This window comes from Dunckerocampus dactyliophorus, chromosome 2 (assembly GCF_027744805.1).
Source record: "Dunckerocampus dactyliophorus isolate RoL2022-P2 chromosome 2, RoL_Ddac_1.1, whole genome shotgun sequence".
Taxonomy (NCBI): domain Eukaryota; kingdom Metazoa; phylum Chordata; class Actinopteri; order Syngnathiformes; family Syngnathidae; genus Dunckerocampus; species Dunckerocampus dactyliophorus.
In genome coordinates this window covers 26218040-26506397 of record NC_072820.1, presented here as the reverse complement: position 1 = coordinate 26506397, position 288358 = coordinate 26218040, and the positions used below count along the sequence as shown (strand labels likewise).

General features: G+C 40.6%; 5 protein-coding genes across 19 annotated transcripts in view; 2 read left to right on the top strand and 3 right to left on the bottom strand.

The window, feature by feature from the left end:
* Positions 1-57729: 57729 nt before the first annotated feature.
* LOC129177034 (netrin-G1-like) lies at positions 57730-178402 on the top strand. Of its 3 annotated transcripts, none has more exons than XM_054767724.1 (7): positions 57730-58001; positions 66988-67561; positions 110756-111399; positions 149731-149903; positions 158373-158399; positions 162431-162475; positions 170006-178402. In XM_054767724.1, exons 2-7 carry the CDS (start codon positions 67316-67318, stop codon positions 170236-170238), a joined length of 1368 nt encoding a protein of 455 aa, XP_054623699.1. In that variant the 5' UTR covers positions 57730-58001; positions 66988-67315; the 3' UTR covers positions 170239-178402. The 3 variants fall into 3 exon arrangements, with proteins under 3 accessions (XP_054623699.1, XP_054623698.1, XP_054623700.1); XM_054767723.1 differs by lacking the exon at positions 57730-58001 and adding an exon at positions 58323-58714; XM_054767725.1 differs by lacking the exons at positions 57730-58001; positions 162431-162475 and adding an exon at positions 58323-58714.
* An 8975-nt stretch (positions 178403-187377) lies between these two features.
* Positions 187378-258561, bottom strand: LOC129194948 (guanine nucleotide exchange factor VAV3-like). 5 transcript variants are annotated; one of them, XM_054800517.1, is made up of 28 exons: positions 257953-258561; positions 254799-254915; positions 249104-249159; positions 248948-249013; positions 246949-247057; positions 244190-244282; positions 242767-242835; positions 242590-242693; positions 242372-242471; positions 242144-242239; positions 236200-236268; positions 236039-236125; positions 233277-233362; positions 233058-233190; positions 229438-229547; positions 227725-227826; positions 227547-227638; positions 225882-225904; positions 224704-224728; positions 218953-219083; positions 213879-213944; positions 213603-213637; positions 213397-213513; positions 206438-206525; positions 205620-205749; positions 195313-195363; positions 193615-193763; positions 187381-191458 (listed from the first exon to the last, which is right to left on the bottom strand). In XM_054800517.1, exons 1-28 carry the CDS (start codon positions 258154-258156, stop codon positions 191417-191419), a joined length of 2550 nt encoding a protein of 849 aa, XP_054656492.1. In that variant the 5' UTR covers positions 258157-258561; the 3' UTR covers positions 187381-191416. The 5 variants fall into 5 exon arrangements, 3 of the variants coding, with proteins under 3 accessions (XP_054656492.1, XP_054656501.1, XP_054656517.1); XR_008573833.1 differs by lacking the exon at positions 195313-195363 and having other exon boundaries at positions 187378-191458; positions 193672-193763; positions 206382-206525; XM_054800526.1 differs by lacking the exon at positions 195313-195363 and having other exon boundaries at positions 187382-191458; positions 257953-258559.
* Positions 258562-264943: 6382 nt separating this feature from the next.
* dcaf8 (DDB1 and CUL4 associated factor 8) lies at positions 264944-274553 on the top strand. Of its 2 annotated transcripts, none has more exons than XM_054800633.1 (13): positions 264944-265182; positions 265589-265658; positions 265730-265798; positions 266369-267000; positions 267950-268090; positions 268160-268254; positions 268384-268494; positions 268567-268697; positions 268760-268867; positions 268932-269062; positions 270571-270690; positions 273727-273843; positions 273952-274553. In XM_054800633.1, exons 2-13 carry the CDS (start codon positions 265622-265624, stop codon positions 274057-274059), a joined length of 1800 nt encoding a protein of 599 aa, XP_054656608.1. In that variant the 5' UTR covers positions 264944-265182; positions 265589-265621; the 3' UTR covers positions 274060-274553. The 2 variants fall into 2 exon arrangements, with proteins under 2 accessions (XP_054656608.1, XP_054656600.1); XM_054800625.1 differs by having other exon boundaries at positions 264944-265236.
* Positions 274554-279244: 4691 nt separating this feature from the next.
* Positions 279245-286666, bottom strand: ndc1 (NDC1 transmembrane nucleoporin). 7 transcript variants are annotated; one of them, XM_054800588.1, is made up of 19 exons: positions 286312-286666; positions 284920-285019; positions 284705-284825; positions 284527-284628; positions 284276-284450; positions 284085-284211; positions 283902-284010; positions 283099-283150; positions 282892-283024; positions 282621-282713; positions 282467-282548; positions 282211-282393; positions 281632-281913; positions 281452-281558; positions 281093-281143; positions 280952-281015; positions 279739-279839; positions 279513-279673; positions 279245-279445 (listed from the first exon to the last, which is right to left on the bottom strand). In XM_054800588.1, the coding sequence occupies exons 2-19, from the start codon at positions 284932-284934 to the stop codon at positions 279382-279384; spliced, it is 2022 nt and encodes a 673-aa protein (XP_054656563.1). In that variant the 5' UTR covers positions 284935-285019; positions 286312-286666; the 3' UTR covers positions 279245-279381. The 7 variants fall into 7 exon arrangements, with proteins under 7 accessions (XP_054656563.1, XP_054656535.1, XP_054656553.1 ...); XM_054800560.1 differs by lacking the exon at positions 284920-285019 and having other exon boundaries at positions 286312-286665; XM_054800578.1 differs by lacking the exon at positions 284920-285019 and having other exon boundaries at positions 282229-282393; positions 286312-286665.
* Positions 286667-287436: 770 nt separating this feature from the next.
* Positions 287437-288358, bottom strand: part of yipf1 (Yip1 domain family, member 1) — a 10019-nt gene continuing 9097 nt past the window's right edge. For both annotated transcript variants that reach the window (XM_054800645.1, XM_054800653.1), the window contains exon 10: positions 287437-288358. This exon is cut by the window's right edge and continues 732 nt beyond it. The gene's annotated coding sequence lies outside the window, so the exon portion shown is untranslated.

Below are 288358 nucleotides of genomic sequence, written 5' to 3'. Positions count from 1 at the left end.
ATCCTCATAGGGCTCTGAATTACACCCAGGTCAAAAGATTGGACAGTTAAAAACACAGGAGAACCAGGTAAAATGGATCAACAGGTCGCCAATTTCCTACAAAAGGAGGTGGATGTGGAGAACAACACCATTGACGCTTGCATCCCACTATATGGCAGAATCAACACCGCACCTGTCATTGTTAAGTTCACCAAAAGTTTTCAAAAGACTTCAAAAGTGCACTGCTGAAACGGGGAAAGAAGCTGAGCGGCACAAACATTTACGCAATTAAGCATGTGACAAAACGCAATGCTGACATTGCCAAGAAAGCACGAGACTTGAGGAAGCAGGGAAAGATACAAAACACTTGGAGCACCAACAGTTAAAATCTATATCAAGCTAAATGGAGGTCCAGGAGATATCAAAGATATCAACGATCTGGACACATGTTAAAGATCATATTACCATGACAACAAGGAAAATGGAGGATACAACCCACAAAGAAAGAACCATGCAGTTAGAAGGATTACATTCAATAATATTCAACTTTGTTATCATCGTTGCAAAGATCTGCTCAACAAAGGACTAAAATTAGGAACCCATGTATCTACATTCAATGACACTCACAGTTAGTTTGTTTTAAAAACTAGTTAAAAACTAGTTATGATAATAGTGATGACAGTAATAATAATAATAATAATAATATTAACTGTTTTGATTGTATGGAAGAATAAGTAAACAGTGAATTAGTGTATGTTGAATACAGAAAGTGAGCATATGTACTTGTATTAGCAATTGATGTGATACAATGAGGGGATAGGATTAAATAAGATCTGCTTCTTCCGGCTCCTTTTCGGACATGTGGAATTGTGAATTGTAACATGAAGCATTCAATGTAAACTCTATGCATGTTCAAAATAAATTAAGCCATAACCATAACAATAATGTCATAAGGCTTCAGTACTGTGTGGGTGCCAGTCAAGTGGTTAATAAGCTATCAAAACCAATTTTTGTTTTACTTGTTTGATAGTTAAGGCCATTCTATTTTTATTGCCGCCAAGTGCAGAGCTGGCGTTTATCTGTTTGTCTGTGTCCAAAATAACTTTTGATTTTTCAGGAATTGTCAGATATGGGATATGGAAGAACTGCTACAATTTTGGGGGTGAACCAAAATTCAAAATCTTCCCAAAATTGACCCTTTTCCCTACCAGTAATTATTATCTGCTACTACTGCCACATTTCTCAACCGATTCAAGCCATTCCAACATCAACCTGTTCAACACATTCAGGACATTCAGGCTACATATATTTATATAAAAAAAAAATTCTAAATGTTCCCAAAATTCACACTTTTCCATAAAACTGCTATTAACTACTACTACGTCCACTTTTCTCAACCGAATCACGTCATTCGACCATCAACTCATTCAAAAAAGTCAGGACATTCATGCTATTAGTCACAGCACTAAACTTCCCAATTTTTTCCTTCCGTAACATAAAATGCCTTTGATCTAAAAAGTTCAAGCTTCCACATTTCTCAACCAATTCAGATCATTCCAACATCAAAGAATTCACCTAATTAAGGACATTCATGACATTTTCCACATACCGGGAATTACTAAGTAGGCATCGCTTCCCCCCAATGGAGGCCCGGTTGGCAGAGATGGAACACCGAGCACACTGAGCACCTGCCCCCATGGAGCAACCCCCGAGTATCCCCATTAAAAATAAATAAATAAGTAATGTAATTAATTAAATAAATGAGTTACTGCCGTTTTTTTTCTAATAATAGGCCATATTCAAACAGCGATCATTTATTAATTAACACATTTTTGAAAAACGCAAGAGACTGAGGGCACGAAGTTCAAACCACAATGTAGTGAGGGACGGCTGTAATATTGATGCAAGCATAGCAGTTACCATAGCTGATGGTGTTACAGGAATACGTGTCCCCAGAGCCTGTTTATGAGCGTCAAACATAAGAAACATCTATGACATCTATGACGTCATGACGGAAAAACCTCCTTTCTCATGGACATGATACCACCTCTGACCCGCCCCTAGCTAGTTGAGCCCACCTTGTGTATATGTCCACTACGTCATGTCCACAGATGCAGCGTGCAATTAAAAGTCCTTTTATTTAGTACTACTCACGCAGGTACTCACGGTAGTGCAGGATACAGGTAACAAAAAGTGACAGAGGGAAAAGCTCTGTGAAAAAACAAAACACAACAGGAAGTCTGGGGCAGTAGTAAAAGGTAAGGTAACAGTTTAGGTGACAGCACAGGTGAGGAAAACCTGCCTCGGTTTTCCTCATGAACCAGCGCCGTTCATGGTACGACGCTGGGCTTATGTATCCAAGTAATTGCAATTGCACACAGCTGTGCACAGTTCCACTGGGGTACAACGGCTGCATACTACACTCGGCAGGAAGTACACCACACAAAATAAAAGCAGCAGACAGGAAGTCACCCTTCCAGTATACTTGAAATATGACATATGTGAAAGCTAGCTTACAATGTTTGCATGAAAAAGTAAACCTCACTGGCATTCAGTTGCCGCCTTGATGAATGCACACAAACTATTAACTAAGTAAGTCAATTGTTTCCGAATAAATACATGCTTGTGAGTAGCCACAATATTCCGTCTACTCTACTTATCCCAACACTGCCTGGAACCGAGACCGAGACGGGAGCGGGTGTGAATGCGGGGCACACTTTGAAAGTCACAAGGCTGAGGGCAGATGAAATGACTGCAGCACAATAACAGTCGCCAGCTCAATGACCAATTATTGCTGATGAAAGGGACGTTTTGTGAGGCCGACATCAGAGCATCGGATTAGCCAAAGTGATTTCCTCCTCCCGCGGGCTTGTTTGACAAAGTCTGCCGGTAATCCTCTTGAAAACTTTTGCCGCCTTGGCTTTCGCTGACCCATGGCGAGAAGATGTACTCAAGGGAAATATGGACAAATAATCAGCTTGATGTCTGGATGGATGGGTTACACACTAACAGGCACATTATTAGGTACACCTACAAGCGATGTATAATGTTAATGATAATAATGCAATATTAACAAATTGGCAATACAAAGTGAGCATTATTACTGTATAAATGCAGCATTTTGGAAAGGGCAGGTATGGTTAATGTGGCAACCGGTGAAGGCATAGATGTAAAAACAACAGCCCTGCAAAAAAAAAAAAAAAGACAAATGTGTGACTAACCTTCATATTATGCTTTCATATTATGCCTTGAGTGTTTTATTGTGTTGACATTATATTTTTAACAGTGGTTAACTTATTTTGTACACCTGAATGACAGTTCAAATACTGAAGGTAAATGTTTTATTATGGAAACGGTTTGACCCGGGAACAGATCATTTCTTTTGTTTCCCGTGAGAAAAATGGTTAATTTTCATAATATTTTTCAACTTACGCCCCATTGACATAGTTCAGCACAGCATTTACAAATTGTGAAGATGGATTCAGAAAATATGGGCCAATATTGGCAGAAATGAGATATCGTATGATATGGTATCGGTAATGAGGTATTGGACAATATCGGTATATCGAACATTGGTAAGAATGTCCATCCATCCATCCATCCATCCATCCATTTTCTATGCCACTTCTCCTCATTAGGGTTGCTGGAGCCTATCCCAGCTGACTTCAGGCGACAGGCGGGGTACACCCTGGACTGGTCGCCAGCCAATCGCAGTGGTAAAAAAGTCAATATGGAGTATTTCTAAATGTAACACATTATTTTTGTGACATGTCCTACGACTTGCTGGAGACGTGTCGCCACTTTGCCCTTGGGGATGAACGATACGAGCTCTGAAGCTCTTTATATCGTCACGTTTGACCATTTTTCACTGCAACAGCGTGGAAAAAAAGAATCCCGTTCTGATGCAAATCAGACACACAATGTTTGCGGAAGTGTCTAAACAAGTTCATTAAGTATCCTCCAATGTTGGCAGAGCCGATTTTAAGATGATCAAACACCACAATGAAGATAACATCTTGTAGTGGATGTGTCAAACGAGGGGAAAGCAAGGTGGATTAGGCCTTTAATCTCCACACTGGATTAAAATGCCAGAGACGCTGCTGAGTAAATCCATTGCTTTCTATTCAGTCGCTTCTCTTGCATAAATATATACGCGTGTGATCTGGTTAATATTCTCAGGCAGGCCTGCTGCATTTTCATCCATTTCAGCGCTTCTATTGAATTGTAATGCAATATTTAAGTTTAAAGAGCGATGTTGTGCGCATTGGGGGTGGTGGAGAAACAATTCCCTGTAGTGGTCATTACTCATGACTGACAAACACAGCAAGAGGTTGCGGAGATCTGACCGTCAAATGTTTTATGGGCTCCCTCTTTATAGCATAATATTGGCACTAGGATGTATTATTTTATGTTTGTGTTATATCTATTTACACATATTCTACACATAAGAATACATTCGATTAAAGATAACGGGACATGTACTTGCAATCAAATTATTTGTTACGGTACAGAGGCGTATCGAGTTGTCTGAGCAACCTCAACCTGCTCCTCTTAATATGAAGGAGCAGTGTTCCTACTCTGAGCTCCTCCCAGATGACTGAGCTCCTCACTCTATCTCTTCGGGCAAGGGTGTCCATAGTGCAGCCTTGGGGCCAGTTGCGGCTGGTGACTGTTTTTTTTATGGGCCCATTTATTGGCACATTAAAAAATATAATTTAACAAGAAAATTTAACAAACAAGCACAAATGGAAAAATCAGCAGTTATTTGACAAAAATAAAGTCAAAATATTAAGAAAAAAAGTTTTATAATTTTACAAGAATAGCATAATATTATCAGGAAAAATAACATCATTTTAGTAGCATAAAGTTGAAATATTAAAGAAAAATATGCTATTTTTTGTAATATTATGTAAATCGTAATATTATGAGAAAAGAGTCAGGAGACTTGCTACAAGTAACTTGCAACCCAGTACCACCTGCTGCAGGGTCGTAGGCACCCCCCACCAACTCCTTTAGGAGCATGGTGTGGAGAGTGACTGGACACCCTGTTGGTACAAAAAACAAAAACCATCTTAAAGTCATCATCTCAGGTTCCAGCAAAACCCCACCAGCGCGGAGAAGAGATAGGCACGGCTGGGCAACATGGCTTATGCATGTCTATCGTACCATGAGGAGTACAAATAATGACTCTCCTTTACAAGATCGGAAGAGGCCCGGGTGAACAACGTCCGCGCTTTTCAATGGTACCCACAGTGAGAGTGACAGGTAAAATGCAAAATCAGACAAGTAATGAAGCAATTACAGTTGGAACATGGAATTTTTGTACACTACATGCTACTGGAAAGTTGGAAGAACTCATACATGAGATGGAAAAATATGAGTGGAATGTGCTTGGTCTAGCAGAAATCAGTTGGCTAGGCAATGGAGAGCTCACAACTGATGATAGACATAAAATGTGTTACCATGATGGATAATGGTAGGTGGATGAGAAAGAAAGACATCAAAGTGGTGTAGATTTTATGGTACACTAAGACAGTACAAGATCAGTGATGGAATGCTGCCCAGTCAATAGAAGGATAATAAGTATTGGAATTGCTGCCAGACCAAAAAAATCACGCAGGTGTATGCACCCATACAGAACACATAAATGAGGAGATAGAAGATTTCTACGACCAGTTGGAACTTTGTTTTCATGCTGCTGCAAGCATTGGAGGACAAGGGAAGAACTGGAGCTTCAAGCTAAGGCTTCCCAACTAGGAACGTATAGACGATAAGCGTGTTCGGTTAAGCAGCTGATGTTGGGTTGCTCCTGTGTCTTCACCATCCCTTTGGGCTGTTCTTTCTTCACACTCTCTTCCACAGAGCTCGTTGGCTAACATCACCCACATAACCACCTATGAAATAAATATCAAGGTCAAAGTTCAGAACATTATTACATTGATACTAATTTACATTCAACAAAAACTTTAACATTAGCAAATGCTAGTATATTAGCTGTCAGAGTATCAATATTATTGCTATTATTGTTGGACAATTTCAAAACAAGTATGAGGTGATGTAGTATAAAATAATTACTTTATACTATATAAAGCGTATAGTATATACCTTATGTAAGGTACAATGACCTACAAAGACCTACCCTTCTTTATTTTGTAGTCTCCTACTGTCTGTTGCTGTAGACACATTCACAACGTCTTCACTCGTCAAGATATGGCTCAAATGTGTATGGACTGATGCCCGACGTTCCCTCAAACACTCCTTCGTTTTCTTCTGCTTAAAAAAATGTCTAATTACCAAAGAACAGTCTGAAATGTCAGAAAATTGCTCTCTTTTCTGGCTTTGCTCTTGCTCAATGGAGTGACGACAGACAAAAGGGTTTCCAGTGTCGACGTCATAGCCAAGATGGCGGCAGTTCAGCAGTTCGCTTGGGAGGGGCGGCGTATCCAAATCATGTCAAAATAATCACTTCATTTCATTCCTATTTCATAGTTGTTTATTTATCCATGACAGCAGTATGACAAAAATGTTTTATTAAGAGAGTAATTTCATTTTGTTATTGTTTGCAAACTTTTGTGGTGTCATGAGCACTTTAAGCAGGAATCGTGTGATCAGATATGGACAAGTCACTCTGGCCAGGTCATTCTTTTGCCTTTGCCTTTACTGGCCATCTAGTGCCGCCAATAAATGCAATGACAAAAAGCAAATGGAAAAGACAAAGACAAAACAGGAAAAGCGAGACCAAAATGGAAAAAACAAAGACAATACAGAAAAAAACAATGAGAAAATGGAAAAAGAATATGGCTACATGTGTATATATTTTTTATTATTGATTCTCTTTGTATTTCCACATGTATTCGCTTTTAATTTTGTCACTCCTGTGATTCCATACAAAACAACCTCTGAAAGCAACTTCTCCCAACTATCCAAGAACACTTTGGTAACAAACAATGCCTTTTCCAAGTGGTAACTAAGTGGTTTCAGGAACAACTTAGTAACATAGTAACATCTGACAAAAAATCTAAAAACACTGAAGCAGCAAAGTTTGTGAAAACCAACACATGTGTCATTCTCAAATGTTTTGGCCATGACTGTAGTCGTTGTAGTTGAACCGTGACCTTAAAACGGAGTTGCACATCACACCCAAATACACTCCTAGTGCTACCTACCACATCTCATTGTACTGCATCTGGCATTTCTATCTGTACTGTTTTTCTGCATAAAGTGACAATAATCATTGTGTTATGCTGCTTAAAAGTGATCTCATGCGCTCCAAATATGTCAAAAAAAAGGAAAAAACCATGAGGGATCCTTCATCACATCCCTCTCCCACACAGGATTCAACTTCAGGCAGGCTTTGTACACCCTACAATGCAACACAGACGGCCCACATAAATGATGCACTAAAAAGATCTACTACAGTTGGGAAAATATTCAGCAAATGTTGGATATTTTATTCTGGGAGGGGTGTGCAGATAAGGTGTTGTTGACTCGGACACATCTCCAGGTTTTCAAATAAAAGATGCAATTATGCTCCCGATGAGACACAGCCGACTGTGCTGCATGACAATGAGCCTTCGTGTCAACACGCTGGGAAATAGCAGAAAGATCATGGAGAAAGTTAAACAGGTAAAAATGACAAGATTGGATAAGCAGCGCATACACCAGTGTTTGCTACAACGTGAGCAAACACAAGGAAATGATTGAACTTTTATAATTATGAGAACTTATACAGTGACTCAGAGTGTGCCAGTTTGTTGGAAAAAAACTGAAAATAAGTAAAGAAAACAGCAACGCACTAGTTGATGGATAACTGCTACCAGAATGTTATAATCAAATGAAGAAAAATCTAGCATATTAATGTATTTTTCAACAATTTTAAGAGGGTCGGAGTTCCTCAATAGTGTATTGGAAGTGTGTTGGTCTTGATGCTGGAATTGAGACATTTTAAAAGTGCTTTAATGCTAATGAGCTGTGTTTGTCCACGCCCACTTTTCACTATGTTCACTTCATCCTTTTTTGACATACGCACTGTGACTCTTGTCCAATGTAATAGATGCCATATATCACATCCAATGTAGTAACATGAAGGAGTGTGACAGGAGGACACAAACATTAGCAACACTACCATATCTATCCATGCAACCATCCATCTTCTTCCACTTATCCGAGGTTGGGTCGCGGAGGCAGCAGCCTAAGCAGGGAAGCCCAGACTTCCCTCTCTCCAGCTACTTCGTCCAGCTCCTCCCGGCGGATCCCGAGGTGTTCCCAGGCCAGTTGAAACATATAGTCTCTCAAGCGTGTCCTGGGTCTTCCCGGAGACTTCCTTCCGGTCAGATATGCCCTGAACACCTCCCCAGAGAGTTGTCCGGGAGGCAGCCTGACCAGATGCCTGAGCCACCCATCTGGCTCCTCTCAATGCGGAGGAGCAGCGGTTGTACTCCGAGGTTCTACTCCTAAGCACAAACAACAGTCATGACCCGTCCCTCCCACACAAAGGCGAAGGGAAACTACCCTCTCGTTCACCGGGTTAAACTCCAACACACAGGCCCTGAGCTGGGGGGCCACAACAATTGCCACCCCTGCCTGTTGCCAACACCAGAGTGGAATAAAGTTCAGCCCCTCTCGAGAGCACTGGTTCCAGAAACCTTGCTGTGCGTCGAGGTGAGTCCGAGTATATCTAGCCGGAACTTCTCCACCTCACGCATCAGCTCAGGCGGTTCCCGCCTTTGGCCGCCACCGAGCTCGCTCTGCACCCAACCTCTTTGGCCCTTCCCATGAGTGGTGAGCTTGAGGTTGGACACATATTACCTCTTTGGGCCTCATGGGTGCAGGCCCAGCCAAAGACGCTCACCATCGAGGGAAATCTTGGTCAAACGTTATTTCTTTTCATTAGGGTCTGATGAGTCACTCTTTATCTGGTCCCTCCCCTCAGACCTGTTTGTCATGGGTGACCCTACCAGGGGCATGAAAGCCCCCGACAACGTAGCTCCTAGGACCATTGGGGCACGCAAACATTACATTTTAACAGCAACATCAAGCTACGCTAGTATATTTACCGAATAAAAATAACATAATCAAATTTACAGCTTTCATATCTGTAAGTGAGAAATAGTTAGAAATAGCTTTATTTTAAGATGAGTAGCGAAGCCTGATTATTATTTCTTTACAAAATGGTGGGCATATACACGAAGCGTTGTAATTGGGTCAGAGGTGATGATAGATGTTTCTCACATTTGGTGCTCATAAACAGGCTTAGTGACATATATTCCTGTTAGAACATTTTACATAATATGGTACCTTTAAGGGTGCAAAGTTAAGGTAAGGTTAAGTTCACAAATATTGTTTCTCCCCGTTTCATCTTCCGTCTACGTTTGGGACTTTATCCTCAACTTTTTTCAAGTTGACTGGAGTGAGACTGCTTTGCCAACATCAGTGCAACATCTTAAACGTTACATAGCTATGTGATGCTAAAGCGCTAACATTACACTCACATTTTAACAGCAAAGTCATGCTAAGGTAGCATAGTCGCTGAAGAAAAGCAAAATGGTCAAACTTAGAGCTCCCACATCTGTAACAAACTGACAGATACTTGGCTGAGCTTTATAGAAAATAAATATGCGACAACTTTTTCACACAGGGCGGGGTCAGGTCAGAGGTGATGATACATTTTTTTCACATTTGGTGCTTAAAACCAGGCTCTAGAGACACATACTGTATTCCTTTTTGAACATCATTAAAAAGTCACTTTTACGTAATAGGGTACCTTTAAGGTAGCTAAGGTAAGGTTAAGGTGAAGGAAGCAAATATTGTTTCTCTCCTTTTGATGTTCCTCATTTTGTGACTTTATACTCACTCTTTTTGCAAGTTGCAAGTTGCACAACATCCAAAACATAGCAGAACTATGTGATGCTACAGTTCAAACATTACATTTTAACAGCAACATCATGCTAGGTTATCCTCTTCACTGAAGAAAAACTAAATGACCTAAGTCACAGCTCCCACATCTGGAGCTGACTGACGGATAGTTGTCAAACTCCAGGCTTTATTTTAAGATGTACAACATAGCGAAGTCTGCCTTTTTTTATTTTATACAGCTGTCCGCCGCTAAGTGGTGGGTTCTAGGAACATATATTCCTGTTAGGACACCATTAAAAAGCCACAGGTGACCATTACCACATGTTTCAACTGTAAAATGAAAAGAAATATTATATAGTTTTCCCATTTCTAAGTGAATATACTGCTTTTCCTGCTGCAGGGCTGTGCACAACAATACGGGAGACTTTTCTGCAACCTTTCTAGTCTTTCTCACGAACACTCCAACAACTTTTGGGCAAACTTGGCCTCATCCTGTCAGCACGGTGGCAGGCAGACAGGCTGGTGGTATGTGTGTGTGTGTGTGTGTGTGTCAAAGGAAGTGGTCCACCATCGACTTGAGGGATTCACTAACTGCACACTGAAGAAGGAAGAAAGGAGGTGTGGGTGAGGAGGGGGCGACAAAGAGAGTGAATGACAGACCTAGAGATGCTGAAAGGCGAGGAGAGTGAGAGAGAAAAGTCATGTTTTGTGTGTGCGCCATCGTGACTGGGAGGCAGCAGAAAGTGCCGCGGGCGAAACCCCCGTGTGAAGATGGCCAGAGAAGTCCCTGCTGCCGGGGAGACAAGACAAAACAACAAGCCCAAGTGCATCAACGCCGATGCCTTGTCCCACCTTGCAAATGCACCAGCAAGAAGCACTTGGACTTGGTTTGGGATGTTGACCATGCAGTCTCACTCTAGTCAACTTGCAAAAGTTGGGGATAAAGTTGCAAAAAGTCGATGAAAGATCAAACGGGAAGAAACAATACCCCTCTAAATAATAGGGGACTTGCTATTAGGTCAAATGCCTTTTTAATGATGATCTAACAAAAATATGTGTCCCAAGATTAGGGGTGTTTTTTTTCCAGCAGGGATAGGCTTCAGCATAATTCTATAATTGTAGCACTTCAGCATCACATAGCTAGCTAGTGTTGCTAACGTCTGTGTCCTCCTGTCCCACTCCTTAATGATAGGTTGTTGTCTGAGACATATGGAATCTATTACGTTGGACAAGAGTTACAATCAGTGGTGGAGCTACGTGGTGACCAGTCACTCTGCGGCCACCCCCCTGGCCATCTAGACATTTCAGGTACCAACTTATTGCCACCCCTATGTGAGTAATGTCTGGCTCCGCCACTGGTTACAGTGCATATATGAAAAGTAGATTACGCATACAATATCGCTTGTTAGAGACACCCTACAGACACATGTAGTATCTGATACAGTAATATGTAACATATCTTATATGTCTTCGCATGTGTTCCAGGAAGGTGAGGCTCTGGCAAAGAGAATTCGACCAGTGGTTGAATAGTAACAATTACAACAATTACAACAATTACAACGTGACAATTACACGCCCACACATTCTTGCACCTTTATATATATGAAGTCTTCCCCACATACAGAGATACCTGTACATATGCACACTCACAGTACATACGTACTTCCCCACATTACTCACTGAGTTAACCAGGGTGTTATTATGTTGTTGGTTTTATTACAGTGACGGTGATATCAGCAGTATGACTATAGTTTTTTATACAATGATGTGCATTACAGTAATTATCATTCTGTTCATTATCATAGATAATCATTTCATGACTACTATTATGTGTGACTGTTTCAATGCAGTATTGTCATTGTGATCACTATCATAGTTCATCATTTCATGACTGCTATTATGTGTGATTGTCATTGACAGCGTTATCATTGTGGTTGTTGATATTGTTTTGTCCTTTGTCCTTATGTCCTTGTTGGTTTTTATAGTTGTCACAGACATTTATTTGCTGATGTAGTTCTGTATGTTTCTGTTGTTCTGTTCTTGTTGTCACAATTGTTGTTGTTGCTGCTGTTGACCTTGTCTCTTGTCTCTCTTTTTTTTTGTCCCCCCTCTCATCCCCCCCCCCCCCCCCCCCCCCCCCCCTCCTTTTCTTCTCTGTCCCCTCCTGCTCCGGTCCGGTCGCACCAAATTTGCTTAATAACAAGCATCTTACCAGCTGATAAGGGCAGATGCACAGTGGTTCTCAACACATTGGACTACGAAGAAAAAATAACAAGTCTAATTAGTGATGCCAACACATATGAGCAACTTAAAAGGGACCCATCCAGCAGGTATAAGAAAGAAATCATACACTGTCTCCAAAAGTTAGAGAAGGAAGAACTAATTGACAGACAGATGTATCATAGGTTATACCCTGGGGAGGCTACACCATGTATCTATGGCCTTCCAAAAATCCACAAGGAAGGGTTTCCCCTCAGACCCATTGTCTGTAGCATTGACTCTACCACGTACAATGTAGCGAAATATGTAAAAACAGTCTTATCCCCATTGGTAGGCAACACTGATCATCATATAGAGAACACAAAAGGGTTTGTGGCGAGCATCAAAGACCTCAGATTGGAGCCAGAGGAAACTTTGGTGTCTTATGATGTGACTTCACTTTTCACATCTGTCCCCACCTCAGCAGCAGTCTCGGTGGTGAGGAAGAGACTGCTCGAGGACTCAACTCTGCATCGGAGAACAAAACTTAGTGCTGACCACATCTGCCAATTACTGGAAATTTGCCTTAACACCACATATTTTCAGTTTAGAGGGAAATTCTACAGACAAATTCATGGTTGTGCTATGGGCTCACCAGTCTCACCCATAGTGGCGAATCTGTACATGGAAGAGATGGAGAAACAGGCTCTCACATCCTTCTCAGGGACAAAACCAAGGCACTGGTTTAGATACGTGGATGACACCTTTGTCATAATCAAAAAACAAGAAATTCAGTCTTTCACAGATCACATCAATGCGGTGGACACCAATATCAAATTTACTCGCGAGGACACTAAAGAAAACCAACTAGCCTTCTTAGACTGCAAGGTAATTATAGGAAAGGACAGACAGCTACTTACAGAGGTCTTTAGAAAGGCCACACACACTGACCAATACCTGCTTTTTGAATCAAACCATCCACTACAACATAAACTAGGGGTTATTAGGACCCTCCAACATAGAGCGGAACAAATACCAACTAGTGCTGAGGGAAAGAAAAAGGAGACACAACATGTCCAGAGAGCGCTCTCAACCTGTGGGTACCCACGGTGGGCTTTTAACAAATGTCAAAAGAAGAGAGTAGGGAAAGAAACCCAAAAGCCCACAGAAGCTAAAAGGAGAGGAGTGGTAGTCCCTTATGTAGCGGGGGTCTCCGAAAAACTCCAGAGGATCTTATGGCAACACAAAATTCCTACCTATTTCAAACCAGTAAATACCCTGAGACAAAAATTAGTGCATCCTAAAGACAAGGCTCCAAACCAGAAACAGAGCAATGTGGTCTATTCCATCCACTGTAAAGATGAGGAATGCAAAGAGCACTACATTGGGGAAACTAAGCAAATGCTCCAAAAAAGGCTTTATCAACATCGCAGGGACAATGCTAGTGGTCCTCAATCAGCAGTACATCTACACCTGAAAGCTACCAATCACTCTTTTCAGGACAGCGAGGTAAAGATTTTGGCCAAAGAAAACAGATGGTTTGAAAGAGGAGTAAAGGAAGCTATTTTTGTCAAACAACAGAACCCATCATTGAATCGGAATGGTGGTTTGAGGTTCAATTTGGACCCTGTGTTCAGCAGGTTACTGAGACCAAAACCCACAGCTCTTAGTCTTGCAAATGAGGTGAAGGCAGGGCCGAGCCAGAACAATAGATGCTAACAAGCCAGTATCAGAGTCGTTCATACCCAATTCAGGGAGCGACACTTCCCTTTTATCGTAGGTGTGAATAACAGGATAGGATTATACCACTGTAAAGATGAGGAATGCAGGCTTAGTGTAACGAACCAATAGGAGGAGGGTGTTGGCACACCAATTCCGCCCACTCTTACTGTATTTAAGGCCTAAGCTACCAGCACTTATTAGTTTGCTGACGAAGCTCTTCGGATGAGGAGCGAAACGTCCGACACCTTCTACACAGAAGTACAGATGACGTCTCAAGAAGCCTTTTCCTCAACAAGCATCAAAGTCAAATACATTTTGTATAACAGGGGAATTGTATATCACACTTCTCCCTGGCAGAGTAAATCTGTTGAGCACTTGACGGCATTTAGATCTACAATTCTTTCTGCTTTAAAGGCTGGACAGGACAGGGGTAAAAAAAAAAAAAAAAAAAAAAAGAATAGTAAACAAAAGTATATCAGTTTGGACTGTTTAGACAGAAGAGTAAATCAAGGGTAATAAAACCTTACATACACACATATAGAATGGTCCCTGGGAGTGGGTCAAACCAGACCTCCCACAGGATCTTAGTGAGAACCTTGCACCTTTTTCCAGATGCAGGCAATATTTGGCAAGAGGCCCAAAGTCTCAAAGATGGTAGACTGGTTGGCGCCGTGATTCCATAGATGTGACAGTCGTTACTCAATGTCAAAGCAACATGTGTCTTGACCATGTAAGGAACGAGCCAACCCTCAAGACAACGGGTTGACGTAATGGTTTGCAAATCCTAGAAGTTTGAATGCTTGTTGACTTCTCGTTGGAAGTACTTCTGATCTGACCTAGCCTTCTCACAGGGTGGCCTACCTGTTTATGATGCTTGCTGGTTGTAACAAAGTTCTCTTTGTTGAACTAGTTTGCCTCTTCGGATTCTGCTTCATCATCACAACATCATCATCTTCTAGTTTGGGAAGATGGAAGGCCTAAATACACATCACACAATAATGGTGTGTTCCCAGTATGGTTTACTAAAAGCACTTTTAAAGTGCCTCAATTCCAGCATCAAGGCCAAGACACTTCCAATACACTGTTGTGGCACCTCTGAGACTTATTTAAAATGGTTGGATACTATGGATGGTCCACCGATCAACATCGGACGATTTTTGTGAAAAAGCACGTGATCGGCATATGCTGATAAATGCCTTTCAATGCCTACAAGTATCACAAAGGCCAATCACCTCTAGCTAGGACTATTGCAGCATGCAGCTTGTAAAGATTGTCCCTTTTTGGTCCCCCTGATAGTCAGGGGACCTCGGAATTGTTCTAACTTTTCCCCCTGATACGGCACCGCTGGCCAATAGGCATCATCATACAGGAAATACATTTACAAATTCGATCGGTATCAAAATCGGCAGCATAAAACCCTGATCGGAGCTACCCTATTAAATGAGCTAAAATGGAACCTTAGCATACTTTTGCAATTTGAAGAGCAGTCAATGGATTTAGTAAGCCACATGTTCCACAACTGTGCACACAGAAGAGAATTCAGTTGAAGACGGCGAGCCACACAGTGATGGCTAATTCAACACCAGAGATAAATCGCCTGCTTGACTTTGCTATTTTGTTGAAGGACATTGTCTTCCCTCCTGTCCTTACCTTTTTGTCTCTGCAGACACACACACACAAACGTTGACACCTTGCTTGCGCAAATGAGAAATGACAAATGCATAAATCATTCAGTCTCTTTGGCGTGACACAGAGCGTCCCACGCTTGGCCGAGAAATACGTCCACCCAAGTCTCATGTCATAAATGACATGCTAACTGTCAATGCTGTTTGTCTCACATCTCATTCTCCTCAAACGACACATTTTTTCTTGGGAATTTACACATTTTTCTTGTGATTTTTTTTCTAGTGAAATTACAACCTTTCTTTGAAGAAAATAATTTACTTTGTCTTTATCCTCAAACAATGTGATTTCTTGAAAAATATCTTTATTCTTGCAAAATTTTATTTAAAAAATGTCTATCCTGTGGGGCCGCACGGTGGCCAAGTGGTTAGTATGTTGGTCGCACAGTCAGGAGATCGGGAAGACCTTGGTTCGAATCTCCGCTTGGGCATCTCTGTAGACTTAGCATGTTCTCCCCGTGCGTGCGTGGGTTTTCTCCGGGTATTTCGGTTTCCTCCCACATTCCAAAAACATGCATGTTAGGTTAATTGGAGACTCTAAATTGTCCATAGGTATGAATGTGAGTGTGAATGGTTGTTTGTCTATATGTGCCCTGCCATTGGCTGGCGACCAGTCCAGGGTGTACCCCGCCTCTCGTTAGTCGGCTGGGATAGGCTCCAGCATACCTCCGTGACCCTAATGAGGATAAGCGGCATAGAAAACAGATGGAATGGATGTCTATTCTGTTTTGTAATTTTTGTAAATGTATGTATTTTTTATATTTCTTTTTTAAAATATGCACTTTTTTTTGTTACAAGATTTTTTCCTTTTTTTTCCTAAAAAAAAATTTTTTTCTTGCATTTTTCTGAAAAAAAATATGTTTATGTTTGTTTAGAATCTCGCAACATTTGACTTTTCTTGTGGAAAAAAAAAACATGCCTTTATCCTCAACATTTTTCTCACAAGGTTATGACATTTTTGAAAAAAAAAACATTAATGTTTCACTCACTTCTTGTATCATATAGACAAAACAAAAATGTTTAATCTTGCAAGAAAAATGTTAACTGTTTTGTTATGCAGACAAAGTAAAGAAGTTATGTTATTATTATATATTATAAGTTATGATTTTCATCAAACAGAGTTTCTAATTCTGCTAGAATAAAAAGAGAAATAAATATAATTTTATAAGAAAAAAGATGTCGGTTTACGAAAATGTAATTCTCCATTGCTGCATTGTCATACTATTGTTTGTAATTGTACGATGATTAAATGTCACATGAAACAAATTAGTTTTACCAAGCCAATGGTTCCCATTTATTCTGGTGGACCACCACAAATACATTTGGACTGCCCCAAATACAGTAAAAGCCAAAAGTATGGACATACCTTGCTTTTTATTTTCATGACTAGGTTCTCACTGAAGGCATGAATGAACACGTGGAATTATGTACTCAACAAAAAAGTGTGAAATAACTCTCAATATGTCTTATATTTTAGATTCCTGAAGTAAGCTCAAAGTGGCTTTTTTGATAGCGCTGCAAACCCTTGGTGTTCTCTCAATGAGCTTCATGAGGTCGTCACCTGAAATGGTTTTTACTTCTCAGGTGTGCCTTGTCAGGGTTACTTAGTCAAATATCTTGCTTTATGAATGGGGCTGGGACCATGGGGTTGTGTCCAACCTCTGGTCTGTACTGTACATTTGGTGTCTTTAAAAAGTGAGCACGTTGTTTTAGTTGTATTTTCTCGTCACTCTAAGTTCCAGGCAACAGCTTTGATTTTAATATTAATGATAATAATAATAATAACACATCGACCAGTCATCTTTTTGTAGAGATAATATACTGAATGAATATAAATAGTCCACAGTATGTTCAAAAAAATTGAACATGAAAGTGTGTAATATTACAATAAGATGACTGTGACTCCGTCAGGCTTTTACTTTCATTTTCCCCGACACTAATCCATCGTCAAGACGGGGCCATTATCTATTTAGCCAAACGTATAATTGCTCGTCAGTGCGCCAAGAGTGTTTATTGGTATTTCTCACATGCAAATTAAACTGCCCATAAACAATTTAGGAGCCATTAGAGCAACACAGGAAACGCTGCACTAAAAGGGGGAGCGGGGGGAGGGGTGCGAGTTGCTTTGCTGTAATAAACAATTAGATCTTGGCAAGCTAAATGGTCGTTTGCTATCAAGGAAAGCAGCAGCAGCATAAAGACACACAAACATGACGGTTGGTTGCACTTTTGTTATACTCGTTTACACACATGATGCTAGTTAGTGTGTAACGTCTTCAAATCTTCTAAACACTCATTTAAACACATTTCAGAGCAGCAGCATCACTCTACTACCAAAAAGTATGACCAGAACAAAAATACAGGAGAGACAGGCTTGTTGGGAGGAGGATGTATCAATAATGAGAGCTCTACATTGCCAATTTATCACTGTCCATTTCATAGGAGCAGATCCTCTCATATGTTCAAAGATATTATTTTTACCTTTCATGATGGTCATGGCGTTTGAGTGGCTTGGACCGAGCATTCGGACAATATTGGGAGGCATTTCTCCGCTTTCTGAGCATTTTACCATTTTCTAATTTCACTCCACTGTTCGCGTTTCTTTTCTTTGACTTAAATCCATCTGACATACGCTAATAGTCTGACATACGCTAATGAAGGGACAAAAGTGAGATGCTGTCCTTCCTGTAGCGATTTATTTTTGTACAGTATTAACTATTTATGAAAGCATGTACGTACCCACGACACATCAGAACACAAGGACCACCTTTAGTAAAATTAAGAAAAGAAAAGTCACATTTTTTTTAGAGAAAAAAAAGTTGTCACTTTCCGTGAATAAAGTCTTTATTTAAACATGCCGCTTATCCTCATTAGGTTTGCAGGGGTATGCTGGAGCCTATCCCAGCTGACTTTGGGTGAGAGGCGGATACCCTGGACTGGTCGCAGGGCACATGTAGACAAACAACCATTCACACTCACATTCATCAGAAATGAAGGCATTATTCTTGTAAAATTATTACTTCGTTTGGGCAAAATTTCAACTTGTTTTATCATTAAATTACAACTTTAGAAAAAAAGCCTCTCTCTTCTTGGATATTTATTTTCTCAAATGGTAAAACTTTTTATTTTTCTTCAAAACATAGTATATCTTGATTCTTACTAAAATTATTACTGTTTTCTTACAAGGTTACTCTTTATTTTTTAACACGGTGACCATTTCTTGCAAGATAAAGAATTTTTCTTGAACAAAAGTCTTATTCTTATGAAAAATCACAATTTTGTTCTTGCAAAATTACAACTTTCTGCAAAAATACTTGATTCTTGTAAAATGACAACTTCTGTCTCGTATGAGTACGACTTTTTCTTTAAAAAAAAATATATGTATTTGTTTTTGGAAAATGACAGCGAAAATGACAAAAATTACATCCGTAATCTCATAAAAGAGCAACTTTTATCTCATAAGATTGACTTAAAAAAAATCCTGGAAAATGACAGCATTTTTTTGAAGATTCAAATAACACATCTTTATTCTTGTAAATATTGTAATTCAATTTAATTATATAGCGCCAAATCACAACAGTTATCTCATGGAACTTTACACATAAAGGTCACACTAATTAAAAAAAGACAACCAATTGAAGGAGGCAAGGAAAAACTCCCTCTGGGGAAGAAACCATGAGCAGAACCCAGGCTCTGTGTGTGTCTCTACCAGTTGGGTTGAGATAGAAAAATAGTGTAGAGGGATAGATAGTTGATCAAGCCAGAAAACAGGAGAGTCTTTATCTTAGTCCAAGGAATATCGAGGAGTGTATCAGCATAGGGGTCAGTTCTAATTATATGCCTTGGCAATATAATGGGTTTTCAGTTGACTATTAAATAGAGAGAGGGTGTCTGCTCGCCGAATTGAGTCAGAGAGATGGTTTCATAACACAGGAGCCTGACAACTAAAGGCTCTACCTGCCATTCTACTTCTAAAAATTGTAAGAGTGACAAGTAAGTGTATGTTCTGGGAGCGCAGTGTTCTGGCTATGACCTGTGGGGTTCCCCAGGGGTCAATCCTGGGACCCCTATTGTTCAATTTGTACATGCTTCCTTTAGGCCAACTAATATGCAGCTGTAATGTGTCCTACCACAACTATGCAGACGACACTCAGATCTACATGTCACTGATGGCAGGTCCTGCAGATTTACAAATCAGTGTGTGGATGCAAAACAGCTAAACTCAGACAAAACTGAAATCATTTTCTTTGGCCCACAGAAACACACATAAAGTGTTATTAACCACATTGAGACTCTTTCTCTAAAACCTAACCATCAGGTTAGAAATCTAGGGGTAATAATGGGCTCAGATCTGAATTTTAACAGCCATATGAAATCAATGGCATCATCAGCTTTTGACCACCTAAAAAACATTGCAAAATCAAGGGAATAGTGTCTGAGATAGATTTAGAGAGACTAATCCATGCTTTTGTCTCCAGCAGGCTAGACTACTGTAACGGCCTTCTCACCGGGCTCTCTAAACGAGCTATAAAACAGCTGCAGTACATCCAGAATGCTGCTGCTCGAGTCTTGACTAGAACCAGGAAATATGACCATATTTGTCCAGTACTCAGGTCTCTGCACTGGCTTCCTGTCGCTCAGAGAATAGATTTTAAAACAGCTCTCCTTCCCAGTCTTTTCATGGTCGTGCGCCAAAATAGATCTCTGACATGTTAGAGCCACATAAACCATCTCAACCTCGGAAAAGCTCAGGGAGTGGTCTCCTGCGGTTGTCCAGAGTCAGGACTAAACACGGTAAGGCTGCGTTTCATTTTTATGCTGCCATAATCTAGAACAATCTTCCAGAAGATGTGTGACAATCCTCAACGTTGGCAATGTTCAAATCCAAACTGAAAACACTTCAATTCAACACTTCTATATGACAATTGAAAGTATTTTATCTGCATTCTTCATCTTTTTTGTTTTATGGAATGATTTAGGGAGGTTTATGTAATGATTTTAGAATGATTTAATCTTTTAAAGGAATTATTTTATGAAGTGATTTTACCGTTTCTGTAAAGCACTTTGAATTACCTTTGAATTGTGCTACACAGTATAATAAATTTCCTTGCCTTGCCTTCTCCTGGGTTGATAGGGTTCTAGGAGCTCCTTAAGATATACTGGTGTCTGACCATGTAGTGCTTTATATGTAAGAAGGACAATTTTAAACTCAGTTGTAAATTTCACAACCAGGTAATCAGTGCAGTGAGGCTAATGCAGGTGAGATATGATCTCTTCTTCTGGTTCCAGTTTCAGGTCTTTAAAGATTTTTTAGTTCAACCTACTAACAGAGCGTTACAATAATCCAACCTGGAGGTCACAAAAGTATGACGTTTTCCCGCATAAGGTAGTGGCAGGAATTTTCTGATTTTTTTAATGTCTCGTAAATGAAAAAATGCTGTTCTTGACACTTGTCGTATTTGGAAACTAAAGGAAAGGTCCTGATCAAAGATCTACTGTGGGGGGTGAGTGCAAGACCATCTCGGGCAGTAATATTATTGGCAATCTTGTCTCTAAAGTGCCAGGATCCATTACTGTACAAGCTTTTTCTGCAAGATAAAAATAATACATCTTTATTCTTCTAAAATGACACCTTTTTTCTCTGAAGATTATGACTTTTCCTGAGAGAAGATCTTTATTCTTCTAAAATGACAAATATTTTTATGTAAGATTACAAACTTCAGTATTCTTGTAAAATTACAACCTTTTGTTTACCAAGATAAAAATAATACAACTTTATTCTTGGAAGATTACAACTTTTTCTGAAAAAAAAATATGTATTTATTCTTGGAAAATGATAACTTTCATCTTGTAAGATTAGTACTTTTTTTTTTAAAGTATATATTCCCGGAAAATTAATAATACATCTTTAAGACCTTTCCTGAAAAAATACATCTTTATTCTCATAAAATGACAACTTTATTATGTAAGATTAAAACTGTTTTTTTGTTTGTTTGTTTTTAAAGAATTCATTCTTGGAAGATTACGACTTTTTTCTGAAAAAATACTTTTTTACTCCTGTAATATGACAACTTTCATCTTGTAAGTTTACAGCCTCTAAAAATAAAAGTATTTATTCCTGGAAAATTACAACCTTTTTTTGCAAGATAAAAATAATTCATCTTTATTCTTGTAAAATGACAACTTTTATCTCAGAAGATCACAACTTTAAAAAAAAAATAAAAAATTGTGGAACATTTTTTTGCCATATTAAAATAACACATATTTATTCTCATAAAATTACAATTTCTATCACGTAAGATTACAATTTAAACAAATTTATATGTATATATGTTTGGAAAAACATACATCTTTGTTTTTGTAATATGACAACTTTTATTGCATAAGATTAGGACAACAAAAAATCTGTTTATTCTTGCAACCTTTTTCTTCCAAGATTACAATTTTTGCTTGGAAAAAAAACATACAGCACATCTTTTTGCAATATTTTGGCTTTTTCATTCATATATTTTGGAAAATTCCGAGCTTTGCTTGAAAAAGTGTCTTTATTGTTATCATTTTCATAAGATTTCAGTCTGTCTTGATGTGTGTTGAAAAAGCACAACTTTGCAGTCTGTCCGTAAAAAGGGTGATATCCAACACACCCTGAGCGTGAAGCATGAAAGTTTGAGCAGTAAAGGTGCTGTCATCATTTATTCAGCATCACGCCAGCTCTTCTTACGTTTCAACTTCAAAGCCAGCGGCGTCTATTTCATGTCGGGAGGAGGAAACGTCACAAGAAGAAGAATGTCCCATACCGAAGGCGAGGTCACAAGAGGACAGAAGGATTCATTGTTGGTGCGCCGATACCACGCCACCTGTGCTGGAAATCCTGTTAAGTTCTTGTTTTTATCCGGCACAACTAACTCCCGCCTCGCTCGAGTCGCTCTCTCATCTATTTTATGGCGGGATTACCAACATGAAAGATGACATCACCTGGAAACTAGAATCTTTCATAATGAGCATTAAGATAATAAAAAATGTGTCTGCGTTCTAGTGTGGATGTTTGTTTTTCCTCCCAGCCAAGCTGCTGTCATCTTACCTGCATCCTGATAACACTTTCTGCATCCATGCGCCAACGCGCTTGTCCAAAGATAAGAAATCTATGTGGCGTTTGGGTTCATCTTATCTGACTTGGAGGGAGGAGGAAAACAGGGTGCGTGGTGTTGGAACAGGAGTAAATAAACACCTGCCCTTATCAGCGGGCTTGGCCTGTGTGCCCGACTTCTTCACATGGTGGAAAGTTCTGATAAAACTGCGTCTATGGCAACATCACACTTTTTAGAGGTGTCCATTATTCAACTTTTTTCACCTCTAATTCTCGGAAAATTACGTTTTATTTCTTTTAAAATGATAATAAAGTCAAACTTGTCTATAGCTGCCACTAGAGGGAGTCTGCAAAAGTGGCCGCTATAGACAGGTGGCCTCTATAGACAGGTTGGCGTCCTGTTTGAATGTTGACCAGTAGAGGAAAAAAAAAGAAAAAAAGGGGAAAAAATAATAATGTTGACCAGTAGAGGGCACTGCGGACTGCGGATAAAAGTTGTACAGCACTACTAGGCTTGTTATTATCATGGTTCATGGTTTTAATCCTGAACATGCATGAGTCAAACAGTAGCACATCACAGTACAATTCACAATTTTGCATGTCCAAAAAGGAGTAGGAAGAAGCAAAGCTTATTTAATCCTACCCTCATCAGTTTCACATCAGTTGCAATACATTTATTCACCTCTTGTTCTTCCAAGTGTACTTTGTAGGTCTACATGACAATGTAGTGCAATCATAGCCAAGGTTTTTACTTACTAAAAGGAAGCTAGAGGCTTAATAATAACTGATAGAATATATCCACGACCCACAGAACAAAGCTGTGCTAGTAATGTCTTACGCTTGTTTTTAATATTTTACTTTTTATACGGCAGAGTGTCATTACAGCTTTAGTTCATCAGGAAGTGACGGGAAGTGACGGTGGGCGTCCCGAGCTGGAGAGCTAGGCTCAGTGCTAGCTGTGAGTTTCGAGAGAGTTGGGAAGTGTGTTTATGTTGGCGTGGATGTAAAGTCCTGCAGTGTTCTCCGCTGTTAATAAAGCCATTAAAGTGCATCGGCGACGTGAGTCTCTCCTTCCCCACAACAAGCGGTATTACAGTATTGACCAGTGCACACCAGGAAATAAACGATGTCATTTCTTACAGGCATTGGCTGGACAGCTATGTAGTGGGGCTTGTTTAACCTTTGTCTTGTGGTCAAGCAGGAAGGAGAGACGATGCTGAGAGATGTGTGTGTTCTGTGTGTGTCCACGTGTGTGTCCACGTTCAATAAATAAAGTTGGCACAAGCAACAGGAGAAGTTTCCTTCTTTGCTTCGGAGCTGAATAACACTGACAAGTTAACAGACTAGTAGCGAACGGAAAAGAAGACGGCTTTGTTTGTGTCGAATACAGAAGATGAGGACTTTGATGGATTTGTGGATGAGGATTGATGAAAAATAACGTGAGTACATTCTAAAATACTTCAATTAAGTACAACCCAACTCAGTTTTGCTCCCGCTGCCGCATGCATGCTAGCGTATGTTTTTTTTTTATTGTAGCGTCGCTGGGAGCACGTCCTGTTCCCAGCCTAATTTGCGGTAATGTTTTGGTGCAAATGCTCTTAAAGTTACATGTTTGACCAGGAAATAGCAAGCTCAAAAGAAGACGGCTTTTTTATGTGGAACAACTGACAGTTTGTGTGGATCTTGTGAATGATTGTGACTGAGCTAGGACTCAGTAATTAAAGTCTACACACGACGGCTTCATTGATTGAAAAACCAAACTTTTTCGTGCATGAAGCTTCTACTTGAGTCAGTAATTTGGCCGCTATATGCGGTCAGATATTGACCAAGGGAGACAAAATGGGTGGCCGCTGGCCGCGTTGGACAGGTGACTGCTATACACAGGGTCTATAACATGTAAATTTGCTGCGGGGGATTTTTCAGTGGCTGCTATAGGCAGGTGGCCGTTCTATAAAGGTGGCCGCTAAGACAGGTTTGACTGTATTTTCTGAAAAAGAGATGTATTTTTTAGTCTTAAAAAACATAAATTCTGATTAATTACATTACGGCTTTTTATTTGAGTAAAAATACAACTTAACCTAAACCGTATGTATCTGACAGTAGCATAAGACTAATCAGACTAAGACTAAGCTAATTACTAGCATGAAAAGGACCACAGAGGGTTTTCTCCAGACTTTCACGATTGTGACATTTTTTTTAAATTTTATCTCAACAGTTTTTTAAATAATCATTTTTTTTAATATAATACATCTATTCATGAAAAACAAAAACAAAAAAGTCTCGCAAGATGAGAATACAACTTTCACTTTAAAAAAAAAACATAGTACGTCTTCTTAAAATTTTTGTAACTTTCTTGCGTCATGATCATGACATTGAAAAAAGGACTATTTTAAAAAGTCAACTTTTTTCTTGCAAGATTACAGCTTTTTCAGAGAAAATAGCTGTTTATTCATGTGAATGACAACCAAAACCTCTTTATTCTTGCAAAATGGTCATTTTTGATGACCAGAAATGTTGTTCTCCAAACCTTTTTTCTTGAAAAAATACATTTATTCTTATGACAACTTTTATTTCAACATTGATTGGCAGTAAATATGTATGTTTTGCAAATAATACAACTATTCTTGCAAAGCTAGAACTTTCTTGCAAGAAAAATTTGAACTTTCAAAATTATGACGGACTGTTGTAAAACAGTTGTAAAAATGTTTTCTTGCAAGATTACAGCTTTTTCAGAGAAAATACCTCTTCTATTCTCATTAAATGACAACAAAAACTTCTTTATCCTTGCGAAATGGTAACTTTTATGTAGAAAAGAAATCATAACATTTGGACCAATTAAGTGAAACTGGATCATTTCCCTCGGCAAACTGTGTTGCGGCACATTGGTTGGGAATCCCTGTTCTAACCTAAATATCAGGTATCTGACAGTAGCATCAACGCAAACTACAAGCATGAAAATGACGAGATCTTGTCTACACCCTCTCTTCAAAGGGTGAGTGGTTTTGCTTTATTTTAGTTTTATTATTTGCTGGTTCACTTCTCTTTCTGCTTACTTTATACTTTACTTTACCTTATACTTTAACTTTACTCATGAAAGCTTCAAAAGTCAGCCTCCACCAAATGCAACCTAACAGCCAAGCTAGCTTTTACGTCTCCAAAGGCTAACACAAACACGAGCACGGTCAATCATGTTACTTATCAATCCTCACACGATTTGCCGCACGGGGACAAAGTATTACAAAGACTTCCTGGTTGCATGTTCTTGTTGGAGGACACCACCATGCTCCCTCTCTCCCCCCCGGTCCGGCTGATGGATTTTGCAGATGTAGGGCGCTCCCTCCTTGGGCTTTGCTAAATGAATTAGGGAAGCCTGAGTAGCTGGGGTTTTACCTCTGAGCACTATATGCACATTATCCAGAGTCGTTGAAAGCCTAAATACCTGCCGGGCCCGCCACGCCACCATAGAGCACCCGCCATCAAGACCCGCAGAGAGGCTGCAGAGGAAGGGAGGCGGAGCAGAATACAGAGGAGAGGGAGCGCCTGATGACGGCAAAATCAATTAATTGATCGAGCGGACAACTAGCACGAGGATTGAGTTGCACTGCTGTGATAAAAATAAATGTTTTTCAAATGAGGGAAAAGGAAAATAGATGATCTCTTTTATCTCCTCCAACATTTAACCTAAGCTGTTTATGGAGCATGTTTACATGACTTTTAGATGTACCAAACATCAAGCAAAAGACACTTTCAACCTTTGCATGCTCACTGAATTGACATCTCTTGAAATATGAAGAATTCTCGCGTGATGTCATGCATGCATGCACAACTTCTCCCAGAAAATACTGGATGAATTCCAAATGTGTTTTTTAAGAACCTACTGCAAAAACACGAGTGAAAGATGCAATTTCAAGAGAGCTGCATCCCTATGAAAGATGTTTTACAGTTCTTGACTTTTCAGAGTCCGTTAAATCTCTTTTCTGGCCCATGTGGCCAGAAGAAAAGAAGCTGCCTAATAGCACACCTAATAAAGTGCGTTGATCTCCTAAGGCCACACACCCTTCCTCAGTACACACATGCACATCACATGCCCTGCTGTTTTTGAGCACCGACTACAAAAACACTCATCAAAGATCCTCTACATGGCAGGTGGGCTTTGCTGTTTTTGATCACCTACTGAAAAAACACTAGTCAAAGATCCTCCATATGACAGAAGTGCCCTGCTTTTGTTTCGGTTAATCAAAGAAGGAAATTGTATTTTCCTGATTAGAAGATGATCCAAGGTGGTTCCATGTTCCACTCCACACCTTGATTGGGTTCCTATCTTGTTTGTGGCAGCCCTGCAGGAGGGCTCACTCCCATCAACACTTTCTGGAGGTGAAGTGAAATCTCAGCCGGTCAGAAGCCCCCAGCCCTCCCTCCCCCTGTGACTGCACAACACGGCTAATGGTCTCGCTCAGGGCCTGCCCGGGCAAAGCGTGTCAATACGATTCTCTTCCGCTTCTCCCGCTTGCCAGTTCCCATCTGGAGACATTTGTGAGGCCGAGCTGGTTTGCTAAATTTTTTTTCCCTTCCCCTCCGCATCCCGTCTAGTCGCCTGTGACTGCACTGAGATTGTGTTGATTGTGACAGCTTCACAGTCCACGGGAAGGACGTGTTGGGACCACATAGCACTGTCTTTGCTCTCCATGCATGTTCACAAGATGAAATAGACAACATTCTCCTTTCTTGAACATCTTTAAGCTTGTCACTCACCTCCCAATACGTTCTTCCCTGTGTGTGTATTCACTCACAGCTAATTTGGGCTGACAAGCATATAAAGCACAGTCCACTGCATATTCACACAGGGCTCAGTCTGCCCATGGAGGTGTTAATACACGCTATGTACAGTATAAGCATCTTCCATTATTTGTTTTATTCCTATTGACCTTTATTTAACCAGGATAAAAACACATTTAGATTACAAATCTCTTGCAAGAGTGTCCTGGCCAAGAGGCAATTATACACTAAAATATCCATTCCTAAATAAGTGTCAGTAATGAAGACGCTCATAACTGTTTTTATTTTTACATGAATAAAGTCTGGATTATGCTGCTGCATGGAGGCGCCACCGTACATAACCTACACCGGCTCACTCCTCCTCCTCCAAACGCTCCTGCTAGCTTGGTGTTGATATACTCCTCTAGTTTTGGATCAACATTTGCCAAAAAAGTGACTTGTTTTAATGATAAGACCTCCTCTATTTAATTGCCATTGTTCACTGGCCACCAGCAGGAAGGACAACATAGAAACCAAAAAGCTCAACCATTTAAACCTCACACCAACATGCGGAAATTATGATTAAGATTATGCACTTGCTTTATTTTCATATAATCATAAATTAGGAGAGTAACCGAGTATGAGAAATGAAATGTATTTTCTGGAATAAAAAAACACAAAAAATATCCTATTTTTGGAGAGAAAAAACCCAAATGGGTGGGTTTTCTAACAAATTAAAATTTATTTTTAAAATTTTGAAATGTTGTGACATTGCGAATGCTGAATATGTGAATATATATATTACTTTACATGCACACCCATTAAAATATACTGTATATATGCCTTAATAAAAACACAATTGCACCACACCTTTTAACTATATTTAAACAATAATAAAATGAGAATCATGTGTGTGAATAAAATGTTAAAATGTTTTTTTTTTTAAATAAATAATAACCTAAAGCGATAGCACACACTGTGACAACATATGGACTAAAAAATACATTTATAAATACATGTCTAAGTATTTTTTAGTTATGTCGTTAATGTTATTGATGCTGATGACGATAATATTTTGTCTTTATAATCATGAAGCTGTAGGTTATGGTTATGGTTTCATTTATTTTGAACATGCATACAGTTTAGATTGAAATGCTTCATGTTACAATTCACAATTCCACATGTCCGAAAAGGAGTAGGAAGACACAGAGCTTATTTAATCCTACGTCCTCTCTGTTTCACATCAATTGCTAATACATTTGCTGTTGTCCAGACCTATACCATTCTCCAAACCAATCGTTTGTGGTATGGATCGCTAAAGGTTTCCACTTCCAGGTCTTCCTTTCCTTCTGTCTTTTGTGTTGTACTGTGTGTTGAATGCAATCCTCTGAGCTGCATGTTATTTGTTTGTGGGTTGTATCCTCAATTTTCCATGTTGTCATGGTGAGCTGATCTTTAATATTTATCCAAATTGTTGCAATCTTTAACAAGCACTCTTGCCTCTGCTGGTCCTTCATTTAGCTCGATGATGATTTTGCCGTTAGTGCTCCAAGTACAAGAAAATTTGAAAAGATGTTTCATTTACTTCTAGACAATATTGTGTGACACCAAACTGAGATGAAGGTTTCTTTTTTCTGTGTCTAATTTATTCTCCAGAGCAGTAAGATGCACTAAATCTCAATTTAGTAGTCTCTTTTCAAGTTTCAGAAGAGATCTAATATAATTCTCAGAGTTTCTCAACTTTTGTGTCTCTTCGTGATCTCAGGCAGAGAAATCAGAGAGCTCTCTCTATGAACTGAATCAATTCTCATCCCAGCGTCATTTCATGCATGTCATACTAAGCTCAGACAGAACAAATGAAGAGCTCTCCATGAGCACTCATTGAATTCTCAGATCAACGTTTTTGGTTTTAATAATCTGTCATGTTGACTTTAATTGTAACCCACATTATATTTTTCAAATTACGTATTACTGTACGCAGAATGAATTGATTAAAAATGTATGCTTGTAGGCTGCAAAGACCTTCTGCTTTTATATTAATTACATGTTCTATGAATAATTTCAAGTATTCCACTACACGTAATTCAGTTGTTTTCATGAACTGCATAAAACACACCGTAAAATAAAAACAACAGCAATTTATTGGTAACTTGATAGCAATAAAGTTACTATTTCAACAAAGGGCAATATCAGGATGAAGCCCTGTTTATTTGCCACTTAAAAATACTACTACCACTGCCATTGTCTCCAGTAGCGGACACATTTGTGAATATAGTTAGTAGGGATGAGCCGGATCCTCGTTACAAGCGAGTATCCGTTATAAACGAGTATTAATTACAGATAATGCATTTTTCGAATACGAGCATGAAATGAGTACATCTCGTCATTATCCGTAATCGTGATGAAAAAAAATCTTCATGATGTATTCACTCCTCACGCTCTGTGATTGGCCAGTCACACACTGCGACCACCCCGCCCAAGACAGACTGTGCACGCTGGAGCCACAGAGGAGTTGATCGGTGCCTCATTCTCGTACACAATTGGTAAGTTGAAAACGGCTCGTGTGGCGTTGCCTACTGCCTCTATTTCGGTTTGCATCTAAAGTTACTTGGTAAACTAGGTTTGGTAAAGTACGCGGTGCATTTGACAAGGCAGCGCTGACTTATTTGCAGGCTTTTCAGGCAGCAATTTATTTTCTTGGGGTTATTATTTTTTAAGGAAGCATAGCTGAATTGGGGAAACATTGAAATTTCATTGAAAATTGGTCAGAGCACTCCTGCATTCATCCAGTACAATATTATGAAATTTTAAATTACTCTAAGAGTTGCAAAACTACAAAAGCATGATTGTAGACAACCGCTACGCTCCTCACCGGCCGCCCTCAGATGGTCGACCATAGAGTATGTGTAAGGTCAGCGCAAATGAAATCGCTGTCTATTGAATTACATCTATTTCATCAAAATTGGTGATACAGGTACCATTTTTGGCGCATTTTAGCATCTCCAGTACTGTTACAAACACACTTATGATCCCAGAAACGAAGTCCAGATATTAAGTTGTGTCATTACTTCCTTGCTGGCTGTACAAATAATAGGAAAGTCGCAACAACTTCCTCATCTTTGAAAAAGAAAAAAAAAGGGGGGGCTGATTTTTTGACCCACAAAGGTGCAAAGGTGTGTAAGCTGCCACACGTCAGGCACTGAACAGCAGGAGGCTGTCACCGCCCGGGCTGAGGGGGTTACGCTCACCCGAGTGGAGAGTGCATATTCATTGGAGCTTTTCTTCGCTCCGGTTCACTGCTGAATGTTCGACTGGGCTCTCAAGGGTGAACGCAGAGACAGGATCAGTCCCAAGGCCACGCAGTGTCGCGCTGATTAGCATTCACAGCCACCTTTTACCTGTTCAGTCACCGACACAAGACACAATCAACATTATTGGAATCACTTTCACAGTGTGGCAGATGAGAATATTTCAAAGACATCATTCAAATGGTGATGCAAGCGCCAAAATTGGCATGAATACTCTTCAAGGGCAACGTTTTGAAAAAAGCTCGTTAGCCACTGGAAATTTCAAGATGGCCGCCATTTTTCAAGATGTCCGCCACTTTCCGACATAAAAGTAGTATTTCTACCATAAAATTGTCTGATTCTAATGATCTTTGTGTTTTTGGCGATGCAGAAACCAAATTTATAACCCTAAAATATTTCAGAGGCTTCATTCTATTATATATGCTCCTCCTAAAATACTAATAAAATATAAAATTAACCTGCATAGGTGTAGTACACTGTAAAAAAAAAAAAAAGTCAGTCGATTTTACGGTGAAATACTATCAAACAGAGACAGTAAATGTCTATGAACTAAAAAACAATCAGATTTTTTTTTTTTTACATTGAAATTAATTTATTGGCTAAAACAGTCATTTTTGCATATTTTTCTTGTAGAAAATGCATTACTACATCGTTAAGTGACAACAAATGGATGTAAAATTAAAAACGGTGGAAGGCAGGTTTTATGATATTGAAAAACTGTAGATAAATGTACTTGCTAAAACTGTATTTTGTGCATATTTGCATAGTAGAAATTGCATTACTCCACCGTTAAATGTGTGCCCTGCGTTACAGTAATGTGCCGTATAATTGGCAACAGATAAAACGTACGTTTTTACTGTTTTTTTTTTGTTAAACTAAAAGTTTTTACTGTTACATTTTTTTTAAGCTACAGTAGAAAAACAGAACTGTTAGAACCACACCTTTGAATTTGCTGAACATTTTATTACATTTAACCTTTTGGAAAACATTAATTGAAATACTTGAAAATGGAAAATTGAAGTTAGTGATGCTTGATATTAGCATTCTTACCGATATCCGACATATCGATACTGTCCGGCACTTCATTTCAATATCAGGAGCTAGGCAGCGGCTCTTCCATAACGTCAGATTACATTTTATGGAATGAATGAACACATGATGCTTTTTTTACTGTGATGCCACTGGATGCATGTCACAGATATACACTGTGTGTGTAAAATAAGATAAAAACTGCAACGGCCAATACAAGTGTTAAGGAGCGGTGTGAGCCGGTTCAGGAACCCAAGATGCAGAGACGAGATCCGTTTCACAAAAATATGTATTAAACAGAAAGTGTCCTCACAGAGGGAAATAGTTCAACCAGGAAGAAAAGTCCAAACAAAAAGAGGGCAATGCCACACACAAAAGACCAAACAAAAATCACTCCTAAACTAGTAGGCAGGGGCTCAGGCAAAAAGGTCCAAACACAAAAACACTGCTGACAAAAACCCGAGCAGGAACAGCTAACCTTAGCTGAACAAAAAATCACAGCTGAAGAAGTCAAGCGGGCAGGTACACGTACTTACTAAGCAGGACTAGATAAAAGCCAGAAAGCGAGGTCATGAAAACAAGCAATACGGAGCCGGGCTGAGCAGTGAGCGTGCGAAGCATTAGGGTACAATCTGGCAAAGGTAGAGCGCTGCTGCCGTGCTTAATAAGACAAAGTGGGTAATGAGGCAAAGGTGCAATCAGGGAGCTCCGCCTTCTGCAGGAAAGTGGTGTACTGAAACGACATGGCAGACAGGCAGCAGCCGAGCGACAACACAGAACATAACAAGTTCTAGAAAACGTCCCATATTTTTTAATAACATGTTGTCGCAACAAAATTCATGAAAAACCACATGACTAATAGTCAACTAAAATAATATGTTCTCCTACTATCAACAAGTAAGACAGTTCAGTTCTAATCAATTTACAAATAAGTTTCCAATTAAATAATGCTGGCAACATTACAATTGGAAAAGCTGCACATTCCGATGTGGAACAAACATCCGTTTAACAACAAAGTAAAGTGCACAGTATGAAACTCTAGACTAATACAACCAGTCAAATTATAAACTAGGCTTCTTCAGCTGATTGTTGGTTTTTTTTGCTGCATAAACGCTGCGTGTGATGCTGAATGATTTTTCTTGACGTGTAAACCATTTTTCAAGAATCGCACTTAACTCATCCCAGCTGATCAGAGCTGTATTCTGAGCTTGGTAAGTACAATTCTATGACATACTTTACTATATGACTATGACATACTATTAGGACTTCATTTACGTCGGTTGCCAAAGGGAGAACATCAACAGTATATGGATTCGCCTGGATGTTGAATTTCTTTGCGACAGCTTAAATATCGGTATAGTAGACCCCCATTATAAAAAGTCAATTACCAACAGCTACATTAGTATATGACATACTGTCAATAAAGCTACACTAAAAGGGAATACCGCAGTATAGTTTTACATGAAATAGTGTAGCAGTTAAGTAACGTTTCTTTGTTACTGCTTAATGGATCATTTGGCTGACTCCTATTCAACCAGTGTGGGTTCATTTGTCACACTGTGTCATCAGTGTGAATGCTTGTCTGTCTGTCTATACTGTGGTATGTCCAGCGTGTAGTTTTCTCCGGATGTTAGCTGGGATAGGCTCAAGCTTCTTCTGACCCATAATAAGGTGAATGGTACAGAAAATGAATGGATGAATGAATGACTTGCTTCATGTGTGTCCTGTACCCACTTTGGTTGTTAACCTGTAAAAGTCATTCTGCATTTTAGCTTCAAATGAAATTTCACCTGAAATCCCAACATTCGTATCTTTTTGGAGTGCAAATGCTAAATATACAGATGTTAGATGTGATGTAACCTTATACAAAAGCAAGTCATTGTCCATCTACAAGATATATTTCATAATAAAAATATGTTAATTGCAATGTAAAACTGTGTGTTTTATTGAGAAAATGATTTGATTTCTACAGTATTTTGAGGAAATGTACACAGAATAACAGTATTTTCAACACTGTATACACTGTTTTATATACAATAAAAAACATTTTTGTGTTGAATAACTGGTCAAATACAGTTTAATATCGAAGCAACCATCAGTCTTTTCCGTAAAATCAACACTACTAAAATTGAAATACTGTAAATGGAAAGGCGTTACCATTGTTATTTTTACGGTACAATTCTGGCGATTAGTTTTGACATCATATTACTGTAAATGGAAAAGAGGTACCACCGTTATTTGTACGGTAACATTCTGGCAACTCTGCTACCAGCTTTTTACCGTAAAATCAACAGGTTTTTTTGTTTTTTTTACAGTGTAGTGGTGCTTCGTGTCATGCATGTTGCATGGGGTGTATGGGTGTGGGGCTAGATGTACTTTTCTTTCAGAAGTCAGCCCAATCTTCTGGATGGGCTCTTGCACTAGTCCTCAGTACTAACCTGACTCTCACCTATGTCCCCAAGTAGTTGTTAGTGCCCAGCAATGGCCACATCCCGTTTGGCATGCGGGCTAAACTAGGTGAAGGTAGCATGCAGAGGATCTCTGTGTGTGATGGATTTTCTCTCCAATCCAATGTGCATGAAGACACTAACAGATTGACATGAGGAGGTGGAGTTGAGTGCAGACCACACAGCAATATTGAGTAAAAACTTTTGTCGTGGTCATGTCTGCAGACAGGAGGCAAACCCAGGTGGACAGTGGACTATACTAACGATCTACCATCTTAACTATCCCCACCACCATCACCTAGAGAAGATGAATACAAGAAAGAGAACACCAACCCAAGAGATGGAAGAGTGTGTATGGCACAGCCTGGTGACATCTGGTGACATCACTGCTGTGAAACTCAGCATGGGGTTCGGTGTCGGCTAAATTATCTCCCTATAGTTGTATAGTGGTACATGCATGCTGTACTGTATATGAAGTCAGTCAACAATCTGCCAACCAGAGACCCAAAGTCCTACAGACTGGGAATGGACAAAGGATGGTGATCTGGGGCAGATGTTCTGGACAACCCTGCCACCCAATGCACAGAGTTGTCAGTAGCCGACCAAGTGTGGTTGCCAAAAGGAATGTTGTGCAAGGTGCACATGCTATGGCTTAGGACTCACCTGTATAGCACTCTGCAGTTGTAGATGTCAGAACTAGCTCATTTGTGAATCTAGGAGTGCCTTGAATGCAAAGAAATACATTGACAACCAAGGTAAACAAAGCAAAGACAGGATAAGTTCATACTTTAATGTTATGTGAACACAAAGCTTAAGCGTTAACGTGCAAAGACAATTAAAACTGACAAAAAAGTGCATGTTTCAGGACAATTTCAAGTCATAGACAAATTTTGACTTATCAGTTACTTATACTATTGCAGATGTGGCAAACAAATCTAATTGCACCCAAGCCTTTTTTCATAGATTCTGCAGAAAATGATAGATAGCTCCATCTAGGAAGCTGTAGAGGTGGAAAGTCATCTTGTGTGTGGTCAGAAACATTTAATTTGACTCTAACATTATTCAAATCTGAGAATTATGTCAAATTGTATGGTGAAAATACTATTTTTATGTTGGAAAGTGGTGGCCATCTTAAAATGTTGTTTTTTTTTTGTTTTTTTTCCAAAAAATGTCCCCTTATTCAACTTCCATCATAATCAGAGGCTGATAAAAAAAAAAAAACATGAGAGGAACCTATAAAACTAGATGAAATTCAAAGCTATAATTTGAAGCTGTAAATTTATTTAGTAAACATAAATCACCTGGCCCGGAGGGTTACAATGCAGAATTTGATCAAATATTTAGTGATGACTTGTCTCTTCTGTTATTACAAATGTACCGACCATCCTTTCATAAGCAATCTTTTTCTGCAACTTTTAATTTTTCCCATATTAGATTGATAGATAAAAAAGTATGCATTAATTTGTAACAATTATCGTCCAACATCCTTAGCTAATATGGACAGTAAAATCTTAACAAAAATTGTATCTGAGTGGCCTTTTAATGTGATTAGTGCACACCTGTGCACTAATCGTGGAGTCTAATCAGCATCTTGATATGGCACACCTGTGAGGTGGGCTGGATTATCTCAGCAAAAGAGAAGTGCTCACTATCACAGATTTAGACAGATTTGTCAACAATATTTGAGAGAAATGGTGAAATTGTGTATGTGGGAAAAGTTTTAGATCTTTTAAGTTCATCTCATAAAAAATGGGAGCAAAGACGAAAGTATTACTTTTATATTTTTGTTGAGTTATATAGGTCAATATACTGTAAGCTAAACTATCTGAACAAAATATTTTGTATCTAATGATTAGGGCTGTCAGATGATTAAAAATGTAAATCAGATTAATCCATTTTTTAATTAATTCATCATGATTAATCACCATTAGCAACAATGTGTGAAATATACCCATTTTTACTGTATTTAATGAAGACAGGATAGGATTATATATACACTGCTCAAAAAATGAAAGGAACACTTCGAAAACACATCAGATCTATACTGGGGGAAAATGATCTTGAATATCTTTCCTGATAATAAGTGGGTGATGTATTAGTAATAAAATGATGCCACATAATTTGATAGAAATGAAAATGATCACCCTATAGAGGGGGGAAATCAAAGACACCCCAAAAATGAAAGTGAAAAAATGATGCAGCACACTGGTCCATTTGGCTAAAATGTCATTGTAGCAACTCAAAATGATTCTCAGTAGTTTGTGTGGCCCCCACGTGCTTGTACGCATGCCTGACAACGTCGGGGCATGCTCCTAATGAGACTACGGATGGTGTCCTGGGGGATCTCCTCCCAGATCTGGACCAGGGCATCACTGCGGTACCTGGACGCATGGAGGAGATTCCAGGAGACAGGTAGTTACTCCAGGAGAGCTGGACAGGGCCGTAAAAGGTCCTTCAACCCTCAGCAGGATTGGTATCAGCTCCTTTGTGCAAGGAGGAACAGGATGAACACTGCCAGAGCCCTACAAAATGACCTCCAGCAGGCCACTGGTGTGAATGTTTCTGACCAAACAATCAGAAACAGGCTCCATGAGGGTGGCCTGAGGGCCCGACGTCCTGTAGTGGGCCCTGTGCTCACTGCCCAGCACCGTAGAGCTCGATTGGCATTTGCCATAGACCACCAGAATTGGCAACTACACCACTGGTGCCCTGTGCTCTTCCCTGATGAGAGCAAGTTCAACCTGAGCACATGCGACAGACGTGAAAGGGTCTGGAGATGCCGTGGAGAACATTATGCTGCCTGCAACATCATTCAGCATGACCGGTTTCCCCCCTCTATTGGGTGATCATTTTAATTTCTATCAAATTATGTGGCATCATTTTGTTACTAATACATCACTAATACATCATTATTATCAGGAAAGATATTCAAGATCATTTTTCCCCCAGTTTAGATCTGATGTGTTTTCGAAGTGTTCCTCTAATTTTTTGAACAGTATATTGGTAAGTATTAACAGCTCCAAATGAACTGAATATGTCAATGAAACCAAAAGATACCACACAATTCTAAAAATCTGTTTGTCTAACACTAGTCTCTTTAATAGTAGTAGAACATTTGAATCACACTTTAAACCATGTTATTATGACCAATGAGGGGTTGTTTTCAAAGACATCATGTAATTTAAGGTAAATTACATTTTTTCAAGGTAAATTAAATTAAATTAAATTTCCAGCATACTTAATAAATGTAAATGTAAATGTAAATGTAGCAAATTGTACATCTGAATGAGCCCTTTAGGTGCCAGAGTGTTTTCAAGAAAATATTCAGTTTTGATATTACTATTTCAAACGGTTGTAGCTTGAAAATGGTTAGCGATAAAGGCACACTGTAAATGAGAAAATGACCCAAAGTTTGTGATGGGAGTAAATTCACTCATCTAATTTGCATATTACGACATCACCAGGCTCAGAAATTGCCAGATCCCCGTCTCCATGATAGCCAACAAGCTCATCAAAATGTCTGATCCACTTGTGGTACTCTTCCTCATCTCTCACGCAAACACAGCCATCATCATCACAACACAAAAGTCCTTATTTCGCCCCCCTCACCATCGCGGTGTTTTGACCACCCGTGCTACACGCACCGTCTTTTAGGAAAACATATGGATCGTCTGGGATGTCCCGTCCAGCTACCAGAACACAATGAAGCTCCAAAATGTGCTGCTTTGTGGACATAGCGGGCAGACGCACAGCCACTAGCAGCCATGAGCTTCCGTGTAGCGGCACTTCAAACTCATTAAACTCCGTGAGCGTTACGAAGTGAATGATAAGAATATCCAATTCGTGTTTTTCTTTATCTTCCTGTTTATTTACACACACACACACACATGTCAAAAGCCACACACTGCAAATGGTCCCCGGGCCGCACTTTGGACACCCCTGCTTTAAAACATTTAAAACTAACTGTGTTTAACTTCTTTTTACACTTGCGAGACAGTTAAGAAAGTTGAAAAATGAGATGTGTGAGTGTCATCTCCAGCTTTGCGTGATGCCTTTGCTTAAAGTTATGTCCAATGAGGTTATTTTGGTTTAACATTCATACATTCTAAACAGTTGTTTTTACAGACCAGAGTGAGCTGTTTTTTTCGTACCTGACAAGTGAACACTTTGAGGAAGACTGCAAGTGGGCAGTCAAAACTATCAGGTACGAAAAAACTAGCTAACTCTGGTCTGTAAAAAGAACTGTTGACAATGTTAAAGTTATGACTGAGAGCTTTTTTTGGTTTATATTAAGAGCGGATTACTTTTTACACCTGCATGATAATGAATAGCGTTAAAGTATTACCTAAAAAGTGCCTTTACAGTTAAAGATCTGAGGCTAGTTTAAGGTTAATCATAGGGATGTCAGCTGACATTATGAGCTGATATTGGCATACAATTTTACGTGATCTGTTCTGTATATATTTATTTATTCTTATTCCATTTTCTTATTTTTCTTATCTCTTGTGTCTTACCTTAGTTGTTTTATTTTGTGATTAAGTGATTAAGTTCATGATGATATTTTTGCAGAGCTGCTGGAAAAGTGAATTTCTCTTGGAGATTAATAAAGTATCTATCTGTCTATCGATCTACAAAATTGAGATATTGGTATCAGAAATGAATATTGGTATATCAGATATCGATAAGAAAGCAAATATCGAGCTTCTCTCAGTATTCGAAGCCAACTAGTTTGTGATAAGCGTGTACTTGTGGATGTAGAGGTAAAAATACAAGAATTTAGTCAGGTTTATACAGGTATCTACTGCTGATGCATCCAGAAAATAAGAATTGAGCCGCATGGAGGGTAAGCCTGTGTTGTTTTTCTCTCCGAGCCACAATGGCACTTTGGCTATTTTATTGTCCCCCTCTGCTGTCTTTAAGCTTTTAAACTCATTTATCAAGAGGTAAAAAAAAGCCATTATCTAACTTGCTGTCACACATCAGCAGGAAGTAAAAGTAAAAGCACCTTTGCTCGATCCGCCGAGACACCATTCCAAGCTGGGCTGGGGTTGGGGGCGAGAAAGAAATAATACAAGGATGCGATTGTAAGAATTTTGGACCTTCTCATGAGAATTTGGTAAAAAGTATAAAAGATTAGTGGAAAACTTTGCAGACGTTGTCATGGGAATGACGTGCCTTTTTTTTGTAACTCTCCTCCCCAAACTGCTTTGAAGTGCCTTTGAAATCACAGCTAAATGTTTTTGTTTTGGAGGCTTTTTCCGTGCAGCAGGCTGGAAAAAACTCCACTTTGTTTATTTTTTTATTTATTTTTTATTCATTTTTTACGTAATTTGCTGCAAATTCTGATGATATGAGGATACATGTCACTGAGATTGCATCTGTAAAGTTCTGAGAGGCTGACAACTGACTGTTGATGAAATATGTCTAAGCAATGGCGAGAGTGTGCACTACTTGGCTGCAGCCAGCAGAGGAGCTGTTGAGTCCATCTCAACGAGTTTGCTGTCCAAAGAAGCTCTGTCGAGGCAACTCCTCCAGGATTCTCACACGTGAAAAATGACTGGGATTGAATGAGTTAATAAGGTCAAGTTTGCTCCTTAGCGCTATTACAACATTGGTTGTGTTGCTGTGTTTGCAATATGTTGTTCAGAAATGAGTGATGGTCAAAGAGAGCAACGTTTTCCTTTACATTTTCTCATGCAGTCCAAATGCGTATTAAAGTTAAAAACTGTTCTTCTTGTATATTACTGAGTTTTGGGGAGTAACAGCCTGACTCCAATTATCGCCTGTTTCCAATCAATGCCCTGTTGCTTTAGGTAAATAAACGCTCCAGTTATAATTAGTAGAGTATTTATGTCTGGATTTAATCAAATGATCTTACTGACTTAATTTTATTAATCTTATAGACTTCTTTAGCAGCCCAGATAAAAGCTGACAGGTGGAAGACGATTTTTATAAAAGCATCAGGAAAGGCAATCTTTGGAATGGCGCCTTGTAATTTGGCTAAGTGAGCCATCAAAGATAGCCATTTAATCCCAGATCTGCCCAAAAACACAAACTCTTTTGATCCGGAGAAACGAGGCCAGCTCCAGGCCTCCAGAGGAAAACTCAAATCCATTTTGGGGATTTGAAGTCAATTCTGGGAATGAAAAGATCAAACTTATTTGTCAAATGCGAAGCCTGTGGTTATCTAATTAAATGAGATGTACACAAACAAGGCAGAGGCAGCACAGCAGGGCGGTGAATCAAATAAAAACATCTTCCCATTTGATTAACAATAAATAAAGAAGCTTGCAGCTACTTGGGCGACAGTAAGGAGAGCTTTGTACGCTCGCATACATCAGATGCTCTGACTACTATGTACAGGGGAACCTCGGTTTTCGTACGCCCTGGTGTTCGACTAAAATTCTTGCCAAAAACATGTCTCGGTTAGTATACGGCCAAACAGTGACCATGCAAAGCATTCACACGTTGTTGATTCAGTCTCTGTCAAGAATGGATATTGGCTCTTTTACAGTTGGGACACTACAGACCGCAGGTGTCAAACTCAAGGCGTGGCCTGCCATATCATTTTATGTGGCCCGTGAAAGCCTACAAATAATGCACGTCAAAAAGATACTTATTAAAAAATTAACAAAAAAATAACAGTTATTATGTTTGTACTATTAAAAAATATAATTTGATGCATATTTTATTTGCATTATTTATTTAGACTTTTTAAATATATTTATATTTTATGAATATATTAAGTAAAATAATTTTAAAATAATAAAAAAAAAATATAAAGACACTTGCAAAATGTATTTGTTTTGTCAATTTATTGCATGCAATTGGGGTTTTGTCATTTTGTTGTTGTCAGTCCCAATTTAAATTGAATTATACAATAGTTGCATACTCAGATTTCTGCTTGATACCTCAAATTCTTTCAATGTACCTTTGTTGGTAAAACAATACAAAACCAAAATGACAATAATCAAATGTGTAATAATATCATGAAGTTATTATCCAATTATATGGTTTCACATGTACACGTGGCTCGCTGAGTGTAACCATACCTGCCATGTGGCCCATGGTGAAAACGAGTTTGACGCCCCTGCTATAGACTGATTACAGATTACAGCCAGGGAATCCTTTCATCATCTTTGTGTAGTTTATTTGCTCATGGAACACACACAGAATGATGAACAGCTTAGTTTCTGACTCCTTTCTTCCATCTAATAACCACCAGGCGCCCTGTGCTGATGAGGCCTTCATGTGCACTACAGTCTGGCCTTTTTTTTAAAATTAAGTATGGCTGCTAAAAAAGTTGCAAGTGACAGAACTTTGAAGAAGGTGAGAAACACTATTGCATTCAAGAAAGAAGTGGTAGCAAAGTAGGAAGGTAGCATCCGTCACAACAGGATTGTAATATACAGTCAAGGTTTCTAGTCGACATAGGTTGCAGGGGGAACAGTTTAAGAGAGACACATAACAAAACACATTAAAAAAATTCCTGCGTTCCATCCTCTGTTATTGAACGGCAGGGGTGGGGAAAGTGTAGGTGGTTGATTGACTTTTATTATACTATCCGGGACCCTGTGGCCTCAGCGCCACCTTCCCATCCCTTAAACCCCTCATCCAGCCTCTCCTCCAAGACTTCATCTTCATGCTTTATTCATTTTATACAGCGTAAGCATCACAAGGAAGTCACTCTCGGGTTGTGGGATTAATGTAAATCTTCACAAACAAGCACTCCTGAATGTTAATGGAGGGCGGCTCTTTGCATTGTAAAGCAGAATGTTATCATTTTTCTCCCTGATGTGTCCTTTTTTTTAACCAAAATAATGCTCCTCTGGATGAGGGCTGTGGATGGAGGTGTCCATGTTCATCCTGGGAAATATTTGTCACCATTAATTTAGTATGAAAACAAAAGAAAAACACAGCAGGCTTTGCTACACGTCTTAAAATGCAGCCTAGCGCTCTGCCAACTTTCCGTCAGTGAACTACAAATGTGGGATTTGGAAGTTTGATCATTTAGTTCTTCTTCAGCGAATATGCTAACCTAGCATGATGTTGCTGTTAAAATGTGAGTGTAATGTTAGCATTTTAGCAGCTATGCTAGCCTGTCCTGTCCCACTGCTTAATGTTTTCTTGTATGTGATATATCTATTCCTGCCTGATGGGTCCATTTGACTTGTCTAGAGAAACAACACATCTTCCGGATGCTGCGTTGGAGATGGAGGTGTCCGTGTTGATCTTGGGGAATATTCATCACCATGGCATGACAATCAGCTGCAACGATTTCCCCATCAACATTTAGGCCGAGATGTGCACAGTACCCATCCTCTTCTGTGGGGATGAGGAAACATCTAATGGCTGGAATGAAAAGCGGCGTCATGAGGCTATTTGATTGCTCCGTCGCGGTTACGACGTTGCGCTCGCGGGTCCTTTTCGGTGCCTATCACTTGCCAACCAGGCCTGCCTGGTCATAAATAATGCAGCCACCAACCCTTCTTGCCCGCCCAACACGCACTTCCATAAGAGGCAGCCTGCACTGCAGATTCCCAGAATGAGAAAGGTGACTTCAAGGAGCAGCCGAACGAGGAGAAACCGCAGGAAGCGCTTGACAAGAACGTGGTTTACAAGCGCGGGATGAAGTGATGGGCACGTGTTTGCATCTTTGTGCACAAACACATTCGGGTGTGGAGGTAGAATACATAAAAAAAACAAAAAAAAAACAGCCTCTTTGGATTTCAGGGGCAGTGCGGGAAATAAGCTTGCAGAAATACAGTAGCTCCATCAGGTTCAGGGAGATATGTGATGACAGTTATTGTCAACACGGATGTCTTCTCAGGAATGCACCAGCAAACTTGCTCCAAACAACAGAAAAAAAAAATGTTAGCGCCCTACTTTTTACAACTTTAAGTTTCTAACATCAGTTTAACCTGGAAGGCACACATCCTGGCAACAACTTCTATTACTGGCAATACAACTTTAGTTGGGAGACCATATTTTGATAACCAGGACACTCAAACCAGCAGTGCGGCATTACTGGTAGTTTATGCTTTATAATTTCAATAGATTTAAAGGGATTACATCCCTAATGCTGCTCAGTTTAATGGTCCAATGAAAAACAATGTGTTAAGAAATGGCGTGATCCGGTTCTGGAACCCAAGATGCAGAGACGGTATCTGTATAACAAAAATATTTATTCAAACAAAGGGTGTCCTCACAGAGGTTAAAATATAAACAAGTACAAAAAAAATGTCTAAACCAAAAGGGGGCAACGCCACACAAAAACGTAACCAAAAATCACTACTAACAAATTAGCAGGCAGGATGAATAGGCCAGAGGCAAAAACACAAAACACTGCTTATAAACCTGAGCAGGAAAAACTAACTTTAGCTATCCAAAAAAATCACTGCTGTGAAAGTAAAGCGGGCAGGTACTTACAAAGCTAGTCAAGATAAAAGCCAGAGAGCAGGTACAGGGAAATAAGCAACACGGAGCCGGGCTGAGCGGTGAGCGTGAGAAGCATGAGGGACAATCTGGCAAAGATTGAGTCCTGCTGCCGTGCTCAAGAAGGCCAAATGAGTCATCAGGCACAGGTGTGAACGGGGAACTCCGCCTCTTGCAGGAAAGTGGTGAACTGCAACGACATGGCAGACAGGCGACAGCAGAGCGACAACACAAAACATAACACAATGAAAACCAGGACATTTTCATCATTTTCTACAAAAAAAACCCAAACAAAACAGGACAGCCAGGACATATTCTGGGAAAACACGTTTGGTCACTCTACCTTAAAAAAAAGTGTCTTTTTAAAGATATTGTAACAGTCATGTTTTTTCAGAGTCTCTTTTTGAAGCGCCAATCATGAGGAAAAATCATCTCCCTCGCTTGCTTCATAACGTCATGAAGAAAAAGCCTCCTTCCTTGTGAACCCCTGACCCGCTCTATAGCTCGATGTGTATACACTTTGTAAAACACGACACGTCTTAAGACGCAGAGTGTAGCTCTTCCAACTATCTGTCAGTCAGCTACAGACATGGGAGCTGCAAGTTTGATCATTTTGTTTTTCTTGAGCAAATAGGCTAGCAAACAGTCACACAGAAACTTAACACTCAAAAGGTATACCTAATAAATATACACACATGTACCAATACAAGTTTAAAAAAAACTTTTTTTCCCATAAGTTTTCCCATAAGTTTTCCCATAATGCATTTTGTCTGAGCAAAACATTTCATTGGAGGACAAGTGGCATAGAAAATGGATGGAAAGCGCTGTCCACCAGAGGGAGGCTTTTTTTTTTATTTTAAACTTGTATTGGTGTATGTTTGTATATTTTTTCATGTATACCTTTTGAGTGTTAAGTTGCTGTGTGATGGTAAGAGGACACAGTGAGTCAGACTGTTATATTGTAATGCCGTTATATATAATGACCTCCCGTTATTTCCAATGGGTTGACAAGCTCATGATTGGCTCATTCCAAAGAAAGAGCTGCCGTTTCCTCACCGACTCCCAAGTGGCACAGTATTTCACAGTAGTTCTGAAGTAAAGGAGATTATTACAATTTAGCCACAACGCTGTATAAGCCGCAGGGTTCAAAGTTTAGGAAAAAAGTACCGGCTTACACACCAAAAATTACGGTATACGTCAAAAGTAAACTGAACATATAATAGTGGGCGTGGACAAACACAGCTCATTAGCATTAAAGCTACACATGCAAAAAACCCAGTAGGGCTTACTTAAAAGCACTTTTACACTGCCTCAATTCCAGCATCAAGGCTATATTTTGGACAACACCCTCTGACATTTACTGTATTTATAACAGGTGAAAAATAATATGAGCTATAAGACGGAATGCAGAAAAAAATTCATTTCTGGTTGTGTCTTTGCATGGAATTGTGATGTAGTGAATACGATTCACAGCTGCCTTGAAGTGTTTATCTGTGCTCAGACGTCAGTCTGTTCCGACTTGCCTCCTCTGCCAGACACGTCCTGCGCACTCAGAGACATTATAATTGATAGCTAATTGATTCTGGGACGTCGTCCATCTAAGTGTCCCTTCTGGGTCTGAGAGGCAGAAAAATTCCAAGCGGTGAAGCTAGCGAGCCAAGACCCAGCCATCGTCGCTGATTCATTGTGTTTTAATGACTTGTTCATCTCCTCGCAAAGAGCAACGACTTCATAAAGTTTACAACGTGCTCTAACACGCTGAACCCGGACTGTAAAACCTCAACAAAATGTCATTGCGCTGAGTCGTGGAGCAATTAGCGGCTAACGATCAGCTATTAAGACATTTACGGGAGCTGAAATATAAAGTCGGAGCGGCGTTGTTGACTCGTGGCTGTTTATCGGTTTGTCCACGCCGTGAGAAGCCACGTACAACAAAGCCTCAGCCTTGTCAAAGTAACCCAAGAGAACCTCGGGGACTTTTTTGGAATGCCATAGCTTGTAACTGTCAAGAGCCTCTCTTGGGTATTTGTCGACTGAACCAAAAAGTTCACCATCTGCCTTCTTTTGTTGCTGGTGTTTAAAGTAAAAAAAAAAAAAAAAAAGTTTTTTCACTTTATTTTGTGACCTTTAGTACTTCAATTCTCTCAAGAGATGTCATTTTATGGAAGGTCATCTGGTGAAGTTAAAAACATGGTGGCAGAACATGCAAGTTGTTTAATGGCAATGTGGAGATACCCAACAGGGACAACATATGGAATGATATTAACGAGGAGATGTGTGGTTTGCCGCCTTGCCTGCCTCCCTCAAGGCAAAACATGCCAGCTGTTTCCATAGCGATTTGTACCAAAACTTGGCACCAAGTAACAAATAAAAGTATCTATCAGTGCCTCATTTCAGTGTTAAATTCCGAAGCACGCAGACTCTTTTTAAACTTTATTGCTGACCTTAACACACCAACAGCAGTGCTCACTTCCGACACCGCAATCCACGGCGGTGGCACAGAACCAGGGACGTTCAACGCGACCAACACCATCGCGCATCCGAAGCGGCACCACAAGAAACAGCATGGGGATCCACACAAAACAAGACTCTGCATCCCCAAACAACCAACGCCATCCTAAATCTCCACAAAGCGTGAGAAAGTGAGTTTTTCTCATGGCCATTGTTGCGGACTATTGTCTGCAATAACTAATAAACTAAGACAGAAACTATTATCACTGTTTGAGTCATATGACTTGATCAAGCCTTTTCGAACATTACACACGACAAAATAGCCATAAAAGTATGTATGATTTATGCAGATATTGAATCGGATTGATATCAGTATCAGACTCAAGGCTGCAATATTGGTATAAGAAGTGAAAAAGTTGTATCGCCCCTAATTATTGATTATTGAAATGACTATGGTGTTCAACTTGAATGTTACAAAATTCCATAAAAATAAAAAGTAATTGTTTTTTAACATAATGTGTATGTTTTCCTTTTTTTAAGTACCGGTTCAGGCAATGTTTAAGAACTGGCACCATTTCAAAAGTACCAATTTGGCTGCAGTGTCCGATAATATGTAAACCAGGGGTGTCCAAAGTGCCCCCAGGGGCCATTTACAGCTCGCAGCTATTTTTTTTTTTGGCCCCCTTGTCACATTCGAAAAATATGATTAAACACTTTCTTTTTTTTTAAAACAACAGCAAACATGAAAAAAAAGAGCAGGAGTTTACAAGCATAAGGATAAAATATTAAGAGAGTTAAATAATAATATTAAGAGAGAAAATTGCATAAAGTTGGAATATAAAAGACTAAAATGTGTACTTTTTATTACATTTAAAAAAATAATTTTACAAAGTTTTAATATGAGAAACACATGATCATTATGACAAATTTTAGGAAAAGTAGGTTGGGTAAAAGTTACGATATTTCGATAATAAAGTCAAAATATTACGTATGAGAATAAAAGCATAATAATATTAAAATAGTATTAGGATTAAAATGTAGGAGAAGAAAGCAGAAATATTGGTAAAAAAAAAAAAAAAGAAGAAAAATGAGCAGTGTAACGTAAGGAGAAAAAGTTCATTCAGGCTAATAAAATGCTTGTCACAGATAGCACAAAGCTGAGATGCAGTCTGTTTTACTTTAAATGTAAAAAAAAAAAACATCTACGCACATTTACATGGGTTGGTTTAAAAAATGTCACAGTTTCCCTTCATCCTTTGATTTTTCTCAGTGGAAAAAGTTTGGACACCTGTGATGTAAATGATACCTAGCCCTATGTCTCTATGCCCTGGTTCTGATCCAACTTACTTCCCAACCATACCTGGCAAAGAATGAAAGCACTCCATCTGACTTCGGGGTCCTCATGTGCACGGAAGTTCATCACAGTAGCCATGGATCGATTCTATTTCTAGGAAGAAAGATGAGGAAAAAAATCAACATATTTGAGACAAATGTTCCTTTTATTGTCTTTGGTTTGGGGTTCTTCTTGTTGCTTGGAAACGTGGTCCTAACAGAATTTAGTTGCAAATCCTACAAAAAGCTGAGCACTCCACAGAGGAACCATTTCAATCAAAGTAACATTTGTCACGTGACATGAAAGGGTGAATACATATTTTATTGTTTTTACATCACTGAACTTAATCTTATATACAGGTGTATATACACACATATACAGTACATATATATGTATTGTATTGTGGGGCAGCATGGCTCAGGTGGTAGAGTGGTTGTCTCCCAACTGGAGGGTTGTGGTTTGATCCTCCGTGATCATGTCGAAGCGTCCTTGGGCAAGATTCTGAACCCCCAGTTGATGCTGCGTCATCAGTAGGTGAAGGTGCTAGCAGTGTCAAAGCTCTTTGAGTGCCTGGAGTTGGAAAAGCGCTATACAAGTGAAAGACCATTTACATTTTTATTTTATTATTTCCAATACTGACACATCTACAACCAAATTAAAGACTGACTATAAGAATTTGATAGAAACTGAAAATGCAGTATATCAGTTCAATAGTACTCTCCCTTGAGAAGATATGTCAAGACTGGCTGACACGCGTGCCAGAAATTGTGGACCCCAGAGCAGAGACAAAAAACATATTTTAATACAACAAAAAGCGCTCACAGTGGAGAGAAAAAAACAACTCCTAACAAAAGGCGCCGGTGACAGAAGGTCAGCGGGAAACTAGACAAAAAGAAAGACAAAGTATCAAATAAGGGAAAACACCAAAATGCAACTTACAGGGGATGAGTTGGCAGCAAGGAATAAAGACAACCGAGAATAGCGAGAGCAAAACGTGGAAGGAGTTGTACAACGCTGGCAAGGTTAGGCAACAATCTGGCAACAAGAGAGTTTCCCACTAAAGCTTAAGAAGGCCTAATTGCTGATTAGCTGCAGGTGTGCAAGCGAGCAGGTGGGAGGAAGGAGTCCTCTGCAGGATTGCAAAGACACAGCAGAGGGCAGCAGGCCAAACAAAGTGCAAATCATAACACTATCTCACCTGGTTTATCTGGATGACACGCATGAAACTCCTTGATAAGCAAGGGGTCGCAGATCCAGGAGCGGGATACCCAGGAGCGCTCCTCTGGTTCATATCCCTCCCAGTCGACCAAATATTACACACCCCTACCCCTCCTTCTGGAATCCAAAAGTGCCTTCACAGTAAATAACTCTTCGCCATCGATCACCCACAGAGGAGGTGGAGGCCCTACCGGAGGGCTGAGCTGGCAAGTGGTGACCAGTTTGAGGCTGGAGACGTGGAAAACTGTGTTGACCTTGATACTGGGAGGCAGCTTGAGTCTCACTGCTGCTGGGTTGATGATGGAGTGTATTTCATAGGGACCCACGAACCTCGGTGCCAGCTTCCTCCAGAAACCAGCAAGTCTCAGATTGCGTGCCGAAAGCCATACCTCTTTGCCCGGGCGATAATATGGTGCAGGGATCCTGTGTCGATCCACCCGCTGTCTGTTCCGGTCAGCCATCCCAAAGCAGCGCGGATGTCACGCCAAACCCTGTGGGCTCATCGCAGGTGGTGATGGATGGACCAGGCAGAGGGGTGCCGATGACACAAACAGAGCAGCATGGCTTCCAGGCCCTGGTTAGCTCGCTCCATCTGACCTCTGGATCCTCCTCTCCAGAACCCCTGAATAAAAAGGGGGACCACCACCCCGGTCTGCCAATCCAGAGGTACCGTCCCCAATGTCCACGCGATGCTGCAGACTCGTGTCAACGAAGACATGCCCAGCATCCAGGGCCTTAAGGAACTCCGGGCGGATCGCATCCACCCCTGGTGCCCTGCCACCGAGGAGTTTTTTTTACCACATCGGCAACCTCAGCCCCAGAGATAGGAGAGCCGATGGCGCAGTCCCCAGGCACTGCTTCTTCATCGGAAGATGTGTCGGTGGGATTGGGGAGGTCTTCGAAGTGTTCCTTCCACCGGTCCACAACATCTCCAGTCAAAGTCAGCAGCACACCATCCCCACCATACACGGTGTTGACCATGCACTGCTTCCCCCTCCTGAGATGCCGGATGGTGGTCTAGAATCTCTTGGAAGCCATCCGGAAGTCGCTCTCCATGGCTTCTTCGAACTCCACCCATGTCTGAGTTTTTTCCTCAGTGACTGCCAGAGCTGCAGACCGCTTGGCCTGCCGGTACCCGTCAGCTGCCTCCGGAGTGCCATGGGCCAAAAAGGCCCGATAGGACTCTTCTTCAGCTTGACGGCATCCCTCACCACTGATGTCCACCAATGGGTTCTGGGATTACCGCCATGACTGGCACAAACCACCTTAAGGCCACAGCTCTGATCATCCGCCTCGACAATGGGGGCACGGAACATGGCCCACTCAGACTCAATGTCCACCGGGAGGTGATCGTTGAAGCGCCTTCTGACAGGGGATCCTGCCAGATGTTCCCAGAAGACCCTCAAAATATGTTTAGGCCTGCCAGGTCTGACCAGCATCCTCCCCCACCATCAGAGCCAGCTCACCATTAGGTGGTGATCGGTTGACAGCTCTGCCCCTCTCTTCACCCGAATGTCCAAAACGTGGCCGCAAGTCCGACGGCACGACCACAAAGTTGATCATCGAACTGCGGCGCAGGGAGTCCTGTTGCCAGGTGCACATATGAACACCCTTATGCTTGAACATGGTGTTCGTTATGTACAATCTGTGATGAGCACAAAAGTCCAATAAAAAAAAACCCCGCTCGGGTTCACATCAGGGGAGGAACATTCCTCCCAGTCACACTTTTCCAGGTCTCACTCTCACTGCCAACGTGAGCACTGAAGTCCCCCAGCAGAAACAAGGGAATCCCCCGAGGCAGCACTCTCCAGCACTCTCTCTAAGGACTCCAAAAAGGGCAGGTATTCTGAACTGCTGTTTGACGCATAAGCACAAACAACAGTCAGGACCCGTCCCTCCACCCGAAAGCGAAGGGAAACTACCCTCTCGTTCACCGGGTTACAGGCCCTGAGCCAGGGGCAACAACAATTGCCACCTCTGCTCGTCGACTTTCACTGCTAGCAACGGCAGAGTGGAATAGAGACCAACCCCTCTCAAGAGGATTGGTTCCAGAGCCCTTGTTGTGCATTGAGGTGAGTCCAACTACTGTATATCTTGCCGGTACTTCTACACCTCACGTACCAGCTCAGGCTCCTTCCTCAACACAGAGGTGGCCTTTCACATGCCAAGCGCTAGTTTCTGCAACCAAGGATCGGACCGCTAAGGCCCCCGCCTTCAGCCGCCACACAGCTCACTCTGCACCCGACCTCTTTGGCCCCTCCAGCGAGTGGTGAGCTCAGGGCTGTCCAAAGTACAGCCCGCGACCATTTGTGGCCCGTGGAACATTCAAAATATATAATTTAACACAAAAAACTAAAAACAGCAATTATTTTACAAGAATAAAGTCAAAATATTAAGAGAAAATTGTTGTACTTAAATGAGAAAATGTATTTTTACAAGAATAACGTCATAATATTATGAGGAAAAAAATGGCATTTTAGTAGCATAGAGTTGAGATATTAAAGAAAAAAGACGTTATCTTTTTTTAAATTGTAATTTTATGAAAAACAAACAACATCAAATGATGGTGTAATTTTTGGATTAAGCTGCAGAAAAAATGACAATGTTACGAGAGTAAAGTCAAAGTATTCTGGTAGTAATATTAAAAATGGAAATGGAAATAATGTCAGAATTATGAGGAAAAATTACAAGAAGAAAGTTAAAATCCTTGGAAAATGTTAAAAAAAAAAACAGCTGTAATTTTGCAAGAATAGTCAAAATGTTCAGAGAAAAAAGTTGTATTGGAACAAGAAAAAAAGTTTCTTTTTTTAATTTTATGAGAATAAACTCTTCTTATGAAAAAATAATGTGCTTTTAGCAGCATAGAGCTTCAATAAAGAAAAAAATATGGTTTTTTTTAAAAGCTGTAATATTTCGAAAAAAAATAAAGTTGGAATATTTTGAAAATTAGGTTGGAGAAAAATTGTAAGGTTATGGGAATAAATTCATAATATTACAAAGAGAAATGTTAAAATGGGGAAAAGAAGCGCAAAGAGTGAAGTTGATCCAAATAATAATTTTTTTCACCTTTTTCACCACATAAAGCTGAGATGCAGTTTTCTTCAAATATATATAACTTCTTAGCCTGTCTACAAGTGTTGCTTTTCAAAATATTAAAGTGGCCCTTTACTTTTTCACCATGTGGACCTCGGTGGAAAAGGTTTGGACACTCCTGGTCTAGCTAAAACAATCCAGCATCAGCAAGCTCACACATTCCAACATGTCGTCCACAGCCTTTCCAGAAGAGAAGAAGCTGTCATAGCAACAAAGTAGAGAAAACTCCATGTTTGTACTTCCTGTAATGACCCCAGCACTCTTTGTGTCCATCAAGTGTACACTACTATATCAACTGTATCTGCTGCATCCCTACATGCAGGCGGGGGCCACACATGATCAAAGCAGTGGCAGGTGGACTCCACTAGACATGGAACAATATCAATAAACCCTCAATGCCCCCTCCCACAAAAGCTTGCATCTGTCTGCAGGGGCAAGAGGGCAGACGCCGCTGGGAACGTGGACTCGCTCATGGAGAAATTCCTGCCTCTCTGATGTGATTTAGAGCGAGGGGCTTTGTGGGAATCCTCCAGCTGACCTTGCAGCCTTTGACCATGGGAGGGTGGGGGGAATACGGAGCACTGTAGCGCATTGTACTCAACACTACTACTGTACAAGTACCACTTCTTCTATTTTTTCTTAGGCTTTGATTAAGTGTGTTTATGTTGTATTGTTTGTTTGTTGATTCCTAATAAAGAAGCTGAGTCATGTTTGAGGCTGCTTGATGGGGGAAGGAGTTAACAGAAATGTCAAAAGCACCAGTCGCTCCGACCAAAGGCTCCCCCGCATGATGCCAACCTCCACTTTCTCGGATTTGGATTTGTTGTCATTCAGCAGCACTTTGGAGCATAATCAGCACACACAGAAAAAAAATGTCATTGTGACTTCTTTGAATACAACTTTTGCTGCATTTTGATTTGCTCAGGAATCAATACAGAGCGTGAAGCATTTAGCTTTGTGTGTGTATGACTTAGTGAAGGCAGCTCAGCCCATAATAAACACACTGATGGAGCAATATGATGCAATAAAATCATCACTTTTCATTGAATGACAAGCTATAGCTCCTCCCTGCTCATTAACTCAACTTTATATTGATTTCTAAAATCCAAAGTATAGAATTTGTCCAAATTATTTACAATCAGGCTTTATTTTTGCATGCAGGATAAATCCAGGTGGCTAAATCAGCCATTCAAGTATGAATTATGTTGATTTTTATGTCAAATATTAATGCAATGTCTTGATGAGTTTGGCATTGTTGGCGCCCCCTATTGGTTGTGGTTAAAATGTTTTGTAAGACATGCTAGCATACATGTAACACAGATAGCATCAAAGTTGTATCATCATTAGACAAATGCTCAATGACTTATAGACAATTAAATACTGCCTGTGTCCCTGCAAAGACATTGTGTTTGATGGCAGCCGTGTTTTTCAACCAGTCTTTTGCTCACATTTTACACACATCTTTGTCAGTCCTTGGTGGTGATTACCCTCAACACCAAAGAGCTCTGTAAGAAATTTCAAGTCAATCCGATTTATGTGGTTAAATAACAGCGCCACCAAGTGGTGTGTTTGTCAAAAAAATAATATCGCAGGCAACACAGTAGGGTGCATGTTTGGACACATTTTCACCCTTTTGTGTGCAACGCTTTGGTAGTAGAAGAGTTACACCACGGGGCGTTCTCATTTTTCACCACTGTATCTGTTTGTCGCTTCAGATGGGCAAACTAATCAATTTGGTTGTTAAGAGTTCAGTTAATTAAGCAGAATTTTGACTTAATTAATTACCTTTTGAAGCAATTTTGAAAGTGAAATGGAGTGCAATACGTGTCTGCTGCCAGCAGAGGCGCTGTTGGTTCAGTGGTAACGACTCTGCTATCTAAAGAAGTTGTGTTCATAATTTAATTGTTAAAATAATTGCTGCAAGAACAGTTTGACCCAGAAATGCAAACTATGCCGATTGTTTTCTTCCATCTAAAATCAACTGATTTTTAACTGAGCCACATCCTTATAAGAAGCCGTTATTGCATGGACAGGTTTATCATAGTTAACTGATACCTGCCCCTTTTAGTTAGAGCATAGAAAATCTTTTTCTAACCTTCTAAATGCAATTTTCAACATTATTAGAGCCCTCTAGACATGACAACACCCCATGGTCACCTTTGCACTCCCATCACCCAATATAGTAGACATAATGACAGAAAATAAGACATAATATAGACTCCCTCTCACACACACACACACACACACACACACCTAGCTAATGTTTGTTTAATTTGATACACTTACTGCACATTATATAATAATACAGGCAAAACCTACGTACTTGTACATTATAATTACACACCCAAACACTAACCTAATACTGCAACTTTTTCAATGATGATGATGATGCTACTTTACATCAGTGTCAGTGTTGCAAGGCCTCACGACAGACACAGGCGATTATTTCTGAAAACGAGCCCAAAACTACAGGCAACGTGGGAATTCGCAATTGACAAAAAGCAAGCCCAAAGTCGCTTACAATAAGCAGACTTGGCAACACTGATATGCGTGTACGTCTTTGTCTTTGACTGCGTGAGTACAGTATGTCTTCTGAATGTCTTATATTTCTATTTTATGTCTGTGTAGGCTCTGAGTCATCCAGGTCATGGTAATTTGCAGGAGGCTGAATGGAGGGAACTGGACTCCTCGTGTTGGTTGACAACGTTTCGCCTTTAATCCAAATGGCTTCTTCAGTTCTTCTTCAGTTCAGTCTACATTGGTGAAACCAAACAACCTCTACACATACAGGGAGTGCAGAATTATTAGGCAAGTTGTGTTTTTGAGGATTAATTTTATTATAGAACAACCACCATGTTCTTAATGAACCCAAAAGACTCCTTAATATCAAAGCTGAATATTTTTGAAAGTTGGAGTGGGGCTTTTTTAGTTTTAGCTATTTTAGAAGGATATCTGTGTGTGCAGGCGACCATTAGTGTGCATAATTATTAGGCAACTTACCAAAAAACAAATATATACCCATTTCAATTATTTCTTTTCACCAGGGAAACCAATATAACAGCTCAACATTCACAAATATACATGTATGACATTCAAAAACAAAACAAAAATGAATCAGTGACCAACATAGCCACCTTTCTTTGCAAGGGCGCTCAAAAGCCTGCCATCCATGGATTTTGTCAGTGTTTTGATCGGTTCACGATCAACATTGCATGCAGCAGCAACCACAGCCTCCCAGACACTGTTCAGAGAGGTGTACTGTTTTTCCCCCTTGTAAATCTCACATTTGATGAGGGACCACAGGTTCTCTATGGGGTTCAGATCAGGTGAACAAGGAGGCCACGTCATTAGTTTTTCTTGTTTTAGACCCTTTCTTGCCAGCCACACTGTGGAGTACTTGGATGCGTGTGATGGAGCATTGTCCTGCATGAAAATCATGTATTTCTTGAAGGATGCGGACTTCTTCCTGTACCACTGCTTGAAGAAGGTGTCTTCCAGAAGCTGGCAGTAGGACTGGGAGTTGAGCTTGAATCCATCCTCAACCCGAAAAGGCCCCACAAGCTCATCTTTGATGATACCAGCCCATACCAGTACCCCACCTCCACCTTGCTGGCGTCTGAGTCGGACTGGAGCTCTCTGCCCTTTACTAATCCAGCCACGGGCCCATCCATCTGGCCCATCAAGACTCACTCTCAGCAGTCCATAAAACCTTAGAAAAATCAGTCTTGAGATATTTCTTGGCCCGGTCTTGATGTTTCAGCTTGTGTGTCTTGTTTGTCTTGTGGTGGTCGTTTTTCAGCCTTTCTTACCTTGGCCATGTCTCTGAGTATTGCACACCTTGTGCTTTTGGGCACTCCAGTGATGTTGCAGCTCTAAAATATGGCAAAACGGGTGGCAAGTGGCATCTTGGCAGCTGCATGCTCGACTTTTCTCAGTTCCTGGGCAGTTATTTTGCACCTTGGTTTTTCCACACACTTCTTGCGACCCTGTTGACTATTTTGAATGAAATGCTTGATTGTTTGATGATCACGCTTCAGAAGCTTGGCGATTTTAAGAGTGCTGCATCCCTCTGCAAGATATCTCACTATTTTTTACTTTTCTGGGCCTGTCAAGTCCCTCTTCTAAAACATTTTGCAAAAGGAAAGGAAGTTGCCTAATAATTATGCACACTAATGGTCGCCTGCACACACAGATATCCTTCTAAAATAGCTAAAACTAAAAAAGCCCCAGTCCAACTTCCAAAAATATTCAACTTTGATATTAATGAGTCTTTTGGGTTTATTAAGAATATGGTTGCTGTTCTATAATAAAATTAATCCTCAAAAATACAACTTGCCTAATAATTCTGCACTCCCTGTACGTATGGCACAATATAGGGGGGCAGTTTCTTCAACTCCAGTCAGCCGTTCATTCGTTCCTTTGAGGACAACGACGTCCAAATTCTGGATAGAGAGGACCGCTGGTTTGAAAGATGTATGAAAGAGGCCATCTACATCAAACTTGAAAGGTTTGATGCAGGTTTGATCTCTCTGAACAGAGGAGGAGGTGTATGCCATCAATCAAGTCCTGTCATCTCTCCTTCGAAGATTGTCACGTTCTAGAGGAACAATGGCCACTAACGAGTTCTTTTGCCAACAGCCAGGTGAACGACCCAAAGAGAGGAACTATTCACCTAAAATTTTGAAATAAAGTCTTGTGAATTAAAGGTCAAACATCTTCAACCAACAAGAAGAGTCCAGTTGCCTCAACTCAACTTTCTGTGGATTATTTGTAATTTAGTTCATTTAGTCATTTTTATGATTGAAAATGCTTAATTTAGACCAAAAACATGTAGAATTTTGTGAAATATGCTTTTTTTTGTACTAAAATAGGCCATATAGTCAACGGCGAAACAGCAAGAAACCGCAATTACTCTCTTACTGTATTTAAGGCCTAAACTACCAGCACTTATTAGTTCGCTGACGAAGCTCTTCGGATGAGGAGCGAAACGTCCGACACCTTCTTCACAGAAGTACAGATGACGTCTCAAGAAGCCTTTTCCTCGATGGACAATTCCTGTACGACTGAGAGCCTACACAGACAAACCGCAATGTGATTGCAATTCTGGTGTTTTTGGAAAAGGAGCTGGCCGTGGTCCTTAAACCCCTGAAACCAGCAATGCATTTTTGTATTCTGTAAGAGACAAGCACAAGTATTACAGTATTTGTAAAACACTCAACAAGCATAAAAAATGCTGCGCTCCAGACAACACATCCTGGGCTTTTTAGTGATATGTGATTTGTTGGGGTTTATCAAATGAAATAGACACTCGGACTTCCCAAAGTGGCTACTAGCGTAAGGCAACACAAGTCAGTTCTTGTGTTTGTGTTGAATGTTGAATGAATAATTTCAAGTGGTTTTGGCAGCATACTGTCATTTTTAAGATGCTAAAAACAACACATTAGTCCAATGTCCTCTGTGGTGGTAAGAACGACTTATTATTTTTTCCATATACAATGATGGATCATGATGTACATGTAGATTTGCGGAACCAAGACGAAAAAATGCTTTCTAATAAACAGAAAAAGTGTGGCACAATATTTTGTTTTAAAAAACAAGAAAGGTTGACAATATTTTCTTTATGTTAAATATAAATATATTTAACCAAGTACAGGTATAAAATCATTTATATTGTAGATCATTTATTTTTGTTTTACTTTCTTTAAAAATATATATTTTTCCTCTCACTGCTGTAAAAAAGATGATGGAATTTGGAAGAATTATCAGGAGATACCAGTGTTCCCTGTGAAGTGCATGAAAACTGGACATTTGTATCCCCCACCCAAGACGATTACATAATTCCAGAATGAAAAGGTTACTTTTCCGGGTGTCAGGAGGTTAACGTGTACAGTACCAGTCAAAAATGTCTAGACGCTTTGCTTCTGCTATAGAACGAGAAGATGTCCCTAAACTTTTGACGCATGCCAAATTGCTGTGCCATAAACAAACATCATGTTGACTGCCATAAATAAGGTAGTTTGGCACATGTTCATCACTGCTGTGACCTTCAGGCTCGTGCATCAGGCGCGGTTATCACCTTCCTCATCCAGCATCACTTGCACTCACCCAACTACATCCCAACCCTCCCCCACCCTGGCTGCCATTAGGGCGAGAATTAAAAATACGCGGTGAGGGCGACGTGTCACGGCGCTGCTTTGGCGCGCTGCAGCGTGGTGCCCCCCACGGAGGAGGAGAGGCTGACATCCACGGGGAGAAGCCCAGCACTGTGCTGCTCGCTCGCCGGGAGTCCTGCGCCGTCCTTGGCCAATTATTAATATGATGCTGCTGCTGCTGCTGATGTCCAACTTGGAGCTGCATGGGGACTTGTTTTCTTTTCTTTACTCCCCATCATACGACACTTAATGAAAGGTAAGATATCATTTTTACCCATGATTAGGAACTTTTTTTAAAACATAATAGTGCAGTTTAATGCAAATTGTGACGCTTTGTATTCACACGTTCTCGCCTACCTTGCAGCTACGGAGCACTGAAAAAAGTTTGAATGCAAAATTACACCTCAGCGACATCGAATCGTGAACAATGCAACTTTAAAAAGACACCCATGTCCATCGTCACGCCATTTCATCGAGTTTGTGCAAGTTTAAGGTCATTGCTCAGCGCGGCAGATGTTATCTTTAGGACCCGGCGGACTCTACACGTTGACGCTTCCTCAGTTTTGGACCTGGTAGCTTCGTTTGAGGAAGGTTTCTTATCTCGCTCCCTTTTACGTGTGCAACAAGGAAGCCCGTGGATTTGCACTGCGTGGTGGACTTTGACATTGAAGTTTGGGTCCTCTCGAAACAGAAACAACAACAAAAAACTGGTTCGAAGTGATTGTAGCCAATATACTGTAGCGCTGCGCCACAAGCTGCGTTGCCTGCCTGGTGCACGGCGTGCACTCCACCACCTGCAGCACGGCGTGCACTGCACAAAGATTGCATCTCGGAGTCCAATTCGGCGCATAATATTTGGAGAAAAGTGCTTGTTTGCTGGGTGGAAGTTGGACAAGATGTGAGGGCTTTTGTGCGCAAAATGCGACTCGTGGATAACTTGTTGAATGATCCAGGCAGACCCCGTTGAATGTGAGTATTTGCACTTCGTTGCATCCGAAGTAGGCGTCTGGTGGTATTTCATGGATGGTTTCTTCTTAAATAAGGCTTGTGAAGTCATGTGAAATTGCATGAAGTGACATTATTTGGCAAAAGATGTATTGATCACTGCTGCACAATAAAGTCCAATATATGGAAATGAACGGACATGCTCTACTATGAATAATGCAGCAATGGTTGCAAGAAAGAAGGGGTTTAGTTGGTAGTGGGTGGGGATGGGGGGGAGGGGGGGGGCGTCATGTTACCACTTTCTTGAAAAAGGAAAAAATAAAGAAACGTGAGCTAATGTGATTATTTTTACCTCAAGGTTACTAAACTGGCAACAACAAGAGAGAGAGAACCTGAGGAGGATGATGAGGGGGTGGGATGGGGGGTGGTATGGTGTGGGGGGGGCTGCAGAAGGACAAAGACAATCAGAAGCCAAATGTGTGCCTGCACAGACGTGTCAGCGCTTGCCAACTGATCCCGCCGTGACTCATGTTGGACCATGACGATGGGTTGGAGGAATTGGGGGGAGCTGTTGGCTCAAGATGCCCCCCCCAACTCTCCAGCCAACCAGCGCAAAAAAGCATTGCAGGGCTCCAACTGGCCGCCTTGCAAAAGTTTGCCATTCGATTGTGTGCAAATGTGTAAAACAAACAATCACAGAAAAACCCGAGCAGGTGCTCTGTACAAAGATGCGTAATAGTCGGTATTGTTGCATAAAGGTAGCGTTGATTACGTCCTGTCAGTGTTGGTTTTTCACGTGAAAGAGTTTCCATTTGTCACATCAAGTGTTTACCTACAGAGAAGACAGGGCGTTGATTGGAAGAAGGCCATAATTGCAGGAGGCTGATATTACCTGATGTGGAAACTCATTACATATAACAGCTTCATTTTTCTTCACTTAAATGATCATTTGGAGTGCATGAAAAAAGTGGAAAGGAAAGTGTATTCCAGCAGCAGAGCCAATGGTGTAATAGCGCTGATGAGTTGATTGTCAACAACAGTACAGTAAATGCAGCTGCTGCCATCTTGTGGCGTTATTTCGAAAACAACATCAGGAGGTTACCTACAGCCGCAGCTGCTAATGTCATATTTTTTTAACCCTGTGCTAATGAAAAACCTTGATAATTATTTGCTTTGATAGGCCATGCTCCCTGGCGGTTAATTGAATAGAGGCGTTAAGTGTGATTTATTTTTAATTGTACCCCCCACACCCCCACCTGGTCTATCCCATAATCCTCTAAGAGCATATATTGATGAAATTTAAAAAGGAGAAGAGCATCCATCTTATTCATCAGTGTGCTCTCGTGTCCATGGACACATGATTCCCACTGAGCATCCTCATCCGCTCCACAGGTGGCAAACTCAAGGCCCGAGGGCCGATTTATGTGACCGTAAACATCTGGAAATATTGCGATGTCATAAGAGACATGTACTTCTTCATCGTTCTTGCTAAATCTGTATTTTTGTGTACTTTCGACAAGAAAACCAGGGGAAAACCCCCAGCAAAATCGGAAAAAAGAAGCAAAAAAGGCATAATGTAACAAGAATATTGGCATAAAAATGAGATATCGGTTCATATCAGTATCGTTTTTTCTGCTGTTAATGATATCTGAATGAATTAATTATTTCCAAGTGTGTTCTTTCAATTTTAAATATGTAATTTGCAACAAAAGCGCTGGTTATGCGAGGGGCGGAGTAAAGCATCGTCCTTGAATTCTTCTTCTAATGTAATCTTAAATGTTTTAATATCTAATTTAATATCTTTCATGCGTGATGTGCTGAACGAGCCAACTTTATCATTTCACCCATTGTGTTAGTCCAGAGTTTCATACTTTGCACTTTGCTTTGTTTTTATACAGACGTTTGTGCCTCATAGAAATGTGCAGCTTTCCAAATGGTATGGTTGAATTGGATTCTTAATTGAACATTTATTAAGACTAACCTGTCTTACTTGTTGATAGTAAGAGATTATGTTATTTTACTTGCTCATCATTTTTTAATGACTATTTTGCTGAGATAAAATGTTTCAAATAAATATGGCCCTTTTTCTATAACTTGTATTGCACATTACAGTATTTGTCTTATTGTTTTGTGTAATTGTGAATTTGTGAAACAAGCATCATGTGTTCATTACACAACATTAGTTTGATGTTAGTTTGCTGCCGATATCAGTATCGGTAATGAACCCAAACAAACTGAATATGCTTGTTTTCAGAATGCATTTCTTTCGAGTGTTCTCACATTATTGACTGAAAACCTGAATGAAAAGCAGGCTTGCGGGCGCCTCATGTGGTCGTGGGATGCTACCTCGTGCCCGTGGGCACCATGTTGGTGACCCCAGTGCTGGACAATATTGGTATGTCTGTAAGAAAATCAATATGGAGCATCTCTGCTAGTAATAGTAGTATGCTTTGCCATGTATGACACAAAGCTGAGATGCAGGGTGTGTTATGTATTAATGTATTGGTTTTAGCAGGTTGACAAAATCAAAAGTATCAAAATGGCCACTGCATCCTTTGAGGTTTTTTTTTTTTCTAAGTGAAAAAAAAGTTTGAATAACCCTGTTTTACATACTACTGTTTTAATACTGATGAACTTTCAGCATGTGAGCAGATTGGGTGTTTGTTATTTCACTGGCACACAAAGGGAGGAGTACAAATGAATCAAATAGATATGCTGGTGGGGGGTACGGGGTTTGGGGGTGGGGTGGGGGGGTGGGTGTTTGGCCGCCTGCTGACTTTGAAAACACTTCCACGCTCCAGCTTCCTGGGGACACCGTGCAAGTACACACAAGGAGGCGTTTCACTGGCGTCCAAAACACGGCCAGAGTGAAAGCGACAGAGAGAGCGAGGGAGGGGGTGAGGTGGTCATCCCCCCCACCTCATCATCCCTCTCACTGCATACTGAAAGCTACTATAATATTGATGACTTTTTATTATAAAGTCTGACCTCGCGTTTTTTTCCGAGTGAAATTGTCACTTTAATGAGATTCTGCTTTGACAATATTGAATGCTCGCCTCTCACATTAGTCACGCAATGACTCACCCACAAAAGACACACAGCACCGAGGAACCTCCAAACTCCACCTATTTACCCCTTAAAAAAAAAGAGTGGATTTTGATAACCAAATCCACCATTCATGCAAGACCTCAGTTCACTTCTTTTTACACTTGTATGAGTGTTACCAACATGAAAACGTTGCTTCAAACAGTAAATAGTGGGTTTTATCAGCAGCTCAGAATGGATCAGCACTATTTGCATTATTTCTTGTACACATAACAAAAAAAAATAATGTGAAATCAAAAAAAATATTTTGCTGACAAAAAGATTTGCAAACAAAAATAATGGATTTTAAATTGAAAAAATATTTGCAGACAGAATTATTTTGAGCAAAACTTCTCGAAAACAAAATGTATAGTTTCATGAGAATAAAAAAAAATGTAAACAAAAGCAACATTTTTTATAATAATATAATAATTTTGTTGACAAAGCTTTCTTGAAATTTCAAATCCATTATTTTTGTTTGCGAATCATTCATTTGATTTCCAATCCATTTTTATTTTGATTGGATAAAACAACGCAAATTTCCCTCCATAGAGATTTATAGTCCTGTCATATCATATATGCCAAATATTTTTTATTAACAACACCAAAAAGATATAATGAGATAGTGAGCAGTATACTCACTTTTGTGAAGTACTGTATTAACTCAGGTCCGCTAGGAGCAAGAACTAGGGATGGGACCGATCCAATCCAGTGTCTGCATCAGGTTCCGATACCAGCGTAATTCACATATCGGAAATATCTGATACCGCATGCGGAGATTTCGTCTGTGCTTTAATGTTGTCAGAAACGTAGCCAGAAGAGTATCAGCAAATGCACACACACACACGCACACACAAGCGCTTCTAACAGTTGGACATCATAAACTCTTAACACTACACAAAACTTGGCGGCTACAACATCATACTTGCCTGTAGAGAGGAGTTTATTTCAGTCGCATATCAAGTCAATAATAATAATGTAGCAACCCGGAAATTATGTTATGTTAAGTTAAAGATAAAGAGTTCTGTGTTGTCCGACTGTCTGTGAAGCGTTAACGTTGTGTTTGTGTGCATTTATGGAGACAGTTAACTTCGCTGATATTCTTCTAGCTACATTTGCTGATAATCTTTTATTCTTTTGTTTTGTTCAATGAAGTGATTGTTATTCGACCACCTCCTTGTCAGTATTATGATGTCTGTTGTAACTAAAATATAACTATGTAACTACAATCCGTATCGGCAGCTATTGAAAATCTGGTATCGGGATCGGATCAGAAGTGAATAAATGTGGATTTGTTGCAGCCATTATGCTTAAAAAAAAAAAAAAAACTGCCAGGAGAATGTGGATTATGCTAAAAGTCTAAAACCGATCCAACATAGATGAGCTAGATGAGCATTATGACAGAATTGGTTGCACAATATAATTGTTCAGAAATGACCATGTGGTCACAGAGAGCCACGTTGCCCTTTACGCTTTCTACAAATCATTATTGAAGGTAAAAACATGTTTTTTGTGTGCTTTTTTTCTAATTTTTTTGCTAAAAAAAAAAAAAAAAGTCGCAGGCCACATATGACTCCTGGGCCAGACTTTAGACACCTGTGTTCATGAGAGAAAATAACAGCACCAAGTTTTCATGCTGACACCTGTCTGTCTTTCATCCCACTTTCATTTCCATCAATGGAATCGCTGCAATATTTGCAGGATTAGCTCCATGTGCTGCTGCTTATTAGCTTCCTGTGTACCCTATTAAATTAAATATACCATATAAGGACGGGGGCTGCTCCACCACCCGGCTCCTGCTGGTGCTTAATTTGTCTGTCTTCATAATGAAAGCCAAGCATCGCCTTATGAAAGACGGACCACCGCCTATGATGCCGCTCAGATCAGCGGCTGACATTTATATTTATAAAATTTAAAAAGGAGAGGCGCATCCGCAGGAAAGCGATGTCTTATTCATCGGTGTGATCACGTGTTGATCGACATGAACACGCATGTCAATCAACCGAGGGCTGTATGCAGCCTACCACACCATTTGATGTGGCCCGCAGTAGTCTGCAAATAACGCACATCAATAAGACACATATCTACTCGTGATCAAAATTTGAAGACCTGTTGTAAAATTGCAAGTATTTACATTTTACATAGTGGTCACCAACCTTTTTAAGACCAAGATCCTTGAAAAATATATATCTGCAGAGATCATGTTATATATACAGTATATACACATATACTGTATGCTTAGCTATTATTTGTTGTTGGTTTCAACATTTCAGCTTTTTGTAATTGAGCCTTTTGTTGATTTTTTAAAATCATTTTTGCTGTTTTTTTACATTTTATTTTGCTTCAGCAGTGATGCAATGTCAAATGAGCCACGGGCCACCAATGGTCGCTGAGCCGCACATTGGGCACCCAACACCCCTACTTTTGTGGCTGTTGGTCTGGGTTGGGCATGTGGGGTCTGCTCATTAGCAAACCACAAATATTTGGCTTGTTGGCTCTGTGTAGTGGACGAGCGATGCAGATTGAGGAGAGAGTGGCTGGTCAAAGCGCAACAACTGACAGCCCTTAACGAGCGTCGTCGTCGTGGCTCAAAGGTTTTTTGGAGGTGCACGTCTATGAAGTTATATTTGTGCCCTCACTTTGAGGTAGCACAGGCAGACTTTGAGCCTTATGAACGTGCAATTATTACTGTTGTGTGCGCAAGCACATTGCTGCGACGCTGTCACCCCTTCCCTTTCTCGCTCGACCTTTTTGCTCGCGCGGTGGTGTGTCGGTGTATGAGGTGAGCCAGTACTGGTGTATCTCCGGCGGGGTTTTGGGGAATGGACTCCTTGCTGGGGCTCACGGGTTGCTGCCTGTTTAGTGGCGGGCGTACGGGCGTGTTCAGTGGACAAAATGTGTGGCTGTTGGTCGCTGTCTGGGAGGTGAGGGCACTGATATGATAATACATTTTTTAAAAAATGTTCTCGCGATCGACCGGCAAAGTCCCAAAGATCGACTGGTAGCTCACGATCGACGGGTTGGTGAGCCCTGTTTTACACTGTTGGATCTTAAGGAGGTTCTAAGTAGAACTTCAAAACACAAAAAGAAGAAATGGGAGTGAGACAAAATCATTTTGGAGTCAGCAATTTATTGCAAACAAGCACTAAAGTCAATGAGGCTATTCATCCACTGATCAAAAGTTTAAGACAAAAAAAGCAGAAATTCTCATAAAATAAAAATAAAATGTTGAAAAAAGGAGTCAATAATGAGTAGCTGAGCCATTCTTGTTAATCAGCTGAAAAATGGGTTTGGGCATGCTTGATGGCAGTGTTTCCAGGAGGCTAATGGGAATGTTGCTCCAAGTCGTGAAGATGGCTTCACGGAGGGCATCCCTCTCTAGTGGATCCCCTGTCTGGAACTGATGGCCATGTTTGTAAATTTTCTTTGCCATCCATCACCAAATGTTCTCAATTGGATTTAGATCAGGGGGACATGCAGGATGGTCCAAAAGAGTGGCCTTATTTCTCAGGAAGAAGTCTTTTGTCAGGCAGCCATTTTGAACTGCAACGTTGTCGTGTTAAAAAAGCCAGACGAGGGTCTTTAGTCATGAGGGATGCCCGCTGCAACATCTCCACATAGCCAGGTACCGTTTAATGCCCCCACACAACCAGAAGCTCCATTGTTCCATTGAAGGAAAAAGCACCCCAGATCATGATGGACCCCCCTCCACTGCGCCGGGTAGAAAACATCTCAGGTGGGATCTCCTTGTCATGCAAGTAACGTTGGGAGCCATCTGGACCGTCAAGGTTACATTTTTTCTCGTCATAGAATGAAACTTTCCTCCACCTTTCAATGTCCCATATTTGTTGCTCTTGTGCAAATACCAAAAAGGCAGGTTTTTTTGGCACTGAAGGAGTCGAGGCATTTGAAGAAATGGTTTCTTCTTAAATGCCTTCTTTCGCAGTTGGTGTCTGATGGTTATTGGACTGTACTCGGCACCAGGAAGAACCTTCGTTTGGGCCAAGGATGGTCCCGTGTCTTGACAGACAGCCTATCGGATCTTCCGGCTCAGGGCTGGTGACAATTTTTTGGGTCTACCACTTGACTTTTTTGTTCCATAAACCACAGGATCTTTGAAGAAGTTTCATATGGTTATGTAACTGCGTCCAACCTCAGCAGCAATGGCGCGCTGCGAGAGGTCTTGCTTTTGCAGCTCAACAATCCCAACGTGTTCAAAGAGAGAAACTTTTTGCCTTTTCTTTCCATTTGGACGGAAAAGTGTGCTGCATGCAGTTTCTGTTCAATTTTAATTTAATCTAATTATTTGACTATTCAATTATTGAACTACAATTATAATTATTTCACCATTTTTCTGTTACACCACCCTTTTTTAACAATAAATTACCGGTACACAATCTTGCTTCCTTGACTTCTGATTTAAAAACCCGTTATCTGTCACCATAATTAATAAATAATGCTAAGAATGAAATGCAAGTGCAATTATTTAATAATAACAGGGCAGGGGTGTCAAAATGTGGTCTGTGGCTTTTTTTTTTGTCATCATAAAATGTCTTGGCAGCTCACTAGTCTTATTACTCAGTGAAAAATTACAGACTGCTTACCTGCAATGTCGCAATTCTGTGCCACTGTAGCCCCCTCCCCAACAGGCGTTGCCACTCTGTGACTCTCAGCGAACTTCTGCCAGGCACTGTTAGCGTGTCAGCACGTTAGCCCGACTGACTGATGCCTTGTGATGGCACTGCCGCCCAAAAGTACAATCCTTCAAATACAGCATTTCTGTCTCCCTAGTAGACTTGAATATTTCCCAAACGCCTGTGAAGGCTCGGGGACAGGCGCAGCCGATGGGTTCCAACGAGGCAGTGGTTTGGAAAAGCAATAACTTAAATGCAGCGACTCGGGCAGATGGAAATAAGCCCTTTTGTATGAAAATCAAATGGAGATTGGGCTTTGGGGCTGCGGCTCCTCTTGAATTTCATACAATGATTTTGGCAAGGTTATTACGCAGGGATGCACGTAAAGCCGAGGAGGGCTAACATCAAATCACTTTGTCACATGCTTTTTACTTTGACATGCAGAGAGTGCAGCATTCACGCACGCTGGTTAAACTCCCTACGCACTCATTTTACTGCCCCGAAGCCACACTGAGCATCATCTGAAGTGTTTATATTTGACAAACATGGCACCAAACTGTCTTTTTCTCTTTTCCATAGGACGCTGCCCGTGGCTCAAAAACACCAGCGAGATCAAACCGAGACATCTGACAGCTGCGTCCTCTTTGCACATCGCGTCTGACCGCGAGCTGACCCGCCAGTCGCCGCTTGCTGGTTGGCACACCACGTGGCCGCTAATTGAAGGCGAAACGGGCACACACAGAGGCTAATCGTGGCCTGGAGCTGCGAGCTAGGATGCTGTCGCCGATGCCGAAGGCACCTGCACTACAACGCTCAAAGCTGAGGTCCGTCTAGAACATATTATCATCACTGCCACAGAACTTGTTAAAAAATAAAATAGAAGGAGAATTCCAGTGAAAGATCAACAATGCTCTTGAACGTTGTGCTCACCATGCATGCCGTGTACGGCAGTGTGACGCACGCCATGCAACACTACCCGGCAGCCTGGGGACACTATGACGTGTGCAAGTCCCAGATCTACACGGAGGAGGGCTTAGCATGGGACTACATGGCCTGTCAGCCTGAAGCCACCGACATGACAAAGTACTTGCGAGTGGCCCTCGACCCCCCGAACATCACGTGTGGGGACCCGCCTGAAACCTACTGTGCTTTGGTAAGTGGCAACCTCTGCATCCCCCTGCCGATGACACTGATGTGTGGGTCAGGGGTATGCCTTTTTCCTGTTTCCAAAGCAGAGATGAATGAGCACGTGGGGCGGCATGAAAGACACACAAATCATTCACTAGGAAATTTCGGAAAATAATCCATTCCAAAGTGAAACTCAAGAAGTTAATCGCTGTATAATTACAAAAAACAAACTTTGGATGGCCTGTGACAGAGGCATAGTGTTTCCTGTGGAAAAAACAGAAGCTGATGTATAATACATATTAGTACTAGTAATACTCGATGTCAGGGAGGTTCTGCTGTTTTTAAGGACCTACTAAAGAAAACACCAGTCAAAAATTCTCCATGTGACAGGAATGTTCTGCTGTTTTTTGGAATTTCCTGCAAAAACATGAGTCAAAGATCCTGGTCTGACACATGCACACTACTGTTTTTAATGACCTACTGATGAAAACGCTGCAACGATTCACTAAAAGAAAGAAATGTTTTGCTGTTTTTAGGAATTTACTGTAAAAAATAGAGTGAAATATATTTTATATAACAGGAATAATGCTCTTTTTAGGACTTGACTGCATAAATGCTAGTCCAATATCTTCTATATGACAGCGCTGTTCTGCTGTTTTTAAGGACCTTCTGAAGAAAAGGCTAGTTAAAGATTATCCACATGACAGACTATTTTATGAATGTACTGCAAAAACACGCTCTTTTTAGGAATCGACTGCAAAAGTGCTAGTCAAAGATCCGCCAAATGACAGGAGCGCTCTGCTGTGTTTGAGGACTTACTGAAGAAAAGGCTAGTCAAAGATTCTCCATGTGACAGGAATGTTCTGCTGTTTAATGAATGTACTGCAAAACTGTGAGTCAAAGATCCTCTGTATGACAGGAGTAATGCTGTTTTTGGGAATCTACTGCAAAAACGCATGTCAAAGATCCTCTCTACTGTATGTCAGGCGTGCTCTGCTGTTTTTAATGAATGTGTTTGATGCCATTCACGGTCCAGGTTTGGCCCACGGCCCGCCAGTTGAATAACGGCATTATGGTATGAATTCTGTTTTTTGCTTGAGCATTATTGTACTGAGCAGCCAGGACAGCCAGGACTATTTTTACTTGGTTTTGTTGCTGCAATACGTTCCAACCCGGATACACTCCTATGGCCAACATCAAAATTTTTGGTACTTTTTGCAAAATAACATGAACCAGTGGTTATAACCTGCGTCTAGCAGCACCTTGGAGAAAAAGCGTCTCATTGGTTATTTAGTTGCTATTGTCAACAGTTCTGCCACAGGTTGCATTTATCTGAACATCCCCAATCAAAGAAAGCAGCGGGACGCCCACAGGCAGGAAAAATCGCTTCATCAGAAGTGGTGCGAGTGCCCGCCGAGAGCTCCCTGCAAGTAAATATTTACCAATTAAAACGTGACGTTTAAAAAGCAGCGTGTTTGTTCTCGTGGCTCCAGATGGCACTGAGACGTTTAATACCGTTGTCAGATGAGAGGAAAGGACGGGAAGCTTTACATCAAAACAAACGCAGGAAACTTAACTAGCTGGTGCATTAGCGGGGATAGACAGCGCGGTGCATGCCGCTGCATCATGATTAAAAAACTGCAAGATTCTTTTTGTTCAACATCTTGAAAGCAGCCAGAGCTTCAGCACTTCAGCACTTTTTTGTTGATTTGCAGTGCACTTTTTCATATAGATTTCCACCACAACATGCATTGGCTTACGTTATCGTTTCGTATCGTATTGTTTGTATTACTGTTTGTATTAGCGTGTTAGGGTTTGAGGATGTGAAGGTCCATTCGACGGCTCTGCTGGAACGCTTGGAGCACGTTTGATGTGTCGGCTGGCACGCGAGCAGACTGACACCGCTGACCTTATCCGCCAGGGCTTCCTGAGAGAGCATTGGAGATGAGAGGAGCATGCAAATGAGCTCTTTTAGGGAGTCACCGAGTCACCTGCAGTTCTCTAATCAGCTTCCAGAGGATTTGGTTTTCTTCCTAATGCCGCGTGTCAAGTGTGGTCAGAGTCACCTGGATGAATGGTCACTCCATCCCTGGTGCACAAATAACTTCTTTTATTCTTGGTCTGATTTAGGCTCGGCTTGAAATAGGCATGAGTTGTGGAGTCTGGCATGGAAGGGGCGTTAATAATTCAAGAGAGCTGATTTCTAACAAATTAGGCTTTAAAATGTAGAACGTGTTCAGTGCAAAGTCAAGGGGAGATGTCTGCTTTTGGATTTATTTCAAGACTAATTCCTTTAACTTTGATGTTAGAGCACCAAAGAGAGTTAGGAATGAGACGATAGTGTCTCACAAAGATCCTTAAATGGCAAATTATTATTCCAAATGGACTTATATATGTGCTCCTGGAAAAATCTGTCCTGGAAAAATCTATCATGACGCTAAAAGACTTGAAGGAAAGATGCCATGAAGGAAAACCTCCTTCCTCATGGAGGTGACACCGCTTCTGACCCATCCTTAGCGAGATGACTTGACAAAGAAAAAAAGAACTCAGGCTTTGCTACACATATTAAAACAACACTTGGAGCTCTGCCAACTATCTGTCAGTCAGATACAGACGTGGAAGCTATGTAAGTTGTTCTTCAGCGAATAGACTAACCTAGCATGATGTTTCTGTTCCAATGTTATTGTATTGTTAGCACTTTAGCATCACACTATCACACTATGCTAGTGTTGCTAACATTTGTGTCCTCCTGTCTCACTCCTTAATGTTAGTGCTTAGTATGAGATATATGGCATCTATTACATTGGACAAGTATGGCAGTGTATATGTCCAAAGTGGTTCAAGTACATGAGAGGTGTCCTAACTTTTTCCAGTGAGAGCCACATTGTGAAAAATTTATTTTGTAATGTTGTAAACACGTGTAGATATGATAAGTGACATGTATTTAAAAAAAACTGCTAGATATAGGTGAAAAAGCGTACCATTCGTATGAACTTTAGTCTTTCAAAAAATTCAAACTCTACTATTTAGGGTTGTCTGATATTGGCTTTTTTGCCGATAACCGATATGTCTATATTGTTCAACTCTTAATTCTGATTCCAACATCAACCGGTACCGTTATGGGTAACATCACATATCTCCTGTCGTGGAAGAACTAAACTGGACAGGACTGGACTTGTATACCTTATTATGTATTATTATTATTATTACGGATGTCCGATATTGGCTTATTTGCCAATATGCCGATTTTGTCCAACTCTCAATTTCCGATTCCGATATCAACCAATGCCTATATTTGTAACATCACATATCTCCTGGAATTAACACATATCTGTTGTGAAACTAATGGATACAACATCAGCTATTAGCTTCTCGACGTGGCTTTAAACAACATCTCGCGTAAGCAAACTACCGCCTCTGCCTGAGGCTATTTCCGTGTTTGTTTTACATTTCCGCTACCCCAAAGACATATGAATGAATGAATTGTTTGCGGGAATACTGTGTTTTCCACGTCGGCAAATTATGCTCTCATAACGATGTTATAGTGGCCAAATCATGCAGTCTATGGGCAATAAGTTGATACCTGAAGTGTCTAGATGACCAAGGTTGGCCACAGCCACCACTGGCCACACCGTAGCTGCGCCACTGCTTCTGGACCGTCTATTAGAGCAATTAATAGCTGAGCAGTGTGCCGAGGATATGTTTTCAATGGATAGTTTCTGGACTCTGCTCCCCATCATGGTGGCCAAACCCACGCAGGGCATAAAACAGAAGTGGATGCCAATCAGCACTCCTGTTTTAAGTCTAGACTCCTTGGATTGCATGCCCACTCATGCTGCTACAGAGGGATTCCAATATTAACAGATTTATGTGCTGAATCGCACTTCAGAATTTAAGTCAAAGTCAAGTGACAAAACTTGACCGAAACCGACCAAAGTAATCATGGAAAACCTATCTACCGCTTGCAATTCATTCAAGATGCAGTTTTATTGACAGCTCCTCCACATGGAAAGTTGTGTGCTGCAGTGAAATGCATCCAAGCGGTAACGGCGGTTAGGCTGTACTAATGTTCTGCACCACAGAGCCGCATTTGTCAAAATTGTCCCCCAGCCATGGGGGTGGCCACTGGGCTGGCCGGAGAGTGACCGAGGGTGGCCACAGTCACCCCTGGCCACCCCGTAGCTCCGCCACTGTCTGTGAAATGTCATTCCCTGGGATTTGGTTTGCAGCACATGAATGAGGCATCTTCTCCGCTCCGACTGGTACCACATCCAATATGGCACCGACGTCGACGTATGGCTCTGCGCTCAATGCGGCGTCTACACATATATGTCGATGAGCTACTACGCTCAACATTTGTGGTGTTTTGACAGCCCACCACGTCCTGCCTCCCTGAACACAGTTAAGCAAAGCATGAGTTCAAGTATATGCTGCGTGTTGACAGAAATGTTGCTTGTGGTGCTTAAAGGCCATATCGGCTTTCATTATAGAGAAAAAAAACGATACCGATATTGACCGATATTACATTTTCATGCCAATATGGGGCCGATATTATCGGACATCCCTAATTATTATGTATTATTATTTATTATGTGTTATTGCACTACAAATTTCACGTGATCGGTTCTGTATTTATTTTTTTTTTATTCTTACTCTATTTTCTTATTTTTCTTATCTCTCATGTCTTGCCCTGGTTGTTTTATTTTGTGATTAAATGATTAAGTTTATTATGACATTTTTGCATACCTGCTGGAAATGTGAATTTCTCTTGGAGATTAATAAAGTATCTATCTATGTACTTTTTAACTCTCAATTACCAATACAGTATGTGTAACATCACATATCTCCTGTCGCGGAATTAACACCGCCGCCACGAGTGGCTGCCTTTCAAGCAGCTCTGTTTGTTTATTCAAGCACATTTTTACGTCCCATGCGACATCCCACATAGGTGTGATTCCCTGTCCACCCACTGATATCACTGAATGGCTAAAATGTAGTGTCCCGGATGCTACCGTGGAGCTAGCCGACTTCAAGGCAGTCAGAGCGGACAGGAACAAAAGAGTCTGTGGAAAGCGCAAAGGACGTGGGCTTGCATCGTATGTGAACAAACTGTGGTGTCATCCTGGCCATATGAACATTAAAATGTCCATCTATACAGCCTTTTTTTAAATCGGTTATCGGTAAAAAAAGAAAAATGTAGGTATCTACCAGTATCACGTTTTTATGCCACTATCAGGCCGATAACATTGGTGGGTGGCTATTATCGGACATCCCTATTATTATTTTTTTTTTCTCAGAATATTACGACTTTTAAAAATAATGTATTATTTCTTTAATATTTAAATTTATGTTACTAAAATTACATTATTTTTCCACGTAACATGCATGACTTTATGCTCGTAAAATTGAAACTTTTTTCTCTTAATATTTTGACTTTATTCTTGTAAAATTACGAAACTTTTTTCCCCCCATTTCTGCTGTTGTTTTTTCTTTTACATTTTCCAAGGATTCTAACTTTCTTGTAAATTTTCCTTCTCATAATTATGACTTTATTTCCATAATATTTTGACCTTATAACCATAATATTTTGATTTTATTTTCATTTATTCTTTTGGCAGCCTAATTTATTTGTTTGTTGTTTCTCATAATATTACCACTTTCAAAAAGTTCTTTAAATCTTTTTTCTTTAATATTTCAACTTTATGTTACTAAAATGATATTATTTTTCCTCATCATATTATTATGTTCCATATATTATGACGTTATTCTTGTAAAATTGTGACTTTTTCGTGTTTAATTACAACTTTTTTCTCTTACTATTTTGACTTTATTCTTGTAAAATAACTGCTGTTTCACTGTCCATTTTTGCTGTTGTTTTTTAAAAATATTTTTTTTGTTTTCTTTTTTAATTATATTTTTAGAATGTGCCACAAAGAAAAAAAAAAACAGCCCCGGGCCGCAAATGACCCTCAGACCATACTTTGGATCCTCCCGAAGTACACAGTAGTACTTCTCGGAGGCAAGACTGTCGGAGGCAAACACACCTTATTAGCATTAAAGATACACACACACACAAATCGGCATGTTCCCAGTAGGCGTATAATCTGAGCAACACACTTTCAAACCACTATTGTGGCACCTCTGACACAAAATGGTTAAATACTAAAATATGATCAAATGAGCTCTAAACTTTTGACAACAACAACATTTTTGAAGTTGAAGTTTGTCGTAAATAGTGTCCTATTTATGCTCCAAGCAGAGGTGGATCAACATTTATTTGGACTCATGCCTGTGGCCATCTGATTAACGTTATTTTGGTCTCCACTTAACCCCCAAGGAAATATTCCTGCTTTTCTTTGAGGGGGAGACATCAAAGTAAGCTGATAAATATCTGTGACCACATAAACACTTCCAAGCAACAGCGACCAAGTGGTTTTTCCACCGGGGTCACAGGAAAATGGAGCTGACGCAACAAGAAAACATGTCAATCTACGCCCTAATGGGGACACTTTCCCTCACCTTTAGCCAGTGAAGAGTTCATTTGCAAAAGCAGATAAAAGCCATTCTTAACATGGATAAACAATGAATACGTGGCAGTCTCCCAGCAGCTTAGCGGGAGCTCTCATCTTGTGTTTCCATCCTAAGCCTCTGCAGGGACTGTGCGCTGAACTGGCAGCCTCCACTCTTTCATCCATTCTTAGAGAACTGAATAAAGTTCACAGGCATTACAAGGATCCACCCTGCCAGACTCAAAAGTTGCTGGAAAAGGCGTCGCTTGCTGGAACGTGTAGGCCGATGGCGCCTAACTCAAAGCCTCAGCGTTCCTTCATTTATCTCCACCGCCGGATCTCCAGATGGGGAAAGGAAGTGAGAGATTCTCTTATCCTCAGCCGCCCTATTCCGAACGCAATTGGGGAATACTTTAGATGTTAGGGAACGCTCCTTCTTGTCATAATAGACAGTAAAGCTGATTTCCTGGTGTATGGAGCCTGGTAGAAGCATCAAGTTCCTCCTGTTACAGCAGATATGAGCTGTAATCAGTAGTAGTTTCACAGCCTTGATATGCCAAGAATACAGTGGTGCCTCGGTTTTTGTTAGTAATTCATCCCAAAAGGTCAGACGAAAATTGAAATGTACGAAAACCGAAGCAATTTTTCCCATAGGAGATAATCCAATGAATCCTAAAATATGAACAAACACATGGTAAATGGACTTTCACTTGTATAGCACTTTTCTAACTTTAAAGGTACTCATAGCGCTTACATAGATTTTATAGAAAATAATTCTAGTTTTACATGCAGAAAACTAAATATCACTATAAATGATAGATTAAACGCATAAATTAACATTTAATATCACTTTTTCTTAAATATAATTATTATACCTTTAGATTCAGTCTAATAGCTAAGTGCATTGTCCGTCTAATAAGTTCTAATAGCCTCCTTGACACACACACTCACGTAGCTGTGTGAAAGCTGTGCAACACTTACACATACGATTGATGGAAAAATACTGTGAGACACACAATAGATACATTCTTCTCACACACACGATCTTATCTCTCACTTCTACACAAACTTAACTTTCACTTTCTGCTATATTGAGTCTGTGTACTTTCATTCAGCGCTCTTTCTTGCCAATCGTTCTCATCAAAGTTAGAGTTCAGCATTGTAAGCAAACATATTGCTCTTATTTTTTAATACAATTTTAAAACCTTTTAAATTGGGTGATGGACTGCTTCTCTGGCAGCAATGCTGTGCCCAAGAATGTGAAAAACCAAATCATATGAAACCCAGGGTTCTGTATTAAGATCCCATCTGCTTCCTCCTTCACTCTTAACTGTTTAATTAAAAGAATGTACCACCAAATCCGCGCTGCATCACCAAAAAGCACCAAAGCCATGATGAGTGATGGTGACAGACAATGCAGAGGTGAAACACAGATGAACAACACATACTGAAGAATCCATGAGGGTGTGTGTCTAAAAATACACTCTGATGCAGAACAGCTGTCCAAGACTGGAAAGGAAAGATCCTTGGGACCCTCCATTCTAGAATTCTTCATGATCATTGTAACACAACGGTGTACACATAATGTAGGATGTAATGGAAACATTTCTTAGGCTTTTGTTGACAGTGGTTGGTGCTTTTTTGGTAGCACAATTCCATGGATGCTGACAGAAATCGTTGCATGTCTCAGAGGTACTGTGTATTGGAAATGTGTTAGCCTTGATGTTGGAATTTAGACAGTTTAAAAGTATTTATAGTACATAATTCTATTGGGAACACACTTTTTGCGTGCCAGTAGCTTTAATGGTAATGAGCTGTGTTTGCCTAATAACGGTGTTAATAACATTTCCCAGTAATCAAATTAATAACTATTTCAAATGTTACAATGCCGTTTCCATTACCAACAGCGAATTGTAGCACATTTATTTATTATTTATTTGTTTGCTTATTATTGTAGCATCACACAGTGTTTGACACTCTTTTTTTTTTAAATCTTAAAAAAACGTCATTCTTAACAGCAGTGACATCTCCAACTTGCACAGCGCCTCTGTGTCCTCTCGACACCCGCACAACACTTTCTCATTCTCCACCAATCACAGGCGAGCTGCATTCACGAATTCCGACCACCAACACAAAACACAGTCACTGACACGGTAACCTCTCAACGCCACACACCAGATATTTGAAGGTTTTTCAAAAAAGTAACGCAATTATTACTTTCCCTGTTAACAAATTACTTTTATGAAGGAGTAATTCCATTACTAATTTGGTTACATTTTTGAGAATGTGACTAAAAACTAATTTCTTTTTTAAAGGAAATATACCCAAGGCAACATTAAGGAGTGGGAAAGGAGGACACAATCGTTAGTAACCCCAGCATAGCTATTTGTGCTAAAGTGCTAACATTACATTGCTAGGTTAGCCTATTCATTGCCGAAAAATGATCAAACTTCATCGGTAGCTGACTGACGGATAGTCGTTAGAGCTTTTAAGATGTGTAGCGAAGCTTACTTCTTTATTCAAAATGGTGGGTATATACATTTGGCAAGGGGCGGGTCACAGGCGAAAGATGTTTTTCCCTTTATGACTTCATGAAAAGCCCCGACTTCAGAAAGGAGCGTTTGAGCGCCTCTCTTCAAGTGAGGGAGATTAAAGATTTTTCTCACGTTTGGTCCTTACCAACACACTAAGGACACATATTACTGTTAGAACATCATTTAAAAAAGGACATTTACAAGCAACACTTGTGAGATTGTACATCTCCTTTACAAAGCAGCTCAAATAGGCGCGACGGGAAGGTCGGGATTCATTGTTAAAGTGCCGTCTTACTGCAACAAACTCAACATGCTCTAATTGAAGGCTGTGAATGATGTCGAGGAACTTCTGTCTCATTGATTCTGTCAGCCACACTGAAATGTCAAATTACTGACGTGCAAGAAGCATAATTCAGCCATGACGCATTCCTGCTCGCGTCGCATCTTCGCCACATGAGCGGCAAAGATGCTTGAGATGTGTGTATGTGTGTGTTGTGTGTGCAGCAAATGAGTTAAATGGGGTGGCAAAGTGTTGGGAAGAAGGGGGGCGGCGGAGACATATCATGAGGTAAGCGGATTGCTTTTGAATAATTGCAAGGCAATCGAGGCCCTCATGCGTGGCCTGGGGAATGCTGGCGAGATTTGTGTCTCGGGTTTTAAAATTCAGACCTGCGGAGGAGGAAAAGATTTAATATCTTAGGTCCATTTTTTTGACTGAGAATGAGGATAAGTGATATGAGTGCTTGCCTCAAATACAAAGAAACAACGTGAGGTGAGATTCCACCGACAGAAAAGCTTTTAAATTGTCTAATTGTAGCTGGGATGTTTATTTACTTCAACTGCAAATAGGATGCGGCGTTATGTGGAAGCAGGCAATAACTGAAAACTCATTAAAGTGGACCCTCGGTTTTCATCATGAATCTGTTATCTTTAATGAAAGAAAACTGGAACGTACGAAAACTGAAGTAATTTTGCAATAATAAATCCAACTGTAAATTCTTTATTGTAAACTTCAGCAGCAGGGACAATCCTCATTAAACACACTGTTGTGTCTCCCTGAAAACTGTTGCCGCTGCAACCTGTGGAACCTTTACATTACCCTCCTATTGAAACAGACACTACCTTCCTACTTTGCTACCACTTCTTTCTTGAATTTAATAGTGTTTATCACCTACTTTATCAAAGTCCTGGCACATTTTTGCAGCCATACTGAAAGCTGACATGCACGAATACATAGTGTGCTTGAACGCCTCATCAGCGCAGGGCGCAGTGCTTTATATGAGGAAGAAAGAAGACAGATACGGAGTTCTTTATTGTACATTGTATGGTCTATGAACAAATAAACTGAGTCTGTGAATAGACTGTCTGCTTTGTTTGGGCACTCGATTATGTAGAATGATACGTGAGCAAACGGGCTAGTTTGTTTGGTGCACTGTTTGGCGGTATAACCCGGACATATTTAATAATGATGTGGCATATAACGTACACCACTTCACAGAGGGAAGCTGTTGTACTGCAGAGACATAACACAATCAGAATACTTTTCACCTGGAAAAGACGCACCCTGTTGTTTTTATCTGTGCGCACACACAGCTTCTATATACAGTATGCCACTCTTTTAAATCTTTGTCTGAAGAGCGATTGGCTGTGTAAACTGAGACTGACTAGAGCCAGTTTAAACTAATATCCCAAAACAACAAAATAAGGGAAGTTTATACCCATTGTACCGTCTGTCTGACAGAAGTCATAAAAGAGAGTGGAAGAGAGTTCCTCGTCAGAGATCGATTGGACATTGTTAAACCTACGTTGGCCACTAATCACTCTCTCCAGCACTGCCAATGCAATTGTAGCCACTCCTGTTTGAATTAAAAATCTAAACTATCCTTGAGACTCTTAAACTCATTTCACACTTGTTAGAATACCATCAAAGAATCTGGTGGGACTTTCCCCTTGTAAACGAGCTGGTCTGTACAGGAGCTTTGTTAAAAGAAAAAAAACAGACTTCCGTACGCATCTTAAAACCAAGCATGAAGCTCTGCCAATTATCTGTGTGGTACAATAAAAGTGAATCACAGGACCCTTAATGTTCTGTAATAAGACCGCCTTGTACATCAAGCTGAAACACTCACTAGAGTCATCCAACAGTGGAGTCAGCTATGTGTCAAATGTCTCATACAAACTTCACCGTCTGACATAAACATCAGAGATGGAAGTGGTAAGTGGATGTACATGGAAATGGGACATTTATATTTGTGAAAACATGGCAGATGCCATTTTTATAGTACAACTAAAGAAAATTGTGGAGCGTAGAGGCTTTTTAAAAAATACATTAGAGTTAGAAATGAAGCCGAGTATGTTAAGCTGTACACAAAAGCTCATCACTTCCTTTCCTGTCTACATGCATAATTCATTCGTCTTTGCATTTACAACCTTTCAAGAATTAACCTGTCATGCATCCTCGGGAATAATGCTGACATATCTCTGTCTGTCAAGCACTCACCTCAGCTGGAACGTCCAGCCTCCATTTTGGCACTGGGCCTGGATATTATGCATCATCAGTTGACAGAAAACAAGGGACAGGGAAATTAAAACGCGGGGAAGACAAAAGAGGTGGCAGGCGAGTGAAAGCATAAATGATGATTCCCTTTACTGCCATCAACCAACCCACCCCTTCTTTCTGCTATGGCGTTGGGGGACATGTTGCGTGTCATGGCGGTGTCTTGCTACGCAGCGGTGCGGCGATGATGTGCTGGGCAGGGCCGGTTCACAACAGAGTCAAGGGCGGCGGGGTGACGGGGAGCTAAATGCTCCAGCTGTTCCTCATCTCCAAACAAATCCACGCATGACTGAACCCCTCCTCGTCTTCCCCCCCAAGGAAGGGCATCCGGGGTCAAACAGGGGCATTGTCAGTTTCTGTTATGACCTCTGCACTCTTTTGTGTTATGTCACCAGCTTGAGACTGACTAAGAGATTTACCGACCACTTAAAAGTGCAAGATTCTGGCTCGAGGAGGTGACCCGTCATCATAAAACACCAGACTGGGATGGGGTTCTTGTAGGCCTGGTGGCTGATTTATGAAACTGTTGTTGCTAAGCAAGAAGGTTCTTGGTTTGAATGGGAGAACCCAACTTTTCAGCCATTCTTTGTAGGGATGTCCGATAATAAACATTAGTTTGAGAGATCAGTATCGGTAATGAAGTACACTAAGTCCCCAACTAACGAACACAATTGGTTCCAGACAACCGTTCTTAAGTCGAATCGTTCTTAAGTCGGGGAAAATGTAATATTACCAATGATATAGGTACTACATGTACGTGTATACATATACAGTATATGTGTATGTATGTAAATATGAGTTTGGATGCAGTAGTAATATTAAACGAGGATAATTAATGAAAAAAACAAGAATAAAAATGATATAATAATACGTAATGATAAATGTTATTTACCTTTGAAGAGAAGTGGTCGAGCATATGTCGTTGGTGGTGGAGCAGGAGGAGGAATTATTGAAGAAAGGACAAATCTTCGTCGTCGTTAGATTCCTCTTTGTAATGATAGTGGATGCCATTAGTACAGAAGTCTTTACATGTTCCATAATTCGAACCTTGCCTTTGTAAATTGTCCCTATGGTTGAGCGATTCACTCCATAAGCACGCGCTACATTAGCCATTTTCTCGCCACCGTCCAACTTCCTGATGATGGCCACCTTCGTTTCCATAGAAATTGCTTGACGTTTCCTGCCACTACTACTAGCACTTGCACTCAATTTATCAGCCATGATAACGGATAACAAACGTCTCTGTAAAGTATTGAATGGGGTACAAACGGCGTGCTCCGAGATGTTATCAGCGACAAGTGCAGACGAACTGAGAAAGATCGCGCGAGAGGGATGCTGCTACCCACCATTCGTAGCAGCGGAATGGCGCGCAATACAACAATAGCGCATTTTTATTTTGAAAAAATTAAAATGACAAAATATGGCAATTTTCGAAAAAAATCATGAAAAAAAATAGACCAGTCGGCTTGTGTTCGTATCTACGAGTATTCTCACGTTGGATGTTCATTAGTAGGGGACTTAGTGTACAGGACATTATCAATATATGGTATATTGGTAGTGTTGGGACCAGCCTTTTTACAGCGCCACCAGATTCCATTATTCTAACCAATGTTCCCTCTAAGCTGCGTGCGTCCACAAGCGCGCACTGCTCTCGCGTTCTCAGCGCACAACAAATCCATGCAGCGCATAAAATACAATGTAACCTGAACTGTAAATGATGTGAACACATAACAATTTATTCTGTACCATTTTGCAATGCAACTCAGTGAGTGACAGGGAACAACAAGCGGTAAGAATGTAACACACTGTCCAACCAACGATAAGAACCGGTTTGCACCTATTGACTTCCAAAGCCAATCAATTCATTAACAGCACATTACTTAGTACATGACACTGTTTTACAGGTTAACGTATAGCTAATGCTCCTTGTTAACCCTTGCTCGTATTATGGAGAAACAAACGGGCAGAGCAACATCCACTCAGGATGAGAATAAAGAAAGCTACAGTGTGGATTCCTCCTTGCCGTCTCCACTTATATACAAAATACGACAGAATGGAAGTTCTCAGATCTCTGGTTTCTCAGGTTTTGGACAGGATCTGATACTACAGTTTGTACGTCTGATGTCGCTCACAGAGGTCCAAGGAATGCTCAGGTCTTTTTTTGTGTATGCTCAGATACTTGAAAAATTAGGGGTAACATTGAATCTAAACAGCTGTGAAATGAATTTAGGAGTCTCAAGGACAGTTTACAATTGAATTCAAACAGGAGTAGATACAAACAATTGTAATGTCAGCACTGGAGAAAGTGATTAGCAGCCAAAAAAAGGTTTAGCAAAGTCCAATTGATTGCCGACGAGGAATTCTGTCAGAGCGTTTGTACAATCGGTGTAAACTTCCCTTTCTTTAGTTGTTGGTGATATTAATTTAAACTGGCTCCAGTCAGTCTCAGTTTGGATAGCTAATCACTCCTCAGACAGAGATGAAAAAAGTATCATATCTGGAAACTGTGTGTGTGTCTTTGTGTGCTTCGATAAAAACAACAGAGTGCATTGTTTACAAGTGAAAGGTCCTTTAAATGTGTTATGTCTCTATGGTAGATAAGCATGTTGCTGCACTTTGTCGAAAACAGAAAACATTCCATTCCAAACAGAAGGAAAGCCGATATCGAGCATCTCTAATTCTTTGTGGGGTTTGTATGTTCTTCCCATGTAATTTTGAGTTTTCTTCAGATACTATGGTTTTCCACAACCAAAAGGTTAATTTTCAGACAGTTCTGTTGACCAAGGTCGTGACACAAGAGCTGGATTTGTTCCACAGATGCTACAAGTACAGTTAACTCCTGTACCTCTTTGGAATGATTTTAATGCAGAAAAGTAATTTTGTTGTAGATGGAAAAGGTACAGCTGTCTTAACGGTCCCTGATTGTGCAAAAGTTACTTTTTAATGATTTTCCAACAGTAGTATGCACACCTAGTAGCCTGTTTAAGAACCACATGTGGGAAAAAATCTATCATGGAGCGGCAAGGCTCAGGTGGTAGAGTGGTCATTTCCCAATCTGAATGTTGCTGGTTCGATCCTCCGTCCTCCCTAAGTATCCTTTGGGGAAGATACTGAACCCCCACTTGCTCCTGATGCTGCGTCATCAGTAGGTAAATGTGTTAACAGTGTCAAAGCGCTGGAATACCTTGAAGGTAGAAAAGCGCGATACAAGTAAAAGTCCATTTACCATCATCTACCTCATTTGGTTGTTCCACTTTTGCAGTTACATTAAACCTCCTGATACTGCCTCTGACCTGCACCCGAGCCAAATGAGCCCGCCCTGCGTATACATCCACCATTTTGTAAAAAAGCAGGCTTTGCTACACATCTTTAAATACTGTACAGCCCGCACCTCCTCCAGCTATCTGCCAGTCAGCTACAGACTTTTAGTTTTTTAGCTACAGAAATGTTGTTTTTCTTCAATGACTAAGCTAACCTAGCATGATGTTGCTGTTAAAATCTGAGTGAAATGTTAGCACTTTAGCATTACTTAGCTATACAATGTAACGTTTGTGTCTTTCGCACCCCTTAAAGTTACATTGTTGAAAATTGACCAACTAATCATCTGATATTTTTGTTTTGAGAATTATGAGGTTTGTACGACAAAGTAGTTGAGACTGAATCAACAGCGCCTCTGCTGGTTGCAGTCAAGTAAAGCACTTCAGTTTGTCTCAGTTTCAAGATGAGATCAATCAACAACTAAGCACACGCAATCACATAACTTTTGATTTCTTAACTGAGGAGGAAAGGCTGATACTGTACACCTTGTTGAATGATTGTTAGCCGAGACAAAACTGAGCTAAATTTGCAGCAAATTTACGCTCATTGTTAAAGCCTCGGTCACACCGCCCGAACTTTGCTGTAGCGTCCCTGGAGCGGTGAAAAAAATCATCACCGCTCGTAACCGCGCACAATGTGGGAAAAAAAAAATAGAAAACACGGGCGTTGTCCTAGCGGTGCACCGCTGAAGCCGCCGTTGCTTTAGTGTTGGTTTAACGGTAGCGAACGTTGGTTTAGCAGTAACGCAAGCGTTGATAGAGCGGCGTTCTGCGCATGGGGGCTGGTGGCATCCTCATTGTTCTGTGGGTGGTGTCGAATAAACAAGCCTACTAGCTTTTTATGACTTTAATCGCCAGGTCTGCTCGCACGCATCATACAGTACAGCTCCACACTCACAACTGTTGGTCCCATCCGCAGTCCCACAGTGCCCTCTACTGGTCAACATGTAGCAGTATAAATATAATGTGTCTGCAAACACTACACTCATGAAGTGCTGGAAGGCTCATTCCACAGCTCCACCATCAGCTTGTCATATCCATGGTAGTACAGTTTTACTGTAGCTTTGAGCAAATTCGATATAACTGAGGTCTGCACTCAACGGATATGGGCTCCTGGCCCATTTCTCCCCGTATTAATAGCGAAATTATGCTCCGCCTCCGACACCTCTATACCAATGGCAAACCAAGGTTCATCACCGCAATGGATCCCTGCTTCATCGTTGCTTCAACGCCTGACACCGTTCCAGCAATCCCGTGTCCGCTCGTAAAGCGCTTACAGCCGCTCCAAATAAGTTTTTGTAACGTTTAATCACCGCCCGGGCAAAGCTGGCGAAGCAGCAGTGGTCCAGTGTTGAAGATTTCTGCGTTGGCGTAGCGGACCCAAGCATCCACGAACTTCCGTCTAGCGGCGCCAAACTTTGACTGGGCGTTGTTGGAGCGGTGATTAACTTTGCCGTAGTGGAAAATTGCCCGCTCCTCACCGCTGGCAATATTTTGTGCAGCTCAGAACTTTCGGAGAAGTAGGAGGGGCCATCAGCGGTGGCCGAGCGCATACGGCGTTGCCTTAACGGGGGGTAACTTCTGTTAAAAGGTGGTGCGCGGTTACGAGCGGTGATGAATTTTTTTCACCGTTCCAGGGACGCTACAGCAAAGTTCGGGCGGTGTGACCGGGGCTTAAGCTTCATATGACATTCTGGTCCCAATGAAGTTGCCGATTTAACATCTTTATGTTTTTGGACACTGTGGGCCGAGATCTAAAATCACTAAAAGCAAACTTTTGTCAAAATTCTGGCTGTGTTTTGGTTGGAAGGCAAAAAGGTCAAGCAGTGCAGCATTTTAGAAGTTTGCATTCATTTTGATGCGGTATGCCGAGAGAGATTCTGCAGGGAGTGGAAAGGTTCTGAAGGCAGAAACGATGGCAAGATGACAGGCAACTATTGGGACCCCCCGCTCCCCACCCCGCTACTTTCCCCCTTAGGAAAGGCAGCTATCACGTTGTCAAGCCACATCGATCTGAGAAAGAGCAAAAGAGTGCGTGTGCCCGGGTGGAACCGGCTTTTCCCGAAAGGAGCTGATTTTTCTAGAATGCTGAATGAAAGGGTGACATTTGAGCGCTGCTTTATTCCTCACGCTGGCATTTGAAATTAATAGAAGCCTCTAATAACTATGCAGATGGGGGGGCTGGAGGTGTGGTGACATACTGAGCTAACACGCTGGCAAACAATATCGCCATTCTCTCCATTTCTCGGTGATGACCCCTGCCAGTCTCTGCCAACGGCCTTTGTTCATGCACTTGCTCTTTTTTGAAAAAAAAAAAAAAAAAAACACACACACACTCAGCCACCACTAAAATCAATGTCGTACATAAACCAGTCTGGATAAAATTTTAGGCTGAAATATTTGTAGGTAAAATTCAGCACAACTGTGTACAGAGGAACCTCAGTTTTTGTCATTAATTCCCGCTGAAAGGTCTCAAAACCGAAAACCGAGGCAATTTTTCCCAAAGAAAAGAGTGCAATCCCTTGTTTGTCATGGTTAATTAATTCCAATCGTGATGAGTGAATTTCTGCATTGTAGGATTCCATTTTCTTAGAACATTTTTAGCGTTATTAGAGCCCTCTAGACATAAAATAACACACCTACAGTCATATTTACACACCTATCACCCAATACACTAGACATACTACGAGAAAATAAGACTTATAAGTACGCCTGTCACAATGAGAAATTTTGCTGGATGATAATTGTCCAATAAATTATTGTCAATAATCATTATTATTGATAAAAAAAATAAGAAAATGTTTTCATTAATTTTATGGCATAATAATGAAAGTACATGGTATCAAAACCAATAAACTTTGATTTCTCAAGAGTATTTAACATTGTTATTGGAATGTCAAGAGCTTTTAAATAAATTCAACAAACAAACAACATTGATTTAGTATTCTTTTAAACCGCTAGAATAATGCATAAAGTTAATAATAACTTGCTACCCAAAAACCTCATACAGTATTTTTCAGTCAGAGAGGAGAAATATGATCTTAGAGGAAAATTAAACTTAAAACATTTATATGCAAGAACTACGCTGAAAACCCACAGCATTTCCGTGTGTGGAATTAAATTATGGAACGGATTGAGTAAGGAACTCAAACAATGTACAGAGATGAGCAAATTCAAAAAACAATACAAGCAGTTGATGTTAAATAGATGCTAAATACAAGGCAGAAGAGTCTTGATCATCACAATGATGTTCTGTCAGGTTTGTTTTTTTTTTTTCAAGTTTTGTTTTTTATTTATATTTATTTTATATATATACAATATATATATACAATATATATACAATATATACATTTTTTGTCTTCTTACTGTTATTTATTATGTATTATTATTGTGATTATCATAGAAAACACGACATGGAATGCAGGAAGTGAACTACATGTACTGTACTAGATGTAGAATGGATGGGGGGTAGGATTAAATAAGCTTTGCTTCTTCCTCCTCCTTTTCACAATGTCTTTGAATGTGTCTTCTGAAGGCCTTGGTTCATTTAGCCATTTTTATGCTGGAAAATGCTTAATTTAGGCTAAAAATACATAAAATTGGCTTAAATTTGCGTTTTCAACCGTATTCAACCGCATTCAACCACAAAACAGCCATGGTTTATTATTATATTTTTGAAAAACTGTGATAGAGTGAAGCCACGAAATTCCAAGCTTTAAGTGGCGAGGGATCACAATGATGTAAATCCGATTATCTTTTCCAGACACCCACAAACATGAACAAAAGTACTTTTAATAGAGAATAATGAGTTTTACATGCAGAAAACAATGTGAGATAATTATAAATGATGAAAGGATGGAACTTATTGTTGATGCAGACTTCCCGTACATCCTGGTGAGATGGAATTCAATGATGTTTGTTACCTTCTGCATTAAATTGCTGCTACTTGAAATTTTCTGTGGCCCCATGATGGGTTATTTAGCAGTCACTCAATAAAAAATGCACGATTAGTGAGTCAGCAATGGATCGGGTGCTTTGTTTGGGCACTCCATTTCAAAGAACAATACAGCACAGGGCAAACAGACTAGTTTGTTTTCAGCAATTTTGTACCAAAACCGAGGCAAAATATGGGCCAAAATTTTGGACAAAAAACAAATCATAGAAAAAGTAGGGCGTATGAAAACCTATGTTTGATTGCACATTTAATTTTTTTTTTCCCGTTACTGTGGTGAACTTGTCTCCCTGTTTGCATTAGCAATACAGCAAATATTAACTGTGGCAAGGTGTGTACAAGTGTACACTGCACTTGGCTCTGTACCGCTACATAAGCAGACCAACGTGAGCAGTCTGGGCTGGATCAATATTATAGGTAGGGATGTCCAGTATTGGCTTTTTTGCCGATAACCAATATGCCGATATTGTCTAACTCTCAATTTCCGATACCGATATTAGCCGATACCCATATGTGTAAGATCACATATCTCCTGTGGTGGAATTAACACATATCTGTTGTGAGGCTACGGGATACAGCATCAGCAATTAGCTTCTCAGCGTGGCTGTAAACAACGTTGTACAATATTGTACATTTTTTTGATCATCAAAAAGTCCAGGGAAGAAAATCAAGTGTCATAATTTTCATATAGGCCTAGCACTCTTAGTGCAGCAGCAGTGGCGGAGACAGAAATCTTTGAGACCATTGAGAAGGTGAGACCATTACTCAGATAGGGGTGGCAATAAGTTGATGCCACAGCTACCGCACTGGCCACCACGTAGCTCGGCCACTGTGCAGCAGCACGCTTTGGTTTCTATGTCACACTACAAATTGCATGTACACAGTAATTCTGGGTCAAAATTAACATATTTTGCACCATCAGATTTTAATGAAATTGCATCTGCAGATAGATATTAAAATGAATTTATATCCTACATACCTTTTATGTTGTCCTGAAGCTGCGATCCATGAGTTTGAAAGGCTTAAAGTTGGACTTAATATTCAAAGCCATCGTATGAGTAGAGGTGATCCAACACTCCAACACTGTAAATACGATGCGAAATTGAAGAGGAAAAGTAGTCTACCCAACCAACATGTATACAATTGAAAATTCACCCGATATCATATGAAAAAGCAACATTTTCACGGATGTCCCCTCGGACTCGAAGCGCACACACACCGTCAGATTTTACCATCGCTTACTTTCGGGAATTGTTACATTAAAACTGCTGATAAGCGGCAAATCTAGAAAATGGATGTATGGAAGGAACAAGCTAGTTTGCTACTAATCAGCCACGTTTTTTTATACGCTTTTTTGATTAGGTCATCTTTTGCGTGCCGGAAAATACAGGAGCCCATTTTTTCAGAGATGCTGGAAATGGGAATTTCTCTTGGAGTATCTATCTATCTATTCAAGCCTTCGGTACTTTCTATTATCATGGGAAACGTGAATTGACTACCGAGCAAGATCGACGAGCTGGCAAGAGACCTTAAAATTTGTGTTTCACTGAATGGCTAAAAGCTAGCATCCCAGAGGCTAACGTGAGGAGGTAGCCGACTTCAGTACAAGCAGAGCGGCCAGGAACGCAAGAGCCTGAGGATAGCTCAAAGGAGGTGGGCTTGCACTGTATGTGAACAAACTGTGGTGTCATCCTGGCCGAGTGAACATTAACTCATTGACTGCCAGCCTTGTTCAGAGCAGAGAGCTCCATACTGCCATTGTTTTTGGGCATTTTTACTGAACTTTCAAGACCCACAGAATATTGAGTTTTAGGACTACATAAACATTGAAACTATGTCAAAGAAACTTTAGAATTTCTTATTTAATCAGAAAAAAAAGTTTGTTTTGTAGCCTTTTTGGGTCTTTAGATATTGGCAGTAGAACATAGGGTAGTTTCAGCAAAAACACCTCATTTTGACCAAATAGCAGAGAAAACTAGCTTTTTCTGCAGAGAAGCAAATTCAATCAGAGTGACTATGGGGTCTGCTGGATGTGGGGCTGAATCCCTGCTGCTGAGCGATCCAGAAGAAGAATCAGGGTCGGGTTCTGAGTCAACCACTAGCTTGTTGCTTCGGCTGCCATTGTCAACTGCATTTGTGTCTACGTCACAAGCTCTGTGACAGTATTTTTTGTATTTTTTCCGCTTGATTTCTGCATGTGTTTCGCCATTTTCCTCTCTCAACCCACAATCCATCTTCTTCATAGACAATCTGTCGCTGTCGGTTGGAGGAAAACAGAACTGTTGCCCCCTACTGGGACAGAAATACATTGCCTACAAGTCAGAAATTCACACACAAGATGAATATGACTTTGATCTGTAGCTCCCGCGAAAAACAGAAAAAGACGTCAATAGACGTCTTTATGCGATATCGGGCCCATATTATCAGTGGGACGATATTGTCGGACATCCCTAATTATAGCTGACCAGTAGTCGCCATTGGAACAACAGAGATGTTTGTGTCGCCTTTCACTTTACTTGTGCGTTTGTTTTGCTTTTTCGTTAGCTTTTCTGACATTTTTTGGGGTGAAACTTATTGCAAAAGGGATGCACAGAGAAGAAATACCAGTGACAACCAAAGAATAAGAATATATAAAAGAAATGAAGTGCGGTAATTTCCAGTGTATAAGCAGCACTGGTCTCGAAGCCGGACCCGCTGAAATTGAATGGAAAAATTGGTGGCGGTATGCACCTAAACGTTGGTTACAACCCGCAATAAACAAGAAGAAGAAAAACGTGTCTACATCCAGTCGCCTATTTTTCCGCATTCAGGTTTAGATGGATAGATAGCAACTTTAGACATTTCCAAGAGAACAACATGGCATTTTATGTTTTGTTTTATATGCTTTATTGTATCTGTATTTCTATTTTTTGATGTATAGTATATGTGAGCGGATATGACGTGTACGCCTGTGGCGCTAGGTACATAGCGTAATGTTTACATAGGGTCACTTGGGGAATTGCTGGATATTACATACTATTTCTGCTGGAGTTATTGCTCTGGACTTCACGGTACAATGAGACCAGGGATACGATGGTCCGCCTTTGAGTCATCAGCGTCCCGGCGGTTGCAGGTATGTGTCAACAATGCAATTGCTGCACAAATTCCAGTACTTCCCCTCTTTTATATGTTACTTTCCCTTTTTTTCATTCACCATAACAGGCTTTGCAATCTTGGCGGTATATTTATGGTGTTTATTGAATAATCCAAATACAACAATGTTTTACATTTGATTTTAGTATAAATTGTGCTTGTTGTTGCTCACTGTAAACTGCAGTGTGTGCATGCATACCCGGCTCTACTCAACGAGAGCGACAGAGTTAACAAACGCAGAGAAAGGTGGCTTCTCTGGTCTGACGAGACAAAAGTTGAACTTTTTGGAAGGTGTGTGTCCCATTACATCTTGCGTAAAAGTAATGCCACATTTCAGAAAAAGAGCGTCATTCCAACAGTAAAACATGGTGGTGGTAGTGTGGGGTCTGAGGCTGTTTTGCTGCTTCAAGACCTGGAAGACTTGCTGTGATAAATAGAACCATGAATTCTGCTGTCTACCAAAAAATCCTGAAGGAGACTGTCCGGCCATCTGTTTGTGACCTCAAGGTGAAACAAACTTGGGTTCTGCAGCAGGACAATGATCCAAAACACACCAGCAAGCCCACCTCTGACTGGCTGAAGAAAAACAAAATGAAGACTTTGGAGTGGTCTAGTCAAGGTCCTGACTTGAATACTATTGGGATGCTGTGGCATGACCTCAAAAAGGCGTTTCATGCTCGAAAACCCTCCAATTTGGCTAAATTACAACAATTCTGCAAAGATGAGTGGTTCAACATTCCTCCAAAGCCCTGTAAGAGACTCATTGCAAGTTATCACAAATGCTTGATTGCAACTGTTGCTGCTGAGGGTGGCCCAACCAGTTATTAGGTTTAGGGGGCAATCCCTTTTTCACACAGGGACATGTAGGTTTGGAATTTTTTTTCTCCCTTAATAATAAAAAGTTTCATTCACTGCATTTTGTGTTCAGTTGTGTTGTCATTGAGTAATACAGTCAAACCTGTCTGTAGCGGCCACTAAAGGGAAACGGCAAAAGTGGCCGCTATAGGCAGGTGGCCGTTATAGACAGGTTGGCGGCCATTTTGGCGGCCATTTTGTCTATGATTAGAAGCTTATTGTGTTTGCAGATACATATAATTATACTGTTACATGTTGACCAGTAGAGGGCACTGTGGGACTGCGGATAAAAGTTGTAAAGAACAACTAGGCTTGTTATTCTACACCACCCACAGAACAAAGCTGTGTTACTATATATACGGCAGTGTCATTACAGCTTTAGTTCATCAGGAAGTGACGGTGCGACGTCACGAGCAGGAGAGCTAGGCTGAGTGCTAGCTGTGAGTGTCGAGAGAGTTGAGAAGTGTGTTTATGTTGGCGTGGATGTAAAGTCCTGCAGTGTTCTCCGCTGTTAATAAAGCCATTAAAGTGCATCGGCGACGTGAGTCTCTCCTTCCCCACAACAAAGGGCATTACAGTATTGACCAGTGCACATTGTCTCACACCAGGAAATAAACGGTGTCACTGTCTGCAACAAGCTCCAAAGAAGACGGCTTTTTTTATGTGGAACAACTGACAGTTTGTGTGGATCTTGTGAATGATTGTGACTGAGCTAGGACTCAGTAATTAAAGTCTACACACGACGGCTTCATTGATTAAAAAACGAAACTTTTTTGTGCATGAAGCTTCTGCTTGAGTCGGTATTTTGGCCGCTATATGCGGTCAGATATTGACCAAGAAATATAAAATGGGTGGCCACTGGCCGCATTAGACAGGTGACTGCTATACACAGGGTCTATAACACGTACATTTTCTGCGGGGGGATTTTTCAGTGGCTGCTATAGGCAGGTGGCCGTTATATACAGGTGGCCGCTAAGACAAGTGTGACTGGTATTTATATTTGCTTGATGATCTGAAACATCTAAGTGACAAACATGCAAAAAAATAACAAATCAGGAAGGGGGCAAACACTTTTTCACAACAGACCAAGTTTGACTCTGCACATGTTGCTTCCCATCATGCTTTGCTGCACTGCTCTGTAAATAGTTGTAAATGTTACGTGTTTAATGTTACTGTATGTTGTTAGTTTTTTGTCATTCCATGTACAGTAGTATTGATAGTTGTCCTGTGCACATTTACTGTACTTATCTGTTAGCTGTTCTATTCATCTGACACCATGACTATGATTAGTGTTGTGTAGTTATCCGCCTTCTGTTCTGACTGTTGTGCTTAATGAACAATGGAGTACTCCATCAATTTTCTGTACCACTTTTTGTCACTAGTTATGCTGGACCCTAGCTGTCCTTGGGCAAGAGGTGTAATACACTGTAGACAGGTGCAATAGTTTACTATCATTGTCAATCAAGTGCTGGCTTGAAGATAGATGGCTGCAATCAAAAAGCAATGCTATTAGTTTTATAATTAAAATTTTTAACATAAATGGTGTATAATTGTACATCAACGTGGTATTCTAAAGAAGAGATAGGCATAAGATTTTGTCTTTCTAATCACTATAAATTAATATTGAAAAAAGTCAAATAGACCTTAATTTTTTCACGTAAGAAAAAACACATTTGCAATACCAATTCTTTTATTTTATGTGACAAAAGCAAAGAGATTTACTTGACTTACAGTTGTAAAGTTTAATCAGAATGTCAAGAATTTTTCCAACTAAATGTTACTATTTCATTTTCAGTGTATCTACATGTGTTGCCTTACAAAATATCAAAGTGGCCCTTGCATCCTTTCAATTTTCACTGTGGCCCTGACTGGAAAATGTTTGGACACCCCAGTATGTACATACAGGATACAATATAAAGATTATTGTCCATATAGTGTAACTAGCTAGCTGGTTACACATCATGATAAGCAGTGTAAATTCACCCCAGTGGGACGGCGTCACATGGGACAGATAATGAGGCCAGGTGTTAACGTCAAGCGCCCTTTCCCTTTTGTCTGCCGACTCCCTATGAATCCCAATCAAGGTCTGCGGCGGCGGCGTCTCAGCGTTAGCGTTTATTTCGCCCAGTCTCACACTTCAAAGGGCCAGACTTGGAAGCGGTTGGCGTCCTCAAAGGGACTGCCTCTGCGAGGGCTACATTCCAAAGGGCGGAGCGCTTGATGTGCGGCAAATGGAAACATGAATGCCGGGAGACGTTTGTGTGTTTTGTTGTCTTGATCAAACGTCAACACCAATAGCGAGTTGCAGACGTCACCTCTGCACCCTGCCATGCTTAAACACTTGATGCTCATCTTTTTCATCTTCCATTTGTTTAAAGTGTGAGGCCAAAAACTTATTTAACCCTGAAATGATCCTCGGGACATTTTGTGCTTTTTTTTTTCAAGCCATGTTGGCTGTGTTGAAAGGTGAAATCTTAGCATTTTAGAATGGTCATATCTGTTCCTTACATTATAGCCTAAAATGGCAACGCTACACAAAAAATGACATATTGCTTCCTAAGTATAAAAAACGTCCCATTGAAAATGCCATTTTTTATCTTGACATAAGCTAATGCAATTCTTTGTTAAAATTTCAATTTGAATTTTCCTATTCAAAACATGTAGCAAAATAAAAATAAATAGTCAAGTTATGTAAACATACTGGCCTTTAAAGGTTAACATTTCCAAAATATAATTTATATTTTACGTGAATATTTCCGGCAGAAAAAGTTGTAAAATATTAATAGATTTTTATTCATATATCAATGTACAGCAGTTTTTGGGAAGCTGACATTTTTTGTCATTTGTGTGAAATGTGTGACAGAATTCAGTAGAGATGCAGAACAGGGCTGAAAGCTGGACCCATTTAAAGGGACTGTATGTAACTGCCTCAAGATACATTTTTTTCCACCCATAACAAGTCTCTGGTTATCATGTTTTCACCTGTAAATGCAGCCCACACAGGCAAAACCTATCCTACCCACTCTGAAACCGAGTGTAGATATTCAGTGCTATTTCACTGAATATGCAATGTACTAGGACACACCTGTGCAACAAAACACACCTGGAAGGCACCGATACCTTGTACGCATAGGATAGAAAGCTTTCCATTCTGTGCCTGAGATCCGATATGACGAGAAGGGCACCCTCCCTGTCCTTTAATTGAGCTGAAGGTCAGGAGAATGGGAAGCCACTGCCGGCCTTGACTGCAGGTCATGAACGCTCTATTGAATTTCTGCCAAAGCTGCGATCCCCTCAATATCTCAGCCCAGCTCATCCCAGACGCCTCCTCCATCAGGAGCTTATGCTGCGTTCCTGAAGGGATCAACAGCCAGTAGACTCCAAGCACGCTTCTCTCGGATATCATCCCTTTTGGCCTCGGTGTCCACCATTGAGAATCCCCTTCACGAATGTTGAGCTACTTTGCGAGTGCTGGCCAAATGGAGCGTGGCTTTTCAACTAACTGAGCGTTTATTGTGTGCTCTGATGGCCGCCTCGTGATTCCATCAAGTGGCGCTTCAGTTCCAATCATCATTTTATTGTGGCCTACGATCAATTCCCACCACCAGGGATAATAGAGAGAACATGTCAGAGCCTTGTGGTGTTCTCCGTGAATGAAGAAGTGTGATTGTGGGGGTGTGACAGGCAAGTGCAGGTGTCATGTGGCAGGTTGGGAGGTGTTGGGCCACGGTTTGATTGAACCAGCAACACCTTTGGTTTCAGGTTCAGCAGGGACTACCCCACCTCCCCATGCCCCCGGTCTCAGCATGCAATTTGAGTTTTTAATGTGCTTGTATGCTTCACTGCTCCCCATTTTGCATTTCGCTGGTTTCAGTTTCGTGTTCAGTCTGTACGATACAGATAAATAAATAGATATTATCAGTTTCAATAGTATTTCAAATCAGGGGGGCACAAAAACACTTCTGTCCCCCAGTAAGGGTAGTTTTGTGGTACTACTTCCTTTTTAAATTCCAGTAGTGTTTCTCACCTTCTTTATCAAAGTTCTGGCATTTGCAACTTTTTATGCAGCCGTATTTAATTTTCAAAAAATACAAATTCCTCCAACACTCAGCACAGGACACACACTGCTTATTAGCAGCAAGAAAGGAGACAGGAACTGAGGTGTTCATTGTTATGTGCTCTATGAACAAATAAACCAGAATCGGAATCTGTCTGTAGTGTCCCAACTTTAAAAGAACCACTATCCATTCTTCACAGAGATGTGAAGATGTTTTGTTTTTGCACTAAATTCTGCAGACTAGATTGTTAGGCTAACTGTTTGGCCGTCGAAAAACAAGAGATATTTTTAGTAATTATTTTCTTCGAAGGCCGCATTATACGAAAACCAGTTTCACTTTTGCTTTGCAACACGCATCTATGGTGCGTTCGAGAACCACCGAACAAAATGCAACATCTTAACATTTGGCAAAAAAACATTATCAAAGAATCATAAAGACACGTGGGCAAATTGTGGGTCAATACATGCATGCTGTACATTTTTATCATCGTATCATCATCAACATTTCTTTTTTTAAATATTATTTTGAGGTTATTCTCGTAATGTTATAATTTTTTTCACAACCCAATTTTCCAAAAATTACATGTTTCTTAAATTAAATGTTTTCTTAAATTGAATACTACTACTACTTAAATTTTATACTACTAAAATTATGTTATTCTTCTTCATAATGTTACGACATTCTCATAAAAGTATGACTTCTTCTTGTTAGATGCCAACTTTTTTCTCGTAATATTTTGACTTTATTCTTGTAAAATGACAGCAGATCTTTCCATTTTTTTTTTTAAGTTTTCTTTTTTAAATTCTATTTTTAGAATGTGCCTCCGGACAATAAAGAAAAAACAGCTAACGGCTGCCAGTGTGCACTATGGACACCCCTGACCTAATGCAAAAACACCAGTCAAAGATCCTCTATATGACAGGAGAACATTCCTATTTTACGGAATCTGTTGCAAAAGTCACATGCAGTGAACTCATGGGCCAGTGTGATGTCATTCAGCGGTTGTATTTGACCCACAAGTCGGCAGTTGAATAACACCGCTGTATTGTAAGTAGCTGTCTTGAGGTACTTTGGCACTGCCTATTAATGACGAGGATGACCCTTTTCCTGGTTTCGGACTTTACTGTAAAGTCTAGTTCTAATGTAATTCTAATACATTTAGTGATATTTTGGCAGGACATTACCAGAATTATGTAAAAAAAAAAAAAAAAAAGAACTAGCTTTCATTTTTTTTGTACTTAAGGTAGCATGCCGGTCATCTCCACAGGGAAGTACACAGAAAGAGAACTGAACATGAGAAACCCCATGAATAATTCCACACTTCCAAGGGAGCATTGCTGTCCACAGTGTGTGTTTTCAGCCACATGGGAGACATTGTTCCTCCCCGGTAGTGTAAAACATTAAATAAAGAAGAAAAATACATATAATCTAAAATAGATAAGGCACATGTTAATACACAAGATTAATTTCCCTTACGATGGCTTTTTCTTACTGATTGCACAATATTTCTTTTATTTTCCTGAAAAAGGGAATTGATTTGCATCAATCAAATAGCATCAATTAATTTTGTAATGCTGAAAAAGAAAAACTTGGAAAAAAAAACATGTTTATTTGTCTCACGCTGAGTCAGTACTGAGAAAGATTAGTGTAGAAAGCAACTCCTTTAAAGGGAGATAAACTGTGTGCAGTGCAGTAGGTTATGTTCCGAGCCGACCAGCAAATGGCGAAAATCCGAGAGTAATTGATACAATCATAAAAAATGTCTACTTTTGACACGCAGCTCACTCTGCCCCCCTCCAAAAACCTCCTGCAAGCTTGACATTGATGTTCTCCTTCACAATAAAAGTGTAATTATCAGATCAGCTTCAACTCCAGAGCCTTCTTTTTCCCTCTTCCATTGCCATTGTTCACTAGCGATGGAAGCTAAAAGGCTAAATGCACAATACAGGTTTAAGTTCTAAATATGCCTCACACACTTTTAAAACAAATTTAAAGCATGTATTGGTACCTGGTCTTCAGGCTCGCACTACAACCAGGCTTACGTAGAACAGAATCGCGGCTAGAATCACGGAATTGGCCACTCACTACGCTCAATCTACGCTCTAAAAAATTATTCACGTTAAACTTAAAATCAATGGCTTTTTCTGCATTTAAATTTGTTTGTTACATGTACACATTTTAATCAGTTGATAAATTATCTTATTGAGCTGGTCTAAATAAAAATAATGACAACAGCCGCTTAACTCAGTCATAAATTGATTTGAGGATACATTTTTGCATCAACCTAAAATAAAAGTGTATTAAGTCAGTACAAATTAAAAAAGTGTCCTTTAAAAACTGAGTACAGGGGTCTTGCCCAGAGAGTCAGACTGTGCCTGGCACAAGAAAGGAGGGCAGCAGAGAAAGAAATTGGAGAAACGTCATTTTGCACAGAAGTTTATTGAACTTCAAAGCTTGGTGAGTACAATTTTGCCCCATTTTATCCACAACAGCTAATAACTCTGTCAACACACATGACAAGAAATTGTTTTTTCACCACAGTAAACTGTTTTTCTCTGCTCTCCGTTGTAATGTTTGACTTTTAGCGAGCTATGACTTTTAGCTAGCTAGCTAGTAATTAGACTGTAACATTGGTCTTGGTTTTACGGTGGGAGCTGAATACTGTATGTGTTGTGTTGCTAATTAGCACTGAATATCAGCAGCAACATTTTTAACTCTGCCAAGACAGGAGCATACACGTTTTGTTTCTTTTGAATTAAAAATGTTTGCAGTGTTGATGATGATTTGACCAGCAGAAACTGCATGGCTGGGCTGGCATATACATTCATGACTACAGACATTTAGGTTACTGACTATACATTCGGTTTAATATTGATGCATTTTGATGTTTGAGTCTTTGAATTATTTTTTGTTCAATTTTAATTGTTAATTGATCCATAGTTGAAGGACTGTCTGTGTAGAAGGGCAGTCTGAAAACATGGGCAAGGAAGTGAGGCAGTGTATCTTCAGTTCAACATTCTTTTTCTATTCACAGGACAATTCTGTAGAGAGAAGGAGAGAGGTCGCAAAAAATAGTTGTGTCGAACGGAAAGTTATGCTTGAAATGTATCTTTTCACAAAAAGCTGTTCTTCTCCCTTTTGTAGTCAGGAACTGATATTTTCCTGAAACTAGCCTATGTTCTACTGCTGATTACTAAAGAACGGAAAAAAATATAAACTTTTTTTCTGATAAAAGATGGGAGTCTAATCTTTCTTTTGATAGAACACAATATTTTGTGTGCTTTGAAAGATCACTCAAAATCGTCTAAAATGGCTGGTAGTGAACGGTTGTCTTTCGAAAAATGGCTGGGATTTGATTATAACTTGCGAAAACAAACAATTAAAAAAACATGGCGAATATTTACGTGGAGTAGCAAATGATTGAATATATAATAAACCAAAAGTGACGTTACTGTGAAACTCAATAATTACGCGTAATTACTTACACTTATATGTTTCTTTCGCTCTCCGTGCTTCCATCTTCTCAGCGGGTGTCGTAGCTCCGCTAATACCCTTTTGTTTCAAGTGTGGCCAGCACAAGTGTGGCACATGTTGAGATCTCAAGTACTGGTACCAAAGTTTATACCTGATCCAAATAAAACCAAGTACGAATAAAGCGACGGAAGAACAAAGAATCCAAAGAATGAACATATGATTTGCCATGACAACACAATGACCTTTCCCAAACAAAACTCATAATGAAAATAATAATAATAAACAGCCACTGCTTTATTTCAGCAAATGACATTTGGATGACAATATTCCCGACAGTCTTCCTTATTGTCCCGCTGCTGATATTGGACGACCTTGGAGGGCATGAGACTTTAGCTGCGACTGCTCGGCCAGTGCTCGGCATGCGAGGATCGCATAACAGCAATACGGAGCAGCTGGGCTCGTCAACGCTCGTGTGGCGGCAATGGAGATGTCTGCAATAGCAATCAGGGCCGATCATTAGCAGGATTATGTTAAATGTCAGTGGGTGTGGAATGAGGAAACGCATCTAATTTGCCGCCAGGCGAATGGCGATCACTTGAACAATCAAATATGGAATTAAATGAAAACTAATTATGATAATGGGGGAAAAAAAAGAGCTGAACTCACAGTGAATGAAAATAAATGCAACTTGACATAAATATTTCAATGCTCCTAACGAGCGTTAAAGGAAAGTGCAGTGGGCATGAGGATATAATGTTTTATTTTTTGTAATTCATACGTGGACATATTTTAAGCTGCTTTTAACGGTCGTCTCTATTACAGTGCATAATTTGATATATATTTTATGGTGTATATGATATATACTCAAGAATATGTGACATTTGCTCCAAGCTGTAATAGGATCTGCACCCTTGACCAACTGATTCATATTTCATGAACATAAGAAGAAGATAGCAGAGCGGTGTTTTTTTTGTTTATGTGCTGCTTAAAAGTGTAAAAAAGTATGAAAGCAAGGAATACAGCACTTTCAAAGATTGTTGCATGGCCATAGGACACATGCAACAAAGTTAAAATTGAGTGGAATGCAAAATGTGAATGCCCAATACGCATACCGACAATTTTTAAAATAAAATGTTTTAAAAGTTGCACATGTATCAAGAGTACTTTTGGTTCATTTTAGTTTGATTATACAGCAATTAACATCATTTTACACTTGTTTAATTGGATGTTACTTAAAAGATTACCTTGACACATACTATACTGTAGGTGATGGTGACAGTTTTTGACTCTGAAACAGACTCAGTAACTGTTAAACTCTTAATAAATATATTCAGAATGTTAATACTGTTACAATGTTACTTAAAACATTTATTTTACAAATAATTCACAAAGTGTTATCAAGCCACAGTTTGACTTTTCATTAATTTTTTTTAAAATTAATTATGGAATTATGGAGTGAAAGAATGAGACTGTACTGTACTGCAGTGGTCCCCAACCTTTTTTGACCCGCGGACTGGCTTGTGTTCCCACAAATCTCCCGCGGACCATTAAGCAATCTAATTTATCTTATTATGTATTGTGTAAAACTAAGACATGAATAACATCAAATGAAAAGCACAAAATGAATGCCGACCCCCCATCCACCAGTTCAAGTTTTTCCAGAGAGATGATTACATCGCTGTTTGACGTGTGTGGTCAAAGGCAGTGTGCTAGCATGAATTAATTTGAGACAAATGTGTACATTAGCACTCAATAAGTCATCAAAACTTACCTTTATGCATTCCCACATAGTATCAGCATTTGACACCAAATATGAGGTGAAAGAAAAATGCTAAAAATACAATCTGTCTGGCATGAGATAAAGTTAGCACACGCACAATGGACATGCGTCAAGTGAGACGGATGTAACAGAGAGAATCCGGCCACTTTTCAAAATAAAACATCCCAAAAAAATTAAAATAATGGAAATTATTGGCCCGGTACCAAGTGACTCACGGCCCGGTACCAGGCCGGGGACCACTGCTGTACTGTATTGTTACTGTGTATAACTTGTGCTTGTGCAGGAAGAAAATTAAAATGTGACAAATAAGGATAAATATACTGTAGAAAAATAAAAGGAATAACAAATTTAAAAAAAATAAGTAAAACAAGGACGAAATTATGACATTTATTATACATTGAATATTTTATTATTATTTTATTACATTTCATTCATTTGACAGGAGCCAATCATGAGCTATGTACAAACTCACAATGAGCTTATCAACTAATCTGAAATCGCAGGAGGTCATTACTCAATATAACAGTCTGACTCATGGTGTCATCTTAAATAGAAGGCTGAAATTATCACAGAGTAACGGAATATGCAAGACATACCAATTCAAGTTCAAAATAAAAAAAAACAACTATTTGAACTTGCATGCATTTCTCAGTTTCTTCCCAGCAGAGCAGTTCATTGGCCAGTGCAAAGATGGTGAGTCAGCAATGCGTAGGGTGCTGTGTTTTGAAACTCCCGAAACGATACGTTTTTAATGTGCAATATTGTACCAAAACCGTGGCAAAATTTTTGCAGGAATTTTTTTAAGTAAACCAAGTTATACCAAAACTGGGGCGTACGAAAACTGAGGTTTGACTGTACACATAATTACATATCCAAAGTGCATTTTAGAGTATTTATTAAGACATTTATAAAGGTGAGTAAATGAAGAGGAACATAACTACATGCATACAAATACTGCATATAGTAAAATTACTGATATTTTGACATCATGAAAACCGAGGTTTGACGACTGTTTTTTTCCCCCATAACTCCCATTTTTGGCGTATGGGTCCCCGGAAGCCTTTCATCAAATTTAAAATTCAATGAAAGCACCTCAGAATCTTTCAGTGGCATCAGATGCCATGAGGCATCAATGATGCCATCTGATTGTAAAATAATGCAGCACCGCTTTATGATCTACAGTTAACTCTGATGATGGTCCACGGAAAAGATGTCTTTAAAAGGTGAAGTTGTATTTTCATAGAAGAAATATTCTCCACTGACTCCTTCCTCCCCCTGCTGTGGCTGCCATGACCGCAGGTGAAGGATCAAGCTGAGGGGGCTTATTGTTTTCCAATAGGCAGCCCCCGGCTGAAGCCTCGAGGCTGAAATGACCACAGTAGCTATCGATTGTCCGAAAGGCGATGGTTTTGTTGTTAAATAACCACCGCAGGAAATCCCATGAAAGGTCCTGACCTTCTTCTCTTTGCCTTGCCATCAGTGGCACTGGCCAGGCGGAAAGACACCCTCCTGGCTCATGTGTCACTGAAGCATTAGATTGGGGACATGCCTCTGCATTGAGTGTTATTAATGACGGAGGGACTTGTATGAACAGGATGATGGTGAAATAGAGTCCAGAGGCTGATTATAGAATTTATCACCCCACTTCTTCTGATTGTCCACCTTATTTACTTATTTGCTCCTCGCAGAACAACAGGGGAATTGCTGGTCATTAGTCACCGACGCTTCAGTCAACAAGTGGAAAAGGACGCTGGGGAAATCACACGTGTTCTCTCAATGGTGGTCTCGCTCTCCACGGAACAGCGGGGTCCATGCATACATCCCATGCTCCTCAAGCAGGAAGATAACGAGCACTGGCACACATCACTGCTAAATATTCAACACGAGTACAATTTATCATCCCAGCGGATGAAGCCATGAGGCCGACATCTCTGTTTTCCAGCTACGCAATATGTGCCCTGCGATTGGCTGGCAACCAGTCCAGGGTGTACCCCGCCTCTCGCCCGAAGTTAGCTGGGATAGGCTCCCACGACCCACGACCCTAGTGAGGATAACCGGCATAGAAGATTGATGGATGGGTTTATTTGGTCTAAAAATGCTGACAGTAAGAATGTTTAGCATCAATTTGTGGGATAAGCGTTTCAGCACGTACCTGCATTGTTTTTTGACTTGGTTAAATAAAAAAGTTTCCTTGTTCAGTCATATTTTTTCATCATACATTTCTTAAAAGTGATGTGAAAATCTCTTCTCATTCTGATGGACATAATCTTGTGAGTTGGGTGTCTCATGATGCCCCTAACTAATCATGATCTAATAATTAATTTTTGGAGAACCGTGATACAGTGAAGCCGCAAAATTCTGGCCAGGGATATATACAGATACTGTCCAACATTTCATTATTGATACCGATATCAACCGATACCGATACTGACAGCGGCTCTTCCCTCAAACTAATGTCAGGTCATCTTGTGTAATGAATGAACACATTATGCTTCTTCCGATATGAACTGATATCTCATTTTTATGCCGATAACTACAATGTCAAAACACCAACAAGGCAGCTGGTCCTGATGGTGTGACACCAGCTACAATCAGGAACTGTGCTAACGAACTTACTGCTATTCTCAGTTACATCTTCAACTGGTCTCTTCACAGTGCTACTGTGCCTACATGTTTTAAATCAGCTATGATCATCTCAGTGCCCAAAAAACCCAACATCACCTGTCTCAACGACTATAGGCCTGTCGCTCTCACTTCCGTTGTCAAGAAAGTATTTGAACGTCTAGTCTGCAGGCTCCTGTCACACATCACATTAGACCCTCACCAATTTGCCTACAGGGCAAACAGGGGAGTTGATAACGCTGTTTCACTCTGCACTCACTTCATTCTGCAACACCTTGACTGTAAGTCCACCTATGCCCGTGTCCTATTCATTGATTTTAGCTCAGCCTTTAATACCATCCTGCCTATCAGACTGTATAATACTCTCCTGTCCATGGGTGTCAACCCCCCACTCTGTAACTGGCTGCTCAACTTCCTGTCTAACAGAACACAGTGTGTTAAAATCTAAAACAATATTTCATCAACCAAAGTCCTGAACACCGGCGCGCCACAAGGTTGTGTGTTATCACCCCTGTTATTCTCCCTATACACCAACAACTGCATATCCAATTCTCCATCTGTCAAACTCCTAAAATTTGCAGACAACACCACAGTTATAGGCCTCATATGCGACGAGGATGAAACATCATCGCGTTGATGTCAAACACCTAGTACAGTGGTGTGCAGCCAGCAACCTTACACTCAACATATCAAAAACCAAATAACTCATAGTGGACTTCAGGAAAAAGGCAGGCCAGCACATCCCCATCTGCATTAATGATCACGTAGTGGAGCGAGTTGACTTCTATCATTTTTTAGGCACCACCATCCATCAGTCCCTGTCATGGAACCTTAACACCAGTCTCATCATTTCAAAAGCTAACCAAAGATTACACTTTCTCCGACAGCTGTGGAAATTTGGGGTCAGTCAACACTTACTGGACTCCACCACCGACCTACTACCTCTTCTGCTTATTTTGCACGCTGTTACTCCAGCAGCCCTGTACAACCATGCACTTTTACCATTGCACTTTTTCAATGTTCGTACGCTGTTATTCCTGTCTTCTATGTGCTGTTTTTGACCTCTCCTTAGTTTTGTCTCTCGAGTTGTATTGTCGTGATTGTATTGTCAAACTGTGAGCACACCGAATAAATTCCGAGCAACTGTATACCTATACTGTTGATATGGCTAATAAACTTGAACTTGAACATCAGTCGGCAGATATTTTTGCACCACATGTGCACCACCACATGGCTTTTTAAACCCCATAAGTTGAAATGACTTGAAATTTTACACACAACTCTACAAAACACCCACTGTAACTTTGGGGTGTTTATTTGAATCGCCAAAAAATTTGGTATGTGCCTTTTGGGCACTGAGAAGCACATGTGTGTCAAATTTGAGCAATATTGGCCGGAAAAACATTGCTGCCATCAAGCAAAAGCAATTTCAGTCGTCCCTGACCACGTTGCGTTATCACGTTTTTCCAGAAATATATTAATAAATAAGTGCTGTTGGTGGTTGACAACGGCCTATTAATAGTCTAAAAATATGCATATGTAAGCAAATTGTACGTATTTTTTGCCTAAATTAAGCACTTTCAAGTAGGGATGAGCTGGATAATGCATAATACATTTTGGGGGGGGGGGAAATTATAGCCATCTAATTTATCTTATTTTCTTATGTATTGTGTAAAACTAAGACATGAATTACATCAAATTATATCAAAGTACCAAATGACCCACGGCCCGGTACCGAGCCGCGGGTCACTGCGTTAATTTAAAGGAACAAAAGAGAATGGGCATGACTAAAACTTGTCTTTTCCAGTTTACATGTCAGTGTGATTTAAACAAGAATAGCAACCAAAAAATGACATGCAGTTCGCAGGTAAGTGGTACTATTTGAGCGATCTTTAGAACAGGCTGGCAGGCAACTCATATGGTCCTTGGGGACCACCTGGTACCCGCCGGCACCGTGTTGGTGACCCGATTTAGACCACACATACATGCATAATAAAGACGTTAATGTGATGTTCGGAGTGTCCGTGAATGCATCTCGTGGTCTGTCTAGTGACAACGAGGAAGTGTCTGTTCGATGGCGAATAGACCTGAGACGGTTATTTATTTAGTTTAAAGTTGGAAATACATACAGGATATGGTGTTTGAATTGCACTGCTGTTGATGTGTTCAGGTCAGAATAAAGTTATAAAGGAGCGACACACTCAGTGGGGAGCTACACTGTGCTGCTGTCTGTCGTCATAACAGAGAGCCGTGGCTTGCCATTATGCGCATGCGTTAATTACACTAAAACATGTAATGTAATTAGTGAAAAAAATTAGTTACCCATTAATAGCCGTTAATGTACCAATTTAAGCCCCACACATTTCCGGTTAAACCACGGCCACTTCTGGTTTAAACCACCTCAGAAATTACTGTACACAACAGGAAGTAAAAAACGAACAAGAAAAATAAACTCTCCTATTGCTACTATATTGAGTAATAGGACTGTAGGGTGTTATTTCATGTCTAGAGGGCTCTAATAGTGTATTAAGAAGGTTGCAAACAGCTTTCTATGCTCGAACTACCAAAATACTTGATTTATAAATAAGGAATCCTAATTTGTGTAACTAATTAACCACATTAAACGAGAAATGACACTATTTGTCGACCAGTCCAGGGTGTACCCCACCCCTCGCCCGAAGTCAGCTGTGGTAGGCTCCAGCATACCCCCACGACCCTAATGAGGATAGGCGGCATAGAAAATGGATAGATGGATGATACTATTTGTCCATAAGTTATCGAGCATTTGTCTAATAATGATCAAACTTGGAAACCCAACGCTGTAAGGTCTTCTTTTTACATTCTGCGGCTCCATCTCGGCAGTATAACCCTTATTAGCTTCCTAATTGGATTATACAACATGCCTGTGAGTCAGCTCAGCGGGCCTGGCGACCCACAATCTCCACATGTTGCTCTACCTCATTGCATGGAGCAAGTGGCTGATAATGGGCCCAGAGGAAATAAAAATGAACTGAGAGATCTGTATCTAAAAAAAAAAATAATAAAACATGTATCCAGGCTCCTTTGAGGAAGATAAAGCATCAAATAAAAATGAATTTCGAGCACTCACACAGAGACAAAAGCAGCAAGTGGTCCTCCAACATAAAACATAATGGCGAGCAGCTTATCAGTATTCGTTCCCACCATCCTCGCGCCGAGTGTCAATCTCGCTAAAGGAAAGCGCCGCCTAGCCGGGTGGAGATAAGCCGGGTAGCGTTGCACCAATCATTGTTCTCACCTTTAGATAATTCTGCGTGTAGGGTGTCAGATGATTGCTGATTATCGAGCCGCTTTACAGTTGATCTGAATCTCATCAGCACTTAACCTCATTGTTCCAGGGCCAGGGGTGAGCGGAATGTCAATTGAGGAGCGCCTTCTGATGTCGGGCTGTGTTTCAGCACACACACACACGCACGCACACACACACACACACACACACACACGCACACACAACATTCCGAATACTCCATCCTTCTTGCAAAACCAATACATGAAGAAGCTACACTCTCTCCTCTCTCGCTACAAACATGTTCACAGACACATGCAGGGTGGGTGCCTTTCGTACAGAGCAGACCTGGGGCCATGAAAAATGCATGTGTGCCCCCCCCCTTGTGTTTTTTATAAGGAAAACTCATTTGGATTCTATTCCCATCTCAGCTCCAATACAACACAGGAATATCAATTACAGCAGCAATTTGTGTGGCAGTGATACCGGCAGGGATGATGCTAGTGGAGAGCATGGGATCCACACAGCGACGTCTTAACAAGCAGTATCCACTTTCTAAAGTACACATGCACATGAATGTGCTAGAAATTGGTGAAGTGCTATTGGTGAATGGTGGTGGAAAGAGTATCAAAGTCAATACATATACAAAGTACATACGTATATATATATATATATATACTGTATATACTGCTCAAAAAAATTAAAGGAACACTTCGAAAACACATCAGATCTAAACTGGGGGAAAAATGATCTCGAATATCTTTCCTGATAATAAGTGGGTGATGTATTAGTAACAAAATGATGCCACATCATTTGATAGAAATGAAAATGATCACCCTATAGAGGGGGGAAAACAAAGACACCCCAAAAATGAAAGTGAAAAAATGATGCAGCACACTGGTCCATTTTGCCAAAATGTCATTGTAGCAACACAAAATGATTCTCAGTAGTTTGTGTGGCCCCCACGTGCTTGTACGCATGCCTGACAACGTCGGGACATGCTCCTAATGAGACTACGGATGGTGTCCTGGGGGATCTCCTGAGTCGGTCCCGCAGCCGGCCATAGTAGTCCATGCTAGCCTCACCCTCCACCTCCGGCTCGTTAGGAGGTCCAAACACCAGGTCGACAGGGGTGCAATGCTCTCGGCCGAACATGGGGGCTGCCGGGGTGCACTTTATGGACTCTTGGGACTGCTGTCCGGTATGCCCACAGGACCAGGAGCAGGTCCCAGTCGTGTTACTGGCGGCTGGTCAAGATGGCAAGCTGGGTGGCCAGGGTGCAGTTGAAGCGTTCCACCAGCCAATCGCTCTGAGGCTGCAGCGGTGTTGTGCGGGTCTTCTTGATCCCGAGTCGCATGCAGACCTCGCTAAAGACCTGGGCCTTAAAGTTCTGCCCCTGGTCACTGTACAGTTCCTCGGGTGCACCGAACCGGCGGAATATCTTGTTCACTAGGTACTCAGCGGTGTGGTAGCGCTCTGGTCAGGGACGGTGTAGGCGTCAGGCCACTTGGTAAAATAGTCCATTACCACTAAAACATAGCGGTTACCTCACTATGTGGCTGGGAAGGGGCCTAGGATGTCGACGGCCACACGCTACATGGGTGCCCCCACCTGGTATTGCTGCAAGGGGGCATGTGAGCATTGGGACGGGCCCTTCTGTGCTGTGCGCAGCGGTGCACATGGAACTCTACCATTGTAGCAGGGCAGCTTCATTGCTCCTCTCTGCCTCAGCATCTCCATGGTTGCTGTTGGGCCCTGCAACCTGCTCTCCATGATGTGTTCCTGATGGGAGCTGCTTGGCGCTTCTTCAGGGTGCCCCTGGTGGCAGAACCGGGTCATGCTGCGGGTTGCTTCCACACAGCACTCTTGGCGGCGGGGGTTGCTTGTCACCTCTTCAAGGCGGCCCCTGTGGCAGGAAAGGGTCATGCTGTGGGCTGCTTCCCCACAGTGTTCTTGGCGGGAGGGGTTGCTTGTTGCCTCATCAAGGCGCCCATGTTGGCTCCTCGCATTGCCCCATCGGGGCCATTTGGCCTCTTTAGCTCCTTCCTCTGCCTTGAGCCTTCTTCCTCCTCCTCCATACAGTATGCCAGCGCAAGATGAATTCCTCGATCTCTTTAATTGTGGTTGCTATCCTGCTATTACACTCCTGACACCACGAGTCAGTGAGAAAGAGATGGTGCTTAATTTCTTTAAGCAGAGTATGAACAGAGCTCACATTCAGCTTATCAAACCTATTGGAAATCGCAGAAGGTCATCACTGAACACAACAGTCTCAGTCACAGCGTCAGAAAGAAAAATGAAAAACATCACACAGCAGCGCAGCAGATATATACAAAAACAGACAAGGCACTACTGCTATTTGTGCAGAACAATAACTAACAACTATGTAGCTCAAACATGTAACTTTAACAGCCATTTGCACAAAACAGTACCGCAAAGCACGCTGGGAAGCAGGAAGTTCTCCCAGCGACGCTACATTATCTTTGCTAACGTTAGCAAGGATGCTAACACTGTGGTCGTCAAGCTACACAGGCGGAGTGCAAGTGGCTTGGCCTTATCACCAAAAAGCCAACAGCTAGGACCTCATACAGGGGGTCGTCACAAGGATTCACAAACTGTATGGAAATGAAACGGCGGCGAAGTTGTACCAGCTGGCCAAATCTATGTTTATTGCACTGGAGACCACTGGACAGCAGTAAGTAGGGCCATATAATTTCTGCGTTAACGGGATCTCGCGGCTATTGACATATTTAAAAAACGTTTGTGTGGCAGAGTGCTCATTCATCGCGGCATGTCAGGACCCTCCTCAAGTAAGTTTGCACACACTCTTCACCAAGCGTGAGCTAACGTACAGCAATAGCCGGTTGACTGAACTTCTAACACATGCCACGGAAACTATCTTGCGGGGGTAGCGTGTCAAAACGGGTTTAATACGGCATTTGAAGAACAAACAATTGACAGAGAATGGTGAGTGAGGCTCACAGTGTGATCATCATTCAAACAGCAACTAACGTAGCCATGTGGCTAACACTCATGTCTGTGCGTGACAATCAAAAGGCTAAGCTAATAACCCGAAAAATAATTGAATTCATCGGACAAGATCACTAGCCTTTCTCAGCAGTGGGAGACACCGAATTCGTCGAGTGCTTTCTCATGTACCTGGAAGTTCCACCAACGTACTCTCACATCCAAAGTCTCCTTAAAGAAGGGGTCTCATCCTCTGGAAGTTTCAGCAGTGATATATGTTGTAGGAATGTTAGAAAACCCATATTTTAGCAATGAAAGTGAGTGTGCGTGCTCAGTAGGAGTGTCTGTGCGGACGTCCTTAAAAATGCATTTTTTCTTATGATATCTGGTGTATTTTCATTCGTATACATGTTTGTTAGGTAGATTACTTCTTCATCTTCACTTTCGTATCGGATTTATATTGAGTGTTGAATGACATCAAGTCAATTTGTGCTTGGAAAATTAAGTACAACTTAAAGCTTTTCAAACTCATGGACCGGAACTATGGAAGAAGATAAAAGTATATGGAATATTATATATATATACATATATATATATATATATATATACGGTCAAACCTGTCTTAGCGCCCACCTTTATAGAACGGCCACCTGCCTACAGCGGCCACTGAAAAATCCCCCGCAGAAATTTACGTGTTATAGACCCTCTGTATAGCGGTTGCCTGTCTAACGCGGCACGAAAAAGTTTCGTTTTTTAATCAATGAAGCTGTCGTGTGTAGACTTTAATTACTGAGTCGTAGCTCAGTCACAATCATTCACAAGATCCACACAAACTGTCAGTTGTTCCACATAAAAAAAGCCGTCTTCTTTGGAGCTTGTTGCAGACATTGACACCGTTTATTTCCTGGTGTGAGATAAGCCTAGTAGTTCTTTACAACTTGTATCCGCAGTCCCACAGTGCCCTCTACTGGTCAACATGTAACAGTATAATTATATGTATCTGCAAACACAAGCTTCTAATCACAGACATGTTAATATGTGCGCGCACAATTTCAAAATGGCCACCAACCTGTCTATAACGGCCACCTGTCTATAGCAGCCACTTCTGCCGTTTCCCTTTAGTGGCCGCTATAGACAGGTTTGACTGTATATATATATATACTGTATACTTTAATATCTATCTGCAGACAAAATTTCATTAAAATTGATTTGTCCGAAATATGCCCGGAAGTACTACATGTTGGCATTATTTTCCGGTATAAAATCTGCGATAACTTCTTTAATATTTGGGTTAGAAAAGTGAATAAGGTATCAAATTAAAGTTCAAGTCATGCTTTATCAGATAATTAATCACAGACTTCATTTTACAAACTTCAAAATTTTGTAACATTGCTATATAGTCTCTTTAAAAAGTAAGTCAAATATGTTTTTCTCTAAATGAAGGTGATTTTATGGTTCCCTTTTTCATGTCATATAGCCAGTAGCAGGGGTGCCGCCAGGAATTCCGGGTCCCAATGAAAAAAATCATGTTGCCCCCTCCTCCAAATTAATTAATTAAATAATTACCTATTGTTTGGGTCCCCTGCCAGTTAAGGGACCTTGGAATTGTCCTGACCTTTCCCCTTTATATGGCACCCCTGTCCAAAAAAAATTATAATTAATCCACGTGATCGGTATCGTTATTGGGCGATTTCAAACCTGGACGATCATAAAACCCAGATTGTATATATATTAAATATATATATATATATATATATATATATATATATATATATATATATATATATATAAAATAATAATCACCATCGGACATCTCTAAGATACAGCAACTGTGTCTATCGTCAAACATGGTGGTGGAAGCATTATGGTCTGGGGCTGCATGAGTGCTGCCAGCACCGTAGAGCTGTGGTTCATGGAGGAGGAAACGTGAATTTCAATATGTACTGCGACATTCTGTCTGTGGCTATACTGTATATGTAATAATACATGTAATAATAACAATAGTTAAAGAAGAAGTGCTATTAGATAACTGTTGTGGGACACCATTGTTGTTTTGGCTGTGGCAGTTTAAAAAAAAACCCATCAATTTTCTGATTTGCTTTGGAATGTTTTCAGGCTCCAAAATGACAAAACAAGATCCTTTAAAAAATCTCATAGTGTGGACTTATATGTATACACTTTTTGATTGTATTTGCAGGAGAACCCCTACATGTGCAACAACGAGTGCGATGCCAGCACAGAGGAACTGGCTCATCCCCCTGAGCTGATGTTTGACTTTGAGGGCCGCAACCCCACTACTTTCTGGCAGTCCACCTCGTGGAAGAAATACCCAAAGCCCCTGCAAGTCAACATCACGCTGTCGTGGAACAAGACCATCGAGCTGACCGATGACATCGTTCTGACCTTCGAATCGGGCCGACCGGAGCAGATGGTCCTGGAGAAGTCACTGGACTATGGCCGGACGTGGACCCCCTATCAGTTCTACGCCACCGACTGCTTGGACGGCTTCACCATGGAACCTAAGACAGTGGGCGATCTCACCCAGCGCACACTGCTGGACATCATCTGTACCGAAGACTACTCCCGAGGCTACGTCTGGAAGAACGACAAGACAGTACGCTTTGAGATTAAGGACCGTTTTGCCCTGTTCGCCGGTCCCCGTCTGCACAACATGGCCTCCTTGTACGGCCAGCTGGATACCACCAAGAATCTGAGGGACTTCTTCACCATCACCGACCTAAAGATTAAGCTGCTGAAGCCAGCCACTGGAGCCACCATGGTGGATGAGAACAACCTGTCCAGATACTTCTATGCTATCTCCGACATCAAAGTGCAGGGAAGGTAAGACTCACACACCTTTCAACTTCTTTCTGAACTAAAGGAAGAAACATCAATTTTGTTTGACTGCTGGTGCTTAGAACTTTGCTATATGTGAAAGAATGAGTTTATTCCAGTTCAAAAGATTTGGAAAAAAAACACCACCAAAACTAACCAAGACTCAAGTAAGGTTTACAATTTCATATTAAAAGGAGTAGATACAAACAATTGCAATGCCAGCGCTGCAGAGAATGGTCAACCCACCAGCCAAGGTCTAGCGAGGTCCACTCAGTCTCTAAAGTGAAACCGAGTTCCTCTTCCTCATGAGCCTTCTGTGGAGGCGGTCCCAATGATCAGGAAACTGCCTGTTAACTGTTTATTGGTGCATTGGTGTGATTTGGCCTCAACCAGTATCGGCCTACTGGCTGAGCATCTACGGACACACATAATGAAACTGTGTATGTGTGTGAGACATAATTACAAAGAACAGGGTGCTTTTGTTCCAAGTGAAAGGTCTTGTTAGCAAGTGTTGTCTGTCATGAACAAGCGCAAAAATGTTACGTTACTTATCTGTGACAAAGTGAATGGGTTTAGAACTCATCACTTGTCCCAATATTCACAATGCACAGAATTTATACCAGTACTGGTTTCATTTAAACCAAACTCAACAGCTGTTTAGTTTTAGTTGGATTTATTAGGAACAGGTGTAAAGAGTTCATTATCTTACCTGTGGATGCTTACCGATGGAGTGCGGTTCACCTGCAGGAATGTTTGGGGAGGAGCCGCCAGGTGTTACTTTTTTTTATAGGGTAGATGATGTCATCACTCATCGATACTGTCGTAACAGTATGGATGAGTGTATTATGATATTTGTCTCCTTCTCCACCACAACGACGTATGCTCGACCACTCCTCTTCAAAGGTAAATAACATTTATCATTACGTATTATTATATCACTTTTATTATTGTTTTTTTCATTAATTATCCTCGTTTAATATTACTACTGCATCCAAACTCATATTTACATACATACACATATACTGTATCTGTATACACGTACATGTAGTACCTATATCATTGGTAATATTAATTTTGTTTCGACTTAAGAACGATTCGACTTAAGAACGGTCGTCTGGAACCAATTGTGTTCGTTAGTTGGGGACTTAGTGTATATGTCAAAAGTGGATCAAATACACAACAGCGCTAATTAGCATTAAAGTTACACGCACACAAAAAGGGTGTGTTCCCAGTAGGGCTTACTGAAAGCCCTTTTAAACTATCAAAATTCCAACATCAAGGCTAGATTCGGGCCAACACACTTTGACAGACAGCAAACGATTTGAGACTGAATCAACAGCGCCTCTGCTGGATGCAACCAAGTGGGTTTTCCTAAGTGGCTCCGAGACGATTAAGCAACAAATTAATTAACCCAAACTCTCCCACTGGTGTTGTAACTATAAAGGATTCACTCACCTTCAGTCAATTGGAATACTACTCCCCATCCACTTTACTTCCTACCATAAAATACACAACATGAGAGATGTTTAATCAGGACAACTTCAAAAGCCGCTGTGGGTCGTAAGGCGTGCGCCTGTGTTCCAGGGGAATGGAAACATTGTCTTTTCACGGCGTCTGCAGACGGCTCACAAGCTCCTCACAAAGTGTCTGCAGCTGCTCGCCGAATGGGTGCCACGTTGTCGGCTGCAGTTGGTTTATGCGAGCATAACTCGACTAGTAACCACCCATTAGCCCTAGGTGGAATGACACTTCGTGCCTAATTGGAATTCAGTGGGCTTCAATGGCAAATTACAACCATTAGCACGTTTGGCAAATTGGCAGGAGACTAGTCTTGTAATTAAGAGCATTTGTGGCTGATTAAATGCTAATCATCTGGGACGTCTCAGTGGAGGACAGAGTTTGGCAGGTTCTTCCAAATATGAGCTTGGTCTGGTTAATTAGAAGATTTTGAGTTTGATCTCAGGGGCGTTCTGTTTGGACAAGTTGTTGTCTGAAGAAGAAAAACTCAATAAGAATAAAATGGACTCTCAGTCTCTTTTAGCAAAAATGGCACTTAAATAACTAGAGAAGCACTCGGTGAATGCAGACCTCAACCAGCTGGATCTGTATCTGGTTCAGCCCCAAAATTTAATCAGTTTTTCCATATCCCATTTCTGACAAGTCCTGAAAATGTCATCCAAATCCATTGAGAATTTTTCAAGTTATTCCGAACACAAACAAACAGATAAACGCAGACAAAACATAACTTCCGGCGGAGGTGAAATAAAAAAATCATAACTAAAAACAATACAAAAAAGTAGACACTGTCTCTGTTAAGGAAAAAAAACACTCCAATAAAACACACACACACACACACACACACACACAGTTATGGAGTGTATTGTTAAACTAATGGGGGGGTCATATTTGAGCTGGACCACATATATGTGGTGGTTCAACACGTCTTCTTTCACTCGGTTATACAGTTCAAGAATTGCTGGTTGTGACATGTGCGTTCTTCCAGGCAATTCCTGTCAAACATTTCTAACATTTCCCAAAATGTTGGCTTTTCAACCGTATTGAAAGGTTGCATTTCTTTTGCAATGTAGCGAGCAATACTGTCTGTGAGCGTGCACAATTTTGCACTGTTCATTTATATTTACTTTGCGACCAAACGCTTCAGTAAGCGTTGACTGTCGGGATGAAGGCTCTGCTGCAACTCCACACTGGGACTGTGGCATTGGGCTTAAAAACCATTGATTTTGTGCCGTCATTCATATTAGCGTTTGCTTGCTAACTTGCTGCTGGCACTCTGTCTGTGTATTCACTCACTAGTAGCCCCACCTCCAAGTACTGGGACAAAGAGGCTTAATGGATGACAGGAGGGTTTACTCTCTCCGTTCATTCCACTAAAGAACTAATGTGCACAGACACATGCAGAGTGAACCCTCTTGTCAGCCAGTCTGTGTGGTAAAGAGAGACAAGGAAATCAAAGGAAATATATATGCACATGCCAATTTATCAAGGTCGGCAAAATTATCAACTTCTAGGGGTGTAACGATTTAATATTGGTTCGATTTGTTTCATAATTAGTGGTTGCCGATATGATTCAAGGATGATATAGGTTCATTTAGAATGATACGATCTGAAACGATTCAGCAACTTTAAATCTTTTTAGCCAAAAATTCAAACAGTGTGACTTTCAAATAAATACCTGGATACTCGACAGTGTAGGTGAATTTTCCCAGATTCCCATTGTTTTTTGTATGGGAATCAGGTATAAATTAATTATGGATATGAACAAACAAGTAAACAACAATTAATGGCAAATGCATTCACATTGTATTTGAATAAAGTGCAACCAACACTTGGTTGAATTAACAATAAAATCAAGTCATCGATTAATTCTATCTACTAAAACATGACTTTAATTTGATACCTCATTCACTTCTCTTCCCCAAGTATTAAAGAAGTTAGAGCAAATTACATACCGGGAAATACTGCGTTTGGTTCTCATTGCTTTAACATCGTGTCAAGACAAAAGCTGTGATTGACGCAAGGACCTTGGCAAGTACGGTGTTTTAAAAGTCAACAGATAATCAAAAAATCCAGAGAAGAAAATCCAGTGTCATAATTTTCATGTAGGCCTCGCTGTGCAGCAGCACGCTGTATTCATTTCCACGCCACACTAAAAATTGCATGTACACGCTAAATCCGAGGCAAAATTATATTGTAACGAAATTTAATCTGCAGATAGATATTAAAGTGATTTTTTTATCGTACATACCTTTTATCTTGTCCTGAAGCTCCGATCCATGAGTTTGAAAGGCTTAAAGATGGACTTTTGAAGCACTGGTATGACTCGATGTGGTCCAACACTCAGCGTACATCCAGTATAAAGTGTGACGATTCCATCACAGGCAGACTGAATTCAGTGTAGTGTCCGAGTTCTAGGGCTTCTAGAGTCACTCTTTACAGGACAAAAACTCACAAATATAATCCTTGATAACCACAATAGTCGCTTTTACATGATGTCATCCGTGCACCTCACTCAATAGGCATGATAATCAACTTACACCAAATCAAACTGTTGCACAAGTAACGTTTAATGTCTTTTTCATTAAAAGTGCTAAAAAACACATCCATAAAAAGCCTGCCGTGCTTAAATCCAATGCTTTATTTCCTATTGATGCAATTTATTGATTACCCTTTAAACAATGTTAGATTGGTATATGTCATCCCGAATGGCAACTTGCTGAACACAGATCAATGAAGTTGGATCATAGGAATATAAATTGATACATCGATGTAGTGGATGAATCATTACACCCCTATCGACTTCGGTTAGTTTTTATTGTTCGATTAATCGATTTATCGATTATCATGACTGGCCTAGACAGGGGTGCCCAAACTACGGGCCAATCCATTTTTAACTGGCCTGTGTCACAACATCATGCACTTTTGTACTTCTTAGTTTGAACACTAGGTGGGGCTACTGTCTTGAACAAGGTCGTGCCTCCACAAAGAAAGCATCCTTGTTAGGCTCTTTTTTTTAAAAAACAAATTAGGGGGTGCATTTTCAAAAAGAATGTGAACTATCCGACTCACTGCAAGTCCGTGAATCCATCTAAACTGTGTTCTGACTGCTGATTGGATGAATGTGAGACACTGCATACGCTTGAATTTTGTGGTTGTAACAGGTAACATTTGAAAAAGATTACAATTTTTACAAGTTTATAAGCCGTGTAATCTTTTGTTGCTCCAGACTATGTTTTTTACTGGAAGATGAAGCAAAATGGCTCTTCTAATGGTAAAGGTTGCCGACCCCTGAGCTAAGCCAACGTTTTGCACCATTGTTGTTGTTGTTGTTGTTGTTGTTGTGGTATTGTAGTAGTAGTAGTAGCAGTGACACTCCCAACATTGACAAGTTGCATGAAGCAACACATGTCCACTTTTCTATGTAAAATGTAGATCATTCAATAACTCGTACTGTCATAAGCAGTCATTGCATGGCTGCTTATGACATTTACAAACCAATGCACAGTTTTGAGCAGAAAACATATCTTCATTTAATACTGGGCTTTGTCTTTAATTATAATGACATATAGTTAAAGACCTTTTTTACAGTAGCTTTTTACAAAATACATATTAAAAAAAACATGTAAAATTATCAAAGTGATCCACGCATCGTTTGACTTTTCAGTATGCAGCCTTAGGTGAAAAAGTTTGGACACCCCTGAGTTAAAGGATGCACCATTTGATGGTTAGAACATTTAAAACATGTTATCTTACTTTGAAAAGGGACATTAACAGGTGACGTTTCCATACGGCTGCAGTAAGTCCACTCAACTATTTGATGCCAGATCGATGCTGTCCTCCTCATTAGAACATGCATTGATGATTTCTAAATTGCAAGGCCGCCTTCCTTCTTAGTAGGGTATCGCACATATTTTGCTATTGCTATTGCTAAATTGCTATTGAAAGGGTAGGAAAGGTAACAAAACAAGCCATTCATCCAATTTTTCTGGAACTCCCGCTGCCTCTTGGGCATCAAATGCAATTTTTTCCAGCAAAAACTTCCTGAAATAAAATATAATGACCATACCATATTATGACCAGAGGTGGATCCGTAGCTTTGCTTGGGAGAAGGTGATGGAGGAATGGCGGTGGGGCTGATTAGACTTCCCGACGACGTCGGCAGCCTTCTGGCTACAGCCAAATGTGAAAAGCCTTATCACAGTACGGCAGCGCCTTCCAACAATTCCTTGTAAACGCTGATAAACTCTCAATCAGGCAAGGAGGAGTTTGCAGAGCCAGGTAACCTGTAGATGTATGCATTCATGTATAAATAGAATGCATGCATTATCTCTCAAGGCATTTCCCTAATTAACCTCCATGGAATGAAAACAACTCCAGTCATATCTTTGTTTGTGTACGTCGTCAATTATTTTCTGTAGGGATGCTCCAATCAGGGTTTTATGCTGCCAATTACGATACCGATCATTCAGGACTGAAATTGGCCGATACCGATCACATGGATTAATTATACATTTTTCATTTTATTTATGATGGGTGCTATTGGCCAGGGGTGCCGTATAAAGGGGAAAAGTCAGAACAATTTCAAGGTCCCTTGACTGACAGGAAGCCCCAAAAATAGGTAATCACGAATAAAATTAGCAACATTTTTTTTTTTTGTGTGTCCCAGAATTCCTGGCTGAACCCCTGCTACTGGCTATATGATATGAAAAAAGGAACCACCTTAATTTAAACATATTTGACTTACTTTTTCAAGAGAACATACACTGGTGTGAGGAAGTGTTTGCTTCCTTCCTGATTTCTTGTTTTTTTGCATGTTTGTCACACTTAAATGTTTCATATCATCAAACAAATGTAAATATTAGTCAATGACAACACAACTGAACACAAAATGCAGTTTTTAAATGAAATGTTTTATTATTAATGGAGAATAAAAATCCAAACCTACATGGCCCTGTGTGAAAAAGTGATGGTGGTGAAAAAGTGGCCTCCCTGTTAAAACAAGGTTCAAGATTCAAGATTCAAGAGAGTTTTATTGTCATGTGCATGGTAAAACAGCAGTTATACTATGCAATGAAAATTTTATTCTGTTCATTCTCCCAAGAAAAGAAAAAAAAAACATAAGAACATAAGAAACATAAACATATATACCAATAAATTAAGCAACAACAACAGAAGAGACATTAATACAAATAAATAAATAAATAAATAAATAAATAAAGTGCTATGAGTGTGTGTTGCGTGCGGCGTGTGTGAGTGCTTCGTTGAGAAGCCTGATGGCCTGTGGGTAAAAGCTGTTTGCCAGCCTTGTGGTCCTGGACTTCAAACTCCTTTAGCGTCTGCCTGACGGTAGGAGTGTGAATAATGAGTGTTGTGGATGTGTGCTGTCCTTGATGAGGTTGTGTGTTCTGCGTAGGACTCTAGATTTATAAATGTCTTGCAGTGAGGGGAGGGCTGCCCCAACAATGTTCTGTGAGGTCTTGATCACCCGCTGGAGTGCCTTCCTATCACGTGTTGTACAGTTACCGTACCAAACAGTGATGGAGGCGGTAAGGACACTTTCCATAGTGCATCTGTAGAAGCAACTCAGGATTGTGGTGGACATGCCAAATTTCCTCAGTCTTCTCAGGAAGTACAGTCTCCTTTGGGACTTCTTCAGAATTTGTTGGGTGTTGTGAGACCAGGTGAGGTCCTCGCTGATGTGTGTGCCAAGGAACTTGAAGGTTTTCACCCTCTCCACCTCAGTCTCATCAATAAACAGGGGTCTATGCGGCTCCTTTTCCCTTGTTCTTGGGTCGATGATCATCTCTTTAGTCTTATCTGTATTGAGAAGGAGATTGTTAGCACGACACCAAGCTATGAGGTCCGCCACCTCTCTTCTGTATGATGTTTCAACACCACCAGTTATCAGTCCGATGACTGTAGTGTCATCCGCAAATTTAATGATGCTGGTGTTGTTCTGGGGGGCCACGCAATCGTAGGTGAAGAGCGTGTAGAGGTGCGGACTTAGCACACACCCCTGTGGGGTCCCAGTGCTCACAATTCTTGAGCTGGATGTGCGATTGTGGACTTTGACTGACTGGGGCCTGCCTGTTAGAAAGTTAAACACCCAGTTACAGAGGGAGGGTGACAGGCCAAGTGTGAGGAGCTTATTTGTGAGTTTGTGGGGGCTGACTGTATTAAAAGCAGAGCTATAGTCTATAAATAGCATTCTGACATATGTGTCCTGGCCATGTAGGTGAGAAAGGGCTGTGTGGATGGCAGTGTTGACTGCATCATCCGTGGACCGGTTCTGGCGATATGCAAACTGTAGAGGGTCCACAGTTACCTCCGGGATGCTCTTTTTGATGTGAGTCATGACTATTCTTTCAAAGCACTTCATAACAATAAGAGTGAGTGCTATAGGGCGATAGTCATTCAAGCAGGTCACGTTGCTCTTCTTGGGTACGGGCACTATGGTGGTGGACTTAAAGCAGGTCGGTACAGATGCTTGTGCAAGCGACAGGTTAAATATGTCAGCAAGCACATCAGCTAGCTCTGATGAGCAAACCCGGAGTGCACGTCCTGAGATGTTGTCTGGGCCTGCTGCTTTTCATGGGTTTGTTTTGTTCAGAACCCTGCGCACATCAGCTGACGTCACCATGAGAGGTGAGTCCTGTGTGCTCCCCAAGTCCAGCCACCCTCTCTGCTCATCAGGAGTTTGGGTGTCAAAGCGGGCATAGAACTCATTCAGCTCATCTGGAAGTGTGGTTTGGCTGGACGTGGCTACGCTACTCCGCTGTCGATAGTCTGTGATGTGCTAGGAGCCCCGCCCACATGCGCCGAGGGTCTGAGTTGGAATAGTAGCCCTCCAGCTTCTGTCTGTACTGTCTTTTGGCCTCTCGGTGCCCATCAGCGGTGCCCATGACAAATGCAGTCGAACGAGCACGTAGCTTAGCCCTTACATCACAGTTCATCCACTGTTTTTGGTTAGGGTATTTTCTGTAATACTTGGTGGTGGTAACAGTCTCTATGCCTGTGCTAATGTAGCCAGTAACAGCAGAAGCATATTCATCCAAATCAACTAAGATTAATTGATATCTATCAGTCTGGAAAAGGTTATGAAGCCATTTCTAAATCTTTGGGACTGCAGCGAACCACAGTGAGAGTCATTATCCACAAATGGGGAAAACATGGAACAGTGGTGAACCTTCCCAGGTATGGCCGGCCAACCTAAATATCCTCATTTACTGCTGTGTTTGCGGCAAACTCAAGGGCTGAGTATACTTCACGGTATGTCCTGGTCAACCTATTGATACATTTGAACATTGCTGCCATGTGTGTCATTCATGCATGAAGAAATACATGACTACAGAAAGACTGTCATGGCCCCCCTGACACCTCACGCCACTACTTGAGAAGCACTGGTGTAAGCTAAAATGTCTACTCCTGAAGGATTTAAGGAACTTTTTTTTAACTGTTTTGGAACCCCATACGAAATGAATGAAGGTACTGTTGTTGCACGCATACTATGCTTATTTGTTTATATCAGTGTTTTAGCCTTTTTATTTGAGGTGAAAAAAGTTGCAAATGAGATATATTTATTTGTCGGGATCGTCATTAACTCTCCTCTTAAAAAACAACAACACACATTCGACTATGAAAATCCGGAAGCCTAGGTCACAACTGGACTTACGATTTTTTCGGCAATGTGATTTTTTGCATTTTCCCTTGTTGTTGACTGGAAAGGACATTCATGGCAAGAGCTCTGCTATTCATACTACAAATTTGAACTATTTTGGTGCTTTTCTGACTACAATTCACGAACACAAGATCAGAACAGCTTGCTGACACCCTCAACTTTAACTCGGTTGACGAGAGGTATAGATTTGTTGAAATACACTAGTTACAAGTTCTGACAGCTGCCAGACTAGGTTTAGTCTGGCTGTCGGATGAGGAGGATGAAGAGTATGACACCTCAAATAAAAAATCAGTTCCAGAACTCAACAGTATTCTCAAGAGCAAAAATTTGGTGGTACCATCGATACTTGCATCTCACGTATGGCAGAAACAACACCACACCTGTCATCATCGTTAAATTCACCAACAGGAAATTAAAAATCGTTCTGCTGAAAAAGGGAAAGAAGCTGGAAGGTGGAAACATCTACATGAATGAGCATCTGACAAAACGCAACGCTGACATTACCAAGAAAGCACGAGCCTTGAGGAAGCAGGGAAAGATACAAAGCACTTGGAGCACCAACAGCAAAATCTACATCAAGCTAAATGGACGACCAATAGAAGCAAGAGTGCTTGTTGTCAAAGATATCAATGATCTGGACACATATTAAAGATCATATTACCATGACAACAAGGAAAATGGAGGATACAACCCACAAAGAAATAACCATGCACTGAGAAGGATTACATTTGTTAGAGTTGACAGAATTAGGCAATGTAATACTGTAGGGTTATTCTATGAATAAACTGGTTTAACTTTCATTTTTGCACAAACAGATTGCCCGGCAAACTTATCGCACCCACTGCATGCTTGCACACTGGAACACACCCATATACTCTTGATTGACACAAGCTGGAACCAGTTAAATTCCAGTACATAATTACATGGGTACACACCCCTGCGTTGGGCGTGACTCAAGCGTAGGATATTAACGTAGACACTTCAGAGTTTCTGCACTGCCTGCTGATGTGAGCGGAAATCCAGCGCTGCACTTGTGACATTTTCCAGTCATTTTTTCACTAAAAGATTTAGAAGACTAGAAAAGTGTGTCCGCCTGATCTGTTCTTGGGAAAACCAACCAAGGGCCTGCTTAACAAAAGTACTGGAATTAGGAACCCATGTATCTACATTCAATGACACTCACAGTACAACACAAAAGACGGCAGGACAGGAAAACCTGGAAGTGGATCCGGACAGCAACAGGGGAAAAAGGAAGAATTATTTTGTTTGTTTTGTTTTGTTATTATTACTATTATCATAACTGCTTTGAGTGTATGGAAGAATAGTGTGAATAGTGAATTAGTGCATGTTGAATACAGGAAGTAAACATATGTATAAGGTATTGATGTGATACGGAGAGGGGGTAGGATTTAATAAACTGATTCTTCTCATTCCTTTTCGGACATGTGGAATTGTGAATTGTAACATAAAGCATTCAATGTAAACTGTATGCATGTTCGAAATAAATTAAACCATTATGGTAAAAATGGTCTTTCACTTGTATAGCGCTTTGACACTACTAGCACATTTACCTACTGATGACGTGGCATCAGGAGCAACTGGGGGTTCCTGCCCAAGGACACTTTGACACGATCACGGGAGGATGGAGGATGGACCCTGCAACCTTCAGGTTGGGAGACGACCACTCTACCATCTGAGTCATGCCACCCCCAAACCGTACCTTAACCATTATCATAATATTTTCACGTCATTCTCATAAAATAATGTTTTCCACAACCTAATACTCTACAATTACAATATTTTATTTGTTTTCATAATATTACGACTTTAAAAAAGATCCCATCTTTTTCTTTAATATTTAAACACTATGCTACGAAAGTGACATTATTTTTCCTCACATTATGTTGTTGTATGTTGTAACATTTTTGCTCGTTAGATTACAACTTTTTCCTCTAATATTTTGACTTTATTCTTGTAAAATTACTGCTGATATTTAAATTTTTGCTGTTGTTGTTGTTTTTTTTTTTTTATTTCTCATGTTAATTTATCTTTTTAGAATGTGCCAGGCGGTCTCAAATGGCCCCCGGACCACACTTTGGAAGCCCCTAGTCGAAGGAGTATAAAACTTTGAGGACATGTACAGTCAAACATGTACAGAATGTACGAAATTTTGCCTCGGATTTTGTACAATATTGTGCATAACAAACTGGAAATGGTGTGCCCAAACAAAGCACCCTATACGTTGCTGACTCACGACCTGTGCATTTTTTAATTGAGTGCAGCTGCTAAATAAGACAGAGAAATTTGCAAGTGGTAGCAATTTGATAAAGAAGGTGAGAAACACTACTGAATTTAATGTCACCAGGATGTACGGGAAGTCAGCATCAACAATAAGTTCCATTGATTTATAATTATTTCTCATTATTTTCTGCATGTAAAACTGTAAATATTCTCTATAAAATAAATTTTTTGTTATCTGGACGGGACGAATCGGATTTGCATTATTTTCTATGGGAAAAATTTCCTCGGTTTTCATACGTTTCGGTCTTTGTCGGACCTTTTGGAGCACATTCATGACAAAAACCTTAGCATGCCTTCCAAAGCATTTCGAGCACAACCCGTGGGGGAACCACTAATGTAATTTACAGTCGTGACAGCTACCTCTGCCATCATACGAAATAAAAGTTCTTCTTTAGATATAGGACAATAGTCTTAAAAAATAGTTGAGGTAGTGTGTTGGACGCAGCTGTGAACCGAAGCCAAATCCTGTGTAATCCTGTCGCTTTTGCGCCGCGACAAATGTTAATCCTCCCCAAATGGCATCGCGCTAAAGGAATATTTTCCAGCAGGAGAAAGATGGAGGCAGCGGAGGCGGCTCACAAAAAGGATATCCGCATGTCAGCAGATGAAATGCGAGATGATCATTATGCTGCTTTGCTGCTGTGTGACCACTGAAGAAGGTTTAGATCTTCCCCGGGTGTGTTTTTCCAGTGAGGCGCGCAGCATGTCGTGAAGGTGCTGCAAAGGAGCTACAAATTTAGACTACTTTTAAGTGTCTGCTGCAGTTGAAATGTGTGAAGCAGTGAGCTTTTTCATGAGCTCGTGATTCCCAGCGGAGGAGGAAGAGGAGGAGGGAGGGGAGTATGCAGAGTTAGACGATGGCTTCGGGGGAACATTGGGGAGCATAAAATAACAGCAAAATGCTTTGTAGCTCATCTAAAACTATTCATTTTTGTCTAAATTGAATTTGAATAACTTGTGTATACCTCTGAGGGAAGACGGAGGGTATTTTTTTTTATTAGTCTTTGCAATTCTACAAAGGGAATAATAACATTGCTCTCAGCCTTTAAAGTCGTCGCAGCTGATGAAGCTCAGGTGACAACCCGCTAACCGAAAACAACCTTTTGCACTCAAACGTTCCCACTCACTGTGCTACTAAATGCTATCATTTAGATTAGCATACATGTAAAAAAAACAAACAAACAGGTTTCTCTTTAATCAACAGTGACTTATAGGGGTGTAACAGTATTTACAGTGGAACCTTTGTTAGAGTATGCCAAATTTATGCCCAAATATTTCCTCGGTTTGCGTATATTTGCCGGTTATCGTACAATACTCTGCGCGTCGTGTCGAGTTGTTAATATACTGCATGAGTCCAACTGTGTTTTTAATGTATTTTTATCACAAAACATCCTTTTTAGCATCCTATTAGCTTGCTAACATATGGAAACAGGAACAGGAAATCAGTTCAGTTGCCCCGTGTATAATGTCATCAGCAGTTGAAGCTGTAGTTCTTTGCTAACCAACACAGTGATGCCACAGTCTCTGCTTTTCTTTTGATCACCGCTGCAAAACAACCCACAATGGAGCCATAGTACGCAAACCAAGGGACATTTTTGGTGCAAATTTTGTAAGTAAACTGAAAAAGCGTACGCTAAGCGAGGTTCGACTGTATTTCTAGTCTGTTTTTTTGATACGGAACATTTGGTGCGGTACAGTCAAGTGATGGGCAGGAAGTGTAACTTCCTTGCAGAATTGTCACACGTCTACTTGGTAAATAAACACATCCTCACCTTTGGCTAGAGGGAGCCTTGGCTAGTGACAGTGGAGGAGCCAGAGCTTGAAAAACTTTCTTCCGTCGTTTTGCCTTCTGTTTGGGAACACTTGACCTTACCGTTGAAATATGTAAAATGGACAAAGATCCATTGGGTAAGATGAAAGGAGTGTGTCGCGATTGTTCAGTAGAGATAAAAAATTCAATAAATAAAAAAAACACAACCATTACAAATGAAATAAATTACAATTATTGAAGAGGTGAACGGACATTACTCCCAGCATTGTTTATTTATTCCGCCATCTCGGATCACACATCTTGCGATACTTAGCAATACAATTGTAATGTATCCCGTACTTTAAGACACATTCATTTGGCAAATCTCACATGAGAACATGACACAGACTTGTCGGTTTGGCATATCAACAATAAGTTCCATCCTGGCCAAGAAAGAAGAAATCATTGAAGCTAATGTTGAAGCTTTATAATGATAAAATTATCGTTTTCTGCATGTAAAAGTATAATTATTCTCTGTAAGATGTATGTTTTGTTCATATTTTTGGGTGTGTGGAACAGATTCATTGGATGTACATGATTTCCTATGGGAAAAATGGCTTTGTTTTTTTATGTTTGAGTTTTGTTGAACCTTTTTTTTTATTACCTTTTCTCATTTTCATATTTTTTTGTAATTTTATTTATTAGAGAATAACCTGCTCGCTAGTTTACAGTTTTGATGTTTCATTTGAAAACTCACTCATTCATTTCATGTTTTTGGTTTGTATTTTTTCCACTTGCTGCACCCAGAATGAACCCAACCTTAAAAGCTAGGTACCGTTATGATGGCGTGCCGTCGCCCCCCACCAAAGAACGTGTCTGTACTTGATCAACACGGTGACCTGACAGTGATTGAAGATGACGTGCGTGTGCTCCAGCGACTCTGTGGAGTGAATGGATCCACCAAACTGCTGGAGTCAAATTGAATTACTCCTGCATGACGAGCAAATGATGACACACTTGCGTTGACATGGCAAGTAAGAGAGTTCAATTTCTTGCATGTTCAACATTAAACCATAAGGCCACTCATTACTGAACACAACTGTCCCCGATATGGAACATTTTACTGACGTCTCTGTCAGGATTTTTCATGTTGGCAAAGTCCTTTCAGCTCCAATAGATGTTTGGAAATAACGAGCTGGTCTCCCAGGCTTTGTTGTTTATGCTGCTGAGTTAAATTAACACAGTCTGCCAAGCGGCCACTCGTTTTGCATCGACCGTTTATGATAAACATCTTGAGCTGGCTGTTTTCAGTCCTTTCATCATAAAGTATTTCTGCAAACGAGCAGCAGCAACTGAGGAAAAATTAAATTGTAAAATTGCATCAAAACGAACAATCAAATCGTCTCATTGCTTGATTTATAAGCAATTTTTGTTCAATTGATTGTTATTTGATCATGTCTTGAAGCAACTGAGGCAACATGGAGTGCAGCACTTGGCTCAAGATTAAATTAAACCAGCGGCAAGCATATGTTACCAATAGTACTTTCAAGAGAATATATTGAACAAAAAAAATCAATATTTTTCACAATTACAAACGGTACAACTACTGTACATAAAAAATGTCGGCACTTCAATCAGAATGAGTGGCGTTCATGGGTGTCACTCACAGTCATGTAATTGTTAGGATAGACTAGGCATGGGCCAATTACCGGTTTCAAGGTATACCACAGTATGAAAATGTCACTGTTTCAAAAACACTAAAATTGTTCTTGCAGTATGAAAGAAAGTGGAGGTCCAGCATGGCCACTAAATACTTTGTCACGTCCTGTGTAGTCGGAACTGGGCTTCGATGTATTGAAACCACAGGTGTGTGCTAGGTTGCCAAAAGTTGGGCCTACAGTAGATAGCGCCGACATTAGCTGCCTCGTTAGCATTGAGCAACGCCGGTACGTCCGCGCTGTTATAGCCGTTGTCGGTCAGCATGTTACTCATGTGGAGGGTCACCAAGGGTGGAGATGTGATTCAAAACGAGACAGGAGTCTGGGATAAGTAGTATAAAGCGCTTACTCTCCACTGAACAACAAGAAACAACCACTTAACAACGTCTCAGTTGCAAACAAAACACAATCACAATCAAATGGAAGTTTGTGGAAAAGTGTGACCTGCACATTAATAATGTAACATGACAAGTTGTTTTTTTCAATTATTTATGTTGTGACCTTCTTGAGCCACTTGATTGCATTGACTTGTGTTTTGCTTTGTTTTGTTTTGTTTTTTTTTACTAAGAAAATATTTATGTTCTGACTTGAGTTGCATTATTAGCCACAGTAAACTGCATTGAGAACTGTTTTATCTATTTATTATCTATTTATAACGAATTCAGTTATTTTTTGTTATTTATTTTAGATACATATGTGTCACTTTCGTCGCGCTCTATTATATGGTTTAAAAATGACAGTTTTGGACCTTTTCTTCTCTTTTCAATAAAGATATTTCAAAATAACCCATGTTAGAGCTATAATTACAGTATAATATAAGGCAGATAATGTTAGTAACTAGTAGCTAATGTTAGCAGGCATCAAACATAATGTGTGTGTGTGTTACGCGGGGCGTGGCAAACATGCTCGGATAATGCTTGAAGCACATTCGAAAGGTGCTGTTCTGTTCTTATTAGTTTGCATGCGGGCAGCGTTATTCGGCTCAATACAATAGACATCAAAACAGGATTCCAGAACATAGAAATTCTCCCATTCTTTTAAAAATAAATCTACATTATATCATCGATTAATCAATGTTTCTTTTTTTTCTTGTAGCATCTAACTAACTAACATCATTAGCATCTAGCTAACTCTGTAGCGTCACGTGGACATTGGACGCGGTGCCTCTGTACTGGCAGACCGGGGTGTGGTGGTTCCCCTTCTTAAGAAGGAGTACCGGAGGGTGTGTTCCAACTTGCACTTCTCAGCCTTCCTGGTAAGTTGTATTCAGGGGTTCTAGAGAGGATGAGCCGCTGGATCGTTAAATCTCGGATTCAGGAGGAGCAGTGTGGTTTTCGTCCTGCTCGTGGCACTGTGGACCAACCCTACACTCTTGGCGGGGTCCTTGAGGGTGCATAGGAGTTTGCCCAACCAGTCTACATGTGTTTTAAGGGAAGTTTTTTAAAATGTTAATTTCCCACTTACCTATAAGCGCTTACCTATGGCAAATGTCCAAAATGCATACAATATGTATTTGTTTCCACGCTGTATAAATCTGAGACACCACAAATGGTGTACTTAATTTTTGGTTTGCCCTTGAACTAAAGGTCAAAGAGTGAAGGCTGGATGCTTATATTGGAGAGCGGATGTTTTCTTATGTAATGTCCATTTAATACGATGGGTGGGGGTTGAGGACAATGCGAGGGGAAAAACAGGAGGTCAAAAGAGACGAGGAAATAAAAGAAGACAATGTAGAGAATGACATGGGAGGATGAGAGGACGAGCACATTAGCAGCTTATGGATTAGCTGACTGCCGTTTCCCAGGCCCTGCTGCAGCAGCTCTGACCGCACTAGTCCGCTGCTAGTGGTCATGTCTTAATTAGCCAGCGACATGTGATCAATAAGTATGGGAATGGTGTGAAAGGTGGCACAGTCGGCACGGTTCAAGGTTTTTTTTCTATGCTGTTGTGTGTGTTGTCTTTTCTGTCTCTGCTCTGCCATAAAACATCAGAGGAATGCAACACAACTTCTGAAAGGACGTTAATCAACTTATGGATTATGAACTGAATTAATATGTTGTCTTTAAAGCAGGCAGGGTTCATTCTTCTGTTTTTATTGCTTTTATCTCCCGCTTTGCCTTCTGCAGGCACATTTATTACTGCATTATTAAATATAGTCCATGCAAGCCAGCTATCTGGCTATCTTCAACAGGCAAGTAAATGCATGACACAAGAAACACTCCCTGTCTTTCACTTTTAATGCGTACCACTACGCACGAGATACAGTAATCCCTTGGTTCACAGTTAATTGGTTCCAGACCCGACCGTAATTTGCATTTTCACAAAGTAGAATTCCTTATTTCTAAATGGAATATTTTGGTAGTTGGAGCATAGAAAACCTGTTTACAACCTTGTAAATACGCTTTTTAACATTATTAGAGCCCTTTAAACATGAAATAACACCCCTATAGTCACATTTTTACTACTATTACCCAATACAGTAGACATAAAAGAAAATAAGACAAATTAGACATAAATAAGACATAATATGGACTCACATGTTAACATTGGGAGAGTTCCTTGTCTTTTTGTACTACCCCTTCTGTATAGTACTTCCTGCGTTGGCTATTGTCTCATCAATGAAACATTACTGACACCTAGTGATGAGGGTGGAATACTACATATCATCACAATGTCTTTGAATGCGTCTTTTGAATGCCATACATTTGTATTTTTATGCTTGAAAATGCTTCATTTGGGCAAAAAATATTTAAAATCTGCTTAAATATGCATCCATCAATCTTTTATGCCGCTTATCCTCACTAGGGGTATGCTGGAGCCTATCCCAGCTGACTTCGGGCGAGAGGCGGGGTACACCCTGGACTGGTCGCCAGCCAATCACAGGGCACATATAGACAAACAATCATTCATTCTCACATTCATACCTATGGACAATTTAGAGTTAACCTAACATGCATGTTTTTGGGATGTAGGAGGAAACCGGAGTACCCGGAGAAAACCCACGCACACACGGGGAGAACATGCAAACTCCACACAGAGATGCCCAGCGGAGATTCGAACGCAGGTCTTCCAGATCTCCTGACTGTGTGGCCATGCTAACCATTAGGCCACCGTGCGGATCCTAAAATATCCAATCTTTTTAAAATAATAGGCTGTATTCAACCACAAAACAGCAATGATTTATTAATGTATTTTTGAAAAACTATGATAGAGTGAAGCCACGAAATATTAAGCGTGAAGTGGTGACATTAGTATGTAATGTCTTTATGAGCAAGGATGAACAGGTAGCACCCAATAGAGCTGTGTGAGAAATGTCAAGTCTATTCAACTCACAGGGTTTGGTAACAACACCACCACATGTGGTGTATTTGTTTGAAAAATAATAGTCCAGCCAACACAGTGTGCATGTTTGGACACATTTGCAGTCTTTTGTGTGCAGCGGTTGAGGAGTAGAGCTACGTTAGCAAACAAACACATGACACTGACGTGATTGCAGCCATGTTGGAGCGACAGCGAGCAAAGCGCAACATTTATTTATTTTGTTACTTGCAATAACCCAACCAACTCATGACAGTAATGTTTGCTACTTGTTGGAATCAACATGTACACACACACGCGCAAGCCTGCTAATCCCAGATGCTCACATACAGCACACACACACGCAATACAATCCTCCAAGTACGTGCCCGGTGAACCGTGACAGCTGTTGCCAGCGTGATTGACAGAATTTGCGAGTCGGGTTCAAGTGCAGGTCCGCACGACCAGCCAGCCGTATTTATTTCTTTATTTTACTCTGCTCACTTATCCTTCCACCAGATGTCTGTCACAAGCGGCAATGTTTCCTGCCAGTCATTTCTGGCTCTCTGGCATTTAATTAGCGCGCATTAAAGCCCAGGCTGCCTGTGTAAATATTGTCTACAATGTTTTAATATTAAGATATTACATAATATTATATCACACAAAGACATCTCTGGAGAGCACAGCTGGCATCAAGTCACTACACTTGTATGATCACGCTTTACTGCAAGCGTGTATTCAGCCGAGTGTGTTCTCAGGTTGCAGTTTGTGTGCATAAGGATACTTCTTTGGGCCCAGACCAAAATTTGTTGTCATGGCACCAAAGGTTGCACAGTAAAGAACATAAGTGTAACGTAAGGACTTATTGAGCAGGTCTCGTGAGTTATCGCGTGATATAACTCAAATATTCCAAACCAAAATGCCGCCTGCTGGGTTGAATGTATAAATTCTTTTTATATTCTGCTATTTTTAGCAGCTTAGATTTCACAAAAACCTTCTAAAATATACTCATTGTCACACACACAGGTTACATTTATCCACTGATATATACTTACCAGTTTAAATTTTATTATTTTATTAAAAGCTACAGAAAGAACACCCCATTTTTTTCAGTTAAATTCAAGTCGTTCAAGTCCAATGAATAGCTTGAAATGGTACAAAGTTAAGTGGTGAAGTTCCAGAGGTTAAAAAAAGGCAATGTTACCCAAAACTGAAAAATAATGTGTATATAGAATAAGGCCTGTTTCAAGGACCACAAAATGGGTCAACAATTTAAAGGTGTTCTGCAGAAATGGAGGTTGATAAAGCCTCAGCAGTTGGTGCAACTAATTCCTACAGGTGTTCCAAGTTCTGGAGTACTTACTACCTCCTCTGTCTGCATAAAAACAGTGTTCGGAACACACTGGGGTACTACAGTATATATCCTCGTGAACATCAGTTGAACAACATTGAACTGGAGAAAGTCATTTGTTGCTCCAAAAATGGCAAGAAAAAAGGGAATTAACAATGCAGACCATCTTAGCACTTAACAATGTAGGTTTTTCCTTCAGAGAAATTGAAGTGTTCTAAAACTTTTGAGTGGTAGTGTATGCGTCCTTGTATTTTGCAAACATCAACTGCTTGTGTTATTTCTTGAAATCGGTCATATTAGTGCATTGTTTGAATTCCTTGCTCAATGTGTTCCATAATTTGATTCCACACACTGAAGGTGCTGAAGGTTTTTAGCGTTGTTCTCGCGTATAGGTGTTTTTATATTAAATTTCTCCTCTCTTGTTGAGAAGAATTGTATGACATTTTTGGGTAGCAGGTTATTGTTTGCTTTATGCATAATTTTAGCGGTTTGTAAATGTACCAGATCATCAAATTTTAATAATTGTGATTTTAGAAATAGAGGATTTGTATGTTCTCTGTACGCGACATTACGGATTATCCTAACTGATCTTTTTTATAGTACATTTAGTGAGTAGAGTATGTTTTTATACTTATTTCCCCAAATCTCCATGCAATAAGTTAGATATGGTAATACCAGAAAGCAATAGCTTGCATGGAGTGATTTTTGATTGAGGACAAATTTTGCTTTATTCAATACTGATGTATTTCTCACCACTATGTTATATATATTTTAATGTGAGATTTCCAGCTCATCTTTTCATCAATTATGACCCCCTGAAATATATTCTTTGAATGTTCACCCACTGTATTTGCGCATAAGTATCCTTTCTGCTATTACCAAATAACATTGTCTTAGTTTTACTTTTGTATTCTGATATATTTTGTTTAAATTTCACACAAAGCTTGTAAAATATACTTTTTAAGAGCACTGTTGTCACACACAGGTTATTTTTTTATTCTGACATGTTTACCAGTACAAATTTCACAAAAAGCTTCTAAAATATACTTTTATGGAGTGGTGTTTGCACACAAAGGTTAAAATTGTTATATTTTGCTACAAACATGCTGATATAAACTTCACAAAAAGCTTCTAAAATATATTTTAAAGAGCGCAGTTGTCACACACAAAGGTTATTTTTACCGCTTGGCAGATGGGTAAAAGTATATTTGTACGCATCTGCTAAGCGGTGTCGGCCCGCTTGTTTGATGCGCACCAGGGTTCGGATCGTGGCGCTCACACTTGACGGAAGGAAGCATATTAGCATAGCAAACGCCCCTTAGCTCCTTTAACAGAATCAAACGTGAAACGTGTGAATGCCCCCCCGAGTGTTTCTGCAATTGAGCGTTCACGCCTGAGTAATGACGCTGCAAGGTATATTTCTTCTTCTTGTTTTGTTTTTACATTTGAAGGCGCCCCTCTAAGTCTATGCTACCTGGGTTAGCTTCCAGTCAACAAAAACACAGCATGCATGGAGTCCTCCTGTAATGTCTGCATTAATATTTATTCCCCTTCCGCCTGCCTCTGCTGCTTGCATGAATAAGAAGATCCCCCATATTGAGGGGAGGGGTGTGTTGGATATTACCATACCGTAAAGCTACATCAGCCCCAATAATAAGTCCCGCCATTGAAACAAATCGCAAGCTTTCTTAGGCGGTAGGCATGCAAATTCAAATTCCATTTTACTACAACACCAGAATTGGAGCGCGGGGAATTAACTTGTGATCCATTCTCAATTTTCCGACAACAATTTGAGCCCTGGCGGGGCGCTTTATGTTTGGGCAAACAATGGGCTTGAGATGTATTTCATTAGAGGCCCAAAGAATGACAAAAATTGGGCACGGTGCGACATGGCAGAGACGAGCCAAATCGGACTCCTCAATTTCACGGTGATACATCTTGCTGTAATGAGGTGACTTTGCAGCTCGCCTTGCCGCCGTTCCTCGTGACAAATTTTAATACCGTTTGCAAATGTAAGAAGCATTTGAGGTAGAGTGGCGTGTCTTTGAACTCATTATTGCATTGCCTTGTTCTCAAAAGGCCTGTTTCAAGGTAATGATATTGTTTATGACTTACTTTATTTTCAACATTTAATTCAATAAATTCAAAGTTCAAAGATACCATTTTTATCCTTCATGATGGTCGACGTGAAGCCAATGTTGATGTCCATTTCTAATTTCTAGATTAAAACATGACGAGATTTCTTGTTTGGTGAAAAGCTGTATAGCGAGAATAGAGCAGCCAGGAGCCAATCAAGATTGTGAACTACGACATCGCTACTATGAATGATAATGCAGTAATATGTAAGTGGCAGTGTGCAAGGCATTACTGGAATTGCTCTTTGCATTAAGTGCTTGAGGCACACCTCACAATCCAACCTACCTCAGTGTTCACAGCGTAATTCTACATTTGATCAACTTTACTTGAAGATTTGTCAAATCATCTCACGTAGATGTTCGGACTTGCCTGCATCCTTAATCGCTGAGTGGTTCTATTCACGCTCATTGCATTTGGCTCAGCGCCGACTTTCAAGTATCGGCAATTGTCTGCTTCATAACATATCTTATACATCGAAGAGATCTGTTTTGACAATTTAGCGACATTGGGCCTCATTCACGAAACGTTCTTACGCACAAATGTGTTCTTGAAGCCTTTTTACGAAGATTTTTGTCATTCACGAAACGTGTTCTTAACTCACAGTTCTTAGATCTAAGAACAAATTCTACGAACGCTCAGGAGGACTCTTACACACAAGCAAAGCTTGCACTTTCAATGCGCAATCGCCCTCATGATGGATTTTGCAACCTGATCCCAAAAAATGTAGTGCAAATAAAATATCCCAACAATTATTTATCATCAAAACAACTAAAATATACTCCATGGATAAATATATATTCAAATCCCAATTCATCAAAAAAAAAGGCTGGCTGGACGTGTGCTGTGCAGAGAGAGAATGTAAAGGGACCATGGAGATTTATTTGCTGAAAGCCACGAATATTTGATGTCCCGCTTCAGGCTTCAGACTTCCCTCTCTGTTCTTGCAGGTGTGCAGGACCATCAGAATAACATCGCAATGAAACGTGGTGTGTCTATTGCGCACGGAGCACCCCCAGATAACAACATGCGCCCCCAGCCACGTCTTGAGCCAGAGCACGGGGCTGCTGTATTAATTAGGCAGCGTCTAATCAAATGTAACCACAGAAAAAATACATTGTCACACACAAACTATGTATTTTGACTTTATTTTTCCATCATGATTGTGTAAATATTTTCTTCCGAGTTTCCGAAATGGTTTGGTTTCTGATTGATGGCCCACCTCCCGTGCAGCCTCTGGTGCAGCCTAATCTTTTTTTTGAGTCTATTTTAAGTCAAAACACTTCTTTTTAACCTCTGCGGTGGCGCGTTTCTCCGTGGAAACGGCATTTATGTTTCCTGCAATGGTGCTCCATGCCGACTCTTTTTGGATGGCCTGATGACCGGTGGATACACGTGAAAATAAGGTGGTCTTGTGTTCGGTCACTCCTTGTAAAAGCACCTCTATTTCTGTAGAATTGAAGTTTTTCTTTCGTTTGTTGTCCAGCTGCTCCTCAGTCTTGCCCTTGCGCGTTGCCATCTCCGCCTCCAGCTGCCTGTTGCGCAAGGCACATTTTTTTACCTTATATAGGCAATAATAGGCGGTGACCTATGCAAATTAGGCCTCACATGCACGGGCATCGCAGTTGGCATTCATCAACCTAAGAACACCGTTGCGAACGATTATCCCTACTTAAGAACGTGTCGTGAATGTGGCGCAGTTTCCAACCCGCGCCTTCTTAAGTACACTTCTTAAGAAGACTTTTCAGAAGATGTTCGTGAATGAGGCCCATTGTACCAATATTTAGCAAGTAAGCGTGTGCATACAATTGTTTATTGCGTCAAGCATTCAGTTGGTAATTAAATACAAGCGATCAATAACGGTGAAGTTTGCACTGCTTGTAAGCTGTAAAAAATCCTCCACAATGTAATTCAGTCCCTGACCAACAGAGCCAAGAAGGTAGAGCTTAGACACAATCCTCCGTCATCTCTACGGTAAACCATGCATGGGTGTCCAAAATGAGGGGCCATCTGTGGAACGTGGCTAATTACAGAAATAAAATAAACAAAAGCCCAGCAAAAGTAGAAAATAGAGCAAAAAGGCATCATGTAACTAGAAAAACTGACACTAATTGACACTAATAACAAAAAAAACCACAAGGATTTGTCTTTAAATGTAAATGTATAATGTATGTATGTTCTTTTTATTTTATTTTTGGACAGCCCTGACGTGAATAGACAAAGACAAGTAGAAAGAGAAAATGAGAAAAACAGTGAGCTGTAATATTATTATTATTATTATTATTATTATTATTATACAGTACATTATCATAATTATGGTTTATTTAGTCTCAAAAAATATTGACAAGAATATCTTTCAGTGTTAATTTGTGGGACAATATTTCAAAATACACCTGCATTGTTTTGTGACCTTTGTGTCTTTTTTTCCAGTCATATTTTTTCATTGTACTTTTCTTATAATTCATGTTAAGTCTCGTCTCGTTCTCGTGGACCCAATATCGTGCATCATCATCATAAAATAATTTTAAAAAATGCCAGTTACATACACAGATTAATTTGACAGGAATAATGAATCCAGCAATACCTACAAAACGCCACAAGATGATAGCAAATCCTTCATTTGTTTCAGTTTTACTTTATTTTTGTTTTATTGTACTGTTCTTTTTAGTTAAAAAGGTCACTTAAAACACAGCCTGCACAGTTAATGAAGGTTTTATGACACTTTACAGCTCAAATTAATAATAATCAAATTATTTCCTGCCTATTTTTTCATATTCCAGCAAACATTGAATCCTTTGCATACTTGTATTCAGCACATCTTCCTTCACCAACTTTAACTGTACAACTAAGCAAAAAGCTCGTTCAGATCACAAATGCTGCTCATATAGAGTGCCTTGCAAAAGCGCTGTGCATCATGACCTCGCGAGCTCCTCTGTCATGTACTGTAACTGTGGGAGGGGGCACGGTGACCCTACCCACATGACACGCGTTGAGGAGGCAACTCAATTGCTATTCTAAAACACTTTTTCTTTTTTTTAGGAAAAGGCAAGGCTGTGACCTCAAGTCCCCCAATCACACACACACACACACACACACACACACACACACACCTCTCTTTCTTATCTTATTTAGCTGCAAATATTACAGTGTAGAATAATGTTCTTGTAGTAATAAATGAAATGCCTTTTGCACATTTATATTGCAGCTGAGCCCGCAAAAAAATGACAAAACAGTTTTATATAGGAAACCATACAAATGGAACTAATCCACTCTAGGGTCAAACTGTGGCCATTCAAGGTAGGCATAATACTACTGTTGATCGTGCCTTGGAGCCACTGAGGCAAAATGTAATGCAATACTTGGTTGCAACCAGCAGAGATGCTGTCGATTCTGTCTTGGCTAGTTTGCTGTCTAAAGAAGTATGTTGTGTTTATTTTCTTAGTGGTTATTGTCATGAAGAAGGTCCGACTCTAACCGAAACATACGCTAACCAAATACATTTTTCCATACAATAAATAGTGTAAATCCAATCAATCTGTTCCAGAAAGCCAAAAATCTGAAGACAAAACATGTTTTTATAGTTTTACAATTATAGTTTGACATGCAGAACAACTTATTGTGCAGGTAAATGATGAATGAAAGGGATAAATGAACATATAAGGTTACTTTTACCTTCATTAAAGATGTGATTTTTGCCAAAAACAGGATGTTGCTGGAAGATGAACACGGACACCACCTTTGTGTTTTGCTATTTCTTGAATTCAGTAACCCATAATGGAGCCAAAGAAAGTTGCAAGTGGCAGCCTTTTGATAAAGAAGGTGAAAATAAAATAGCTTAAGCCAACGAGGTCATTTTGTGATAAAACATTTGAAAAATGGAGAAACATACATTGGAAAAAATTCAGAAATGTTTTCAAAATTTACAACAGAAATCATATTTTTAATGTTCTTAGATATGAAAATGTCTTTCATGACTCACACTTAAATGAAAACATTCTGTTGTCCCAGCTTAGAGTAAACAACCAGACAGCAGAAACAGTAGTCCACCTCATTTCACATAGTCAGATTGTGATACTCCTCAGATTCTGATTTCAAAAGTTATAAAAGGACTAAAGATAATTTAAATGAAAGATGTTTTAATGTCAAACTCTGAAGAACATATCCTGATAATGTTGCGGTAAAAACTTACTGAGACAGGAAAAGTGTCTGTTACTTTTACACAGTTTGGTTTGTTCTTGCTTATTATGTCCCCAGCAAATTTCAGGGCATACAGGTCTACAATAAATGAATCAGTTTGCTCGACCATGTTTCTCTATCATGAAAAGATACACTACAGGACAAATGGACTAGTTCACAATGTGCAATATTGTACAAACACCGAATCATACAAAAGCTAGGGCGTACAAAAAGTGTATGAAATTCGTAACAATAGTTTGGCAAACATTTGATGAAAACTGAATCATATGAAAACTGAGACGCACAAAAATGAAAACATTGTACGGAAACCGAAAAAAAATTTGGAAAACAATTCCAGGAAAAAACAAATCATACAAAAACTCGCGCATACAAAAACTGCGACATGTATGACAACCATAACAAAATTTTGGCGAAAATCTAATCAAAACCAAATCATACGCAAACCGTGACATTGTACGAAAACTGAAACAAAATTTGGGCAAAAATTTCCCGAAAACCAAATTATAACACAATGTGTAGCGTACAAAAACCGAGACAGTGTACGAAAAACTAATATAATAAACAAAAACAAGAATTAAAAAAAACTTCACTTCACCTGTTTTGTTGGCCTAATATTGTATTTGTAATTTCATCTTCATTATTCATTATTATTTCATTATTCCTCCGCTTATCCGGGTCCGGGTCGAGGGGGCAGTAGTCTCAGTAGAGAAGCCCAGATTTTCCGGTCCCCGGTCACCTCCTCCAGCTCCACCGGGAAGACACCAAGGCGTTCCCAGCTGGGCATTCCTGGAACACCTCACCAGAGAGGCATATGGGAGGCATCCGTACTAGATGCCCAAGCCACCTCAACTGCCTCCTCTATATGTGAAGGAGCAGCTGCTCTACACTGAGCTCCTCCTAGATGACTGAGCTCCTCACCCTATCTCTTCGGGTGAGTCCTGCCACCCTACAGAGGAAACTCATTTCAGCTGCTTGTATCAGCGATGTCATTTTTTCGGTCACGACCTTACCATAGGTGAGGGTGGGAAATTGGTCGACCGGTAAATTGAGAGCTTTGCCTTCCGGCTCAGCTCTCTCTTCACCGCGACAGTCCGGTACAGCGACCACATTACTGCAGACGCTGCACCGATCCGCCTATCGACCTCACACTCCAACCTTCCCTCACTCGTGAACAAGACCCCGAGATACTTGAACTTCTCTACCTGGGGCAGGACCTCATTCCCAACCCGGAGAGTGCAATTCACCCATTTCCAACTGGGAACCATGGACTCGGAGTTGGAGGTGCTGAGTCTCATCCCAGAAGCTTCACACCCAGCTGCAAACCTCCACAGTAAACGCTAAAGGTCACCGCCCGATGAGGCCATCAGGACCACATTGTCTGCAAGTAACAGAGACGAGATCCTAAGGCCTCCGAACTGGACTCCCTCGATGCTTTGCCTGTGCCTAGGAATTCTGTCGATGAAAATTACGAACAGAATCGGTGACAAAGGGTAGCCTTGGCGGAGGCCAACGTTCACCGGAACCAGGCTCGACTTACTGCTGGCAATGCGAACTAGGCTCCTGCTCCGGTTGTACAAGGACTGAATGACACGTAGTAGTGCGCCACCAATCCCATAGAGTTGGTCCAGTGTTCCGGGACCGAAACGAAAACCACACTGCACCTCCTGTAGCCAATGTTCGACTAACGGTCGTACCCTTATCTCCAGCACCCTGGAATACACTTTTGTTGTTTCAATGTAAGCCACCGTTTTTAATTTGCGTTGTTCTTCCTATGACGTCACTCTACACCAAGTTGATAAACATACCAACTTTGAAATGAAAGTTCTCCGTGGCGTACAACATTTTGGAACCTGTTTACATGCATGTGGGGAGGTACTCTACTGTACACGTCCCCAGGATGTGTGTAAAGAAAAAATTCCTGTTTGGGATAAGCTATTCAGCTTTTTTTTTAAATAAAAAATTACAATTTCAAAGTAGCAACTAGGACACACCTGAAAGACTGCTTTGCTACTTCCCCTCCAAAAAAGTCAGCCTTTCCTTGCAAAAGGGAGCGTCATCAAGTTTCTTTCTAACTTTCAGCAAGGCCAAATTTTCCCTCGCCCAGCCTCGATCCTTCCTGCCCATCTCACCTCCTCCCTACGCAGTATTTCATCTGTCAGATGTATCACTTCTCAGGACATGTGAGGCTTTTCCGAGTGTCATGTCAGGGAAAAGTTTTCCAGAGTTCTCAGTATGCATTTATACAGCATGGAGACACATTACCGCATCTGACCATGGCCGGCTTGAGAGAGAATCGGTGAGGAGGAGCTGCGTCAAGGGAGGCTGCTTTCCGTACACTTTTGTCTTATGTACATCAATCTTTCAAGGAAAAAAAAAAGACAAGGACTTTACATTGACAGAAGCGCTAAAAAGACAAATAAGGCTTTAAAATTTGATTAGCTGCAACGTGAAAAGTTGGTTATAGGGACCACACACAAACCTGTCATTCACTAAACCACAAATATTACAATTCACAAATCTGGTACATTTTTAAACATATAAAATCATGCACAAAGCAAACAAGAACATGAAATATCGACATGGTGAACTGTCGCAATATTTAATTTTTATTACTATTAAAATACATCCATCATAAACTTTTTTCACCATTTTACATTTCCAGGTGGTAGGAAATTGGGCGGAAGTCACCGAAGAAGAAAACGCACACAACAGCGTCACGTTCAACAGAAAGAATAGATTAAGATTCGAACGTGTGGACTCACTTTGGCATTTATGGTGTGGGTGGGACAAAGCTGGATAAGGACTTTGCAATATGTAAGATTTGTTTCACGGAAATACGACACACGGGCGGCACGACAACCGTGTTCAGCCAAATCCTTCACCATCACCCTCCTTGCAAAAAAATGTGCCTTGTCAGAAATGTTCATTTTTATATTTAAATGCTAAAAAAATATATTTTGTTATGTTTCTACCAGTTAATTTAGTTTGTTTTGGACAAAAAAAAAATTGTTTTAGTCATCCTAAATTGATTCATCTAAATTCATCTAAATTGATTTTGTTATAGTGTAGTTTAACCTGACTAAATGTAACATTTTAGTCAACTAAAATTAGAGTAAATTTCTAAAATATAAAGTAGATAATAATAGTTGTTATATTTTACTTCAGATTTGTTTTCAGATGTTAAATAATAATATCATATGAATAATAATATGATTATTTGCATGCATTCTCCGGTTAGCATACAATATAGAACGCATCTTGTCACGTTGTTAATAGACTGCATGAGTCCAACTGTGTTCTTAATGTTTTTTTGTTTTGTTTTTTTATCACAAAATGGCCTTTCTTGTTAGAATACTATTAACTAGCTCAACAAAATGGCAACCAAAACCGTCAGGTCGTCTATGATGTCATCAGCAGGTGTCTCGAAAATGTTATCAAAATTTTTATATATTTTAATTGTTTTTTTTTAAATAGTTTTACAATTACACTTTTACATGTATGAAACAATTCTAAATGCATCTATATGACAAAGAATGGAAGGGATAAATTTAACATTTAGGATTACTGTTATTTTCACTGAAGACGTTCCCAAAGACACAAAGTGGCAACAACATCAACCACCACCACCTTCCTGTTTTCATTCACGTCAAGGATCACGTCTTCAATATAGGTAAACGTAACCTTAAATGGTCATTTATCTCTTTCATTCATCGGAAGTATAGCCCTGTAGACATGAAGTAACACCCCTATAGTCAGCATTACACTCCTATTATTTCATTGTTTCACCAGATTGCACAACTATTATTCTACAGGGACTCTAGACAGCCACTAGCTAGCAAGCTAGCGAACTAAAAAGGTAGCGAGCTAACCAGTTCGCCTCAAATTTATTTTTTCTAAACTTAACTCATTGACTGCCAGCTAGGAGTTTTTGGCCATTTTCGCTGAACTTTCAAGACCCACAAAATTTTGTTTTAGGACTACATTAACTGACTACATCAGAAAAAAGTTTGTTTCTAGCCTTTTTGGGTCTTTAGATATTGGTGGCACATAGGTTACTTTCAGCAAAAACACTTGATTTTGATTAAAAAAAACCCACCGAAAACAAGCTTTTTCTACAGAGACGCAAATTCAAGAGTGACTGTGGGGTCTGCTGGATGTGGGGATGAATCCCTGCTGCTGACCGATCCAGACGGCAGCCACTCATCAAAAGAATCAGGGTTGGGTTCTGAGTCACCCGACTGAACTTCGGTGTCATGCCACATGGCTCAGCAATGCTAACCACTTGCTTGTTGCTTGGGCTACCATTGTCAACTGCATTTGTGTCTACGTCACCTACATCACCCATTGTCATCCATGCTGGCCACATTGAGTGCAAGGTAGGGTAATGTAATAAGGATGGATGTCTCACCCATGCAACATGACTGCTGTCTAGTGACCAGAATACTACATATCACTTGCATGTCAATATGTTTTGATGAATAATAGACCACAGTCTATCACAAAACAATGATCATTAATTAATTGATTAATTTGTGAAAAAAACGCAATATAGCAAGGGAGAAATAATCGAACCGCAATATTGCGAGGGACGACTGTATATGCATTTCAAATTGTTTTCTGCATTCCATTCCATTCCATTTTCCCGGGTCCGGGTCGCAGGGGCAGCAGTCTTAGTAGGGAAGCCCAGACTTCCCGGTCCCCGACCACCTCCTCCAGCTCCACCGGGAGGACACCAAGGCGTTCCCAGGCCAGCTGTGAGACATAATCCCTCCAGGGTGTCCTAGGCCTTCCCCGGAGCCTTCTCCCGGCTGGGCATGCCCAAAACACCTCACCAGGGAGGCGTCCGGGAGGCATCTGGAGTAGATGCCCAAGCCACCTCAGCTGGCTCCTCTCGTTGTGAAGGAGCAGCGGCTCTACTCTGAGCTCCTCCCGGATAACCCAGCTCCTCACCCTATCTCTTAGGGTTAGTCCTGCTACCCTGTGAAGAAAACTCGTTTCAGCCGCTTGTATCCGCGATCTCGTTCTTTCGGTCACGACCCAAAGCTCGTGACCATAGGTAAGGGTGGGAACATAGATCGAACGGTAAATTGAGAGCTTTGCCTTCCGATTCAGCTATCTCTTCACCACGACAGTCTGGTACAGCGACCGCATTACTGCAGACGCTGCGCCGATCCGCCTATCGACCTCACGCTCCAACCTTCCCTCACTCGTGAACAAGACCCCGAGATACTTGAATCCTCCACCTGGGGCAGGACCTCATTCCCAACCCGGAGGGAGCAATCCACCCTTTTCCGACTGAGGACCATGGCCTCAGATTTGGAGGTGCTGAGTCTCATCCCAGGAGCTTCACACTCAGATGCAAACCGTCCCAGTAAATGCTGCAGGTCACAGCCCGATGAAGCCATCAGGACCACATCGTCTGCAAATAGCAGAGATGAGATCCTAAGGCCCCTGAACTGGACTCCCTCGACACCTTGGCTGCGCCTAGAAATTCTGTCCATGAAAATTATGAACAGAATCGGTGACAAAGGGCAGCCTTGGCGGAGGCCAACGTTCACCGGAAACAGGGTTGACTTACTGCTGGCAATGTGAACCAGGCTCCGGCTCCGGTTGTACAAGGACTGAATGGCACGTAGTAGCACGCCACCAATCCCATACTCCCGGAGCACCCCCCACAGGACACCGCGAGGGACACGGTCGAATGCCTTTTCCAGGTACACAAAGCACATGGAGACCGGTTGGGCAAACTCCCAAGTACCCTCCAGTTCCCTTGCAAGTGTGTAGAGCTGGTCCAGTGTTCCGCGACCAGGACGAAAACCACATTGCACCTACTGTAGCCGAGGTTCGATTAACAGTCATACCCTTCTCTCCAGCACCCTGGAATAGACTTTCCCAGGGAGGCTGAGGAGTGTGATCCCCCTACAGTTGGAACACACTCTCCGGTCACCCTTCTTGAAAAGGGGGACCACCACCCCAGTCTGCTAATCCAGAGGTACTGTTCCCAACTTCCATGCAATGTTGAAGAGACGTGACAGCCAAGACAGTCCCGCAACATCCAGAGCCTTGAGGAATTCAGGGCCAAACTTGTCCACCCCCGGAGCTTTGCCACTCGGGAGCGTTTTGACTACCCCAGATACCTCAGCCACGGTAATGGAACTGTCCGCGTTTGTGTCCTCAGCCTCTGCTTCCTCTATGGAAGGTATGTCAGTGGGATTGAGAAGGGCCTCAAAGTATTCCTTTCACCGCCCAACTATATCCTCAGTCAAGGTCAGCAGGCACCCGTCCCCACTGTAAACAGTGTGGACCCGGAACTGCTTCCCCTTTCTGAGGCGCCGGACGTTTTGCCAGAACCTCTTCGAGGCCGACCGAAAGTCGTGTTCCATGGCCTCACCGAACTCCTCCCACACCCAAGTTTTTGCCTCGACCACCGCCGAAGCCGCAAGCCGCCTGGCCTGCCGGTACCTGTCAGCTGCTTCAGGAGTCCCACAAGCCATCCATGCTCGATAAGGACTCCTTCTTCAGCTTGATGGCAGCCCTGACCTCTGGTGTCCTCCATCGGGTTCGGGGCTTGCCGCCACGACTGGCACCGGCCACCTTGCGGCCACAGCTCCGATCGGCTGCCCCAGCAATGGAGGCATGGAATAGAGCCCATTCGGACTCAATATCCTCGTCCTCCCCCGGGATGCAGGCGAAGCTCTGCCGGAGGTGAGAGCTGAACACTCGACAAACAGGAGACTCTGCCAAACGTTCCCAGCACACCCTCACTACACGTTTGGGTCTCCCGGGTCTGTCCGGCATCCTCCCCCGCCATCTAATCCAACTAATCACTAATCACTAATCAGGTGGTGATCAGTTGACAGCTCAGCCCCTCTCTTTACGCGCGTGTCCAGAACATGCGGACGCAGGTCTGATGATACGACTACAGAGTCGATCATAGACCTGCGGCCAAGGGTGTCCTGGTGCCATGTGCACTTATGGACATCCTTATGTTCGAACATGGTGTTTGTGATGGAGAAACTGTGTAGTCCAACAACATCACACCGCACGAGTTCATATCGGGGAGGCCGTTCCTCCCAATCACGCCCCTCCAGTTCACACTGTCATTGCCCACATGGGAAGTTGAAGTCTCCCAGCAAAACGACAGAGTCACCAGTTGGGGTGCTCTCCAGCACCCCTCTGATGGACTCCAGGAAGGCTGGGTACTCTGAACTGCCGTTCGGCGCATACACACAAATGACAGTCAGGACCCCTTCCCCAATCCGGAGGTGTAAGGAACTGACCCTCTTGTTCACCGGGGATGACTCCAACACAGAGGCACCGAGCCGGGGGGCTATTAATAACCCCACACTAGCTCGCCGCCTCTCCCCTGCAGCAACTCCAGAGTAGAACAAGGTCCACCCCCTCTCGGGGAGTTTGGATTCAGAACCCAAACTGTGTGTCAAGGTGAGTCCGACTATATCTAGTTGGAATGTCTCAACCTCTCTCACAAGTTCGGGCTCCTTCCCAGCCAGAGAAGTGACATTCCATGTCGCAAGAACCAGATTTGGCCTCCGAAGACCAGGTCGCCCAAAGCGCAATGCACCGGACCCTTATGCTTGCCCCCGCAGGTGGTGGGTCTACGAGGAGGAGATCCCGTGTGGCTTGTTCGGGCTGAGCCCGGCCGGGCCTCACGGGTGAGAGCCTGGTATCCCATGTCCGGGCGAGGTGCGGTCTCTCCTAATAATAACACTTTGAATAAGACAATTATTATGCAAATTGTCATTTTTTTTCACATCCGTGCCTGCAGATGGGCTGATTCACTTGTAGATTTTGCTTCGAGTTAGTTGTGTTTTTTGCGATGATAATCTCTCCACACGGTTGACACACCATCTTATTCTTCATATGTGAAATGTGTTCTTTTTGCCATCGTTTTTGTCGACGTGTATTTGTTCTGATTAGTTATCGACTCTTGTTTTGTCAGGGAAAAAAAAGTTTTTGATGAAAACTGTGATGAAAATGATCCATCATTGAAGGTTTCTACTTGATAGAGTTCATCTATTTGTGAGGCATGAGATGTTGGGGGTATACGGCGAACCGAGCTTAGTGGGTTAACGAGCTGCGTTGACTTGAAAGCCGGACTTACGTGTTGAGCAAAGGTAGCTCTTTTTTAAAGCAGCTCATTCACCATGGTAACTTAGGCTAAACTCAAAACCGTGTCGGGACCGGGTTATGTCCAGGCTTTCAGCTTGAAATCAGCTATGAAAGTGCCACTGTTTCACTGTTTAACTAATTTGGAGTTGGCGTCACCATTTATTGACAACCTACGAGGTTCCCTTAGGGGACATGGAGAAAGAATTAAAACAAGAGCATCCACTGATTATCCATCTATAAGCGAGATCGACTTTCAGATGAGGGAATACACTAGATATGCTCACATGAGCACCAGGAATAAAATGCAATATGAAATATTGCTAATTAGGCCAACATTAGCAGATGTAAACCACCGCAGTCCTTACGTGAGTACTCACGTCAACACTGCCAACTAGTGGTCACAATGAGATGCAACAAGAAAAAAATAAGTTTTTGTATTTTTAGTGGTTAGCATGTTGGCCAACTCAGTAACAGCCTGGAGATCGGGAAGACCTGGGTTCAATTCTCCCTTGGGCATCTCTGTGTGGAGTTTGCATGTTCTCCCTGTGCGTGGGTTTTCTCCGGGTACTCCGGTTTCCTCCCACATTCCAAAAACATGCATGTTAGGTTAATTGGAGACTCTAAATTGTCCATAGGTATGAATGTGAGTGTTAATGGTTGTTTGTCTATATGTGCCCTGCGATTGGCTGGCGACCAGTCCAGGGTGTACCCTGCCTGTCGCCTAAAGTCAGCTGGGATAGACTCCAGCATGCCCCCATGACCCTAAAGAGGAGAAGCGGTATAAAAAATGGATGGATGGAAGTTTTTACTACAATTTATTTATTTTCCAAATGGATAAGTGTTAAAATGTTGAAATGAAAAGACTAGTAAGGTATACCACGCACGGAGGCCTAGTGGCTAGCATGTTGGCCACACAGTCACAGTCAGGAGATCGGGAAGACCTGGGTTCGAATCTCCCTAGGGCATTTCTGTGTGGAGTTTGCATGTTCTCACCGTGCGTGGGTTTACTCCGGTTTCCTCCCACATTCCAGAAACATGCAGGTTGATTGGCGACTATGAATGTGAGTGTGAATAGTTGTTTGCGATTGGCTGGCGACCAGTCCAGGGTTGCCCGACCCTAATGAGGAGAAGCGGTATAGAAAATGTATGGATAGTTTGGGTATAGTTTGTGTAATAAATCAGTGTTAACTTGCCCATTACATGCTCAGCATCATTCTGTCAGTGGTCCTTCCGTGCTCTATTGGCTTTTAGCAGTCATAATCTCTCATAATGCTCCATAATAATTACATACTATTTTTTTGTAAAATACTCTGACTGGGATCGCTTCACTTATCAGCAGAAGTACAATAATATGCCGTCAAACACCCCCTTTCATGTGAATGCGCGCTTAGCACAAAGTCGAAAACCAGACTTGACAAAGTAAGTTGATAACCACTGTCGCAGGACCACTTACTGTAAGTCTGATTGCGGATGTTAGGTTTTGTCGAGTTGCATTTTGAGCACAAAGCCTGTTTTTTTTTTAGCCACTTTCGCCGTATAACCCCGTTGTGAGGCTGTTTGTCAGGCAACAAAAATAAAACCTGTTTACATTTATGTTGCCATAACTACAACAACAAATAGCTAAGCTAAAGCTAAATGATATCTCTTAACGGTGCTCAATGTTTGAATATTGGGAATAGCAAAGCCTTTGGGCTGAGTGGATGAAAAGTCACCTTAACTATATAAAATGTTTTTGTAACCAAAGGGCTGCACAAGCTCTCATGTCTCGTATTGGGAATAGCAAAAAAAAACCCTCTTGATTTTTAAATGACAGTGCCAGCGGCAAAAGCATCCATGTCCCAGCGATCCCTCCCTCCCCTCCTTTCCTCCCTCCGTCCCTCTAGACTCCACATCCCCTGCCCGCGCCATTCAGGCCAGATGATCCAGATTTTGCTGGTTTTTAATTAAGTGGAAGGTCAAATCTCATCGCTGCTGACTTCAGGGAGCCGCTGCTGTCTGCGTGGCAGAAGGGCGACACCCAGTCATTAATTTCATGGCGCAAAGGGGAGTTTTCATTGATTAAAAAGTTAGGGACTGTGTGGAAATGAACGGTGGAAGGTGGAATAAATACGTGGTCTGATATCAACATGATGGAGTTTGTATGGCTTCAAAAGTGCCCTTTTAGATTCATCTTTACGGCTTACAGTATTTTTCCCCATCTTTAAATATATTTTAGAGGTGACACAATAGTGTATTGAATGTGTGTTAGCGTTGATGTTGGAATTTATACAGTTTAAAAATGCTTTTAGTAAGTCCTACTGGGAACACGCCCTTTTGTGTGTGTGTGTGTGTGTGTGTGTAGTTAATAATAGTGAGCTGCGTTTGTGCATGCCTGAAGGAGTCAAACTTACATAATTATAAGAGTGTCCAAATCTCACTTTTTAGAGTTGGGACACTATAAACAGATTCCTGCCAGGGAATCCTTTTTGTGTGTGTGTGAATGTTTTTTTTGTTCCGAGAACGCACGTAGAACGATGAATAAACTAGCTTTTGTTTCCTTTCTTCCTTTTAATATGCAGTGTGCGCCAAGCGTTCATGAGGAGTTCAAGCGCACTGCGTATTTCTGAGGCATTTGTGTGCTTTTTTTGTTACGGCTGCAAAATAAGCCACCAAGATGCCAAAAGAAGTCGCAAGTGCCAGAACTTTGATAAAGAAGATGAATATTCAAGAAATAAGTCGGAGCAAAGTATGAATGTAATGTAATGTCAAGGTTCCTTAACTTACACAGGTTGCAGGGGTAACGGTTTAAGGGAGAATAATAACAGAAAGTCAGGTCGGATAGTGTGTGTAACGATCTTTGTACTTGCTGCTGAATACTATACAATAAAGTTCATGTGAGCAAGTATACAGCTCTAACCATCCACCATTTAAATTTAACTTTGTAACAGACTAGAATAAAAAAGCATCCACATGGCTCTTCCATTGTACTTTTGTTAATGACGTACTCTATGAACTGCCCTCTGCGAGTTGTTGCTGATGTCAACAGTTGTTTTAGCCTCTACAGCTCTGACAATCAACAGCTGATGATTTCCTTGTTCTTCCTGTTGCACGTTTGTTGCTTAGTACACAAGTGATTTCTTTCTTCTACAGGACATTCCAAATGGTTGTAGTGGCTATGAGCAATGTTTGTGCAATTCTTCTGACTGATTTTCCATCTGCTCTCATGTTCATGTTTGTTTTTCACCCATAGACACGTTTCTGGTTTCATGTTGTTTTCACCTCTAAAAGGAGTTTGCACAGCCAAAACCTATCCTACCCAATCTGAAAGTGAGCGTAGACATTGACCAACATGCTATTGATTGATTGAATAAGTGATGTAATAGGACACACCTGGGCAACAAAAGTTGCTATATTCTAAGCTGTGCAACTGATCCATATGTAAATACCTGGAGATAAAAGCTTGCTCTCTGCTCTCATATTCATCGTTTCTTGTCTAACCCAAATGTTGCCAGTCTACAGCAAAAGTAAAGGAATTGGCCTGACTGTTCCAATACTTTTGAACAGCACTGTATGTGTTGCGTATTGTTGCTGCTCATTTACTGCCCATCTCCTGCTGCGGGGTATAGTTTCCCTTTCCCCTCAGTGATCTATCATTAATGTGAGATGTCACCGCAAGGTCAGGAAGTCAATTAGGATGGATGTATTTTGGATCAGCGCTGTCATTTCTCTGTCTCGTGTTCTCTGGCGTGGCGGCATCACATACCCGACTCTGGTCACAAACCATGTGAGGAATGAATGAGTGATGAGAAGCACTTTGTACAAACAAAACCGCCATGCAAATGATTAGTGATATGTGTGTGTGTGTGTGTGTGCTCTGGGGAGGGGTCGAGTGTCAAATCAAGTGAATGGTCACCCATTTTCTGACTGGTTCTGTATCTCTTTTTAACCTCCTGGCAAAACAGGGAAAGGAGAGCCAAGCTTATCTTGAAGCTATCGGCACTCAATCAGATTCCTGTTTCACGGCGCTTTAGCAAAGAGAGCCTTTCATTTAGCTCTCAGCGCGGAAAAAGCGGACTATTTGCCTCAGAGGCGGTGACAAATGAGGGCTTGTTTTTTTCTTTTTCTTATTTCCCTCCCAAAGCAGAACATAATCAAGCTTTGTTGAGACACCTCGAGCTGGATTTCAATTTACTGCCATCAAAAGTGTGAAATAAACGCACAGCGTTGGTATTGATTTCTTTGTGTGCGGACGTGACAGCTCTGTGTTCTTCTGTCTTGGTCTCAGGTGCAAGTGCAATTTGCACGCCAACAGCTGCGTGTTCGACAAGGGCAAGCTGGGCTGCGAGTGTGAGCACAACACCACAGGGCCCGACTGCAGCCGCTGCAAGAGGCACTACCACGGACGAGCCTGGAGCGTGGGCTCCTACCTGCCGATACCCAAAGGAACTGCAAATATATGTGAGTTAACTGTGTTGAAATACAAGCGATTTGGGTTTCAAAGCCCCAGTTTAGTTGCGTCAAGCCATGCTGAGTCACACCATCAAGATGGGCCATCCAGGCAGGTCCAAGTGCCCTCGACCTACCCCCAAGTGGGCTATGGTGTTGCCAAGAAGCATCAACTCATGTCTGGGCAGGAGACCAAAGAACAAAATGGCCAAAGTTTTTCTGTTTTCTCATGCTCGAAAGTTTAAACAGGGCCCCTATTGTGCTTAAGTGACTTATTAATGACGTTGTAATGGTAATATGTGTCCTTAGAGCCTATTTATGATCACCAGATTTGAGAAATCGACCTTTGAGAGATGAGGCCTTCAAAAGCTCCATTTTGAAGTTGCAGCATTTCATGACGTCCTAAAGGAAAACCTTCCTTCCTCAAGGACATGATACCACCTCTGACCCGCCTTACAGTACCCACCGCTTGTAAAAATGTAATTAAACAGGTAAATTAGATGTGCATTCCACTTAAACAGCTATAATATAATAAGTATGACATACTTACAGGCAAACACTTTATAAGGCTCACCAAGGGACAGGTCTGACACATAGCAAACGTTGTTGGTCTTCTTCTATGACAGCGAGTTTAAGAACAATGGGCCTCATTCACGAACATCTTCTTAAAAGTCTTCTTAAGAAGTGTACTTAAGAAGGCGCAGGTTGGAAACTGCGCCACATTCACGACACGTTCTTAAGTAGGGATAATCGTTCGCACCGGTGTTCTTAGGTTGATGAATGCCAACTGCGATGCCCGTGCATGTGAGGCCTAATTTGCATAGGTCACCGCCTATTATTTCCTATATAAGGTAAAAAATGTGCCGTGCGCAACAGGCAGCTGGAGGTGGAGATGGCAACGCGCAAGGGCAAGACTGAGGAGCAGCTGGACAACAAACGAAAGAAAAACTTAAATTCTACAGAAATAGAGGTGCTTTTACAAGGAGTGACCGAACACAAGACCACCTTATTTTCACGTGTATCCACCGGTCATCAGGCCATCCAAAACGAGTCGGCATGGAGCACCATTGCAGGAAACATAAATGCCGTTTCCACGGAGAAACGCACCACCGCAGAGGTTAAAAAGAAGTGTTTTGACTTAAAATAGACTAAAAAAAAAGATTGGACTGCACCGAAGAGATTTGGAGGAAACGAGAGGTGGGCCATCAATCAGAAACCAAACCATTTCGGAAACTCTAGAAAATATTTACACAATCATGATGGAAAAATAAAGTCAAAATACATAGTTTGTGTGTGACAATGTATTTTTTCTGTGGTTACATTTGATTAGACGCTGCCTAATTAATACAGCAGCCCCGTGCTCTGGCTCAAGACGTGGCTGGGAGCCCATGTCGTTACCTGGGGGTGCTCCGTGCGCAATAGACACACCACGTTTCATTGCGATGTTATTCTGATGATCCTGCACACCTGCAAGAACAGAACTGAAGCCTGAAGCCTGAAGCAGGACATCAAATATTCGTGGCTTTCAGCAAATAAATCTCCATGGTCCCTATACATTCTCTCTCTGCACAGCGCACGTCCAGCCAGCTACTTTTTTTTTTTTTTGATGAATTGGGATTTGAATATATATTTATCCATGGAGTATATTTTAGTTGTTTTGATGATAAATAATTGTTGGGATATTTTATTTGCACTACATTTTTTGGGATCAGGTTGCATAATCCATCATGAGGGCGATTGCACATTGAAAGTGCAAGCTGTGCTTGTGCGTAAGAGTCCTCCTGAGCGTTCATGGAATTTGTTCTTAGATCTAAGAACTGTGAGTTAAGAACACGTTTTGTGAATGCCAAAAATCTTCGTAAGAAGGCTTTAAGAACACATTGCAAACATAAGAACGTTTCGTGAATGAGGCCCAAAGTACAGAGCGTTGTCACCACCTATAGGAGTGACGACACCCCGCTGCATAAAAAATCTCCTTCAGAATAAAAGCGCAAGATTAAGAGCCACTGGTTGAGAATCACTGATTTATAACACATGAAGTTTATATTCAAAACTATGTATGCTCCTGTTACAATTTTGTTCATTCACACTGGTACTCGATACAAGACTTTCACAATTTATGCCACAGACCTGACCTTAAGTAGCTTAAAAATTAATATACAATAGTAATCCCTTAATGTTTAAAGTTCACATTCCAAATCCAAAGTTTTGTTGTAATGTAACATTACCCTTCCTGCCATTGTAGACTGACACACACCAGCCTGTTTAATGAATAATCCTGTCATTCTTTCCTGAGAAAGCGCCCATCAGCAATTCACAATGTTTTATCTCCAACAAGAGTCGTGTAATGCTGTCTACTTTTCTGCTCCTGTGCTCTCTCGTAGGCAGAAGGTGCTCTTTTGCATTATCCCCATTATAATCTTGGATGGGAGTTGAGTCACATTCATCAAATCCCATGCCGTAGGCGGGGGGCTCATTGCCTCTATAAATCTAATAGAGTCACTCAGGGATGCGCTGGTGGTGGACAGGCAGGCGAGGCCAGATGGTGGAAGATCTCGCCCTCTGCTCGTCTGTTCACACTGATTCAGCCTCACAGTCAGACACTCTCGCGGCAGCCGTCAGCGGCTATTTGAGATGTTCCGTTTGCTTCTTGCCCTGTTTGTGTGTAACATTTTTATTGATCGCTGATTTTGTGTCAGGAAATCTGAGCGTTTGTTCCTCGATCATATCACATCTCCCAACAACTGTTGGTGCATGCCAAACGCCGCGCGGTGCACAAGTTTGCGGAGCGGCTGGTTGGAAACCCGAGAAGATATTGCCGGGTTCACCTTGCACCTCGCCTACTGCATTGTGCTTCCTGCCGGCAGATTGACAGGCAGTTATTAAAAAAATCCAACACATGGCCGCATCTGCACTGAACTGATGAAAGCGAGGTCTCGCCATTTCAAAAGCAATATTAGCTCTTATTTGGCAGTGGCATAAAATGCAATAATGTCGCACATGCGAGTGACGAAACAATATTGCTCCCCCCGGGTGCCGAATGAACTTATTTTGATTTTGAATTATTCTTATTTCTGGTGAGTAACGCCTGAGCTTGGAACGTGCCTTCACCCATTACGTGAAGCCAAATATTAAACATACAGTGCCTCATACCAAGACAAATACGCTGAGCCTGCAGAACGTAATTAGGGTTTAATAGTGTTCATCTGTCATTAGGGTCTTTCTCTTTAATCATGGCGCTCCTTTATCTTGCAGGTTGGAACATGATGAGGTCTATTATTGTTGCAGATATCAGAACCTACATGATCCTGAATTATTTCAGACCGGTGCAACTAACATTTTTGTAGCAGATGTCCGAAAAACAGCAATACACTGTTGTCATATATAGGGTTGGGCATCAAGTCTCGAGCATCAATGGGAGCCGGGACTAACATTCCTATTCTCCCGGGATCGTTCAAATATTTTTATTTTGATTCATAGTGTTCATGCCCACTTCGCAGACCAGAAGAAATGGCCGGCTAGCACCTATCCCTTTAACTTAGTAGTTATTTTCTATCATGCCCCCACTGGGGGACCGAAATGTTTTTGCACCCCCCTCACCTTTTGAAATACTATTGAGAAACTGATAATATCAATTTATCTGTACTGTACAGTCTGAACTGGAAACAGAAACCAGCAAAGTGCAACAAAATTGAGAGCAGTGACGCATACAAGCATATTCAAGAGTCAAATTGCATGCTGAGTACCATGCACAAATTCATACATGTTGGCAGGTCTGCATTAATTTTGAAAGTCCTCCCTGCCTCTCACACCCCCTGACAGTTCACCGCGACCCAGCCAGGGGGCCCCACCCCAATATTTGAGAAGCACTGCTTTAACTTGATAAGAAAGAGCAGTGGCCTCAGTGCAATATTTACAGTACAACACAATGATATCATGCAAAGGAGGGTTCACCACCAACATGATTAATGTTCACAAATTGTAGAAATAACACAGCACCTCAGAGAACCTCCTCTAAGCAATCAGAATCAGGGAAGTCAAAAAATAAATGGCGTCTGTTTCAGGATGCTAGCTGGGTGTTAAGAAAGGACGGGAGCTAGAGCTACGGCTAGGCAAATTTATTGTTTGCACAGTACATCTCTGTTAGCAGCAGTCTAGAGACCTTCTCAATTCACACAACACACTTCCAACCTTCAAAATAAAAGCGCTTTGTGCTATATCCTGTTTAATTTGTGTTAACAAAATAAGGGTGTCATAAAAAATTGCTTAAAAGACACCTACATTGAGGCAGCAAACAAAGTATATTACTTCTCAAAAGTAAACATACTTTGTGAAAGGGTACTCCTGTATAAATAAACTTCATAACATTTATATTCAAGATGAATGATTTGCTATTTATATACTGGTTGAAAATAGCCTTGTAAGAAATTTATAGTAGAGTTGATAAAATGTTCATACCATTAAACAATTCATGGAGAAGTTCAGACATTTCATCGAAAAAGAACTCTGGTCAGCACCCTCATTTAAACCATGCAAACTTTTATGACCGTTCCTCTTAAAAGCGTTCGAACGATGCCCAACCCTAGTCATATAGAGCAGTGGTTCTCAACTTGTGGGTCGCTACCCACATTTTCAGTGGGTTGCCAGTCTAAAAAAAAATTGTATAATGACTAGGCGAGATTAAAACAGGGCAGCCAGAAGCCAGTCAGACTGTGAACTATGGCATATCTACTATAATGATAATACGGTATAATATGGAAGTGTCAGTTTGCGAGGCAGGATTGGAACCGCACCTTAAGTGCTTTACTCACACTGTTAACCTTCGCCGCCGTACTGCTGTGTAAGCAGTGCGGGTCTAAAAGCTGCATAAACCCCTCCACATGCAATTCAACCTCCGACCAGCAACAGAGCCAAGAAGGAAGAGCTTGGAAACTACCCTTCTTCGCCTGACAGCACCTTGCCTTCCTGGTGAAACTTGCATGGATGTCCAAAGTGTGGCGCAGGGGCCATCTGTTAAACGTGGATTATTGCAGAAATAAAACAAACAAAAACCCAGCAAAAGTGGAACACTAGAGCAAAAAGTCATCATGTAACTAGAAAAAGCTAAAATGTTGATATGCCTAGTAAAAACAAAGATTTGTCTTCAAATATATGTACAGTATAATGTTATTTTTTCATTATAAATATCATTTATCATTTATTTTTTATGATTTATTTTTTTAAGTGCCGTTTATCAACCTTGCTCTCTTGTTATCATTATACAAGTAATACTTACAGTGGTGTGAAAAAGTGTTTGCCCCTTCCTGATTTTTTTCCATGTTTGTCAGACTGAAATGTTTCAGATCGTCTCACAAATTTAAATATTAGTCAATGACAACACAACTGAACACAAAATGCAGTTTTTAAATGAAACTTCTTATTATTAAGGGAGAAAAAAAAATCCAAACCTACATGACCATAACTTAAAACATAACTTAAAGGGTCACAAACTGTGCTTCAATATGTTCTATATTGTTTGTAATTATGTTCTACGTTGTTCGCTTTTTTGAAAGTGAACGTTAAATTAGCAAAAATTACATTTAAGATAGTGGCGGGAAATTTTTCTGATCTCCGTCCCAGAATATGGGCGTTTCCCAAGTGACGTCAGCGCAGTCGAACGTCAAAAGTAAACAAACATGAGAGAATGGACGAGATGGAAGATGTTTACAGTGATTATAGCAAAGATTTGAGCGATGCGTCATTAGTTTTAGGGGAGGAAGAAACATCTGGAGATGAAATTGAGAACTTACAGAACATGGAATCAAGCAATATTTATTAGAACCACCGACGATGGGACTATATGTCTGATGCTGAGGTGTTCGATGACAAAGACATGGAGATGAAGATTGGTAATAGTAATGGTAATGCCTCACTTGCCTCAGTTGAGGTCAGTGTTCATGACTCCACCATAAGAAAGACACTGGGCAAAAACTGCCTGTGTGGCAGAGTTCCAAGACGAGAACCACTGAACAAAAAGAACATTAAGGCTCGTTTTAATTTTGCCATCTTGATGATCCCCATGACCTATGGGAAAATACTCTGTGGTCTGACGAGAGAAAAGTTGAAGTTTTTGGAAGAGGTGTGTCACATTATATCTGGCACTTTTCAGAAAAAGAACATCATACCAACAGTAAAATATGGTGGTAGTAGTGTAATGATCTGGGGCTGTTTTGCTTGAAAACCTGCTGTGATAAATGGAACAATGAATTTTGCTGTCTACCAAAAAATCCTGAAGGAGAATTTCCAGCCATCTCTCAACCTCAAGCTGAAACTTGGGTTCTGCAGCAGGACAATGATCCAAAACACACCAGCAAGTCCACCTCTGAATGGCTGAAGAAAAACAAAATCAAGACTTTGGAGTGGCCTAGCCAAAGTCCTGGCCTGAATCCTATTGAGATGCTGTGGCATGACCTTAAAAAGGCGGTTTGTGCTCGAAAACTCTCCAATGTGGCTGAATTACAATAATTATGGAAAGATAAGCGGGCCAAAATTTCTCCACAGCACTATAAGAGGGCCCTGTATTCACACAGGGCCATGTAGGTTTGAATTTTTTTATTCCCTTAATAATAAAAAGTTTCATTGGAGAACTGCATTTTGTGTTCAGTTGTGTTGTCTTTGACTAATATTTAAATTTGTTTGATGATCTGAAACATTTAAGTGTGACAAACATGAAAAAAAAAATCAGGAAAGGGGAAAACACTTTTTCACACCACTGTATTCAAGATTCAAGAGTTTTATTGTCATATGCATAGTAAAACAGGCAGTTCTACTATGCAATGAAATTCTTGTTCTGTTCATTCTCCCAAAAAAGAAAGAAAACAAGATGTATGTATTGTCTTCAAAACACTAGTTGTGTGTCTAAGGAGCTATCCATACAGAAACGTTTTCAGATCAAAACAGCAAAGTATTTTATCATTTCAGCTGCTTATCCACACGGAATCAACATTCTGGGTGCCCTGAAATGGTATTTTTTGGAAAGTGGGAACATCTGAAAACATCGGCTTGTCGTTTCTGTCGTTTCTGAAAAGCGAAAGATGACGGACTTATGCGCATGCGTTCTTTCTTCTTCTATACTATCATGCGTCACATGGTTCCGTATGTGTGTTCACAGTGCCACACGTAGGTGTGCCTTGTGTGTTACATTGTTTTCACCCAAGTCATGCATTCCCGTCTGGATGCAAGTATTTATTAATTCGGAATAGTGTGGATGCAAATTTTTTCAACTCGCCAAAAAAAACAACTCAGGAGCGTTCCTGTGTGAACTGGGCCTGAGTTGTTTAACATAAATATGTAGTGTATCCAGCTTTAAGATAGTAATGCTATCACAGGGGTCTTTAACAGGGTGCTGCAGGTAGCTAGCAGCAGATTTCCAGCTGATGCTGAGAAGCTTGAATTTGTGGATAAAAATGGATTGTTTTTGAGCAGGAAGAGGACGGGATATAATGCTTGCAACACATTAGAAATTATGTGCCTCCTAGGCAGCTGCATAATTGTGGCAAACAGGCCTTTAAGAAGTTTTAGTTGAAAAATGTCTGCAGTTTGGATCATCGCTTGTTGTGGGGGGTGATGGTGGGTCCCATAGCCAAACCAGTTGAGAAACACTGATATCGAGACCGATACCGATGTAGGCAGCAGCTCTTTCCTCAGTCTAATGTCAATGAACACATGATGCTTCTTTGACAGTGATGCCACTGCATGCATTTCACAAATAAACACAAAATAAGACAAATACTGCACTATGCAATACAAGTTATGAAAAAAGTGCCATATTTATTTGAAACATTTTGTCTAAACAAAGTAGTCATTAAAGAATGATGAGCAATAGTCAAGTAAGATAAAGTTCTACTATGAACATGTACGACAGGTTAGTCTTCATAAATTCATTGCATACAGTGTTTATACGTGGCATGACAGCAAAAGAAGCATCATGTGTTCACTACATGACATTAGTTTGCGGGAAGAGCTTCTGTCTATATTGGTGTCGCTTGATATATAAGAAATATATATAAGAAATTAATTGCTGGACCATATCGGTATATAAGGTATCGGTAAGACAGCCACTCTCGAGCTTCTGTAGTGTCAAGGGAATGAAAATGCCAGTGAAAGACAATCACTGAGGTACCAGGAGCTATATGCAGTATAAGTAGGGTGTGAATGGGACTGAAGGGTTTTGCATACGGATGACATGAACATAACAATACAAAGACACACACTGATAACATATGTACCAAAACAAAAGAAGCCATGTGTCCACCAAGTAACCAAGAAACACCCTCCTTCAGTTCCAATTAACTCTCTTTGGGTAAATAAATGCCCAAGCTATAATTACAGCATTTCTGGTAGATTAATACCCCAATGAAAGCGTGCGTGACTGAAAGTAGGGTTTCAAAAATTTGTAATTGTGTGTTATACTGAAACGTTGCTCTTGTGTCCCCTCCTCAGGTATTCCCAGCAATCATGGACCCGTGCGTAAGTTGACCCAGCTTTTATTTTATACATCAGCATGACTGTGACTGTCTTGTATGTCAACATTGTGCTTCACTCATAATTACTTTTTTTTTTAACGCCGTTGTGCAAAAGTTCTTCCTGTCAAGCTACTTTATGCAGAAATTATATTTTCATGTCTTACTTAATAAGCAGATAAATGTAGCCTCATAGAAGTGATGTAATGACAGCATGTTGCACTGTGGAGTTATTACTATAAGATGATGGCAATGATGATGATGATCAATGTAATGTTTAATAGGGCTCCAAGTCCATGGGCTCCAAGGGTGTCCAAAGTGTAGTCCGAGGGCCATTTGTGGCTCACGACTGTTTTTTAATTGGCACATTCTAAACATAGAATTTAACAAGAAAATTAAAAAATAAAAATAAACAGCAAAAATGCTTAAAGTCAAAATATTAAGAGAAAAAAGTTGTAATCTCATGAGAGAAATAATTTTACAAAAATAGCGTTGTAATATTATGAGGAAAATAACATCATTTTAGTAGCATAATGTTGACAAATAAAAAAGAGACGTTTTCTTAAAGTCGTAATATGAAAAAAAAATTAGGTTGCATAAAAAATGACAATGTTATGGCAATAAAGTCAATATTATGAGAGTCATAATTACAAGAAAAAAATACGAGAAGAAAATTTAAATAAGAAAAAAGAATAGCAGCAGTAATGGAAAAAACAGCTATAATTTTATAAAAATAAAGTCAAAATTTTTAGAAAAAAGTATTATTCGAATGAGGAAAAAAAGGAGTAATTGTATTGTGTTTTTAAAATTGTAATATTGAGGAAAAATAATGTCATTTAGTAGCATAGAGTTGAAATATTAAAGAAAAAGTATGTTTTTTTAAAGTTGTAATATTATGAGAAACAAACAAAACAAAATACAGTTTCATTTCAGAAAAATTCGGTAGGGGAAAAAGTTAGAATATTAATGTAGAATAGAATTTAGAATTTAGAAATTTAGAATATTATAAGCTTTAGAGCTGAGGGTAGGGGGAAAACCTGACAATAGGATGTTTGGGCTGGTCTATCAGCAGGCACTGCAGAGAGTCATTTCTGCCTCCCACACTAGAATATTTGCTCTCAGCACAGACAGATATTTGCCCTAAGCCGGAGAAGAAAAGACATATTTTATAAGGACGTGGCTCCCCTATCATGCATCCCTCTGCATGCTGATGCCTGAAGGTGACTCTTTTATAGCAACGTGACAGAGCATCAACCACATGGAAACGTCTCTAACTTCATCCAAGTTGCATGCTGACGTTACTCAAATCAGATCATTTCTACTCCCTATGTGCTGCAGAAATGGGACAGCACTGCAATGCAAAAAATAGAAAATGATTAATGTAAAGACTAGGGGTGTAACAGTACGTGTATTTGGATTTTATGGTATGGAATATTCGGTAGCGGCTGCACCGTGGCCTTAGTGGTTAGCATGTTGGCCACACAGTCAGGAGATCAGGAAGATCTGGGTTCCAATCTCCATTTGGGCATCTGTGTGGAGTTTGCATGTTCTCCCTGTCTGTGGGTTTTCTCCGGGTACTCTGGTTTCCTCCTTCTCCTTCTCCTCCTTCTTGTAAAATTACTGCTGTTTTTTAAGTTTTCTAATTAAATTATGTTTTTAGAATGTGTTGCGGGCCAATAAAAAAACAGCCTCTGGCTGCATATAGCCCCCAAGCCACACCTTGGACACCCCTGCTGTAAACTATTATACAGTGGTACCTTGGTTTTTGTTATTAACTCATTCAATACCAATAGTTTTTATAAACCCGGACACCCGATCCCAACAACATATTTATACGTCTTTTACGTTTTTTTGCACAAGAGGCTACAGGCGGTGATGATGCAACTCCTCACCAATGGATTACGCATTAGAGTAATTTTAATGCCATAAAAACGGTCACTAAGTGGCAGAAGTGCATCATGAGAGGAAGGAGGAACACACGTGACAGGAAGAGGAAGCCCTTGCGTAAAGGCAACTGTTACATTGCGTACCACACGGGAAAAAACTATGCATTGAACGTATACACAGACACACACACACACGTACGTGCACACACATGCACACACATAGTTCAGTTCCAACTCACATAGTTCAGTTCCAAATGTGAAAATTGTAAATAGGTCACGGTGTTTATTTGTAAATAAATTATTTTGATGTAAAAAAAAAGTGTTTATGTTGTTGTATAGTTGTTTAGATATTTGAGCTGTAAGTAAAGCAAAAAATATTTATGCTAAAGTGATAGTTATGAAAGTTATGAAAGTTATGAAACTGATATTTTCCTGAATCTTGCCTGTGTTCTACTGCTGATTACTAAAGCACGGAAAAAGGTAGGTGTATGTTTATATATCTATAGAACACAATACTCTGTATGCCTTGAAAGATCAGTCAAAATCGTCTAAAATGGCCGGAACTGAAGGGGTTGTCTTTTGAAAAATGGCTTGGATTGAATGAGTTAATTCCTTCCAAAAGTTTTGACATTGACTGTAATGAACAAAAACAAGGCAATTTTTCCCATTGGAAATAATGTACATTTAATTAATCCCTTCAAGACACCCAAAAGTATTAACAAAAAATATATTTTATCGAGAATAACTACAGTTTTACATGCAGAAAACAATGCAAACAATTATAAATGAGGACTGGATGGAACTTATTGTGGATGTGGAATTCCCGTACACCCTGGTAAGATGGAATTCAATAGTGTGTTTTACCTTCTTTATCAAATTACTGCCACTTGCAACTTTCTTGCAACCCATAGCGGGTTATTTAGCAGTCACACTCAATAGAAAATGTACAGACGGTGAGTCAAGGGGGAGTTACATCCCGACGTACGTGCTGGCTACGGGCAAAAATCAGGAAAATCGCAAGAGACACGCACATTGCCCGCAAAAGCCAGTAGGAAGAAAATTGGGATGCAAATTATTTTCTGCGTGCACGCAGGAAAACCTTGCACGCAGCCAGGTTGCAAGAGCAAGGCAGAGGAGTGTGTGTGTCACAAGTTTAAAAGTCCATTGTGTACATTGCCCGGCTACGGCAGCAGCTCCTCCCGCGGTAGGCAACTCCTCCAGCTGTACACTCTGGTTCTCCCGACCTCCATGGATGCACGGCGGCTGCTCACATGGTGTATTTGACATTAATGCACCTTGCCCGGTGGGCAGCTCTTCTCGCTGTACACTCTGGTTCTCCCGGTCATGATAGCCGTATGTGCCGTAGGAAGCCAGTACGGTCATCTAGCAATCGAAGTGAGTGGGCTTCACGAGCCTCGTACAATGCCCACAAACCGTATGCCCCTTACATGAAGCACACCTAGCACGCACGAGTCGCACGCCGCACTCACGATGTAAAAGCTACCAACGGAGGGCTAGCGGCAAATGCGTGGGTGTCACGAATCACTTGCGCCATAAGTATGACACACTTGCAACCTCTGTGATACCCTACTTCCTCTATGTGCTGGCCAATGCCAACAATTTTCCCAAAAATTGCGTAGCCCCGTGCATGTGGTAACACGTACGTCGGGGTGTAACTCCCGCTTCAGCAACGCATAGGGTGGTTTGTTTGGGCGCACCATTTCCCGGAACGATGCAGGACTAGTTTGATACGTACAAAAACAAAACAAAAACAAAACAAGAAAAACAGGAAAAACTTTGGTGAAAATGCTTCGAAGACCAAATTATACTAACACACCAAAATGTCTGTTATTTTACGTATAGATATGTTATTGTTTGATAATTTTAATAATTGGACAATTGCCAGCAAGCATTTTTTTGTTTTAGTCATTGACACAAAGGATAAGCAGTTTCATGTTTTGCATTTTGTTCCTGTACTGTAAATGAACCCAACCATGATCTGAAAGGTACCAAACCGTGATGATGGCATACCGATACACCCCTAGTAAATCGGGATATGCATGCTGTCCCTATGTTTCGACTAGCATGAATCACATGACAAGCCAGTATGACTTGTAACGCTTTGTCCCGTTTTTTTTTTTTGTGTACACAGATCGAGCAAACGCGTCATTTCTTGGTGTCGCGAATCGTAAGCAAGGTAGGCTTGTAGGCTTTGTTCAGCATGACAATGAATTGATTGACAGTCTGACTAAGACTGTGGATTATGAGACATCGTTAGGTGTGTGGTGTTTTCCCATTGCCCAGCTTGCTGTCATCATGCATGCACACTCACCGCTGTTCCCCACAAGGCGGAGTGTTTGTTGCAAGGACGGAGACGCCATCAACTTCGTCTGCAGCCTCCTAACCTCTGTGATCGCACCCATTGTTTAATTACCCACAATACTTCTGCCATGAGGGGAAAGGGGGAAAAAGAGCAAGGAGAAGACAGGAGAGAGGACCTTCCTTGGGGTTAGGGGGTCATAGGGGGTTAGGGGGTCATCTCCTGTTAATCCTCAGGTCTGGATATCCTGTGCCGTGTTTGCCAAGTCACATCTGCACCACATAACTTACATTTATAGCAAACTTTGTAAGGGTGCCCACACAAAGACAAATTACTCTAGTACGGGGTGTCTAAACTTTTTCCATGAAGGGCCACATACTGAAAAATGAAAGGATGAAAGAAATGAAAGAAGTTATATACAATAATCACTCATTTATCACGGTTAATTGGTTCCACACCCGACCGCGATAAATCAATTTCCGTGAAGTAGGATTCCATATTTCTAAATCAAATATTTCGGAAGTTAAGAGCATAGAAAACCTGTTTACGACTTCTTACAACTTCTACATAAGGTTTTTAATATTGTTAGAGCCCTCTAGACATGAAATAACACACCTATAGTCACCTTTTCACTCATATTGTACAATATAGTAGATATAATTAGAGGAAATAAGCCATTAAAGACATACTGTAAATAAGACTCGTGCTTGTGTGTTTCAATAAATGTCTTCTGGACGCGAGGACAGAAAGTGACGTCGGCTATCAAGTCGGTGTGTGTTACTATTGACACCTGGCCAATGTAGTTCATTTAGTCATTTTTATGCTTCATAATGCTTCATTTAGGCCAAGAATCCGGAAAATGTACTTAATATGCAGATTTTTTGAGTAATAATAGGCCATAGTCAACCACGAAACAGCAGTCATTTACTTATTACTGTAGTTTTTGAAAAACCAAAAAGTCTGAGGGAGCGATGTTTGAACCGCGAATTGGCAAGGGACGACTGTATATATTTCAAGAAAAAAATGCATCTGAGCTTTGTGATATAGGTGTAAAAGCCTATTATTAATATCAACTTCGGTCTTTTTTTCCAAATATGTCAACTTTCTTCTTAAATAATATTTGTACATGTTCTTCTCGCAATATGACTATATGACTTTTTCCCCTACCTAATTTTCAAAAAGGACAACTTTATTTTGTTTTGTCTGTTTCTCATAATAATTTTACAACTTTAGCAAAAATAACATTTTTTGTTTATATTTCAACTATACTGTATGCTACTAAAATGACATCATTTTTCCTCATAATATTTATTTTTGTAAAGTTGTGACTTTTTTGTGTTAATTATTTGATGTTACTCTTGTAAAATTACAGCTGTTTTTTTTTCCCAATTGTGATGTTTGTTTTTTTTTTTGCATTTTCCAGCTATTTAAATTTTCTTCCCTGAAATTTTCTTCTCATAATATTATGACTTTATTCCCATAATATTATAACTTTTTTCCCCAAACTAATTTTCCAAAAATTACAACTTTATTTTATTCTAGTGGTTAGCATGTTGGCCACACAGTCACAGCCTGGAGATCGGGAATACCTGGGTTAGATTCTCCCCTGGGCATTTCTGTGTGGAGTTTGCATGTTCTCCTCGTGCATGCGTGGGTTTTCTCCGGGTACTCCGGTTTCCTCCCACATTCCAAAAACATGCATGTTAGGTTAATTGGAGACTCTAAATTGTCCATAGGTATGAATGTGAGTGTGAATGCTTGTTTGTCTATATGTGCCCTGCCATTGGCTGGCGACCAGTCTAGGGTGTACCCCGCCTGTCGCCCGAAGTCAGCTGGGATAGGCTCCAGTATACCCCACGACCCTAATGAGGAGAAGCGGCACAGGAAATGGATGGATGAATGGATGTTTGAACAATGACTGCTTTGTATTTTCATGGTTAAACTAAGATTCCAACAGCAGCTTGGAAGAAGAAGTAGTCCATTAATATGTGATTCTCCTATTCTTATAAGTCACAAAGTTGACTTCCAAGTGTAACTTTAGTCTCTACGACACTGTCTGCCTTTGAAAGCTCTGTTGTCTAAACTGCAGCTGTCAGCTGCGACTGCAGGGGCAATCTATATTGAACCTCAGCGCCTGAAGCAGTGATTAATGGCGAAGCCGTCATGTTAATATGATAATGGGAGATATGGGGGTGGGGGTGCGCAATGATTCAGCTTTCACCCTGACATCATGGAAAAAGATATCGACCTGACGTAATTGAGCACCATTCACCTCATCTCCGAGCGGCGTATAGTTAGCTGATCCTGTATCTGGAAACGGCCTCCCAATACGGCTTCTTACAAGGTATCAGCCGCGCCACCTCGGAGGCCATTTAGAAGTACAGTCATCTCTCCCCACTCACGTGCTTTGATTTTCGCAGCTTCACTCTATCACGTTTTTTTAACATATATTAATTATAAATATAAATCTATTAAATAACTAAATTAATTAATCATTAATTAATTATAAATATATGAATTGTTTCATGGTTAAATACAGCCTGTTATTATTATTTAAGCCAATTGTATATTTTTTTACCTAAATTAAACATTTTCAAGCAAGAAAAATGTACGAAATGAATTAAATTAGAAATACATTTTAAGGTAATACAAGACAATAATGAACTGTAGTCTACACTGGCCGCTAGTTGTCCCTAGTGACACACACCAGACAACAGGCTTTTAATAATTTATAATTATTAATCTCACATCAGGCACAATAGTAACATAATGATAATAGTAATAAAAATAATAATAGTCATCATCATCATCATAACAGTAACACGGGTTACTGTTGTGGCCGTACTCCAGCTAAAACTCAACTCTGAATCCCCGAAGTCACTTCCTGTCCACACGTCATTTATTGAAACACACAAGCACGAATCTTTGTGTTAAATGCCTTATTTTCTTTGATTATATCTACTATATTGGGTTATATGAGTGTAAAGGTGACTATAGTGGTATTAGTTCATGTGTACAGGGCTCTAATAATGGTAAAAGTCATATTTAGAAGTTAACTATACTCTAACTACGAAATGTATTAATTTTAAAGTTATTCTGTTTATTAATCTTGAATCCTACTTAGTGGAAATTCACTTTTTGCAGTCGGGTCTGGAACCAATTAACCATGATAAACGAGGTTGGAACATCGCTCCCTCACTCTGTCTTGTTTTTTCTCAAATTAATAAATTAATTAATGATTGCTGTTTCATTCATGGCCTATTATTAGTCATAGAATATTGAAAAACAAGTTATATGTTGTATTCTGGTCACTAGGCGTCAGTAATGTTATATTGATGAGACATGACATTCGATTACATTACCTTCACACTGCATGAAGTCAGTCATGGCACATCCGACATGATAGAGTGAAAAGAAGTTCTCCTCCAATTCCATGTGGAAATGGTAAGTTTTTAGCTTCTTACTTTGTCCTTCTTCCCCAATCAGTTTTAAACACTTTCGGAAGTTTATAATAAGTAAATTGGAAAGGCTAACTAGTTAGCTCGGTAGCTTGCTATGCTAGCTTTCGGCCGTCTCTTATGTCCTTGAGTGATTCCATAGCCTGCGCAATGTGGTGTAAACACAAAATAATAGCAGAGTAAAGTTGACTACGAGGGTGTCATTTCATGTTTACAGGCTTCTAGTAATGCTAAAAACCATATTTTGAAAGTCATAAACAGGTTTGCTATGCTCTAACTCCGAAAATATCCCATTTCAACATTAATATTGAATCCTACTTTGCAGAAATTCACTTATCGAGGTCAGGTCTGGAACCAATTAACCACTATAAGCGAGGGACAACTGTACTGTATAAGGCATTCGGAAGACGCATTCAAAGACGTGGTGATGTTAAGTCGTATCCTACGCTGACCACAGTTGTCAGTAATGTTTCGTTGATAAAGCAAATGACTGTACAGTGGTACTTTGGGTTTCGTTGTTAGTTTGTTTCATTTGATGAAAAACAAAATGTAAGAAAACCTACCGGTACGCAGTTTTTCCCATAGGAAATAATGTAAATCCAATTAATCCGTTCAAGACACTCAGTGATATGAACAAAAAATACATTTTATAGAGAACAATTATAGTTTTACATGCAGAAAAAATGTGAACTAATTAATGACAAATGGATGGAACGTATTATTGATGGCGACTTCCCGTACATCCTAGCAAGATGAAAATCAATAGTTTTCCTCACTTTTTTTGTCAAACTGCTGCCACTCACACCTTTCTTTGGCCCCATGGCGGGTTATTTAGCAGTCACACTCAATAAAAAAAATACACAGACAGTGAGTCAGCAATGCGGAGGGTGCTTTGTTTGGCCACTCCATTTCACGCAACCATACAGTACAGGACAAACGGACTAGTTTGTTAAATGCAATAATGTACCAAAACCAGGATAGTGTATGAAACCTGGGGGATATTTGTTGATGAAAACTGAATCATACTGTATTCTAGTCTTGTTATTCCTACGTAAATCTGCAGAAAATCCTATTCATGCCAGCATAGCCAAAGTCATGCATATTAATTTGCATGCATTGCTTGTTGTCCTCTCAATCGCAGTTGTGTTACCGCAGCATCTTTGCCCTGCATTCGCTCGAGGACGGATCTGTCGCAACAGTTTTAGTGCTAAAACGTCACATGTCTCAAAGAGGTGTGAGGTGGACATATGTCTCCCAGAGAGGACGCGGCAGAGAGCCGCCAGGATGTTCTCACTCGCTGCCGGGAGTCCCCAAATGTGTCACATTCACTGTATTCAAAAGAGCAGTTTTCTTTTTTTTTACTTTTAACGTTTAAATTCACAAATTCGATCTTTCCTAAAGTGTCGAGGGATTTAGGCAGGATGAAACTGATAACAAGGAGGAGTGCTGCTAGTTTAAATATAGTCACCCTGAACTAAAATCTTTCCACAGGCACGCTAATGTGGATTATAGTGAATATGATCATGTTAGCATCGATACGCCTGAAGTGGAATGACGGTATGATTTGTTTTGTCCACAAACAGAGGCATCATGATAGGCCCTGAGAGCATTAACTTGTTATACTTCCATGATCAAAATATAAAAAAATAAGAACATGCATGACTGTAGACCAGATGAAACCTGATTGAAATTCCTCGTATTGTGTGGACTATACCTGGCAATAAATCTGATTCTGATCTGCGGGTCGCTAATAAACACATTATAATGGGACTGTCTCTTAATATAGCTTGTCGTTCCTACTCCGCACAGTAGATGGCACTGTACAGAGCCGTCAACACACCTCACCCACACCTGCTCTGCCAGAATAAAAAGTCGTAGCGGGGTCAGTTTCAGTGTTGCCATTAGCGAATTTGTTGTTACATCTTGCCAAGAATCAAACCCCTCTAGATTCACTTTTTAAAATAAGTGACTGTTAACAAATTTTACAACTTTTTCTGGTGTTATTGGACACTTTTGGAGACATAAAAGCATGTATCGCTCTTCTCAACGAGCAGCTGGTGCAGCATCAATAACTTCCATACATTCATCATTTAAAATTACTTTGCATTGTTTTCTGAATGTAAAACTAATTATTCTCTACAAAATGTATTTTTCGTTGATATCGTTGGGTGTCTGGAATGGATTAATAGGATTTACATTATTTCCTATGGGAAAAATCTCCTCAGATTTCGTACATTTCAGTTTTCATTACATCTTTTGTAACGAATTAACGAAAACCAAGGTATCACTGTACAGTCATTCCTTGTTTATCGAGATTAATGGGTTCCCGGTTTAACTGCGATAAGTGAATTTCCGCTAAGTATTATTCCTTATTCATAAATGAAATATTTTCATAGTTGAAGCATAGAAAACCTGTTTTCAACCTTCTAAATATGTTTTTTTTTTTTTACATTATTAGAGCCCTCTAATAACACCCCTATAGTCACCTTTACACTCCTATTTCCCAATATAGTACAGAGAGACAAAATAACACATATAAGACATAAATAGGACATAATATAGTCTCAAACATGTTAGCATTGGGAGAGTTCCTTCTTGTTCCTTTTAATACGTCCTGTTTCTGTACAGTACTTCCTGCAGTGGCTATTGTCTCATTAATGAAACATTACTAAACAAGTTGATCTAAAAAAACGATGTACCACTGTATTTTTTAAACATATTTGTTTCGCTTTCATGTTTTTTGATCACTTTTTGTCTCCCACAGCGTCCATAAAAATTACATTTATGCAAATTAGACGATGACATCATCTACTCCAAGCAAACCCATCGCCACAAATAGATTGCAGCCCTACGGGGAAACACTGATACATTTCTACCTAAGGGAAACACAAGCATCATTCACCAGGACTGAATAATGCTGAATAAAAATGTAATACTGCATGTAAAAAAAATCGGAATCAATTAAAATGATGTGGTTATAATGAGAGTCAGTGGGACCAAATCAGTGTAGGCAAAAAAAAACAACAACAAAAAAAATCCTGACCATATGTTTTCAGAATTAGGCTTAAATCTGACTGATAAACTGTATTGAGAATCAAAATGATCAAATAGTTAGATTTTGGCCCTCTTTGAAGATGTAAGGTAAAACACTATAAACAGTGCTACCGTACATGGTGGAAACAGCGTTATTTGGAATTCTCTGATGTGTTTAACACACTACAAAACAACCGATGGCTAGTGTATTGACAAATAAATTACACTTACAATAAAAAACACTCAGTTTTTTTGGCAGAAGGGCTCTCTCATTATTATTTGTTGAGTTTGTATCTTTTTTTAAAAAAAGGCTGACACATGGTGTCACATTATTGCAAAAAAAAGTTGATTATGCAGAGGCAGCTATCCAATTACAATAAAATCTCTCAGTAAATATTACCCCTTCCAGGATTTGCGTCTGTGCCAACAGCGGATAAGAGACTTTGTGAACGTTAGCTCATGTACTTTTCATCCATCAGTCAATGTATGTCTAAATATGACATTTGTTTCCTCCAATAATGCTATAACATTACATTAGCATATCAAAAGGCACTCATGTGCACTTTGGGGATGGCCGCGTGAATGAACACGAACCCTCCCCCCACCACGGCAGGCTGCTTCACATACACATGCATCGTTTGATTGGTTAATTTCACCTCATCACTGCCGTGCTTCTCTTTTGTTTTGCCCGGATTATTTGTTTTCCCACGTGTCTTTGCTGCTCTCAAAATAGCACAAAATGTCTTTTGTCATCAACAATGGCTGCCGGGAAGGGGTGCCGCTTCTCTTCTGTCTTGCTGCATGCGACACGTCCTTGACGTGACCTCCCTAAAAGAGGGAGACGCAGACAAGACAAGAAGAGGCAGCTGGTGCCCCGGCCGTGACACTCTCTTTTTCTGCTTGTGTGTGTTTGCAGCCCGGGTGTGCGACAACGCCATGCTGCGCTGTCAGAACGGCGGCACGTGCCACCACCACCAGCGCTGCCACTGCTCCACCGGCTTCACCGGCGTCCTTTGCGAGAGGGCCCGCTGCCAGGGCCCCGGCGATTGCGACGACCAGCTAGCGGGACGGGCCTCCGGACGTCAGCTCACTGTCGCCACTCACCGGCTGTCTCTCGCCTCACTCATGTTGGTTGTTTCTCTTTTCTGAGGGACCGCCAGTGAACGGAACTATCTCCTATTAGTAACCAAAACCCATGAAAAGACCCGCACACGACGACGAGTTGGACAAAGAGACTCATTTGTACATCTCAGGACGCCGTTGTGGATTGATGAAGTCACTGCTGTCTTGGAAATCTCACACAGATTAAGATTGTCTGATACTTTATGAGTAAAGGGGACTGGAGAGAACTACCTGTACAAAAAATACACACATGCTTTCTAAGAGTTACTCATTCATTTCTATAGCGCATTACGGTCACGGGTAAAGCCGATCTCAGCTGACTTTGGGGATGAGATGGGGTTACACCCTGGACGAGTCGCCAGCCAGTCACAGGACACATATATACAAACAGCCACTCACTCACATTCACACCTGTGCACAATTTAGAGTCTCTAACTAGCTGAACGTGCATGTTTTGGGGGAAGTGGGAGAAGAAAAACCTACACAAGCACGGCGAGAACATGCAAACGCCACACAGAGAGAGATTCGTACCCTCGACCTCCTGACTGTGTATCTGATGTGCTAACCACTTGGCCACTGTGCCGCCTTCTAAGCATTATCAGACTCGTAAAAAATGATGACAGATGAAAGTGCTGTTGTGGCAGACACTAGCGGGCATGCCTCTCACCCATTTGGCTGTTGGGTTGGGACTATGTTTTGGGCGCACAATTGTTGGCGCTAAATAGGAGTTTCCTGTCTTGAAATTTGTCGTGTTGATGGTTGAAGATGAAGTCCTGCATGAGACCAGCACGTGCGTTCCTTTCAACTGCTACATTGGATGACGTCTGGGCCACCGATGCGGCACTTCTTCAACTGCCAACAACAGAGTGAATGTCAACACTTGGCGTCAACACTTGCACGCCCAGAACATAGTCCACAAACCATGCCCCCAACACAACACCCTCTAGTGTCGGTCACACTGTACATCTCCAAAATACTTGTTTTTTCCAACCAAAACAATCTAAGCACACCACCAGCCGCTAGCATACGTTACCAGTCGTGGTTTGAGAGAACAGACTGAACAAAAAAAGTCTAAATTTTTCACAGTTATGAGTTAAACTGCATACAAATGAATTAAATAAATGAAATTGGGGTGTAGCGTATGTACTCGAAGCAGGATGAGGGCGGGATATAATGCCTGCAGCACGTTGCAGCGTGCAATGAAGGCTGACAGCACCTTTAAGCGACATTTTCAAACATATCTCCTCACTTGCCTTCCTTACCTTCCCATCCCACCTACCTTCTTCCTTCCTTTACTTACTGTGCTTTGGTCTTTTTCTACAATCCAGCCCAGTGACAAATCTAGTTGGTTTCCGACACACTGAGCAGAGTTATACTGTATGCTTGCACAATACAACATGTCCGAAAAGGAGTAGGAAGAAGCTGCTCTTATTTAATCCTATCCCCAGTGGAATCATGTGTTTTATTTCGCTTCATGTAGTATTGGGAAGGGTAACAGAAAGTGTACTATTGAGTAACTGTATTTAATTTTTGTACCAAAAAAAAATAGATATTTTCCTGAATTTGCAAAAGTGCTAAGACTGTGTCGCTTGTTATCTTTTTCTTGGACTGCGAAAGGTTGTGTTATCGTTTTTTTGCTTGTGTGCACACATGGTTCTCTTAAAAAGAAAAAAAAACTGTTTACACACAATACACTTCCACCACCAAAGGAGGAAAAAAAAAAGAAATACGTCTGTCTTGTTGTTGTCATTGGAGTTGTCACATGGTGAAATTGTCTGTAGGTGCTTTATTTTGAAAAGCTGTCCACACTCACTCAAGCTTCTGGTGTTCATATTACGACTGACGATTAACTTCCTGCTTGGATGCTGATGTTGCTTTTTCTTCTGTGATGCACTCCGGACCATGATGGAGGCAGAACCAGATGAACCTCAATCAGCTCCGAAAAGACCCTGACAAAAACTGCAAGCATCTCCAGATCCAATCTGGAATCTAATCCTTGAATCAAACGGGAGGGAATTATGCTTGAAGGCAGGCGTCCTGCTGCGGGAACCTTCATGCACCGAGGCGGTGAGAAAATTAGCTTTAATTCAAGGAGGGTCAAATGAATAAAAATGAAGTCGCATCCCACTGGGTGGCATATTGAGTGCTGAGACCAATTTTATTTGAGAGATTAATAACTCCCCTCCCGAGGTTGTGGTGAAACACCAAACTGTGTTAGAGTCTACTGTAAGTGCCTCTCATTAAACGATGAAAAAGACCAGCGAATGGCTGTTTTTCAAAGCGAATTTCAATGCAGGTATGTTTTATACGAGGGCTGAGGGTTGGGATATTCTTCACATTTCATATTAAAAGGGACAGCATGCAACTGGCTCGAGATTGCTGTCAAATGATTACAGTCAGTTTTTCATCAGATTAATCCAGTTAATTTATCATGATTAATCACCATTTGCAGCTATTCCTAAAGGATACCCATTTTTTTTTATTTCAGGAAGATGTAAAATGACAGGACATGATTATATATATTTCACATCATGTATGTTTATTAACAGCTCCAAATGAACTGAAAATTCCAATCAAGCTCCAACATAGTACACACCATAATAGATTTTGCCTGTCTCATTAAAATTTCTCTGAAGTAGGCTGGTATTGTCATTTTCAAAGGCAGTAGAGTAAGAATGGTAAAAGTAAAAGATACCACATTTCTATCCAAGATTACAATTCAGTTGGGACATCTTGGCCATTGCTAATTTTTGCGTGGAAAGTAGAAGAACGCTGGTCAATTTTGCCCATTGTTTCGGAAACGGACGTAGCTTGGATACATTTTGTAATGGGATGTCAGCCTCTGCACGCAGAAGAACTGATTGTCCAAGATAAAGTGCAGACAAATTTACCTTCATGGCTGTCTGGTATTGACGTACAAGTCGTAGCCTGTACAGCCACAAAATCAGTTGTTGTCATGATAGTTTATACATTCATTGATAGCTAACATTAGCAGTTAAACTTTGACAAACTGCTAATGATCTGACAAGAAACACAATCAGTGCGCTTGCGAGTGTTACACAGGACATACTTTACATACTTCAAGCAGGAAGTGGCGGGAGATGCTTGCAGCACATTTCAATGTTGGCGCACTTGAGGCAGCTGGACCCCATTGCATACAGTCCCTTTAATACACGCTAAAACCAATCCAATGGACGTCTAGCAATTAAACATAAATTGACCCCAAATCCAGAATACACGTTTATCATGAAAAGTTGCATGAAAACAGTATAGTATGATGCAGTAGCCGGCCATCATGGCTTATCGTTTCCATTTTTTGTGGAGTTGGGCCATTACAATTATTTTTGTTTTCTCTGTGGCTCAAATACTCCTTCATAACGTTCATTTTATTTTGAGAATATTGCACAGGCCAATAAAAAACAAGCTGCGGGCAACAAGCGGCCTCCGGGCTGTACTCTGAATTATTAAATGGATTAAAACGGCGTGTATATTCATCCAGCGGAGCACTTCATGTTTTCCAGGACAGGCGCGTGATTAGCATTGTTTTTATTTTAGTCGGAAAAACAAAAGTCTAGCGGTGAGTCCTTGAAGATTTGAATGTTTTACAAGGGGAGAGACAAACACACTGTCAAACTGCTGAATTTTTTGCATAAATACAAAAAAGCAGAAACAAATAATCTAACATCACATGTTCTCACATGTTTTGTTGCTGTGCAGGAAAAAGCAAAGTGTTCAAGTAGAAACCAAAAACTGAATACAATTTACATATAATAAAAAATGACTTTCTAGTTGAGGGATTAAAATCAGTACAGTCTATTAAAATATATATATTTTTAAATGTAAATTAAAATAAAAAAAAAATGTACATGGTGATCTTTGCAACAGCAGTTGGCATTGTGAGTCCATTTTATGTCAGATCATAAAAGTGGCAAATATCTTCTTTATGTTAAATGTATTTTGCCTTTATAAGTTATGGAATTACAGTGTTCCCTCGTTTATCGCTAGGATGGGTTCCAAAATAGCCCGCAATAAGTGAAATCCGCGAGGTAGCCAACTTTATTTGTTTACAGTTATTATATATGTTTTAAGGCAGTAAAACCCCTCACCATACACTTTATACACTCTTCTCAGACAGGCATTAACATTTTCTCACATTTTAAACACTCTCAAAGTTCAAATTTCGCTTGTATTTTAATGATCAATCTACTAGGTTGGACACAAGAAATTATTAAGTGACTCACTCGTATTCACTCCTCTGACCGTGCAGCATTTTTGTGTCCTTGTTAGAACATATTGCTTCTGCCGTCGTCCTACTCCTTGATGTGAAGATTCATTTAGCCCGTTAGCTGCTTCTTCTTCTTTTTCTTGTTCATTGGCAGTTAGCAAGAAGCTCGCGCAGTTAGCTAGGTTGCTAGCGATGGCACAAAGGAGATTGATTGACAATGTTCTACAGCCAGTCAAGACGCAGAACACAATGGGCGGGCGCTCCCTTAGCCAATAAGGACTGTTGTGGCTCTATATTTAGCCGGGTATTGTCTACTGTGGGTTCCTAATGTGCTCGTACAGGCACGTAAACACACATCTGCAACATGAGTATACAACACCCTCTACTGGTGGCAGTAGTAAATACAATAACAGACACATACAACACAGCACCGATAGATCGCTGTAATACACCACAAGGACCCAGAACACATAACGTATATTCAACTTTACTTTCTATACTGTTGTCCTTTCATGAGCTGAAATGCAGTGTTGGGAGTAACGCCGTTATTGTTTTCCAGAAATGGGTAATCTAATTAAGTACTACTGTATTTCAAACGTTACAACGGCATCACAGTGACAGAAAATGAAATGAAATTTGGCGCGTTATTATGCGCTGATGTCTATATCAACCATCTGGATGCTACAGTCACTGTTGTACGCTGGAAACTAAATAGCTAAACAACAAGAGCTGTCACTGCCTCCCACCGTTTTGGTAGAGAGTTGCAAGTCGAGCAAGCTCAGCCCTCAGCCTTAAATTCATGAAATAATCCCAATTCTTTAACATATTTGAAGGTTTTTCCAAAAAGTAAAGCGATATTTACTTTGCCTGGTAACTAATAACATTTTGAAGGAGTGATTCCATGATGAATTCAGTTACTTTTTTTTTTGGAAAGTTATTTGCCCAACACCTCTGTAATGTGAGGGGTGCAGTCATTTTTGGGAGGTACTGTACATACTGTACAGCCTTTCAATGCTTATTTGCACTTTGTCACACAGCATCTTTCTCCTTTTCATCGTTTGGGGGAAATGTTGGCAGGGAGCAGCTGTTGTGTCTCAGTGTATTTGAAGGAAAGAACGCAGCCCTCCATGTTGGGCCAATCAATGAAAGCAACATTCAAAAGACAAACTCTGCGGCCCGCAGGGGAGTGGAAACTTTTCTGTCAGTCAACAATGTAAATAATGATATTAGCATGCATATACGACGAGCCTCGCCGCATCCCCAGCTTAACATTGGATTCCAAAACTATTTAAATATTAATGGCGCTTCAGCTAAAAATGGCAATGCAGAGAGATCCTCTCTTGACTTTTAAAACTGAAATTATAGCCAGACTTGTGTGGGACTTTTTGTATTTACAGGGAGCGCCACAATATCCAGGAATCAAAGCAACAGCATGTTGTTTCGAACAATAAATCATCCTTTTCCCGTCAGCGTCACAGATTGATTGTCAGCGACAACAAAAGACAAGAAAGGTGGCAGAATAGCAGGTTCTTCGCTTCCTTGCAGCACAACGCGCACAAGATACCAGCTGCCTGTTCCACGTATTTACTTACTTCTCAGCGCACTTGTTGGAAAGCTTATTATCTTACTGGGTGTTTTCAGATATAAAAATGATATGAACTCTCCACAGCACATTTGACTAAATTTGATAAATGGACCGACTGAGAAAGCTGAAATGTTTGTCTTCATTCGACAGCATTCTTGTTTCTACTGAATGAACAGCGCCTCTGCTGGTTGCGGCCAAGTACTGCACCCCATTTTAACGCCTTTGTTTCACAATTCAGTCAGCAGTCACTATCCCACTATCGATCGATAATCATGCCCATTCGCCATGCAAAAACACAAGTCAAAAATGCTCTCTATGACAGCAATGCTCTGCTGTTTTTAAGGATCTTATTGTAAAAAAATGCTAGTCAAAGACGCCCTATAGGGGAAGAGAGCTCTGCTGTTTGTAAGGACTGACTTAAAGATCCTCTACATGCTTCTTATATGCTTTTTTAAGGACAAACAGTATCTGTTTGTTATTTTGGCACTTGGGAATAATCAGGCATACTTCATAGGTCAGTACAGTGCAGTAGAGTACAGTATGTACTTTTAGCTAAAGCGTACACGTGTGAGCTTCCAGAATCTACAGCAGATTCTGCTCTCGTTTTTCTTCTCCACAAGTAAAACAAACTATCGACTACACTTGGCAGCCCATCAGCAGATGCATTGGTGTGTCTTGTATGGCTTTATGGAAGTCCTTTTCACACACACACACACACACACACACACACACACACTGACATCGCAAAGGAAAGGTGGTGGGCGGACTGCTGGCTTGACACACACAGGCCGTACAGTAAAAAAAAAAATCAATAGCCAGGACAAAGAGCAAGTTACAAAGAGGAAACACCTTGTTGGAAGTGACCGCACACTCCCGATGTGTTTTTATATAAATAGTCACTTCCAACAATGTGGCACTGCACAGTATACAGGATATACAGTGCATACCTGGATATCACTGCAGCACAAAACGGAGGTTTTCAGCTTCTAGTTTCTCAAGACCAGCATGACATGTGAGGGGATGGAGTAGGCATGATGATCATAATGACATTCACTTCTATACAGTACGGTACAATATGTATAATGGCACACGCTACAACACAGGAGACTTCCGCCAAGGAACCCTAACATGTCCCATCACGACATGACAAGTCATTCTGTTGCAGTCCGGCACTGTAGGTGGTGCTAATGCACATTAAAAAGTGCTTGTCAAGCGCCACAGACCGTAAACTCTAAACTTTAAGGGCACACTTGGCGCCAATGCCAGCAGACTGTAACAACCTGAAGTGTAAGTCATCTCAACAAACATTTAACATGCTCAAGGATGTCGAGCGATTAAAACCAAAAGTGTGACCAATATTGGTGGGTGTTCCTCCTCTCTCGGGGGCTTTTTATGGTGTTCATTTTCACTTCCATGGTGATGGCTTTTCTTTTCCTTGGCGAACCTCCATCAGAAGCTTGGGAGACTTCACAAAGTGCAGAATAATAATAAAATTATAATGACCAATCATCTTTCTTGTCACGATTGTCGGATGCTTCCTGATTTGAATACAATCTACAGCAGCAATCAGCTCCCCAGCTACGGATGGCAATCCTATTCAGTGTCACCATCATCATCATCACAGCTCTTGTCTATTTTCTCTGCATGTCGACTCCGGTGCGCCTGGCCCTCAGTGCCACACCTCCATTGCAAATCAGCCCCGGCGAATATTGACGGCGCCCGCCTCCGACACCCCGTTAGAGGAATCACATGTGCACCGCTATGACACTATAAGGACATAAATAAAAGATAAAAGATTGGCAGTCTGCGAGCAAGACGGCGCTCAGATTGAAGCTTGGAATCAGTTTGTCCTCTTTTTTCTTTTTTTCATGCGGTGGGTTGGGGGAGTTAATGGTCCCTCTGCCTTAACAACTTCAAGTAGGAAAAAAGCAAAATAACACACAGTGTACCTGCAGAACTGAGCTATTCTACACGGTTGTTCAGAGGTTCATTTTCACAAAGATCCTCTTTTAACTATTATTATTTCTTTATTATTTCTTTATTTATATTGATATATACTGTTCATGGCTGCACGGTGGCCTAGTGGTTGGCATTTTGGCCACACAGTCAGGAGATTTTGGTGAGAATCTCCGTCGGGCATCTCTGTGTGGCGTTTGCATGTTCTCCCTGTGAGTGCGGGGGTTTTCTCCGGGTACTCCAGTTTCCTCCCACATTCCAAAAACATGCATGTTAGGTTAATTGGTGACTCTAAATTGCCCATAAGTATGAATGTGAGTGTGACCAAGGGAGGTGGGCAGAGCTAGGCGGACAACAGTGTACAATGTATTCACTAGCTCTGAGCTGAGTATAAAATAAAGTTATACGCTGTGTGTACACTTTGATGAAATGGATGAATATTTTTTATGAACATAATGAATTTATATGTGTGTATATATATACATGTATAAATGTGTAAAAATCCATTATGCTGCAGAAATATAACCTGCGTGGAGATGTCAATAAAAACCTGAGCAGCAGCATGAAAGAAACATCCTGCTTCTTTATTTGACCACTTCCTTCCTTACAGTGTTACCAATGCTCAACAATCAACAAACAAATAATGATAAATCATCATAATTGTAATTCATAAAATAATTAAATAATAACAAAATTAATTTTAGAAAATAATTAGTTACTGTACAATTACTGTAACATTACAGTGTTACTAAGCAACATTATTATTATGTTATTCAGTATGTACAGGGGTGTGATTTATTTTTTTTGCGTGTTTGTCACTTAAATGTTTGAGATCACGAAACACATTTAAATATTAGTCAATAACAACACAACTGAACACAAAATGTGTTTTTTTAATGAAACTTTTTATAATTAATTATTATTTATTATTTAAAAAATCCAAACCTTCATGGCCCCGTGTGAAAAAGTGATTGCCTCCCTGTTAAAACATAACTTAACTGAGATTAATTGAAATCTATCTGTCACGGTCCATGAGTTTGCCCGCAGTAAACAGTAACAGTAAAATATGGTGGTGGTAGTGTGATGGTCTGGGGTTGTTTTTTTTTGTCTCTTCAGGACCTGGATGACTTGCTGTGATAAATGGAACCATGAATTCTACTGTTTCATGAATTCTACAGAATGACCAGCCATCTGTTTGTGACCTCAAGCAGAAACCAACTTGGGTTCTGCAGCAGGACAATGATCCAAAACTTCCTCCACAGCGCTGCAAGAGACTCACTGCAAGTTATCACAAACTTGATTGCAGTTGTTGCTGCTAAAGGTGGCCCAACCAGTTATTAGGTTTAGGGGACAATCACGTTTTGACACAGGGCCATGTAGGTTTGGATTTTTTTTCCTCCCTTAATCATAATAAGTTTCATTTAAAAACTGCAGTTTGTGTTCAGTTGTGTTGTCATTGACTAATATTTAAATTTGTTTGATGATCTGAAACATTTGTGTGTGTGACAAACATGCAAAAAAATAAGAAATCAGGAAGGGGGCAAACACTTTTTCACACCACTGTATGTTAGTTCAAGGACAACAAACAAGCCATGGATTTACTTCACACAATTAATGTTTCAAATGTCACAGAAAATCTCTAGTTTATTATTTATTTTATTTTTTATTACTTATTTTGATTTACTTTTGAGAAAAAATGTTTTGCAGTACAATGCTATAGCTATTCATGTAAGAACTTAAGTGATTTTGGTTATTATCAGGACAAAAGTTTCTAGATATCAGCTCTTAAATTAAACTCTTATGAGCTATATTTGTTATCATCATTATATTTGTCCAAACAAATGTACCTTTAGTTGTATCAGGCATTACAATGGATCAATAAACTGAAGAAACAAGGGTGGTCTCATCATTTTTTCCATGACTGTATTAAACATGAACAGATATGACGTTTACGACTGTGGCGCATCTGTGCATGGACTAAGTGCATTGCGTAGGTTTTTACGTAGGGTCTCTTGGTGAATAAAAATGATAGAAACATCCACATGCTAGTGAAGTCTTTTAATAAGAGTCACTAAGAAAAGAACACCCCAATATATTACATATAGGAAGTATGTTTATTGACCATTTATGTTCATAAATGCATGTGACATCGCAGAAGCGCTGTCGTAAAAAAAATGCGAATGTAGGAAGTGACGTAGGTTTCGCGCATGTGCAGAAATGACCGTGCTTCCGGTACGGCTCGTCTAGTGACAGCGCTCCAACCGAGCCACTTGGGGACCAAGGGTAAAGAAAGCACAACCTCCACCTTTGGGCCCGCTCATCTCAATTAAGTCACTTACTGTAGGCCTATACAGCATATGTGTACAACAAAAACGTGTCATTAATTAGTCAAAAATATAAGTAAAGAGCAAAAGTATATAACAAGGCTCCTTATGTAACTTGCCTCTTGTTTCAATATGTAGAAAAATTTAATGTTGACCCTAATAGTAATATTTTTCTCCACCTTTTCCACATATCTATATTGTTAGTTAAAACAATTTTATTGAGTTAAGTGAGAATTAATTTTTAAAAATCTGTGCGTAATGCTGAGCATATTACTAATTGTGTGCAACCAGATGACAGGAATTTTATAGAATCTAATTATTTTAGATAGATAGATAAATGTTTCATTCATCTCCGAGAGAAATGCACATATTTACTACATTTAATGTCTACGTATTATATAATAATGTAATTTAAATATGAATACACCAAAAAAAAATCACTGTTTTATCAATTTATATTTAGGTCTATAAATCTGTGTGAATATGTTGCCGTGACTACATTATTTCTACTATTTGGCTCAGAATTTTGTGAGAGGTGAAACATTTGACCAAAAAAACCCCAGCAGTAACATAAAAAATATATATATACTGTATATATGTACTATAGTTTTGTTTTATATCAAATACAGTATATAGGAATAGTAGTTTGGCATTTTGGTAGTCCACTGCTTATTGTTGTGTAGCATTAGCCCAATATCAAGAAACCAGTAGGAAAATAGACAGCTAGGTTATGCAAATGTCTATTTAAAGTACAATTATGGTACATTTATTTTTTGACGAATAAAATTTGAATTTCCTGGTGTGATGACAAATATGTGGCAAACACGCACACCCCAACTTCAAAGCGTTTTTATCCAAAGTAAACAATCACCATTTGTCACACATTGAATACAAACCAGCGTTGACTGCGATGTCACGGGTTAATCCCGGCAATGTTGTCTCATATAGTCGAGCAAAGAGAGACACAGGTGGCGCCGTAGATGTAAATCCTTGAATAAAGACAACATTCGGAATGGAAGACAGTTGGACTGACTTGGAAGGACAACATGAGTTGAGAAGCACATTCGTGAAAATATTTGGACACCCCATGTAGAAGACATTAGTGGCGCCGCCTATGGGTTGTGGATAAAATGCTTTGCAAGCCAAGCTATCTTACATGTAATACAGATATCCTCAAAGTTTTATCATCATTACACAAACGCTCAATGACTTGAGAGTCACGGAGAGTTTGTCCTTTTCAGTGTGTCCCAGCGTCTCAGAGACAATGAGGTTTTGATACAAAGCAGTGTTTTTTTTTTTACATACTGTACTCATAGGTCGGGGTCTCAAACTCAGTTTACCTGGGGGCCGCTGGAGGTAGATTCTGGGTGAGGTTGGGCCGCAGCAAATATCGGGAGTAGGGCTGGGAATCTCAGAGTACCACATGACTCAACTGGCTCCTCTCGATGTGAAGGAGCAGCAGCTCCCTCCCGCATGACCGGACTTCTCACCTTATCTCTTAGGGTGAGTCCAGCCACCCTACGGGGGAAACTCATTTGAACGGCTTGTATCCGCGTCCTCGTTCCTTCGGTCACAAACTAAAGCTCATGACCAAACAGTAAGTGACTTTAGGAACGTAGATCGACTGGTAAATTGAGAGCTTTACATCAACTTTCTCTTCACAACAACGATCCGGTACAGCGACTCCAATACTGCAGACGCTGCGCCAATCCGCCTGTCGACCTCACGCACCAACCTTCCCTCACTCGTGAACAAGACCTGAGATATTTGAACCCCTCCACCTGGGGCAAGACCTCACCCTTTTCTGACTAAGAACCATAGCCTTGGATTTGAAGGTGCTGAGTCTCATCCCAGAAGCTTCACACAAAACCACCCCAGTAAACGCTGAAGGTCACAGCCTGATGAGGCCATCAGAACCACATCGTCTGCGAATAGCAGAGAGGAGATCCTAAGGCCACTGAACTGGACTCCCACGACGCCTTGGCTGCGCCTACTGTAGATGTTCTGTCCATGAAAATTATGAACAGAATTGGTGACAAAGCGCAGCCTTGGAGGAGTCCAACATTCACCGGAAACAAGCTCGACTTATTGCTGGCAAAGCAAACCAGGCTCCTGCTCCAGTTGTACAAGGACCGAATTACACGTAGTAGCATGCCATCAATCCCGTACTCCCACAGCACCCCCTACAGGACACCTCGAGATACACGATCGAATGCCTTTTGCAAGTCTACAAAGCACATGTAGACTGGTTGGACAAACTCCCACGTACCCTCCAGTATCCCTGCAAGGGTGTAGAGATGGTCCAGTGTGAAAACCACATTCCACTTCCTGTAGCCGAGGTTCGACTAAGGGTCGTACCCTTCTCTCCAGCACTCTGGAATAGACTTTCCAAAGGGAGGCTGAGGAGTGTGATCCCCCTATAGTTGGAACACAGACTCCGATGTATAGTGGCGATATTTTAATAATAAAAAAACAACATACGGCGAGCACGTATTGATAATCCATAGAAGAGATAGTTCAATATATACGTAGATATTTTGTCACAACCCTAATTGGGAGAGTTGACGGCTCCCAGCCTGCATTTTGGTACTTGGTTTGTCAAAGGTTGCTGAAGTTATGTGTTTAGCGTTAACATAGTTCATAGTTGAGAGTTCTCTATAGTAGTCGTTGCCCTAAGTGTGGTTACTTAACTGTTACATGTTACAGGATATGAAGTTTTTCTCAACTTTACCATTTCTTACAGGGTTGGTTACTTTCAACCAGTAGCTATATACAGTAAATATCAAAGCATTCAACTTGCATATAAATGTTATGAAGTTTCATTTTACAGGAGTACACTTTCATAAATGATGTCCATCCATCTTCCATGCTTCTTATCCTCACTAGGTATGCTGGAGCCTATCCCAGCTGACTTTGGTGGGAGGCAGGGTACACACAGCCAATCACAGGGCACATACAGTGTATAGACAAACAACCATTCACACTCACATTCATACCTATGGACAATTTAGAGTCTCCAATTAACCTAACATGCATGTTTTTGGATGTGGGAGGAAACCGGAGTACCCGGAGAAAACCCACACGCACGGGGAGAACATGCAAACTCCACACAGAGATGCCCAATGGAGATTCGAACCCTGATCTTCCCGATCTCCTGACTGTGTGGCCAACATGCTAACAATGAGGCCCTCATAAAAGATGTTTACTTATACGTTGTCGTATACTTTGTTTGCTGCCACAATGTTGGTGTAAACTATTTTTTTATGACACCCTTATTTTGTTAACACAAGTACACAGAATATGGCCCGAAGCGCTCTTATTTTGAAGGCCGGAATTGTTTTGTGTGAGTTGAGAAGGTCCGTTGACTGTTGTAACACAGAGGTACTGTGCAAATGATAAACTTGCCTAGCCATAGCTCCCGTCTTTTATTTACACCAAACTTCCACATCAGCTAGCATCCTGAAAGCCTCAGTTACATGGCATGAGACAGATGTAATTTATTGTTTGACTTCCGTGATTCTGATTGCTTAGAGGAAGTCTGAGGTAGCGCATCAAAGACGAGGTACTCTGTTATTCGTAAATGATGAAGGTGTGAACATTAATCATGGTGATTGTGCACCCTCTTTTGCATACCATTGTGTTGCAAATGTTGCACTGAGGCGACAGCTCTTTTTTATGAAGTTAAGCCAAACTTTTTAGGCACTTCTTCTTCATTGGTGTTTATGGCTATTTCTTTCGGTCGGCAAAGCGGGCATTTGAACGACCCCGGGACAATTGGAATGTTAGTCCTGGTTTTCATCGATGCTTGAGACTCGATGTCCAACCCTGGTGACATTGTCACTGTTAATTCAGTGTTGGTGTTTGCTTACTCCTGCAAGTAACATTTAACTTGCCCGGACTTCACGGGCCGCATTTACACTAATCTTTAATGTCAAATCACAGGCTGCAAAATATGACTCGGCAGCCTGCAAATGGCCGGAATTAGTCTTGAAATGCGGCGTTACTTTACACCAGACATAATGGGACACACACCTTCCAAAAATCACTTTTACACACAGGGCCATGTCGGTTTTCAGTCGAATTTGGCTTATTTGTTAAAAATAAGCGTCACATGCCTGTACGTGTATTCATCAAAGAGGATGACAATTCTTATGACGATTATGATGCTAAATGTGTGCCTTTCAAATCCCTGATACAAATTATGATGGCGATTATGATGACTTGTTGAATACCCATATGACATAACTATGACATGCATTATATGATACTAGATTCTAGATTCCCAAGTGTTTCAAATGAATTCAGATAAGAAGGTTATGTTTTTAAGTGTGCAGGAGTAGGGGATACATAGCTTCAGGTCAAATGTCTGAAGGGGGACGCGACAGTAAAGTTTGGGAACCACTGTGCTAGATGGTTGTACAGAGCAAATAATTGGTAAATCGAGTAGACAACAAAAAGTACTACAGCAACTATTCAAATGACTAACAAGAGAAGACCTGAGAGACAACTGGTATGTAACAACTATTTTCAATTACATAACTATGCTCCTAAGTTACAAACTGGAGTAATAAGTAGTAATTTTATGCTATTCCTCTTTGATTCGAAGGTTATCAACCTAACCCGTGCTCCTGGATCTCCTCTGCCTTTTCAGGTTTAGGCTGGTGAAAGTCCTAAAGAATTTAACAGTAGGTTTTTTTTTTTCTCTTTTCAGTTGTTTTTAATATTTTACTTTTTATACGGCAGAGTGTCATTACAGCTTTAGTTCATCAGGAAGTGACGGGAAGTGACGGTGGGCGTCCCGAGCAGGAGAGCTAGGCTCAGTGCTAGCTGTGAGTTTGGAGAGAGTTGGGAAGTGTGTTTATGTTGGCGTGGATGTAAAGTCCTGCAGTGTTCTCCGCTGTTAATAAAGCCATTAAAGTGCATCGGCGACGTGAGTCTCTCCTTCCCCACAACAAGCGGCATTACAGTATTGACCAGTGCACACCAGGAAATAAACGGTGTCACTTGTTACAGGCATTGGCTGGACAGCTATGTAGTGGGGCTTGTTTAACCTTTGCCTTGTGGGCAAGCAGGAAGGAGAGACGATGCTGAGAGATGTGTGTGTGTTCTGAGCTGCTGTCTGGTGGCCGCGTTCAGTAAATAAAGTTGGCAGAAGCAACAGGAGAAGTTTCCTTCTTTGCTTCGGAGCTGAATAACACTGACAAGTTAACAGACTAGTAGCGAACGGAAAAGAAGACGGCTTTGTTTGTGTCGAATACAGAAGATTCAAGAGATTCAAGAGAGTTTTATTGTCATGTGCAAGGTAAAACAGCAGTTATTCTATGCAATGAAAATCTTATTCTGTTCATTCTCCCAAGAAAAGAAAGAAAACACAAGAAAGAATAAGAACATAAGAAACATAAACATATATACCAATAAATTAAGCAACAACAACAGAAGAGACATTAATACAAATAAATAAATAAATAAATAAAAGTGCTATGAGTGTGTGCGTGTGTTGCGTGCGGCGTGTGTGAGTGCTTCGTTGAGAAGCCTGATGGCCTGTGGGTAAAAGCTGTTTGCCAGCCTTGTGGTCCTGGACTTCAAACTCCTGTAGCGTCTGCCTGATGGTAGGAGTGTGAATAATGAGTGTTGTGGATGTGTGCTGTCCTTGATGAGGTTGTGTGTTCTGCGTAGGACTCTAGATTTATAAATGTCTTGCAGTGAGGGGAGGGCTGCCCCAACAATGTTCTGTGAGGTCTTGATCACCCGCTGGAGTGCCTTCCTATCACGTGTTGTACAGTTACCGTACCAAACAGTGATGGAGGCGGTAAGGACACTTTCGATAGTGCATCTGTAGAAGCAACTCAGGATTGTGGTGGACATGCCAAATTTCCTCAGTCTTCTCAGGAAGTACAGTCTCCTTTGGGACTTCTTCAGAATTTGTTGGGTGTTGTGAGACCAGGTGAGGTCCTCGCTGATGTGTGTGCCAAGGAACTTGAAGGTTTTCACCCTCTCCACCTCAGTCTCATCAATAAACAGGGGTCTATGCGGCTCCTTTTCCCTTGTTCTTGGGTCGATGATCATCTCTTTAGTCTTATCTGTATTGAGAAGGAGATTGTTATCACGACACCAAGCTATGAGGTCCGCCACCTCTCTTCTGTATGATGTTTCAACACCACCAGTGATCAGGCCGATGACTGTAGTGTCATCCGCAAATTTAATGATGCTGGTGTTGTTCTGGGAGGCCACGCAATCGTAGGTGAAGAGCGTGTAGAGGAGCGGACTCAGCACACACCCCTGTGGGGTCCTAGTGCTCACAATTCTTGAGCTGGATGTGCGATTGTGGACTCTGACTGACTGGGGCCTGCCTGTTAGAAAGATGATTAGGTTAGAAGATGAGGACTTTGATGGATTTGTGGATGAGGATTGATGAAAAATAATGTGAGTACATTCTAAAATACTTCAATTAAGTACAAGCGAACTCAGTTTTGCTCCCGCTGCCGCATGCATGCTAGCGTATGTTTTTTTTTTTATTGTAGCGTCGCTGGGAGCACGTCCTGTTCCCAGCCTACTTTGCGGTAATGTTTTGGTGCAAATGCTCTTAAAGTTACATGTTTGACCAGGAAATAGCAAGCTCAAAAGAAGACGGCTTTTTTATGTGGAACAACTGACAGTTTGTGTGGATCTTGTGAATGATTGTGACTGAGCTAGGACTCAGTAATTAAAGTCTACACACGACGGCTTCATTGATTTTTCGTGCATGAAGCTTCTACTTGAGTTGATAATTTGGCCGCTATATGCGGTCAGATATTGACCAAGGGAGACAAAATGGGTGGCCGCTGGCCGCGTTGGACAGGTGACTGCTATACACAGGGTCTATAACATGTAAATTTGCTGCGGGGGATTTTTCAGTGGCTGCTATAGGCAGGTGGCCGTTCTATAAAGGTGGCCGCTAAGACAGGTTTGACTGTATATATATATATATATATATATATATGGCAGTACAATGCGATAGCTATTAATGTAAAAACTTAAGTGATTTTGGTTATTAAGAAAACCATGGAAGTTTCAAACCCAGATCTTCCTGATCTCCTGACTGTGGCCAACATGCTCACCACTAGGCCACCGTCCAGACCTTCTATATTTGTTATCATTATCCATAGACCACCCTAGTTCAGTTTATTGATATAAATATATACAATATATATACAAATATACAAAATATATATTTAAATTATATATAAAATTATATATGTATTTTGTAGAAAGGTTTACTTTTATTATGTACAAAGTAACATATTTCTTGCTTCGTCATTAAATACAAAGCCTTGTGTTATTATTGGTTGTTGGTGTCAACATTTCAGCCTTTTCGCATTGTGCCTTTTGCTCTATTTTTACCATTTTTGCTGTTTTTAAAATTGTATTTTGTTTCTGCAACGATGCAACAACCAATGAGCCACTAGCCGGGGATGGCCCCCAAGCCGCCGCTCGGGCACCCCTTAGCTTTGTGGCTCTTTGTCACACTCCAACTCGCTTGTTGGCTCTGTGTCATGGGCGAGCGATGGAGAGGAGAGAGAAACTGGTCAATCTGTTACAATAGTCAGCCCTGGCGAGCTGCACCTCGAAGATTTTTTTGGAGGTGCACATCTATGGAGTTATATTTGTGCCTTAATTTTAAGGTAGAAAAGGCAGATTTTGAGCCATATTTACATGTAATAATTACTGTTGTGTGCTCAGGCACATTGCTGCACTCTGTCACTCTTTAGCTTGTCGCTGAACGCTTGTTGTTGCGGGGTGAGGCGAGTCAGTGTACGTGCGCTGGTACCTCTGGCTGGGTTTTGGGAAGTGGGCTCCTGGCTGAAGCTTGCAGGTTGCGTGCCTGAAGGGCGGTGAGGCGTAAGCGCGTGTTAAGTGGTCCAAATGCGTGCCTGTTGGTCACTCTCTGGGAGGGGAGGGCAGTGATGTAATAATCCATTTTTTTTATATTCTCGTGATCGACCGGCAAAGTCCCAAATATCGACTAGTAGCTCGCGATCGACGGTTTGGTGACCACTGCTTTATACGATCTTTCTGCTCATATGAGCCAGTAGTTTCACTGCTTTTCATGTCGACATGCATGCATGGAGGCTGCTCAAGAAGAAAAATGGTGGTTCAACCTTTTTAAAGATATTCTAATATCGTTTATGGACACCAAATGTGAGAAAAATCTATCATCTCCCTGGTTAGCTCCACTCAAATGTCCCTCTTCGTGGACATGTTACCGCCTCTGACCCGCCCCTATAGCTAACAAGCCACTACTGGCCGCTACTTTATAAAAAAGCTGGCGAACAAACCTTAAAACAAAGCTCTGCCAACTGTCCACCAGTCAGTTACAGACATGGAAACTGTCACTTTGACCATGTAGTTTGCTCTTCAGCAAATATGCTAACCTGGTATGGTGTTGCTGTTGAAATGTGTGTGTAGTGTTTGCACTTTAGCATCACATATCTATGCTAGCGTTGCTAACATTTGTGTTCTCCTGTCTGACTCCTTAATGTTACTGCGTTGTATGTGATATATGTCATCTCTTACGTGGGATACGTGCCGTTACCGTGTATATGTCAAAAGTGGATCAAATACACAAAGTGTACTCATTAACATTAAAGCTAAAGACAGAACACAGTGTGTTCCCAGTGCGTCTTGCTTAAAGCACTTTTAAACTGTCTACATTCCAACATCAAGGCTACATTTTGGACAACACACGATGGGGGCACTTTTCTTCACAAGGGGATCCTGCAAAAAGGAAACATCAGCGATGTAACAGTCGATCAGAAGCTCCTCCATGAATGCGTCCATGGCTGAAGTCCAAATTCCTTGTCGCCGCCTTTCATCTCGCGAAGAAGGAGAGGAGGCGGTGGGGGAGACACTTTGTGACGGGAGTGTTCACAGTGAGTTTTGGTGGTTTAGAGGCTGCGGCACGGGGGAGGGAAACACGCCCGAGGCAGTGTTTGCATTAGAAGAATACTGATATCTACATGTGCAACGCTCCATCCACATGGCGCTGTTGATGAATCTCACACAGGAAGAGGAGAAAGAGAAACATGTCAGTCAAGCAGAATACAAAGCAGCAAGCAGGAGGACAACAGTGGCAAGCAAATATGGATGCTCCAATGAGCCGTAAACACAAATAATGTAATAAAGCAGTCAATGATTCTCAGGGACACATTTTAAGAAGTGCACTATCATACTTCTGCTATATACAGAACTATGTACTAGTCAAAGATCCTTTATAAGATAGGAGCGATCTGCTGTTTTTAAGCACCAACTACAAAAACAAGTCAAAACATCCTCCAAATGACAGGAGCGCACTGCTGTTTTTGACGACCTACTGCAAAAACAGGACAGGAAAGCTTCTGTTTTTAAGCATCAACTGCATAAACTCTTGTCAAACATCCTGTACGTGGCTGGAGTGCTCTCAGTATATGACAGGAACCCTTTGCTGTTTGTGAGAGCGGACTACAAAAAAAAACAACCTCCAGTCAAAGATCCTCTATATGACAAGACTGCTCTGCTGTTTTTAACAATCTAAAAACAAAAGTCATATAAGAGAGGAACGCTCTGCTGTTTTTGAGGACCTGCTGCAAAAACACTAGTCAAAGATCCTCTATATGACAGGAGCGCTCTGCTGTTTTTATGCAACATCTGCAAAAATGCAAGTCAAAGATCCTCTATATGGCAGGAAAGCTGCTGTATTTAAGAACCTACAACAAAAATCCTAATCAAAGGTCTTCCCTATGACAGGCTCTCAACTGTTTTTAAGGACCAACCGCAAAAACACAAGTCAAAGATCCTGTGGTGTTGTGAAGGAAGTGTCACTCTGTCGTGTGTGTAGCATCACAGCATGACTAAAGGGTTTTTGTGATTTTGCTGGCGGTCTGGACTCTCCAGTGAAGCTGTTTCGTCAGCCTTGAGTCATTCCTTGTGGAAGATTTGAGGCAAACGCAAAATCCAAAGAACGTCCTCTGGTGCTCCTTTTTCGGAGCCATCAAAAGAAGACGCAAGACCTACAACATCAAAGGCCATACAATCACCTCACGCAGACGCCGTCCAAGTTCATTCCTTTCCATGCATGACGACTCTACCGCTTTCCAAAATGGGGATTTTTTGGGGTTTGTTAAACTTGTTAAAATGCACCATTGATGCCACCAATTGCATTGTAAGTCAGATGTCCATTTAGAACAAGGGTCTCAAACTCTTGGCCCACGGGACACATGTTTTGTGCCACCCTATTTCAAAGTTTAGTGTAAGTGCAGCCTGTGTACCTTGAGTCTTCCCAGGAGATGATCAGAAGAACTTTAGCTTGCCTAAAGGACGTTTCTTTAATTGAGCGAGAACACATCAGTGAATGTGCAAACACAAAAATGACAACACAATATGTAACAAGTAAACACATATCGTGAGCATGCCTTGCGGAGCATGCCTTAGTAGTCGTATCTGATCTGTATACAGTATCTGTATCTGATACTGTAGTATTTGGCTAGCAGTAGTCAAGGCCCTTGTCAGTTCCCAGTGCCCAAAACAAGGTCCATAAAAGGCATGCTTGGATGAATTTGATGTGGAAGAAGGCCATCAAAAACTTTTGGGGTGAATTGGAATGAATAATGGGGTGACTTCCGGCCTCACACAAAATCCCCAAATCCTCCATCAAGCCTTCCTAGCAGAGTCGACAGTCGCTATTATTGCTGCAAAAGGTGATGACTCCATATTTGGCACTTCCTGTCTGGTTAGGCTTCATCAATGCATGAGCAGAACTGTTGCATGGAAATAATAATATGTTTATTCACATGTTGGACTTCCAGCAATCCCAACTGTGTTTGCCGGTTGACTGAGTCTTTACAGTAACGGTGAAGGCGACTCTCACTCCAGCCCAACGAGTCATTCATAATAAGACAAGGTGAAGGAAGGAAGGAGACAAGGGAGGAAGGGTGAGGTCCGGTGATGCTTCCAGAGTGACCCGGCATGTGCTCCGTGTCTCTCAGAGGGCTGAGGGGAAGTTCTAGATGGTGCTTCCTGGTAGGTTCCTCTCAGCGACATCACACAGATGTGCCGTATGGCGACAATGTCGGCGCCTTGCGCCTTGCAAAGTCTTCGAGGTCAGTCCTCCTCTTCCACGTAGGTGGAAGGAAACCAGCCCACCTGGAAGAAGAAACATGCAAACCACTGACACACATTAGACTACATAGACTACATGTGCAGTTGTACCTAACATAATGTCCAGTATTTACCGCCTTCATCCTAATCTTAATATCACATATCTGCATCATAAAAGGCTACAAATTACACTTGCAAAGTAAAAATGCAGTAAAATAACACAAATCACATTAATAATGTACTATGTACTCAAAGATTTGTGAGAAAAAAGTGCTAAATATTTCTAGACTGTAGAACGTACGTGACTACACGTTGTATTTATAAATATTTTAAATAAATATTTAAAAATTATATAAACAATATCATAAAAATAATGGTGATGCTTTTGATAATACACTAGGTCCCCAACTTACGAGCACCCGACTAGCGAACATTCGCGGATACGAACACAAGCCGACTGGTCGCTCAATCAGTATTTCTACTGCTACTGTACATGCTTGACCAGTAGAGGGCACTGTGACACTGCTAATGCAGCCTTAGAGCTAATGAGACCAACAGAGGAAGAGTTAGGCTGGGGAGATAAAGCTAAATGGAAAGCTAAATTATACAACTCGGACAGAGCGTGTGATTAAAGTTTATGAAGAGTTAATAGGCCTGCTTAATTCTACACCACCCACAGAACACCTCTTTTAGAAGAGTCTAACGACGACGACGATTTGTCCTTTTTTTCAATATCTCCTCCAACTCCACCACAACGACGTATGCTCGACCACTCCTCATCAAAGGTAAATACATTTATCATTACGTATTATTATATCACTTTTATTACTGTTTTTTTTCATTAATTATCCTCGTTTAATATCACTACTGCATCCAAACTCATATTTACATACATAGACATATACTGTATATACTGTATATACTGTATATACACGTACATGTAGTACCTATATCATTGGTAATATTACCTTTTCCCCTACTTAAGAACAATTCGACATAAGAACGGTCGTCTGGGACCAATTGTGTTTGTAAGTTGGGGACCTAGTGTATTTGGCACAAAATGTGTACAGTGGATATTGTCTTTATAAGACAATACCGTAGGCTGTTTTCTCTGTGTTCACCTTAAGTGAATTTTAATTTTTAATTAAAGTAATAATTAAAACCATTACCCCTGCAAATAGCAGGTATCTACTGTATATTTATGATGACAACATAACAGTGTGTAGCAATATTAGATAAAAGATAAATGAAGGATAGGATTAAATATATTAGGATTATATCTATTTGTATGTATTAATCAAGCTAAAAGATACCACACAAGTCTAACTTTTCTCTAATAGTAGCAGAAAATTTTAATCACACTTTAAACTGTGTTATTATGAGCAACGAGGAGTTCCGTTCAAACACATCACGTAATTTAAGGTGAATTTACTTCTTTTAATGTATTTTCCATCACACATGTAGCAAATTGTCCATCCGAATTAAGAGCTACGAAGTGAGTGATAAGAATATCCACTTCGTGTTTTTCTCATCTTCCTGTTTATTTACACACGCGCGCGCGCATTGTAAAGCCGGTTTTGTGACGTTCCCTGAATGCATCTCCCGTTCTTGTACCGACAATGACGGAGTGTCGTTCCCAGGATGATTGGACTAGAGATGTGTATAGGTGGCAATACACACAGTATATGGTGTTGGAATTGTACTGCTGTTGATGTGTTCAGGTCAAGTCAGAATGAAGTTATAAAACAGCGTCAGACTCTGTGTGACTGTGGGGGGGAAGCACAGTGCTAAGAGGCGTGCTTGCGCTGGTGCGCATGCTGTTAATTACACACACAAAAAATTATGTCATTAATGAAATAGTTACCACCGTTAACGAGTTATTTTTGACAGCCTTACTCATTATACAATCTTAAATGTAATTAACCACTCACCTTCCCTACCAAGCAAATATTAAATTAGCAATACGTATTAAAAGTCAAAAATTGAAGAGTAAATGTAGATGAATGTGTTAGAACTTAACATGGTCATATTACAGTAAATACAAGTAAATAATAATTCAATGGAGCTTAACCACACTGAGGACAAAAAGCTTTTCACCCCAGATTGGGGCTAATAAGCGAAACATTAATTGCTAATCTCTGAGATGAGTCCTCATACTGACCAAAAATAAATAAATCTCTACAGATGGCAATTCACCCCACCTTGCCCCCAACCTCTCCCTTCCACCAGCCGTTGGACGTCTTGCTGTGGATGCTCACCACGTCTCCCTGCAGCAGCGGCAGCTCCCACGTGTCTCTGGAACTAAAGTCGTAGCGGGCCACGGCAACCGACACCACCCTGGGACAAAACACTGACACAGACAAGGACCGGTATGGATTTGAACCCTGATAACATGCATTAAGTTGAAATCTACGGGAAACTCTACGCTAAATGCATGCACAAAAATGTCTTTCATATCTGACAAGGACTTTGAAAGAGGAGTAAAGGAAGCTATTTTTGTCAAACAACAGAACCCATCATTGAATCGGAATGGTGGTTTGAGGTTTAATTTGGACCCTGTGTTCAGCAGGTTACTGAGACCAAAACCCACAGCTCTTAGTCTTGCAAATGAGGTGGAGCCAGGGCCGAGCCAGAACAATAGATGCTAACGAGCCAGTATCAGAGTCGTTCATACCCAACTCAGGGAGCGACACTTCCCTTTTATCGGAGGTGCTAATGGCAGGAGAGGATTAGACCACAACTCCTCCCAGGCTTAGTGTAAGGAACCAATAGGAGGAGGGTGTTGGCACACCAATTCCGCCCACTCTTACTGTATTTAAGGCCTAGGCTACCAGCACTTATTAGTTCGCTGACGAAGCTCTTCGGATGAGGAGCGAAACGTCCGACACCTTCTTCACAGAAGTACAGATGACGTCTCAAGAAGCCTTTCCCTCGACTGACAAGGAAGAGAAACTCCATCCACATAAATCCTCATAGTTAGATGGGGAATGTTTTTGAGTTAGGAGAAAGTGTTTCAGGTAAATGGGTGCCTCAGCTTGCATTATTAAGTTGCTCCAAAAGGTCTGACAAAAACCGAGGCAATTTGTCAAATAAGAAATAATACAAGTCTAATTAAATCTGTTCCGGACATCTAAAAATATAAAATACATTTTATAGAGAATACTTATAGTTTATATGCAGAAAACAATGTGAAATAATTACAAATGAGGAATGGTGGGAACTTATTGTTGATGCAGATTTCTCGTACATCCCGGCGAGATGGAAGTCAGTAGTGTTTCTCACCTTAACATATTGTTGCCACGCTCAACTTTCTTTGGCCCCATGGCGGGTTATTTAGCACGCAATGCACTCAATAAAAAATGACAGTGATTCAGCAAGATGTCACGGAATGATACAGAAGCCTACAGGGCAAATGGACTAGTCTGTTACAAGCAATACTCGTATTATTTATCAAACATTTTAACGGAAATTTTCGCCAAAAAGCAAACTATACGAAAACCGATATTGATATATTTATCACATATTTATTTTATATTATTTTTTTCTTGCCTTGTACTACGGCCTTTCCCCAAATTATTCATGTTAAATGCATTAATACATTTAGTATGCATTTAAAATTAATATAGGATTAATGAATAGATTTAATAAATATTTTTGAAATGAATAATTACAATTGTTAATGATTAGTTTTTTCCCCACAATATTTCTTTCTTTTAATGTGTTGTGTATGTTTTTAGCCTAATCCTGCTAACGAACCACCTTAACGGAGGTCACTATGGTGGCATCTGCTGGCCGTGATGTCAGTTGAGTGCATTATTTATCATAAGGAAGCAGGAAAGTGAAGTCATGTCATGCAGGAAGACTTTTATACAAAGAGAGAGCGGAGCTGTAGCATGTACCTGACCAGAAAGGAGAGGAGGGAGGAACAAAGCTGCAAACACCAGGAGGAACTACACACACAAACACAGCCAAAAAAGACAGAAAAATGGAGAGAGAGAGAAAACAGGAAGTTTGAAATGGAGAGAGAAAGTTGGCAAAGTCAAATAACAAGCCAGGATGCAACAATGAGTGGGTGAGAAGAGGTCGTAACGTCTATCTAACTGACATCGTTGCCGCCCTCTATGGGTTGTTGTCAAAATGGAAGACATACTAGCATACATGTAATACACACATCCTTATAGTTTTATAATCATTAGACAAACACCCAATGACTTATGGACAATTCGTTGCTAAGTCCCGCCCACATTTTGCTTGACAGCTGCCATATTTTCAACAAATTGTCAGGGTCCCCCCCCAGAGTCCTCCTTCCCCTCCTCCCCTTCCAGAGCTCTCGTTCCCCTACTCTCCTTTCCTATCTTTTATTCCTTTATGGCAGCACCCTGTTGTATTACACCTTAGATAGCTCTGATGTGGAATAATCGCTGCATCATCCTTGATGGCATCCCACCCGGCAGAGGAAACATCATCAGATTGTTAACAAACTAACACTGGCTCTCTTCAATGTTCAAGTAAGATTGTTTCTTGAAGGGTTTTTTTCACTCCTTTTAGTGGGATTCATCTTCTTTCCTGCCGGACCCTGCAGCTGCATTGGTTGCCCAGCCATCTCTGCACTACCCTCCGAGGATTTCCCCCTCCCCTATTCTTGAACACTGAGCATCAATAAACTCTCATCTTTTACTCTCACTCGGTGTCTGAATTTTTGAATTCAGCCCACAACCCCAAATGTTCGAACAACATGGTCAACAACAGCAGACACCCGGGAAGTTTTGGGCACTCAGGACCAACTCCTGGGACATCATTCAGATAATCCTTCAATGTCTAACTCATTCCAACAAAGCCATTCTCTCTTAAATCATGGAGTTAACTCACAAGCTGTCAGAGATCACTATCACCTCAGCGCCGGGCAGTAGCGACACGCCCTCCAGATTAGTAGCCATGCCATCTGAGCAGTCAGAATCGAGGGGAATCTTATGCCACCCAGCCGGAACCCTTTGTGGGTGAGTTCAATAAATGCAGAGAATTTTTGCTGCAATGTGAACTTGTGTTTCAACAGAGACCCAATACCTTTTTTGATGAGCGAAGCAAGGTCTATTATGTCATGGTTGTTACGAGAACGTGCATTGGCATGGGCAGAGACCTTGTTTTTGTCCCAAGGTAACTATCACTAGGGATGTAAATTTCTTTGTGATAGACGATTCGATTTGAATCTAGTTACACAGGTTACGATACGATTCAAAAACAATATTTTTTAAAAACAGAACAATTCAATACGATTCAATGTGTACAAACGATGATTCAATGGTTTGTTGATGTAGACATTAATCTTACATTAACCATTACAAATCTTACATTAATCATTCAAATAAATATGGCAATTATATGAACGTGGCATTCTTACAGTATTTTCAAATGTGTAAAAGAAAATATCATATCCCCAAGCAGGCTGTAAGGCACTGGCAAAAATAGTCAACAGATAACATGTCAAATGTATTTATTGTTTAGACACAGACCAAAAAAATTGCTGAATGAACATCTTTTTTTTTTTATCAATATTTTACATTCTATATTTTATATCTATATTTTTATACTTTAAGCTTTAACATGTTAATATTGCTCGAAATGGAAGTGGAGCCACCGAACTAAGTTTTGTCATAGTGTGTGCAATGACAATAAACATTTATCTCTCTTGCTATGTAAAACATAACGGTGAAAAAACAGAAGACTTAACCTTCAGTCCAATCAATAATACAAAATAAATAGTGCAAAGCCCCTTAATAATAGATAGGTAGAACTATTAGGTAGAACTATACAGATAGGTAGAACTATTTATCACATGGATGCAATGAATATGCTGTGTTAGCTTGGACAAGTAAACAATCACATACTCAAAATGTCAGAACAACAGTAAGTATGCAACATTTCAGGCTTTGCATAGTGTTTTCAACACTCCAGGTAGGTAACAAAGGTGCAACATTTCCAAGTAAACAAGTTACAAAGCAAAAAAATTACCATACTCGCCTCATGGTCTGGCTGGTCAAGTTTTCTCCACAATAGATTAATCTCAACATTTATGGCTGATTCTTATCGATACAGGAGGCTGCTATCAACGCAGCCGAATCGTTCACTTGTCAAACCGGATATCCGGTCGCATCGGTTTATCGTTCACAACCTTACCTATCATTTTCGCTGAGATTTCCATCCATCCATCCATTTTGTATGCCGCTTGTCCTCACTAGGGTCGCGGGGGTATGCTGGCACCTATTTCTGACAGAAATGACAGAAAATAACGGAGAACCACTGGGTTCTGCCATCCTGACTGCTTGGGTCCTGCAAGTTGAATACTAGCCCTTCCTCAAGGCCCCCAAAGCATTGCCAACTATTCCATAGACCTCTGGACATTAGGGGCAGAGTCTGGATGCAGAGTCTGGAGCATACACTCCATCCGGTATTCTTCAATGGGCTAACCGCTACCCTCAAGGAACTTGACAGCCTCATTGCCCTTGTTTCTACGAGCATCCGCATAGACAACCGAATGGAGTCGAAGCTGCACACCATGACCACCAATTCCTCTCGGTTCAATCAATCAGCATGCACAAGAGGAGCCAATGCAGCTAGGACAAGCACGGAAACAACGGGCTGGTGAGTGCTTGTATTGTTCCAGTCCCGAACATTTCCAGAAGGATTGCCCGAAGCATAAACCACCAACCCCGACAGTGAAGGTGGGGGTCCTGACGGAAGAATCTGACTCAAAGAAGACCCCCACTAACCGTCTAACGTTGGTCGCCCAACTCCTGTGTAATAGTCAGTCCCTAACTGTGTCATCCCTGGTGGACTCTGGACTCTGTACAACATCTTGCGTCCCGAACGCAAAGCTATGGAGACATATATTAGGAATCCCTAGCTGCCAGGATAATTCAAACCTTCTCTTTTCCAGTGGGAGCTGGATTTTTTTTGTGGGCAAGAAAGATGCCATCCTTAGACCTTCAGCTCGGACTGGTGAGAGGCACGAACTGACTGAAACAAACAAATATTAAACACAGACGACCGTTGTAAGGCAAGCTAATAGGCTAACCGCCACATGGTGTTGCTTAGCAACAGCAACAATGCCAAAGAGAAAAGAATATGATGTTGGATCGAGCAGGTCGGGTCGAAGCACCCCGGAGTCAATTCTAAATATGGAGTCACCCAGAATGAAAGAAGGCGCGGCATTTATACCGACACCGCATATGAACACTTTCTAAACACTTGTATGAAGCTCTATGGTGAGATTTGTCACTTGAGAGAAATGTCCAATAAGCAAAAGAAAAATAATCAGCCACGGATGAAAAAAGGACTAAGAAATGCCTGTAAGAAGGAAGAAACATACATTATTGTATTGTACTTTATTTATCCCACATATATATATATATAGGATATTTATATAGGAAATTTATCATTCAACAAACTAAAGAAAAAGAAAAAATGTAATAGACATATAAAAATAAGTTGACAACAATCTTGACAGTGTGTAAGAAATAATATTATAGTCAATTATTAGACATTATTATTCCAACTATAGGTGGCTCACACTCCTCAGCCTCCCTGTAAAATCTATTCCAGAGTGCTGAAGAGAAGGGTACGACCGTTAGTCGAACCTCGGCTACAGGAAGAGCAATGTGATTTGGTCCCGGTCACGGAACACTGGACCAGCTCTACACCCTTGCAAGGGAACTGGAGGGTACATGGGAGTTTGCCCAGCTGGTCTACATGTGCTTTGTGAAAAGGCATTTGACCGTGTCCCTTGCAGTGTCCTGTGGGGGGTGCTTTGAGACTATGGGATTGGTGGCGTGCTACTATTTGTCATTCAGTCCTTGTACAACCGCAGCAGGGGCCTGGTTTGCATTGCCAGCAGTAAGTCGAACCTGTTTCCAGTGAACGTTGGCCTCCACCAAGGCTGCCCTTTGTCACCGATTCTGTTCAGAATTTTCATGGACAGAATTTCTAGGCGCAGCCAAGTCGTCAAGGAAGTCCAGTTCAGGGGCCTTAGGATCTCATGTCTGCTATTTGCAGGCAATGTGGTCTTGATGGTCTCATCGGCCTGAGACCTTCAGCATTTACTGGACGATTTGCATTTGAGTGTGAAGCGTCTGGGATGAGACTCAGCACCTCCAAATCTGAGGCCATGGTTCTCAGTTGGAAAATGGTGGATTGCACTCACTGAGTTGGGAATGAGGTCCTGCCCCAGGTGGAGGAGCTCAAGTATCTCGGGGTCTTGTTCACAAGTGAGGGAAGGTTGGAGCGTGAGGTCGATAGGCGGATCGACGCAGCGTCTGCAATGTAGTCGCTGTAGTGGTCCATTGTGGTAAAGAGAGAGCTGAGCCGGAAGGCAAAGCTCTCAATTTACCGTTCAATCTATGTTCCCACCTTCACCTATGGTCATGGGCTTTGGGTCGTAACCAAAAGAACGAGATCGCGGATACAAGCGGCTGAAATTAGTTTTCTCCGTAGGGTGGCTGGACTCACCCTAAGAGATAGGGTGAGGAGCTCAGTCATCTGGAAGGAGCTCAGACTCGAGCCGCTGCTCCTTTTCATCGAGAGGAGCCAGTTGAGGTGGTTCGGGCATCTAGTCTGGGTGCCTCCCGGACACCTCCCTGCTGAGGTGTTCTGGGCATCCCCAACCGGGAGAAGGGCCCGGGGCAGATTTAGGACACGCTGGAAGGATTATGTCTCACAGATGGCCTGGGAACACCTTGGTGTCCTCCCGGTGGAACTGTAGGAGGTAGCTGGGGACCGGCCCTGACAGAATTGTAAGATAATCCACTTCCTTGTACTAATAAAGAGTAGCAATAAACTAAAAATAAAACATGAACACACCTCTTTTATCCAGGCTTACTGAAGATTAAGAAAACATTTGCATTGTAGATCTCGCTGTGTAAAACAGGGCAAGCTCCACCCCCGCGGCATCGCGGCTCAGAAGCTGACTGTATACTGCCGGCTTGTGACTGTCTTTGGGCAGGGCGGACCTGTCAACTGCACCCGCTGTTGCTCAGTGAGAGCACAAAATGTAGAGTACGTGCTTTCACGTTTGAGTCCCCAAATACCAAAAAACTCCCCAACGAGGCCAGAAAAAGTCTCTAGATTTGTAGCTCATTGCTTTTGAGAAAATATGCCGTCAAAGGGGGTTGGAATGTCGCCAGATCTACCGACAAAATCGCCAAGTTGGCAACACTGCCTGGAGGAGTGGCTCCACCTGTTGGAGGGGGACCACAAGAATCTTTCATATACACTAAAGTGTGGGCATTTTGGAGTTTAGCCCACAACCTCGAACACATTCCTGACACGAATCTTGCTCAAATTTGATACACGTGCTTGTCACTCTCCTAAAAACGTGTACCAAATTTTGTGGCGATTCGAATAAACAGTCTCAAGTTAAAATGGGTGTCTTGTAGCGTTCAAGTGGGTAATTTCAAGTCAGTCCGACATTATGGGGATTAATAATAGCGCCACCATGTGGTGTATTTTATGTGTGGTTACCTTACGAATCCATCAGGGAATGGCGAACAACAGTGAGTAATTGATACACCCACAAAAATTGTAGGATCAACATTTGCAATAAAAGTTACTGTTGTAATTATTGAATTAGATTCAGCTCCAGAACCCTCCCCTTCTCTCTTCAACTACCATTGTTCACTCGCGAAGTCCTAAACACGTCGCACACACCTACAGTATTAAACATATTTAAAGTATAAATCAGAATCACAACGTAGCTCAACATAATCACAAAACTATGGTGCGTCAATGGACTGCCGAACGTTGTGCTTCAATCTCGCTGCTTGACAACATTATCAGTGAAGCATTAAGGTGGCAGCATTATAAGCATGTAAAAATTGTGGACTTGTTTTACAGTAGTACATGCATGTTGAACATTTTACTCGTATTATTATAAATGATTGCCGACATACGGTGACTGAGATGTGTTGTCTGACAAACACCAGACTATTTTTGGAGAAAAACACAAAAGCAAATGTTCAGGAATCCACTGTAGTCATGTGTAAAAACAGCAGGATAGCCTAAAATGTATGTTATATGTAATACCGGGCGAAATGAATGTGTATAAATAAGCTCAAGCGTCAATCATCTTGAGCCTTGTGAAGTCTGCCTAGCAACAAGCAAACGTGACGTGAGAAAATGAATCATGTTCATACGAACTAGCAACAATAGTTTATAAAACTTAAAAAAAGACAGAACTAAAAAAAAAACAGAACAATGTTATTATTATTATTATTATTACTACTTCCTCTACAATAATAAAGTTTGTTAGTTCAATGAATACCTCATCTTAATTAAAATACAGTTGTTTCCAAACTGGTTTCGATTTGTTACGCCGTCAGTTTTGCTTGTTTTTGCTTGTCTTTTTGATTGTGTTGTGTGTTTTTGGCGAGCATGGCCTGTGTGTGTCTCTCGGCGATGCCTACACGAGCGCTCAATGTATGGGGGCGGCGGATGACTTAAGGCAATAATAATCTATCCCAGAATGCAGCGAGGCATCAGTCCGCCACTTCAAGCTAAGCGCGGTGAATGGCAGGCATGCACAAATGTATCTTTGAAGCCGGCATACTGACGGCACTGGGAGGAAGTTGAGGGACAAGGATGTGGCAACGTCTCTCACACACACGCACGCACACAAGCTAACTTTGTTGCAGTTGCGGCGCTTGTTTACATGCTTGTTACGTGATTTTAACTCTGTCTGCTTTTTATTTGTAAACTTTGCAGAGCATCGTGTTCCCGCCATGAGAGCCAGGGGTTTCCCCCGCAGCGGGCGGCCGTCATAGTCTTCTTCTACTCGGTTGCTCGTCCAAGTGACATGTCATGTCCTGTCAGGAAGATTGTGCATCCATCTGGGAGGCGAGCATGCGTGCGCCGTGTGACGCTCCAATGAGGAGAGGCTCCTGGTGCTTTGCCTCGGGGCATCGGCCTCTAACTGGGACTGCCCCAGCTCGCCTGGTGAGCTGCCAGCTTTGCTCCTCTACATTCCTTTCACATTCAGCTTCTTCTATTGCTTGCGTTTCGCTTTCTTGAGCATCCTCTTGGTGCACTGCAAGACCACCTACTTGACATCAAGGGTTAGGGTTAAATGTATCAATCTACCTACACATGCCAATCGAGAGTATCCACTTACTGTATCTCACAAAAGTGCATCCTCTCACCATCTTCAGGAGACGGTAAATTTGGATATAATTGAACACCATTGTTATCTATCACCGCCTTAATCCTCCTGGGCATGGACTTGGGCAGAGCTTCACAGGTTGTTCCTGGAATCCTCTTCCACTTCTCCATGATGACATCACTGGTGGAGCTAACCCTTAACCCTCCACCTTCCTTCTTTTCTTCCTTCCTCTTGAAAATACCAAGATGCTATCACCACCGCCATGCTTGACTGTAGGTAAGATAGTTATCTTGCTATTCACTAGTATTGCCTGCTATTTAGACAATAATTCCTCAAAAAGAATTGCAGCTCCCCAACTTCCAGCAGCACTCGTGTAACCCTAGACCATGATACTACCACCACCACCATGCTTGACTGTAGGCAAGGCACAATCATCTTACGATTCACTTGTGTTGCCTGCTATTTAGACAATAATTAACCCAAAAAACTGCAGCTCCCCAAGTTCCGGCAGCACTCATGCACCCACATCCCATGATGCTACCACCACCACTATGCATGTCACGCTTCGCAGGACAGGAGCGTGTACCTCCTGTCCTGCGTCATTATTCTGGCAAGCGGTGCTTCCGGTGTGGTGGAAGGAACTGCCGTTCCACGCCTGGTGGCCGCACAGCTGCGGTCAATACTAATCAGTAACAGTTAAAAGACCAGCGCCGTCGTATGCGCGGCGCTGGTTCATTGTTGTTGTCATTTTCATCGTTGATGAGCCGTGTTGCCTTACCAGTGCTGTCACCTAGTCTTACTTGTATTATTTTTGTATCATTTTTCATACAGAGCTTTTCCTCTGTCCCCTTTGGTTTTGTTATTGTTGTCTTGTGCAATAAAATTACTTTTATTTTTGCACTTCGCCGCCGCTTCTCTGCATACCGGGGGTCAAGCTTCTGACAGCAGCAACCTCCCCTCGTGACAGAATGAACCAGCCAGCAACGACCCCCGCAGAGACAGATCCCCGCAGCTTCGCGGAGATGGACGCTTTTTTCGAGCGTTTGCTGCGGGAGCACTGGACACTCGGTGGGATCATGGAGCGCCTGCGGGAGGTGAGAACCCGCAGTGATCAACGCAACCAGGTAGTCGGATGCAAGGCCCACCTCCAGCTCCCTCTCCACCCTTCTGGACCTCTCGGTGACGTCTGGAATCCGTCCCTTGAGGAGGGGGCTATGGTCGGCTGTGAGCTCCCAGTCGCACAGCTGCTCGCGGAGTGGACCGCAGGGACGACATTTCGCCAGGCTGAGGACAGAGCACCTCTGGTGCCCGCAATCCTGTCCCGCGGGGCCGAGGTTGGATCACCTCCGACAGCCGAGAGCAAGCCGTCGCCCGCCAAGGCTCCTCCCTCGCCTCCGACAACCGAGAGAAAGCCATCGCCTTGGGTTGGCTGTGAGCGCTCAGTTGCACAGCTGCTTCCGGAGCGGATCGCAGGGACGACGTTTTGCCAGGTTGAGGTCAGGTCACCTCTGGTGCCCGCAATCCTTTCCCGGGGGGCCGAGGTTGGATCAACTCCGATAGCCGAGAGCAAGCCGTCACCCGCCAAGGCTCCTCCTCCACCTCTGACAGCCCGGCGACCCTCCGCCGGTCCTCCCTCCATCCACCCTAGAAATCATGGACTCATGGAACGTCTGGCATCCGTTCCATAGGGGGGACGTACTGTCACGCTTCGCAGGACAGGAGCGTGTACTTCCTGTCGCCGCTTCTCTGCATACCGGGGGTCAAGCTTCTGACAGCAGCAACCTCCCCTCGTGACAATGCAAGATTGTAGGCAAAACACAATAATCTTGCTATTCACTTGTGTTGTCTGCTATTTAGACAATAATGAATGTGTTTTGAGTCCATTTCAGTAGATAGTAAATCTATACTGCTATACAAGCTGTACCCTGACTACTCTAAAGTATAGTCAAGTTTACTTTCTACGACAGGGGTCACCAACACAGTGTCCGCGGGCACCAGGTAGCCAGATAGCCCTCCACGACCACATGAGGTGCCTGCAGGCCTGCTTTTCATTCAGGCTTTCAGTTAATAATGTGAGAACACTAGAAAGAAATGTATTGTGAAACATAAAATGTGAGTTGTGGATACCAGAATTTTGTGAATGTTTTGGTAAAACAAGCATATTTGATTCGTTTGGGTTGAAATAAGGTATGAAAATCATTTCTCCAAAAATGAGTAGCTTGTGGCCATTTTCATTTTCTACAAGTAGCTCTCACAAGAAAAAACGTTGGTGACCCCTGTTCTACAGTATTGGCCTTTGAGAAGATATATTGTCATAAAATGCCTTTGGTGGGATATCCACTGCAAAATCCAAGGATGGATGCCTATTGCTTCGCTCCATCTCGTGTTCATGTTGAATCTTATCCATTTTAAACACCTCATTACTGCAACTTCCTCCCCAAGACGGCATCCCTTCCCCCTTTCAAGTATCAGCTTGCTCTTCTTATGGTGTCTCCACAACTCCAGTTACACAAAAATGCAAAAAAAAAAAATCAAAGACAGTGTCTTGGCAGAACTCTGACTGAAAACACTTTTTGCTCATTTAGTTCTTTTTTATGAAGCCCTCCCTCACACTTTCCTGTCTGTGACTTCCATTTATTACATTTCATGTTATTTCCATGAAGAAAAAAATAGACTTTTCAGGAGATGTAAATATTTCAATCTGAAGGACATTCTCGCTTAATTATGAACACACTGACCGAGCTGAGCTGAAAGGGAAGAAGGCAGCTGATGTCTAGCTGATGTACTTTACATTTCAAACGTCCCAGCAAGCTAGTAACCTTGTATATTTCTGGTATGAACTTTTAAGTGAAAAGAACTGCAAAAACGTGTCACATTGCCATTATGTCAATAGTCTTTCCAAAGAGACATTGCCCTCTACTGATTTGGCATGCATATTACAGTCAATTTTGCATGAAGCCCTCAAATAAATTCAAATCATCTTGCAAGATGCATGGGAGTGTTTCCACCTGTCAAGAAGGAAGAGACCTGGAGGAAGTTTAGTTTGCGATTCAGACTCACCGCTGCCAATCTTTGGAATGGCCCAAGGCGAGCTTCCATTGGAGAATTCCCGGTAAGGGACCCGCAGTGTGGTGTCGAGACTGCTGAAGCCTTCTTTTAAAGAGTTCTGCTTGTAGTACTCCACTAGGTCCTGCAAGAAAACACACACAAAAAATGAGTGAATGCCACAAGGCAAAATAAAAACACATGTTAAGCGTGTGCAAAAATAATGCAAATGTAGTGCAAGTAAAAATTTTTAATGAATGTATATCACAAAAGTAATATGTCCTAACCTGCTAATCTCAGGTTTCAAGTGTGCAAAAACATGCAGCATTCATGGGGTAAACGTTTGCCTTTTTAGTGCTAGTGGAATATGCTATATAAGGAATTGCTGACTACATTCTTATTATAGCACATGTAGAATTATAGCGATTTAAAAAAAAAAAAAATTAGAGTACATTTTTATATTTGAATTATTTTGAAATACAATCATTGTATTTTGTATGAATGGTATGTATGAATGATGCCATTATTCTGCACTGTAGTGGAGTCAAATTAAAAACCAAATAATATAATAGAAATTTTAAAAGTCTAAAATAATTATAATAAAATGAAACTATATAAAACATAATAAAAAACAGAATATATTATATACTAAATTTAAAAATATAAAATACAACTATTTTATAATACAATTGACTAAAATACAATATAAGAGTATAATAATATCAGAGAAGCAACAAAACAAGCAAATATAAACCCATTCAAATAAAACATTTTTACCATTGCACTCGTGCATGATTCTACTCGTTCTTCACGCTTTATGGAGAATTTTTTACCAGCACGGTCTTGAAGTGTCGACTCTCTGCGATGTAAAAGCACCCATCCTTGGTCAGAATCTTAATGTGCTTGACTCTGTCGTTGAACCTGAGCGAGATGAATTAGACATGGGGTGCTAATCAGCCAGACACGCTTCAACGTCAGGCCGGCCTCCGTGTTGAAAGTCACGAAGGTCTGTCACCACCGCTCGCTACTGACTTGGACCATTCCGGATTTCCTGCTGGGACTGTGGGGAATTTGGTGTAAATAAAAAAAAAATAACCAGAAGTTTTTTTGGTGGTTTCATTTTTGTCAATCACGGACAACCCAAGGTATCTTGGGTAACACTAGTGGCCGGTGGACCGCAATTTGACAAACCCTGGTAAGACCAAACTCCTAAGGATTGTGTCTAATCATCCAAATCACTTCATAGCGTCAAGTATGAATGTATAGGAATGTATAGGTCGATTTCATGACTCAGTTTGCCTGCTCAATAATAAGCTTTGACTCACAGCAGTAAGAAATCATCATTCAGCCTCATCAGTGAACGTCAAGTGAAATGCCCATGATACCATGCCCATGATAATATCACCAATTAATTGTTCTGCTGTGGCGCCCTGACAGCAAGTGCTGATGTTCCCAATTCTAACTAACCTTGAAATGGAAAAAGCTCATCATTCTGTACATTGCATGTTGGATTCACTGTAAATTTCCCTGTGTGCGGTTGGTGTACGACAGCTGAGTGGAATTTCAGTCACACTGCCAAATCACTGATACATTATGAATACATGCTGCAGCATCCATTATTGATGTCTATTGAGTTATGTGCTGCATAACACATAAAGACAGATGAGACACGTTTGCTCCCCTCTTCCTCCCTCCTTCCCTCACGAGGGTATCACTCGCCACACAAAACTGACCACTCGACACCTCCACTTGATTAGATGCAGCTCTCCGTGTGAAGCTCCCTTATCGCAAAACGGCCATTCCTGATAAAGACATCAAGCGCCACTGAGGACTGGTGTTCAAAAGCTTTGAATTGGTGGGAGTGAGTCTGATGGGGTGTCACTAGCTGAATAGCTGGATCTAAGGATTTAGTGGCCCTTAATACGGTCAAATTTGGTGTTTAATTACCCCCTGGACTCTGTTTATGAGCACCAAATGTGAGAAAAATCGATCATTACCTCACTTGTTTGCGCAGGCTTCGCTAGACATGCCTGGACTGCTCAGCTACAAAAAAATATGCTAACCTAACGTGATGATGTTAATATGTGAGTGTAATGTTTGCACTTTAGCATCACATAGCAATGTTAGTGTGGCTATCGTTTGTGTCCTCCTGTCCCACTCCTTAATGTTACTATGTTGTATGTGATATGTGGCAGCAATACTGATAAACTCTAGCCTTGCAGAGTTACAGTGTATTGTGGTTAATTGGTTCCAGACTGGACCATGCTAAGTGAATATAAGCAAAGTAGGATTTCTTCTTCATAAATGGAATATTTTGGTAATTACAGCATAGAAAAACTGTTGACAATCTTCTAAATATGTTTTTTTTTAACATTATTCGAGCCCTCTAGACATGAAATAACAATTTATTTCGAACATGCATACAGGTTACATTGGAATGCTTCATGTTGCAATTAACCATTCCACATGTCCAAAAGGTATGAGCTTCAATAAGCACGTCTTATTTAATCCAACTGCTCTTCGTTTCACATCAATTGGGAATACATTAGTTTACTTATTCAACATGTACCCTTTACCTAATCTGAAATAATGTAACAAAATGATCACAATGTTAACACTGTTACAGTATAGTTAAGGTTTGTAGATCAAAATATAATTTAACGTTCCCTCGTCTGCTGTTGTCCGGATCCACTTTCAGGTCTTCCTGTCCTGCAATCTTTTGTGTTGTATTGTGTCATTGAATGTAGATACATGGGTTCCTAATTCCAGTACTTCTTGTTGAGAAGGCCCTTGCAAGTGATGTCAAATGTTGATGAATGAAATCTTTCCAACTGCGCCGTTCTTTGTTTATGGGTAGTATCTTTCATTTTTCTTGTTGTCATGATGATGTGATCTTTAATATTTATCCAGATCCTTGATCCCTTTGACAACAAGCACTCTGGCCTCTTGTGGTCCTCCATTTAGCTTGATGTAGATTTTGCAGTTGGCCTTCAAAGTACCTTGAATCTTTCCCTGCTTCCTCAAGTTTTGTGCTTTATTGGCGATGTAAGCGTTGTGTTTTGTCAGATGTTCACTGATGTAGACATCTGTACCTTTCAGCTTGTTTCTCTAATTCAATAGAGTGGTTTCGAATTTTCTGTTGGCGAACTTGACGATGACGATGGCGGATGATGTTTTTGCTATACAATGGAACACATGTATCGATGGTGTCGATAAGTACATCCACCTCCTTTGATTGTAGTAATTTTGCTCCGGATGTTCCTCCGTTGAAGCAACATGCATTTCATCTGGTTCTCCTCAGGACTCCTCTAGACTGCCCTGGTATTTCACTTGGGTATAAATTGGAGCCCCGTCAGGATCACATCGTTCATTTGTGCTTTGTGATCCACTATTCTTCATTTGTGCAATTATTTTTTTCTTTTGCTTCTTTCTCTTCCTTAAGAGCAGCGCCCTGGCAGCGTTATCATCTTGTAGTACCTTGATTTCATCCTGTAATATCATTTCACATTGCTCTATTTTCCTCCCTAAGGTTTTTGATTGCATCATGGATCTCAGAGAAGGTACTCTTGAAGCTGTCATTCTGTGATTGTACATTTCCAATCTGTGTTTGCAGATCTCTTAGATCTTGTCTTATTAGTGCTACAGTTTGTGCTACAGTTTCCTGCTGTTGCTTTTTCAGTTGCTCTTTCATTACATCCTTCAAGGTGCTATATAATATCAAATCCTTCTAATCAACAGCGTATTTGGCCCTGTTTCTGATTGTGGACCCAGATTTCGAGGGCCAGTATCATTTTGCACTTTGCGTGGCATTGTTGCTACGTAAACACTTTGAACTTCAGCAGTTAGCCGATCGGCTTGGCTTGCTTGCAGCTGTCAGCGCTTGTAAGCGCTTGTACTAGTGAGACTAGTGTTAGACAAAGAGATTTTCAGACTTGTGTGGTATCTTTTAGATAGACATATTCAGTTTATTTGGAGCTGTTAATACATACAACTATATATAATCCTGTCCTGTCATTTATCTTTATGTTAATTAAATACAATAAAAATTGGCATATTTTAGACATAGTTGCTATCGTGATTAATAATGATTGATTTAAAAACAAATTAATCTGATTCAAATTTGACAGCCCTACTTATTAATTCATATATTTTTGAAAAACCGTGATAGGGTGAAGCCACCAAATTACTGTATATGTCAGAAGTGGATCAAGTACACAATAGCACAGTTGTCACCAACTTTTTCGAGACCAAGATCCCTGGTCTCGGCCATGGACCTGCACAAGATCTACAAGCAGGATATATATATGCCGAGAAAATTCTAAATACAATATATGCTTAGGCTCCAGAATGCCCCCGAGACCCTAATGAGGAGAAGTGGCATAGAAAATGGATGGATGGATTATTATTGGTTGTTGGTTTCTATATTTCAGCTTTTTCTCATTGTGCCTTTTACTGTATTTTTATCATTTTTGTTGTTTTTTAAATTTTATTTTGTTTCTGCAGTGATGCAAAGACAATGAACCACGGGCTGCAGATGGCCCCTGAGCCGCACTTTGGGCACCCCTACACCCCTACTTTTGTGACTCTTGGTTGGGATTGGGCTTGTGGCGTCAGCTCCGTGAGCAAACCACAACTATTTGGCTTGTTGGCTCAGTGTAGAGGGCGAGCGATGCAGATTGAGGAGAGAGGGGCTGATCAATGCGCTACAACAGTCAGCCCACCGAGTCGGTGTATGAGGCGAGCTGGTCTACCAGTGTACCTCAGGCCGGGTTTTGGGAACTTGCTGGGGCGGTTGCTGCCTGGATAGTGGGGTGGCGTACGGGCGTGTTGGTCACTCTCTTGGAGGTGAGGGCACTGATGTGACAATAATTTTTTTTTCAAAATGATCTCGCGATCGACCGGCAAAGACCCAAAGATCGACTAGTAGCTCACGATCGATGGGTTGGCGAGCCCTGTAATAGCACTTCTTGGAGAGGCGTGGTCAAACACAGCTCATTGGCATTAAAGCTACACACACATGGTGTGTTGCAAACACGGCTGCAAGCACTTTTAAGCTGTCTCAAAAATATATTAATTAGTAAATCATCGCTGCTTCATGGTTGAGCATGGCCTCTTAATAGTCCAAAGATATGCATATTTAAGCAATTCTGACGAATTTGTTGCCTAAATGAAGCATTTACAAGCATACAAACAGCTAAATTAAGGCAAATACAAATAGAATGCATTTAGAAGATGCATTCAAGGACGTTGTGATGATGTGTATCTGTAATGTTATTTTGATAGTACCACAGGAAGTACTGTGTACAAACCAATCATAGGAGGAACAACAAGGAACTCTCCCATTGCTAACATGTGTGAATCTATATTATTCTATATTATAGTCTTGTTTTTTATTATTATAGTCTTATTTTGGTCTTATTTAGGTCTGATATGTCTTATTTTCTGTTATTATGTCTACTATATTGGTTAATACGAGTGTAAAGGTGACTATGGGGGTGTTTCATTTCATGTCTGAGGGCTTCAATAATGTTTAAAGCTGTATTTAGAAGGCTGTAAAAGCTTTTCTATGCTGTAACTACAAAAATATTGCATTTATAAATAAAGAATCCTACTTTGTGGAAAGTCACTTATATGGAACCAATTAAGCGCGATAAACAAGATTACTGTAATTATGGGAACTTGAAATACAGTACAATGGCAATATCACTTCCAAACGGCAACGACAGTCTGTAATATGTGAAAACGTACAGTCATAACAACAACAGTGAGCCAGTGTTTTTCGTACTTATTATGCTTCTCAAGGCATTACATTTACAACACCACATTACTTACTTACAGTGCGTAAAATTTTAAAGTGATACATACATCTTTGAAAAGTATACACCTGCTTAGTTTTCAGCAGCGTGTTGTTAGATTTTTACCTGCTTGGTTTTTAAGCAACGCTTTCAGTTTTTTCACCTGCTTGGTTGTCAGCAGCGCCATTATTTTTGTATTGTATTTTTTCCCTGCTGCTACTTTTCTCGCAGCGCTTTTTGTTTATCCTTTTTGTGTCCCGATATTTTTGTGTTTTTGGACTGTACCATTTTCGGACTCATTTTTGTATAAAATCTTTTGTTAACTGCCACGGTTGTCACTGCATTTTGGGTTCCATACACTGGCTTGCGCCGCTTGTGACATCTTCTTCACATAATAACATGGCCAACTACTGGCCTAGCTTGGATATTACGTGCATGCAGTCCACACCGGCTAAACAGAACATTTACTATTTGATGTACTTATTTATGATTATTTCCTTCTTGCACTTATCAGAAATGGAAGGTCATATAGACCTTTCTTTAAAAAAAAAAGACTCAGTTAGCTTTGGAAAAAAAGTCCCAACAAATGAAAAATGATAGCAAGTGCTGAGAGTTTGTAAAGACAGTTTCCAGAGTGTTTGTCAAAGAGGAGCACATGCGTCATCAGTATGCAAAGCGACTTCTCTGCAGAAGAAGACACAAACAATTGGTGGAAAATTAAAAGGCTTTGCCTTTTGTGTGTAATCCACTGATTTCTCTATGAGCACCTCAAGCAGCAGGCAGTTCATCTCTATTGTGTTTTGCATAATAGCATCCGTAGCTGAGCACCATGCGAGGAGAGGAGCAGTGCTGCATAATGTGCTAACCTTGACTAATTAATTGTTTGCCTGCTGAATCAATTAGCTAGCCTCCTACCATAACGTATCACATAGGAAACCACTCAATTCCTCAGGTTTTACAGAACAATGTGGAAAATGTTTGGCTCTTTAGCTGCTATGCTTGACTCTAGCTGAAGTCACTACTTGGAAGATGTGTGCTGGATCTGATAGCATTCTTACGATCTTAGTCGCTTCTTAGTCTACTCAAAGTCCCACAAAACATGAAGACCACAAGATTGTGATCTATTTGATTGTGATTGTGATTGTAAGATTGTGATTCAAACAGAAAACTCTAGTTGAGAACAGATCTATCTAGGAGGTTTAGTCAAGATTTAAAACTTCTAAAAAGTCCAATGGATTCAGAAGGTTCAGTCAAACCCTGTTCCAAGTTACAATGTTCACTAAAACACTAATGGCTCCAGGAAGTTCAAGGAAGAAAAGTTCCATATCAATGAAACATACCAAACAGCAGACAGGTCAGTCAAGCCTGGATACAGTCCGGAAGTCAAATCAATAAAGCAGATCGTCAAATATGGCTTAATTTAGAAATCCACTACAATCCAATCCAATATATCTTTGTCATTGTATCAGAAATACAAATCAATAGAAAGTGGATCCAATCCAATCTCTGTACTTCAAGGAAGATCAGTCAAGCTCTGTTCGCTTATCCATTCCGGAAGTCAAATCAAGTCATAAACAAATATCAGTCAATTATGGAGCCATCCAGAAAATCCAAGACAGCACTGATCTATCTTGGCCGCTCCATCAAAAAACAGATCCTTCTACCATGGATCCACTCACGAAATCCAATCCAACACTGATCTGTGTTGGTCGTTCCATCAAAAAATATCCTTCAACTATGGATCCATCCAGGAAATCTAATCCAACACAGGTATATCTCAGTCATCCTTCAAAAAATGTATCAATCTACCATGGATCCATCCGTGAAATCCAATCAAACGCTGACCTATCTTGGTTGTTCTATTAAAAAACAGACCCGTCTACCATGGATCTATCCAGGAAGTTCAATCTTTGTTTCTCCTAAAGGAAGTCTATGAATAAATCCTCAAGTATAAAACCTTTTTCGCTAAAACAGCCCCAAGCCGTGAGATGACTTACTTTATACTGATTGCGTACTCTGTGCACTCTCTACTCCTGTGCCGGACCAGATAGGTGCTGTTTCCTCGGTCCTGGAGCTCCACCTCAGCCTGGTACCTTTCCATAGGCCCTGCAAACCTGAACCGCCCGCAAACACAATCAACTTAATGAGAAAACAAATGAGAATGATGCTTTATTTTTGCCAGTGGTCAGTTTTCATTGCTTACCAGAGCTGTGCAGAGTAATCTACGGGCTTTGGGAGCTGGCACAGAAAAGAATGTGGTTATTTTGCCATTCATTGCACTGGAAACGTGGAGGTCATTCTTGGTAATGTGATATTCAAGCTACATTCTTGCAGCTAAAATCAAACCTCGACAGAGGTAGAGAAATATAATGGAAAGGCATATCTCTTGGCTCAGACATCAATAGTAGCCATTAGCTGCTAAAGGCATTGCGTTCACACTTAATGTGGCGTATTGATCAGCAGAAATATGCACACTTACACAGGGGCAAGGCCTCACAGCGTCGCTTGGAAAGAAGCCAGTCTTGCCGCTTGCCAGGATTTTGCCCTGCGAAGGCGACTGGATGTTAATCGCATTAAATTTGTCTCGGAGCGACCGCGCCTCCCCTCCCTTGCCCGCACCTCTGCTTCCCCACCAACAGGCGCAGATAAATCCTCGGCAATTAGCGCACAACAAGCGGCGCATCTAATTTGCAGCCCTGACTTAATTATGGTTGTGACTCTGCCGGCAGTTACGTTTGGACTGCATCGCAACAAGGGCCTCGTTTAGCCCTAAATTATGGATCTTATTCACGCCGCTGAATATCCAAACAGAGCCGCTCAAAGACTAAACAATTGTATTTCTGCAGGCATGTGAAGATATGAAAATCTACCAACATGTTTTTTTTCAATGACCTCCATCAAGCATGAATAAAGGTATTGATTTTCTCATCTTTTGTTGTTTAGTTAGCATGATTATGCAAAAACTACACAACCCATTTCCACAGAACTTTGTGGAAGGGCAGTGCAATTGCACAGCAACAACCTTTTCAATTGTTATTGTTCCACAAAACAGTGTAGAAAAATACAAATGAAGTAGAACAGCATGGCAGGAATATTTCGAATTGTTTGAAAAACCTACATTGTTAAGTGTTAAGACGTCTGTCTCTCTTCATTGTTAATTCCCTTTTTTCTTGCCATTTTTGTAGCAAAAATTACTTTCTCCAGTACAATGCTGTTCAACTGATGTTCAGGAGGGTATACTGTAATACCACAGTGTGTTCCGAATCCTGTAAGTACTCCAGAACTTGGAACACCTGTAGGAATTAGTTGCACCAACTGCCAAGGATTGATCAACCTCCATTTCTGCAGAACACCTTTAAATTTTCACCCATTTTGTGGTCACTGAAATGGGCCTTGCTCTAAAATTCTGAAATACACATTATTTTTCAGTTTTGGGTAACCTTACCTTTTTTGAACTTCTGGCACTTCACCACTTACCTTTGTACCATTTCAAGCTAGTCATTGGATTTTAACGACTTGAATTTCTATAAATAACTGGAAAAATTGGGGTGTTCTACAACCGGTAATGTATCTATTAACAAGAGAACCACAAAGGTTACCTACTGGGACCAAGGAAAACATTTAAAATAATCATAAGTTTAAGTAGTTTTACTTTCTTTCAGTTTTATTGTACAGTAATGAACTTCTGGAATGCTAAAGTGCTATACTGTAATTGTAACAGAAATGGAACTTACTTCAACAAAGGGTCTGAAATCATGTCAGTGTTACTTTGACTTTTTTTTACTTTAGTTTGTACAGTGATGAACTTTGAGGAATTCTGAAGTGCCATAATCACTGATAAATAACCTTAAAAACAAAATGGAATTTACTGTAACAAAGTGTCTGAAATCATGTTAGCGTGAGTAGTTTTCCTTTTTTTGTTTTATTTAGTTTGAACAGTGGTGGTGTGAGCAGTTTTACTTTATTTAGTTTTATTTAGTTTCAGTGGTTAATTTCTTTTTGAACCGTGAAATCGCACAAAACAAAAGTTTTGTAATACATATTTTTGCAGCTGTTCTTCAACCTTGTAGACAAAAGCCTTGGAGGAGGTCTGCGTTCTCGTGAGTTGTATTCTTCTTGTGAACTTGTTCCACCAGCTGAGTATATCTCTTAGTGTTAATATCAATCCAAAGGGATGGTCATTAGACTTTAGTGGGAGTTAGCATAGAAAATGAAGTCAATCTGTGAAGAGTGGAGCTCTTCATCCTGCTGTTTACGCTCCCAACTCTTCTTTATTAGGCTGAAATGCTTTTTTGGGGGTGGAAGCGTGCAAAGCCTGGCAGTAACTCAATTGGAGAGCAAATCTTTCACCATCTCTATGATTCATTCCTCGTAATAACATTTCATCAAAGCTTTTTGCGTCTATTTGTTATGCCGTTGATAAGCGTGCGATAAAGATTAAACTTATTACTCTGGTGGCATAAACAGGCAGCAGCCAAAGGATCAAATGAAATTACAGTGATTGATTGTATTGTTCTGCCAGGGGGATAGAGATAATTGCCTTCTGGGTAACGGGGGGTATGAATTCTCCACGCGCTGTAATTCCATCCTGCGGCGCCGCCGGGGACGCCCAAGATTAAAGGTACCCTGCGGAGTTTTAATTGTCGTCACAAGTGCTTCTGTTCGGATTCTGTGTCTCTCGCCGTAACCTCTGTGGACTACTGATACCTTAGGAGACAATATGAATGTCTTCTCTTTTTAAAAATACATCTTACTTATGTGCACTCTAGTTCAACTTTATAGGTTTAGTGCCAAGTGTTTCTATTTCTACTTCTTTATTGTAATTGAATTAGCATTCTTCAGGGCCAGCAAAGCCTTCTCTGCTGGAAAAACCTCTATCAGAAGCACTCACCTACATTTACAACTTCAATTCTAGTATTTTTCTACTAAAAAGTCTATCATCGTCATTTGGTAGCTTCCAGTACGTGTAGGTGTATGTTAGATTTTTTGTCCATTGCCTTATAAATCCAATCTGCCCAGAGCCTTCGGAATCAAGAATGCTGGCCCATGTCACATATTGTCATCACTTCGCCCTTCTAATATCACGGCTTCAAAATATACTAATTAATAAATCATCACTGTTTTGTGGTTGGTAAAATACAAATATAAAGCATTCAGGAGACACATTCGAAGACATTGTGATGATATGTAGTATTCTACACTGGTCACTATGTGTTAGTAAGGTTACACTGATGAGACAATAGCCACCAAAGGAAGTACTGTACAGTACAGAACAGAAAGTAAATAAGTAACAACAAAAAACTCTCCCAATGGTAACATGTGAATCTATATTCTGTCTTATTTTCCCTTATTATGTCTACCATATTGGGTAACAGGCATGTATCGGTGACTATAGGGGTGTTATTTCATTCTACAGGGCTCTAATTATGTTTAAAAAAAAAAACTAAGCAGAAAGTCATAAAAAGGTTTACTATGCTCTTAACGACGGCAATTCACTTATCACTATACACACTATTAACAATGTGGCTTTTTTTTTTTAACCAATCAGATCCAACAGAACAGTTGAACCTTGTGGGAGCTCTGCCGGATACCGAGTGCTTTTCTCGTTTGAAGTTAGTGTCAGTATTAAACATATGATTTCACTCCTCAGATAAGTTCCCCCCGCTGACAGCGACAAAGCTGCGGTTCTTTCAAAACTAGATAGGTCAAACGCTATTGGCACTGCGAGAAGCTTGCTAAATGGACTTCTCCTTGAGATGCTGCACCGTTATTAAAAGCTCCTCCAAAGGCCAGATAATGTCAAATATGGTAGTCATGTCGTCTTTCGTCAAACACAGTTTTGTTCATTTATGTTATGTTAAGGTTTGGAGTTCACTGTTGAATATGGACGAAAGTATATATTTTTAAGTTCTGCCTTATACCGAGTGCTTTTCTCATTTTAACCGTCAGTGTCGACAATAAACATATGATTTAACCCCTCTGATAAGCTCCGCCCACTTAGAGTGACAAAGCTGCAGCGACAGGTCCTGGTGGTGACAACACGCCCTCCTGGCAGCCGTCCCCTCGCCCTCCGCTTTGTCCTCTGTCACAACACGGAAAAACACGGACAGCAGCCAGCTGTGCTGCTGGCAAGGACTGGCGTGTGACTGGAGCGTCAGCATTAGCGGCAGGGAGGTTGCTTCTGCTGCCGCAACAGGCGAGATAAATCAGCACCCTTTCAAAAATAGATAAGGTCAAGCACTATGGGCCCTGTGAGAAGCTTGCTAAATGGGCCTCGACTAGAGGTGCTGCGCTGCCAAAAGCACTTCCAGAAGGTAGACCAGGTCTACTCCAAATTTATCAACTAAAGACACTAAGGGGTGACATCATTCACCATGATTTCATGTCACATGTGTCATATGACTGTACAGTAATGGTCCCAGTAACAGGCAAGAGCGTCTGACCTCCACCAAGGCAGAATAATAATGCCCGACAATGCCCCCATCCTACTATCCAACCATTAATAATGTTCTCTTCCAGTCCTGAAGGTGGCAGTAATGCACATTTAAAACAAGATGACACCTGCTAAACCAGTGAAGAAGAAAAACATTGCAACTGGACAGCTCATGCTCAATGACTAAGTAGGACAGCTCTAGTCTGAAGGGTTGGTGCAGGATCCAAAGTATACATATGATATACTCTAAACCAGGGGTGTCCAGACTTTTTCCAGCGAGGGCCACATACTGAAATATGAAGGAATGCAAGGGCCACTTCAATATTTTGTGAAAGAAAAGAAAAAGAAAAAAAATCTAATCTTTGTATTATACATGAAAAAGGATTTTATTCGTGTGAATTTCAACCTTTACGCTATTTTTCCTATTTTTGCTGTTTTTAAAAAAATGTTTCTAAAGTCTTTGTAAGTTTCCTTTTTGTAATATTATGACTTTATTCCCATAATATTATAACTTTCTCCACAATCGCAACCCTTTTGTTTGTTGTTTGTCATATTATGACTTAAAAAAAATTATTTTCTCTTTAATGTTTCAACTCCATGCTACCAAAATGACATTATTTTTCCTCATAATATTATGTTTTGTTATTCTCGTTAAATTACAACTTTTTTCTCTTGTTCTTCTATTTTGACTTTATTTTTATTATTTTATTATTATTTTTCTATTTTTGCTGTTGTTGTATGTTTTAGTTTTCTTGTTCAATTATATTTTTAGAACGTGGCGCGGGCTAATAAAAAACAGCCCTGTTCCGCAAATGGCCCGCGGGCCGCACTTTGGGCACCCTTGCTCTAAAGGCATGCCCTGACAAGAATGGTTTCACTTGTTTATGATGCAAATTATATTTATATATTTTTTAATAACCTTTGATCAAATTGGTTGTCGTAAACGACGGCGCTGTGATTTCATTTGCAAGCTAAAGGTGGTAACGGCTGACACGCAGGGCAGATTCAAACCCACGACTTTGCTGCAAAGACATAGCGTGCGGCGAGGTCCGCTGAGCCGTGACGTGTTATCTTTTTAGAGGGGTGACAGCTGTGGAGATGAGAGACCAGTGACACGCACCTGCCACCAGGAGCTGTGCAGGTCGGCGAACATCAGCTCGATCACGTCGCCTGCGTGAGCACACAGCGGGGGGCCGCACGGGGGCCAGGGGGCGCCTTGGTAGTCTCTGATCATCAGCATCCTGGGCAAACCTGGAGGACACTGAGTATGTTTATGGCTAGCTGTAAAAAGCAGAGGCTCATCTGCAGGAGGAGAAATCAGTGTGATAAATTCTCAAGAAAAACAGTTTTTTTGGTCCATAAATGAAAAATATTCATATGTCTGATAGCTTTTAGTAATATGAAACACCCCCACAACACCTCCACAACCACTGGGACTCATTTTACACATATAATGAACAAGCAACGGGGTCTCATTGTCAAACTTTATTCCTTACAAAATTCTCCATATATGTGGTCAAAAGTATTGGGTCTGTACACATTTTCACAGCAGATTATTTAGGGAAAATAACAGTGGAACGTAATAACAGCATGCATAAAAATGAAAAAAATATCAAAATAAGGCGACAAATGAAATATTCCACTTGTCTGTCATGCACTGACAACAAACTGAGGACAAATAGCGTGTGACTGGACAGCAGAGGTGTCCAAACTTTTTCAGCAAGGGCTACATAGTGAAAGTGAAATGATGCAACTTCGCCACTTTGATATTTTGTAAAGCAACCCATGTAGATATGCTAAGAAGTTATATATATTTCAAGAAAAAACTGCATCTCAGCTTTGTCATATACAAGTAGGTGAAAAAGACTTTTATTACTATCACGCTATGCTGTTTTTTTCCCCCATTTTTGCTGTTGTTTTTTTCTTCTTCTTAAATAATCTTAGTAAATGTTATTTTTTTAATATTATGACTTTATTCCCGTACTAGTTTGACTTTATTCCTATAATATTATAACATTTTTCTCCGAACCTAATTTTCCTTTGACTTTATTTGTTTTTTGTCATAATATTACTTTTTAGAATTTTGAAGAATTTTTTAAAAAGATAACACATTTTTTCTTAAATATTTCAACTCTGTTGTAATGCACATTTTTTCTTGTAAATTCCAACTTTTTTTTACTTTTTACTTAATATATTCTCATACAATTTCAGCTGTTTTTTTCCATTTCCTTACAAATTTTCTTCCCATAATTATGGCTTTATTCCCTTAAGAGTTTGACTTTATTCTCATAACTTTTTCCGCAACCTAATTTCTCCAAATTTCAAACTTTTTTCATTAGTTTGTTTTTCATGTTATGAAGACTTTTTTTTCAATTTCTACCGTTGTTTTTTTTTAACTATTTCAACTTTCTTATAATACATTTTCTTCCTGTAATTATGACTTTATTCCCTTAATATATTTACTTTATTGTCGTAAAATTGTAGCTGTTTTTTTCCATTTCTCCTGTTGTTGTTTTTTTTTTTCAATTTTCCAACTATTACGACTTCTTTCTTATAAATTTTCTTCCTGTAATTATGTCTTTATTCCCTTCATATTTTGACTTTCTTCTTGTAGTATTATAACTTTTATCACAACATAATTTCCCCAAAATTCCAACTTATTCTTTATTTTGTTTGTTTTTCATAATATTCCAATTTTTCCAATTTTTTCACGGGTATGCTGGAGCCTATCCCAGCTGACTTTGGGCGAGAAACGGATTACACCCTGGACTGGTCGCCAGCCAATGGCAGGGCACATATAGACAAACAACCATTCACACTCACATTCATACCTATGGACAATTTAGAGTCTTCAATTAACCTAACATGCATGTTTTTGGAATGTGGGAGGAAACCGGAGTACCTGGAGAAAATCCACGCATGCACGGGGAGAACATGCAAACTCCACACAGAGATGCCCAACAGAGATTCAAACCCAGATCTTCTGACTGTGTAGCCAACATGCTAACCACTCACTGTGGTTACGGTCTCACGGTCACTGTGCAGCGATATTACGACGTGCTTCTTGTAAATACAACTTTTTTCCCTTAATATTTTTACTTCATTCTTCAATTTTTCCATTTTTGCTATTGTTGTTTTTTTTTTTTTTTTTAGTTTTCTTTTTAAATTATATTCTAAATTCACTAAGGGTCCATAAAATAACAGCCCGGGCCAAACATTGGACACCCCTGCTGTAGAGTGAATGAAATAATGTGGAATAGAAAGGTGCTCCATAAATCCAATCAAATATTATTATTATTACAGTGAAACCTTTATTTTTGAACGCCCCAGTTTTTGTGTGATTTGTTTTTTGATGAAAATTTTCACCAAAATGTTGCCACAATTTTGTGCAGTTTTGGTATATTACACGTAACAAAGTAGTACGTTTGCCCTGTACTGTATCGTTCTGTGAAATGGAGTGCTCAAACAAAGCACCCTATGCGTTGCTGACGCGCTGTCCGTGCATTTTTTTATTGAGTGCGACTGTTAAAATAACCCACCATGGGGCCAAAGAAAGTTGCAAGTGGCAGCAATCTGATAAAGAAGGTGAGAAACACGTCCCCTCCCCTCCTTCCTCTCCGCTTATCGCCATATCGCCAATAAGAGTATTCAATTTTGTTCATATTTTGGGTGTCTGGAAATGGATTAGATTTACATGATTTCCAGTGGGAAAAATCGCTTCGGTTTTTGTACGATTCGGTTTTTGTCTGATGTTATCGTAAAACCAAGTTATCCACAAATTCAGGTATGAAAATAACAATAATTCTGCAATTGTTTTATGCTTCCCACAAGGTCAGAAGCATGCAATCAGGCCCTGTCCACACAGGAATGTTCTCGGGATTTTTTTTTTGGCGGGTTGAAAAAAAGTTGCGTCCACACTGTGCTGGATTAGTATATAGTTGCATCTAGACGGGAATGCATCACTGAGTGAAAACGATGTAATACACAAGGCACACCTACATGTGGCGCTGTGTTCTGCAGACGGAACCATGTGAAACTACAAACCATAGAACAAGAAAGAACGCATGCGCCGTTCTTGTGTGGATGAGAGGCTGAAACGATAGTGTGCCGTTTTGACCTGAAAACATTTCCGTGTGGGTAGCACCTCAGTCCTGAAATAAACGCCTGATGAGTGATGAAGAGGGGTGTCCCGCTACTAGAGTCAGCTTTGAGCCCCTCCCCGCACTCCTTCCCGACTGCATGCCGATCCAATATTTTCTCAAGGCGTGCACAAACATGGCCGCAGGCATCGAGCTAAGCTGAGACGAAACGCTGCTGCCAGCGAGAACGACACGTCCACTCAGTCTCCCCCAAGACCTCCCCGACAGTGCGCCTTGCCCCCCCACACCCCAGCAAGGCGGGCCTGAGGACATTATTAACAGATGGCGAACTCGCTTAGATGCGCTCTCATATTCACGCTTTCAATAAAAAATAATAAAACATGTCACTCCGACTCCCATGCAGCCTGAATGGGTCCCTGAGGTTGTACAATTCAAAAGTCAGCCATCCTTTGTGGGGTAAAATCAGCCTCTAAAAGTGGCACAAACCAAGTATGCAATGTTGTCATTGCAGGATGTCAATCATATGTGTTTGAGCTTTTTCTCTGGCCTTATGTGGCTTTTTATGTGAATGTTGGTTTGTTGTTTTTGCCTTCTACCATGAACAGTGCTTAGCTTCTTTTTACACTTGCTTCACATCAAATTTATGTGGCACCCTCAGTGGGCAGCCTGTAACTCAGAAACCATATACTTAACTATCATTACCTCAAGATGTCATGACACATTTGATTGTTAGCATTTTCATTTAGTTTGTATTGTTTTGCCAACACACTTACAATGAACTCAGAAGTCAAGGTCAAGGACAAGCAGAAATTTGAGTAAATTATTCTGCTATTGTATAATTAATTTGAAATGGGGTGTGACGACAAACAAAAATAATTCCAACTGCATGTAGTACAAATTTTAAAAATTGACAGAACAAATACACTGAGCAAGAAAGATTGTTTATTTTATTTTATTATTTTTACTTAATATAATACCATTTATTTTTAAATTTAATAAAAATAAATAATAAATTTATTATAACATTAATAGTAACATAAAATGTTTTTTATACTAAAAACAATAAAATTAAAATAATAACTATTTTATTGTAAGTGTCTTTTATTTTATTATTTTTTTTACTTAATATAATATAAATATATTTTAAAAATAAAAAATACATAATAATAATAATAAAAATATCTATAAAATGTTGATTTAAATACTAAAAATAACAAAATAAAATAATAAGTGTCTTATTTTATTATTTATACACACATAAGAAGATATGGCGGGCAGAATCTGGCTCACGAGCCTTGAGTTTAACACCTGGCTTTAAATTGTTAACACAGGACTGAAAACATTGCCTGCACAGTTAATAAAGGTTTTGCGATGTCTACATCTTAACCCGAGAACTGATTTTTTCTGTATTGCTGTTTAATGGTTGAATACTGCCAATTGTTCGTATAAAAATATGCATATTTAAGCAAATAAAAGGCAGAAGAAGTGTTCGAACCTAGTGGCCAATGGAGTATTCTACATTGGCCACTAGGTTTTGGTGTTCGGTGAAACAAGGGCCAGAAGTGATGCTAGGGAACACATTTACTGTAACACACACGAACAGGAGTTTTACTTACTTCTTAAATGGCTTATTTACTCTTATTATGTCTACCACATTGGGTAATACGAGTGTAAAGCCAATAAATATACATCAATGTATTGTAATGGCGGAAGTACACTGGAGGTACGCTGTCCAGAAAAAAACACTAAGGAACTGTTAACATGCGAGTTCATTCATTCAATCATTTTCTATGCCGCTTGTCCTCACTAGGGTCGAGGGGGTATGCTGGAGCCTATCCTACCGGACTTCTTCTATAAAATACATTTTATAGGCGATAATTGTAGTTTTCCATGCAGAAAATGATGAAAGAATAATTACAAATGACAAATGAATGGACAACTGAGCATTTAACACCAAAAAATAAACACAAAACCATCAATTAACAAAATAACACAAAGCAAACACATTACTCTGCTGCAACCAAAATTTGCAAAAATTTTAAAAATATATCAAACTAAATATCAACATTGTACAACCAATAAACATGTACGTTTCCATTTAATATAGAAATTGAAAAAAAAAAACGCTGGCGGCAGTGACGTCGCGTAAGTAAGGTGTCTGGTGTTATGTGCTATGTTTGACTCCGCTGCTGCGAACATGCTACAGTAAGTTTGAATGCGTATGTTTTATGGTTGGAACCAGAAATGAGTGTTATGAATGTAAAATGAGACAGGCAGAAACACCAAGTGTCACCCTTGATGCGCCGCCAGGTTGCTAGACTGTTACGCGAGAACCGGAGTAGATGTGTGTGCACCGCAGCCGATGACAAAGCCAGTCCCGTCACATTTACGTACCTCTGAAATGACGACCGTATTCTCTTTAACCTGTAAAATTTGGAGGTCTTGCACCCTTGTCTTGGTACGGTCCATCGCCTTTCTCTTTTGTGCAGTCCACGTGTATTTTACGTTGTGTATCTTTCTACAACTCTGATATAAACAAACACTGTTGTTCTAAAATGGTGCCTGCCGCCCACAATGCATCGCGCAATCATGTGCAAGCATTTCATCTTGGGGCATGATCCAGGACCGTATTTTGGACGCTAAACACGCGGGCAAATGCAAGCCAAGGCAAAATTTTAGCAAAAATTTAGCTGTTAACCGAAAAATGCACTAATGTTAACCGAGGTACCACTGCATTTGTATTATTTATTGTAAGGGAAAGTGGTACTGACCTGGGTCTGGAGGCATTGTCGTCTCCTGCAGATGAAAAACAGAGAGATAGGAACGCTCTTAGAGGAGTATCAGTCTGGCCCGAGCAATGAGTCATCATCATGCTGGTTCAATCATTCATTCATATTGGAAATACATTTTTAAAAAAGGACAGTTAAGTGCTTTCATTTTCCGATGAAAAACAATTAACTTTTAATAGGATGTCCATAACTTAGTAAGATATTGTTTAGCTACAGCTTCACAGAAATACAACACAAATAGCACACAAAGATAACTGGAACATCGTTCATATTTTAGATTAGTCATAAAGGATTGTAGTATTTGTCACCCATTTTAAATAAGTGAGAGAAGTGCCACAATACTGTAGTGCATTAGATGTGTGATTTTAAAAGTGCTTTTAGTGAGGGAAATTGTGACTGCCTTATGTGAGCTTGCTTTTCCCCATCTTTTTGTTCTTTATATTTGTTCATTAATTCAATACTCTTCCAACAAATTTCCCTATTATAATTACATCAGGGTTTTATGCTGCCAGTTCCGATACCCATCATCCATGAGTGAGATCGACCGATACCGATACCCATCACACGGATTAACTGTACTTTTTTTGCAGCGTATTTATGATGAGTGGTATTGGTCAGGGTGCCCTTAGACAATTCCAATAGGTAATTATTAAAAAATAAACATTAGGGCGGACAGTTTTTTTTTTTAGCCTTGATTTGTGTGAAACATTTTATGTACTATTGGACACAAACCTGAATTTAATTTGATACATGTTTTTTGGAGTAATGCAAATACATGGGAAATAAACTGTTCACTCAAGACAACAACATTTACAGAATAAATTCATTGTCCAGGTTGCAGGGGTCTCCAACTTTTTTGATTTTTTTTTTTTTTTTACTTCTTCTTGTAATTATGTGTTTTTTTCCTCCCATGATAATATGATTTTATTCTTGTAAAAAAATCTGTTTTTTTTTCTCCTCAGATTACAAATTCTTGTAAAATGACAACTTGTTATCATTTTTTCTCATAGTTATATGGCCTTTTCCTCTCATAACATTGTGATTTTATTATGGTAAAAATTCAGGGGTTTTTTCACATACGATGGTAAAATGAGAGCGTGTTTGAAAGGGGTTCAAGTTAGAAGATGTTCTGCATGAGAAGAATCCACTGGTCTTTTTACCTTGGACCTCAGCTTGGAAGAGTCTGCGGAATGACAGGAGGAGAAGAATAGTTAGGGTGTCGCACTGACGAGGTACTGGTAAAAGTGTCAGACGATCTAAATCAGCCAACTGGAAAACTGACATCCATATAACCCCACACTTACAGCAACACTGGGGCTCCAATCCCTCTGCAGGTTGTGGCCTGTATGCTGCCTATTTAATACTAATCATTCAATAATACAAATTTTATACCTCACTTACCATGTAGTTGGAGGATATCTGAATGTTTTTGATCCTATGTGTTTATTTTCCTTCTTTAAAGAAAAACAGCACTTTTTGGCAATTTTGCCCATCATCCACAATCCTTATGTGAGACATCAATACATATGTCTTTCTCTTTTCTGTGCGTTTGTAAATATATAAAAACAGCTAAAAAGACGCAGCTAAGAATGCCTGTAATAGGAAACACTTAGCCTTCTGAAAGAAACGCCAACTATGCCCCATTTACATAATATGATCTGCATATTAACCAATCTACAGCAGCATTGTTATTATTATTGTTATTATTGTTGTTAGTAACAGTGTTACATCGAAGAACTACTTTACTGGTTTAGTGACACCACTCTAGCGAGTAGCTGCACCACACACTCGCTCACGTCTCAGGCCACTACCAAAAGGTAACGCTATATGTGTTGCTGTGTATGCTGTGTTTTTGTTTTTGAGTTTGGAAAAGTTAATGCTGGTTAGCATGTTGGCCGCACAGTCAGGAGATCGTGAAGATCTGGGTTCGAATCTCCGTTGGGCATCTCTGTGTGGACTTTGCATTTTCTCCCCGTGCGTGCGTGGGTTTTCTCCGTGTACTCCGGTTTCCTCCCACATTCCAAAAACATGCATGTTAGGTTAATTGGAGACTCTAAATTGTCCATAGGTATGAATGTGAGAGTGAATGGTTGTTTGTCTATATGTGCCCTGCCATTGGCTGGCGATTGGCTGGCGACCAGTCCAGGGTGTACCCCGGCTCTCGCCTGAAGTCAGCTGGGATAGGCTCCAGCATACCCCCACGACCCTAATTAGGATAAACGGCATAGAAAATTGATGGATGGAAAAGTTAATGCTCGGTGTAGCGTTTGTTTCTATGTTCCTATGTGAACTCAATGCACCCAAGAAGGAGGTTCCGGGAATGCTTAAACATGACCAAAATATGGCAAAATACTGTAAGTATGACATGTTTTCATGAATGTGCCTGTTACTACATGGTTATAGCATAGATATATATGATAAAATGTTGTTGGAGGTTTTTGGAGGTGTTTTAATAGGGGTCTTTGTAGGAGGAATAGGTGTGTCCCATAATGTGCTTCAATTACCTGTCTCTTTTTAGCTCTTTTTACATCTTTACGTTGAACGCAAAGAAAAGAGAAAGACGTGTGTTCATGTCTTACATAAGGATTGTGGATGATGAGCAAAATTCCCAAAAAAAGTTTATTTTAAGCTGCCCCATATCCACTGTGTATGTTCTCTGGGTAGGACATTTCATATGTTGGGTATAACACCCAGAAAAAGAATGTAAAAGAGCAAATTTCACTGCAATATCCCTTTTAGATTTTGATATTTTGATGCTAGAGCAAAGGTTACCATGGAAGTAAAGGGACTGTCTTTTCTAAAAGGCACTAAAAGACTTGTCTCACCTGTCCTTCCGCAGAGTCCCAGCTGACCCAAACACTCCTTGTGGACCGCCAATCCACATTTTAAGCACAGGTAGCCCTGGTTGAGGATGCCCCTGGAGGATGTGGATCGTACACGGGATTCACTTCAGAATAGTCTCGGAAGCATGTGAAAAGCCTTCCTCAACGTGGACTCTCTTACCTCAGCAAGAGATGACAAAAGCTGCACGAAAATATCCTTTCAAAGGTGTGCAGCTTGAACTGGTGGCAGTTGTGGTTGGCCAGTTCAGGTCGAATGTTGGAGCTGACCATGAAACAGGAAATCATTGAAAACAATGGAAAAATCATAAGGAAAAAAGAAATAGTCTACCTATAGTCATTCCATCCTAAGCAAGCTGACTTGAGCTGTGTAAAGCAGGGGTGTCCAAAGTGTGGGCTGGGGAACATTTGTGGCCCATAGCTGTTTTTTTATTTTATAGGTTGCAAAAAAGGTGCGAGAATAAAAAAACAGGAAAATGAAAATAAAATCTAAATTATGGGAATAAGGTCGTATTACGAGAAGAATATTTACAAGAAAGAAGTTGAAATAGTTAATAGCATAGATAATTAGTTAATAGAAAAAACAACAGCAGAAATGAAAAAAAGTAATTTATGAGAATAAAGTCAAAAAATTAAGACTAAAAAATTAATATTGTAGAGAGAAAAAACTCACAACTTTACAAGAATAATATTATGTAATATGAGGAAAAATAATGGTATTTAAGGAGCATAGAGTTAAATATAAATATGATACATTCTAATAAAATATTAAAGACAAAATAATATTATTTAAAAGTTATAATATTATGAAAAACAAACCTAACAAAATTAAGTTGTAATTTCTGGAAAATTATTTTGGGGAGAAGTCATAATATTATGAGAAGAAAATTAACGAGGATTATTTAAGTAGAAAGTTGAAATAGTTGGAAAATAAAAAAAAAAAAAATCAGCAGAAATGGAGAAAACAGTTTTTTAATTTTAAGAGAATAAATCAAAATATTAAGAGAAGAAAGTCGTTTTATAATGAAAAAAGTCGTAACTTGGTGAAAAAAGGTTGGTGAAAAACGTTAGAATATTATGGGAACAAATAATATTCTGAAAAGACAATTTACAAATATTATTCAAGAAGAAAGTTAAAGTATTTGGAAAACTGAAAAAAAAAAAAAAAATGGGCAAAAAAAGAGCAAAGAGTGAAGTTGATACTAACAAGCTTTTTCACCTACATGACAAAGCTGAGATGCTGTTTTATCTTGAAATGTAGATAACTTCTTATCATATCGTTATAAAATATCGTTATACACCATCGAGAAGCTGCTCCAACAGAAACTTATTGTAGAAGCTTGCATTTTGTTTCTCAGGTACAATATGGACTTCCTGCTGATGTCATTACCCAAAACCCAGAGGAAAACACACACAAACACACACACGCACGTACACGCACGTACACTCATGCATGTGTGTGCGTGGTTTTTCTTTCGAACAGGTGATCAGTGAAGTGCATTCAAACTCACGATACATTTGTACTTTTCAAATGGGCCCAAATTGTGCAAATAGTCCACATGCACGCCCACGTTGTGTGTTTTCATCCCCACAAACATATCAATCATCCAAATACACGTAGAGGCATGTGTGCAACAACATCCCACCGCTACACAATAAATGTACCCCTCCTCCCGCCCCCATATGGGGAGGAAGAGTGACTTGTTTGTTGCGCTTGTTTAATGTGTGTGTGTGTGTGTGTTATCATACATTGGCAGCAGCTTGATTATAGCAAACACAATGTGCATGAAAGAGTCAACACACCGCCCTCGCAGAGACACACACACACACACACACACACACACACATAAATTCAAATCAAATCAAGTGTACTCACACGGCCGCTTCAAACTGGTCCAGCCATTTCTTCTTCAGTTCTCTGGTCTTGAAGAAGAGCTCAAAGCCTTTGTGGCCCTGCTGGTGAGTCACATAGAAGCTGGAGCACCACTGATGAAGAAGAGAAGAACGCGTTAAAGCGGGAGTGTGCAAACATTTTTCCAGTGAGGGCCACATAGTGAAAAATGAAAGGATGCAACTTTGCCACTTTGGTATTTTGTAAAGCAACACCTGTAGATATGCTAAAAAGTTTTATATATATTTAGTTTTGATTGTTTCTCATAATATTACTACTTTTAAAAAAAATACCGTAACAATTTTTTTATTTAATACTGTATTTTCAACTCCATGCTTCTAAAATGACATTTTATCTCATAATATTATAAGTTTATTCTTTTTGTCGTTAGGATATAACTTTTTGTCCTTAAAAGAAAGACTGCTGGTTTTTCCATTTCTGATGTTGTTCGTCTTTTAAATTTCCAACTATTTCAACTTTCTTCTTGTAAATTTTCTTCTGAAATGATGACTTTATTCCCATAATATTTTCACATTATTCACAATAATCTTATAACTTTTCCCTGACATAATTTTCCAAAAATTACAACCTCATTTTATTTCATTTTTTTCACATAATATTACGACAAAAAAGTTTTTTTCATTAATATTATACAGCGTTTTTTCTTCAAAATATTATCATTTTATTCTTGTCAAAATCATTTTTTTAACCTCATAGAGCTACAACCTTTTTTTTTTTTTTAAATCCTTGCAATTCTGACTTTTTTCCTTCTAGAATTATGCTTTCATTCTTGTAAAAAAATTATAATTTTTTTTCTCATTAGATAACAACTGACCCAATTCTTGTAAAATTACAACATTACAACATTGTTTTTTCATATTTTCCTCAAAATATTATCATTTTATTATTGCAAAAATTATGTTTTTTCTCATAAAACTACAACTTTTTGAAAAATCTTTTTTTTTCTTGTAATCATATGTTTGTTCCCCCATGATATTATGATTTTATTCTTGTAAAAATTATCTATTTTTTCGAAGACGAACCTAATTCTTGTAAAATTACAGCTTCTTTATAAAACTATATAACTTTTTCTCCTAATGATATGGCTTTTTGCTTAAAAAAAATTATCATTTTATTCTTGTAAAAATTATGTTTTTTTTCCTCATAAGATTAAAATTTATTGTAAAATTGCAACTCTTTAAAAAAAATTTGAATTATATGCTTTTTTTCCTCAAAATATTATCATTTTTATTCTTGTGAAAAAAAATATTCTCATAAGATTACAACTTCTTGGGAAATTAAGACTTTTTTGGAAAAAAAAAACTTTTTATGTCTTATTTGCATAAAAATATTATGAATTTGTTCTTGTTAAAAAAAAATGATTACAACTTTTTGGGGTTTTTTTCTCATAAGATTAAAAAATCAGGGAAAAAATACTTTTTCTTGTAATTATATGGCTTTTTTTTCCCTCTCATAGTATCATCGTTTTAGTCTTGTAGAAAAATATGTTTGTTCTTCTTTTTCCTTGAAAAATACAATACATAAATAATATAATTTATATATATATAATTTCATTTTAATATTTAAAAATTTCGCCAAACATTTCTGGTAATTACACATCTTTTTCCCCCCCTTATGATTTTAGTACTTTATTCTTGTAGCATACCATTATACTATTTTATATACTTTAATTTACCATGTCGGCCTCATAAGAAGGTTAATATTCGGTCATATTGATATAAAAATTAATCAATAGAAATAAAATAAACAACTAAACAAAACTTTTTAGAGTGCCTGTATTCCAAAATAATGTCACTTCTAATGTTTTGCATAAAACCCAACGAAATGACAAAAATTCTCACCTGGAGAAGGTTAGCTTTACATTCCATTTAAATGAAGCTCCCCTGCTATGATGCTACAGTATGTATTTCTATTACAGTATATATATATTGTACATTTCTTACAGTAATGGTCAATGATGAAAACAAATAACATCTCAGGAGGTTCTGGTGCTGCTTGCATGGTCACACTTGTGCCCACAGGCATATTTATCAGCCATTTGCCACCTTTTCTCCAAGCGCAGAGTTTTCTTTCAGCCATAATGTTCTCCAACTTGTTGTGTCACATCTAATAAGAGCAGCTTTGGTTGCCTCGTTGAAGTCAACAAGTGTTTCGGGGCTCTGCTGCATGTTAAATCATTGGACGGCACCGCTCGGTGGCACAGCGTTTACACTCTGAAGTTTCATTTAGCAGCGAATGATATATGGCTGTGAGCAACCTTGGACGACCGCGCACATTCATCACCTGCTATTAGCATCCTGGCCGGACGGCGTAGTGCGTTTGTGGAGGAGGCTGCCTCCAACACGTCTCTTGCTATTTCTCGTTTTCCGTGTTTATGTGTTGATTCTCAGCAGAATTACACAGAAGAATCCATTTCCATGAAGGATTGTAGAAAAGGGGTACATAAAACACATATAGTATTGGTGAGAATCTGGATAAATGTGCACACCTATGATTTGAATTCATTTTGTTTGCATTGTGGTGAAGTGCAGCAGTAACCCACCACATCCAGCAGAGCACCACCTGATCATTTTTACCTTTATAAAGAGGTAGCCATTAGTTCACCCAGGCCAAAAATCAGTGAGCGACAAACCACATGGAGCCATACCTCGTATCAACAGCCTTAATGACAGCTTTCCAGATGTGTCATTAGTTTTGTCATAATATGTTATATATTTCAAGAAAAAAAATATATGTGAAATAGTTGAAAAAGCCTATCATTAGTATGAATTTTGCTCTTTTCTTTGCTCTTGTTTCCCATTTTCGCTGTTTTTTTCAATAATATTCATACATTTTCTTCTCTGAATATTCCGACTTTATTTTCCCTAATATTTTGACTTTATTCCCATAACATTACGACTTTTTCTCATTATTTAGTTTTGTTTGTTTCTCATAATATTAGGGCTTAAAAACCCATTTTTTCTTTAATATTTCAAGTCTATGGTGCTAAAATGACATTATTTTTCCCCATAACATCATCTCGTAAAATTGTGACCTTTTTTCTCTCTATCATTTTTTAACTTTATTCTTGTAAAATTAAAGCTGTCGTTTCCATTTTTTCTGTTGTTTTTTTTATTACTTTTCCAAATATCTCAACTTTGTTCTTTGAAATTTTCCTCCCATAATTATTACGACTTCATTCCCATAATATTTTGACTTTATTCCTGTATAACTTTTTCTTCAACCTAATTTTGTTTGTTATTTTGTTTTGTTTGTTTTTATACTATTCCAACTTTTTTAAAAAAGTATTTTTTTTTATTTCAACTTTATGCTACTAAAATTATGAATTATTACTATAAGTTATTACAATGTTATTCTCATAAAATTACAACTTTTTCTTGTTAGATTTTCTTCTTAGATAACTTTTTCCTTAATATTTTTAGTTTATCCTTGTAAAATTACTGCATATTTTTCTTTTTTTAATTTTATTGTTAAATTATATTTTTATAATACATTCATATAATATAATGTGCCGCAGGCCAATAAAAAAACTGCCGTGGGCCGCAAGTGACCCCCAAGCCGCACTTTGGACACCCCTGCTCTACCTTCTTGCCCTCCTTGTCCGAGTTGGGGTTGTCCGTGATCTTGAAGGCGTTGAGGTCGAGGACGTCCTTCATCTCGTAGTTGTCGCCGCGTCGCTTGCAGACCACGATGGCCACGTCGAACAGAAAGATGTGTCTGCAACAAGATGATGATGACCATCGACATTTAAAACGTAAAAAGCGCAACATCGTTGATAGGCAGCAAAAGCCTTTGACGCAAACCTGTCCTGTTTCCTCTTGTCAAAGTTGGACACGATGCGCACTTCCCCGTCTCCTCTTGGACGACCGTAGTTGATCAGAGGCCGGTTCTTTAGCGTCAAACAAACATCTTGTAAATATCATATCTTCATTGAAAAGCTTGTGGAAGTTTATATGTGTGTACTACATGTGTGTACCATTCAATCATGTGTTGATCATTTCTCATATTATAGATAACCTCATATTAACCTCATAACCTCATATTAACGGCCTTAATGACAACTTTCCAGATGTGTCATTAGTTTTGTCATAATGTCATATTTCAAGAAAAAAACTGCAGGTGAAATAGGTGACACAGCCTATCATTAGTATGAATTTTGCTATGAAAAAAAAAGAGGTGGTAAATGGGAAAAGAAAAGCTACATTCAAAGTAAAAACCTAATTCATTTAATACACAAAAGATTCTGCATGTATAATATTCCATTTAATTAAATTATTTGTAAATTCTCTTTTTTATTTTTTATAAATACATTTAAATATACACTGCTCAAAAAAATTAAAGGAACACTTCGAAAACACATCAGATCTAAACTGGGGGGGAAAATGATCTTGAATATCTTTCCTGATAATAAGTGGGTGATGTATTAGTAACAAAATGATGCCACATCATTTGATAGAAATGAAAATGATCACCCTATAGAGGGGGGAAATCAAAGACACCCCAAAAATGAAAGTGAAAAAATGATGCAGCACACTGGTCCATTTTGCTAAAATGTCATTGTAGCAACTCAAAATGATTCTCAGTAGTTTGTGTGGCCCCCACGTGCTTGTACGCATGCCTGACAACGTCGGGGCATGCTCCTAATGAGACTACGGATGGTGTCCGTAGTGTCCTGGTAGATCTCCTCCCAGATCTGGACCAGGGCATCACTGTGGTACCTGGACGCATGGAGGAGATTCCAGGAGACAGGTAGTTACTCCAGGAGAGCTGGACAGGGCCGTAGAAGGCCCTTCAACCCTCAGCAGGATCGGTATCAGCTCCTTTGTGCAAGGAGGAACAGGATGAGCACTGCCAGAGCCCTACAAAATGACCTCCAGCAGGCCACTGGTGTGAATGTTTCTGACCAAACAATCAGAAACAGGCTCCATGAGGGTGGCCTGAGGGCCCGACGTCCTGTAGTGGGCCCTGTGCTCACTGCCCAGCACCGTAGAGCTCGACTGGCGTTTGCCATAGACCACCAGAATTGGCAACTACACCACTGGTGCCCTGTGCCCTTCCCTGATGAGAGCAAGTTCAACCTGAGCACATGCGACAGATGTGAAAGGGTCTGGAGATGCCGTGGAGAACATTATGCTGCCTGCAACATCATTCAGCATGACCGGTTTGGGGGTGGGTCAGTGATGGTCTGGGGAGGCATATCCCTGGAAGGACGTACAGACCTCTACAGGTTAGATAATGGCACCCTGACTGCTATTAGGTATCTGGATGAAATCCTTGGACCCATTGTCAGAACCTACGCTGGTGCAGTGGGACTTGGGTTCCTCCTGGTCCACAACAATTCCCGACCTCATGTGGGTAGTGTATGCAGGTAGTTCCTGGAGGATGAAGGAATTGATACCATTGACTGGCCCCCACGTTCACCTGACCTAAACCCAATAGAACACCTCTGGGACATTATGTTTAGGTCCATCTGGCGCCGCCAGGTTGCTCCTCAGACTGTGCAGGAGCTCATTGATGCACTGGTCCAGATCTGGGAGGAGATCCCCCAGGACACCATCCGTAGTCTCATTAGGAGCATGCCCCGACGTTGTCAGGCATGCGTACAAGCACGTGGGGGCCACACAAACTATTGAGAATCATTTTGAGTTGCTACAATAACATTTTAGCCAAATGGACCAGTCTGCTGCATCATTTTTTCACTTTCATTTTTGGGGTGTCTTTGATTTCCCCCCTCTATAGGGTGATCATTTTCATTTCTATCAAATGATGTGGCATCATTTTGTTACTAATACATCACCCACTTATTATCAGGAAAGATATTCAAGATCATTTTTCCCCCAGTTTAGATCTGATGTGTTTTCGAAGTGTTCCTTTAATTTTTTTGAGCAGTATAAATTCATTCATTTAAATAATATTAAATTGTATTATATTTAACTAATTTAACAAAAGATAATAAAATAAAGGCATTATTTTTTGTTAAATATTATATAATTACATTTACATTTATTTAAATAATCGAACAAAAGCAAATAATGAAATAAATGCATGAATATTGTTATTATTATATAATGACATTTACATTTATTTAAGAAATTGAGCATCATTATTTAGTAATCAATAAGAAAAAGAATACCGTTCTGCTAATTGTTCTCGTGATCCTTGTGCAGGTGTACCTATTTGAAATGGCTGATAGGCATGTACTGTATATACATTGAACCATGAGTGTATAAATAACCTTTAAACCCATAATCCACAGGTTGAGCCGAGGTTACTGAAGACCTTTCACCAACCACATGTTGAAATGTATTATTATTATTATTGTTATTATGATTGTTGTTTAGAATGCTGCCAAACTGACTATTCTAATTAAGGGAATAATTCTTGGTATAAATTGTGTGATGCTGCAAGCAACAGTTGTTGTTATCATCAGCTGATAACGTGTGCAAGCCGTCAATACGTTCTCACAGCTGTGGGGTGTGCAGACGTCTTTTTTTTCATAAATGTCCAAATAACCGCCAAAGCTTGAGGCCACTGGATTAGCACATGTGTGGAAGAAGTACAGTACCAGGTTTTCAATGCAGCGCTGGTACTCGTCCATCTCACGCAGAGTCTCGTTGTCTCTCTTCACCTCGTTGACAAACTGAGCCAAGTCCTGAAGACAAACAGGAAGTGCGCACGTCAAACATTTGCACCAGAACGTGGGCGTACATGGAAGTCTTTCCTTACTTTCATCGCATCCAGAGCCATTTTTAGGTTGCTCTTGTCCGCCTCGTCGTGAGTGTGCTTGACCAGCTCCTGGTGGAAACGTGGAGGACACAGAAGACAGAGATAGATACTTGTCTTTTTTTTAGTCCTTCATAGGGCAAGGAAGCATTTTTGGTAACTTCAGGGGAAATGGACAGTGTTTGCACAGCGATACTGTCACCTAGTGGCCTTTTATATGTATTACTGCCAAAAATCAGCGTATGTGAATAAAAATGGACCTTTTTTATGCCGGCCATTATTTACCTACTTGGTAAAATCAGATGCGTATCTAATTGATCTTTAATATTTCAATATATTGTTCATGTTGTAGTGAGCAGCCAGAGCCATTTCCTTTGATAAGCTTTGCAATAAGCTTCATTTCCGGTTCTGTGGTTATCATCACTCATCAAACGTCAGAAATCACGATTCTGTTTCACATGTTATATATGTATATATTTCAATTTGAGATTACAAGACCAAATTAAACATGTTTAAAAAATGATCAAATATATTTTTCAACAGATTTTTAGCTTGTTAAATATTTTGTTATTTTTTGTTTTATTATTATTTTATTGATTACTATTATTATGTTATTATTATGTTATTATATTTTTTCTCTTTCATTTCACCCCCCCTCATGGAACACACATATTTTTTTCATTCTTTTTGTTGTATATAAGGACATTTGTAACTTTACGTCTTTAGCAAAGATTATTTTATTATTTATATAAATATTATATACAGTGTGTGTATATATACTGTGTATATATATATATATATATATATATATATATATATATATATATATATATATATATATTACTTTATTAATATCATATATATCATATTAACATCATGATTACTAATTATTGTCTATTTTGAGTTGATATTTTTATCATTTTTTTATATTACATTTGTATTATTATTTATATATTTATTTGTATTATTTTATTTTTACCATTAGCTTGCAAAAAAAGCCAAAGAAAAAATAAAATAGACTTTTGCAATTCACTGAGATAAGTTTAGATGGATGTTTTTTCAAAAAATCTGTGGTTGAAGTCCAAATGATACCACTTTTATGTCTTTGGATTTTACGTTGTGCGCAGAACGTTGTTTCAATGTTGGGAAAAAACATCACTGGAAAAAAAACCTCACTGAAAAAAATCGTTATTGATGCCGAATGTGCAGGCACTGATCTGTTGACGACACCCCAGGACAACTTTGTGAAGGTCGCAGCCAACATATGAGCCCAGACGGCCCAATTATTCTTGCAATTTTAAGCTCCTCTTCCTTGTTGGACGTCTGCTGTGTTTTTAACATGACGTGATCACGTGACCTGACATGCTGAAAAGCTGTGGTCCTGGCCCAGTTCCCCGCCAGGCCCAAACAACCACTCAGTTCATTTCTGCTTGGTCACTCACTTCCTGTCTGATTCCTTCCCACCTTTTTTCTTCTAAAAGTGTCCCTTGAGGGATGGACACATCAATTCAACACTCCTGTTTTCATACTCATCCCGTCTGATGGCTACCGGCTGACCTTTGATCCAGATGAGAAGAGGCAGGCATGTGATGATGAGGCAATATACTGTAAGAGTTCATGTCATCTGAAAGCAGCACTGAATCAAAACACTGGCCAGTAACCAAAGTGCAATGTTCCACGTCATTGTAAGCCCAAAATGTGGACAATGTCGCCATCAAGTGGCCAAATGGAGATAACGTCTTTTATTACGATACATGTATTTTCATTTTACAGGAACTAAACACAATTTAAAAACTCTAAATTGTTACTAAAAGCGTGAAAAAAGACTGAGTTCCCATTAAAATTTCAGTTTCATTCTTATTAAAATTTTATGAAGCGAGTGTTAGTAGTATCTAGTCCTACTCCTTGAGTCTCATTATGTTTATTGTTATGTTTTTGTATTGTTATTTTTTAAAACAATTCAAAAATCACTTAAAGTTATGTAATTTTATTTACACGCACCTTATAATGCAATAAATAAATGTTTCTATGTAATCTAATGTAATGTTTCTTCTGTTCTTATTCATTTTCTTGTGTTTTTATTCTTTTTTGGGAGAATGAACAGAATAAGAATTTCATTGCATAGTATAACTACCTGTCTTACTGTGCATATGACAATAAAACTCTTGAATCTTGAAATCAATTTATCCGTTTTCCATGCCGCTTGTCCTCACTAGGGTCAACATCAATGTTTATTTATAAAGCACATTTAAAAACAGATCATGCTGCCCCAAAGTGCTGCACAGATCAAGAAAATAAAATGCTAGAAAAATTTAATGAAATAGCCAAAATAGGCAATGGGACAAGTATTAAAACATAATAGAAACAACAAGAAGTAGAAGAACAATTAAAACTTGTATTACAAATTTTACAAACTTAAAAAACAATAAATAAATAGATAAAAAATGTCCAAATTAGCTTGTCTTAAAAGCCAGTGAATAAAAGTGCGTTTTTAGTGGTGATTTAAAACATTCCACAGAAGGAACAGTTTTGATTTGCAAGGGGCGAGAGTTCAATAGTTAAACTGCAAAAACTCTGTCACCTCTTGTTTTTAGTCTGGTCCTGGGACAATATAAAACACACTGGTTACAAGACCTCCGTGTTCTGGTGGGAGTGTGCAAAATCAGCAAATCACTTAAATAGGAGGAGGCTAGATCATTTAGGCATTTAAAAGCAAGCAATACAATCTTAAAATAAATCCTAAAAGTAACAGGAAGCTAGTGGAGTTAAGCAAGCACAGGGGTCATGTGTTCATAACGTTTAATCCCCGTGAGCAGGCGAGCAGCTGCATTTTGGACAAGTTGAAGTCTATGAATGGAAGAGTGGGCAAGGCCACAGTAGAGGGAGTTACAATAGTCCAGGAGGAAATAAGCATACAGTATGTAAGACCCTTTCAAATTGTTTTATGGGTAGGTATGGCTTCACCTGAGCAAGACTCCTGAGCTGAAACAAACTTGCTTTGATCACTGAACTTATTTGGTTGTCAAGATTAAACGAGCTGTCAAAACAACAAGGTTTTTTTACACAGGGGTGGCAATAAGACGAAAGGGGGCCTAAAGCACTGTTGACGTCAGTGAGGGCTGTGTCAAAAAATCAGAACCTCGGTTTTATTTTCATTTAAGTTCAGAAAGTTAATTGACTGCCAGCTTTTTACGTCGCAGAGGCAGTTTTTTAAGGCCATAAGAGAATCAGCTTTGGATTGTAGGGGTAGTTATATTCCGACATCATTAGTGAATTGAACCCAGTAGTAGAAAGTACAATAAAAACAAGACAGGACCTAAAATAGAGTCTTGGGTCATCCCATAACCAAATGGAGAAGTCTTGGAAGAAAATGGACCAAGACTGACAGAGAAAGAGCGTTTGGTTAAGTATGACTGGAACGAATGGAGGACCGTGCCTTTAAGTCACAGGGGTATACTGTAGCCTATTCCAGCTGACTACGGGCGAGAGGCGGGGTACACCCTGGACTGGTCGTCAGCCAACCACAGGGCAATAATTTAGTAAATAAATCTATAAAATTTATATAAAATCTATAAACATAAATAAATATAAAAATAAATCTAATAATACATTCAACAATCACAGTGAATAGAAGGATGATCAACGTAAAAATAATTAAAATTAATAATGAATAAAACAGTGTATGGTAATAAAATGACAAGAAGAAGACCCTATGAATAAAGAGGAGGGGCTGCACCTCGCCCGGAAGTGGGACATCAGGGCCTCACCCTGGAGCCAGGCCCAGGGGAAGGGCTCTCAGGAGAGCACTTGGTGGTCTGTCCTTCACCCATGGGGCCCCAAGAAGCCATATGGGATCCCTCCCCCTTAGACACACCATCTACGGGGGAAAGCATAAGGGTCCGGTACAATATGCTTTCGGTGACGGTCGAGGGTGAGCGCCAGGGCATGGAATGTCACTTCTCTGATGGCGTCAGGAGCCTGAGCTTGTGCAAGAGGTTAAGACATTCCGACTTGACATAGTCTCATCTCGACCCACACTATGGGTTCTGGATCCAAACCCCTTGAAAGTGAATGGACCTTGTTCTACTCTGGAGTTGCTGCAGGGGAGAGGCGGCGAGCTGGTGTGGGCTTATTAATAGCCGCCTGGGCTCGGTGCCTCCGTGTTGGAGTCATCCCCAGTGACCAAGAGGGTAACTTCCCTGTGACTTCGAGTTGGGGAAAGGGTCTTTTGTGTCGTTTGTGCGTATGCGCCATATGGCAGTTCAGAGTACCCAGCCTTCTTGGAGTCTATCACCAGCTGGTGATTTTGTAGTTCTACTGGAAGAATTCAATGCCCATGTAGGCAATGACAGTGTAACCTGGTGGGGCGTGATAGGGAGGAACGGCCTCCCCCATCTGAACCCGTCCGATGTGATGTTATTGGACTTCTGTGCGAACCACAGTTTGTCCATAACAAACACCATGTTCAAACATAAGGATGTCCACAAGTGCACTTACGTCGCAAGTCTATGATTGGCTTTGTAGTCATATCATCAGACCTGCATTGGCATGTTCTGGACACTGGGGTGAAGAGAGGAGCTGAGCTGTCAACTGATCATCACCTGACAATGAGTTGCATTAGATGACGGTGGAGGATGCCGGATAGACCTGGTAGACCCAATCATGTAGTGAGGGTGTGCTGGGAATGTCTGTCAGAGTCTCCCGTTCTCCAAGTCTTCAACTCTCACCTGCTTCGCCTGGATCCCAGGGAAGGACGAGGATATTGAGTCTGAATGGGCCGTATTCCATGCTGCCATTGCTGAGGCAGCCGATCGGAGTTGCGGCCACAAGGTGGTCGGTGGCAGTTGTGGCAGCAAGCCCCGAACCCGATGGTGGACACTCGAGGTCTATCAAGCATGGATGGCTTGTGGGGCTCCTGAAGCAGCTGACAGGTACTGGCAGGCCAAGCGGCACATAGCTTCGGCTGTGGTCGAAGCAAAAACTCGGGTGTAGGAGGACTTTGGTGAGGTCATGGAGAACGATTTTCGGTTGGCCTTGAAGAGATTCTAGCAAACCATCTGACGCCCAGTTCACAATGTTTACAGTGGGGACAGAAGCCCGCGGACCTCAAATGAGGATATAGTTGGCACTGTAGCTGAGGTATCTGGTGTAGTCAAGACTCCCCAGTGGCTAAGCTGCGGGGGTGAACGAGTTTTTCCCGGAGGTCCTCAAGGCTCTGGATGTTGAGGGACTGTCTTGGCTGACGCATCTCTTCAACATTGCGTGGAAGTCGGGAACAGTACCTCTGGATTGGCAGACCGGGGTGGTGGTCCCCCTTTTCAAGAAGGGTGACTGGAGGGTGTATTCCAACTAGAGGGGGATCACACTCCTCAGCCTCCCTGGGAAAGTCTATTCTAGGTTTCTGGAGAGAAGGGCACAACCGTTGATGAGACTGGGGTGAAGAGGGTGAAAACCTTCAAGTTCCTTGGCACATACATCAGCGAGGACCTCACCTGGTCTCACAACACCCAACAAATCATCAAGAAGTCCCAAAGGAGACTGTACTTCCTGAGAAGACTGAGGAAATTTGGCAGTGACTGTATAAAGTTTGGGAACCACTGACCTTTAACACAAAGTTGAGATGCAGGCTATTTTTTCTTTACATATGGATAACTTGTTAACATACTATATGTACAGGGGTTGGTTTATAAACTGTAAGATATGAAAGTGGCCCACGCATCCTTTGATTTTTCAATACGCGAACCTCGCTGGGAAAGGCTTGGACATCCCTGATTTACACTGAACTTTATGTGAAAAAATACCGTTCCTTGTCTTATGAATTCATTTTGACATAATCCTGGTAATAAATAGAAACGCACGCAACAAAAAAAATGGAAGTTAAAATATTTCTTGATGCAAAAATATTTAAAAAATGCGATACAGTTGCAAAGTGTACAAACGTCCTTACCTGGAGGAGAAGGTGGTACTTGAGGACCCTCTGCATGGGGACCACGAGCAGGTCCCTCAGGGTGAACTTGCCATTGTTTGCCCTCTTGGAACACTCCTGGAACCAACAAAGCACAAAAAACGCATGCAGGCTGTAATGATGCATTCAGGGACACCTCCATTGCATTTCTTCATTTCTTTTTCAGACCACTTTCTGTCGATAATTCAACAAAATAAATGACATCCTCACCTCCAACTTAATTCGAACGTCTTCCTTCTCCTTGCAGATGAGGTCCAGGACTGCGATGGCAATCTCCACGCGGCTGCAGTAGATGCCATAGATGAGAAGCCTACAAGACACGGGTAGCACAGTGAGGTGGGGGGTACCTAATGCTATGGCAGAATGTGTTGTGTATTATAAGAGATGTACATAGAAGCACAGGAAGTTAGAATGAGTTCATGGCATGCCTTTCCTTGTAGCTGATGAAGATCTGGTAGAGATTCAAAGCGTTCTTGTTGAGGATCGAGTTCTGAACGTCCACCATCAAGCTCTTGTGAACCTTCACCAAGTCCTACAATGAAAATTGAAGGCTATTGCATGCTTTATTGATCACCTTTATTTTATAAAAAGATGGGGAAACTCACTGGAATGTTGACAAACACTTTGTCTATCTCAGCGACAGAGAAAAACTTCTTCAGAGGGTTGAGAAAATACTGCAAGAAGACAAAATAAAGTTGAACCAAAGTGCTGACAATCTCATTCAACATTAACATCAATGCATATTTATACATGACACCACTGCTTTGCGAATGAGGGTAAAGTGCAGGAGTACATACAGTATCAGGAAAAAACATGCAACACGTGAAAAATGGCAAGAAATGCAAGGTTATAGATGACCACAATGTATCCACCAATTATTTGTGATATGTTGTGTGTACATATACCATAAAATGTGGGGGAGGTTTTTTCAAAATGGCACGGCTGTGAGTGGCAGCTCTGTGTGTTCTCCTAATTTTCTTTCCTATGGATGTGGACTCGTCCACATCGAGACTTGTCTATTCAAGCACATTTTTACATGCCGTGAGAGCGAGGTCTCACATCGGCGTGGTTCCCAGTTTTACCCATTGAGGTAACAAAGACATATCGAGGCTGCAGAGCCGGAGCTAAGATCAAAGCAAAGCGGCTCGCAAGGAAGTGGAGATTCAAGCCTTCGGTGCCTTCTATCATCATAGGAAATGTGAATTCACTACTGAACAAGATCGACAAGCCAAACAATAAATAAAGCACACCGCACCAGCGGAGCTACTTTACGTGCGGCAGACTGACACGGCTGGACTGGATGGCACGGAGAATGGCAACAGCTTACAAGGACGCAGGCAGGAATGTTGGTTGCACGTGGTGTAGTTAATTATTGACTATTTTGGATCCAACACATCACTTAATGAATGATTAATGTGGTTAGCATGTAAAAAATGCATGTGAATGAATAGCGGTTAGCATTTTGGCCACACAGTCAGGAGATCTGGAAGATCTGGTTTCAAATGTTCTATTTGTGGAGTTTGCGTGCTTTCCTTTTTTAATCAATAATACAAATTGCATCCATGTCCATTTTGTCAGTTGTGTCGCTTTAAAGCAGTTTATATGCTTATTTTAAATCATCAAAAATCCAATGAAAATGCTCTACCTAGTGGTGGTGATGTTGAATTACACTTTCCATGAAGCGCTCAGCAACAAATGTCGTCATAAATTTGTCAAGATTGAAGAAAAATACATGATTTTTGGCTCATGGTGAGATCTCAAGCACTTTCACAGACATACAAAACGTGATCCAAATAAAAGTCTCACCTGTGTTCTGCACACAAAACAACAAATATAATATAAACATATTACAGTGGGAAACTATCTGCGTCATTTTTGCACACAGGAAAAAGTGTTAAATCGCCAGTGGCTAAACTATTGTATAAATAATATCCAGCAGTCAATAATGAATGTCAACACAGCGCTCATGAGGGAAAAGCAGCATCCATCATGGCGCATTTGATCACGTTTCAGGCAGCGTGCATGTACCTTCTCGATGGATTCCAGCGTCTCCGTGTACTTCTCCTCCGTCTGTTTGATCTCGGAGAGGCAGCAGCTACGAACGTCTAACTCGGCCTGCTTCTAGAAAAACACACACCGCTTTGAGAAAAAAGTTTTTTCTGCAAAAAACACTCTTTTGGTCTTTTTCAGTATTTCTTTTTAAATGTTTTTTGAAACGAAAAATGTTTTAAATTTTTTACAATCTTTTTTAAATTAAAAAAAAAATTTTTTACATATAAAAAATTGCAATTTTTAAAAAATACTGATAAAATGTAGAGAATACATGTACTCTACAGTACTACATAAGGATGGGATATCATTGCAAGATGGCGCCACTCTGGCTCCGGAAGCACAAGCTTTAGCAGTCAATCGATCCTCGCTGAATAGTTGCGATTCAGCACAATCCCACATGGATTTTTGGTCAAAAATTTTATTTTAAAATTTTTTTCAAATAATTATTCAAATAAAATTTTTTGTTATTAAAAAAATATATACTGTTGTGAAAATGTGTTTGCCCCCATCCTGATTTCTTTTTTTATTGCATGTTTGTCATACATAAATGTTTCAAACAAATGTAAATATTAGTCAGTGACAACACAACTGAACACAAAATGCAGTTTTTAAATCTTTTTTATTACTAAGGGAGGAAAAAAAATCCAAACCTACATGTTCCTGTGTGAAAACATGATTGCCCCCTAAACCTAATAACTGACTGGGCCACCCTTAGCAGCAACAACTGCAATCCAGCGTTTGTGATAACTTGCAATGAGTCTCTTACAGGGCTGTGGAGGAATTTTGTCCCATTCATCTTTGCAGAATTGTTGTAATTCAGCCGCATTGGAGGGTTTTCCAGCATGAACCGCCTTTTTAAAGGTCATGCCACAGCATCTCAATAGGATTCAGGTCAGTACTTTGACTAGGCCACTCCAAAGTCTTCATTTTGTTTTTCTTCAGCCATTCAGAAGTGGACTTGCTGGTGTGTTTTGGATCATTGTCCTGCTGCAGAACCCAAGCTGGTTTCAGTTTGAGGTCATGAACACATGGCCAGACATTCTCCTTCAGGATTTTTTGGTAGACAGCAGAATTCATGGTTCCATTTATCACAGCAAGTCATCCAGATGTCTTCTACTTTTGGTATGATGTTCTTTCCCTGCGGTGTTACTTTTACGGCAGATGTAATGGGACACACAGTTTCACAGTTTTTTCTCGTCAGACCACAGAGTATTTTCCCAAAGGTCATGGGGATCATTAAGATGTTTTCTGGCAAAATTGAGACGAGCCTTAATGTTCTTTTTGTTCAGCAGTGGTTTTCATCTTGGAACTCTGCCATGCAGGCCTTTTTTTCCATTATGGTCATGAACACTGACCTTAACTGAGGCAAATGAGGCCTGAAGTTCTTTGGATGTTGTTGTGGGGTCTTTTGTGATCTTTTGGATGAGTCATCGCTGCGCTCTTGGGGTAATTTTGTTTGGCCGGCAACTTCTGGGAAGGCTCACCACTGTTCCATGTTTTCGCCATTTGTGGATAATGGCTCTCACTGCGGTTCGCTGAAGTCCCAAAGCTGTAGAAATGGCTTTATAACCTTTTCCAGACTGATAGATCTCAATTAATCTCAGTTAAATTATGTTTGAACAGGCGGGTTCAATGTTTTTTTCACACACAGCCATGTAGGTTTGGATTTTTTTCTCCCTTAATAATAAAAAGCTTCATTCAAAAATTGCATTTTGTGTTCAGTTGTGTTGTCATTGACAAATACAGTAGTACCTCGCATAATGTAAACCTCCTTTTACGTAAATTCCACTGAACGTAAAAAAATTATGTAAAGTGTTTGCATCGTATAAATTCCATCTAGCGTAAAGCGTCAAGTCGGTGCAAGTTTTTTTTTTTTTTTCCCAATCAACTTTATTAATGCCTCAAGTCGGTGCAAGTTCAGACTAAGTAGTCGCCCTTAAACTAACTTAAACAATTAAGTTAAGTTACAAATTAGAATTTTGCACACAGCATTATCGTGTAGTGCGTGTGCGTTTGTCTGTGAGACCAGCTGACTCTTAGACTCTTTGAGTCGCGTTTCGACTCAGGCTAGTCCTCCTCCTCCTTCTCCTCCTTCTTCTGCCTCCACTTGCGCTCCTGATCAAGACATCTCGTGAACGGTTTTTGTTTTTCAGTTTTATTTATTTACAGTAATCTTATTTATTATCTTATTTTATATTGGAATGTTACTCTTATGTTTATGCTAACGTTTTCTTATATTTTCCCACCATATTTGGTGGACTGTGAATATTTTGAAGGGCCAAAGGGGTGAGTTTGGGAAGATCTTGGAACGGATTAGGCTATTTACATGTATTTTACGCTTCGTATAACATAAAAACCCTAAAACATAAACGTTCTTGGAACAGGTTATTTACGTTGTAGGGACGTCTACTGTACTTAAATTTGTTAGATGATCTGAAACATTTAAGTGTGACAAACATGCAAAAAAATAAGAAATCTGGACGGGGGCAAATCACTTTTTCACATCACTGCATATTTTTCCCAGAAAATATTTTTTCCATAGAAAACACATCTCATTTACCCTAACTTGATAATCATTTATAAATACGTGATAAAACAGATAAAATGTTCAGCATGTAGTGTACAGTACCATGTACTCTACACCCTGGACTTCACGTCAGTGCAAGATGGCAGCGCCCTGTTTCTACAGTAGCAAGCATGGCACTGGTGCGAGCATGAGAGTTCGTAGTGTGTACCTGCTGTTCAGTCCGCATAAGGTCTTCATAAATCTCTCCACCTGCGCAGACTTCTTCCAGCCCGTACACCACCGTGTACAGCTCATCCTCATCCTCCATAGCATTTTCGCTACAAACAAAAACATTCATTATCAACCCCATGAATAAATATTTTTAAAATATTTTTTTCTGTTTAACTACCCATCCATAAATTTTCTATGCCGCTTATCCTCATTAGGGTCGCAGGGGTGTGCTGAAGCCCATCCCAGCTGACTTCGGGCTCACATTCATTCTGTTTAACTAATAATCACTAATTAAAAATGTATGTTTTTCTTCTTTTCTTTTGAATGAGATGACAGAATGTTTCTCTTCTAATGTTCTGAGCTCCCATTTCCAAGCCAGTGTAAAATTGAATAATGAATAACAAATAATAAAATAAACAGTAAATCATCCATTTTCTCACATTTCTCTCTTGTTTAAACACTCTCAAAGTTCAAATTTCATTTGAATTTTAAGGATCAACCTACGAGGCTGGACGCAAGAAATTATTAAGTGACTCACGCGTATTTGACTCCTCTGACCTCGTCCTGGCGCCGTTCGGCTGTAGCATTTTTGTATCCTTGTTAAAACATATTGCTCCTGTAGTAGTATTTTACTCCTCCTCATCGTCCTCCATGAACCAAGTTTCAGTTACAGTATTCCGGCGCCCCACAGCAACGTACCTTCTGCCTTCTTTCAGCATGTATGATCGCTAGTAACAGGAAACAGGAAGTGCTGCACGAAGGAGATTGGTGTAGCGCCAATTAGAAAGCAGAACACAATGGGGTCTCCCTTAGCCAATCAGGACTGTTGTGGCTCTATATTTAGCCAGCTACACATACTGATATGAGATGGAGAGACTACATCTTTGCTCCAGCTGCACGCCTTCTCTCGCATGAGTATACAACACCCTCTACTGGTAGCAGTAGTAACTATAATAACAGATGCATTCAACAGAGCGCCAAGAGATCGCTCTAATACACCACAACGATGCAGAATACAATGAGCGTTCATATGCTGTTAAAAAAAAACATGCACAATTGCACTTAAAAAAATATGCAAAACCAAGCCAATCCGCGAAAGGTGAACCACGATGTAGCGAGGGAACTGTAAATTCGGGTGTATAAGCTGCTACTTTTTTCTTAAACTTTGAACCCTGCGGCTTACACAGCGGTGTGGCTAATTTATAACCATGTTGTAATCTCGTGACATCGCCTGCACTTCAGAACTACTTCTAATCGTTTCAGCTGTGTCGCTCAGGAATCAGTCTTTGGCAGGAGCCAATGACGAGCTATAAGAGAACGCATGACGAGCTTGTCAACCCAAATCACAGGAGGTCCATCCATCTATCCATCTTCTATGCTGCTTATCCTCACTAGGGTCGCAGGTATGCTGGAGCCTATCCCAGCTAACTTCGGGTGAGAGGCGGGGTACACCCTGGACTGGTCGCCAGCCAATCACAGGGTACATATAGACAAACAATCATTCACACTCACATTCATACCTATGGACAATTTAGAGTCTCCAATTAACCTTTGGAATGTGGGAGGAAATGTGGGAGGAAACCCACGCACAGAAACTCCACACAGAGATACCCAACGGAGACTCAAACCCAGATCTCCTGACTGTGTGGCCAACATGCCACACAGAGTGAGGGGACACAAGGGAGCTCATGAGCTCCCTGAGCTCCCTGAGCCACACTATATGCCATTTTATGATGTGGACATGTGCGACTTATAGTCCGGTGAGGTTTATAAAAGTACAAATCTATTTTTCTCTCTAAATTTTGTGTGTGCGGCTTAAACACCATCTTATACACCGGAAATATTCAATAATAATCATGTTTTGTAATACATAGGTCCTCCTTTTTAAAAAGGTGTTTGGCAAAGGTTTTTCATGTCGTCAGAGAATAACAAATAAACAGCGATGGAGCGAGAGCTCTGATGTAGGTTCTGACAGGGAGTGAAATAATGATACATACTCAATCAGGTCTTCCAGGTGATTGTAAATATCCTCGTCCTTTAGGCTTTCCTCTATGGGAAAAGGCCTACAGATGACAGATGAGGGTCAGTGTTAAGATTGGAAGGATAGCAATGTTGAAGCCACATTTGGTGTCCTGATGATGACCTGGACTTACTTGAATACTCCTTGTGCGATTTCCGTGTGCGAGAGCTTGGATAGCGTGTCAATGACCTGGTGAAAGAGCATCAAGTCATGAAAGCCACTTCATGACATCACTGTTCTAGAATCAGTTTTAAATCCTAAAATAAAGTTACATGCTGTACTTGAAAGCACACATTCTTGTGTTGCAAATGTGAGGATTTGTGCCTTGTCTTTATCATGACTGTTTAATTAAAGATGATAAAGATAAAACACAGGCATGCTACTCCCAAGTCATAAACAGGCAATCGCTCGTTAAACTTTGCAGGATTTCATGCCAAAAAAACTATGCAATTCATTTAACATAATACAGACATTTGGTGGGGGTTACCTCCAATTATTTTTACTGAATAAAGTAATGGGAAAAGCGGCATGGAAAATGAATGAATGAATGAATAAAGTAATGTTTTCTTTGAAACTGCTTATATTTTTTTTATGGCAAAAAAACAAAATTACAAAAATATATAACACTGTTATATAATTAAAGTGTAAAATTTTATTTTAAGGTTTATTTATTTATTTAAAGTGATCCCTCGGGGGATTCCCTCGTACTGCTGGGGGACTTCAACACTCATGTTGGCAGTGACAGTGAGACCTGGAAAGGCGTGATTGGGAGGAACAGCCCCTCTGATCTGAACCCGGCGATGTTTCCGTTATTGGACTTCTGTGCTCGTCACACATTGTCCATAATGAACACCGTATTCAAGCATAAGGGTGTCAACGTGTGCACTTGGCACCAGGACCGCAGTTCGATGATTGACTTCGTGGTCGTGTCGTCAGACACATGTTTTGGACACTGGGGTGAAGAGAGGGGCGGAGCTGTCAAACGACAACACTTGGTGGTGAGTTGACTCCAATCGTGGTGGAGGATGCCGGTCAGACCTAGCAGGCCCAAACACATTGTGAGGGTCTGCTGCTAATGTCTGGCAGAGTCCCCTGTCAGAAGGAGTTTCAACTCCCACTTCCGGGAGAGCTTCGACCATGTTTCGAGGGAGGCGGTGAACATTGAGTCCGTATGGGCCATGTTCTGTGCCTCTATTGTCAAGACAGCTGATCAAAGCTGTGGCTGTACGGTGGTCGGTGCCTGTCGCGGTGGTAATCCAAAAACCTGTTAGTGGACACCAGCGGTGAGGGATGCCGTCCAGTTGAAGAAGGAGTCCTATCGGGCCTTTTTGGCCCATGGGACTCCAGAGACAGGTGACAGGTACCAGGAGGCCTGGTGGTCTGCAGCTCTGGTGGTCGCCAAGGCAAAACTTGTACATGGGGGAGTTCAGAGAAGCCATGGAGAAAAAAGATTCTGGACCACCAGTCGCCGTACCAGATGGGGGGAGCAGTGCACAATTAACACCGTGTATCGTGGGAATTGTGCTGACCTTGACTCAAGATGTTGTGGACCGTTGGAAAAAATTCTTCAAAGACCTCCTCAATCCCACCGACACATCTTCCAATGAGGAAGCAGTGCCTGGAGACTCCACATTAGGATCTCCTATCTCTCGGGCTGAGGTTGCTGAGGTAGTCAAAAAGCTTCCCGGTGGCAGGACCCCGGGGGTGGATGAGATCCACCTGGAGTTCCTTAAGGCCCTGAAAGCTTTGGGGCTGTCTTGGTTGACACGACTCTGCAGCATAGCGTGGAAAAAAACATATCATTTGTCTTTCATATTAATTGTTTTTATGATGTTCTCCAATTTATGAAAGGTTCTCATTGCCTTTCTGGTTTTAATTATCAACTTCAGTGATTAAAAAAATATTTTTAGTTCAAAAGAAAAACCTGTGAATGTTTGGTTTATATGACATCACTCTGGATTTATGAATATGGAATTTGCCTAATAAACAAAGACGTTTCACAGCATTCTCCACACTTTTATGAATGTTACATTGTAGAAACAAGACCATTTCCTCTGATATCAATGAGTGTATTGACGGATCTAAACAGTAAAATACAAACTTCTGTCCAGAATGATTGAGAAATTGGACATTCATAAAAAAAGTGCTTTATTGACTCCTTTTCAATTTTGCATAATGAGCCTTGTGATGAAACCCCCTCAATGAATTTGGCTAGACGTGAGTTGCAAGGGTAGAAGTGGTTTAATGTGTATTTCTTTAACTTTAAATGGAATGAAAAATCTATTGCGCTCATTCCAAATCTTTTCAAATGGGATATGAGGGAAGGAGTTTCTCCAGAACACAAGAGCTGTAGGTGGGCAAATTCTATCCAAACTCAGTGTATTCCTTATGTGTTCACATTTACCATCCAAACTTTTCCTTCTACCACTCATTAAGCTTGGAGAAACTCCTTCCATCAGTTCACCCTGGATAAATGAATTAAATAGTTGTGTAAGCTGGGCTGGGATTCCCTTAATTACTCTTTCATAATCAATAGGATCAATGTCAATATTATTTTTTTTAACAAATGTGTTATGGTCATATGATGTTCCATTTTTATCAAAAAAGTCGGGGGAAAAAATTCTATTGTTTTCGATGCATTGTTTGTGGAACATGGACTTGTTTCTATGTAAAATGTATTGATTATTCCAGAAAATCCACTTGTGAGGAAAGAAGTTATGTTTGTAGCCAACTTCCATGAATCCAATGCTTGTTTTTGGTAAAGAGACAACTTTATGGTAACTTAGAAGATTTAAAGTTGCAAGTCAATAGAAACGTAAGGCCACCACATTTTTAAAACAGGAGCTTGGGAAAAACAAACCATGGTGTCACACATCAGACATTTTTTGACCCATTTGAATTTTTTGACCCATTTGAATTTGAACATATGGTTGAGAGTGAATGCCATTAAACCCTCCTTCAGCGTTGTTTCTAATCATTGTATTCCTTTTAATACCTGTATACTATGTTTATTTTTTTTTTCCATATGAATTTAAACACTGTAGAATTTATTGCAAAGGATTCATTCGTCGTAGCTAGTTATAGTGCCGTTTTGTGGAAGGGATTGCATGTATTAATTGGGCTCCTGCACGCACGCATACAACACACCCACACACATTATTATACAGGTAGCAGTTAAAGGGGAAGCAGTATTTTTGTCTAGTTTATTGAATGTAAATAAATTGATGTGTACACTGTGAGAAATGTATTTTTCGACGCAAAGACACACAGAGGAATTGCTTTTGCTGCACGGGCTTTTATACGGCAAGTACTCACCGCTTGTGTGTGTCGTGGAGCACGTGCTTTCGTGGAGTACGTGTTCTGCACAGTCACTGTGCTTGCGCAAAGTGACTTTACACCCCTAACTTTTCCATTTTTAACTTGTGGCACACGCAAGGGTCACGCATTCCTCCCAATTACGGTATCTTTCTCCGGGTTTTGTGTGCTGTCCGCAGGTTTGAAAATCCGTGGGGGCCATGTGCCTCTTGCCATTTTCCCCATTTTTGCATGTAGCCAGCACATAGGAGCAGGTACGTCTGGATGTAAGACCCGCTGAAGATGTTTCATCTGTGCGTGGAAGAAGCGCTTGATGAGGTATAAGATGTAACAGAGCTGCATGTGTGCAGCTTCCTGTGTCGACACGGCTGTGGCTTCTTGGAATCAAGTCATGCGACTTGGATGTGAGTCAGAAACGAATCTCAATTTTGATGACTTTTAATTTGACTTAACAATATCATCAAAGACTTGCTCAACTCAACTTGGACTTTAACATCAAAGTCAACTTGAATCGCTCTTTAGTTTGATGACTTGAAAATACTTGAGCACTTGCGTAAAATGTGTCCCCATTTAAAGTATTCAACTAACTTGATCGTTAATATGTCATTTCCAGAAAGACAACATATTTTCCCCACAGAATCTGCCTCATTGAGCGCATCCATTAAGGTCCAATCAGTTTTAAGAACAACGAATGTGTGGATTACATAAATGCTGAATACTATGTCAGCACTCTTTCTTTGTGACTGTCTTGTCATGCTGGTCTTTTTTATGTCAAAAGTAAAACAATTCAAAATGCATTCATTGTATTGTATTGGTTCCAGACAACCGTTCTTATGTCGAATTGTTCTTAAGTAGGGAAAAAGGTAATATTACCAATGATATAGGTACTACATGTACGTGTATACATATACAGTATATGTGTATGTATATAAATATGAGTTTGGATGCAGTAGTAATATTAAACGAGGATAATTAATGAAAAAAACAATAATAAAAGTGATATAATAATACGTAATGATAAATGTATTTACCTTTGAAGAGGAGTGGTCGAGCATACGCCGTTGTGGAGGAGTTGGAGGAGGAGATATTGAAATAAAGGACAAATTGTCATCATCATTAGACTCTTCTAAAAGAGGTAGTGTTCTGTGAGTGGTGTAGAATTAAGCAGGCCTATTAACTCTTCATAAACTTTAATCACACGCTCTGTCCGGGTTGTATAATTTAGCTTTCCATTTAGCTTTATCTCCCCAGCCTAACTCTTCCTCTGTTGGTCCCATTAGCTCTAACGCTGCCTCTGTTGGTCCCATTAGCAGTGTCACAGTGCCCTCTACTGGTCAAGCAGGTACAGTAGCAGTATAAATACTGATTGAGCGACTACAAGGCAAAATAAAATAAAATATACACCAGTCGGCTTGTGTTCGTATCCGCGAATGTTCGCTAGTCGGGTGTTCGTAAGTTGGGGACCTAGTGTATTTGTCAAATGTAATAGATTGTTACATTGTTAAAATGGCATTTTATTTGGTAAACACTAAACAAGTGCTTATGACTTCTGAGGACTCAAAATTTTCAAGGCTATGGCTTCGGACTTGATTTGAGGCTTGTCTTGGACTTGCACATCTTTACTCGAGACTTGACACGAGGCTTGACATTAAAGACTTGAGACTTACTTGTGACTTGCAAAAACACTGACTTGCTCCCATCTCTCTTAGCTAGTAGTGATAGTAGTACTGTAGTGGCAGTACTACCAGTGGTGGTAGTAGTAACAGCAGTTGTAACAGTAGTAGTAGTAGTAGTAGGAGTGTCAATAGTAGTAGTATTGATGTTGTTACTAAGTGATGAATGTGGGTTATGTAGTGAAGCTGTGTAGTGTTAGCAATAGTAGTAGTACTGTAGTAGTAGTAGTAGTCGTAATGTAGTTACTAAGTGATGAATGTAGGTTATTTAGTGATGTCGTGTGCTGTTAGTAGTAGTAGTAGTAGTCGTAGTAGTAGTAGTAGAAGTAATGTGGTCAGTAAGTGGTATGAATGAAAGTAGGTTATGTTGTGATGTTTTATAGTCTTAGTGGTTCTTATCCTGTCTTTATGTCTTTATGTGTTTATGCGGTGGTGTAATCCATGGTGCGTCTATGAGTGTTGTAAATTGGCACATGAGGCTGCAAGTGGATTAGCCTGGAGGACATGTTTGACATGTTCCCTTCTGGAAAAACCTCTTCTCCTGCTCGGTGGTCAACAAGGCTGGCTGGAGCTCATCCAACACCACCCTGACTTCCTCACCACAACAACGACGATGGCAGAGTCACGCCTGCCAGAAGAAGCCTGCCTGGATGAGATTATCGCAACATATCTCCCTGTGGGATTATCAGATTAGACTGCAAGCTTCTTTGGACCTCAGCGCACTCCACTGGAAGAAAATAGTTTCTTTGAAGGGAACTGCACGCATAGAACTTTAAACCGGACCGCTGTGCATCTTCTGAAAACGACTAACATTGTGTTAGCGCTATTAATCACCTTTACCTTTCCAAAGTCCCGCACATCAAACAGGTCGAAGGCCTCGAACAGCTCGCTTTTCTTCATGCCGAACACGTTGCAGCAACACGTCAAGAAGGTGCGGATGTTCTTCAAACACAGGAACTGCAATGAATAATTATATTATAGGTCTCCTTTACTAATGTATAGAATGCATTAAAACTATCCATCCATCCATCCATTTTCTATGCCACTTCTCTTCTTTAGGGTGGCAGGAGCATGCTGGAGCCTATCCCAGCTGACTTCGGGCGACAGGCGGGGTACACCCTGGACTGGTGGACAATTTAGAGTCACCAATTAACCTAACATGCATGTTTTTGGAATGTGGGAGGAAACCGGAGTACCCGGAGAAAACTCACACACACACGGGGAGAACATGCAAACTCCACACAGAAATGCCCAAGGGAGAATTGAACCCAAGTCTTCCCGATCTCCAGACTGTTACTGTGTTGGCCAACATGCTAACCACTAGACCACCGTGCGGCCCTGCATTAAAACTAGTAACTGTAAAATGATTAAAATGTTTAATCAGATTAATCATGGGTTTTAAATGAATTAATCATGATTAATCAACATTTGAAATGATGTCTGAAATATGCCCATTTTTACTGTATTTTATTGAAAGCAAGATAAATGTATTATATATATTTGCATGTATTAACAGGTCCAAATTAACTGAAAATTTTAATCAAGCTAAAAGATACCACACGTCTTAAAATATCTATTTACCTAACACTACTTTCTTTAATAGTAGCAGAACATTTGAATCCATCTATCCATTTTCTATGCCGCTTCTCCTCATTAGGATCACACTTTATTTAAACCATGTTATTATGAGCAATTTTGCATTCAAAGACATCACCTAATTTAAGGTAAATTTACTTGTTTTCAGTGTATGTTCCAGCATATTTCAATGTAGCAAATTGTACATCCGAATTAAGAGTTATGAAGTGAGTGATAACAATATAACCTGTTATTATGAGCAATGTGGGGTTGCGTTCAAAGACACCACGTGATTTAAGTTGAATTCACATTTCGAGTGTATTTTCAGGGATTTCCGAGCATACTTAAATGCAGAAAATTGTACTTCCGCATTTAGAGTTACAAAGTGAGTGATAAGAATATCCAGTTATTGTTATTGTCTTTCTGTTTATTTAGACGCATAATAAAAACATTGTTGTGATGTTTGAAGTGTCCCTGAATGCATTTCACGGTCGTGTAGTGACAATAAGGAAGTGTTGTTCCAACCACGAAGGGACAAGACGCAGTTGTGAGTTGGAAATCCATATATGTTGCTGGAATTGCACCGCAGTTGATGAGTTCAGGTTAGATTAATGTTATAAAAGAGCGTCAGAATCTGTGGTGAACTACCCTGTGTTGTCGTCTGTCGTCATAACAGTGAGATGTCGCTTGCCATAAGACGTATGCGTTAATTACGCAAAAAAATTAACGTAATCAATGAAATAAATTAGTTACCTCTGTTAACGCCCTAATTAAAACACAACATGGCAACGTGTGTGAGGCGTATTTCATGCTTAAACCTGGAATGTGTTGTGAACAATGGCAATTGAAGAGAGAAGAGGTTCTGGAGCTCAATCTAATCTAATAAGCCCAACGGTCACTTTCATTGTAAATATTGACCCATATCAGAGGAGAAGGGCAACATCAAGCTAGCAGGACGTTTGGAGGGGGGAGAGGAGTGAGCCGTGTGTTAAAAACAGACATTTTTATGGGCACATCAATTACTCACAGATTTTCATCATTCGAGGGGATCTACTGTGCATAATTTTCCTCTAACAACAAAGCACATTGTGATTTTTTAAACAATTTTGGAGTGAGCAGCAAGCATTGAAATGGGAGATGTATTGTGGTTGCCTGTGACCAAATGCACCATTTTGGCCCATACATCTTGTTTGCAGCATATGTAGCATGATGAAAGCAGCACTTGAAGGACATGTTCTTAATCGCACAACACTGCTTGCGCTGTGTGACCGTGTTTCCATGAAGGAAGATGATAGTGGGTCAGCAGGGCACCATGAAAGGAGCACTTTTAAAATGGAGGCCAACTAGGACACATGCTTTTCACCAGTGTGCACAGCCTACGGCTGCAGGCTCTTTGACTATTCAGCACTTTTATTGTCTATTCTACATGGGGGATGCACTAAAATCCTTACTGTTGTGTCTTATGGTTATAATAAACAGTTGGAAAAACAGCACAACGGCATTTCCTTATGGTTTCCTCATTTGTGAGTTTATATAAATTGTAAACAACGTAGAATGAAGTGAAGTGAAAGGCTGCTTGTAGTACAGATTAAGAGCTCCCTCGTAACGGGTGGATCAAAAGCAGGATTTTATCAAGGTCCCTCAAGAGGCTGCGGGACAAACTAGCACAGAGGGGTCAATTGCAATATGACATTTTTAGAACTTTTTTTTTTTTTTTACTTTAGAGTCTGAATCACATCTAGAGCTCATTTTATCTGTTGGTTTTGGATGATGCTGATCTCAAGGAGGAAACGATGACTTTGTTAAATTAACAACAGGGTTTTTTTGTGCACATGTTTCAGCACACAAAAAATCTAACCTAAACTAATGAAGTGCGATATAAGGGAGGTTTTGACTTAACAATGTTTATTATATTTATAACAGTAAATATATAAAATATATTGTATTTATTGTATTATTATATATCAAATATTTAATAATAATACAATACAAATTAACTAATACAAATATTCATATTCAATATTCATACAAATGCAAGTGCAGTGTATAACTGCATCATATTGTAGAACTACATATCACGTTTCTGTTGCCTTATTAGAAGATATTTTTGATAGACTATTAATCTTTTTTTTATTATTATTAGCCCACCGGTGCAAAAGTATTGTTACCAAGATGTTTGTTATTAACTTGCTACTATTATTGATTTACTCAGTAAGTAAGTAGAAGTATTGCTTTTACTGCTGACATTTCCAATTAAAACAAAAGCATTATGATTTTTATTGTATTTTATATTATTTTATCTGTATTTATTATTATTAATTTATATAATTTTGTACCATTTATGATACAGTTCTCATTTTGGATCTCATTAGATAGTACAACTAGAAGTTCTAAGTGTGTTGTGGAGTCCTGGTGGTACCTGAGACATCTGCGGCCTGAAGTTGATCTCCTTCAGGTCAATGCTGCGAGCTCTCAGGTTGTTGAGCAGCTGACACAGCAGCACGCCGTCGCGCAGCATTTGCGCCAGATCAAACACCTGCGCAGAGTCCGCAGTGACACGATGGTTGACCGGCAGCACCTTGCAGCCAATCAGCCACAGGGCACACTGCCTCCAGTATTCCATAACAGTCCTGGTAACTCAATTTCCAAACAACAAGTTTATACTCCAAGACGTGGTGTCTTCGACATGATGAAAGATGGTTTCCCTGAAGGGAGCAGCAGCCTTATTGAGAGGGAGGAGGTGCCTGACTGCAGCAATTTAAGTGCTTGGCCAAAGCTTCCTGTGGCTGCGTGGACTTCCCCCCTTCTTCCTTTAAGTGACATTTACACACAGATGGTCGTCTGTGTCAAATGTAAACTCTTAATATCCCTGTGATTATTTCCATTCATCTAGGTCACTGTATTCTCAGGGCATTCAATCGATCGCAACTGGATGGTTCACATTGTTTTAGAAGACATTTCGTCTCTCATCCGAGCAGGCTTCATCAGTTCATGCTCAAAGACTAAGTGGGACACACACCAGTCAGACTGGATAGGATTTCCAATTGTATTATTATGAATAATGATATTATTAAAAGGGACTGGCATGTCTGTGTTTTCCTCCCTGGGATTAGTGTGTCTGATGTTAAGCTTCACACTCCTGTGGAATTCCCTTTCATGCAGCCATTGTCCCGCCTCTGTTGCAGCTCCATTCGCTTTCACTAGTATTTTTGTGCTGGCAAAGTCCTTCCTTGTTAGCATCCTATTAGCTAGTACGGGTGTAATGATTAATCTCCCACGTCGGTGTATCGATTTATATTCCTATGATCCAAGTACATCAATCTGTGTTCGGCAAGTTGCCATTCTGGACCACATATATCGATCGAACATCGTTTAAAAGGTAATCAATCGATTGCATCGATACTGGGAAATAAAGCATTGGATGCGTGTGGGTTTTTTTTAGCACTTTTAATGATAACAGACGTTACTCGAATCAGTCTGCCTGTCTGTGATGTCATTGCCTCGTGCCAGCAGACAACAAAATGTAGCATGGTGGATGGCAGAGGACAAGCTGGCAAGTGACAAATAATTAAGCACCATTGCGGTCCAGTGTGTAGAAACACTTTGACTTTTGCAAAGAGGGAGATGTTCTAAATAAGTCGCCCACTGTTTGTAGGATATGTAAAGGTCAAGTAAAATACCACGGCAACACGACAAATCTGTCGAACCAACTACTGAGGCACCATGGGATTTCACACAAAGCCGACCATCCAGGCACCTCTTGCACTCTTCCTGCTGCAGCAGCAGCGCAAAGTAACATCAGCTCTTACTGCACTGACTGTACTTTCATTGAAAATTTATTGAATATTGAAAATGAGAGCAAAAATGTTAACCTCCTGTTACTTCAACGTGAAGTGTTGGTTGCATTTTATTCAAATAAAATGTGAATGCATTTGCCATTAATTGTTGTTTACTTGTTTGTTTATATCCATAATTAAATTATACAGTAGACGCCCCTACAACGTAAATAATCCGTTCCGAGAACCTTTATGTTCTAGGATTTTTATGTTATACGAAGCGTAAAATACATGTAAATGCTGCATTGCACAGTGCCCTCTACTGGTCAAGCATGTACAGTAGCAGTATAAACACTAATTGAGCGACTGACTACAAGGCAAAATAAAATAAAATATAGACTAGCCAGCTTGTGTTCGTATCCGCGAGTGTTCGCTAGTCGGGTGTTCCTAAGTTGGGGACCTAGTGTACACATTTTTATAGTTTTAGAATTATAGTTTTACATTAATAAAACAATTCTAAATGCATATAATTGATAAATTAGCGTTTAAGGTTACCTTCATTGAATACTACTGTTCCCACCGACATGATGTGGAAGTGAGACGCCACACTGACACAATCATCCTAAGTTATTTCTTGAATTCGATAGTGTTCTCGCCTTCTTTAGCAAAATGCTGGCACTTGCAACTTTCTTTGGCTCCATTTTGGGTTACAGTATTGAGTTATGAAACACTAGTAAATTAAAGAAACAACTCATGTCAAAACAGGAAGGTGGTGGCTGTTTATCTCGCTGCCACATTTTGTCTTTGGGGACAGTCGTCAAGAATGATGTCTTCATTGAATATAAAGTAACCTTAAATGGTAATTTATTGCTTTCATTCATCATTTATATGTATTTATATGCATTTCCAACTGTTTTCTGCATGTAAAACTATATTTGTAAAATTATAAAAATGGGTTTTGTGTTAACATTTTTGGTTTTCTGGAATGGATTAATTGGATTTACATGATTTCTTATAGGAGAAATTGATTCAGTTAGCGTCCATTTTGGTTAAAGTCCCACCTTCTGGAACGAATTAATGACGCTAACCAAGGTTCCACTGTATTTTATCTTGTTTATTTATTACTTTTTTAAAATATTTATTTTTAAATTATTTTAAATATTAATGTTTAGACTAACAAGTGTGACGATGACAAAATTCTCCTATTTGCTGAGCTAGACAAAGTCCTTAAAATCCTCCAGGGGTGTTTGACAAGTGAATTATCTCAACATTTTTACTGTACTTGACAAGAAGATTAAGCAACATTTAGTATAGTTTTCCACTTTAATACTCACATCTTTGTGATAAAAAGCGTCACTCTCAGCTTCATCTCTAGAACTACTGCCTTCTCTGCAGCTGACAATGACACATCATTCACAAACTAATGAATTGTGTTTTGCAAATAAGAAACATACCTAAGTATCTAACAAATGCAGTCTGCTTTTGAAACAAATACAGCATGTTTTACACATACAAAGGAACATATTTCGTCAATTACAAAAAAATATCCTAACGTACGAAAAACAATTCTACAACTACGAAAAACTATTGTCACAATCTTACCACTGTCCCATGATTTTTGGCACTAATCTTCCGCCTTGCAGTTCCACACACAAATGCACTCTGTTTTACACAAGAAAGCCAGTAAACTTTCGGATAAATTGCCTGTAATTTGCATATCACAACAGCAGTTGGCGCTGTTGAATCAATTTAAGGCCGCCAGGACGATATTAATTTTATTCATGTTCACACGCGACACTCTATGATATGTAGTGAACTGAGTGTGCAATGCGTATTTGGGGCATAGTCGCAAGTGTCACTAATTCATTAGTGAAAAATGAGGACTTGTAATAACGCATCCTCTTCACATTGATTTATATGAAGGCACCAACACATCATCAAGATCGCAATTGTCTGTCACAAGAAAGAAGAATCGATCAAGAATCGATCATAGTTAAATAAACAAAGGAAGTTATGTCGGAGACAGCTGGACTCAAACCCATGACCCAAAGTTTAAGGAAAAATGACACAATGATGACCTGCATCACTATTGCACTGTACAATAAGTTTATTCCAGTAGCGACGTCAATACTTTTACATAACATCTTACTTCACTTATGACTTGTTCTGGTCTGGTTTCTACTTGCATTAGTGATACTTGCGACCACGCCTCCAAATATGCATACACACACGAGGTATCGTAGAGTGTTGTGTATGATCCATGTGTCATCCATCCATTTTCTATGCCGTTTCTCCTCATTAGCGTCGCGGGGGTAGGCTGGAGCCTATCTCCATCCATTCTTTTTCTATGCTGCTTATCCTCACTAGGGTCACGGGGGTATGATGGGAGAGAGGCGGTGTATGCAAATTACAGGCCATTTCTCAAAAACTTTACTGGCTTCCATGTGTAAAACAGAGTGCATTTGAGTGTGGAAATGCAAGGCGGAAGATTAGTGACAATAGTCACATGACAATTTTCGTAGTTGTACGTAGAATTGTTTTTTGTAGTCGAAGGATATTTTTTGTGTACTTGAAGGATATTTGTTTGTAATTGAAGAAACATGTTTTGTTGTATGTGTAACATGCTTTGTTTGTTTCTGAAGCAGGATGTATTTGGTGTATGTATAGGTACGTTTCTTATTTGCAAAACAAAATACAATAGTTTGTGAATGTTTTGTTGTTGCAAACCACACTACGTTTGTTTGTCAGTAGATGGACGTGGGGTAAAACATGTTTTGTGTGTTTGTGAGGTTTTGGCACAATTTGAAACCAATACAAACCACGCCAACAAGTTTGTTTTGCTACCTTCTTCCTGAATCAATCTGCACATGCTCAGTAACATAGAATTGTCCACTGCAAGAGAAGGGATGATAGATTACGCATTTTGATGTAGTTTTAAGCATGTCAATTAAGACATACAGTAATATGTACTTTAAATCGAAGGGGAAAAAAACAATCCGTTTTTATGAGATGTTTGGGGGCCTCTGGAAATCTCGGGGCCCGAGACAATTGCCTGTGTTTGCCTAATGGTAAGTCCGCCCCTGCCGGACAATGACAGTCAAGAAGATCTATGAAGTCCATAACCTAACCAGAAGTATTTTTGCATGAACTGACTAAAAATCGAATTGTTTACATCTCTAAACACATCTAATCCACATCATATTCTGCATGAATCCCATCCCATTGAGATGCAATACGCAGTATGTACTTCAGTTCCAGTAAGCAAAGAAAGAAAGAAAAGAAGAAAGATGGGCAAACATCTAACCATCTAAACATCTATCCCCCTGCCGTGGGATCATTAAGAGCAAGACATAAACACAGGAAGGAAGCTGAGGTATCCCATCTTGTTTCACACCGGATGAGCCCACAACATGTTTTAGCATTACTGGACTGGAAGTAATACTGTATATTGAAACTTGTATTGTAAATACTAAAATTATCTACTAATTCTATGTAAATATATATAGTATAGTATTCTCCCTTATAGTGAACTTCTATTTAGTATTTTTGTATTTTTTAACAGAGTGATGTTAGACAGGAGTCAAATTCCCAGTGGTAACATACATGCATGGTGAATAAAGATACTTGTATTCATAGAATGTGTTCTGTCTAGAAAAAAAGAAAAAAGTCAAGTGGACTATTAGTGAAAGTGTGTTAACTACATCACATTGTCAAAATGTGTTTTGGAATTATAACTTGCTCTTGCACCATGTAAATAAATAAATTATTTCAAATATAGCATAGTTAATTCATGGTTATCTATAAATCACTGATCACTATTTATTTCAATAGTTTGATGTCATTAGATAATATCTAACGTCGAGGGCAATTAAAGTGTTTTTTTTTCCACCTGATTAAAGGGAAACAAAACGAAAGTTGTAAGAAAACGACTCTTATTTTTTATTTTATTTTTATTTCCTCCACTGCAGTACTTCCAGGATTGAGACTAAAGGGGTATTCTGCGAAGCGAGTTCAGTGGTTTAGTGAGCTGTGTTGAGTTGAAAGCCGGACTTGCGTGTTCAGCGAAGGTAGCTGTCTTTTAAAGCAGCTGTATCGCCATGGTAACATAGGCTAAGTTCATACATAGCCTGCTTGCGACCAGGTTATGTCCAGGTTTTCAGTTTAAAATGGGCTATGAAAGCGCCAGTTTCACTGTTTAACTCATTCGGAAAAGGCATCGCGATTTATTTAGAACCTGCCAGGTTCCCGAAGGGCCGTGGAAAAAAATCTTTAAAAAAATAGCATTGCCTGAAGATATTATCCATCTATAAGCGAGATAGAATTTCAGCCCAGGGAATACACTAGATATGCTCACACGAGCACCAGGAATAAAATGCAAAATGAAATATGAATAATTAATGTTAGCAGATGTCAGTGTCATAGAAGGCCTTTTGTGATTACTGAGCCGTTAGTCTTCTTATATTACAATATTTATGGAGGAATAAACACTCTGATGCATCAATCAACTGCATACCTCCATCCATCCATTTTCTATATCGCTTCTTCCTCATTAGGGTCGCGGGGGCATGCTGGAGCCTATCCCAGCTGACTTCGGGCGACAGGCGGGGTACACCCTGGACTGGTCGCCAGCCAATCGCAGGGCATCAACTGCATACCTGTTTTATTATAAAAAGGGAAAGAAAAAAAATCGCCACAAAGCACGTCACACCCTGAACACTGTCATCTAGTGGTCACAACGATTAAACGATTAAAATATTTCATTATCTTATAACTTCAAAAACGAAAGTTGTTGCTCCAAAGTATTTATTTTTTAAATTGATGAAGTGTTAATATGCCAATGTTGCGCGTTGATAAATGAAAAACTAGTAAGGTATAGTTTTTATAATCATCAGTATTAACTTGCGCATTCACACGCTGCATGCTGGCTTGCGAGCGCCCCTCACTTGCTCTATTGTCGGCTACAGTGCCACTTTCGCCGTATACGCCCTAAAACGCCAGTCATCTGAAGTTTGACCACACAAAAACAAGCTGAAGCATTAACACGTTTTCAATACAGGTACTTCAAATGTCATTATATTTTAACAAACAATATTTATACTAAAAAGAAAAGGATGAACGACAGAAAAAAAACAAGCTGCAAGAACAGTGCTCTTATTTTTAGCCGACAACCGGTCTCTGTCCTGCTGACTTGGGACTCGATGGCGTCACCGGAAGTACAACGAGCGGTTCAACGGTCATATACGAACGTTTAGTTTTTTCAATACGTTCAACTAATTATATTTTAATAAATAATATATAGGATGGCAACTAAAAAGAAAGAGAGGAATTGAAGAAAACGTAAGTTGCAAGAAGAGGTTTCTTATTTTTTGCCTACCGTATACCTCCTGCTGCTATTTCCGGGATCGACATAAACTCGATAATGCCAGTGGAAGATTACACATAACACATAACACCCAAAACAGAAGCTGAACTGTCAAACACGCAAACAAACGTTTAGTTTTCAATATTTTCATCAAGCTGTGAGTGTGTACATTCAATAAAGACTAAAGAAAATGAGCGTGAAGTCTTATTTTATGCTGTGCTGCTACTTCCGTGTTTAAAAAAAGCGAAAGCGTTAAACGTCACCGGAAGTTTGACCAAAAAAAGAAGCAGCAGCTCAAACCGTCAAAACATAAACACAGCAGTCACAACCTTGTTTCTTCGTCTTGCTGCTCAGAGGCTGACCCTCGCCGTCAACAATGTGGCGTCTTTTTCTGTCACGGTGTCACCGTCTGCCCGCTAGAGGCATTTGCTAGACGGCGACGAAAGCAAAGCCGCAAAAATAAAAGATTAGGACTGACCTAAAAGAAGTGCGGAGCGTCGGGCCGGGGCCTGTGAGTCGAGCTAGCTAGTTAGCCGCGCTAGCTTGCGGCTGTGAGACCAAACAGGTGTTTTGCAACAACGAATGACAGCTGTTGATATTTGCTAAACTTGCATATGCTAGCTTGTCACGTTACTGTCATACCATTGTGCTGTTGCTCTGCTTTTGGGGGGGACGGGAGACAAGTGCAGGAATGTCACCAAAACAGGCCTGCACGTCAGTTTAAAACCGAGTTGTTTTAAGTATGCCGTCACAAAGCGTCTCTGGAGGAATTATGCATTTTGAGCATGGTGGTTAGATTACCTAACAGGCAGCATGTGCATGTCTTTAAATACAAAACAATGATAACTTTTAGAGGACTAGTTTCAGTTTGTGTATGTGCAAATTGCAATGACTCGCATTTTCGGTGTGTGTGACAGACTCACCTTGGTGGAGACAAAGGAGCACACACGATGGCAGAGCCTGACGGCAAATCCACGCTGGTCAACGGTATCGAACCGCAATCAGCCCCCTTTTGTTTTTGTTTTTTTCTGAACAGATGTGTGTGCTTTGCTTTGCAGGGGCTTCTGGAGAGGAGGAAGCAGGGAAAGATAAACACAAAGACGAGAACGCTTGTGGAAGCAAAGAAGGTAAAAAAAAAAAAAAATTAAACCGTCATATTACAGGCCATGTGCATGCTAATTGGAGTTGTAAGTGAAGGTGAAGGTTAAAAATTACCTGGAGCTCAAGGTTAAAGGTGGACATTCTTGTGAAATACACCTCAGGTTGTACAAAAACTCATCATGTATTCTTGGAGCATCTTAAAGGACAGAATAAGATGGAAAGACTTGCTTTATTGTGGCCCCCATAGCAAGTATAAGTGTGATTATAACCATAGAACAGGAAGTTGCTGTTACTGAGATGCAGGTGGTACACATCCACGTGTCTGTCCTGGCTGCTGTCTGTAAGGCTCAAGCAACAAAAACTACGTGAAGAGACTCCAGTGTATCCCACAGGACTGCAATCTATACTGTATGTAGTTGTAGTGGGTTTTGGGTTTTACTCACAGTACCATAATGAAGGAGTGCTAACACGCCAAATTGAGCAAATGCTTCCTCATCAAAAGTCTGAAATGTCCAATTTCCCAGTTTACTGGCATGCAGCATTAATCTAATTGTCATCGTCTTGGTGTACCTTTTAAAAAAAAAAAAAAAAAAAAGACACAGGAGAAGCATCTGGAGACAAGAATGTGTCGGAAAAAAGTGAGCTGAAGGCAAGCCAAGATGCGGAGGTGGATGATGAAGAAGACACAGACAGTATGGACGGCAGCGGTCTCTACTCCCTGACTGAGGACGGTGAGCGAGAGAGCGAAGGAGACGGACGAGACGGGGCGAAGGAGAAGGAAAGCGGGAGAAGGGCTGGCCGAAAAAGGAACAGACCTTGTGGCGGCGGTGGCAACAACACCCACTCCTCCAGCTCGGACGAGGAGGATGAAGAGGAACAGAAAGACGAGGAGGATGACAACGAGGCGATGGAGGCGTGGCTCGGAGCAGAGCTGCGGGACTTGCGCGGGCCCGTGTGGCGCGCCATCCCCTCGCTGCGCTCCAGGGAGATCGGCCGGGATGCGCTGCAGTTCGTGAGGCGGGTGTGTGGCGCCCGCGGCCTGGTGCAGAGGCTGGAGCTGCAGGGTCGGCTGGAGAGGCATGCCGGCTGTGTCAACACGCTGCACTTCAACCCGTCGGGCACGCGCCTGGCATCCGGCAGCGATGATCTGAGGGTGGTCATCTGGGACTGGGCCATCCGGCGCGCCGAGCTGGAGTTTGATAGCGGACACAAGAGCAATGTTTTTCAGGTGAGAGGTGACGTCGAATATTTCATTCTCCACAGTCCATGTCTCAGATAGGCGCCACACACGGGAGGCGACATTGCCTCTACTCCATTCATTTTCAATGGAACCTGCCGGATACAGTGATTACTGCGAGTCACATGATAGTTTGTACTCGTGAATGTCATCGCGCGCACACGCTGGCTTGCGATGCTTTCCCAGAGAGTTGAACAATTTTTTACTTTTCACCGCTGTCACCCAGAACAAGGATCAATCAGCGGGAGTTTCATTGATCCTCCAGTGAGCGGACAGGATGCTAATCAGTACGGTCTCGTAAGTAATACTTGCCGTGTCAGATTTCCCGGAGCTACTGTATTTGACATTTCTAAAAAAGAATAAAGATATAAAAAAAAAAATCAGTGGCATGGGAACTGGGCGCCAGAGTAAAAATATCGGGTAAGTTTTCATTTATTTAAGCGGACATTTACAGTATGTAAGTTTATCTTATCTTACAAGATCCGGTACTAGCAAAAGTAGTCGATCAACACCGGCCACTTTTCCTACTCTACTACTGTACTTTGATATCCCAAAATTCCCTCCACATCTTACTGCCAATCAAAAGCGTGGGAGACTCATAAAATTCGCTCTGGATGTGAATGCATTGTTCACCGGTGTAGCTGGCCACAGCTGCTCGTCACCTCCCATGTGCATGGTTTGCTACGCGTTGCCGATGAGCTTCGCCAATCGCGGTTGTTTGTCACCACCCATGTGTGGCGCCCTTTACTTAGGGCACGATTTTTGGCTTGGTAACAAAGCAATACCCTTTACAGCTGCAATAAAAAAAACAACATTAATAATCAGGATTATGTCCATGATCAACATGCAGTGTACTAATACAAAAATTAAACCCTGCACTCCATTCACTTTGTACCAGTCAAGTGTTGCGGCTTAAAACTGTATTGCTGATGACCTTCAGGCAAAGTTCCTGCCCCATAGCGGCGATTCAACCTTGGCCATGTGCGCCCGAGACGGTCAGATTCGTGTGGCCGAGCTGTCCGCCACTCAACGATGTAAGAACACCAAGAGAGTGGCGCAGCACAAAGGCGCTGCTCACAAGGTGAGTGTTTCACACATTCGTGCACATGCTACCCGATGTCGTTTTTCACTGTTTCATGTTTGGTTCCAGCTGGCCCTGGAGCCTGACACGCCGTGCTCCTTCCTGTCAGCAGGAGAAGACGCTGTCGTGTTTGGAATCGACCTGAGGCTGGACCGGCCCGCCAAGTGAGCCCTCGTGTTGTGCTACATCTTGTTTACTTAACACATTTCTGCTCAAAGTCAATAGCGACGCTGCTGTGTTACACAATGAGAAAACAGACGCCTTACTGCAGTGTGTTTGGGTCCGTGTGGCAGCAAGCTGGTGGTGGTAAAGGAGGGCGACAAAAAGGTGGGCCTCTACACCATCTTTGTAAACCCAGCCAAGACGCACCACTTTGCTGTCGGCGGGAGGGATCAGTATGTTAGGTACGCCTGGTGATGATGGGAGGGGCTCGGTGGTCTCAGACGTCATTGTTGTTGTGATAACTTGCTCTGTAGGATTTACGATCAGAGGAAGATCAACGAGAACGACAACAACGGCGTGCTGAAAAAGTTCTGCCCCTCACATCTGGTGTCCAGCGAGTCCAAAACCAACATCACCTGCCTGGTGTACAGTCACGATGGCTCAGGTAAAACGCCAGCGGAAGTATCAGCGGCACTTGTGAGCATACTGAAATTATGCTGTGTGCAGAGCTGCTGGCCAGTTACAACGACGAGGACATCTACCTGTTTGACTCCAACCACAGCGACGGCGCCGACTACTGCAGGAGATACAAGGGACACCGCAACAACGCCACAGGTGGGACACGCCTGATAAATTTGACGCCACCGACGGTAACTCCTCCTCTGCGTTCTTCCGCCAGTGAAGGGCGTCAACTTCTACGGGCCGTGCAGCGAATTTGTGGTCAGCGGGAGCGACTGCGGACACATCTACCTGTGGGACAAACACTCGGCTCGCATCGTCCAGTTCATGGAGGGGGACATAGGGGGTGTTGTGAGTATTGCTTATTGTATTTCTTAAAGGTGCAATATTATATAGTATTTTTCAGCAATTTTAAAAGTGTCAGTGGTCTGATAACCTTGAAGCTTGAATTTAGTTTAAAAGTGCTTTTAGTAAGTAAACGTTGACATGAAGTTGTATGACATCCCCATCAGCATTGTAGTGCGTCAACCGCCACTTCATCCCGTATTTTTTTGCCTAAATTAAGCATTTTCAAAACATTAAAATGGCTAAACAAGGCATTTAGAATCAGCTGTATTGGCCAAGTATGCTTACACAAACGATGACTTTTGGTTAAATTAGCTGTACATATACACAGGCACTTGGATTTGTATTCAAGTGATTTTTTTTTTTTAGTGCTGGATGTGATGCCCCCCAGCCTCGCCTGCTGGCTCCTGTTAGACAGGAAGCTGGTGATCCACTGACAGGTGGAGGCTGGCACAGTTAACTGAGAGAGCTTCTGGTGGAGAATCTCAGGGATGATGGTGTTGCAAACAGGATCCTTGCATTGGTCTATGCAAGAAGATATATTCAGACATTGTGTTATATGTAGTATTCTGCACTGGTCAGTAGGTGTGAGTAATGTTACTTTGAGGAGACCAACCAATAGCCAACGCAGGAAATATTGTACAGAAACTGGAAGTAAAAGAACAAAAACAAGGAAGTCTCCCAGTGCTAACGTGTGATTCTATATTATGTCTTATTTTCTCTTATTATGACTAGTATATTGGGTAATACAAGTGTAAAGTTGACTATGGGGTGTTATTTCATGACTAGAGGGCTCTAACAAAGGAAACAGGCTTTTTTATGCCCTAACTACCAAAATATTTGATTTCTGAAGAAGGAATCCTACTTTGCAGAAATGTACTTACCACGGTCGGGTCTGGAGCCAATTAACCGCGGTAAACAAAAAAAGGGATAATTGTAAACTGTAAATCTGCACTCCTCCGTAATACAGTAGAAGCCATATATCACATACAAGAATGTAACATCAAGGAATGGACAAGCACAAGCAATGCACAAGCAACACTAGCATACAAGTAGCTATGTGATATGAAGTGCTAACATTGCACTCATTTACATGTTACCAGCAACATCATGCTAGGTTAGCCTATTGGCGGAAGAAAAACAAAATGATCCAACTTATAAGTCCCACATCTGTAGCTGACTGACAGACAGTTGGCAGAGCTCCAGACTGTATTTTAAGATGTGTAGCAAAGCCTGACTTTTTACGAAGTGGTAGGCAATAAACTAGCTAGGGGCATGTCAGTGGCGGTATGTCCATGAGGAAGGAGGTTTTCCCTTCACAACTCCATAAAAACTTGAAAAACGATTTGAGTGCCTCTTCTCTCACAAGTGGAGCAAACAAGTGACGGAGATGATAGCTTTTTCTCACATTTGCTGCTCATAAGCACACACAGTATTGCTCTTAGAACATCTTTAAAAAGTCACATTTGCGTAATAGGGGACCTTTTTAATTATATTGGCCCACTGTGACACAGGTGAACTGCTTGGAGCCGCACCCCCACCTGCCTGGCATGGCCACCAGCGGCCTGGATCATGACATCAAACTTTGGGCGCCCACTGCTGAGACCCCCACTGGACTGAAGGGCCTCAAAGAGGTAACGGCTTCTGTTTGATGGTCACTTTAGGCCAGGGGTGACAAAGTTTTTACAGTGAGGGCCACTTGAAAAATGAAAGGATGCAAGGGCTACTTTGATATTTTTATAAATCAAATAACTGCATCTCATCTTTGATGTAAGTGGAAAAAGTGTATTTTTGGTATCAACTTGGCTTTTTTTCTATTTTGGCTGATTTTCTTATTTTCATTTTCCAGATACAGTATTTAAACTTTCTTCATAATCATGGTAAATGTTCTTCTCATAATTATGACTTTATTCCCATAATTATTATTATTATTTTGTTTTGTTTCTCTAAGTATTACAACAGCAAAAAAATCTATTTTTTGTTTAATATTTAAACTGTATCCTACTAAAATTACATTATTTTTTCTCATAATAGGAGTTTATTCTAAAATGTACTTTTTTTAGGTCTGTCAAAAATAACACATTAACGCCTGCAATTAATCTGAAAGTCTCTTTCAACGCGTTATAAAAGTAATAACGCAATTTGATAATATCACTAAGTTTGACCACGTCACCTCGTAGTCCTCTGCGCCGGGCAATGCAGCCAGCAGTTATGAATGAGGAGAAGGTCAGCTTCACTGGAAATTTCAGTTTAAAAAGCTACCTAATTGAAGTTTGGATAAAACCAAAGTTGTGTGTACATTTTGTGGTGATGAATTGGCTTTTCATTGAAACACGACGAGCCGTGGTCATCTAGCTACACTGGCGGAGTGCACCTGGCCCGGACCTAACAAAAAGACAACAGCTAGGATCTCATACAGGGGAAATGTCATCACAAGATTTCACGAACTGTATGGAAATGAAACTGCAACGAATTTGGACCAGCTGGCCAAAGCTATGTTTGCTGCTCCGGAGACCACTAAGTGGGGCCCTATAATTTCTGTGTTAACCTAAACTACTGTTAAACAGGGAATCTCGTGGATAGTGACTTGTTGGGGGAAATATTTCCCTAGCGAACCGCTTATTCACAGCGCCAAGTCAGCCCACTCCTGAAGTAAGTCCGTGAAAACACTCTCCACCGAGCGTGAGTTTACGTACAGCAATAGCTGGTGTAAACTGGCTGGGTTATCTTAGTTTAGCGTAGCATGCTAGTGTGGCTGTGTGTGTGTGTGTGTGTGTGTGTGCGAAAGGTGTGTGTCAGCTAATGTAACCGAGCGTTTTAGGATGCCCATGCTCGCTGATGGCTGCAAGAGCCTCCCAGTTAGCTATCTCACTTCGCAACAGTGAAAGTACATTTTCAACACACACACACACACACACACACACCTTACTTCCAGCCTTCAAAGTAAGAGCGCCACACATCCTGTAATATTGGTAATAGAATAAGGGTGTCTTAAAAAGCACCTTACATTAATAAAACGATAGCTGTTGAATCTGCAACTACATCTTATTTAACCACAAGCACAGATACGGTCGTTTGTTGAGGATTCTGTAGCAATGAAAAGTACTGTCCAATGATGTGTTGCATCAATAAATGTCAGGATTTCGGCATTTATTTAAGTCATTTATTCACTGACACTAGTACACACACAGTCTATGGTGATAAAATAAGTGTAAAAAGAAAAAAAAAACAGAATTTTTTTAAATTAAAACAGAATGTAGGAAAAACTAAAACTGAATATGGTAAAAAAAAAAAAAAATGAACTGATTTCATAGGGCCCTAAGTAAGCAACCATACTTTTATCTCAAAAGAAAATTGAAGCCAATTGTAGTACTTCAATTAATAAAGTCTACTTAATCAAGCCCAATGTAAATGTGTGATTAGATAGATTGCTGCTTGAAAGGCAGCCACTCATGGCGGTACCGGTAAAAAAAAAAAGACATGATTAAGTTGATTAAATTTTTTTAATCAATTTACATCACTACTTTTTTTCTTTATTTGTGGAAAATTACAGCTGTTTTTTTCCATTTGTGTTGGTCTCCCACCACACACCCAACTATTTCAACTTTCTTCCTCTAAATTTTTTTCTCGTAATTATGACATTATTCCCTTGATATTTTGACTTTATTCTCGTAATATTTTAACTTTTTCCACAACCTAATTTTTCAAAAATAACATCTTCATGAATTTTGCTTCTCATAGTGTTATGACATTTAAAAAAATAATGTATTTTTTAAACTACAGGGCTGTACAGTGTGAGCATTTCACTCGCACATGTACCTGGAAATAGATTGTGTGAGTCGAAAAATACTTATTTCATTCGTATTTTGCTCCTAAAATAAGTCACTCAAGCTACGGTAAAATTTTCGCTCAGCTGTATATAAATTGACAAGTCTCCTACAATTTTTCTTTTTTCGTATCGGAAACCTCCAAAACACAGAACTCTAGTGTTGATGACGTGTCTGCCGCACAAGCCGCACTCACTGACGTTGCTAATTGCTGTCAGTTGGATACTGGAGCTTTGCGGGAAGGTTGACTGACATTTTGTCCAGTGGAAAATGAAAATTGAGTCGTATTTTCAAAGTAGAACCAAGGAGGGAGAGGAAATTGATGAGTTATTGCAAAGGGCAGAAGCAGGCAGAAAAAAAGGTAGGTAACAAAACACAAGCACTCCAAGTGGCACATCACCTGCAAAGACCGCTGTCTCTGTCATGTGACTAACAAAACAAACCAGCGTCGACGTGGCCGTAGTCCTGGATTAAGTCCTGTGTTAATAATAAAATTGTGTTATTTAAGAAATTTCACATTGCTCCTAAATGTTTTCATTTACGAGCACCTGTGCTCCTAGTGAAAACGCTAGGCATACAGACCTGAACTAAACTTTATGTGACTAAAAAGATGTCGTTTTTTTCTCATATTACAGTGTTAATTATGACTTTACTCATTAGATTACAACTTTTTTCTCTTAATGTTTTGACTTTCTTCTTGCAAAATTGCTACCTATTTTTGCATTTATTATTGTAGTTTTCTTGTTGGATTCTATATTTAAAATGTGCCACGGGCCGCACTTTAAACACCCCTTCTTTAAGCAGATTGCAATTTGTATTTTCCATTTTTTTACGCATTTGAAGGTGATGAAGAAGAACAAGCGGGAGCGTGACGAGGACAGTGTGCGACACGGCAACCAGTACGACACGCAGCTGCTGTGGTTCCTCATGAGGCACATGAGGAACAGGCGGCCCCCGAGGGTAACTAGAATGAACACATGGTTAACCATAACATACTGTAATAAACTATTGACATTGTGTTATGACAACTCCTCTATTGGAATTCATTGTCCCTAATATTGTGACCAGACCCGCCGTGAGGGGGCTGACGCCGACACAGACGAGTCCTGGAGCTCGTCGGACACCTCGGATGAAGAGGAGGGGGGTCCGGACCATGTCCAGTGCATGTCCTCCTGAACCGCATACACAGTCGCCGTCCAATGGGGGAAAACATGTATCTCCAGAAATTGGAAAACAATGTGGAGATACATGCTTTTCCCTGGACAGTGACTATGCATACATGCATCTACATACAGTATACTTTATTGCCCTTGTATTCTCTCTCTCTTACACACACACACACACACACACACACACACACACACACACACACACACAGACAGAGAGCAGGCATTTGTTGTCTGGTGAAAAGCACGCATCTCCAAATTTGGTGTCCAAAAAGGCAGCTAAGACGTATTGAGATCCGTGCTTTTCATTGGACAGCGCTCATACACTGGCAGTTTTTCTTCTGGTGCGCTCACATTCAAATCTGACATAGTAAGAGGCGCAAGGTGACAACATCTCAACAGACCCGGAACGACCTCTCGTACCCTACACCAGCACGTAGCCCCGCCCCCTGTGTGACTTGCTGTACGCCGCCTTCCTTCTTTCTTTGGCCACCCCCACCCCACTATTGAGCGCACTTTAAATCAGGGATGTTTTAGTTTGACACACAAGCAAAAATGTGCACTAAGTGATTATTTTTTGGTGTTTTTGTGAGAGAAGGGGCTAATTTTTGCATCTTTTTGTTGCACTTAAGCCTCTTGGATGGGACTCAAGAGGAAGGAAGGTGTCTTATTTTGTTGCTTCCAGTAGCCTTTCCTCCATCCTTGATCACATCAGGTGGTCAGAATGCACTTAGAGCAGTTCGCTAGCTGCTCGGCTTCAGCGTGGTTCCTTTGACATTCTCCTGTTCCGCTTAGCGTTTCTAATCCATTGCGGAATTAGGAGATCGTGGGTTTTAAAAGCACCCAGAATCTCCAAAGAAAATCCCGGACGGACAGAAGGATCGATTGAGGTGGGACGGGGCAGGGGACAAGCTTTGGACAAGTGTGCTTGCCAGTTCTTTTTTGTGTGAGAGTGATAAAGTTCAGCTTTTTTTCTCGTTTTCCGAGAACTCAAGTTATGTAGTTTGAATTTGTGTACATAATATAAATATGAAAACTGTAAAAAATAAAAAAAATTAAATGAACATTTAGAAGATGCTGTTTGATTCCAAAGTGGAAAAAAAAGATGTTAAAATGCATTTGATTGGTGGCAGATGTTTATATTCGATACAACGGCAAAAAAATACTTGATGCTCCTTACCCCCCCATTGTTTGATTACAGTATTAAAGGTTTCAGTTGTTGTTTAAAGGGAAACAAACTATTTTATTTCATAGTCTTCATTTGAGAGTTGAGATTTGAAAATTCAAATTCTACAACTTTTTTTTCCCCCCACAACCACAACAGTTGATTACATTGTAATACATTCTAATACAACTATTATGTTGGAAATACAGTGTATGTTCAGACATTTGTGCAATCACACAAAGACAGTACTGTTCAAGTTGCTTCTTGTCCTGTTTAGAATGATTGTGCATCATTTGTTGGGAGTATGCTTACATTTTAAACTGTTTTGGTCAAAAGGCAGTTTGAACATTACACCCTCATTCTATCACGGTTTTTCAAAATTAATAAATGATCACTGTTTCGTGGTTGACTACACCTTATAACTGTAACTACTGTAAACAAGTAATTTTTTAAAATATATTCTTGGCCTAAATTAAGCATTTTGGAGCATAAAATGGCTAAATGAACATACAAATACAGTAAAAGACGGTGGTCTGTTTTTTCTTTTGAGAGCTACTTTTACAAAATGAAAATGGCCAAGATGGCCTACTCATTTCTGTGATATTTATTTTCATAGCATATTTTAACCCAAACAAACTGAATATGCTTGTTTTACCAGAACTCTGAACAAAATGTTGGTTTGTATTTCAGAATGCATTTGTCACATTAACTGAAAACCTGAATGAAAAGCAGGTTTGCAGGTGCCTCGTGGTCAAGGGGGACTACCTGGGCACCGTTTTGGTGACCGCTGGTATAATACTTTCAAAGACATCTTTGGAATGTAGTGTTACAGTTTGATCACTAGGTGTCGCTAGTAACACGCACCAGACTTGATTTCTGGAACAACAGGCTTTGAATTATCTCAGAACAGGAACAATAATATAATAACACGAGTTAATGTGGCCGTAATCCAGCTAAAACTCAACTATGAACACCAAACGTCATCCTGTCCATCCCTCACAGAAAGACGTTCACAGCAACACGAGTCTCATTTATGGCTTAAATAATACATTTAATTTATAAGCACCTTTCTAAAAACCCAAGGACACTGCACATGATACAGATAAAACAAGTCGAAGTGAGTGTGCAGTCTTGAACATCGAGTTTTCAGTCTGGATATGAAGATGGGGGGGTGAGTGAAATTAGACGATGACATCATCTAGGGACTTCTAAGACAGCCAATAGCTACTTTTCTTACTGAAAAGTTGGCAACAGTGGCCCGGCTGCCGATCGGATGTAGTTTGAAGATCGGATAATATCAGCCTCAGCCAAAAGATTGGGCCAATATTGTTGCCGTATAACGTACGTTACTCTGGGCCACACTCCAACATGCTAGGTGCGGTAATGCACCTCAAAGCTGGTTGCCACCCGCAAGAAGAAAACGCAACAACACCAGGCAGACATGTCCGTGGTGTACCGTGGTGAAGTTAGTTTCACATTGGATATTCGGTAGCTCCCCCTCACTGTGCTCAGACTACTGTCATGGTGCGGGCCGCTCAATCGTGCCAGAATCTCATCACAAACACTACTAAGCATGTCGAAACGGCGGCAAAAATCCTTGGAAACTCCTCTGTTACAGAGTGTGAATGGAAGCTAGCGGGGTTAACTTAGTTTAGCAGTGCGTGCACGACTCAGGCTGGATGATCAGTGGCAGTTCTAGCTATGGGCTATACGGGCAACTGCCCATGGCGGCATTCTTTTGGGGGGCGCTGCGAGGGGGGAGGGAAAATTGTGTTCAGCACTCATCATGTCAGGATGTGGCAGATTCGCGCCCCTATGCTGCTCAGACATCATCAAATGTCCACGTAACCAAAGAGTATGGTGTGGGCGGGTGATCACTTGCCTCAGCCCAGGCTCAGGTTAATTATACAGTTAAAAAATAGTAAAACAGCATACAACAGTAATTGCTCAAAAATAAAACAGATTTCATTCTTCATATTATATTCATTATATCGCAGACCAAGAGTCTCAAACATGTTATTTCACTACAAAAATAATAAATGTGACTGAGTCAATGAGTTGGTTTAGCTTTGACTGCTAGTTGAGTGACGGTGGGAGATTGCTATTTTTGCCAAAAAAACTAAGTGAGAAAGTCAAAGCCATCAGGTGCACAATTTGGAAAGAAAAAGAGGAAAACCAGGGGCCAAAGATAAAAGGTGTAACTTAATATAGTTACAAGAAATAGTTTTTGTAAATAAAAACAAAGTAGTGGAAATGTGTTAAAAAAAAATCACAGACTGCCATCACAGCGCTGCGGAATGCGTGAGAGCCTTTGGGTGACTGCTTGCTGACCGCAATGATATTAAACGGCCTCCCTGATGTTTTTAAACTGCACGTTACACAGAGTGATGAAAAGTTGACACTTGACAGTTTAAGACAAAGCTGAGAAGCTACGAGAGCACAGAAGTTTGGTGCTGTTGGGCCAGCAGAGGACAGCGTGGTGAAAGTAAAAGGAAGAGATGATTGGAACGTCCAACTCACCTGTTACAGCTGAGGCCAAAAGCTGGCTGGCTGACGGAGTGACGGTGAGCGGCGTAGCGCAGAAGGGCACTGCCAAAGTGTGCCTGAGAGACCGCAAAGGCCGTAATGTGGCTATGGTAGCTGATATTTTAACTACAGTAAGTTTGTAACAAAAATGAGAATGAACAAATTTGTGTGTTTTTATTTTTGGTATGTAAATAGCTAACTATATACTGTAATATGGGGAAAAAATGTTTTGTGTGTAATGCACTGTGTTGTATTCCGTCCAACTAAGAACATGTGGGGGTAGCTATTGTATGTTCTTGTTATTAATTAGGTGTGGGTGGAGTTAGCACACTGGTGTGCTCACAGGTCATTTTAAAATGGCTGCAGCTTGTTGCTGGTGTGTGTGAAGGCCAAACGTGATGCTGTGCTGAGTGCATTGCTTTTTTTCCTCCGGCGTTTCCAAGTCTTTAACATGACCACACCAACAGTTAAAAAGCCACACAATATTGTTGTGTCAGGCTGTGTAATAAGTGAATTCATAAATTCAGCAATACACTAGGTCCCCAACCAACCAACACAATTGGTTCTAGACGACCGTTCGCAAGTCGATTTGTTCTTAAGTCGAAAAAAAGAGAATATTACCAATGATATAGGTACTACATGTACGTATATACATATACAGTATATGCGTATGTACTGTATGTAAATATGAGTTTGGATGCAGCAGTAATATTAAACAAGTATAATTAATGAAAAAAACAATAATAAAAGTGATATAATAATACGTAATGATAAATGTTATTTACCTTTGAGGGGAGAGGTTGTGCATACGTCGTTGTGGTGGAGTTGGAGGAGGAGTTATTAAAAAAAAGGACAAATCGTCGTCGTCGTCTAGACTCTTCTAAAAGAGGTAGTGTTCTGTGGGTGGTGTACAATTAAGCAACTTTAATCACACGCTCTGTCCAGGTTGTATCATACAACTACAACTGAGCCTTCCTCTCTCCCTCTGTTGGTCCCATTAGCAGTGTCACAGTGCCCTCTACTGGTGGTAGCATGTAGCAGTATAAATATGGAGTTACAGTACAGTATAGGCAAAATACATGAAAAAATAGACCAGTCGGCTTGTGTTTGTATCTCTGAAAGTTCGCATGTCGGATGTTCGTAAGTTGGGGAGTTAGTGTACTTCGGTTACATTATTAATGCTTTGAAGAGCTATTTACATAACCATATTGAATTCCACAAATTCACTTTCAAAAATAATTCAACTGCAAAAGAAAGATCTTTTCGTCACATGTTCAATGAACAGCTACAGTTGTATCTTCATTTAACCCATCTTTTTGTGGGTACCGTTTCCGGGTCGTAGGTCAGGATCTTTGTCAGTGAAGCCTTTATGTGTGGGTGAAGTGTCTTGCACAAAGACAACAGCAGTGACAGGGATTTGACTCGCTCTCCCTCCTGAGCCACGCCAAGGCCAGGGAGAAACTACTCGGTTTTTTTCCCCCTCAGACTCCAAACCATCAAGGTATTGACATATTTTTATTTACCCAAGTATGTGCAGTAATAAACAAAAAAAGCTAATATGTACAAACAGTCATCTGACCTGTGACTGTTCTGTTTCTGCTCTTGCGCTCCCAGTTGATGTGCTTGGACATAAACGTTAAGTTATTCTTTGTAGTAGAGAAAGTGCTGCAGCCTCTTGCGGTGCTCTGCCGACATGTGAACAGCGCTGAAGGTGCAAAAACACATTAATGTGCCGCGCTGAAGACATGCTCATGTAAACGTCCTGCACTTACTTCAAGTGATCTCCAAAGGTGGTGGTTATTCGGTATATGGCCGTCTTTAGCGCAGCCCTGAGAGCGAAGCGCAGCGTCTTGTAGGCCGAGTCTCCCATGCCGCTGGTGGTCCTCACAGGTTTGGTGGAGGCGTGAGGCAACTTGAAGTGACGGTCAACTGCCTGGAATAGAAGGAATGGTTCTCACTACGAAATACAACTACTAATGATAAAAAGTGCAAGCTGACCTCTTGCAGCAGCAGCATACATGTGAGGATGCTGGGTAACACCGTCTGGACCACTCCAAAGTGGTCCTCTGAGAACGAAGCTTGGACCAGGTAGGACAGTCCTGCAAGACAGGTTTTATAAATCATGCAATGAATGTACTGACAGTGATGACCGGTTATGCTCGATATTGGCTTTCTTACCCATATCTGATACACCAATATTGTCCAGCACTTTATCACTGATAGAGATATTGGCAGCAGCCTTTTGCCTCAAACTAATGTCATGTAATGAATGAACACATGATGCTTCTTTAACACTGTTTATTTCACAAATAAACAGTTTGTGCAAATTAATACAAATACTGCGATATGCAATACAAGAAAAAAATGCATGTGTGTTGCATGTCACTCCGAGTGATTCTTCCTGAGATGTGATATTAGAAGATTGAATAAGACTCGTTACTCCCACCTCACATAACCAGCGCTTTATGTCATGTTCTGCATGACAGGTTGGACTTTAGTGTTGGTTTTCATGTAATTTTCTCTTGTGTGCTCCAATTTTGTTTTTCTGTTTCCTGTATGGTGCAATGTGCAGCTATGGTTGCTGGAAAGCACGCTCAGTGGTACCCGTTTCTCTTTAATAGCACTATTATTTAGCTCAGGGGTCTCAAACTCGTGGCCAACAAGTTCATATCAATGTTAAGTTTACCGTAGCTTGCTTAGAGGTACATGCTCTTTAATTGGGCAAGCAGAACACTGACTGCAATCACGGTGCAAACATACGGCACATGTAACAAGTAAGTAAAAATACATAGGGCAACTACTACTACCATGGGGAAAAATTAACTACATCAACTTTAACGACATAACTTAAGCAACTTTTTACAAAACAATCTCCACAAGGGATGCTGAAAAGTCAGAAGCATGTCTCCCTGCATGCGTTGTGGCACCTTTTATTTATAGTCCTGCACTAGTAGTAGTTTCCCTGTGTTGTGTTATCTACCTGTTTTAAGCTGCATTAGATGAAAAGAATGTAACACCTTACTGTCACTGCAGATTAAATATGTACAACTTGAAGGTGAAACATGGAAATAATCCCTCACAGCGGACATACTGAGCTTGTTGCTTTGTAGCGCACATCATCACTCAAGTGCTGAATTGATACAGATATGATCCGATATCTTATTTTTATGTCAATATCGGCTGATAATATCCCTAGTAACGACCTTCTTACCTTCTAAAGCCCAAATGTGGGCCTGGCTGTCTGCAAAGAGCGCTTCACTGGACGCCTCTGGAAGCTGCGTAATAAAGCAGAATGTGCGTGTGAAGTGCGAAGATACAGTCTAACTTGCCAGTGACAAAGTAGTGCGCTCACCTTGTTGAAAAGGTACGCTATGAGCACCCGCTTTGACAGGAAGCTTTTAACCTTAAAAAGGTGAAGAATGAATGTTAGCATTTCAATGAATTTCACTCATTTTCACTCTTAATATGTTTAATATGCATTATATATTATGTCATTTTAATACTTATTTGAAAAGAAAAATTGCCAAAAAAATATATATCAATTTCATAAAAATGCATTTACAGGTACTTATTTTTTTTACAAAAAAAAAAATGGTACTCTCAGCAGTTGAGTAAATAAACTGGCCCCCAGTGGCTAATTGAGAAAGTACCCTAATCAAATCAAATATGATGTCAGTGCAGACAGTACAAGCATGCAAACATTATAAGTACCTGCTCTTTTCGGTTGTGGAGGAACTGGGCCAGAAGGCTGGGTTTAGAGGTGTCCTGCTTGAGAAGGGGGCCAGGCGACAATTCCAGGCTGCTGTTGAACTGTGAACCTGGAGCAAGGAAATAACCAGCAGAAGCACAAATAAAAATCACCTGTAAGGAAGCAGAGAAATGTATGCATACCATTTCTACCCTCACATGTGGAGGTGGACCAGAGCTTGGGGGCCCTCCTCATGACATGGGGGCTCTGCACGGCGCCGTGCCACGGCGAGCCCTGATCCACGGGAGCGGTGAGACGACGCAGGCTGGGAGAGGTGAAGGGGCTGTCCAGGTTGGGAGGAGTGAAAGGGGCAGTCAGGGGGCTCTGCACCACGGTGCCGACGGAGCGGGCAAAGACAGATGCCGGCGTCTTGGACAGGAAGGTGGTGGGTTGTGGACTCATCAGGTCATCCAGGCCTGACGTTACTTTGATCAGAAACATTTTTGATCCTTTAATGGCCTTAAAATGTAAATCCAACCTTAACTGTATACACTTAGTGGCCATTTCATCACAATCAAAATGATGCATTTTGGAGGTATTGCTTTAACATTATATTTATTATTGTACATTGTAGTGGCATAGAAGTGTGCTGCATCATGCTGAGAGCTGTTTATAATATTTTCACCTCCTCATACACCTAAATAAAGACACACATGCAGGTGCACCTATTGTTGTGGTGAGTGCATCAACAGCGAGAAGGCTGGGAAACATTTCCAACGTACAAAATGAACAGAGGGTACCCGTGGACGTCTCGGACGAGGACTTCCTTTCGCTCCCCGTGGACAGCGACTTGGCCCTGCCATTGGTCGCCACGCTGTCGTGATACGCCACCAGTCGCTGCGTCAGATCAGTCAGCAGTGACAGACACTCCCTGCTAATGGCGTTCCAGTTGTGAGGATGACCACCTGAAAAAGACATTTCCATCACGTTATGATATGTTAAAGATAAAAAAATAAAAATCAATGCATACAAACAAACCTGGCTGACTCAGGCTGAACATCTCACAACGACGTGGAGGAGAGTGCTGAGAGAGCAGAGCCAAGTCCTGCAGGGCGAGGAACTTTATGGAGGAGAACATGCGCGGTGAGACACATGAAAATACACTCCATGTGGAAGAATGGTGATGAGATACCTTTAAAATAGCCGGCTGGGGGTCACTCAGAACCTTGGGAAGACATTGGTGCACATCCTCAGTGAAAGACGACTGCACTGGAAATCTGTACCCCTGCACAAAAGAGGTAATATTCCATCAATTAAATTGTAATTAATGTCATCTTATGAGCCCTTAAGACAATGCATGGCTGATTTACCACTTTCTTATACATACAAATATAAAGACACCACTGCCCTCTCGTGTCTACATAATAAAAACTATCATGTGTACAGTATATGGACACACACACCTCAGTGACAAAGATCCGGAAGAGCAGCAGAGTGATGTACCAGCTGAAGAGCAGGAAGGTGGCGCTGATCCACAGGTGGTAGAGCAAGGACAAGTCCAGCAGTCCAGCGATAGTGTCCAGACGATGGGCGGAGCTAGGGAAGGAAAACAACAACATTACAGTGTGAGTGCCATGAGCGCCGCAATAGTTTTGCTTGAATGCACTGACCTGTCCCTGCGGAGATTAAATGTTTTACAGATCCACTCTCTTGGAAGATAACCTGTCAACACAAAGCATGAAGTAAGCAGTGATGTCTGATTTAGTAAAAACACACAAAGACAACTAAATAGAGTTTTTAATGACATTAGGATTCTTTTGTGCATCAACTTTGAATACAATTTTCAAAGCCGATCACAAAAGCCGATGAGCGTGCGGCGGCAAATCCTACATCACATTGTGTTGCCAACAAAATGACACATCTCATAGTGAGCTTGAAACAGGCTACGCCAATCCATGCCATCATGTTTAATCACTCTATTACTAAATCTCAGTTTGACTATTCTTCTATCTTTGTTGACACGCTTTTGTCTAGCTGTCACTGGCTGTACTTTCTTAAAAGGTGGTTATATTGTTTTTAGCTGTTCATATGAACAGTACTTAGTAACTTGTTTTTACACTTGCATGGCAATTTACGTCAGAAAATGATGTGGCGCCTTTGTCTATTACGATAACTAAAAATTAAAATAGCTTTTGTATTGTTTGTATTTTGTAATATTAACAGTGGTTAACTTATTTTTACACTGGTATGACAATTACGTATGATAAAAAACATTATAGGAAGCTTTGCAAATTTAAGGTTTTCATATTAACAAAACAAAAAAAAATTTTAACAAAAAAAATGCCAGTAGATTTTGGGGTTCGGAGAAAAACAAAATTAAATAAAAAACCAAAAAAAGAAAAAGAAAAGGAAAAAAAATGATGTAAACTCACAATGCCTGTGGACGTTTTGTGTGCAAAGCCAGACAACTTACCCAAAAAGAAATATACTATAATGTAGTTTCTAACGGAGTAGAGTGCTTGAGTGGCACTGCACTTCACCACAAGTGGCAGGGACCCCTTAAAGCGAAGGTACTTGTATTGCTGAGGGAGGAGAAAGAATGCAAAAGTTCAACAAACCAGCTTATGACAGGTAAACTTACTTTGACATAACGTACCTGAACAGCATGGAAAGAGACATAGTTGATGTTGTGGATTACACCAAAGAGGCTGTGAGAAAAGCCAACAAAGGCTCCCGCCAGGCAAAGGACAAGATGGTACTCGTTCAGACACACCTGAGGGGGACTATACAGACAATTATTAGCCATGTGTTCGCATAACAAACTCCGCTCACAGCCCATCTGCTTACCCCTCGTTGTGGGCACACGGATATCCCAGCATCTCGTATCTGCCCCCAATGGTGACGGCGGAACACCAGGCCACAATGATTCCCATAACGCAGTGGACGAGGGAGTTGACAACGTGGCGAGGATGAAGCAGCTGAGCCAAAAGGGCAATTTTGGAGCAGGCGATGGTTGGGACGACTAAGGGGAACATAAATCATATAATGTGGAGCCTCGTTTTTGGCAAAAATAACCGCCAGATTTGAACTCTGCTCACCTGTATAATACTCAAAGATCAGGAATCCAACCATGACCGTGACGGCACACAGCAAGACGAAGGAAAAAATGGTGCTTGCACTCGTCATGAGAGCCAAACATTCTGTCGAAGAAAGAAAAACAAGACATTTAGCTTGACTGGAGGACGGACAATTTTCAATATAAAAATGCTTACTGACCTGATATGCTCTGGATTGGGAGAAGAGGACTGAATCTACTGAGGATGACAAAAACGGCAGTGGTGGGCGGCAACAGCAGGACAGCCCAGGCAATGCTGGCCGCAGCTCTCCAGCATATCACCTGGAGAAAATAATTTAAAAAATAAAATTTCTGTGGAACTCAGTAGATCAGCAACTGTAAGTAAATGTAATGTCTGTAACCCACTTATCCTCACAAGGGTCGCGGGCATGCTGGTGCCTATCCCAGCTGTCTTTGGGCAGGGTACACCCTGGACTGATCGCGAGCCAAACAACCATTCACTCTCACGTTCATACCTATGGACAATTTAGAGTCACCAATTAACCTAACATACATGTTTTCGGAATGTGGGAGAAAACCCACGTACGCACGGGAAGAACATGCAAACGCCACACAGAGATGCCCAACAGAAATTCGAACCGTTCTTCCCAATCTCCTGACTTTGTGGCCATCATGTTAACTACTAGGCCACCATGCGGCCATCACTGTAACAGGCACAGCAAAATAGGTGTATTTGCCTAAGGTGCTGCAAAAAAAAGTATATCACACGCCAATTAAAACAAACTGCCACATTAAGTAACAAAAGGGGATCTTTGGGGATCCTTGAAAATAGAGTACAGTAAGGTGTGATATGAAAAAGAATAAGAGGAATGTGAGATTCCCTACAAATGTACAGTAGGTTAATGCAATTTGGCAGTGTTCTGTGCATTTACAGCTGTTAGTCTGTTGGTTCTGGTTTTCAATGTCTTGAACTCTCTGCCAGAGGGTAACAGTCAAAACTACAAGTGTCCAGGTTGGGCCCAGGTCCCTGAAGATGTACAGCAGTGACAATACTGTCGAGTTCCACCAAGGAATGAAGGGACAAGCCAGTAATCCTCTAGCCTGTTGCATGCCTTCATGTCTGCCGCTGTGCAGCTGGAAAACCACACACGGATGCAGTACAGTGTAGTAGGATGCCCTCAATGGAATTTTGGGGAAATACAGTCTGTGCCCTGCCTTTTTGATGATGACTCTGGTGTTAGTGATCCAGGTCAGGTCGTTCCACGTAGGTCTTCCTGTATCTGTACGCCGATGAACTGGACGTTGGAGACTCTCTCCATGCAGTCCCCTACCAACAAACAGGGGCGGAATGCCCGTTTTTGTTCCTTTCAGAAGTCTGTCATTGCATCCTTGACTGACAACCCCTCCATGTCGTCCCGGTATGCAGACAGCGAACTTGATGCTCTTGCTGGGTGAGCGGGGTGTTGCAGATATGGCTGTGGAGACATGGTCTACTCACGCCCTCAAGGGGCGGTTTGTTGGCAAGTCCCTGATCTAAAGACAAATTGAGTCATTTACTCTCAGTATTCACTTTAAGAATGTTTGACCCCATTTAGCAGACCTAAAGTGTATTATATCCTTACACACGCAAATAACGGGAAACACATAGATAGGTGCACTTGATAGCATGTAAAAATTAATGGAGCTGGAAGGACGCTAACTGAAGTAAGCTAGCATAAACAAGACGTCTATAGTTAGCATCCTAGCTAACGTCGTGTCACAATTGTATGAAAACAAAAGAGGACTTTTGGAACACAAATTTACCCACCTTGCGGACAAACCAACAACTTTGATCCGAAAACATGACTAATGTAGTGAAGACCAAAAGTATTCCTCCGGACTTTGCTGCTGTCAAATCTGTTATCCACTCAAATTTCCATGCCGCGCCACATTCAAAGGACCTCCGAAAGGACCCCTCAGCATCGTTAAAAGTGTCCTAATTACTGCCTGTTTGAAAAGAACCCCCCCACAAAAAAAAACAAAGCAGGCCCGGATTTAGATGTTCAGATATTGGGATATTTCTGTAAAAACACGTAAGTAATTTACATAAGGCTAAACACACACAAATGAGACTTGTAATGATAAGGTAATTTACTGATACCTACACAACTACATACATATATGAATAAGTGCAATTTAATCAGTTCTGAATCCCTTTACTTTCATCATGCACAAAAGATTTCTTATCATGTTGATAGCCATTCCCATAAAATTCCAAAGCAGTTTTTTGGTCATCCTGGCTCAATGATTTGGACTCGAATGCATTGGCGGGAAGCTTTTGTGTTGAACCTATAGACATGTCTGTCTGAATGGCTTTGTGGACAATCTGCTTCTGTCCTGGCTTTAGCGCGATGGCAGGGAGGGCCTGCTGCTCCCGCTGGGTCTTCTTGTCCTCCCACAGCTTGAGTAGACGCCGCTGGTTGTTGGTCATGTCTTTGAGATTCTGCTGCAACGACTGCACCTGCTCCTCCAAGAGCGTCTTGGAGGTGACCGTGTTGGCCAACTCGGACATCAGGTCGTCAATGGTCAGGCTCAGCTTGTTGGTCTTCTCCACCAGCGAGTTGCACTCGTGCTCCTTCTCGTGCAGGTCGTTGATTATGTCTTTAGTTGTCTTGCCATTGAACTTCGGGCTGCACTCGAGGCCGATCTCCGTGCGAAGGACCTTCACTTGCTTCCTCAGTTCCTTGTTGTCTAAGGTCAAGGTCTTCAGTTTCTGCTTGAGGGCCTCGGTGGAGCGCATCCTCGACTCATACTGCCTCAGCTTCTCCCTGACGACGCTTTCCCTGTGGACGGCATCGTCTCGTTCCTTCCTGCACTTCTCCAACAGCTTTAAAGTCTCAAATTTGGATGCTCGGTCGCCTTTGCCATTTGAGGACGCCATCGCAGCAATTACGACTCAAAGCACAGCAACAAATGTGATCTCACAAAGTCATTTTTGGTCCTGTTAGAGTAGATCTTTGGGCATTGTGCGGTGAAATCCCCAACGGCGAGCCTGATACTGAGGCAGGTGACATTCCTCCCACAGGGTTTTCTATCCATGTAACTCAAAGCTGAGGGCTAGAATGACCATTAATTAGGGCGCCAGCATCTCTCTAACACCGTTTCAAGTGACACAATTTCTTGTTCCTATTTTGTTAATGAATCTAAACTCTAATTCACAAAAATATCCCATATAAGCATCAGCAGGTAGGGTTCCTGTTGGGTGAGCTACAGGAAGATGCAAACAATGACGCATCACACCCCCTCTGGCAGCGTGCCATCTTAAGATGGATGAGTTGCCAAATGTGACTTTTATAGTTGGGAGCTATTAATTACAAGTGCTTGCTGCTTAAATATTTAAAAATGTCAAAGTGTTGAAATGTGCTGGCAGGTGTTGACGCAGTCAGCTGCTGATTAAAAAAAGCAGCTGACTGCAAGTGTGGGATTTTAAAGTTGGTTTATTCGAGTTACAATAGTCTTTATTTGCTTTAAGCATAATCCATAACGATGAATCTACTGAAAAATGTGTAAATGAAATATTTTCTGTGCTTGATGATTGTTGATTTTTAAAAGCATCCACAACAACTTTTTGTAAGTTAGATGGAATTTTCTATTCATGAATTTGATCCATGTTAGTTTGTCAGTCAGCAAAAATTAATTAAATAAAAGATGCATTTAGGATGCTCTTTTGTACAAAGGAACATCAGGGCCACACCGGAAAAAAATAGTAGCAGTCCGAAAATGACAAAGAGAAGTTTGTAATTTTATGACAATACTGTAGTCACTTGTTTATCGCGGTCAATTGGTTGACTACGTGCAGTGTGAAATTTTAGGAA

Bases quoted from the DNA above. Each gene is read 5' to 3' on its own strand.
- LOC129177034 (XM_054767724.1), top strand. From the start codon at position 67,316: ATGCTCTTGAACGTTGTGCTCACCATGCATGCCGTGTACGGCAGTGTG. The intron at 67,562-110,755 runs GTAAGTGGCAAC...TTGTATTTGCAG, and splicing joins CTGAAACCTACTGTGCTTTG to GAGAACCCCTACATGTGCAA. The intron at 149,904-158,372 runs GTGAGTTAACTG...TCCCCTCCTCAG, and splicing joins CAAAGGAACTGCAAATATAT to GTATTCCCAGCAATCATGGA.
- LOC129194948 (XM_054800517.1), bottom strand. From the start codon at position 258,156: ATGGAATACTGGAGGCAGTGTGCCCTGTGGCTGATTGGCTGCAAGGTG. The intron at 236,126-236,199 runs GTAAGGAAAGAC...GTTTGTCTTCAG, and splicing joins TGGCTCTGGATGCGATGAAA to GACTTGGCTCAGTTTGTCAA. The intron at 191,459-193,614 runs GTGGGGTGAATT...TTCTTCTTCCAG, and splicing joins AGGGAGAGGTTGGGGGCAAG to GTGGGCTGGTTTCCTTCCAC.
- dcaf8 (XM_054800633.1), top strand. From the start codon at position 265,622: ATGGCAGAGCCTGACGGCAAATCCACGCTGGTCAACG. The intron at 268,495-268,566 runs GTACGCCTGGTG...CTTGCTCTGTAG, and splicing joins GGGAGGGATCAGTATGTTAG to GATTTACGATCAGAGGAAGA. The intron at 268,868-268,931 runs GTGGGACACGCC...TTCTTCCGCCAG, and splicing joins ACACCGCAACAACGCCACAG to TGAAGGGCGTCAACTTCTAC.
- ndc1 (XM_054800560.1), bottom strand. From the start codon at position 286,347: ATGTTTTCGGATCAAAGTTGTTGGTTTGTCCGCAAG. The intron at 284,212-284,275 runs GTAAGCAGATGG...TTGTCTGTATAG, and splicing joins CCGTGTGCCCACAACGAGGG to TCCCCCTCAGGTGTGTCTGA. The intron at 282,549-282,620 runs GTATCTCATCAC...TCCTCCATAAAG, and splicing joins CCCAGCCGGCTATTTTAAAG to TTCCTCGCCCTGCAGGACTT.